This window comes from Haemaphysalis longicornis, unplaced genomic scaffold, assembly GCF_048455015.1.
Source record: "Haemaphysalis longicornis isolate Haplotype H1 unplaced genomic scaffold, Haemaphysalis longicornis Haplotype H1 scaffold_4, whole genome shotgun sequence".
Taxonomy (NCBI): Eukaryota; Metazoa; Arthropoda; class Arachnida; order Ixodida; family Ixodidae; genus Haemaphysalis; species Haemaphysalis longicornis.
Window position 1 is genome coordinate 225,669,660 of NW_027526361.1, and position 226,803 is coordinate 225,896,462.

At 47.3% G+C, this 226,803-nt stretch overlaps 4 protein-coding genes and 1 non-coding gene across 7 annotated transcripts; 2 read left to right on the forward strand and 3 right to left on the reverse strand.

The window, feature by feature from the left end:
* The first annotated feature begins 8,520 nt into the window (after positions 1–8,520).
* Positions 8,521–126,149, forward strand: Sifa (neuropeptide SIFamide). 3 transcript variants are annotated; one of them, XM_077705620.1, is made up of 4 exons: positions 8,521–8,587; positions 100,303–100,464; positions 121,668–121,789; positions 125,971–126,149. In XM_077705620.1, exons 2-3 carry the CDS (start codon positions 100,338–100,340, stop codon positions 121,763–121,765), a joined length of 225 nt encoding a protein of 74 aa, XP_077561746.1. In that variant the 5' UTR covers positions 8,521–8,587; positions 100,303–100,337; the 3' UTR covers positions 121,766–121,789; positions 125,971–126,149. The 3 variants fall into 3 exon arrangements, with proteins under 3 accessions (XP_077561746.1, XP_077561744.1, XP_077561745.1); XM_077705618.1 differs by lacking the exons at positions 100,303–100,464; positions 121,668–121,789; positions 125,971–126,149 and adding exons at positions 18,725–18,890; positions 28,586–28,707; positions 31,919–32,078 and having other exon boundaries at positions 8,534–8,587; XM_077705619.1 differs by lacking the exons at positions 100,303–100,464; positions 121,668–121,789; positions 125,971–126,149 and adding exons at positions 18,730–18,890; positions 28,586–28,707; positions 31,919–32,078 and having other exon boundaries at positions 8,556–8,587.
* On the reverse strand, positions 35,018–64,363 carry LOC144180245 (uncharacterized). The gene is made up of 9 exons (XM_077708625.1): positions 64,322–64,363; positions 64,082–64,182; positions 63,235–63,325; positions 58,076–58,237; positions 56,225–56,372; positions 49,223–49,440; positions 38,206–38,489; positions 35,379–35,522; positions 35,018–35,051 (listed from the first exon to the last, which is right to left on the reverse strand). Exons 1-9 carry the CDS (start codon positions 64,361–64,363, stop codon positions 35,018–35,020), a joined length of 1,224 nt encoding a protein of 407 aa, XP_077564751.1.
* Positions 126,150–128,168: 2,019 nt separating the features above from the next.
* LOC144180246 (uncharacterized) lies at positions 128,169–170,787 on the reverse strand. Its single transcript, XM_077708626.1, has 8 exons — positions 170,761–170,787; positions 166,147–166,247; positions 165,311–165,401; positions 162,179–162,340; positions 160,310–160,457; positions 141,810–142,027; positions 131,683–131,966; positions 128,169–128,989 (listed from the first exon to the last, which is right to left on the reverse strand). Exons 1-8 carry the CDS (start codon positions 170,785–170,787, stop codon positions 128,719–128,721), a joined length of 1,302 nt encoding a protein of 433 aa, XP_077564752.1. The 3' UTR covers positions 128,169–128,718.
* A 2,736-nt stretch (positions 170,788–173,523) lies between these two features.
* On the forward strand, positions 173,524–173,664 carry LOC144180765 (U4 spliceosomal RNA). Its single transcript, XR_013324549.1, has one exon. It is a non-coding gene; the product is annotated as a U4 spliceosomal RNA (small nuclear RNA).
* Positions 173,665–180,559: 6,895 nt separating this feature from the next.
* LOC144179666 (putative glutamate receptor) lies at positions 180,560–223,184 on the reverse strand. The gene is made up of 7 exons (XM_077708106.1): positions 223,078–223,184; positions 212,084–212,174; positions 211,586–211,747; positions 209,877–210,024; positions 207,174–207,391; positions 183,290–183,573; positions 180,560–182,410 (listed from the first exon to the last, which is right to left on the reverse strand). Exons 1-7 carry the CDS (start codon positions 223,161–223,163, stop codon positions 182,137–182,139), a joined length of 1,263 nt encoding a protein of 420 aa, XP_077564232.1. The 5' UTR covers positions 223,164–223,184; the 3' UTR covers positions 180,560–182,136.
* Between the last annotated feature and the right edge of the window lie 3,619 nt (positions 223,185–226,803).

The following is a 226,803-nucleotide window of genomic DNA, read 5'->3' on the forward strand; positions in this document are numbered from 1 at the left end:
CCATTGCCAGATAACGACGTCTTTGTCTCTCTCCTCTCCTCTCTCTCCCCTTATCTCCCCCTGTTCTTGTCCACTTACCTCTTCTCTCGACGCTCCCCTGCAATCTTCCCTTGTGCTTCAACTCCGGTCCACTTCCTCACCTCCTTTTTTCTCCTCGAACTCCCCTCCTGCCATTCCTCCCTCCATATCTCCTATACTGCTTCTTGTCTTTCGTACTGTTCATTATTTCTCCAACTTTATCTCCTCCCACTTTCTTTCTCCTACCAAACTTTTCCTTTAGATCTCACTGCCAAGCCGTGGGTCAAGTTACGCACTCGTAGGTCACGTGTCCAATCAGTGAACCCCAGCAATCCCTTAGTCAGATGTCTAACGCATCCCCTGTGCACGCCAATAGTTTTATTGGGCTGTACTTCCAAGAAAAGGCGCAACACAGGGTCACTATTGTAGGCACTCTCATCCGGCGCCTTGCAGACGGAAGCGACAAGACGTTAAAAATAGCGTGGTGTGTGCTTGGTGCCCAAGTACAGCACGAGCAGTTCGGCTCTGGAAACCTGTTCTACTGGTCCTTTTTTCCCGGCGCTCAACTGAACCAATCGGTTTCTGGAAGAGGTACCTCTTGTCTAACAAGTGAAATATCCCAACAACGTACCGCAGTCCACCTGAAGCTGCTTGCATCCACGAGACGTCGCAGCTATCCAGCTCCATCTGCCGCAGTCCTGGCGCAAGAACCCTGGGTTCGCCGATGTTGAAATCATTTTCGATTTGTACACTTCTTATTGGACACTCCTTCGTTTTGTAAATTAGCAACATGGGTCGTGAGGTGGCTCCAGAGGGGATGTATGTCATCGTTGCTCCATTATCTGGTGCTTGTACTAGCGACTTAACCCGAATGTCGTGGACCACTCCACAGCCCGAGAGCTCGCGCTTCTAGCCCGTTCTCTCACCCGTAGTGGCCCCGGTAATCACCGAGCCTCGAGGCTGCTCAACAGCATTTGGAAGCTCATATACACAGGCAATGTCTTCTCGCAGGATGCGCTGTTGAAGGGGTTTTTCCTGCGGCGCTCTGCGCAAACCACCAGCATCGTATTGACATCTGCGGTGAAGTTCACCCTCGAACGGCTTGCTCAGCTTGCTGATGAAATCCACGACGCAATTTCGTGGGTCACCCCCTCTCTTCAACTCCAAAGTACTAATCCACGTCCGGTTTAGAGTCTCGGGTCGACGAATCGCCGCTTTCTTCAACGCGATGGGACGTCTTCCTATGGACAGGACGGCTTCTCCTCACGTCATAGCCGCCTTTCCTCTTCCTATATCGGCCCATACTCACGCAATCTTGAAGTGCGCCTTTTTAGTCGCACCAGAGTCCTTCGATGCTTTTACTGGTGACTAAACTACGGTGCCCGACTCATATATGCCTCGAGCTTCGCGATGGCTGCACCGCCTGCAGCCGTTTCTCCTGGGCGTCTATGGGATGAGCGCTGGCTGCCTGATAAGGGCTTATGCAATATTTTGGTTCTCTTTTGCTTCCTTTTGTCTTTGCGCGCCCTAAAAAAACTTGTTATGATAATGCCTGTAAGCAACTAGTACGTTTAGGGCACCTCGAGAAACAGCTGCAGCTTGGTAGAGTGTTGGAACGCCAGCAAAAGCTATCGAGGGATGCGGGTCTGCGCGCTTCCTGACCGTTCTTACGGGCGTCCGTCACGGTAGCAGAATATCACCACGGTCACCCCCGAGTACGTCAGGTGCACGCGAATTCTATTGTAGCCTCGTTTAGGCATGATACTGCAACAGTGAGAGGTTGGTGTCGTCTTGCAGCGCGGACAACTAATGCGGCTTCGTATCGAATATATACGATGTCGAAAAATCTGTCTCGGGGATGCGATTATCCCAATGCCTGACAACCATTTGGGCTTTTTAAAGTAACTTAACTGACGCGAAAAGGTTGAGCATAGTGCAATTCTATGAATCGGTAAATATGTTCATACTCAACTCGCGCCTTCGAGCAACAACAAAGGAAAGTTAATGAGAACACGGAATAATCAATGGCCAGCAAGTCGGGCAGAAACATAATATCTCTTATGGTGATTAAAAAACACAGTATAGCTTGGAAAATGCTAAATGCGTTCGCCTACACTTAAGCCAGGTAGTCTTCATCAGACCACGATGCGAAATGCCCTGCCATTTTACAGGACATGGGAAGGAGAAGGGGGACGCTTAACTATAGTTGTGTGCGAATGTGGAACGAAATCAAAGAATAAACATTTTCTTAATCCCATATACAAGCTTCGCGTTCCATTTCCTTTTTTTACAGCTTAAACGAACAGCTGAACACACGGCGGGGGCTTTTTTCGAAATACAGGGTAGGCAGTTCACGAACTATAAAAGGTGTTGCTGGAATAGTTTGGTGTCTGATAAGGCCACCTGATTTCAGTTTGTGCTAGTTTCTGCATGTTCCCTGCGTCATACGGTGACATTCCGAAGAAGCGTTTGGTCGCGCAAGGAGCTTACTCTATAGTCCGTCGCCGCGCTGCTCGCGGACGATATATGCAGCAGATGATTAATGTTTGCGAGCGCTCACCTTAGGACTAGACGACCCAGCATTAAATTCTCTGTCAGGTGCTTACCCCGGGGAATAATTTTGTATTATCCACCGCACTGCTTTGGTTGAATGATCATAAAATTTTTGCCACAGCACTTCTCCATGGGTAGTAATCAATATCCGAGATATCATATTGGCAGGCGTAAGGGGCGTACGTGCTGTCAGATACGAGTGCACCGCTAGTGCATGTAAGCACACAAAACCAATATACATCATAGTGTATAGCCGTATCAGGGCCACCTGAGGGAATGCTGCTTACGGAGACAATGATAGTAAATTACAGGGCAGCGTATTTATAATCAGCTCCATTCACATGCCGGCTTCCCAACGTTGGTGTGTAACTTACCTGGTGCTCACAGAGGCCGAATGTGCCACGTTAATTCAGATTGCGTCAGAAACGTTTGCACCCTCGTAAATACACCACGGCTAAGAACAGAGTGACTGCTCCAGATTAATATGTATTTCGAACGCATGAAAACGGCAAATCGCAGTTGCGAACGTGCTCTGTTACGATTCTGTGTGCCGCCACCATGCTTCGCGCGTCCTGCTAGTTGCTAGTGGAAGCCTGTCTCGGACAGATCACAACATAACGCGCGCGTGCCGCTGTCGGTGATTCAAACTTCGGGGGCCGAAAACGCTTCGTGTGGCGACTTGCCTGAAGGATTTGAACGCCGCATCCCAGATCTCCTCTTCCCCTCTCTCAGGCTCAGCGAGCACCGCTACTGCCGGCCCCTCACGAACTCGGAAAGAGTGTTGTGCGTGTTTGCACTATTTGTGGGTCGTGTGCGCATTAGCTTTGGGAAAAGCGGGCAGCCGTTACGATGTGCCTTTGCGGAAACCCACTGGGTAAAGTTGGCTTTCCTGCAGTAACTTTGGTTTTCCGAAAGTGCGTTTTTACTGACACCACCACAAGTGAGACGTAGAGTGCTTTTTCACCTTAAAAAGCAAATACACGTTGTTTAAAGGATACAATTAATTATTCAGCCGCGCTACGATGCGCAGATCGCGCCAGATAGAGAGTACTACTATAAGCGAAAGCATGCTCTCTTAGTTAGCGCGTGTTAGTAAATCTGAATTAAGCTGTGCGAATAATTTACAGTAATACCTTCTTAACTCGAACTTGCATATTTCGAAAAATTGGCTAAGTCGAAATTTTCCGCGACACCGAACCATTTTCTATACGTCCCATGTATTTGTTGCCCTTTATTTCAAAGTAGTATTTTTGGGCCATACTACGTATATCTCGAAATCTTGCCAGCGAGTGGAACGAATATATCACCGCCGAGGACGATTTCACAAGATTCGCGCGATGTTGCCACGCCCAAGTCCCTCTTTTTTTCTCTTTTAGCCACGCCTACCACAAAGCCGATGTTTTCCTTGAACGTGAATTCTGAGCCTAGAGGCATATCAACTTCGTCAAGCAGCCCTGTGGCACGCCATGTGACGGTAGAGACATGCGAAGAGGTACAGTGTATAAGATAGTGGTGTGTCGTGCAGGGAAAAACCCAATGGAGAGCGCGGGTCCCAACCGGTGAACGTCTGTTGCATGTTTTTTTTTTCTCTTTCAAACCCTAATGAAAAGCAAGATTGGAAGCTGCTGTTGAAAAGCTGGTAAGTAGCAGCGCCTGTTTTGCAAAGAACTCGATATGTCATGGCAATTCGCGCAACTTTTCTTCTCTCCGAAATCTCCGTATTTCGAATTATTTCCCGGTTTTTACTACTTGGAGTTAACGAGGTATTATTGTATTTCCCACGTAATAGATCAAGAACCACCTCGTTTTCACCACACAACGCACAAAAAATTTCTCAAAGCTTTGAAACACTCCTGAACAACCTTCTGGCAGCTGGAATAACTGGTTGGTGACCGGATTAAATTGGTTGGCATTTTGAATAAATTCAATGGAACCTGAAATAAGTTAGATGGCACTTGAAATAAATTAGATGGCACTTAGATTGAACTGGCTGGCGCCTGGATTAAATTGTATGGCAATGGGCCTAAATTAATCGGGAAAACCTTCAGTACTCCTGGCCATTCATCGACATCAATGCGCCGGCGTTAGCGAACGCCGCTGTCTTTTGAGCGCCTTAACAAAAGACAATACGAGAGTCCAGGTGACCGTATGCTACCATGGCGGATAAGTTTCAAGGACGTTTGCAACTTAGCCCTAAGGATTAGCGAAAAAGATTTTTGCGCGTTCTCTGACACAATCAACATCTGCATAATATCTATTGACTGAATCGGGTAATTCACAGTGCAGCAAAAAGTGGTTGTTATTTCGTTACCAGTGTTTGTATCGTATGGTGAACTGTCCACTACAATTGGGATTTAACAGTGCGCTTCGAGCTTCGTGCTTGGTCGCGTCATCAAGTTTGGTTGTCTGTCGGTTATAAAATTGCCTAATTTCATCATCCACGCTGGTACTGGCGAAATGTAGCATCAAATATAAACTTCCTCGGTCATCAGCTATCAGTACCTTATTCTCTCTTTCTACACATACAAATACAAAAAGGCGACAAGCGTCAAAAGTTGTACTGGACCAACACGTATGAAGTGGTCTGAGCTGTGTTTATGCTTTCGCATTTGATGTATTGATAAGGGACTGGAGCTTTATCAAGATGTGTAGTATTTTACTCAGTGCTCTAATCCACCGATACAAGACAAGTGGCTTGAACGTTTCTTCGCCTATCAAAAACTATACGCAACGTGTTTAGCAATAATCACCACAGTTTTGATACCAGTACGAGGGATACTCGGACAGTAGAAGGCAATAAGTATTGCCGTGATCAGCCTAACAAATACACCAGTAACAGGTAGGAGGTTATATTTCGCGTAGCAGCTGCAGCTGCTACGCGAAATATAACCCTTTACGCAAAATATAACCCCCACACCACCTCGCCATGGCGAGGTGGTGTGAGGAACAAATGAACGTTACAGAGTGTTGCGGTGGATCTCCTCGTCTGCTTACTTTTGAACAGCCAAGAACTGAGAACAAGGCGCAGCCGCAACAATCCTTGTTCCAGTATTCACTGCCGGTGTGATACACATCTTTAAATAAACGTGGTGATCCAAACAGAGCTAAAACGTACTAAACCACCCTTACTTACAAAAACAGTGCCTAAGGGAGGATTTTTGCCCACAATAAATTCCGGCAAAATAAAAAAGTTAAAACTCCCTGTGCGCGAACTCAGAATGGAATTGTTACAAGCTGCGACGTTACCCGCTGGGCCTCACAGGTCTCTTTTTTCTTTATTGCCTGGCTTTGAAAATGTACAAAACATCACATTTCAGAAGCGTGAAATTGCACATACACTGAAAGTGATGCTGCCAGTCAAGAAAGGACTGACAATGTCAATTGATATGCCTTCATAGTCGTCAGCTGCTCTATTTGTGGAGGCCAGTCGGGCAATACCTCGTGCGATTTAATAACTTAACGATTCGCCCAATGCTCTCTTTACAGTACTGCCTAGCACAACGCGAATCAACATCATTCTACAGCCTTGCTGTGCGCGAGCGCCATATACCGTGGAGGTCAAGTGCCATGACTAATTCGTAAGATACTCCATCCTAATTTTCCACAACAATGCAACATATACAGAAAGGGTCGAATGGAGAATGCTGGAGAATGGAGAAAGAAGTGTCCTCTGCAGCACGCCCCAAAAATATACTCCCTTCCAACAATGCAATACAACGCAATCCATTGTTTCTGGTAGTTCAAAGCTACGCAATCTTCCGTACATTGTGCAAATGGACCTCTTTACTCCACACATGGGTGCAACAATAATGTTCCTGCATGTAATCTAAAGAAAGTTCTAAAGAAAGAACAGTTCAATCTGAATTCTTTTAACCCTTTTAAACAAATCACTACCGGACCCTCCAGATTACATAGTGCACAGAGTACATGGGCACAGAGCATAGGACACAGAGTGCATGGGCACAGTGAACACATCAACAATGTCATGATACAGCTTGTTCCGCCTAACCGCACTTAAGTACTCTGTCGAAAACCTGGTGGTCGAAAAACTTTACACTATCAACGACTTCCTTGAAAAAAAAACCAATAACCCCAGCCATACACTCGTTCGTCATAAAGTCAGGAAGAGCCCTACCCAGCCTTAGTAGGCGCACTGTCCGAAAAAAATGGTCGTTTACACTCCTTAAAAATAAATCTAGTGACCAGCTTCCGCACAAATGAAGCACGCGCCAGTCCCAGTCCCCCATCATTTACATGCCTGTACAAGCTGTTGCGGCTGCACCTATGCTAGTTTGAAGCCCGAACAAAAACAGCAAACACTCAATGCATCTTTCGCACGTTTTTGCATGAACAGTGCAGCATCTGCATGATGTACTGTAGTTTACAAACGAAAAACAAGTTGCACACCGTTGCTCTAGCAAAGGTTGATAGATAAGCCCCCTTCCGTTTGTCCGACTTTTCAGGAGTCAGTTGTGTTTGCTGAGGCCGATTGAATTCACTTTTCCTTTAAAATTGGGGAGGGGCTTTAAGGTACTTTACAGGGGCCGTTACCTACAGCTTACCTTGGAAAATATCGGGGTTGATTTGCATTCACCATGCCAAATCCCCAGGCACTGTCCCCAATTCACCAAACTCCCAGTAACTGCAATGAATCGCTTTGTTATGGACGTACACTTCTCTAACAATACTGCCCTTGTTTTCGCAGAACACAGCAATATAGGATGCATAAGCAAAAAGTTTTACCTCAGGGTTTTCAAGAACGGAGTAGCTCTGGCGTACAGGAATTGCACTACGCGGTTAGTCGTGAACAAGACTTTGAGAGACCACACAGATCAAAGAACCAGTTATTTTAGCAGTTAATCAAGAAGATTGCGGCAGTGTTCCCAGCTAACCACGAGACGGCGCTACGCGGGACAGGAAGTGCCGGGCCTGCAATGTCACAGAAACGAAATGGCGCGGCGCAGACAAAGAATCAAGGGGGTGGTGGTGTAAAACTAATTTCACGTGTTAAGAAAGCAAAATCACCTGTCCCGGCTGGTGGAATCTGCTGAGTGCTAAGGAGTTGGGTGAAAGTATTCTGGATTCGTCAACACCCACAGACGTAACGCAATAATTCTTTCTCGGCCGTACACGGAAGCCTTGAATTCGTTGACCAGCTCAGCTGGGAATGACGTGTTGCTGGACACCCGCACACTTCGCTTCTCCTGTGCTAGTATTGTCGACGGAAATGAATCCCAGGAAGCATTCTCCCGTTGAGTGGAACGGATATGACGCAACGCTGGTAACTGGAAGGCCTAGTGTGCCTATGCTCGAACCATCACTGGCCGTAGATGAATCGGCCCCTTGGACCCCTCAGAAAAGCGGCGTATTCATTCGTCTCCGACGGCATCGTCACGTCTCGGCGTCACAAAACGTTTCGTCGGTCCGCCGCGCAATTCTGTAGGCGGACGAAGCTCGGAAGGAAGGCAGCAGCAACTCATTGTGCTGGGGTTAAGTGTCACGTAATTGCGCAGTCCTAATCCGATGAAGATCCTTCTTTATTCCGGTCGCCGGGAGCTCTATTGGATTGGCGTGGCCTTATTTGTAGTCGAGCGGCCGCGTGGCCGGACACTTTGGCCGTCGGCAGGCGCGTGCTTCGGCGGACAAATCAGTTTCCGAATTCCCGCGGTGTGGTCCCCTCGGGGGGCCAGCAGAAGGCGGCGGGCGGAAGGCGGCAGCAAGAGCCACTTCATTGCCGGACCAAGGCCAGGCTTGCGTGCGCCTAATGAACGGCCGCGCCTCCTTGAAGCCCGCTCAATCCGGCGCTGCATCGCAAATTGTCGCCGGTCGTCCCGAGTGGCCCCGCGCGCTGCTCGGCTCCCTAATTCGCGGGCCTCCGGGCTGCGGCCCCTCCGGCGACTCCTCCCCCATCGCGCAGCAGCACCCACGCAGACCCTATAAGAGTGGGCCCGCTGCCGGAGACGGGACACTCTTGGGCCGCCCCAACGTTCTGTGGCAAAGAACCACCAAGGTTACGGTGAGTGCAAGGAGCGGCAAAAGCTTGCCACATTCTGTACAACGTTGCTATTTCTGAGGCATGCTAGCATTGTAGCTTCCTTTTCTTCGTTGTGGCAGAAAATTGATTCAGAATCAATTTCGCATTGTACAGAGAGTGGCCGTTATGGGTAATTTACCGTATACGAGCATTGCTGAAGAGACATTGGCTTAAGTAGGAACCTGCTTCAAGCTCGACGTTGTATGGCAGGGATTACGAATAGAATATTGTCCGTGATCCATCAAGCATGAGCTAAAATGTAGACGTCATAGCTGGCGGGAACTTATTGTCAAGTAGCATGTTTACTTCCTTAAAGGTCATATGAGCGGTGTTCAAAACATTTGCATGGTCTGTTCGCGCTTATAGTTTGTCCAGCAGAGTTCTATGCTCTTTGGCGAGCGTGAACGCAATGAACCCGTTTGAATCCTTAATTTATCTTTATTCCGGTAAGTGAACTAAAGTATCGAACTTGTCTCCAGAAGCGAGGACAGTGGCAGGTTCGGAAATACAAAAGAGAGAGGAAAACAGCCTTTCATACACAAGAAAGTTCATTCCTTCCGGCTTTTGCTTCAACTCTTTTCCAGGAAGGCCGATATAGATTTGTTCATGAGGTACAATTTTATATACGAAGCACCTCATTGCGGGACGTCGGCACTTTGGACCGGCACTTTTTTTCAGACACAGCTTAACGCCAAGAGAGAATTGCTTCTTCAACACGGTACCTAAAATCTGCTCCAAATGACTGGTGCTTCCGCAGCGGTATTTTTGTGCGTCGTCTCCATGTTAACGAATTTAGATGTTTAAAGCACGGTCGGATGTAATGCAGCGTGTTTGCCTCTCATTGCTTTTAGATATGTTTGAGAACTTGCGAAGACAACATGCGAAGACAACGGGTTACTCCTCAGTGCCGTGGTCATGAACAATATTGTTGCTGTCCACCAAGACCAACCAAGCAACAAAATTAACTGTTCCTAGAATGTGCCTGCCGCGGGGGTCAGTGGCTAAGCCGTCGCGCTGCTGAGCACGAGGTCGCGGGTTCGATTCCCGGCCACTGCGGCCGCTTTTCTGATGGAGGCGGAAAGCGAAACCTCCCGCGTGTACGAGATTTCAGCGCACGTTAAGGATCCCCAGGTGGTCAAAATTAATCCGGAGCCCTCCACTACGGCGAGCTTCATCGCCTGCGTTGCGTCAACCCTACAATCAAATCAGCTTTTCTTAGAATCTAAGTGTCAATACATTCCCTATTGTTAAGAAATCATAGAGAAGTTCTTTAAGATATCAGGTTCGTCCTTGTTCTTGATGCGTCCCACGTCTGCGATCGCGCACTAGCAGACCTTTCGATTTCGTAGACCCATCAATTCATTAGTGAAAAGAGCAATTCTGTGTTTTTTACATGCTGTTGTCGTCTTATCGTTGATTGACATGCGGCTAAGGAACCTTAAAAAAACTTTGCGACGTGCTCAAAGGGGAGCTTCCAAAGAAGTTCAGTGATGGCATTCTCACGTTTTCTTACCATCCTTATCTGGCAACGCCCGCGAAAAGAGAAAACGAAGTAGTGTCTAAGAACTCAGATGTTCAAAAACTTTGCGTGGGTCCTGAAAACTCACCAGCGACCTGCATATTTCAACTGTTTGCTCAACCAGGAGAGAATTCGGGGTTCTTGCTCATTGCTTTCGCGGGAGGTGTAGTGGCTGCATGCCTTTGCGACACAGTCACCTTGGCGGGAGTCAGGCGCCTAAAAGCTTCGCACAATGAATCCCACACGTTCTTGTTATAATAAACTTAGTTCGAGGATGGCAGGGTCGGTGACGAGGGGAGCGTACGTTATAGGTTACAGTGAACGCTTCAGGCCACGCCATCCGTTAAGTCCGCATTGCTCGGGCTGGGGCCTACCCAAGTCGCGGCCCTTGAAACAAACCTTGGCTCCTTTTGTGAGACCTGTAGTACATATTCTTAATAATGTTTACGGAAGCAACTAAAATGCAATTGTAAAGATAGCAGAAGCCAAACGACGGCTTGGGATGAATGGTCCGGCAGTTAGGTACGACGCAGCAACGCTATCACCTACAGCGTATTCAATCTTGCACTGACACATTTTGAGGGCACTTATTTAAGGGAAAAATTTGGCTCCTGAGAGAAAGTATACCTTGTTAAACTCCTAAATATACATCAACTCTGCTATACCGTACAGTGGGACAAAATATGAAAAATAAACAATTTTGTACCGGTACACTCTGTAGACAAACGGATACCCAAGATTTTTGACGTAATTGCCACCGGCCTAACGGTTGCAACCGTTGTAACCGGCGTAACGGTATAATTGGATACTCAAAACACCAACACAGTTAAACCTGGATGTAACGAAGTTGACAAAAGTGCGCAATTTTTCGTTACATGCAGGTTTTGGTATAAGCTCGTGGGAATGAAGCTGAAACGAAGAGAAAATGCTCGACATCAGTGGAGATGAACTCTCTGTAAGAATTTATTTCCGAGTAAAAAACTGCCTGAGTTGCGCCTGCGGCTTTCGCACTAGCTTAGGCACTACATGGCGCACCCCCTCCCCTTCTACTCCCACTTCCCCCACTTGACGTACCTACCACAATAAAGACTACCTCCTGCTCCTCCTACTCCTCTTCCAAAGTAGTAAGGTCTTCGTAAACGCATTCCTAAACGTAAACGTAACTGAAGTGCCAATTTTACTTTTGACACTTTTCGGTGCCTTAGCGCGATTCAAGAACCAAACGTGTGCTGAAAGATCGCCTTTTCGCGAGCTTGATACCCGAAATTGTTAAGAGGGCGTTAGCTTTAATACTGTACCGGGCGGTGGCATTCTATCTCGCCGGCGGAGACGGCATTTATAATTGTGAGCTTGTTTTGAAAAGACAAAACTTTGTTCTCTGGCATTAGAACCCCTCATCGATGAACATTTATACTTCAGATAGAAGTGGAGGCGTGTGACTACAAGCCGATAGGCAGGCGTGGCAACTCAAAACTTACGTCTCGAACTGATACCGCACTCACACGTGGAAAGGCACGGTAGTTCGCGATTCTGGTGAAAAAAAAAAGGGTTGCTACCTGGTGTGGTGTCCCGCCACAGCAGCAAAACCAGAAGCTTATGCTATACGTTAGCCACGAGATGGTGCTAGCCGCCCGCCACAGCAGCAAAACCAGAAGCTTATGCTATACGTTAGCCACGAGATGGTGCTAGCCGCTTTTTTCATCATCCTCATGACGAATTTTGCTTTTAGGCAATTCTAGATGTTTTCGTAGCTGCTGAATCCTTACAGTATGGCTAGTATTCCCTAAATTGGGGCATTTTTCCCGCCTATTTTTCACTAGAAATGCAAAAATCAACGACTGATCATCTTAGCGACTTCGTTACATCCAGGTTAACCGCCGCAACGCCTTCGTTATGTGCAAGTACATAACACATGTTAGGTAGGACATGTTATGTGTTATGTTAGGTAGCACATGTTAGGTAGGACCCGGCATGTGTTATGTGCAAGCACATAACACATGCCGGGTCTTAAGCACATGGGTTTCAATAGGGCTGGAAATGGGGAATCGAAAAAGTTCTTTAAATCCAGGAATTCGTAACATAGGGGTTCGTTACATCCAGGTTTAACTGTACTGTGAAGTTCAGTGGTCATCTGGGGTAAATGGCTGCTTCAGGACATTTCTTTAGCAAAACAGATACCCAGATATTTTGTGGATTCAACAAATGGAGGACAGGGCAACTGCAGTTGCTACATGTAAATTGCGGTGATTGATTTAATTGATTGATTGATTGATTGATTGTAGGGTTTGACGCACTGACGCAACGCAGGCGATGAGGCGCGCGGAAGTGAAGGGCTCCGGATTATTTTAACTACCTGGGGATCTTTAACGTGCGCCGAAATTTCCTATACACTGGTGTTTTTGCTTTTCGCCTCCACCAAGAAAGCGGTCCCCGCGGCCGGGAAACGGAAATTAGGGTAATACAAATATATTTGTTGCACGACCATGTTTGGGTGGTGCACGAAAAATACTTCACTTTTTCAGTTTTTACTTTTACCCGCCGCAGTGGCTCAGTGGCTAAGGCGTTGCGCTGCTGAGCGCGAGGTCGCGGGTTCGATTCCCGGCCGCGGCGGCCGCTTTTCTGATGGAGGCGAAAAGCAAAAACGCCCGTGTGTACGAGATTTCGGCGCACGTTGAAGATCCCCAGGTGGTCAAAATTAATCCGGAGCCCTCCACTACGGCGCGCCTCATCGCCTGCGTTGCGTCGGCGCGTTAAACCCTACAATCAATCAATCAGTTCTTACTTTTACTACGTTTTTATACCACATAGAAAATTTGTGTTTTTCTTTTTTGAGGTTGTTTATGACGTGAAAATAAGGAGAGCTACATGCCCCATGTGCACTGAAACATGCTGTATTTAAGAAAGCAAATGGAGTCGTTGTGGTACAGAAATGCATCGGTATACAGTTATTTCAGTAAGGTAGCAATAGCAGTAGACAGTTAGGCAGGTGTTTTGTGTGAATGGTACGAAGGCATTTTAGAGAAACACTTGCGATTAACGCAAATTCAAACACCTGCTACAGAACCATCTGCATAACAAGCGATACAGAGAGCCTCGCGTTATACTGTGGTGTTGCGGAAACGACGACGCGTCGCTTCCCAAACACTGGAGTTATGCACCAAGCAGGTGTTTAACGGCCGTACGCGTCCATGTTGCACGTGCCGGGGGACGACGTTCAGGGTGAATTAAAAGAAATACGAACAATGGACCACACAGCCTCCGACGCATGCCGCACCGTCTGGCTGCGCTGTCAGTAAACTGCGCGCATACGTAGTTCTTTCAGGGCGTTTGAGAGTGTGGCCTACTGTTAGCGGAAATGGTCGATAAATAAGCGATGCCGGTCATTTATTTTGATGCGTCTTTTTATGCACTATCGCCACTGAACGTTTGGGGAGCCAAGCGCGCAGCAGGCTGATTTCAGCTGGCACGACGCCCTTCAAAGACCATCCTGCTGAGTGGCGACACAGTGTGAAAATGCACGTCAAAATAAACAACTGGCGTCAGTTCTTGATCAATCATTTCCTATAAATGTAGGCCGCCCTCTCAAACGCTATCAAAGAAGTGCGAATGCGTGCAGTTTACTGACTTGACAGCCAGACGGTGCCGCATGCGTTGGAGGCTGTGTGCTCCGTTCGCATTTCTTCTAATCCCCCTTACATCCGCTCGTGCCGTGGCAGCCATTTCGTGGAACGCATTCCAAGGTTTATGGTCGTAGCACTTTGGTGAGGCGTATCGCTATCTCACCATGAGGCGCAGCTTGAAGTCGCGGCTTTAAGTATTCAGATAGGCACGCAGAAAGCGCATGAGCGCAACTAAGAAGCATGGTTTCGAGTTCGCTTTTTCCGCTTGTGGTAAAGAGGGAACCTGCTATCAAGCCACACATGCCGGAACAACAAACTTGAACACCGCCTTTTGATTCTCATTGAGAAATACTTACGCCAACACAGAACCCTTAGTCGTGATAGCAAACTGTACATCGCTCTTCTAGTATAAGCACATCGTTGCCATTGACCTCGTGCGCAGGGTTAAACAGCGGACGACTCATAACATTCAATGCAGAAATTTGGGCGAGTTGGTGATAGGACTTCGACATGGTAGAAAAGCGCAATAAATGGGGACAGAAGAGAGAGTGACACAGGACTGGCGCTAGTCCCGTGTCACTCTTTCTCCTTCTGTCCCCGTCTATTGCGCTTTTTTACCATGTCACGCCTAACAAAATGGTCAGTGACACCAGCTCCGTGCATTTTATGTCCACACAATATCCTGCTTTAATATGAACATTGCTCCTCGATGTGCATCTACAAGCGCTGCATGTTGACCCTTCAGAGCAGTCACCCAAAATGCAGCTATATGGCTACAGAAACGCTCTTAACGGCCAGCCTCGTGGTGAACTTAGGAAAGCAGTGGTCGTGTCTTCGAATGTACGAAATTGTGACCATGCATTTTGTCGCATTAGGAAAGGGTGGTTGTACTTTGGCATGTCCGCAGGAAAGCACGCAGACTGCCGACAGTTACTACACACACGTTGAATTTGGAGCCTACGAAAATCAAGGACTTTTGAAAGGCAGCCTGGAGAAATCGTGAAGGAAATATCACCTTGCGCTGCTTCCCCGGCTATACTTTTATCCCGTGTAAAACTAGAGCTGGGGATCATTTACGGTTACCATGCCAAAATTAAAGAACAGTATTTACCAACCCGAATATTATGGCCCCATACAAGTTTGCACCACAACTACACGCACATAAACGATCAGGAGTCCATAAAATGCCTGGCAACGGATGTATGTAAAACAGTGATACCTCGCAGGGAACGAAATAAACCGACGAGGAAGATACTGGAAGCTTTTAGGACGCCGGTCATTAACCAGAGGCTGTAAGAGGTTAACGAGCGCAAAAAGAGTTCGAAGTTATTGAGGCCTATGATTTACTCTCACACATGCACAGTGTACGTATCAAAAATTATGTTTTTTTTGGCACGTGCGATACTTGACCGATTCAAGGTTTGTTAAGACGGAAGCTCGGGTGAGTTGGTGCATCATTAAAGAGAAAACCAGGAGGAAACAAAAACACACAAAAAGACGGTAACAGACAGGCACACCGCTGTGTCTCTTTGTTACCTTCTTCTTGTGTGTCGTCGTCCTGGCTTGCGCGCGTGCTTGCTCCACACGAGCAGATCACAAAAAAATACCAAGAAGAAACAGCGCGCCCACGTGAGCGTGCGCCTCGGGAGGAGCGCCTGGCGTCGGGCAGCTGGACCTTAGAGAACACTCTGCCCAGCCTTCGCGGCGTGACTTCTCGCGTACTGTTCTCCTCGCCAGTTCACGTGCGTTCGCGCCTGAAGTGGGGAGCATAGACGCCGAGTTCGCTAAGCCGGTTGCCGCGGGTTCTAGCGCGTGCTAACGCGGTACACTGTGGGAGAAATGTGAAAGCCTGTGGACAAAACAGCAGGTCATGGAGAACTTTCAGCGGCAAGTTCAGAAATTCAACAGCCGGGTCTCCGACGAAGGGAGAGGGGCCGCCAGCCCTGCTGTTTCTGCAGCCTTGCACCGCTGGTGCAAGCTGCGGTAATTTTTTTTTAAACGGACATTTTTTAGTCCGCTTCTGCTCTTGATGTTCACCTTCATTTGTGTTTTATTACGCAGCGTGATTCTAAAAAGAAGCTTTAGCTGCATCTACTCCATATTTAATTGCCTCTCCTCCATTGTGAGCTTTTCATGTTACCTTCCTCTGGCGCCACCCAGGTTCTAACTCATCACACTAACCTTCGCGAAACTCGGCTTTTCGCCACCGCATCAGCCGTATCTCGCAGTCTGTCAAGTCACTGTCAGCCAACAAAACGGCCGAGGGTATTCTCGCTCACTGGAGAGTTTTAGCTGACCGTTTTTCACGGTCCGCTCCGCTCCGATAGCAAGCGGGAGCGCCATTGCGCATGCGTGGCGCGCTTGGCCGCGAACGGCATTGGCCCCGGTTGCGCTGACCGTGCCGCCGATACGGGAGCGGACCGTCGAAAACGGTCAGCTAAAACTCTCTATTGTCAGTGAGGCACGTGCGTTGGGCCAGTCACGTGTAGGTAAGTGGACGTAGTTTGTTTTTGGCATCCTGCATGAGCGCGACTGCAGCACCAATGGAAAAAAGACTTTCTCGCCCCGCGCTTCGTTCACTGCGAACAGCGGGCTCAGCCAGCACCTTGACGCCGACCTTCGGAAACCTTCAATCCGGTTGGTGGTTACCCTCAGTGACGGAAGGTATCTACAGCGTGAGTCTAACCAGCGGTTACCCATCCGACTCTTCAGTGCTTTCGTCCAGAGTTGATGCTGTGTGGTAACCGCTGTTTCACTAGGGGCATTGATACCTCGCAGGACGTTTATCTTTACGTCGCGTGTTTCTTGGTGCACTCGCCACTGCCTAACTTAACCCTTTCCGTACCGTGAAAAAAGAAAAGAAAACTGCACCGAATTTCCCGAAAAATCTTTTAGCTCAATTTGTAGGGCTTGTTTTCTGAATAAAGCGGCACCATTATTCCAATAAGATAAAGTTCTTTGTTTCTCTAACTGCGTAAAAAAGATTGCTGCAGATTGCTTCACACGGCACCATTATGTCGCTGAAATACGTATGTGATATTTCTTTGTGTAAAAACGGTTGCTCGAAGATGGCCTTACCGCATCACCGCAGTGTTTTGCAAAAAAACGGAGTCAGGGCTCCAAAATGACCGATGCCGAGTATAGCCGTCATAACCGATGACTATTCTCGTCACCGGCCATCTTGGTACAAAATATCATGACGACTATACTCGTCAAAGGGAGCGAAAGGGTGAAACGAAGTTTTTTAGCGGCGAAGCACTTAAGGGGCTCGGGCTGTCGGCGTCTCCTGTTGTCAAGCGACAGGACACGCCGAAATCTCCTGTCGTCAGGTTGTCAAACGATGGTCAAAACCAAGTGCATACTGAATAAAACCGCTTCAAAATAAACTTAAATGACAACCAACATTCTAAACATGGCAAACATAATAAATAAACTAACATATCTCAGGGTAGCTTGACTGCGGTAGCGCGCAATCTCTTGCTTTAGCATGGATGAGCGTAGCTCATCTTCGGTAGGGGCGCTACAACTCGTGTGGACGAGGTCAGCTACTCTACGGTAGGCAACGGGTCACCTGGGCGTGGCATAGTCAATTGTTTGTCTCTTCTTTTTTTCTCGTATGCGTACAGTGTTGTTACTGACGTCCAGTGATGATGTGTTCCCGCGAACACTTGATGACCACGCGAGCCTATGATGCTTAGTACCCACCGAATGCTAAGCAAATGGTCCCCCTTCCAAGCAATTACCCTCGAACGACATCCTCTCAAGAAGTATTAATAACTCCCACTTTTTGTTCCCTGCCTTCATTTCCCCCTCGGGTTCATAATTGGGTTCCGAGAAGCGGAAAGCATGTTTACTCCTCACTTAGTTGTCATATCTGAGTCGCGGTGAAAATCCCCAGCAGCGCAAGCACGACGATGTGCTTCAAGCGCCGCAGCCTATGAGGTCAGCGACTGCAAACGCAATTCATTTTTTGTATACTATTCATTTCACACTTTACCAAATACGTTAGTGCACGAAACTTGAAAACACGGCAGCTAAGCGCTGCGTGGCAGTGACCGCCTGAAACGTGTGATTCCTGTACCATATTTTATGGACATGTTACTGCATCAGTCTCAACATCTGCGTTCGAATAATATCCCCTCAGTGCACGGCCGATGACACGCGCCTTCGAATATAGTGCTTTGCCTTACCTGCGCAAAAATTACAGGCACACAAACAGTGGAAACCATTAGGCGTTTCTAGACTTAAGCCTTTGGGTGCAATTTTTAGGGTTCGCAATTCAATACCCGAATTGGCAGGCGTAGGTTTTCTCCTGAAGCTGCTCACATCCTGTCGGAAGCTACACATTACATTGCTACTTTATTCACACGTTCAGAGCACCTTACGACCGCACAATGTCCGTCCGCGTCCGTGCGCATAGCATTTACAATCGCAAAAAATCACACAGGCAACAGCAGGATTGGAGCCTGTGTCTGGTAGACCAGACGAAGTTAGTGTCAGTCGTCTTACCCATTGGGCTACAACCGTGAGTTAGTACACGAGAGTCAAACGGCTTACTCCCTCGCCTGTAACGGTGCGGAGTATCTTAGGACCTCCCAATGCCCGTCCGCGTCCATCCGTGTGCACACTACCATCAAGCGAGAAGCAAGCGAAATTCGATTTGAGCCGTGAGTTGCGGTATTAATTTAGGGAATAATGAAGGTGCAACTCACGGCTCAAATCGAATGACGGGTGGGGCGCAAATCGGATGTCACTTCGAGTCCCCGTACTCTGCACCCTCGCCACCATCCACGGAGGGGAGATGCTGCCATTTTTTTATACCTCAATATTCTTTAAAAAAAATAGTATCCAAGGGGAGTGGTACGTGCGATCAACAAGCGTTAAGTTTACGAATATGTCCCCTTTGTCGCGTATGAGTGACTAACACGTGTCGTACGACTCTTTTACATGGTTAAGGAGCCCATTTTTGTGTTCCAACAGTGCAGCTAAGGTCCCAGATTCGTCCTCGAGCCATCCATCATGCAGTCGTGGAGAGTGGTCCTGGTGCTCGGCGCGCTCATGGTGCTGGCCGTCATGTCCAACGTGGCGTGTGCCGCTTACCGCAAGCCACCTTTCAACGGCAGCATCTTCGGGAAGCGCTCCAGAGGTGAGTTCTCATTTTTCCCCCTGGAACCACTAAAGAGGCGGCAGCGAAGCATTCGTGCGAAGCCACAGAACTTTCATGCGAATAAAAACCCGTTAGGTGAAGTGTGTACAGTGACCTGTACGCCGCGAAAGATGGAAGGGAGGCGTCGAAAACGCACTGCACAAAAACCAACTTTCCCCGAAGAAGAAGAAGATCGTGGGTGAAGTGCAAAAAAAAAAAAAAAAAAAACGCTCCTCGCAGGCGGAAGTGAACTTCGATTCCTCAAGCTATGAAGCTGACGTCTATCCGATGGCGCCATTCTGACACGCTAGAAGCAATTAAGATTTGGGGAGGGCTGCCTTAACGCGCTAATAAATTAGCGAGAAAACTCATGCACCTCTGCCTGTAACGATGGCGGTGGTTGAACGCGAGGTTTTCTTCGTGCGAAATCAGATGGCCAAGGGTCAAAGTCCAAGCCGCTGCGATCAAAAAAACCAAACTGCGTGCGAGTCAAAGTCAAAGCTCAACGAGGCAAAGTACAAATTCAGACAACAACCAAGGAATCCCTCACGAGAAATGTCTGCGTTCAACCATCGTTGTCGTTAGACGGAGGGGTGCAAGGTGGTTATTGCCCAGGGCACTAATGAAAGGGGGTTTGTTCGACGTTACCTCGTGATGGCTGGCGCGAGCAACTTTGCTGTAGTGCCGGGAGAATGCGGCAAAACTCTGTTTACTTACGCCACCCATAACCGAAGCAGTTAAACAATGCACTTTATCGCACTTAACTCTCCAGCGAGTCGGTGTCAGTCTGCACGCGTTGTGCGAACTCGCTTGTTGAGCAATAAACGTTGCAGCGCAAAAATTGTGAATGCATTATAGAAAAGACTACCTCAAAACAAATGAATCAATTACAAAAAATATCTGCCGAAATTAAGAGAATTGTGTACTAATGCACAGCATTCTTGTTCCGCTTGCCTTGAGTGTGAGTTCTTGCAGGAAAAATGTTTCGGTGTTTCTAAATCTTGCCGGAACATTTCAAATCGAACCCATTTATAGCGATCATAGATATAACAATCTATCGGTTATAACCACCATATTTCGGTGCCCTTACGACTTTCCTGTGCCACCCATTTAAGCTGCGTCCAGGTATACCGAACGTTATTTAAGGCGTCCTACTTTTACGAGGAACACTTCTGACACGGTCACGGTAAAAAGATGACGCAAACGAAGTGAAAAAACACACATCAAAACAGTCCGTAAAGCATGAAAGAGGCGGCGTGCTGGTACGTTCACAGCTTTAGTTTAATCACGAGATGATATTCGAGATCGGCGAGCACCACCCGCAAATTTCGTACGCCGCGACCGAGGTCGCTCACTTTCCAGGCATTGCTCCCGAGGCAGAATGGTAGTGAGGAAGAAAAAAAAAAACGAGGGACCATTTTTTTGTTACCTTCTTGATACAACAACACAAAACAAAGAGGAATGCTTACAAACACTTCAAAAAAAAAAAAAAAAACACCAACCAATACACCTTGGCAGGTGCGGTTATGTTAAAAGCTCCTCATTGTTTCAAGGGTGTATAGTATGTGCACTCAGCTGGGTTGCTCTTCTTCTAGTTTGAATGCACCTCTGATGTATGCAACAGTCAAAGTGAAATATACTTTATCAGGCAGTCCATTTGGATTTGCATGCCTGATATCCATACTGGGTTTCCATAGGCTATGCAGGCTCAGGAGCATAAACATGTGTAAAGGGGCACCCTCTTCATTGTCGGTAGGCAAGAAACGTATGCCATACGGTATGACCGGTAATTCCTACCAAAGTGTTCGCTGGAGAATGTCTTAATGGCACACGGCATCGGAACCATCCAAGAAAATGTGTTCGATTGTTTCCTCCTCATGACAAAACGCACAGTTGACGTCCCAGGGCACAAAAATCCCCTTTTATTGCAGTCATGGTTTCACCGGCAGTGTTCCGAAGCGCAGTTTGACGAAGAATCGTTTAGCGGATGGCTCAACCGGCACCTTTTCAACCCACTTTAGGGCATTTCTTGCCGATCCCGCGATGTATATGGATCGGTAGACTGGAACCGGCAGCAAAATTTTGATGACGTCTTTATATAACTTTCGACGTGGTACACTGATGGGGTACTCAAGTGAAAATCGTGTGTTCAGAAAATTGTATGACCACGCCACCTTGCGCAGGAACCCGTGTAAAGCACGTCTTCGTACACCACTTGAAGAAACACTGAAACCAGACAATGCGCCTTGCATTCTTACTTGAAGCATTGTTTGTACGAAATCATCTCTCTGGTCACTCAGGAACAGGAACCGTGGAACGACTGTTTCAGAAATAAATGCGCTAAGCACAGTCCACCAGACTTCACGGAAAGAAGCAAGTTAGAGCGACTCGTGCGCTCCCACGTGGAACCCCAGACAAAACTGCAAATGCTCTGCGCGGCCTTTGAATGTTGGTAGGTGTAATGCACAGAACCTGAAGCACATGTCATGCCTTGGCAGCCAAGAACACATTGAACACATTATCTCGGGTTAACATGGACAACTCGCGTCCGCCCCACGTCATCGTCTTTTCCCGGACGCGTTTGCTTTCCCCAGCGCAATAACTATTTGCGTCCCGACACTGATTTAGTGGCACGCCAAGGTATCTTGAAGGCATGCTGGTCCACTAGACATTGTCAAATGTTTCTACCGGGTCCTCCCAGTAGTCATGCTAAAACCCAACGCATCTGGCCCAATTTAGTATAGGGTACCTGTATTCTATCCGACCATTTTGAACGTCTGCACCACCATGCTGATGACTCATTTGTCTTCACAGATAACCAGCTCTGCCGGGAGCAGAAATATAAAGTATATAATGTACATCCAGTTTACATTTTTATTTAGTTTTAGCGTTTCAAGCAGTTTAGACGACTATTTCTTTAATATCGCTCGTCCAGTAAGCGTCCCCCAAATTCCCAAAATATCTTATGTGTAGCGACTGCATTCCTTCGGCAGAAAAGCGTTCGCAGATGCAGGGCCAGACTTCTGACGACTGTGCTAGTTCACCCAGCGCAAAAAAGTGCTCCCCGCATCCTGCTTTTACGCTGTACGATAAAAGTTGGGGTTGATTTCAATTCCTTAGCACCTATATTAACTTCGCTGACTCTTCTCCCGCCTTCAATTCGCCTTAGATTTTCCTACTAGCGTACCAGTTAGCAAAGCGTCGCATGTGCGCTTGTGCAGCGCTTGTACAGGGCAACTTGGACTTAAAGACTTCATACAGTCTGCAAACCAACAAACGTGTCGTGGCTTAGTTTAAGCTGAGCGAACGAACTGCGACGAGCCGCCGGCGGCCGGCCGACTAAACGCTGGGCCGACTGATTCTGTCGGATAGTCAGCGAGCCGTTCTGTACCGCAGCCAAGCCAATTCATGTTGTTTTGACGTCATACCAAACGTGGTAGGAAATGGGCAAGGCAGATGCAGATGGCAGGACAGAATTCTCGAATCGATTTTTCTACTGCCTTAATTGTCAAGAACGCAGCCAGAGTAGTCGAAACATGGCCTAGAGTCTCCACACTACAATTTTCGCTAGTGATCCCCCAATGTTTACGGATAACTTCAGCGTCTTTTTAAAGTCAACAAAACAAATTCAGTGCCCTTCCAGTCTGCGAAGTACGTTGGCCAGCGAAGCTTGGGGCATTCCGAGGCGGGAACAACACAAAACACGATTGTATGTGCTGTTTGCCATTGAGCGTACTTTAAAGTCATTACTCGAATCAGACTTACAAGGAATAGAGTTTTATTCTAGAGTCCAAAGTTGGGGCTGTCCGCTCCTCTCCCGTAGAGAACCATGTACTGACAGCAGACGAGAATTCGCCAATTCTTAGAACTTTACTGTGAATACGTTATCCTGAAAAGTAGATGAAACTAGCCGGGAAGTTAAAGACGTGTTATCTGATAATTTTCCTATAACATTTGTTAGGACAGTTTTGACAACCCAAAAGCTAATGCCGCTCTTTGTAACCATACTCTCGCCGTAGACGGCCTAGTATTAACAGGAGGCGGGAGTTCTGTAAAATTCACAACTTCCCAGTGAACTAAGTGCTCACGACAAACAAATGAAACTTGGCGTAATATTAGAGTAGTGTTAGCGGACAGTCTTCAATAAACATGTTCGGACCAGTTTCAGTCCGTGGGTGGCGGGAATTCTGTAACGTTTACAACCTGCACCGTGAACTGAATAACTACGACAAGTAAATCAAGTTCGTCAAATTCGTCATAGCGGCCAATTCCAGTATTGTAAGGACCTTGAAGGACAGGTGCTGCAAGAAGTTTATTTAGCCGAGCAGCCATCTCAGAACAACTCAGCCGGTGATGATGACGAAGTCCACGAGCCGATGAGATGGAAGAATATGATAAGGATGGCTACGAAAGGCAGATGAATTACGGGGTAGGGACCATAAGGCAGCAAGAAGTAACGGTTGTGGCATTCAATGTACCGGACATGGTGGTGCATAACTACTCTCCGAGTATATATTTTTTCAAGATGCCTAGATGAGCTTGAGAGCTACAGAGCAGGTTACACAAGCTCTGGAGCGACCTCGTGCGATTTTGTTTCGATGCGACTTCGTACACTGAAGCTATATGGCAGCCCAGCTACGATGCAACATTAACAGCTTCGACGCAACAAAATGCTATTTTTCTTCTGTAAGATGTTGACCAGAGGAGAAGAGTGTCTTTTACCAGGCTCTGCATAAAACTGAACAAGGTCCACTGACCGTGAGCCAGAACGCAGGCTACGCGGCGTGTCATTCTGTCTCTATCAGAAACGTTTGCACGACATCTCGTTTGCCCTGCAGATAGTGAAGTTTGACACAGGAAGGAGGTTGACGTGAATGATACGCAATATAGACAGAAGTCCGGCTTTGGAGCCCAAACGACTTTCAGCTGTACTGCAAGTACGGCAATGCTGTGCTGATGAAGGTACTGCAGAAGAGCACGGGCTCGTAACGTTGACTGTTGAAATTGTACTGAGAGAAAACGGTGTTGTCACAACGGCTCAGCATAACAAGCAGATGTGCCGGCTTGTTGCGACAACACAGCTAAATAGTCGACTATAAGAAGTTCTTAACTGTGGACATGTTCAGCTTGACATTGGTCCGGTGGCGCTAGCAAAAAGACTACCAAGAAAGGAAAAACTGCGCTGCCTGTAAAGGGTGCATCACCGCAGACAGGGTATTATAACAGTGAAGCCGGCTTTCGCGCCTGATTGAGTGGGAGCACAAGGAGCATTGCGTATGCGCACACCTTATTATACCATTTCAAGGGTGATAGTTTTCTTGGGCTACCAAAACGCAAAGAAAATTGGCGCAGTTCACGCCAGTGGTGAAGGATGAAAAACCATTTTACCAGCGAAAAAAGACAGGGACCTAGAGAGAAGCAAACAGGACAATCGCTGGATAAAATAATTTCGCTTTTTCGCTGGTAAAAAGGTTGTAACTACCCCAACTTTCAGCCCAAACTGATTGAAAAGCACCGGAATTCGGGGTAGACCTAGTTTCTTCCCCCTTGGGATCCGCTGGCAATGTGGGGGACAGACCTGTAATCAAACTACTCGAGAAATTATTGAAGAGCACGAAATTATGGCAGTAAATGTGTAAGCCAGGCGTCTATTGCGTTGTAAAAAAAAGAGATGGATTTCCTTTCGAACTCGTGCTGCACTTTGGGCATGACGTGATGTGTTGTTTGTATAGATTGTGCCAAGTGCATTGAATGCGTGCTGATATGGTGGTGTAATACTAGAGATTAGAATTTTTTGTAGTTATGTTAACATGAAGAATGTGTGTAAAAGGTGCAAGGTTCATCGTATTAAATTTAGTTGGAAGTCAGGCGCTCGTCCCGTCGTCTTTCTGTGTCCGTGTTTTATTTCGCGCTGTAGCATCTTTTACGATGAACTACCAACTCGCCCAACATTACACTTGGTTAGGCCTTGTAAAATCCTGCTGAACTTGGCCTCACCCTCCACACTTCGCCTAGCCGAGCAAAAGCATTGCTAACCTAACAAAACTTAGCAAATCCTACCAACACCTAGCAAAACCTGAATGGAGCTAGGTCGACCCCAGCTCCACTGCTTCTCCGGTCTGGCGCCGCTAGTGCAAGCTTTGCCATTTTTTTTACCTCATGAACTTTCGACTCCAGGGACTTTCACGGGGAGCAGCAAGAACAGCGGCCAACAACAAAAGAGAACATGGAACTGGCATACTTCGCTAGGGCGCACCAATGTTCTGAAATGAAATGGTTAATTAATTTGTCCTGGTAGGCTTATTTTTCTTGCCGCCTCTATCCGCAGGCGTGGGGCGCGCAATGGGGCTACCAGAAGCTAGCACAAACATTGCCGTATCAGCTTCAACTCCCGCTTATATCAATTGGTTCACGTTAGAGATTCTGCTTTAAGCAATCTCATAGATCAGTGTAAATTGTTGTTGAACCCATTTTATTTTTATGAAGTTCATACTGTCACAGACGAGACGCTGAACCTCGGTGGTCGAAGGTAATTAGAGTTGGTTTTACTGCACAGACTGGCTGCCAAGTGAAGGTAGCGTCCAAGCGCTTCCAGAGTCCGTGCAACATCTCCTCGTCGATAATGGTAATTGCAGAGGGCATGATGGTGATGATCAAATCGTGAAGATGGCGATGAAGAGTGCTTAGCTCCTGAGAAAGGTAGCACCTGGCGGAGAAATGAATACCGAACTTTGCGGTTGTGTTGGTGCTTGAAAGAGTTTTGTCAGAGTTTTGTAGTAGTCACTAAAACTGCCTTGTCTCCAGCCTGCTGCTTCCGTGCTAATGTGGGCAAGAAGCTGGCTGGAAGCAAGGTAGTTGGAAACTAGGGTCTGGGTTATAGGAATGAAAAGGGACTAAAACCTTCTTCCACAAACGGGAGAGCCCGAAGTGGACGTGAAGTAGCGTGAATGGGTAGCATAAAAAATGAAATAGACTTCATACTATGCGATGACCCTGGCATCGTGCAGGATGTGGAATTGCTCGGAAGGGTGAGCTGTAGTGACGACAGGATGGTAAGATCTTAAATTAGGCTACATTTGAAGAGGAACCGTAACATGCTAGAACGAAAAAAGCCGATCAATGAGCTAACAGTAAGACAAAAAGTAAAAAAATTCAGGATCACGCTGCAAAACCGATATTCAGCGAGGAAGCAGAGTTTACGACACAGGAGGCGAGCGGCAGTATTACGCGCGTTATCAAGGAGTGTGCAATAGAATTCGTAGGTAAGACCGCTAGACAGAATACTGGGGAGCTTTCCCAGGAGGTGAAATATTTAATTAGGAAACAGAGAAGCATGAGAGCCTCCGTCCCAACTGAGAGACTAGAACTAGCAGAGCTTTCGAAAGTAATTAACAAGCGTAAGGTAGCTGACATACGGAAGTATGAAATGGGGAGAATGGAGCCTGCTCTAAAGAAACGGGGGCAGCCTGTAATCAGTGAGGAGGCGTCTAGCCATGGGGTATGCCTAAAGACAAGGAAGGCAATGTTATCACAAATAGGGATAAAATAGTTATAGTATCCGAGGCGATCTGTAGAGATCTGTGCAGTAGCCGCAACGTAGAGGATAATGCCCAACGAGAAAGTAGTTCACAGGAGATAGACATCCCACCAGTAATGGCAGAAGAAGTAAGGAAGGTTTTGAAAGAAATGTAAGGTGGCAAAGCACCTGGTAAGGATCAGTTAACAGCAGTCCTCTTAAAGGATGGCGGGCAAACTGTACTAGTAAAACTGGCGAACCTGTATACGCAATGCCTAATGACCGCGGGTGTACCGGAATATTGGAGGACCGCGAACAACATCCCAATCTATAAGGAAGGTGACATGAAGGACTTGAAAAATTTAAGGTCGATCAGCTCACTGTCAGTCGTCTACAAGTTTCTTACCAAGGTAATCGCTAACGGAATTTCGGCCACCTCAGATTTTAGTCAACCTTATGAGCAAGCAGAGCTTCGTAAAGGCTTTTCAACAAAAGACCATTTTCAGACGATCAATCAGGTGATATAGAAACGCGCGGAGTATACTCAACTCTTATACATAGCCTTCATAGATTATGGGAAAGCATTTCACTCGGTCGAAACCTCAGCAGTCATGCAGGCATGGCGAAATCAGGGTGTAGACGACCATTTCATAACATTAATAGAGGGTATCTACAATGGGTCTACAGCTACCATAGTCCTCCATAATGATAAAAGTAAAATACTATAAGGAAGGGCGTCAGACAAGGAGACACAATGTATCCAATGTTATTCGAATGTTATGCACAGCATGTTTACGAGATGTATTCCGAGCATTGGATTGGGAGTAGGAGATGTAGGATTGAAGTAGGCGAACAGGTGGGCGACAGGGTTAATGGAGAACACCTCAGTAACATCAGATTTGCCGATAACGTTGCCTTGCTAAGTAACTCGGAAAACGAATTGCAAAGCATGATTACCGCGCTGGACAAACAGAGGAGGACCGTGGGCCTGCAAATTAATATGCAGAAAACTAAAGTAATGCTCAATAGCCTCGTGAGAGCACAGCGGTTTGAGGTAGGTGGCGAGGCAGTGGAAATAGTAAGAGAATATATCTAATTAGGCCAAGCAGTGACCCCGGGCCCCAACCGCTGGGTAGAGGTAATTAGAAAGATAAGAAGGGGGTCGAGTGCATATGGCAGGCCTTCTCAGATAATTAATGGCAGCCTACCATTGTCCCAGAAGGGGAAAGTGTATAACAGCTGCATATTACCGGTACTCAACAACGGGGATGAAAATTTGACGCTCACTGAAATGGTTCAACTTAAATTGAGGATAATTCAGCGAGCAGTGGGGCGGAAGATGATAGGTGCAACGTTAAGGGGCAAGAAGAGAGCGGAATGGGTCAGGGAACAAGCGCGTGTTAAGGGCGTATTAGCAGAAATTAAGAAGAAATAGGCGTAGGCAGGGCATGTAATGCGAAGGCAACACAACTATTGGTCATTAAGGGTATCAGAATGGGTCGGTAGAGAAGGCAAGCGTAGCAGGCGGCGGCAGAAAATTAGGTTGGCAGATTAGATCAAGACGTTTGCGGGGATAAATTGATTGTAGCTAGCACAGGACAAGGATAATTGGAGATCAATTTAAGAGGCCTGTACCCTGCAGTGGGTGTAGACAGGCTGATGATGATGGTGATAATGATGATTAATGTAATCATTTATTATGCTTTGCCACTTTATAAATCCCTTGTTCTCCCGGAAGCGACAATAAAGGCCAAGTAGTTTTCAATATGTTGACCCATCGATCGTCCTTGTAGTCTGACTAGACAAGAACTTGTACATGGATAAAGAAACTTATTTTCGGAACTTTTGGGCAAGGCAGGCCGAGGCATTGCACTAGAGTGTTCAGACCACGTGGTTCAGACCAAGAACTTCCACGATGGTGCATGCATCGTTGTTGGGACACAACTTGACAACTAGTAGGAAAAACCGGTGCAGTATCACGCACCTAACTACAATAACGTGCCTCTGCTTACGTTTGAACTGACCAAGTACATGTAGGGTGCATGAATTGCTACTAACAATATATGTCATGGTCATGTCTTTATCCCTTTCAGGCCTACTCACCTAAAGACCTAGTCACTTGCCCCAATGAGCAAAACGCATGATCAGGATTTATATTGTGTTTGTTGTGCTTTTTCAGGTGACCTAAACAATGCAGACATCAAGTACGCGATGTGCGAAGCTGTCTGGGACACCTGCACCCAATGGTTCCCCCTTTCCCAAGACGGAACTCAGTAGGATGCTGTTTGAAGAGGCGACCAGGTAAGAGAAAAGCCGCAGCCTTTATTATATTTACACGCTGGCTTTTAAATCCCCCACAGAAAATTTTCGTGTTACAGTCGCAGTACACCAGGAAACAATTTACCTTTCCTTTGGAAGCAAAGGAGCGCTATGGACGCAGTAGCGGCGACTTTGTCACCGTGTTTACCTACCATTCGACTTCTTTTTGTACAATAAGAATTTACAGAACTTTTTATAACCGAAATACTCTGTAGTAATGGCTGGAAAATAAGAAAGCGCTCGCAATGGGCACGCTTTTTATGCGATAGAGCGTTGATTTGAAACTTACAGCAAATCATTCCTTTCGTACCGCACTCGCAAGGAAGATCTAGGCCGGCAGTGTGACCAAAAGTCTGTAAATACTGAAACAAATACCCGTGGACGACTGATACCGTCAGTTTCTTCCTACACCGCTTTTATGTCGCGTAGGTCGCGAAAGGTTAGTTTGGCTGCGTGTTATTCAAGCAGACAATATTATGAAACCGTCAACCCCTTATTCTATTCCGGCATGGAATTAAGCCTATATATTCGTTCACCTTGAATTAAAGCGCAAAAAACGGAGACGATGGCCGATGGAGGATAAAAAGGCGCTATGTGTGCTTTACTTTTTTATGCTTTTTGTAGAACGTGCAGACGCAATTCTTCCTTTCACTTTAGCATTTTTCTGTCAGAATAGGAGCGGTAGCAGAAACCGTCATGCGACAAGAAGCTTGTTGCTCCTTCCAGTGTCCTTAAGCACCAAGGCGGCAGCAGGAAAACCGATTGCGAGATGGACTACAGCCTTGTGTGATATCTAATACATAAATAAGAAAAGTGCTAAAAATGAGACAGCTAAAGTTTTAAGCAGAGGTAAAATTAATAGCTCAGCAACGATGAGGGCGATTAAAAGGTGAATTACACCAATTAGTAGAGCTCACCCATAACCTTAGTCATAGGAGCGAAATGGAATGATAAATCGAAAGACATGCTTCCAAGCTATTCGTGAGGCCCTTGAATTGAATTAAATGCAAAAGGGCTGAGTAGAACTGTCTTTGGTGGTGATTTTTGAATGCCGGCGCGAACAATAAGTGAAAGCGCCTCGAAGACCTGCTTCTGAGCGATCCATTCCATGTTGCCCTTGGATAGCAGACTTCATTGACGTGGAAAAAAGGCGATATTGGACGCTATTTTGGACTTCGGGAAGCGCCATTGAGGAGAAGCCGGAAGCTAGTAGCTCTGGCAGGTTTAAACCTGTTCAATATACCTGGTGTGCTGTCCAAGGGACTTCATCACGGGCTTCGTGCAGTTCGAAATGTCCGTAGACGCGTCTTAGCAAATCCTCTGAGAGGCCATTTTGACCATCGTCAGAAATCAAGGCCGTGATCGCTACTCAGTTCAGGAGAATATAACTGCTCCCAGACCGACCTATCGAACAACATGTTCTTTGGAACCCACTCGCACATGGTACGTCACTCAAAGCGCTCCGTTTGTAGAGGTACACTGGGGTCGTGTTCCGAGTCTGTATGAGTTATTATCAATTATGTACCAGTGTAATTCTGGAAACTTACTTAATTACAGCGTTCATGAACCAGGGGTTCATGAACGCTGTAATCTTGAACGCAAGGTACAAGAAAAATAGGGAAAAAACAAGCAAGCAAGAACATTATGCGGGTGTAAGAAAAACAGTTACTTACTGCAAGTAGGCCCGCAACGGGGACACAAAAATTGTTAAGATACGGCAGTTTTCCTCTCTCTGACAACAAACAAAAGGCAGGAATTGCATGAACATTGTATCCTGTTAATGGGCGAGAGTCGACTGCGGAAGGTATCCTTACGGAAAGGACGACTTGCTCGGAAAATTCTGTTCGGCACGATAACAATGTAACATGGTCATTGTCAAGTGTAACCAGGTCACCGCACAAAAATGAAGATAGGCGACATGTGCTTTGATTGATTGATTGATTGATTGATTGATTGATGATTGATTGATTGATTGATTGTGAGATTGTGAGATTTAACACGCGGACGCTACACAGACGATGAGGCGCGCCGTAGTAGAGGGCTCCGGATTAATTTCGTATAAGGTCGGGAATACTTTACACGAAAGACAACCTGGCTCTTTCGTCGGTTTCCCCGTGACAGAAAGGGTTCGTGAAGTCTGAAATCAACTCCTTTTGTACCTTTTATTGCAATCACTGTTTTACGTCTGACTGGCAATGTTGAGCAAGTAGGTCACGTGGTACGTGTAGGTGTCTAGCCAAGGGTTGGGGCAGTTTTAGTTTCCCGAAATTTTTTGTATCTATGACTTCTTTTGCTAGTGTTTCTCTTGCCAAAGCAAGCGCTTGTTACAGTCCGTGGTGACGTGTTCTCTCCCCTCGCGAACATAGTTGCAGAGCATGAAAATTCTACAGAAACGCTTCGATCCCGCTTTTTATAACAGATGAATGAGTATAAGAGTAACAATTTCGACTTTCGAGCAGTGGGAGCTCGCTTACGGGCCCGAACTTGCAAAATAAAGATATTTTTTTAGAGAAACAATCTGAGCACAGCGCGGTATAAGTCTCAGGCACGCAAAATCTTCTGAAGATGGGTGTAGTTACGCAAATGCTTTTTTTGTGTTTAGAGTATCACTTCGGATTTAGTTCTGACTCTGTTACACGAAAAATATTCCTCCGTATATAGAAATAACGCAGCGCCCGATCGTCAGGCGTGCCTCAAAAATGTTATTAGAGATGACCAAACTATTAAAACAAGGATTCTTTTTATTCAACTGCAGAGTTTAAAATTGGGTCATCGAGTTAGCATTGCATGCACAAGAAAACAAAACACGTTTAAGAAGTCACTGGGCCGCGGATGGTGACTCGCGTGACAATTTTGTTTTGTGCCTAGGAGTTAAGAATTCATTCCGAGTTTTGCACTTTCCCACTTAATTCCTTAGACATTATGTGGCAAGGTTTCGAAGTCGGTGCGACTCACTTAAACCCGTGTGAAGCCTGATCTATTTTTACGTGGTTGGAAGAACGCGAAGTGTCCCAAAGAAACATGTTTTTTTTGTGTGTTCGGGACTTTTTAGCGCTTTTCTTCGCGACAAAATTTGTAGTTCAGTTGGTTTAATTTTGCCAAATTAGCGGTGTGAACAGAAAATTGCAAATGATTCTAGACGTTCGGTATTGTTTAACCGACTTCACATGTCGCACCTCTCTTCTCCCTGCAGACTGACTCTCATGAACAAGAACCCAGGGCAGCCAAGACGTCCATCCAGATCAGGAGAAGCCAGCGACAATCCTGAGAAAAACAACCTAAATTACGGCGACTCCGCCTGTTCGCTGTCGTCTGCAGATGTAGAGTAGCCATAAATAAAAACTTCAACGTGATTTTCATACCCAGCGTCAGTGCTCGCTGGAGGAAGGGAAAAACGTATTACTGAATGCCCCGATTGAGTTTCCCGCGAGGCTTGTGGAACTAAACCCATTCGCGTGTCTATTGCTTTTTGTTTTTTGCCTTTGTTGTTTTCTGATTTCAATGTTTTTCCTTTCTCTTTTATGAGGGGTGGGGGTACCTCTTAAAATGAAATCCTGCATGGACGACTGTCCGGGACTAAGTAAGGAAGCTCGATCCTTTAGTATTATAAACACTTTAAATAAATAAATCAACCAATCAATCTGACAGTCTGGCAAAACTATATATAGACAAAATAATTTCAAAAAACTGAACTGAAGTCATGCATTATATATATAAATACTTCATAGCAAAAATAAACCGTTCAGCGTAGTCGAGACGAAACATACGTACATAACTGATAGAAGCCCAATTCTTTTGACTAAAATTCACATCGAAATGGTGTCTGCGGTAGAGCTAAGTACAAAGAACGTTAGAAATAGTGTCCAAGATAGGTGAAATAAAATAATACTGAAAAAAGTTCCCCCGCACCTCCCCGAAGGGAATCGTGCAGAAATGCGAATGCATTGGGTGCACCGATGAGTGTGTTGCGAGTAATGGCGTAATTAATGACGAGAGTGTGAACGTAATCATTTATTCATCAGCACCTGTTTGTGGTATCGTTGTACCTGACGGCCACAATCACTGCCTTGTGATCGCTAAAGTGCACGGTCAAAGGGTCTTTGAGAAGCATACGCGCGTCACAGTTTCGCGTAAAGACCAGATCAATGCAACTCCCGTGAATGGTAGTGGGGCACGTGTCGAAGCCCCACGTGGGGCAGACTTGTCTTCTTCTTCTTCTCCAACCGATGATGATGACGTGGAAGCAACTGCAGTGACGTCACCGCCAGGGAGAGGCGTAATGCTCACGTTGCATTGTGTGAACCCCCGACTAAGAAATGCATTCGCATTTACGACGACGACGACGACGAAGGCAGAACTACGAGGCGCGCGCTCACGTGCGCTCGCGCTGGAGGAATGCAGGCGCACGCCGGCCAACGGAGCAAGACAACCCCCGGCTAATAAATGTATTCGCATTTAAAAGACTCCTGCTCGTGCTGTTTCAACAACAATGAAGACATCTGGTTCCAAAAGATGGCGTGCAAGCAGTGTGAAAGCGTAAAATTGAATATGATTGAGCAAACTTTCACTGCTCCGTTATAGGGAGGAGGAGAGGGGAATAGAAAAGCCGGAGGGTTGGGGGAGGGTGTTACTAAGCACGGGAGGCCGAAGAATATCGCGTTTCGACGACAGTTTTAGTGAAGCCAGCAGATTCACGGCCAATTTTGTTTGGTGTGTTTTCCGGCACAAATTCGCCTTTACAAATCCTGCTGTGCCTGTGTTCATCAGTTGTTACAATTTTTGAAACGCAACAGTACGACTACGAGCCCAGACTTCTAGGACGGCACATACTGCCGGCTAGATACTGCTACTCCGCAGTGGAGGAATTCGTTGCGGGTTTGTAACAGGAAAAACGTCATCTATTCTCAGTTGATGTATTTCGTGCAGGAGCCCCTCCTTAATCGAGACCACCCTCAAGTGTACCCACATCAATCTGTTCCTTTGGTGTATTCGGCCATCGGCGCATGAATTTTCGAACAGACTGTTTCATTAAGGACAAGCTCAGCAAAAGCATTTCACTGATCGAGCAGCTATTCGATCGGCGCTCCTTTGTATGAATCGAAATCCTAGCCGGTGGAGGGTAATGCTCATAGAATTCCATTCAGATTTGTAAACGCTGAGTAATCAGAGAGAATGCATCAACAACTCATGCACGAGTTTAATGATAAACACGCAAGTGCAGTGAGTGAAGGACGGGAAATTTTTCTTCAGTGGCCACCAGGCCTGGTATTGCGGGCAACGTGGTCTGCGATGCGGCCGCAGGGAAGCCAATGGCCTACATTGCGCTGTTGGAATATCATATTGATAGTAGCAACACACTGCCTCTATAGCCTTGGATACAAACTACAGCACCTGTCGGCTTGGCAGCTGCTCTGAGAAGGTACACCCGTTTTCAGGATATATATACACAATATCTGCAACTACCAACTTCCAGGAGTTCTGTCTAAGCGAACTCAAAGTGTGCTCCGTTGGCTGTCACTGAACGCCGCATACACTAGCACTTAGGTTGTCAGCTTTGGCCGTTGTAATCATCACGTATCCCGTATGGTCTATAAGTGGGGACAATAACTGAGACAATCGTATGGTACTGCAGGCGACTCGCTACTGAACGCTCAACCGCGCAGAAAACACATTTGCAATTTGGACGAGAAGGTGGTTCCAACTGGGGTGCTTCGGTGAAAAATGGTGAATGATGACGTGGCGGCGCCAGGGGCTATAACCCCGTGGACCTTCTCTACCCCTTCCGGGCTGAATGGTCAACTGCGGTTGCTCTGGGCGTTCATTTTGCGCTTCCGCTTCTTTAAATGTGGAGATATCTCGGTACGGGTCTTCGTTGCGGGCCGCAGCAGTACGTTCACGCAGAAGAGAAATACACACCAAAGACACAGCACACACACAGCGCCTCATGTTTATTCAACGTGATCACTTATTTATAGAACGCCATGCTTTGTATGGTTATGCGTAAGTTTTGTTTGTAGTTTCTTTATATCCCGATGCATATAAGGTGCCTCATTGCTGCTTCCCACTTTTTCCGTCCTTCTCCTTTTTAGTAACCAGCCCAGCCGTTAGCTCGGATGATTTCGTCAGTTTTCGTTTTCATTACAGCTTTCACACTGTCCCACGCTATCTCCGTTTGTCTCTCTTGTCATCATCCCCCATGCGCTTGCTGCTGCAAATTATGCATTTTAAAGATAGGTACAGCAACGCAGTCTGAATTGGTCTTCCATAGGTGTGCATGTAGGTGCGTGGGTGCCTAGAAAATCTCAAAGTGAACACCAGGGGGAATTCTGCAAAATGTGGGAAAACATGTCGGTCGCTTAACACGTTTTTACAGAATTAACCCACAGAAAGCAATTCTAAGTAGAGGTTTGCTGACTACAAAGTTCCTATTTTTTTATTTGCTATGTCTGCGTTTAGCACCTACACGTTACTAGACCTAACTACCACAAATAAACCATTCAGAGCGCTCCAGCAAACCGAGTTTTCAGTAGTTCTCCGTGATTTCAGTTCTTTTCACGCACGCCGAACGACTGCAATGCGTAGAAGCAAAGACGAGCAGCTCAACGACGAATAATATGACAGAAGTTGCCAGCATGTAACCCGTAAGCACAAACACGGCTCGCATGTCTTCGAATCGGAGCGCCTGAAAGGCGCTGCTGCGATCTTGCTTGTAGCTGTCCAAGAAGCAAGCGGTGCCTTCGGGGTACAGCTCTTCCTGCCGCATGAAGGGTATGGGCATTGAAGCCAACCAGAGAATCCTGCACCACGAAAAAGGCCCATATTTAAGGGATCCTGCAACGTTTTTTTTCAACGTTTTTTTTCTCAAATCTCTAATGCTTTGAGAACGTAGTCAATAAACACATCCAGTACTTAGAATAGGGAATCACAAAGTACCTCGGCCAAAAATTACTGCTCTATGCCCATCCGAAAACTTGAAAACCTGCTCAAAAACATTTTTCTCGCTTTCCCGAGTCTTGGGGTACTTTGAGCGCTCGAATTACGTCTTTACAGCAAGATAGCGGCCATTGACACCTCCCTTTTTGTTGCAGAAATAAAAGCATTCGATAGTCACTTTATAAAAAAAGACCCAAAGCAAAACAGAAACGCAAGGCGGATAGTTCCGCTGCGACGGGAAAACCGCGCAGTGGCGCTCCATGCTGTTGATAACTATAGCTTTGACAATGCGAAGGAAAAAGTGAGAGAGTTTATCGGAAGTGTTTCACAGTCCCTTGAACATTTCGAAACCTAGTTGACAAGCACTGCTCACCAGTCATCCCACTGCAGCGCTCATAGCATACCCTGCCAAGAAGCCAGCCGAAGAAATCAAACTCAGTTCATATGAAAACCAGTTCATATGAAAATGCACACGAAGTTACCCTATGGTCGGTATCCAAACATCAACCCAGCGCTTTCCTCAAACATTTCATTGCCACATCCTCTAAAAGCTGATACAGGTGCCAAAATGCAGTAATAGTGAGACTCATTCTCACAGTTACCAGCCGTTGCACGTTACCCAGATACTTGGAACCCCCTCCTGCGTTCACCTGTCAAAGCGTACGTTCCAACAATTGCACCAAGGTCACTGTTTCACCCATCTCTGGTCATATACATTCCACTCATAATAAAGGCCTGCGACAAGCTCGTGCCGCCTGCCAATGCTCCAACTCCGACTCACACACAGCATGCTTCTCCCTACTGCACCTACAAAGCCGAAACCTGTAAGTTGTTGACGCCTAGGGCGGCCTCCTCTCCGCCTCACTGATCCGCAAACAGTTAACATCGATGTTGCCGACGGGACGACCCTTGAATTTGCCTTCCACAAAAACACAAACATACTTCCCTGTTCTGGTCGCGTCCCAGTGAGGGTGTCCCAACTACCGAACAGACGCATCTCTACCGTTGTCCTAAGATTCTCGCCCAACGACCTATACTCCCTGGAATTCACATCGTATAGTCTAAGTGTCACGCATTCCTCCCAGAGCCTTGAAGCAGCTTATACCTATGCCGGCGCGCTCGTTCCCCGGACATCGAGGCAGCACACTCGAAAGACTATACACAACGTCCGCTCAATACCATGTCCACACAAAGACAATTTTGCTCGTAAATGGAATAAACGATAAGCTTAGTGTTTCCTCGTCCACTGACACACAAGACTGCAGCAAAAATGCTTCGACAAATTCGGACAAATAGCTTTTCTTAGTAGAATCGATAGTTGGGCTAGTTGGTTCTTGTAAATCATTAAAGAGCGCTTGAAGGCGATGGAGATAGACGAGGAGCGACCCATACCAATAAGAGTCAACCGAGCTTTATTCCCCTGTTTGAAAACACGTGTATCTTGAGGTGGCACAATTGCTAGCCGACAAGAGACGTGATGGAGGCTTCTCAGGTAAAAAAAAAAAAACAACAACTGAAGGTAGTGTGTCAGCTACGAGCATGTGAGTTCATATGAAAATAAATTGGTTTTACTATCGAAAGCGCTAGAGTAGGTTGTTTAGTTTGTGCGTGTGTGTATCTTTTTACGTTGTGTGTATCGTACCTCAATTTTGCGGTGGCGCCGAGGGGACGTGTTTTTTGTGGTAGTATATATTTGTATTTATGCCTCATAAAAATTGGCTGTGAGTAAGCACCATCGTATGCATCCTCTCCTAAAGTCCAAGCGCTGTTTAATGACGTACCTTTTCCCACGACATTCAACATCACGAGATCTATTCCTCCCAGTTCTCCTCAACTTGCAACTTCTGCCCATGTCCATGCACCATACAGCCACATGGTGGCGGAGGGCTCCTGCGCCTTAACCTAGCAAGCACATGGCTCCTCAAGATCTTCCGTATGGTTCTTACAATAAGGCTGTGTCTAGAGTGCCGTTCGACGGTACTACAAGCACTTCACTAAAGCCACGTGCACCGGCGTTTCGTTGACAAAAAATGCCGGGTCGGGCACTACTTCGCCACACATTAACGTAACGTAACGTAAACTAACCTAACATAACCTAGCGCAAGTGTGTGCGTGCCTCGCCGTGATCGCCCAGCGTTCCCGGCTCACGTTTGTCAAGAAAATCATTGAAAATACCGGAAACTAATAGAAACCGTGAAAATTACAACCTAAATATGTAAAAAAATATACAGCAGGCAAAAGCCGGACTCAAAAGATAAGCGGACTCTGTACATCACAACGGCAGAGGCTCTGGCCTGTGTCAGCCGACGTCTTAAACATTCGAACGTCGTCGGCCGGCGCTCTAGCCATTGCTGTAGCAACCAGCTGAAGTGCCGTACGACGGCGCGCTAGACACTGCGTTACACTAAACGCTCACCCTTCTTTTACACCTGCTTTTTCGTGCAACAACAACGTTTTCGCGTTGTTGCAAGCTGAACGAGCAGGGATAGATATACTTTGAAAAAAATCATGAACCGCAAGGAATGCAGTTCACGCAGCGGAACTCACCTCTTATTGAATTCATCGACGATCCAACGGGGTATGTCACGACGAAAGTACCAAGTCGAACGGAGGTCTTTAATTGTCCCGGCACCAATGTAGAAATATCCCCGGATCACTGGACACATCTGTGACATCCGCACTCGCGCTGAGGTGACGTCCGAAAGAATGACGGCACGGCGGCGAACCACCAGGTCCATCGTAGCAGGATTGTACACCTGGGCCGGCGCCATCTCTCCGCGGCGTTCCACCATCCGCGCGTACACGTCCCGTACCGACTTCAGGCCTGACGTCTGCATTCAAATAAACATCTTAAAAAAATACACTGCATGAAGAGCTATAAAGTGACTATTCATGCCCTGCATCGGTTGCCGTTTTATTAAATCGTTACTTGGAAAACAGTTGAATTGTTCAAGCAGTGCCGCAAAACGCTTTGGGCAATTAGACTGAATTGCGTACCGCTGTTTTTGAAGGCGCATGAGCGTCAGGTTGTGTGTGCTTCGTTAAGCCTCATGCAGTGTGCGCCCGTACGTAGTGGAATTTTGTTACCTTTAGCCTAAAAAGTCAATGTTTTTGCAGCGTAGTTTCGGCGTAATAGAAAGCTCTTCAATTATATAAGCGTCGAGGAGAAAATCCGCTGGAGGAAAGTGTCGTTTTAACAGGTACCCGTTTCGTCAAAAATAACATTGCCTAAATGTGCAAGGAATGCGTGAAATGTGTGAATGGAAAATATTTTTAAATAGACGCGTTTACTTTCGTGAGAATCCCTCGCTGTATTAGTTGCAGTTATTCAATGTTACGCTTAGTTAATATAAATGTTCAATTATTTCGTTTACACTCATTGATTGTTGTAATGAAAACTTCCAGAAGGTCATCCTCTTGCAGGAAATGGGAGAAGGTGAGATGTTATCAAAAATATTCGCACACTCCTACCAAGCGAGAGTTGCCAATACTTCGCAATTGAGATGACAAGCCAAAAATACGGAGTACCAAGAAAACAAAAACGATCAAACATCAATGCTGAACATAAGCATATCAGTGGACGTTATATAACAGTCCGGGATGTCGTTTGTTGGGGTATGTTTGGAGGTAAAGCGCTGAAATAATTCATTTGGGCACTATTGCTCTTGAATGTTAAGCAAATAATCACGGACTCGCCAAAACGTATTTAGTCTAACTAAGCTGACGTTGTTGAACGTAGTTTATGTGATCTGCAGTATGTAAAAAAGATCTCGGGTTGTGTCCACTAACGTGAAACCTTGGGAGGGGCGAAGCATGCGGTGTTTAAGTGTATTCTTGGCGCCTGGGCGTTTTTGTCAACGGAGATGAAACCGTTGGGGGGTAGAGGTGTACAGCGTTGCTGCTGAAGTCTCTTGCCTTTGAAGCACGAAGCTCTCTAGCGGGAGGCATAAACGACTGCCCCAGTGTTTGTTTTAGTACACGTTACGTTCTAGCGCGAGGCGTAAACGAGTTTCAAGGTGTTTTAGTACCATGACTACATGAGACAACGATTACGACTGCCACTACAGGGAACGCCAACAGTCCCAGACACGAAGGGGCTTCGCTCCTAAAAAACCCGCTTTATACTGTAGGTTTGATTACGTAGTGTAAAAGAATAAAATCATGCTTAGTTGTCGACGCACTCAAATCCCTTCTGTCGTCACTTACAAATGAACTCAGACACAATCTGCCTACTTTCTCTATCTGTTCCTAGCTTTGCCCAAGGTGCCCGTGCAGTTCAAAGAACGACGTAGTGTTCCAAACTTTACTGCAGACCTCCAAGTAGAAACTAAAGGTAAGCGCGAATGATATTACAATATCTAAGGGATTCTCAAAAAGGGCCTATTAGCCAATTTCGGTGCTCTGGGAACCCACAGAAAGCTATACAGATCGACCGCTTGTGCGCTTTAGCAGAGTAAATATTAACGCCGGCTATTTCTAGGTCGTGACGGACCAACACGTAGAGTCTTGACTATGCGATATGAAAAGAGCAGCTATTTCTAATTTCTATGCGTCCTGATTTTTACTTTTATTTTTATAGGGAAGGCTATTAGAAGCGAAGCTCCCCAGGGGACGGGGCTGTTGGCGTCTCCTCTCGTCGTCATCGTAATAGTCGTCTTATGTAGTAGGGGTACTAAAACACCGGGGAACTCGCTTACGCCTCTGGCCAGAACGTGACACGTACTAAAAATAAATCCGTTCCACTCAATATGAAAGCTGTCGGAAGTGCAGAGCACTGATTCGCCATAATGGGCTGCAGAGCCATTATCCGCTCACTGCTGCATTTCAAATGTCCCTCTTTTGCAGTGCTCGCGCGCCCTCTGCCTGAAACTGCGCAAGCGGGAGTTCTGTTGTTTTTTCGCGTGTTTTAATTTCGTATGCTGGAGCTGTTTTGCGCCATTTCGAACGCGTATTTTTTTTTTTCTTGAGCGGCCGCAGCCTTTCTACGTCATTTAAAACGCGCCAGGTTTTTTTTTTGCGCGGCTATAGCCTTTGTGCGGGATTTCGAACACGCCATTTTTTTCTTACGAGGCCGGAGCCTTCCTGCGTCATTTCGAACGCGCCCTTTCTTTCTTGCGCGGTCGCTTTTTTTTTGCTTACTATCGTAAAACCCAACCCAACGACCGTTCCTAACTAAATGAACGTGGAGGCTGCCGGCTATAGACGCAGATTTTGCCTGAAATGCCCCACACGTTTTCTTTGCGTTAAGCAACGGGGAGATGTATGACAAGCGCCAGCGGCTCACAAGGTTTGAACGGTTATTCAAACGGCGTGGTTTTCAAAGCCCGCGCGTGACACCCTGACCCCGGTACAGAAAGCTCTCCTTGAGTCTGAACGGTGTCCGCACTGCGGCCACACTGAAATTGATTGATTGATTGTGGGGTTTAACGCGCCGACGCAACGCAGGCGATGAGGCGCGCCGTAGTGGAGGGCTCCGGATTAATTTTGACCACCTGGGGATCTTTATCGTGCGCCGAAATCTCGTACACACGGGCGTTTTTGCTTTTCGCCTCCATCAGAAAAGCGGCCGCCGTGGCCGGGAATCGAACCCGCGACCTTGTGCTCAGCAGCGCAACGCCTTAGCCACTGAGCCACCGCGGCGGGTGGCCACACTGAAACATCAGAACATGCCTTGTTTCACTGTCGTGTACGGCAACGTTCTGGACTGTATTAAGCAGGATGTCCGGAGTCAAACTTCGAATGTACACTCGTTCAAAAGATGTTTTGTTCAACTTTCTGATGAGCGCTGGTGCTTTTGTTTCGTGGAGAAATCGTGGTGCTGCATGTCTTCGAGCCCGGCCGCAATGGGCAATGTTGCAACTGCTGTGGCGTGTCCGGTCGATTCTGATTAGTCATTTGGAGCATGAGTTAGCAGCTCTAGGGGAAGAGGCGTTCCTTTTGCGTTGGTCTACGCGCTTTATAGTGGTCAAGAGCAATATCCTGAGCGTTTCTCTACACTCTTAGGCAAAAGGACTAAAAGTTCGTCATTTTGGGGACTAACGGCCTCTGCCACAATCATTAGTCCCTTTGGGGACTAACTGCGAGGGGACGAACGGTTAGTCCCCCACCCGGATGGTTCGTTCCGATACCCCCAAGGACGAACTGCGTAGAGTGCAGAAAAAAGAAAACAGCCCCGGCAGGGATCGAACCCCTGACGGCCCGGAAATATACACAAGGAGTCCGACGCGCTATCCGCTGGACCACGCCGTAGGGTGGTAGCTGCGGTAGACAATATTCAAGTGTACAGCGTGTAGTTCTGTGCATAACGCAACAGATCCATTGCAATAGGTGCCCGAATTTCTATCTGTGCAAGCGAACTTGACCGCGTTTTGCGCCTTGCGCTTAGCGCTTTGCTAGGTTTAGGGACTATTGCTCAGTTCGATTCGAAGTAGAGCCTCACAACCATAGTTTTTCTCGTAAATAACAATGAACTCGTCATCGCCTAGTTGAGATAGGTAGCTGGGCGATCGGACGACTCATTTGTTTCCGCACAAATTAGCGCAAGCTAAGTGCTTTCTTAGTGTTCGATACATATGTTAAGTGCTCTATGTAACGTATGTGCAAGGTGTCGTCGGTGTGAGTGTCAGAATAAGGAAACATGCCATATTTTCCTGCATCGGCGAAAGCGAATTCGGTGTTGCTTAGCCTGAATTCTTCAAATTCGCGTCGCTAGACGATTGCGACTGGGAAATGCAAGCGGGTTTTACAGCAGTTGCAGCATTGTCATAGCTTTGGTGCCCAAGGCAATTATGTACCGAGTGTAAAAGATAACCTCGAGACGCTTACCTGTAGCGAGCATTTTTGTTTTGCAGTTGTCATCAGCAACATGTGTTTTTTCTCGTCTGTTAAACATATACATATTCATTACGCTCAGAAATCCCCTTTTGCTATTGTCACTAATTTTTGCGTTACTGTTAAGGCGCTTGAAAGCTTTCATTGGCCGTTATTACCTCGCACGAATCGTATGCAACACAGCGTATCAACATAACGTCGTCGAGAAGCGTATGGCAATCGCGCTTCGCCGCTCCTTGCCATTACCCGCCGCTCTACTAACCCTAGGCGATTTTCTTATAACTAACATCAATATTTTCTCCCGTGGCACCATCTGAAGCACCCAGTGACTGCAATGGCTTGTGTTTTGGAAATATAAAACTGTTCGCAGACATATGCGCGAAAGGGCAACGACGACGCCATTAGGGGATTAACGACGCAGCAAAGAGACTAACTGCACGCGTTTCGTCTTCCCGTTACTCCTTATAGATCGGCGGGGACGAACAGTTAGTCCGCATTTATGCACACGGCACGTACTCTGCCGCAGAAACTCCCCTTGAAGATGAACGGTCGCCCGCGAAGACTAACGGCTGTATTTTAGTCCCTATTTTAGTCCTTTTTGCCTAAGAGTGTACTGCCGTACTGAGTTTAGTATAGTTTATGAACTGTTTTTCTGAACCCTGGGGAACTTTGTGTGACTTCATTTGTAGTGTTGTTGACCACGCCAAAAATTTTGTGCAGTGTGTTGAATGGCCATGTTACATTCAAACTGTGGATAATTTTCTGTTCTTAGGGCAGCGCTTTTATCACTAGTCGCTGCGCCCTGATATGTGGGTTATAATAAATTCTCTTTAACCCCCCCGCTCGTTATCTCGCTGCGCCGCCTGATTCCGGCAGTCGCATCGAGCGTTAGCGAGCTAAGACGACAAGGCGAGCCCATAAAGTGCTCCGGACTGAAAAATTGGCCGCGTATCTGCTCCTTCGTTGCAAATGCCATCAAAAGACGACAGTCTTTATCGGCTTTTGCGAAGTAAATGCCTCCCTTCGCTTTCCCGCTCACCTCTCATGTTGTTGCTCTTGCGTCGCGCTCCTCCCAAGGTAAAGACGCCAAAGGTTCGCTTAAATCATTTTAAACTTCCCGCTTTCCTCTGCTCCAAACCAGGTGTCTCGATGCGAACGCTGCCGTACGGCGAAGATGCGCGTTAATCGAGGCGCCCTATTTCAACGTTTATAGAACCGCGTTTCCCTACTCCACATGCATTGCAAGCAGAACGTGGAACCTATCTAGTGGAACCTTGCGTAGCTGTTGCCGGTTGATTTCTTAAAATGGCGCCAGAAGCTATAGTGGCGCGGGCGACAGCAGGCGACGGTGGAGTGAATTCTTTTTCTGCAGTTGATCAAGTATTTCATTTCGCAAAAGTCAAGAATGTTTGATTTTTTATAAAGGAACACTGCAAATATCACTTTTGTATTGACTTGTTGTCTCATATTTGCGTAATGTCTTGTTTTTCTTCAACAATGTTGACAAGTATGAACATTACACCGGACATAGACGGGTAGATTTAGCTGTGACTATATAAGACTATTGCGCAGGCATTGTTTTGCTTTGGCCGGGTGGCTGAATCGAGTCACAGACAGACAGACGGACAGACAGACAGAGAGACAGACATACAGACAGACCAAAAGTTTTGGGTTTAAGTAGCCCAAGAAAGACTATCGTCTTCTTTAAAAACACCGGGACACTCGTTTACGCCTCGCGCTGGAGCGCTTCGGAACGCGTACTAAAAAAAAATTCCCCGCATTTCCCCGAAGGGAAGAATGTGATAGTGCGAATGCACGAGTTGAATTTGCGCGGTTCGGTAATGTTCGCGAAAGAGAGATCACACACACACACACAACTACAAAGAAAGAAAGATGCATTTATTCACAGACACCTATTTGTGTTGTCGTTGTACTTGATTGCTAGAGCGGATCTCAGCTTTGAAATTTCGTGTCAGTACTCCTTTAAGCGGGTGCATTAGCCCTTCTCACGCCCGATTCTTGGCCAATCCCCCACGTGGGTATGTGCCATGTCAGCGGCCAGGCAGCGCGCGCCCATCTCCCCCCGTTGCCAAGGAAGACGAGGAGATTCCTGGCCAATCCCCCACGTGGGTATGTGCCATGTCAGCGGCCAGGGAGCGCGCGCCCATCTCCCCCCGTTGCCAAGGAAGACGAGGAGCGCGCGCACCCGCAGCTGTTGCTATGCGGACGGCGGCGGACGCTTCAGGCTCGCTTAAGAAGTGCATTCGCACTTAAAAAACACCGGGGCACTGGCTTACGCCGCGCGCTACAGAGCTTCGTTCTTCAGAGACAAGACACTTTTACAGCAAACCTCTGTACCTCTACCTCCCCCCCCCCAAATGGTTTCATCTCCGTGGGCAAGAACGCTAAGGCGCCAAGAATACACTTATACACTGCATGCTTCGCCCCTCCCCAGGTTTAACTTTCGTAGACACGGCCCGGGATTTGCTTTTCCTACTCATTCTCTGAACATTTCTCTCCTCCTGAAATAATTTTCTTCCAAACATTGTTTCCCCTAGTCCTTTGTCATCCTTGAAATTTTTAATTTCACATGACAACGAACTCCCGTGCCATCATTGCAGCGGCACCACACAGCTGTTCCGGTTAGAATTTCGGCAGTGAGCTTGTTACGGCTCAATTTGTACGTACAAAAACATACTTGAGACAAGGCGTTTAAAAAACAGGACATGGAAACTCAGAACAAGCGTTCCATAAAATAAAAGAGGCGGCATGAATAAATTCGGGCAATAAAGAAATTCCCACGAATTTAAATTTTGTGTACCTTTTAATGTAAAAAAACGGTGAACATAAACAAATACAAAAGTTGGAGGAACGACGGAACAGCGCTCCTGCAGGGGTTGTTCTCGTTTATCTTGTCCTGTTTTTTTGTATCAGGTATCTAAACCAACTCGCACAGCTAGCGATCCTTCTGCACTCGTTAGAGCAGTATGGCCATACATCGAATCGTCACGCAGGGTGGGTGCTGGCATTCTTTGGTGCGTGGGACGCCGGAAATACCCCCTTCGCGTGAACTGGTAGAAACAGGGGAGCGATTCGGTCCCCCGGCATAAAAGAGTGATCGAAACGATCGACAGTGGCTTTTTTTCCAGTGCCTCGATTAGGTAAATCGCACAGCACTGCGGGACTCCTTCATTCACTATCTCAGTAGCGTGAGAAGGGCCATTTGGATGAACAAACGCGCACCGCCAAAGCTGCAACTTTGGTTAGAAGCCTAGTAAGCTTGGGTATAAAAAGGAGCCTTTTTGAAGTAACGTTTTAGTAGAGTACGCCAATACTCTAAGCAACGGTTCTCTCTCTGCGATTAAGGCTTCGCGTTATATGTACTGAGCAGAGCCTGTCAGCGGTTTCAGTTTTATCTGCTGTCGACTGTCTGCCTAATTTTGAAGGAGGGGGGGGAGGTGGCAGAAGCAAAATGCACGTGGGTTAGAGATTTTGCCGTACGTTCTACGTTCCCTCGCTGTTTATAATATAATTCGCAGTCCCTACGGCAGCCCGCCTCAAAGCCCATGCGCAGCTTCAGCCCATAAAATGTGCTGTTTTAACTCCTTTATGCCTGCTACGCTTTACATTGCTGCAGAAGCCATGTAGCACGTCAAGCACACGGGAAATGGTGGGGTAATCAAACACGCCATAAACGCACTGGTTTCGACATTTTCTAGATGTATTTCGAAATCTACGCACTTTTTGGCGTTCATTACTGATCGAAATGGAATTTAACACAAAAAAGCAGCTCAAAACAATAGCCACAGGCTAAGAATCCCTGGCCAAGCAGAAAGAAGTATTACTATTGAAAAGTAGCGGCCACGTGTTCGAGTCGACGCCACCCATCAACCATCATTGAACGCTCTTTAGGATAGTCTCGTTCCATCTGGGCTATCGGTCAGACCGATTATGAGACGCCAGAAAAAAAGAACAATCTGCAATTTAAGAGGAAGTCATAAACTTTCCCATGGGCGTCTGCAGCGCCGTAAGAATGTTATGCCAACAAAGGACGATTAGTATGACAAGGGCACATTATCCAGATGTTTATAATAGACGCGGACTTCGGCGGAGTTTTCGAGAAATAGTCTATCAAAGCGTGTATTTACATCACCAAAGCAACCACTCAGTAAGTGCACGTTGACGTTATCAAAGCACTTAGCTACCTTTTTCCGACCTCCCGAGCCACTTGCAGTATACTGTCAAAGTGCTATCCATACAGCTATTTTCATGATTCCCAATGAATGTTTATTATTCCTCCTCCTCCCCACAGATTCGCTTTCGTTCAAGGCTTTGGCTGCACAATCAAACATGCGAAGAACTTTATTGCGGCTACAGCCGGTAACGGTGATTTTTTTCTTCCAGTCAGCCTGACTGCATGAGCATGCCGGGTTAAATGCCAACTGCACTCAAAAAGTTCCTCGTTCGAATTTGACGTGAATTTATTCAAGACACCCGTGGTAGGTCATCGAGTAAGAAGCGCGCAGAATCTTGACTTTACACTCAAGAAATCACCGAGGCGGTACCCTAAGCCCAGTAGCCACATGCCAATTAACTAGATGCGCTCAAAGCAGTCCTGCAGCAGACGACGATGCCCCTGTCGGACGGTCGGCGAAACAAGTTCCGGACTAACGTGTTACGGACAAACCCACCCTGTCCCGTGGACCGCAAACCCTCTGTGACCGGATTTGCTGATTCTCTTCTAGCTGGATATATTACCTTCTAGGCATATACTGCTAGCTAGTAAGAACATTCGCTTTTAGCCAAGACTTCTCTCCTAGCTAATAACACTACCATCGTTTGTCTCTGCCGGCGTCCGTACATGCTATACCTAGCTGCTTTTTCTGGTGGGTGGAAAGCCACAAGATGTTTTGGGGGTTTTGCAATTACGTGGGATGAGTAATCATAGCCGTGAAATGCAAAAGTGGGCGTTCATTGAGCTGCTTTGGAATAGGAGGTGAGGAGGCGAAGGAGTGTTTCTCTGAACTTTTTTTCTTCTTTTTTTCTAGGTAGGCGAGTTAATGCGAGGCTCTGAGGGGTCGGCGCGACGTGACTGCAACGAAGGAAAAAAAAGCTTTCAAAGCCTGGAAAATTTGGTCCTCATTTTCGAGCGTTGTACACAAAACGGAGCCTGACGGTGAGCTCGAGGGAAGCGTGTGCGTAAAGATGGATATATTTTATGTCGAGTTCTTTCAGACAAGCAGTTGCGCTGTGGAAGTTAGCTTGGGGAATTAATTGGGAAGATACCTGGCAGCTCTGCTCGTGATGGAGCTTCCCCCAAAAACTGGCCCCGTATCTGCTTGCTCCATAGGCAATGTCCCCGAAAGACGAATACATTGTGCCCCACTTGCAACGTAACACGCTCTCTTCTCTCCTCTCGAACCCTTTAAGCTCTCCTCCTCACCCGTCCTATGGTTTATGTAATGGCGATTTTCTCAGTTGATTTTTTCATATCTAGTGTCTATTTTCTCGAATTTATCACTCATGCAGCGAACGATCCGACACCTAAATGAGGACTAAACGCCGTAACCTATAACAAAACTATGTCACATCTAAACAAACGCCACCTCTTCAATCCTCGCCGTCACGCGCATTTAACTTTACCAACCGAAATATGACAACGAATTTTTTTTGGGAAAACGTAATGAGAGCTTTAAAAGGCACTTTGGCCGTGCAATGCGAACTCCGCCTGCTGACGCACTAGCTTATCTCAAATGCCTCCATTGTATTCTTCATATAAGGAGCGAGATTCGAGAGAAAGAATGTAAAGGGTAAAAGGGTGAGAAAGAAGGGGGACATGCGCTGCAGGCACTGCCTTAAACGCTTTCCGCTCCCATTTGCAACAAAGCAAGCAGATTTCACGCCAATTTTATTCCTGTACGCAAAATAACATCTACAAGATCAATAAAGTAGGCCTAACTCATAATGCTGCCATTGTTCTATTACGCGTGCGTCGCCGGCTTGTTATGTTGTAATCACAGAGCCTGCTGTAGTTCCGGAGTTTACTGAGCTTGATATTTGGGTGTTCAAGAGGGACAGGGGGTATTGGCACTATGCTAAATGAACTTTAACGAAACTTTGGGCACCATGAGGAAGGCTCTGAAACCGCTGCTTTTGTTAGCGGCGAGTTTTGGCCGTGGTTTGTTGGCTCTGCGCAAGCCCCACAACATCAGCGACCGGGAGAAGAGCATGCTTTTTACGCCTGCACTTGCCGCACTTTACGCGTTAATTTTTTAACTAAAATTTAACACAAACGTTCTTCGAAAGACATCATACAACCTTGCTTTCTGCGTTGTCTGTGTTGGCCCCTGAAATGGCCTTGTCTTGCCGACAGGCATTGCTTTTAAAAGAGGTATCAAGTATTATGAAGTGTTCAGTACGCGTTGCACATCGTCAGCCTTGACGTAATTTGCGAGGTGCCACAAACATTGTAATCATCGCATTCACCCCATACTAACATGCGCAAAACTGTCACAAGGAAGCAGGGACCCACTGCAATTGCGTGAACTAGATTCATTGGTGGTATTCGATCTCTATGGCTGCCAGTCGCACAAACTGGTACTCTTGACGATCCGGGTCGCCGCCTGTAATAGTCTATTAATTGCCCCGACGTATTTTTCAGAAAGAAGGATAAAGTCGGACTTTTTTTTCGCATTTGTCTGCGCGAAGATGTTCCATAAAACTACCGGAATACCTGCAGTATGGTAGTCAATGGCGACTTTTCCACCGTAATTGGGAGCAGCTTCGGCTGGCGCAAGACGTCATCGACGGTTTCGATGCGTGCGGTGTTCGATTTGACGAGCAGGTTGGCCTTCACTTCGCCGTTGAACAGGTTGACCAGGACGAAGCACGCCAGCAGCCAAGCGCCAAGGAGCACCCGATTTGACAATGGAACGAATCGGACCTGAGTAGCTGCAACGGAAGCAGATGTGATCAGATTTTGTATTAAAGCGAAACTTTCAGCCTCCCTCTAAAGTCGTCCGTAATCCACCTATAAGACACTGCTGGAAAGCCACCTTTCTCTGACGATGATGATGATCGGGGGGGAAGGAAAGAAAAATTAAATAGCTTCCTGTGGTCGGAATCGAACTTCGATTCCTTTCGCTATAACGCCGAAGTTTATCCGACTGCGTCATTCCGGCATGGTTGAAGTAGTTTGAATTTGGAAAGGGGTGCATGGACGTGCGAAATTAGACAGAAAATGCACCACTCCGTATAACGACGACGATGGCTGAACGCTAGGCAGAGCGACAGAGTGCCCGTATCTGTAAATCACTAGAGAGCACAATCGCAGTGGAGTAAGCCATCCCGATAAATAGTTGCACGTGACATCTACGTTTAGGTCTTGAGATGTATGACGCGAGAGCGTTACTCCGCCGTGGAGGGAGGGGATTGGAGTTCGTGCATTTGCCATTTATATTTTCGAAGCACTGCAGTTCAGTGACGAGAGCCAGACTAGCCGCAATGGTTTTTGGTCACAGCAGCACAGGAAAGGCATAGGCCATTTATGGTTGTGTGGCTTGAGATGTCGGCATGAAATGTTGCTTCTGCGGTTTGAGTTTGAGCAAGAAGGTGGCAGTGGCAGTGTTTCAAAGTGTTTATTCTCTAGCACTGTGGCCTGACTCAACATTGTCGTTTTTTATAACACCCACCCAAGGAGAGAGACAGCTTAATGTGTATGATATATTGGAAGTTTGGGGAAAAGGGGGTAAAGATATGGCCGACCACAAGAATGGAAGTCGAAGTCCAGGGCCTCAGCATCAGCTAACGCTGCTTTTGATGCGACAAGCTGGCCAGGACAACCTCCTATGTGTCAATGTAATTATAATATGGAACGTTGGAGTTGTTCACCGCTGAGCATGTCCCTGAATATGACCAGGTTGTGTAACGAGATTGGGTATTTCCCCGCATTTATCACCGTTTAATGCTAATGTTGCATGTTTCCTACTTAAAACCCTTGCCCATCTAGACTTGTCGATATTTGTGTTTGACTGCATCCCTCGCAAAGTTCGTGTTTCTTCGGCGTTGAGATTCCTGTGTAACACGGGTAGAATGGTGTTCCTAGGTGTAGGTTAAGGAGACGTTTTCCACATTTTTTGGGGAGGGGTGTGTGATTACGGTATGCAAATCGGATTCGTCGGTCTTCGTCGGCGGGGTCGTTCCTTTCCCGACCCTTTTCTGCGCGTGTTGATGGGATGACAACTTTCATCATTGTGTATTTAAGAATCCTCTTCAAGAATTTGCGTACTATGCTTTTAGCCAAAAGACTAGTGGTCTTTTGAGCCTTTTTGCGAGTGTCACGACGTCCAAGTATCTGTAATTGGTAGTTACACTATGCGGGTAACCAGGGGGATTTTCTATTTTCCGTTCCTGCATGTGTGTAGGAGCGTAATGAAGTCACAGCGATCGCCACGGTAGTCCATTACGACAAATGTTGCCTTTGTCCTTTCCAACGTCCCGGCGTCTCGCGCATACTGTGTTTTCCCAGTTTTGGAGCTTTCCTCGAAGACGTTTTATCATAGTTTTCGCCTGTCCTTGAGCACATGTAGATTTGGGTCTACGTTTTTAAGTAGGGAGAGGGTTTTATAGATAGCCGCTGGATCACAGACCAATTCCTCATGGCGTCCAGCCGTTTCTTCTATGGAGGTGTGGCATATATTCCTTAGGATGGCTGGAACTAGTTTTTTTTCCAGAGGCTCCTGCTAGGAGAGTGGCCTCTCTCATGTAGTAAAATTATTATGAGACACAATTTCACACTTGTGAGGGAGCCATGAAAGTTGAGAGGTAGGTCTGCCCTATACGCGGTTGTGATAAGCCGCTTATTTTGCTTTCTCCAAAGCGGGTAAGTTTCTGGCATGGCAGGCTGACCTATATGCGGCTCGTGATCAGGGCCTACAAAAGTTTTTGTCATAAACCCTTTTCTTCCTCCTCTTACCATATCGGCGTTTTACAATGTGGGCGAAACGTTCAAGTTTCTTTTGTAATTTGGCGATTGTATGACCGGCTCTACCCCTTCTCCGTAGGGCCATGCCAATGATTCTTACCTGACAGTTTTCTAAGATCACATGCTTACCTATTTTTATTTTTTGTATATTGGCCGCGTGCACATGGCGCCATTCATCGTTAGCCGGACAGAGCTTGTGGTGCTGACAGGGCCAACAAAAAATCGAAAAAACTACCTATATAAAATTCTTGCAATTAAAAGCCATATATACTCGGTTTTATCTCTTATTTGGACACATTTTATTTAGTTTCTGGTTTTAATTTAGGCTTTCTCGGTTTTGGAGAGACTGGCGATAATTAATTCTACCATTTGTTGTGTACGTGATACAATGTGAGCTAGTGCCGGCATTAGTATCGGTTAGAGAGGCGCTTTGGTGGTGGCGTAAGTTGCTGACAAGGCTGGCGACCGTATCTGAAGGGTATGCATGCCAAGCATCCATGGTGCACAGAACGAACTTTTCGTGTATCCTTTCTTTCGCCTCGGCCATAGTATTATTGTCCTTTTTTCCACAATCTAGTTGCCGTTGCTATATACTCCCGCTTTGGGCGAGCACTCGTGTCTAGCTGGCTAAGTTGTGACTTCCTGTTAGCGTGGATAACATACTTCCGCGGACGCTTGATGAGCACGGCTGATAGCGGACGGCCAGCAGGCACGGAAAAATCGAGAAATCAGCCTAACAACGCTATCGCGTTAAATCTACCTTAGGTGTATGGCAAGGTGGTGTGATGTGGGTCCGTTCGCTTCTGGATTGGTTCTTTTGGCGTTGGACTTGATTTTGGAAAGCTTCGCGTTTGCCATCATTGTCATTTCGACAGTGGCTGGTTCATTTCGCTCACAAATGCCCATTTTTTGTCTGAATATTTGTGGTTCACGCGAGGATCCGAGTGCTTCCCGTAGGTAGGGTACTTATACCTTCTGTCAATCATGTTAGGTTAACTGAGTTCCATGGCTGCCCCACGCCGACAGAGGCTAGCGGTAGCCCGAAGTCTACGTCATGTGCTTATTTTAGAGCGCAGCTTTTAGCACCCCGTTCCTGGCTTAAGCGGTGCCGTCGTCGTGACGCAGCGGGGACCAAGAACGTAGGGGAGGAAAATGAAAGCGAACAAGGAGTGCAACGAACAAGAAAGAGATTGCGAGGAAGAAAGCGGAATCATGGATAGATAGTAACGCCCAAGAGAAGATCACGCAAAGTACGGAGTAAGGGGGGGGGGGGGGAGGTGAGGAGCTTACGGCTATTAGAGCGAAAGCTCTATTACTCCAGGCACAAACCCAGAAAAAGGCTCCTAGCGTCCCTCTGACCTTCAAGCTCAGCCAAGGTGAAGCCAGCGCCTCGTGCGGCTGCCCAGAGTCCAGAGTGAAAGCGTTTAATTAGTCGTTTATTCCGACGGGAAGTGTGCGGAAAAGGGGATAGGGAAAGAGAGGGTATGGGCGCATGCCATTAGAAAGTGTCGCAAAAGGCGTTTCTGCATAAAAAAGATCACATCGCGTTCACGCAAAGACCGGTGACTGCGTCGTGCAGCGTCTGTGTTTTGTCGTTCAGTGCAATTTTGTGTGCGTCACTGCGTGCTTCCGGCGCGAAAAGCGAGCTATCGCTTGACAAATAAACTTGGTGGAAACGCGCCCAACCACGGCCATTTTTTTCGTGAACTCGTTTCTGCACGTGCTATCGTGGATCCGACTGTTGACACGACACATCACAGCAACTGACACGTGTTCATTGTGTACAAGGTCATGGTCAGAATACCCTGAACCAATAGCGGACTATCTTTCCCACTCTCCTTCCTCATCTGAATTCTCCCCTAACCTTGCGATCTGCGCTCCCGTCTTCCAGCCATGAAATCTATTCTGAGAAGGGACACACGTGCCCTAATTCTCCCGTGTGTCTGCCCCCTGCCCCCTAAACTTTCCCGGGTTGAGGAAGTTTCTCTCAGGAGGCTTCGGCCTGGGGTGGCCCTCACACCTTCAGTCAGCTAAACTTTGGGACCCTCACCAGAAAACACAGGAACATGACCCAAGTATCCGTCTTTGGCGGCTGAAGCTGATCCCAAGCATATTTTATGGAGGTGCGCGGGAACAAGAACAGCTCGAGACAACGCGCTCAGAGGGGCTGATCTCCGGTGGGACAAATCGGATGACTACATGACAGAGATACTGCAGGTCGCTAATGAAGTTTCTGCACGTAGCTGCACTACATGCCTACCGGTAGACTTAACCATTGTTAACGTTTTGCTGACTATCTGTCATTTTTGTACCCCCTATCCCTCTCTCGCTTTGCAACTTTCCTCCCTCTTCCAATCTTCAACCACCTCTCATATACCGTGTGGCAAAAGCACGGAGGGAAGTAATAAGACACAGGCCTTGCATACGATTACGAGTAGCGCACGTGCTGCAGAACAAGGTTAAGGGTGGTTCGTCGTTACGGCAGCGCGGAGCGAGGAAGCGGCACAGCGCCACGAAGGAGGCGTCGGTGGGACGTCAATGCTGAGCGCAGCAGCCCACAAGCCCAGTGTGGTGCATGAGTTGGCCTCTTCAAAATGGCTTTCCAGGAGCAGTTACTGGAGATCCCGTTCCGATTCTTGCTGTGGTTGCTTTTGGTTGCGGCGTTTTTAAAGCCATACATCATAGCCAGAAATTGTCATGTCGTCGCAAAGAGAGCGTGAGAAAGGGAAGGGGAGAGAAACAGGAATGTTGCTGCTTGGCCCTTTCCTGTCTGGCAATGCCAGACCAAACATAACCTCTGTTCGACACAGTTTCACTTGTAGCCGCTGCGAAAGTGGTCATCACGAGAGTTATTTGGGTGATTCTCAGAATTTGCACCCGGCAGCTGCTGCCAGCGATGTCGCTCCCGTTGTGTTCGCTCCTGTATCCGCTTCCTTAATAACCCTTTGTAGTTGCTTGGTTAGCCGCGAAGGCTTATCGGGTGTATGCACTTCCACCATGTCACAGCTAGAATAGACCTATTGGGAAATAAATATGGCTCAGGTTTAACATTTCTAAACATAGTTATCACGAGAGAACGCAAAGACTAGGCACACAGCATTTTGTGAAAGTTGCCGCTGCTTGCGATTTTTCAGCCTGTCGTCTAGCGGCATCTAATGTATGGTTGAATTCACCTTGTCGCTCGCGCTGAAGAGCTCGCTCAGACGGCATAGCCGGCGTGGAGCGATGAAGCGCAGGCGAAGCAGCTCTTTCATATTCGCCTAGCCACGCGTGGTGTGGGAGCAGCGAGGCTCCGAGGGAGCAACGCGATAAGAAAGAACAGCGCAGCTTGCACTCTGGCGGCTGAAGGTGACTCGCGACGCGATGATTGACCTTGAAAAATGTATCATAGTAAAGCTTCCGCTCTAAAGATGAACGCGCGATGAAGAAGAAGAAGAAGAAACACATTATTTAGGAGCACAGTCAGTTGACGATGGTGGCCGCCGTTTTGGCGGCGACCGGGGCCGCCCGGGTGACCAGTGAAGCTTGAGCCTACTGGTCTGGGCAGCGCAGCGCCTCCTCTACTGCTCACATGTGATTATTTCCGGGTAGGGATCTCTGGGGCATCCCCACATAAGGTGCTGAAGGGTGCCGAGGGACTGGAAGGCAGTACAGTCTGGTGAAAGGTGGCTGAATTAGGTGTAATTTAGCCGGATTGGGAAATGTGTTTGTCTGTAAAAGACGCCATGTATGTTCTTGCTGGATGGTCAGTTGTGTGTGTGCCGGGGGATATACACGGCGGGAGAGGCGGTAGTGGGCGGTAATTTCATTGTAGGTGATCATCCGGTCTCTAGTAGATCTGGCGCCATGGTAGGGGAACGAGCTGGGTCCGGCTCGGATGGTGAGTTCTCGAGCCATACTGCGTGCAGCTTCATTCCCCTGCAGGCCAGCGTGCGCCGGAGCCCAGATGACTTCTTCGGGTGAAGTTGGGGTGCACTCGAAATTCTCCAACAAGCACCCCCAACGCGCGATGAAACTCTGCCAGTCAGAAGCCGCCTCGGCATGTGGAACGAGGCCGAGTGACGCGTCGATGCTGCTGTTTTAGTAAAAGCTATAAATAAAGTTAACAATGCTTTGCTGTGAGATGTAAAGTCGATGCTGATGTGCACTGTTGTTAGGACGCCTATTTCGTAGTTATGGTAGGACCACTTCGGCAAGGCGATGTCGTCAAGCGGGCGGCAGCTGTAGCGCACGCTCATGCCCGTACGTGTGACCGCTTGCCCTCAACCTCTGCACGCGTTTTGCACGCGAGGGCGCGTGGGCACGTGAATGCACGCGGAATAGAGCGCGGGAAACAAAATACAAGCGAAGCTTTTGCGCTTTCGAGGAGCGATGGTACTGGCATGGCATGGACAACGTGAATCTTTGATGAACCGTTGAAGTGCGTATACCGAGCTTCCTTCCAAAAACAGGACCTTCCTACATGTCCGTGAAACACTTCCCAGATAATGCAGGAAACAGGCGTCTTTGCAACAGGGGTATTGCATCCTATATACCACAGTGTTTATTTTTCAGACACTTTATCACAGGTTATTTCATGCCGTGTAAGTCCTAATGTAAGGCAATCAGGTAAGTGATCTGTGGAAGGAGTCAACGCAGGTTAGAAATACGCCGACATTCCTTTGTGCACGGAAGAGTATGTGAACCTCATAGTAACTAGCAGAAAGTCGTACCACAAAAATGTGTCTTTTTCCTTTTCACTCAGCAGCTCACCTTCGAAGAACAGCACTTCAATGTAGGCATAAAGGTACTTCGAGACATCCATAAGCAGATCAGTCTTTCGTTTCCGTCCGACAAGACGGTATGCAACGGTTGAGAGCGTTATCAAACAGACCAATGACGTAAAGAAAAGGATCCATGTCTGAAAAAAAAAGATATTTGCATGCACGATTGAAATTGGGCTGTGAACATTTATTCTACATAACTCAACTAAAGTTCTATTTTGCGCAATTGTTAAGCTTGTTGTGTTCTTAGATCCAAAAGAACAAGATAAAAAAATAAATTTAAGGCACAAAAGATGCATAATTAGTTCGTAAAGGTTTATAAATCGGCGTTGGTTTCTTTACAAATATGAGTAACTTTGTGAAAGAAAAATTTTGCTAAATTAGAAGGTGACTGAAGGATAAATAAGGGTACACCTCCCTGCAATGGTTTCCATATTTCAATTTGTGGCCCAACAAAGAGCATATTTATTAAAAGGTTCAAGAGCATGGCTAAAAGAATTTAAGGCATATCGCAAGATCTGAACAGTGCATTCAGCTACTTTTCGCGCTTTTAGAACCAGAGCTTTTAAAAACTTCCGTCTTGGAAATGGGAAGGAAGTAAGGCACGGGGAAACTGTTGCCCAAAAGATTACTTTAAGAACAAGGAACTCAGTTTGTGGGGATCAACAAGCATTGACAGCCCCATTAAAGGCATATTTTTGTGGGAAAGCAGCAATGTCGCTTTCTTATTCCCCAATTAGAAGAACAGTTTGTTTCGATAATGACGTGTTCGTGTGTACTTGACCTTCTCGTAGAAGGGGTGAACCTTCTGTGGCGAGGGTCTTACTTAGCCGGAATTTCCTTTGGATCGCAACGTTGTACAGCAATGGCTTCAAACACGAAAAATGGGAACATTCGTTTCTTAACACTTGCTTTGCATGTGCCAAAATATTATAATCATCACCAGCAACAACGTTACCGAGAAAAAAATACAAAGAGATATTCACTGCACAGCGATGGCTGGGGTGCTCATTTCAACACTCCATTGGATCTTGCCACCTCTTGAGCCTAGTTAATCAGTTTTCTCTGAAGCTCCAGGTCTGAGTTGGCAAGAGCTACCTCCCATTGCTCTTGTTTCTCCTGTGGTGTTGTACCTCCTGGCCATGTATCCACACATGGCATAATGTCGCTTTACAACCGCAATTCTGGAGAGCGTCTTGATATTGTCGTGGATGAATTATATAAGCTGTAGGTATGCAGATTTGGACAGGTGTCCTTTCAATTCGTCGCCATGATATAACTTTTTCTAAGTGCTAGCTCTTGCCCCAGATCGCAACCATTCAATTACGCTCTGTGAGGATGGGTGGACCGGCTCCAAAACCGGATCACCAACAACATGGTGGTCTGTTCGATACAGACAACCCAGACCCAGGGCTATCTGGACTACGGATGCCTCCTCCTGGCAGTCAAACAGACAACTTAGATTGCTCGAATAAACGTCTTTACACAATTGACCAAATATCCTCTATCTAAGGTGGAACCGAATTGGATGCCGCACCTGCACTGGCGATGGGTACTGCATGGCGTTAGTGTTATTTACTATGCAACGCTGTAGTGTATCCACCCTGCAGCTCTGTAGCGCTCGGTATGAGCTGCGAGCATGCAGCAACCTGATTAGGCACAGAAAAACTCAACTACCTATATGGCGCTAATCCCTTCTCCCCCTACCCTTCAAGTTCGCCGGCGTCACTCCCATTCTACCCACGGGGACCTGCTCCGAGCGGACGCGGCCGCCTGGGAAACCAGGTCTTTAACATCATGGTATCCGCAACATGCGACGGTGACCAAACATTTCACTCACCTCTTTGTCAAACATGTTGATGAATGCGGCAGAATCGGAAACGAACGGGTCCTGCATACCGCTCACGATTTTCATGTCGTCGGTGAAAAGAGAAGTGGTTGAAGGGAAATGTTGCCATGTGGAGTATTCCAGGCTGAACGGTCCAGCGCCAACGTCGACAAACTTGAAGGACAAAATACACAATAAAGAAGACAGATATTGATATCTCAGCCAGTAAAAATGCTGAAAAGTGGCGGCTAATTTGATTATAGTAAGCCTTAGGTTACAAACATAAAATCGAATTTAATCAGACACATGATTTTAAATGTATTTGACTTGGTATGAACCTCAATGAGTCTTAAACGGCGGTTGAAATTGAAACTGTTTAGCGTCTATTTTTTAGATGAATAAGTAGAAACAAAACCAAGTTGTGGGTGTTTATATGAACTGGACGTGGCTAGAATAATAAAAACAAACTGGCAAGCACATTAACAACTCAGTGAAGACTCTCCAGTGTCTTTTTAATGAATTTTTATGCAATTTTAAGGCTGCTGCTACTTTGCTACCGCCTTTACTACAGTATCCACTATGTAAGCACCCACTGCTTCTTCACCAGCCCGCATGACGTGACGGATGATGGGGTCGTGAGAACTGACGTCATAGCTTTCAGTTACGTTAGTGCTCATGACGCGACTATCGCGATCGCCGTCACATCCAGTTGTGTTCTCCCGTACGCCTTTTCTCAATCTAGCCGTCCTGTTACAATCTTCCAATACATACTCTCCGATTACAGGAGGTTCTTCGAAGTGCCGTAGGTGCGTCTCGGTCACACAGCGTATACCTGGATATCTTTCTCTTCCAGCTGTTTACCAATCATTATCCACTTCCTTGTTTTCCTGCCACCCTGCATTTTTATGTATGCGATCTTCAGTCTTCAGTCCCCCCCCCTCCCCCCTGTGTTCTTTACACGCCGCCGTCGTGCCTTTCGTCTGTCTGCACCGATCTGCACCTACCCAGCTATCTCCCTTCGCTCCTTGCAATTGTCTACGCCATCTTCACAAAGGTCTGTGGCCCCCCTAAAAAGACCACAGTTCGCGCCGCGTGTCGTCGTTGGATGGCTGCTCCCACCTGTCCACTGAAATGAAGTCCGTCACGCTAGAACACCCCTTTCCGGCCCACCCATCGGACCTCACTACTGATGTCTGCGACAGCGAAACTCAGCTCCTTGCTCAGATCCCGTACGTCTCGGTTTACCGCTACAACTTCCCTTTCCACATGCATCCATTTCCCAATGATCTCGGGTACTGTGCTCACGACCTGCACATGTGGGCACAACGCCCGAAGCTCCATCCCCCCCTTTTCTAGTTGCTTCCGCATTTCAGCGCCCTTTCCCTGCAGAACGCCATTGGTTCCTACTGGGATAATCACGAGGTTCCGCCCGTGCATGTTTTCCCACCTCTTATCCTTTGCCTTTTCCAACACTACCCTGACCGTCTGCTCCGGGAACATGCCAACCTGCACTCGCTAGTCCTCTATCGCCCGTCCTTGAATTTCCCTCTCGGAGTAGCGCATGTTCGAGTCCCCCGCCACGATCACCATACGCCTGTCTTCCGTTTCCTGCCTCCCGCCGGCGCAAGCACCTGCTCCCGCACCGGCTGAGTCAGCGCCAGTCCGGGATCGTTTTCCGGCGTGGCATCTTTGTCCTCCCGCCTTCCCTTCTCGGGACCAAGCACTGTAGACACACCTGCCTCGTGACCTACGTCAATCTTTCTCGGGATGTCACCCTTCGTCACCATTTTGACCTCAATTTTTCGCCAACCCCGCTTCGAGCGCATTCCTCTGCTTTTATTCATCTTTCAGCTCCTCCTGTAGCTCTCCTACCTGAACCCCGAGCTGCTCCTTTTCTTCCTCGAGCCGGTCGATGGCGCTACGCTAGCACACACTCTGCACCTGAAGTCCTGCATTTCCGCGTCATCGACCGACTCGAACCTCGTCTCCTCGAGCGGGTATTTGTGCTCACACTCCGTGCACAGAACACCCGGCTTCTTCGGAGGCATGGTAGGGCCCATCCCAGCCGCGCCCAACTCTAACATACTTCTGCCGCCTTCTCGCGCACTCCACTCTAATCAAAAAGAAAAACCAAACATGCGAATCTTTGCTAGAGCATCAACTCTTCTGTCATGAATTACAAACTAGATTTACAACTAAGTCGTAGAGCATGAACTCTTCTGTCATGAATTACAAAGTATAGTTCATATCACAAGCTAGCAGCAGCGCAGTGGAGGCTATATTGTTATCAATAGTGGGCCCACTGAGGGCGCCTAATTCGCCGTGAAGGGGGTCCTATTCCAAAGGACACTCCCTTCTCCCCTCTCGGCAAGTGGCACCGCAAGGCCCCGGCGCCTTTTGTCGCTTCCTTCACGGCGAGTTAGGCGCCCTGAGGGGGACACAATGTAGCCTCCACAGTGCTGCAGCTAGCTTGTGATATGAACTATAGATTTACAACTAAGTCGAACCCCACGCACGAACACGCGCGCCAAACCGCCACGTGCAACAACCGCGTGGCACATCTGATTCGGTCACTTCCCTCACTAACAACTCCTAAGAACTCCCGCTACTTTGCACTAACCCTATTGCAAAAAAATACATCTTCTCACTCTAAAACATAGTTACTCTCAAAAAGGAGTAATAAATTTTAAACACGTATCCGTTTTCGTTGTCGATGTCTCCGCCGCGCTCTGTACGTCCGCACACCTCGATAGCTCACACCATTATGATGATGATGATTAGAGGCCCTCTCTTTCTATCGGGACGTCGGCTGTCACCAACCGGCTTGCCTGTGTTATTCGACTTGTTTACCCTACCCTTACCTAACTTAGTGGGTTATCCCCCTCCCCCGACCGGTTTTAAACTCCCATCGCTCCCCCCCCCCCCTTCCTGCCCTTGCGCTCCTGTTTATCTCCCCCCTTCTGATTCTATTTCGGTATTTTACTTATCCTACATCCCACCATCTTCCCTACTTTTCTTCCACTACCCCTCCAGCCGCCTCTTCGTCATCTCTATGGCCCTGAAGTTGAGGCTCTCCCTCACAACAAATCCCAAAGCCTCCGTCAACGTCGCTTCCCCATCGCCCCGTCGCGCCCGTATCTCTGTGCAGTCTATAACAATATGCCGTGCTGTTTCCCGATCCCTGCCGCAGCATACACAAGTTTCGTCCTGTTGCCTGTAGTTAGCCGTGTATGCCCGTGTTCTCAGGCACCCCGCCCCGTGCTTCAAAAAGCAATGCACTGCTTCGCGTGTTACCATAGAGACTATCCGTCCTGGTTTCTAGTTTCTCTGTATTATAAGTGTCCAGGGTTTTTTCCCTTCCATTCTCTGCACCCGATTCGTCGTCTCTGCTGCTTTTACCTGCTTTTTAACTGTTGTGTATACCCCACCTTCCCCTAACAAATTTCCGTACAGCTTGGTCAGCTGTCTGGTTCTCCGTCTCCACCGCGTGTCCATGCTCCTCATATACAGGTAGCTAAACACTCTCGCGGCCCATTTTTCCTCCTCCCTGTCATGTAGTCTCTCCTCAAATTTTATCTTGCTCTGCGCCTTCCTTACCCCAAAGGACAACCAGCCCATATCCCCTTGTACCGCTTTATTCGTAGTTTTGTTATGGGCCCCTAGGGCCAGCCTATCTAACGCCCTCTGATTTATCTTCAGGCCCGCTTGGGTCTCTGGTTTCATGCACAGAACAAAATTTCCGAAAGTCAATCCTGGTACCATGATCCCCTTCCAGACTCCCCTTACCACCTCGTATTTGTTGTAGCCTCACAGTACTCAATGTTTCATTATAACCGCGTTCCCTCTTTCTTTTGTTTTGAGGTGAGCCTCATGCACATGCGTGTAATATGCGCCGTCGTTACGCCATACTCCTAAATATTTATACTCCTTTACCCCGGGTATTTATACTTGTTGAACTGATACCGATTTGTGCTCCATGTGGTCGCTGAAAACCATGATCACTGATTTTTCTCTGCTAAAAGATAGCCCAAGGTTCGTCGCTTCCTCCCCGCATATATCCATCAGGCTCTGCATACTTATCCGGTCATCAGCCATCAACAATATGTCGTCTGCATACATTAATCCTGGAATTCTCTGTTCTACCACCAATCCGTTTTTAATGTATGATAAATCGAATCCCAGCCTACTGCCCTCTAACTTCCTTTCTAAACCCGCCATGTCGATCATGAACACCAGTGGAGAAAGAGGACATACTTGTTTCAAACCCTTGTAGGTGTATACAGGCCTATTGTATGGTATCCCCTCACACACTATTTGCCATTGGTTCTCCTGGTGTAGCTCCCTGAGTAAGTTAATAAATTCTGCCCCCACTCCCTCGTCCTCCAGGATACTCCACCGCCATTCCCTGTCTACATTATCATAAGCCGCTTTAATGTCCAGAACGGCTAACCACAAAGGTCGGTTTTTCATCTTCGCCACCTCTATGCATTCGCTTACTACAAATATGTTGTCATCTAGCCTTCTGTCGTTTCGAAACCCATTTTGAAGTTCCCCTAGCACTATATTCCCTTCAACCCATTGCTCTAGTTCGAATTTCACTGCCTGCATTCCCAATCTGTATAGAACGAACGTGACGGTGAATGGCCTATCCGAGCTTGGCTTAGTCTTGTCTCCTTTACCCTTATAGACTAAGCTCATCCTGCTAGTACGCGACCTGTTCGGTATTTCCTTCTTTTCTATTACTCTGCTAATGGCTTGTAGTAGCCTTCCCTTGCTCTTTGGCCCAAAATGGTTGACCGACTTCATTGGTATCCCATTAATCAGGGGCTACAGCGCGCTCTTTTGGCAACTTTCGGTATAAACGACAGGCTGATACTGAAACTATTTGAGAGAGGGCGCTACAGCCCCTTTGGCGAATCACTACTGCGCACTTGACAGCTTTTACGTTGAGTGGAGTTGCTCTAATCTTTCTCTTTTATGGCTTCTATGAGAAAAGTCCGCCGCGGCTAGTACAGAACGCCTGTGAATTGGCTCAGTAGGAAGCCAAAGCATTTTAGTAGATTAATAGATTTTCGCACAGCAGTGAAGAAAACGTTCGTTCATGATATCGGTTGAGTCTGCCGTTGGTTCACTAGTTTCTTAAGAACACTGGTACATTGCTTGGAACTTACCCCCTTGTCTATCATCATCAGTGATCCGACAAACGTTCTGTTGGCTGTAATATCCGCAAAGTGGCCATCGTACGGGTAAATAACTTCTTGACTTCAAAAAAGAACAGAAACACGAAACAAGAGTGTTCAAAACAATGAGCCAGCTTCTCTAAGCGGGTGGCGACGTGGGCCACAATCGTGAACCATTGAAGAGTAAACGCAAACATCAGAAAACCATTACGATTCGCATAATGAAGACGGAACCTGCACAAATAACATGTATGGTTTGCACAGCCTTGGCAAAGATTATTTTACGACCCTCATGTGAATGTGAATTTCGTGAGGTACATTTATTTCTCACGGTGCCAAGATCTCCAAGTGTCCGCAGGGTTGCGCTCCGTCGTGGATGCAAAAACTATAAGATAATGACTTAGTAAATGTCAGACAAAATACGGTACTTCTTGTGTTCGTTCTAAATCAAATTCAATCTAAGTGCAATGCTTCAATTTCTACTTATTACAGTACCCAACTGTACTTGTACTCTGCCGTATTCTGTGGGAATCAACCCCCCCTTCGTACTATGCCAATTCATATGCGCGCAATTATGCCCGATTTGCGTTAAATCGTTCGTTACTTTGCCTCCCTGAGCACGTTACCATGGCGTCACTAATAATTTAGATTCGCCATAGAGTAAAGCACCCTTCCTTCATAACTGGCACTTTTAGTGTCTCGCTTGGCTTTTAGAAGCCCGAGTCACGGGCCAGCATAGGACCTTATGCGAGAAAAGTAACGCCTGAACCATACTCGACGTCTGCATCATTTGTCAGCTTGCCTGATCTTAGAAACAGCATGCTTAATTGTTACTTACGTGAAATTCAAAGACGCCGTGATATTAGATAAGGCATTTCCGATGAAGCCGCCCACCTTCTTGGCGCCATTTTCTTCGTACACAATTGTCCACGGCGGATACTGCAGATGGACAAATGGTGACCAAATGATAATACCCGCGCCATACGAGCATAATGGACAAGCACAACGGACGGTTCTTTGCAGATCCGTGATGGGTGCATAAACACTGATATTCTATTGGGCGGAGGCGAAGACTAACGCTTGCAACGCTGTACGGTGTCGCCCCGCCGTTGCTGATCATGGAGAGTGCATGCACTTAAGCGCGCACGAACACGAGCGCCAAGCCACTTTTAAGAGCCACAAATGGGAGTGCAATCCCTGCGGTCTTTGCGTACTTTCGTGCTTGTATCTATTTGCGCTTACAAATAATGCCGATGTTAATACACCCGGCACCAACACCCCTAAATGCTTCCGAAAACGAAGCAATAAGCTTGATACCGAAAAGAGGGGATTTTATGAAATTCCGCTAATTTATTGAGTGCGGTACGGTTTGATGCGGAAATATTACATAACTGCGACATTATATAACTGCAGTATTTGTTGATTTTATCGCAAGCTGTTGTCCCTATAATTTCAGAAAGTCGTTCCGATAGTTTTAGTTATTATGGTGACTATTTTATACACCCGCCGTGGTGGCTCAGGGGTAAAGGAGTGTTGCTGCTGATTCCAGGGCCGCGGGTTCGACCTCAGCTGCGGTGGCTGCTTGTCATATTGTGGCGGAGAGTGAAAACGCCCGTGCGTCGAGGCTTCAGCGCACGTTAAAGATCCCCAGGTGCCACAAATTAACTCGGAGTCCTCCACTACGGCACGCCTCATAGCTTTGGCGTACCTTCCGCGGGTTAAACCCCCAAAATATGAATCTATTTTATTATACATTTCGTCACTACACATTTTAGTGATCTGGCTCTCGGGAGTGCTGCATGCGTGGGCGTGCAACAGCAGTATCCACGTCCAAGTTAAGCAATTTGTCGGTGGTGTCTCTCCCTTCCAGCATTAATCCATTTTTCACAATATGTATTTTGCTGAAATGGAATTTTTATTTTCTTTTTCGTGCTTTGCACTGAACGATATATGGGACGCTTTGTTGTTCTGTACTGCTGTTTTTTTCTCGAAAGTGCCCGTGCTCGCCCGCCCGCCCGCGCGCCCGCCCGCACGAACGCACGCACGCACGCACGTGCAAAGCTGTTCCCGTAGCACAACCTTCGTCCTTCCTGCTACCTTCCTATTTAATGCCGCGAGGCTTCTCTTCCGATGATCGGAACGCGTTCTTCTGTACTGCGCTACTATTCCAATATGCACTCCTGTTTCTAAAAGGGCTCTGAAGCACACTCAGTCGATGCTTTGGAACACACCGCGTTTCTAAAAGCACGGTTAGAGTAAACGAATCTCGCAAGAATTTTGTAACTTCGGTCACTACCAAGAGAGACCTGGTACCCTGCTATTTTTTTCTCCCGAGTCCTTGGTAGTGGACCACTGGCTTGGAACGGTGACCGTTTTTAGGTGGAGGTGACAAGCAAAAACTTCCATGCCTCAAGATTTTAGCGCACGTTAAAAATTCACGGGTTGTCAATACCCCTGCTACACTAGCGTCCGAATGTCATCTCAACCAAATCTCATTTCACTCAAAGGCGGAGTTGTGTTGCTCCCCTGGCTTTTGAAATGCCATTCGGTTCAAATGACATTCGATCCAAATGAGCACGCAGAGAGACATTTCGGCTCGCCAATGCTATTTCAGGAACTCTCGCGCACAGCGTTCCAAGTCAGCATAAACAAATACATTACGGCCGTACTTAAAATAAGCAGAATATTCTTAATTGTGCGACTTTGTTTACTTCTCGTTCACTTAAATCGTGATATTCAGGTGTAATATTGCCGTACTCGCAGCACCGGTTCGAGCAAGCGACAAACCAGTGTGGTCAGACAGCACAAAAAAACCTCGATTGCGATTCAGAATTAAGCAAAAACCGTGTCAGAGCTTACGTTATTGATAAATTGATATCATTTTCATGCCAAAGACTGCCGCTAAATTCGATTGTTGCATTATTGTGTAAAAACAACTCATCACCAGGAGTGCCGTGCAGCACGGCGAGCGATTGTTAAGGCTTTCAAAGGCCATCGAAATTGTAGTAGAGCACGATGGATTCTGAACGGCATTTGAAGCATACCATTTGAGCGAAGTGACATTTATTTTAAATGGCATTCGGGCCCTAGTGTAGCGGGAGTATAAATCAATCCTCCCCCCTCCCCTACGACGCGCCTCATAGCCCATGAGTAACGTCGTCGCGCTCAAACGCAATAATATCTGAAAAAATTGGGAGAATTCTTTACAAATGCATACCATTCTTATGCCGCTTGTGTGGAGTGTGAATTATTTACAGCCAAATATGGCTATGACTAGCGAAAGACGTTTTATTATTTTCTTTTTTAACTTTCCTGTTGCTTGTTTTTTGCAATGATGTAAATATATACCATTACGGTGACGAAATGTCTTTACTTCGCTAATTATGTTTTTTTTTCGAAGATGCAAGGCGTACAGCAGAGTTGATTCGTTTACGCTATTTTCTTACTCGTACTTCTAAAGTTCTTTTGCGGATGTTTTTGTTTGGACTTCGGCTTTATGGAAAGATGTATAAGATCCATATTTTCGTTTTTGTAAGATCATATTTGTTAAAATTTTACTTCTCCATATTTTATGGTTTTTCAAGGTTCTGTGCGACCAATTACCTCCATTTACGGTATTATAACGATTAAACTTTTTACTTTCACCAATTCTGCATTTTTGTAGGAATGCAGGGCGTTACACGGACCATTTTCGGTATTTTTTCATTCGTTTTTTGTCGTTGTTTTGCGGACCTTTTTTTGTTTATTCTTTGGTTTTTGGTGTAGATGTATAAGATGCATAGTTTCTATTTTGTGAAATCCTTTCCGTTACCAATTCATTTTTCTACTTGTCTTGTTTTTTTTTTACTTTTCAAAATTATGTCCAACCAATTCCACCCATTTGAGCTATTATTAGAAATAAAGGTGTCACATCCACCAAATCTGCATTTTTGTTGAAATTCAGGGCGTTACACGGTCTTTTTTTCCGAACGGAAACAGGCATGGTGAAGCATATGCAGGCTTCAAGCAATAGTTGACACACCGCGATGCTCACCGGCTAAGGCATTGTGCTGCTGATCCTAAGAAAAAAGGTTTGATCCCGGCCGCGGTGGCTGCTATTCTGTTGGAAGCGAAAAGCAAAAAAAAAAAAAAACGCTCCGTGTGTCGAGATTTCAGTACGCTTTAAAGATCCCCAGGTGGTCCAAATTATTCCGGGGCGCTCCACTATGGCACACCTCATAGCGCATCAGTAACTATGGCGCGTTTAGCCCCACAATCAATCGTTGAAGATATATGGTTGACTACGGCGCCTCAATTCCCGCTGCCCGTGGCGTTTGATCGGCATGCATTGATCTTGGAGCGCAGTCTGTTCTAGAAAGCTCCAATTGTATTGGGAATGTTATATAGGGATGAGCGGAACGCATTTGTTCGCCACAGAAAATGTAACCCAGAATGGCCTGTATAATCAACAAAGGAAAAATGACGAAACGGCCCGCTTACACCGAGGGATAACATAACCCTGCGAGACCATGCGGGGTCGACAGAACAAAAACGATGCGATTCACACAGCAGGGTTCGCGGAAAGATGGATATAATCAGGAAGATAACCAATATGGAACAAATCCTCGCAGTTGTTTGTAGGATTAAGATGCTCGCTTCTGTAATGGGAGGTCAGCAGCTAGCCCTTATTTTCTTTGCTTTTTTTTAAAGGCGACTCGTCAGCCCGTTTTATTTCGAACGAAACTCCGCGTCTTGTTATTCCCGCTTTCATTGAATGCTACAAGTTACGCTTCATTCGAATATACAAGGAGCAGGCCTCTTCTAAACCTAGTTTTGACCTCTGAACTATTAAAGAAGTCAGTGTACTGTCAGGTAGGATTTGTCATGAACAGCAGCCCTGATTACTACGTAGCATTGAGTTGCAGAGGGGTCGTTAACATTCCGAACCAAATTCGCAGCTGTTGATCAAGTTTGTGGTATTGCAAGTTGAATACATTGTCTGTTATTTGAGAACCCATCCGTAAACATTCCTAGCAGCGAATAAAAAATTGTCATATATGTTTTGCAATGACTATGTTAAGCAGAAAAACGACCTTCGTTTTATGAGCTCTAAGTTTAGTGACAAAAGAGATATGGCAGACGGCGCAGACACACTTGATTGGCCGTATGACTGCACTTTGCAGCAAAACTCACACGGTAACTCCAACACAGCGGTTAGTAGCTGATAACTTCTTAACGACGTAACGAAGTGTTCCTGGTCTCACAACAGCCATACCATCGTGGTAGCCTTGTGCTCGCTAGCTCTAACTGGTAGCGCTTTTAAAAATCGTTCTGCATTACAGGAACGTCCAGTCTTTCGACTAAACCTCCAACTTACTGGACTTAACAGGGCGTCTGCGACAGGTATACAGGAAGTGAAACGAAAGTATAACGACTTCTTACAAGAATCAGAAAAAAAAAAATCCTTACCGGAAAAGCAGCTATCTTGAAGTGCATGTTTGTGATACCCAGGGGGCTTGTTGTCGGGACTCCACGAAGAATCCCTTAAGTAGCATTGCGATCCCATGACCACCTCGTAATGCGATCAATAACTTGACTCGTGGAAAGTTTTCTGAAGCTGCTTCGACCAAATCACGTAGACCTGAGTTCACTATGTCAAGGCTAGTCCTTTATTGATACAATGTTTGGTGAAGATAGAAGTTTTTTAATGATAATGACAGCTTTGGTTTAGTTTCAGGAAAGCACGAACACCACCCGTCTCGTGCATTTTTCTGCGTCCTTCGTGCGTTTGCGTTGTAACGCTTCAACATGAATAGCCACAGACTCTCCCAGCTATCTGTTTTGTTGCAATATTAAACTAAAGTTGGTTGCGTAAACTGATTCAAGGCAAATACCACAATTTCTGGCTATGCATCAATATCTTTGCAACCATCGAATCACGTACCGCGGGTTTGTATAGCAAAGACGGTTGTTTATTAGACATACGAAATCAGCGCTGCGATCTGGAGGAACGTTCTTGCTTGTCTGTACATACTGCGGCCTGTCATGGCGGCATTTGCCTCGCACGTGATTGAGATATTGTCTGCCGCCGATTGTAGCACTCCGGCTGACATTTGTATCAAAGTTGTAGTCGTGCAGCCCGCCTCGGTGTAATAAAAATATTCTTTCAATTTCGAAAGATGTTATAGGGGTTTAAGTGCTTTACTTCGTTTGAAGGTGTATGTGATTGTCCTCCTGAGATAACGTAGACCTACAAGGCTTAGTAAGTATACGAGTATTGTAAAGCAGAAAGTTGTTCCGGCGGTAATTTTTCCACAAAATGGCGGAGTTCAATTGAAGGGAAATGTGAAAACTACTTGAACGTTAAACGTTTCGAGAAGGCTGCAGTCACTTCAGGACACGATACGAGCTGGTCAGTGAGGTCTCAAAAAGACATGGCTTTGTGAGGAAGCTTCAGGTTTTCAGCTTGTGTCCCCGACGGAATAAATTTCCGCGACGAAAAAATTTTCTCATCAGGCAATATAAATTGCACTAAAATTGATCACTTTTAAGTATATTAGTGGAAACCTCAAATGACAAAACCAAAAATTTGCTTCTGGTGCCACCCTTTTTTACATCCGACGATATTGTGTTGCGTAATGCTTTGCACGGCGCTTGTTTTCATCTGCAATATGTCTTTGCAGTCTAACTGGGATGCAAAATAAAAGAGTGCGGCTGCGACAATTATTCAAAGTGCTTCCTGAAGCGCTACAGAGTACCATTCTATCCATTGGAAGCCTTTTCGTTATAGTGGTATTCCTTCTGAAAGAAATGTGGCGGACGCTGTTCCGGTTTACAGATAAGTTGCAATTTCTAATGCAATTTTTACAACTTTGATTTTGTCAGTGGTTTAAAATTTCATTCAGAGTTCGGGAGAAATAAAGGCTCTATCCAATTAGGCGCACCCTTACGCCTTGTGTATTTGCTAGCGCTTAGTATGAGGAAGCTTACTTTCCTATTACCAACCAATGTAATCAGGTATAATTTTGCTTCAGTTTCATCACAAAAAACCATCCCTCCAGAAAAAAAGGGAACATTTAGCCTTGATCAAATTATTTGGAGATGAATGCGATACAACCAATTATGAAGACAACAGCTAATGTGTTGCGGTGTTTGTGTTTCGGGCTTGATAAATTTCTCCCCGGGATATTAATGCGATACAACCAATTATGAAGACAACAGCTAATGTGTTGCGGTGTTTGTGTTTCGGGCTTGATAAATTTCTCCCCGGGATATTAAAAAAATCTTGTATGGAGGAAGGATCCTAATTACTTCATACTTGAGGTTTGCAAATACCCCAATACTGTATATTTTATTTCGTTCCCACAAAAGGAATGTTTTGAGGTATTGATGAAGGCTCGGGATCAAAGAAAGTTTATGAAATTCCGACAGAAATATATTCATTCCAGTGAGTACAGCTCTGCAGTTCTAGTCACATTTTTTTTAGTTTACACCTTTGGCCGGATGAGAAGGCCGCGCCATACATAAAAAGGATACAGAAAGAGACGAAAGAGCCAATGACGGAGAAAACGGTAAAGAACTGAAAAAAGTTCAAAGGGGTAATGGGCAAAGTGAAAGTTTCCGAGAGTTAACCATCCAATGGACCTTCCATTGCAAATTTTCGCTAGCACGTTCAAAGGACGGGCGGGTGGACGGACGGACGGACCGACGAATGCACGGATGGATGGATTGACGGATGCATGGATGGATGGATGGATGGATGAATGAATGGATGGATGGATGGATGGATGGATGGATGGATGGATGGATGGATGGATGGATGGATGGATGGATGGATGGATGGATGGATGGATGGATGGATGGATGGATGGATGGATGGATGGATGTTTTGGAATAGATTGGATGTCTTGGAATGGATTGGATTGGATTGGGTTGGATGGGATTGGATGGCATGGGATGGGATGCGATGGCAGGGCAATGCATGGCATGGAAAAGCATGCTTTTCATCAAATTAAACAAAAAAATTAGAGGGGATGGTTAGAACATTATAAACTTTGTGAAGGCGAAAGCCTTTTTTACACCTTGGCAGTATTGTAACCCAAGTCAGAATAGTGCGTGCCGCGTGACACGGGAACTTGATGGAACATCAGTCAAGCAGATATACCCTGGCCGCGCTTGACTCTAATTCCGGGGACCTGTGGCGGGAAGTGTGTCAGGTTTGCCCGTTGAAGTAATCGCGCCAAGAACGAAGAAACAAAAACGGAGGTAGAAACACACGCCTGTAACGAAGCCCGTCGAGGTGACTCGCGCCACAAGACGAAGAAACGAAAACGAAGAAAGCCGCGGAAATGCAATGCAGAAGTAAAGGCGTGTGGGAATTATCGCCTGGTTGTTGCCTTGAAAACATGCCCTGAAGAGTTTTGTTGCTCCGGCCTATAGCAGTATGGGTTTACCCGTAAATGCGCCAAAACAAGTAGCCAGTTTTCCAAGTTAGCGAGTGATTATACTCATACCCTGCGCTGTTGTTCGTCTTACCTAGTGGGAATTTATTTATTCCAAAGGCCTTAACTACTTTGATGTGCGCAATGCGGCAGTCTCGTTGTTGTCCGCTGCAGAAAATGGTCGCCGCTCTAACGAGTAAACACATTAAAGAGTCAAGACTGTAAACACGTTAAGGAGTAAACACATTAATGAATAAACACAGTAAAGAGTAAACGCTGTGTTCGGTAAAATGAATGTTAGCAGAGTACGTACGTTGTTGACGTAGCCTGACAAGTGAGCGTGGCGGCCCGTGAGTAGGACGGGTGCACGCCAGCCATTTAGAACTCTGATTCTGGGGACGCTGAGGCGTTAAGTGCCGCCAGTACGAATGACAAAGTAGTTACGCCTGAAGACACAGAACCGAAAGCAAGGAAGCGCATACACGCTGTAGAAGTAAATTAATCCTTGATAAGTATCGGGACAGGAAGCCAAAAGGCGATCGACCTGTATGCACTTCAGTAGACTAAGAGCCCCCACTTTCATTATTTGCCAGAACCCCCACCGCCACGACTGTGTAACGCGCTGCATTTCCACAAAAATGCTGATTTGGCGCAAGTAATCCTTTAATAGCTACAATAGCGTAAATGGAGATAATTGGTGGGCCAGAATTTTAAAAACAACAAAAATAAGAAAATAGTAAAAATGGTGACAATGGCGAGCCTGTGTAACGCCCTGCATTTCCATGGTGCAGAAACAGATTTGGTGGAAGTAACTACTACATTCATTACAATAGCGCAAATGGAGATTATTGGTCGAACAGGATTTTGTAACAACAAAAACAAAAAATTGAAAAAAATAGCGAGAATGGCGAAACGTGTAACTGCCGGCATTTCCACAAAAATTCAGGTATGGGGGAAGTAACACCTTTGATCTTTATAATAGCGTAAATGGCGATAAGTGGTCGTACAGAATTCTGAAAAACCGAGCACTGAGGCTGTAAAGATCTCACACTCTAGAAAAGCGGCATAAGAATACGCATTTCTGGACAATTCTTTCGATTTTTTTGGATTTTTTCCCTAGCAACTTTGTGTTAATTGTAATCTCCTGACTGCAGCGTGGACTCGAGACAAATCTCCTGACTTCAGCTTGGACTCGAGACACAGCCTCGTCTTTCAATTCGTATATGATTGGTTCCAAATTGAAAAAAAAAAAAACAGTTTCGGCAGTTATATGCGCAGCCTGGGTGGTCAACCAGAAAATTTGAGTTTTTTTCAACGGTTTCTCAGTTTCTTGCTGGGGTTCCTTTTCTACTTGTTTCCACTGTGCTGGAGTACGGGATCGGACAACTCCTTCTGTGAACCATTTATGGTTTGCCGTGGCCATTTTGTCAGGCAAAAAGTATAGCAAAAATACAAACAAAATGAAAGCCCTAAAATTGCTTACGTAAATATTTTTTCTAGATGCTTCTTAGAAGGTTCAGAATGTTCCTACGTTGACGACGAATTTAGAATATATAGGATTCATAATCAATATTCTTTTTCTGTAGGCTTCGTGTATTTAAAACATCAACAGGGAAAAATAGTTCAGGTCTCCAGCGCGGACAGGCTCTTAGAGACCATACCACGTTGGTACGGCCTGTGATCCGCATACTTTTATTTGGAACACCGATCCACATAATTTAGTTGCAAAAATATGTGGTGCACTGTTCCACTTAATTTTCAGGATATGTGGAACACGGTTCCAATTATATAACTGGAACTTTTTTGCAAAAAAGTTCCAGTTACTAAGTGGATCTTACGTGGAACCAGATTAAGAGTGTAGTAGGAAATAGCTTATCCGTCCAATGACGGGTCACACTTCCTTGCAAGTATATGATCAAGCCTACGCAATTGTTTTATTTTGTAATGGCATTTTAGAGGTTCTGTAAAATTATACCTGCTTTAATGAGCAGCATTCTTTGCGAGTACCCCAACCTCTGGGACCATGTAACGCCCTGCATTTGCACAAAAATGCATATTTGGCTGGAATAACCCATTTATTCTATATAATAGCGTAAGTAAAGACGGTTGGTCGAACAGAATTTTGAAAAATCACAAAAACCGAAACATGAAAAAATATATTTGTCACAAAATGAACTGACAAAAAAAATATGCACCTTGTACATCTACCCAAGAAATGAAAACTGAATTAAAAACGTCCAGAAAACACATTAAAAATAGGAATAAACATAGCTAAAATAAGTAAAGCATGCAACGCCCTGCAATTTTACAGAAATGTGCAATGGCGGAAGTAACACATTTATTGGCTGTAATAGCATGAACGGAGATAATTTGTCGAACGGAATTTTCAAAAACAAAAAATACCAAATATCAAAAAATAAAAAGTTTCCGAAAGTTATTTGTCGAAGTCCAATACATGCGACTTGCACATCTCCTCCAAAAAACAAAAGCTCAACATAAGGACGGTGGAAATAGGAATAAAAATAGCCAGTCCTGCCAACCCTGCATTACGCCATGCATGTGCGCGCAGAAAGTAATCAGCGAAGTAAATGCAATTAACCGCTTCAGTGGTGTATCTTTACAGAATTGAGGAGAGGAAAGAAAAAAATAACTGAAGAACAATAACAGAATTCAAAGTTTTTGGCTACTGACAACCAAATATAGCTGTAAAGAACTCAAAACGTATACAAGCTTCAAAAGGATGCTGCGCATTAGTACACATTTCTCTGAATTTCTGCACATTTCTTGTTGTTTGCTTGTTCATTAGTTTTCCTAATACCAGCAGTAGCAGGTAAGCCAGGCTAAATAGACGCTGGTTTTGATGGAAAATTTAGTTTCCTTTACCGCTATTCATGAAAACTTTCGAGCGCTTCTAGTGCCCCTGAAATATTGTCTACTTTGTTCACATGGACAGCATCTGCCAGATCCCATTCAACAAGGACATACTGTCGGGACGTGTTTTCGAATAGATAAAACGGAGGCGTTTACGGACGGGTACTACTGGGCACCTAGCGAAACAGTCTAGAACGTAATTACAGCAACCCCATACCTCTACGTCATAGTTTCAATGTAAGAAGTAATGCAGTTCGAAACAAACCCAGTGATTTGATTACGGCGTGACATGGCACCAAAGGCACCATTATAGGATCAAAAAATTAAGTTTAAATAACTCAATCATAAATAAGCATTGTTTCTGCAGACATTTCTCGTAAATTATAGCGGCTATCAGTTTTAGGGAATAGGATGCAGCTTACGAGGGAATATTTATTATCTGCTGAAAATGATTTCGTTTTGGGGCCATCCACAGCTTTCTCGCGCAGCCTTGATTTTAGGAGACTGGAGTTGCAGATTATTATCATGGCGTTAAATAACCGCGCAGTTTTGAAAACACAGAATGTACGAATGCTTATCGGATTCCCCTATAATCGAAGTCTGCACTTTTCTAGGACAATTACAGCTCAAGCTACTTTATCTTCCACGGTATTAGCTCATTTAGGCTTTTTAGCACATCATTATTTCTCTCTGCCTCTGACACATATTTCGAGACGAAATAAACACTTCGTTCCTTACCCATCATTTGAAACTGGGAGGATTTGTAATCACGTCGAGGCACACTGTATAACCGAGTCTCAAGAACAAATGCCAGGGGGCTGCTAAGGATGGTTTCTGCAGTGTCTTTTTTTTCTGCAGTGTCTTTCAAGCGCAACCCTATGGTAGCGCGCCCGATGTCCGGACAGCAGATGCGTCTAGTACCAAAGACGTTAGCGTTGATTGCAGCCCTGGTTTTATGCTCTTGTACATTATAGGAGTCTCAAAAGGATCTGCGGCCCGTGATGCGATAGTTTCGAAGATAAAGTTGTTTACTAAGTATATTCGTCGCTTGTCAGGAACAGTTGACGCTACCAGTCTGAACTTCCGCCTTCCTAAAATTGAGCTGAAGTTGTTGACATCAGCATAAAATCATTTGTCTTCATCAAGCATTGTTTCAACGAAGGGTTTTCTTCCGCTAGTGAACAAAGACACACGTGATTAGGAAGAACCTATTTAGGAAGAGGTACAGTGAGTCAAATGAATTAGAGTAATCCCTCATTATAACGAAGTCGACGGGAATGCAAAAAGGTTCGTTATAAGCAGCGTTTTGATATAAGCGAGAACTCGAGAAAAGCTAAAGCATTTGAGCTTTAATCTCGCCACAGCTGTGAGGAATCAAGGCACAATATATTTTGTGAAGCTAAACTTTATTCAAGTACAAAAAAGGCAGCCAGCTTTGGCTGTTTCAAGTTTTTGCTGGGCACTATCAACCCCTGCTCCAATTTGGCCAAGCATTACATGACTCAGGGGTCGCCGTACATGAAAGTGGCAGCGACCAGTTTTATACGGGGCGTGCGGGCGTCACGGAACGCTCAGAGAGTTTCGAGCTGGAAAACTCCGCAAACGTAGTGGCTAGAGCTTTACGTTGTGTCTGTTGAGCTAAAATACTATTAACCGCTCATTGTGGGCACACAGCGCAATCATGAAAACCGACCGGTCTTGCACTAGGGGCTTTGCATGATCACTCGGCAATTTTTTCCCGAGCTGTGCAGCCGTTAAGTAAGCGACAAAGAAGTTTTTTGGCGCGCTGTTGTCGACGACACTGCTGATTCTATGGAACGAGTGTCGGTTTTGGCGCACCATTTAGGAACAAGATTCAATGGCCCGACAACACATTTGGACCGTTTGTCTTAAGTCGGATGGCAAGAATACAGCATGACCGGCTCGAGACAATCGCCGGTGAAACAGCAGATTGCACTGACTCGCTATGTTGACAGCCTGATTCGCCGCTGGGTCGCCGCCGCTTGGCGACGCCTCCGATCGCCACTTCGCTCTAAGCGGGTCAAGCTCTTTGTGCGCTTCGAGTAATGCGGCCTAAAATGCATGTGTTTGGGTTGGAACCAGGAGAAATTTCGAATAAGGCGATATTGCGAGTAAAGCGATTTCGGTATGAGGAGGTGTTTCTGTACTTGTTTACGAAGCTGTTATGTGATCAAACCCTTATTAAGAATTTCTGGCCGCACAGCCGCGAAACCAAACACTTCGTGCATTGCAAGCATGAAGCTAAAGATCGCTGCCTATTTTCTAAGTTTATATACCTAGCTCTGACCAGAAATTAGGGCTATTTCCCTTTCCCTTCCGTAGAGAACACCAGCGCATTGCATTAAGTTGTAGATTTACGCCGATGGATACTTTGACGACGCTGCGGTGACGCAGAACGCTTTTTACAAATGTTAGAGATAATAAGTAGATAGCAGAATATGTAAAATATGGTATATAGTTGCTGTAGGGCCACAAACAATCTGGGACGTTATTAGGGAGTTATTGCAGTCTATGTACCGTATGATACACTGCGTACCATGCACCGTGCCGCATTGTGCTGGCACTTTCTCATTTTGTTGATCTCGTTCCCGGAAGCGAACGCTTCGCCAACGTATTATTATGATCGAATCACAGCCGCCAGCCAGGCCTGTCTTTCGCGAGTGTCGCTTATACGTTTGGACGAGAAGTAGTACCCATAAAGTGCAGGAGATTTACTTCCACTGTAAATGGCCATTTAAAACCTAAATGACCACTTTTAATGGATTATAACGGTTGCAGGGCGAATATTTGAATATTGTGAAGTGTATTTCAACTTGACAGCCGTAAAAACTAAACAAACGATGTAGAATGGTAAGCAGATACGGAATTTGTGCAAGGTGTTAATGATTGCCCTGTTGATTGATTTGGCGTCATAAGCAGGGCTGCTGTTCACAACGAGATCTAACTGACACCCCTTTACCGACTGCTGTGTTAATTCCGAGGTTGTCAACTAAGTTCAGCAAAGGTCAGATTTTCAAAATGTTGGAGTCGGGCATCACTTTTGGTCTCAAACAATGACAAAGAATACAATAAGCGTAGATTTTATTGAAAGTACAAAGGTTACCCAGCTGTTTTAAAACAGAAAAAAAAACTAGCGAAGCTTGCACTAAGTCGCGCAAGCGTTGACCCATAGCAGACCTGCAGGATTTCTTTGTACGTGAGCACTGAAGGACCCTTAACCACGCCTTTGTACAAGTTTGAAATTGTTTATTTACATGTTTCGTCGCCGCTTTGCACTGTGCTAGTAGTCGTCATCGTAATATGCATGGATATCGTCATCTTCGTCATGCTAAAAGCGCTTGACGCCAGCTGGGTCGCAGCAGTGGCGCCGACGTGCACGACGCATGCGCTGCCCTCCTGGAGTCGCGTCGAAGTTCCCTGGAGGTGTTGTGTCAGCTGTGACGTTGTTGGTTTCCAGGCAACGCGAGGCGCTCCTTGGGGTTTTCGACGATTTGTTTTTGCTAGAACCACTGTGTGTGCCGGGGACGTTCGGCGGTTGCCGCGAGCGCTCGACGTGTTCTTAGTATTTTTAACGCGCTACGGGTTACGCGTTACGCGCCACATATTACCGCCAGCTACCACAGCTCCACTGTTAGAAATTCGGAAAGTAAGTACGAGCAGTCGACCTCTTGGAATTCAGTCAAGCAGGCTGGCTAAACACCGAGAAAATTCAGAAATCGGACCCTGCAGATATATAGTTTGTTCAATTAGTGTATATTGATGAATCGCTCCGGTAATGCTCCAGCCAGGTAAAGGTTCCCGATCGGACGTGCGTGATCAACGTGCTGAATAATTTTTCCATACCGAATGTAAGGGAAATGGGGCAAAGGTGTTAAGTAGTAGGCTTGGTTGTTATGGAGATTTCGACTTGATTTTGTATGGGAGGCAGCTCAAAGTGGGAGAGTAGTAATTCAAGTATTGTGTCTGCACTGCGAGAGACTTGGAATTGACATTGCAAGTCCTTTCTTAGTTTGACCATCCATAGCTAGTGCTTACCCAGGTCGGATGGTAATCAGAAGACTTGCAAGATTGGTTAGTCGGCAAAACAGAAAGAACTCACTCAAACTCAATCACATTTTTTTTTATTTACGCTGTACTCAATCAAACTCAGACTCAAAAGTTCGTCTGTTCACAAAATCACTCGTACTCACTCATCAAATACTCATTTGTAATCGTACTCACTTGTACTCAAACTCATTTGTCTTCACGAGTATTCGTACTCAATCTGTACTCATGAGTACTGAATCTGTACTCATGAGTACTCACTCTGTACTCATGAGTACTCAATGAGTACTACTGCTCATGAGTACTACTCGTGAGTACTACTGATTCGGCACTCGCGAGTACTACTCATTCTGCACTCACGAGTACTACTCATTCTGCACTCATGAGTACTCAATCAGTACTCATGAGTACTCAATTTGTATTACTCACGAATAATCAACTTATCTGCACTGTTAGCTAGGTCGTAGCTCGAATGAAAGACAAAGTAGAAGAAATAAATTGTTTAATTGATTAGAAAAACACAGGTTACATATAAATCAGGACAGAGGAAGAAAACGTCTGACGCGGTGCACTGTTGTTGGGCGACTTACTGTCCGAAGGCAAGTACACTGCACATGTGAGAAAGCGAAACGGAACGTAAGCACTCGCGTTGCGCCTGGCGTCTCGTCTTGTTCTCAGGCCGGGTCGGGCTCAGGGGAGCTCGGGGCTTGTCGGTGCGGCCGTGGCCGTAAACTGCGTTTTTCTGCGCGTCTTCGGGTGGCAGCTTTTGTCGTCCGTTTTCGTTTCCGGGCGCGCTGATACGTATCCTAATCGTGCTCTGAATCCGAAATGCGCCTGCCCCCAGGCACAACGAAGCGTTCGCGTAGATTGACGTCCGTTCGTATCCAGATCACTGTCCGCTTGTTCACAGATGCTCGATGCTGGCGTTGGTTTTTTGTTGTTCCAGATACTAGAAACTTCGTTAAGAGGCTGTTCGTCTCGTTGAGTTTCGGTGAATTTCAAATCTGCTTGATTTTATTGTGTGTGTGCCGTGGTATTCACTTCGTCAGACCTGAACTTGACAGTGTTTACGGCGTTGCGTTGGTTGCGCCGCTTCCGTCGGCGATTGTGTTCGTGTAGCTCGTCGCGTGCTTGATGCATGTGGGGGCGTAGTCGTCTGGTTTGTCCGGTGGTGAGCTGCGCTGTGTAGGGATGGCATAGTTCGGCGCGTTGAGGACGTTGCTTGAATTGACGCGTGCGTTGCGTATGGTGCGGGAGCCGTTTGGCTTTTCGTTTAGTGTGCGGTAGCGGGGCGTTTTCGTAGGGTGGCATGGCTGATCGGTCAAAATCGTTGCGGCTCCGTGCTCGCAGTCGCCGTGGTTGTTTTGGAAGTGAAACCGTTGTGGTGGGGAAGCGGGCGTAGTTCGTGCCGTCCGTTCGGTCCCACATTCCTCGGCGTCGCAAGCGTGACTTCATCGTCAGGGCATTCGATGCTTCGTCTGGATCGGGTTCATTCGTTGCCGTTCTTGCCGTGTCCGTGTCGTCGCTCAAGGCCTCGTCTTTTGCCCGTTGTTTCGAGAATGCTATAATCGCCATCTCTCCCATACAAGCAGGATCCGTTTATCGCGAGTACGCTTGCTCGCGGTTGCGTCCTCTTCTACGAAATGGTGTTTCTCGTGTGAGTCTCGATCGGAGCGCGGGTGCCGGTGATCTTGTTAATTCTGGCTCGGACATGCCGCGTGCGCTGGCCGTGTCTTTGCTCGTTGACGGACCTACTTGCACGAGTGTCATGTCGTTCGTCCGCTGGACTCGGGCGGGAGCAGCGGGTGTCGGAGAGCTCGTACTTTCCGGTAGGGTTGAACCGCGTGCGCTGGGTCTTTTGTTGCTTGTGGCCAGGTGATTTCTGCGGTTGTAACATTCGCTGGCCAAGTCCGGATAGCACCTGCAGTGGGAGCGGAGGATGCCGCGAACAGCAGTTTACTCCGTGTGTGCTGCGGCTTCGTGGCGTTCCGTGCGTTGTGCATTTCGTTCTCCGTGGTCAGCTCCACTGGTTCAAGTTGGATGTCGTTCGTCACTTCTGGTGCGTTTCGTGCGCTGTGCGTCTCGTTTTATCTATAAAACTCCCCTATAATTGGGGTGCGGTCGTTCGCCACGTATGGTGCATTTCGGGCGCCGTGCGTCTTGCTCGCTTGTCGTGGCCATATCCACCAATCCGGATGCGATGTCGTTGGTTGCGGGGACCCGCGCCGGGACAGCACGAGCGGAAAATGTACGTACCGGCTCCGTTGCGTTCCATGCTCTCAGCGTTCCGTTCGTGTACGTCTGTAGCGGAAGAGCGGGTGCCAGGAACGTGGTGCCTTCTGGCTCGTGCGCGCTGCGTACGTTGCGCGTCTCGTTGCTCGTTGCTGGAATGACCTGCGCGTGGGCGATGTAGCTCGTGGGCGATGTAGCAGAGTAACGTGTGTTCGTGATCCCGCCAGAAATGCACTGACCTTCGATGCGTCTCCGTAATCGTGGCGATTACCTGGGAAAGGTCCGGTGAGCACGCAATCACAATTTTGCATGCGTCATCTCGTTCATGTGCGTGCCGTCGTGCATTCTGCCTGTGCTCGGATCTCGTGCAGTCCACGTACCGGGGAAAACGTACGGCCGACTCTCGCCAGTTGTCTCAGAAAACTTTCTCGTTCATCACGCAGCCTTCTGCTCTCAAACAGCGCCGCTTGCAGGGTCATCTGCCGTTTGTTGTCGGAGGCAGCCTGAAGTAGCGTTGGCACATTCGTTCGTTTGGAGAGATGGCGACGTTCTTCGTTGTCCTCTAGAAGACGCAAGATGATGTCGTCCTTACGGCCAGAGCAGGGTAGCCCTCGTAATCGTAGTGCGCTTACGAACTGCTGTTTCTTCGTAGAGCATAGGACGTAGCGTTCCGTTGAAGTCAGCACTGTGTCGACCACCGCTGGCGTGGAGTGCATCGGTGCCTCATGTCTGCGTGCTGCACACTCGTAGTCGTGGTGCGGTCCATCCAGGTTGTTCGTCCGTTCGTCCTCCCGTGGCCTTAAATCATGTTCCTGTCGACTGCAACATCTTAGCTAGGTCGTGGCTCGAATGAAAGGCTAAACAGAAAAAAATAAAATGTTTAACTAATTAGAAATACTGAGATTACATATACATCAGGACAGAGGAGCCCGAGAAGAAAACGTCTTACACGGTGCATTGTCGTAGGGCTTCCCACTGCGCGAAGGCACGTACACGGGAGAGAGCGAAACGGGACGTACGCACTCGCGTTTTGAATCGCGGGCTGAATCGCGGCTGAATCGCAGGGCAGTTGGCCAGTTGTAGAGAAAGCGCATTATGTACGTGAAGCTACTTAACGGCGACCCCAGTAGCTCCCATGTGTACAGCGGGGCGTGATATTAAGTTGCAATAATGAATTATCTTTATGACAGACAGACAGACTGACAGGCCAACATTGTCGCGCTCAAGTGGCCAAAGAAAGACTATCGTCTTTAAAACCATCTGGAAAGAGACGCTGCCGCCGCTGTTCCGAATTCTGCGAACATTGCGCAACCGTACCCCTCGCAACCGCTGCCAGCCCGCAAAGTAAGAGATAAACAGAAAGACGAAAACCGGCTAGCGCGCGAAAAACCAAAGAGGGAGGTCCCGCCGCGAAAAAGGGACAGGACGGGCACTACGCGTCGTTGTGTCCATTTCCGTTAACAGCTAGGCCAAAACCCACACGGGTCTGATCTTACTAATTTTTCTATGCGTGTGTGTGCGGTTAACCAGAGCGCCCGACACAAATTTGCTGCACCTGGCGACGCGCCCACGGTGGGCCCGATTCGCGCCTCGGTCAGCCAGCCCGCGGCAGACGTGCCACAACTGGCGGCACATGGCGCCGCCGAGTCTACTCTCCTTTTCCCATCGAGACGGCCGCACCAAATCATGCTTGGGACGACCGGCCCGCAAAAGACACGCAGCGACGAGTAGACTCTGGAGACGGCGCCGCTGAGTCGCCTCCCCTTTCCCATTCGTGGCTCGACTGACGCAATCACTTCGCCTGCATTCGCCGGATTCAAACTGCGGCCAGTGATAGTCCTGATTGGAAAGATTCGAACTGCACGTGGCTGCGGCAGAACCCCGGGGGTATAAAACCAGCCCTGAAGCAGCGGCTGTGCGGCGGCATTTCATCGGAGGCACTGAGTTGAGAAGTGCCTTTGTGCGAGCCATGTAACGCTCTTGCTACCTTTGTATATATTGTACAGTCGAACACGGATATATCGAACACGGGTATATCGAATTACTGTCTATATCGAACTCATAAATTATCCCCTTGAAAATTCTGTGTAAAAGTATAGGAATTCGTACGTTTATATCGAACCGTATTTTTCCCGACATTGGGTATATCGAACGCCGCGCGAGCTGGAAGGTGCTCTTCGGCGGTCGCTGCACCCCCGATTGAGGTTGAGGACGATGTGGAGGAATGCGCGGGCATGACGAAGACTGGCTCGCGGAACTAATTCCCCCTACCGGAACTAATTTCCGCTTGCCCAGTCGGGCCCGCTACCGGCCGCGGTAGCGTTAGCGGACGGAGCCCGGTATGCTAAATCTGTCTAGGCACACAAGCCCGAACGCTAGGAAAATGTGACAGTGTGAGGCAGGGTTGCCCCGACTACGCACGTCCCTTTTTTTTTTTTTTTTTTTTTGCGGCCAAGATCAGCGATTTTTTTTTTTTTTTCACAGAAATAACGCGTCCTGTTGCATCGTGAGTGCGGAATTAGTTATCATTTTTGAATGCGACGATCAGTAAGTGATCGTCCGCCATAGGTGAGGTCTCAGAGCCCATATTTTTTATATCGAATTTTCCATATATCGAACTAATTCGCGCTCCCCTTGGAGTTCGATATATCCGTGTTCGACTGTATATGAATGCAGCTTAAAATCACCGTCGGCTCGCCAACTTCATCGCTCTTCTCTGCGCCGCGTTGATGGCGGACTGAGCAGGGCAACGTCGCAACATCTATGCATCTGTATTGTTAACATGTGGCTTTTGTATCTGTTGTACAACGCGCCCCTTATGTAACACCCCCTGTGGGGTCTTTAAGGAAATACCCGCCGCGGTGGCTCAGTGGCTAAGGCGTTGCGCTGCTGAGCACAAGGTCGCGGGTTCGATTCCCGGCCGTGGCGGCCGCTTTTCTGATGGAGGCAAAAAGCAAAAACGCCCGTGTGTACGAGATTTCGGCGCACGATAAAGATCCCCAGGTGGTCAAAATTAATCCGGAGCCCTCCACTACGGCGCGCCTCATCGCCTGCGTTGCGTCGGCGCGTTAAACCCTACAATCAATCATCAATCTTTAAGGAAATAAAGTGAAGTGAATCGAACAGTGGTGACAGCTAGAATGGCCCAGTCCCAACAGTGTGTGTGTGTGTTCGGTGGGGGGAAGGGGGGGTGGAGAGGGTATCGTTCACAGTCGAGGGCCGCAGTGCACCCAGTTGCTGCCGGCACTTGGCAGCCGTTACAGCAGCGTAGAACTGCTCTGCCGTGCTTTGTGTACTCGAGAACAAAGTTTGTAGACGAGTTTTTCGGAGGCGTGATAGCTTGCACTGACGTCACTGTATTGCCGTGTTGGTGGGTTGGTTGCACAGTGGAAATCTGCAGCTCTTATCTCGAGCAACGCGGTTGAAGCTGACAGCGATCGATCAAAACGTGCGGTGACGTCGTTATGTGCAATCCACATGTTTTACGAGACGTTCCAAGATAGGACCTTAAGCGACAATCCCGGCGTCTGGCATTGGCGTTCATCAATTCAAAACAATTCCTTCACGAGGCCACTCACAGTGCGAGCCTAAACTCCGCGGTATAGTTGCTAGCGAGGGGTGGTCGCCCCGCCTGTAAACAGTAGTGAAGGTAGGGGAATAACAACCACCGAAATTCACCATCATCGTCAGCGCCCTCATTACACGGTGGCATAAACGAGAAGCGGCGAATCGGGTTTACTCGAAAGTAAAGCCATTCGAAAGCAAAACGCTCCTCCAGCGGCAAGATGACAGAGCTCTTCGACAAAATATGCGAGGATAAACAAGGCGCCGCACGCGTTGAACTGGATATTATGATGTCCGATTCACAACTCACAAACGTGCTTAGGTGTACTCGGATATTTTATTTCCATTGCTGGGGCAAATTCCACCGCCGCGCCTGCACGCCGTAGTGCACGGTGGGGCTATATGCTCACTTGTAAATGGCACTACACGAGACCATATTACTAGCGAACCTGAGCAAAATGTTTCAATACGGGAACCTAATAAAACCATATGGGCGCACGTACATCAGCCAAACTGTCGCTCGAATACGCACAGCTAACGTTACAAACCACGCAGTCGGTTTGACGCGAGTTACGTAAATTAACTGCGACTGTTGAAATGAGTGGTTCGGCTCACGAAACGACTACACAGCGTGACATGCGTCTACGGAAACTTCTGAAGACTGAAAAAGAGAGACTTCTGTACGCCTAGTTCGTGCGTTGTTAGCAGCCTCCACCGACTCTCCCCTAAAACAATTGGAAGGGAGCAAGCGCAATGAAGCCGCCACGCGTTCAGAGGCCGCGTCCACAAAAATAACTGCGGCAGTCAACAAGTCCCATCAGAGAAGAGCAACTGCGGCCGCGTTTCCCGCCGGGCCCTCACCCCCTCCTTTTTCCCTTTTCACCGTGACCCCTTTGCGAGCGACCGCCGAAAAACGCTTACAGCGCCAAACAGGGACCGGGAAAGGAGGGAGGTGCAGTTTTCGTTGTGTAATTTTACCATGCTTGACAGTTAAGGTGCACAGCGGCACCGCTAAATGTTTGCGACTCGTACACGCGCGTCCAGACTCGAGCTCGTGATAAAACTTGTTTGCACTACTGTACTCAGGAGTGCATATACTCATGAATACACAGTACTCATGAGTACTTTGTATTCATGAGTACTGTGTTCTCATGAGTACTCATACTCATTAGTACTCAAACTCATGAGTACTCATACTCATGAATACTGTACTCATGAGTACTCACACGTACTGTACTCACGAGTAGTGGACTTACCCCTGTACTCACTCGTCATCGTACTCACTGTTTTTTTCTGGGTGTGTGATCACTCATCATCGTACTCACTCGTGAGTTTGAGTACAAATGAGTACAAATGAGTGTACTCACGAGTGAGTACGCCGACCTATGGTCGGAAAGAGATATTCATGGATGAAAACAGTGCGAACTTAGCAAAAGACAAAGGAAGTAGAACACAAGATAAGCCGCTGGTCTAACAATGAAATTTTAATATCAAGAAGAGTCGATATAAACACTTAACACAAAAAAAGAAAAAAAACTGTGGATGACACAAACAAGCTTACAAAAGCCACGCTGGTAACATAACTAGATAAACACGGGCTACAGTCAAGGCCCACGCAGATATGCAATCTCTTTGGGATGAAGACACACGCTTGCTTGGCTAACACACTTGTCTCCTCTTTCTGCTATGTGGAACCCTTCTATATTTTGGCGGGAAGTTTGTTCACGTATCATCCCCACTTTTTTTACATTGTGCTAAGTGCAGCGGATGTAAACCCAATTTTCCTGCAGCTGACTTTTTATTTAGGCACCATGAACGAACAACGGAACCTCTACGCGACTCCAGGAGCACCGCGCATGCATCGTGCACGTAGGCGCCACCGCTGCCACCCAGCTTGCGTAAAGCGCTTCCGCGCATGTAATGCTTTCCAAAGAAACATTTATGGCTGCGGTAGCAGTTATTTTCCGTCGCTGAGTACGGTGTACAGTAATATCTTCACGTTAAATGTGAAAACAACATAGATGTACCAGACGTTGCACTACAAACATGACAAAGCGACACTGTCCATCCTCAAGTCAGTGAAGATTTCTGGAAATTCTAATTCATGAGAGGTTGCCTTTGCCCTTCGGGTGTTCGACTTCACATCCCAGGGCCTCGGGCAGATATTGATGATGTTTACAACACCTAAGGCTGGTAGCAGGGAAACGCACAGCGTTTAGACATGGAATAAAGGCATTGACCATTCGCATTACTCCACGGAGCTTACCCAAGTAAACACGCATTCAAAAGAAATTATTTGAGCTGAACATGCTCCTTCACTTTAGCAATCTACCTTCTCTAGTCGAAAAGACGAACAAAACATGAGCAAGTCGGTACAAGTGATAACCTTACTTTGAATGTGCATGTACGAGTGATGGTTGTATATTTTTTCGAGATGACCTAAACAGTTACAAATGATAGACAACTCAACACTGTATTTCTAGACGCCATCTCTACCATCTCGCAGTTCTTTCCAGATAATTCTTCCAGTCTTGTCATTTCATGCAATGGCAACAGCTGTTTGCAAAGGCTGTTTACAGTATCTTGGGCTGTAACCAAATTTTCCCTTTGCATTTTTTGCGGGTGAAACAGGATATATGATGTGCCACTCCCCAGTGCTCGCTATCAGCTTTTGTCCTCAGCTACCATTTTGTGCTGACAAAGGTACAATTGCATCTTAAGCTTCCACCCACAACCCGAAATATAGACTAATTCGCCTGCTGACAACAAGCGCTCCTAATGATTGCCTGGTGCTGCACAAATCCAACACCCCATGAGCATGGCTAACCCCCAAGTTGTTGGGAATCAAAAGGAAAACGAGGGGTTCCGTCAGTTGCCGCACACAAGCAGCCTTACATAAACCCACAGAGTGAACGTCCAAGCTTCTGGGCACCAGAAACGTAAACAAAGCACCTCGTCACACGCCACAGACAACCATATGAGCCAGTGCTCATCGGTTTTATCACAGTTCCTCTACACCGCTCGTTTCGTTGTCACTGCAGTCCCTGTAGCTGCTGGTGTCGGAACCTATAGGAAATACGACGTTGTCGAGTCTGCTGCCGATTGCACCATCCCGCTCTCAGGCCTCTTTCTCAAAACGCTCCATATGAGCCCAGTCCAGGACCCAGTTTTCTGGAGTCACGAGGGCGGTGGCTTCGTTGAACAGTTGTTCGACTCTTCCTGACCTGGCTGCACACCATTTCAACAGGGTTGAATTCACAGTGGTAAGGAGGAAGCCGAACAATGTCATTGCCAGCAACCTTGGCCAGGGTTTGAATCGGGTATCCAAAAAAACTTGTGTTTGTTTTCGTTAACCAGCTTAAGGATATCGGGCCTCCACTGGTAATAAGACCAAGGGAGGTTTATTGCAGTCAAATAAGCCTGAATGTCGACCTTGCGCGGCGACGTCTAGGGCAGCTTTCCGGTCTGAACACTGTGGTACGGAGCATTGTGCATGGCAATAACACTCCGTAGCTCAATGTTGGGTAAAATTTGTTCTGCGAGCCACTTCTCAAAGCGTGGGCCATCCATTTCACTATGGAAGTCAGTGGAAAAAAGGGCCCATCTTCCCGCGAGGGGGACTCGAGTAAATGCGTCGCATAGGGGGTGGGTGTATTGCGTTAACGTTTATTGTTTGGGGAGTTGGTGGTAGTGAATGCGTTGTATCAGCAGCTTCTTGACGTAGTTTGAATGAGTCAAGGATAGAAGGCGCGTTCGTAGCCTTCCATTCTGTGTCGGTTTTGTGGTGCAGTGGGAAGAGCACCATGTACCTCGCGTTCCGACCACAGGTAGTGAATGCGTTGTATCAGCAGCTTCTTGACGTAGTCTGAATTAGTCAAGGATATAAGGCGCGTTCGTAGCCTTCCATTCTGTGTCGGCTTTGTGACGCAGTGGGTAGAGCACCATGTACCTTGCGTTCCACCCGCAGGGTCGTGGGATCGAAACCAGGCGCCGGTAAGTATTATTTTTTTATGTAGTGTAGGGGGAGGGGTGCGGACCTGTTGTTGAGAGCGAGGAGGGTAGCGTGATGCGGGAGAGGAGGAGTGGGGGAGAGGGCGCACCTGGAACGGCTGTTGCGAACGCCGAGGCACGCCAACGCAGGGGGACATTGTGAGTTAAAGAAATGCTCTGCATTTAAAAAGGGTTATTCCTCAGTGCCGTGGTCATGAACAATATTGTTGCTGTTCACCAAGACCAACCGAGCAACAAAATTAACTGTTCTTAGAATGTACCTGCCGCGGTGGCTCAGTGGCTAAGCTGTCGCGCTGCATAGCACGAGGTCGCGGGTTCGATTCCCGGCCGCGGCGGCCGCTTTTCTGATGGAGGCGGAAAGCAAAACCCCCCGCGTGTACGAGATTTCAGCGCACGTTAAGGATCCCCAGGTGGTCAAAATTAATCCGGAGCCCTCCACTACGGCGGGCCTCATCGCCTGCATTGCGTCAACCCTACAATCAAATCAACTTTTCTTAGAATCTAAATGTCAAAGCATTCCCTATTGTTAAGAAATCATAGAGAAGTTCTTTAAGCCATCAGGTTCGTCCTTGTTCTTGATGCATCCCACGTCTGCGATCGCGCACTAGCAGACACCACGGGACACAGTTCCAGGACAGCTCTGTGGTCTCTTTCGATTTTGTAGACCCATCAATTGATTAGTGCAAAGAGCAATTCTGTGTTTTTTACATGATGTTGTCGTGTTATCGCTAATTGACATGCGGCTAAGGAACCTTAAAAAACTTTGCGAAGTGCTCAAAGTGGAGCTTCCAAAGAAGTTCAGTGATGGCATTCTCACGTGTTCTTACCATCCTTATCTGGCAACGTTCGCGAAAAGAGAAAACGAAGTAGTGTCTAAGAACTCAGATGTTCAAAAACTTTGCGTGGGGCCTGAAAACTCACCAGCGACCTGCATATTTCAACTGTTTGTTCAACCAGGAGAGAATTCGGGGTTCTTGCTCATTGCTTTCGCTGGAGGTGTAGTGGCTGTATGCCTTTGCGACACAGTCACCTTGGCGGGAGTCAGGTGCCTAAAAGCTTCGCACAATGCATCACACACGTTCTTGATATAATAAAATTAGTTCGAGGACGCCAGTGTCGGTGGCGAGGGGGGCGTACGTTATAGGTTACAGTGAACGCTTCAAGGCACGCCGTCCGTTAAATCCGCATTGCTCAGGCTGGGGCCTACGCAAGTCGCGGCCCTTGAAACAAACCTTGGCTCCTTTCGTGAGACCTGTAGTACATATTCTTAATAATGTTTACGGAAACAACTAAAATGCAATTGTAAAGATAGCCCAATCCGAACGACGGCTTGGGATGAATGGCCCGGCAGTTAGGTACGAGGCAGCAACGCTATCACCTACAGCGTATTCAATTTTGCACTGACACATTTTGAGGGCACTTAATTAAGGGAAAAATTTGGCTCCTGAGAGAAAGTATACCTCGTTAAACTTCTAAATATACATCAACTCTGCTATAGCGTACAGGGGGACAAAATATGAAAAATAAACAATTTTGTACCGGTACACTCTGTAGACAAACGGATACCCAAGATTTTTGACCTAATTTCAACGGGCGTAATGGTATAATTTGATACTAAAAACACCAACACAGTTAAACCTGGATGTAACGAAGTTGACAAAAGTGCGCAAGTTTTCGTTACATGCAGGTTTTGATATAAGCTCGTCGGAATGAAGCTGAAACGAATAGAAAATGCTCGACATCAGTGGAGATGAACTCTATTTAGCGTACGGCTTTCGCCCTAGCTTAGGCACTACATGGCGCACCCCATCCCCTTCTACTCCCACATCCCCCAGTTGACGTAGGGTCTTCCTACCACAATAAAGACTGCCTACTGCTCCTCCTCCTTCTCTTCCAAAGTAGCAAGGTCTTCGTAAAAGCATTCCTAAACGTAAACGTAACTGAAGTGTCAATTTTGCTTTTGACACTTTTCGGTGCCTTAAAGCGCTTAAAGAACCAAACGTGTGCTGAAAGATCGCCTTTTAGCGAACTTGATACTCGAAATTGTTAAGATGGCGTTATCTTGAATATTGTACCGGGCGGTGGCATTCTTTCTCGGCGGCGGAGATGGCATTTAAAATTGCGAGCTTGTCTTGAAAAAACAAAACTTTGTTCTCTGGCATTAGAACCCGTCATCGATGAACATATATACTTCAGATAGCAGTGGAGGCGTGCGACTAACAGCCGATATGCAGGCGGGGAAAATCAAAACTTACGTCTCGAACTGATACCGCACTCGCACGTGGAAATGCACGGCAGTTCGCGATTCTGGTGAAAATAAAGGGGGTTGCTACCTGGTGTGGTGTCCCGCCACAGAAGCAAAACCAGAAGTGGATGCTATACGTTAGCCACAAGATGGTGCTAGCCGCCTCGTTCATCATCATGATGACGAATTTTGTTTTTAGGCAGTTCTAGATGTTTTTGTAGCTGCTGGCTGCTTACAGTGTGGCTAGTATTATCTAAATTGGTGCATTTTTCCCGCCGATTTTTCACTAGAAATGCAAAAATCAACGACTGATGAGCTTAGCGACTTCGTTACATCCAGGTTAACCGCCGCAACGTATTCGTTATGTAGAGGTGGCAAGCACATGGGTTTCAATAGGGCTGAAAATGGGGAATCGACAAATTTCGTTAAATCCAGGAATTCATTACATAGGGGTTCGTTACATCCAGGTTTAACTGTACAGCGAAGTTCAGTGGTTATGTGGGCTAAATGGCTGCTTCACGACATTTCGTTAGCAAAACAGGTACCCAGGTATTTTGTGGATTCAACAAATGGAGGACAGGGCGACTGCAGTTGCTATATGTAAATTTCAGTGATGGATTTGATTGATTGATTGATAGATTGATTGATTGATTGATTGATTGATTGATTGATTGATTGATTGATTGATTGATTGATTGATTGATTGATTGATTGTAGGGTGTGGCGCGCCGACGCAACGCAGGCGATGAGGCGCGCCGAAGTGAAGGGCTCCGGATTAATTTTGACTACCTAATGATCCTTAACGTCGCCGACATTTCTTATACACTGGTGTTTTTGCTTTTCGCCACCACCGAAAAAGCGGCCGCCGCGGCCGGGAATCGGAAATTAGGGTAATACAAATATATTTGTTCCACGACCATGTTTGCGTGGTGCACCAAAAATACTTCACTTTTGCAGTTTTTACTTTTACTACGTTTTTATTCCACATAGAAAATTTTTGTCTTTCTTTTTTGAGGGTGTTTATGACGTGAAAATAAGGGGATCTACATGTCCTATGTGCATTGAAACATGCTGTATTTAAGAAAGCTAATGTAGCCGTTGTGGTACAGAAATGCATCGGGATACATTTATTTCCGTAAGGTAGCAATAGCAATAGACCGTTAGGCAGGTGTTTTGTGTGAATGGTACGAAGGCATCTTAGAGAAACACTTTGGATTAACGCAAATTCAAACAACGGGTACAGAATCACCTGCATAGCAAGCGATGCAGAGAGCCTCGCGTTATACTGCGGTGTTGCGGAAATGACGACGCGTCACTGCCCAAACACTCGAGTGATGCACCAAGTAGGTCTTTAACGGCCTTACGCATCCATGTTGCACGTGCCGGGCGGCGTATACCCAAACCATATCCCGTAAGGGCCCAGGCCGACCACACCCCCTAAGCAGCGGCGCAGCCAATGAGGTTTAAAAAATTGCAATTTTTTAACCTCCTTGGACGCATCACCGCGACGCCACTTCCTATATGTGCGCGACGTCATGCGAGGTAGATTTTTTTCTTTTTTCCCCCTCCCCTCGTTTCGGCTGCTTTTTCGGGCGGCCGATGGTTTCGCTCCGTGGGCGGGGCTGGCCTGCGGCGCTGGGGAAGCTGATGAACATGTGGTAGAAGTTAACCTTTTGTACCTGAGCACCTGATCTCTCCGCGCTCTTCTTGCGCGCCTGCAAGTTGACGCTGACCTCCGATCGTGTTCCTAGATAAGCGCTCGGCTCGGTGCTCGAAGTGCGCGCGCGCGGATGGACGCTTTCACGTACATGTGGCAATTATAAAGGTTTCGGAAAGCAAACACTCATAAAAATGAAGACAAAAATTTGTTTTTATCTTTTGTGATCGCGCTGCTTTGCGGTGGCCGATGGTTTCGCTCCGAGCGCAAGTCTGGCGTACGCGCTGGGAAGATGTAGCTCGCTCTCCGCGCTGTCTTGCGTGCCGTCAGTCGCTCATCTACCATGCTGTTCCTAGTCAAGCTAGCACTCGGCGCGTTGCTCAAAGTGCGCGCGCGGATGGATGCTTTTGCACGTACATATGTAGTTTTTGTTAACGTTCCAGAAGGCAAGCACTCCCAATAAAGTGAAGGCAAAAATGTTTTTTTTTTTATTTTGGATGGTCCGTTGGACTCCCTACCGAAGCGCAGAACGTTTGCTCTCACTCGGTGGAAAGCACACTCGTACGTCAGTCGCTCGTCTGCTGCGAAAATCATCGAGCGCGTTATTCGCCATACTCGTCTGTGCATCGCACTCGCGCAGAACTGCCCATCACAAGGTCCGTTGTCATAATCGTGTGCGCCACGCGCGTCCCCCGCGCATTCACGCGATGTCCGCGAATCTTATTTCATGGATAAGCACGAGCAGCCGCTCGAGGTCGTCAGAGATGACCTCGCGTCAACAAATCATGAGTCTGTGTTACGCGCGAACCTGCCTGACGAAGTAGCAGTTAACGCCTTCATGGACAAGTAGAGCGGGTGCACCAACATAACCTGGATAGTCCAAAAGGTCCAGAAACGGGGCGAAAAGTATGTTTTTCGATACGAAGCTTTGTAGTACGCGAGGCTGCGTTTTGCAACTTCTGTTGTACTATTTGTATTGTTATTCTTGCTATTTCTTGTTTATACATTTGTATACATTTTCGCGTGTGTGTGGCTTACAGTTTAGGCGCGAGCTGTGACGCAATGCGCGCGAATTAAAAGGCCAGACACTACATAAATCTATATGTGTGGTCGCTAAAAATGCGTCGCAGGAAACCGACACAAACTGCTCATCTATACCCATCAGTGGATCTCAAAAAGTGTCAATTTTTTTGCCGCTATTTGGACTCCCACATAACTATCGCAAAAAATAGTGCGCTCTGCTGCGGCTTATCTCTGCTGCGGCTACCGTGACTTCAAGCTCACCCGCAACTACTGATTACTCCCAGCGAAAAGAATATACGTATCTGAGTGAGTGTAACACTTTATTAAATGAGAGGCCATGGGGCTGGGGGGGAGCAAGGATGAGGGGAAAAGGGGAAGATCACAACTCGCACAATGAACACAGTTGCAGTCTTGGTGTCCTAATCGCACAATGAACACATTAAAGTCAGTCAGTGGCAGCAAAACGCACAGTTCACACTTAAATGTACAGTTCACACTGTAGACAATGCGGTTCACACTGAAAACAGTACACGCTGCAGACAGTTTACATTGTAGACCGAACTGGGAAGTCGGCCAGGCTGCTACACCAATTTGTAGAGTCCGCTTTCAAGGGCGTACTCGGTAATTGCTTCTACTGCGCTGGGATCGTCACGGACCCGACTTACATGGTCCTGTTCAGTCGCAAGGTCTAGAGTTAAAAGCTGGTCGCGATTACGGTCGAATAATGGACAGAGACAAATTAAGTGGTAATGATTTGGTGTGCTCCCCGATTACAGGGTGGGGGGGGGGGGGGGGGGGCATCAGTGCCATTCGGATCCTGCTAGAGCTGTCTATTTATAAATAACGTATCTTATGCAGCAAAATCTGTGTGTGCATGAAGCACAAATTGTTTAAAATAACTAATCGACATTGGTAACAGTGTGAGTGGTAGCACGCATGATTACTGATATCAAACTGCGCCCTGATGGCTTCAATGAAGAGACTGTGGTCAATAGCCCTGTACAGAAGACATATATCAAACTCCTCGAGTACTTCAGAAGCTGTACAATCCAACTATTACTTAGCCCTTGGTTGGTATATATTTTCGATCTTGTTTCCCTAAATTTTTATGACCAGCAGTGCAAATTATGCAGCATTCATGACCGAGTGTAAAACGTGTACGTTTGAGATGGTATCTTCCTTATCAACGGATCACCTTTGCAAGAACGATTCAAACCTTCAATTGCTGTTAACAAATATCAATGTTTTCCTTAGTGGCACTGTTCCTGATGAACAATTATTGCAATGCAGTTAATGTTAAGGAAATTCAATGTAATACTGTTAATGAAAGTGCCAAAATGTAGCTGTTCATGCAGCTGTAATATTTCGCAAGGGTAGTACAGTTTGTAAATAATGTAGTCATGGCTAATTGGCTGCCTTTCTTGTAATCCTTACCTGCAGCACGGAATCGTGTTTTGACATCTGTATATAGTGAAAGAGCACCCAACTCAATTGTATACCCTTCTGTGTGTTGTAGAATGAGCTTTCAATGAGGGTGTTTGCTTTCCGGAACATGTATAATTGCCACATGCGCGTGAAAGCGTCCATCAGCGCGCGCGCACTTCGAGCACCGAGCCGAGCGCTTATCTAGGAACACGATTGTAGGTCAGCGTCAACTTGCAGGCGCCCAAGAAGAGCGCGGAGAGATCAGGGGCTCAGGTACAAAAGGTTAACTTCTACCACATGTGCATCAGCTTCCCCAGCGCCGCAGCCAGCCCCGCCCACGGAGCGAAACCATCGGCCGCCCTCAAAGCAGCCGAAATGAGGGGAGGGTGAAAAAAGAAAAAACCCACCTCGCATGAAGTCGTGCACATAGAGGAAGTGACGTCATGGTGCTGCGTCCAAGGAGGTTAAAAAATTGCAAATTTTTAACCTCAATGGCTGCGCTGCTGCTTAGGGGGTGTGGTCGGCCTGGGCCCGTACGGGATATGTTTTGGGAATACGCTGCCGGGCGACGGCGTACATCCGCTGGTGCCATGGCAGCCACTTCGTGGAACGCATTCCAAGGGTTATGGTCGTAGCACTTTGGTGAGACGTATCGCGCGTGGCTATCTCACCATGAGGCACAGCTTGAAGTCGCTGCTTGCAGTATTCAGATAGGCACGAAAAAAGCGCATGAGCGCAACTAAGAAGCATGCTTGCGAGTTCGTTTTTTCCGCTTGTGGTAAAGAGGGAACCTGCTATAAAGCCATACATGCAGGAACAATGGACTCGCACACCGCCTTTTGATGTTCATTAAAAACGACTTACACCAACACAGAACCCTTAGTCGGGATAGCAAACTGTACATCGCTCTTCTAGAATAAGCACATCGTTGCCATTGACCTCGTGCGCAGGGTTGAACAGTGGACCACGCATAACAATACTGTCCGTGGCGACAGCTCCGTGCATTTTATGTCCACACAATATCCTATTTTAATATGAACAGTGCTCCTCGATGTACAACTAAAAGCGCTGTATGTTGACCATTCAGAGCAGTCACCAAAAATGCAGCTATAGGGCTGCAGAAACGCTCTTAACGGCCAGCCTCGTGGTGAATTTAGGAAAGCAGTGGTCGTGTCTTCGAATGTACGAAATTTTGACCATGCATTTTGTCGCATTAGGAAAGGGTGGTTGTAATTTAGCATGTCCGCAAGAAAGCACTCAGGCTGCCGACAGTTACTACACAGACGTTGAATTTGGAGCCTATGAAAATGAATGACTTTTGGAAGGCAGCCTGGAGAAATCATGGAGAAAATATCACCTTGCGCTCCTTCCCCGGCCGTACGTTTATCCAGTGTAAAACTAGAGCTGGGGGTCATATACGGTTACCTTTCATAAATTAAGGAACAGTATTTAACAACCCGCATATTATGCCCCGATACAAGTTTACAACACAACTACACGCACATAAACGATCAGGAGTCCATAAAATGCCTGGCAACGGATGTATGTAAAACAGTGATACCTCGCAGGGAACGAAATAAACCGACGAGGAAGATACTGGAAGCTTTTAGGACGCCGGTCATTAACCAGAGGCTGTAAGAGGTTAACGAGCGCAAAAAGAGTTCGAAGTTATTGAGGCCTATGATTTACTCTCACACATGCACAGGGTACGTATCAAAACTTATGTTTTTTTTTGGCGCGTGCGATGCTTGACCGATTCAAGATTTGTTAAGACGGAAGCTCGGGTGAGTTGGTGCATCATTAAAGAGAAAACCAGGAGGAAACAACAACACTCAAGAAGACGGTAACAGACAGACACACCGCTGTGTCTCCTTGTTACCTTCTTCTTGTGTGTCGTCGTCCTGGATTGAGATAGGGCTTGCGCCGCACGAGCAGATCACAAAAAAAATACAAAGAAGAAATAGCGCGCCCACGTGAGCATGCGCCTCGTGAGGAGCGCCTTGCATCGGCCAGCTCAACCTTCGAGAACACTCTTCGAGGGACTTCGAGGAACTTCTCGCGTACTGTTCTCCTCGCCAGTTCACGTGCGTTCGCGCCTGAAGTGGGGTGCAGAGATGCCGAGTTCCCGAAGCTGGTTGCTGTGGGTTCTAGCGCCTGCTAACGCGGTACACTGTGGGAGAAATGTGAAAGGCTTCGGACAAAACAGTCAGAACCTGCCAGTCATGGAGAACTTTCAGCGGCAAGTTTCAGCCTAGTGAACCCGTGGTAACCATGGGTTCACTAGGGGCATTGAGACGTCGGAGGACGTTTACCTTTAAGTAGCGTGTTTCTTGGCGCACTCGCCACTGCCTCACTTAGCCCTTTCCGTACCGTAAAAAAAAACTGCACCAAATTTCCCGAAAAAATGTTTTTCGCTCAATTTGTAGGGCTTGTTTTCTGAATAAACCGCACCATTATTTCAATAAAATAAATTTATTTGTTTGTCTAACTGAGCAAAAAAAATTGCTCGAAGATTGGTTCACACGGCACCATTATGTCGATGAAATACGTATGCATTATTTATTTAATAGGATACAAACAATTTCTCGAAGATGGCTTCACTGCAGGGCAGGAATGTCTTGCAAAAAAAGCACCTTCAGGGATGCAAAATCACCGATGATCAGTATAGTCGTCATAACCGATGATTATTCTCGTCATCGGTCATCTTGGTACAAAATCTCATCACGACTATACTCGTCAAAGGGAGCGAAAGGGTCAAACGAAGTTTTTCAAACGCAGAGCATTTCTTTAACTCACGATGTCACCCGTTCTAGTTGTCCATCGTCGTACGCACCCCTCCCCCTACACTATATAAAAAAAAGAATACTTACCGGCACCTGGTTTCGATCCCACGACCCTGGGGGGAACGCAAGGTACGCGGTGCTCTACCCACTGCGCCACAAAGCCGACACAGAATGGAGGGCTACGAACGCGCCTTATATCCTTCACTCATTCAAACTACGTCAAGAAGCTGCTGATACAACGCATTCACTACCTGTGGGCGGAACGCGAGGTACATGGTGCTCTTCCCACTCCGCCACAATAATCATACCCACCTGCTAATAAATGATGTCATACCCACCTGCTAATAAATGATGTCATGGGACCACGTGATTACGTCTCCTCATTTAATTACAATACAACAACCAACAGCAACAAGTGCAACAGGATTAACGGAACGCAAACTACTTAACGTCGTGCGCCCCCGGAAATGCTCTGCATTTGATCGTGCCCCTCGCGAGGGCGATGTTTAGTTTCCTGCCGCAGCAAGAACCAGGCGGCCTCCTGCGCAGTTTGTGGCGCATACCCACTTGGGGGATTGGCCAGGATCGTTTCACTTACTACATGCCGGTTACGGCAGGGTTTGACTCAAACTTTTTTTTTGTGGGGCTTTCTTTATATAATTGAAAAAAGATGCCCTTGCAGGAGTGATGAACAAACAGTACAATGACTTGTATGCATGCTCACTCGTGAGGCCTTGTCAGGCTCTGCACCACCATGAACGTCGAAGCTTGGTCGAAACGTATCAATTCGCACAATTAGCATCAATTCGCACTACACTCATGGCGATGCCGTATGTTGTGGGCTCTGATTTTAACATTTTGTTACACTATATGGTGACAATACACCAGCGGAAGATTACCTCCTTGCTCTGCACCCTGCTGGTTTGCGACACCACAATTACGCCACGCTTCAATAATAACCAATTTACCATGGGCGCGCAGAACATGATTGAGTAATGAATCGATGCTGCCACGATGCCGCGGATGTGGTGCTTGAAGGATGCGATGAATATTAGCGGCGAAGCACTATGGGGGCTCGGGCTGTCGGCGTCTCCTGTCGTCAAGCCACAGGACACGCCGAAATCTCCTGAATAAAACCGGTTCAAAATAAACTTAAATGACAATCAACATTCTAAACATGGCAAACATAATAAATAAACTAACATATCTCAGGGTAGCTTGACTGCGGTAGCGCGCAATCTCTTGCTTTAGAATGGATGAGCGTAGCTCGTCTTCGGTAGGGGCGCTACAACTTGTGCGGACGAGCTCAGCTAGTCTACGGTAGGCAACGGGCCACCTGGGCGTGGTATAGTCAATTGTTTGTCTCTTCTTTTTTTCTCGTATGCGTACAGTGTTGGTACTGACGTCGAGTGATGATGTGTTTCCGCGAACACTTGATGACCACGCGAACCTATGATGCTTAGTTCCCACCGAATGCTAAGCAAATGGTCCCCCTTCCAAGCAATTACCCTCGAAATATATCCTCTCAAGAAGTATTAATAACTCCCACTTTTTGTTCCCTGCCTTCATTTCCCCCTCGGGTCCATAATTGGGTTCCGAGAAGCGGAAACCATGTTTACTCCTCACTTAGCTGTCATGTCTGAGTCGCTGTGAAAATCCCCAGCAGCGCAAGCACGACGATGTCCTTCAAGCGCCGCAGCCTATGAGGTCAGCGACTGCAAACGCAATTCATTTTTTGTAGACTATTCATTTCACACTTCACCAAATACGTTAGTGCATGAAACTTGAAAACACTGGAGCTAAGCGACCGCGGCGACCGCCTGAACGTGGCGGCGACCGCCTGAAACGTGTGATTCCTGTACCATATTTATGGACATGTTACTGCATCAGTTTCAACATCTGCGTTCGAATCTTATCCCTTGAGCGCACGGCCGATGACACGTGCCTTCGAATCTAGTGCTTCGCCTTTCCTGCGCAAAAAATTACAGGCACAGAAACAGTGGAAACCATGAGGCGTTTTTATACTTTATTTTGCCTTTGGGGACAATTTTTAGGGTTCGTATTTCAATACCAGAATTGGTAGGCGTAGGTTTCCTCGTGAAGCTGTTCACATCCTGTAGGAAAATACTCATTATATTGCTACTTTATTCACACACTTGGGGCACCTTAGGACCACACAATGTCCATCCGCGTCCGTGCGCATAGCATTTACAATCGCCGAAAATCACACAGGCAACGGCAGGATTGGAGCCTGTGTCTGGTAGACCAGACGGAGCTAGTGTCAGTCGTCTTACCCATTAAGCTACGATCGTGAGTTAGTACACGAGAGTGAAACGGCTTACTCCCTCGCCTGTAACGGTGCGAAGTACCTTAGGAACTCCCAATGCCCGTCCGCGTCCATCCGTGCACACACCACCATCAAGCGAGAAGCAAGCGAAATTCGATTTGTACCGTGAGTTGCAGAAATAATTTAGAGAATAATCAGGGTTCAACTCACGGCTCAAATCGAATGACGGTCGGGGCGCAACTTGGATGTCATTTCGAGTCCCCGTACTCCGTACCCTCGCCACCATCCACGGAGTGGAGATGCTGTCATTTTTTTATATCTCAATATTCTTTAAAAAATAGTATCCAAGGGGAGTGGTACGTGCGATCAACAAGCGTTAAGTTTACGAATATGTCCCCTTTGTGGCGTACGAGTGACTAACACTTGTCGTACGACTATTTTACATGGTGAAGGAGCCAATTTTTGTGTTCCAACAGTGCAGCTAAGGTCCCAGATTCGTCCTCGAGCCATCATGCAGTCGTGGAGAGTGGTCCTGGTGCTCGGCGCGCTCATGGTGCTGGCCGTCATGTCCAACGTGGCGTGTGCCGCTTACCGCAAGCCACCTTTCAACGGCAGCATCTTCGGGAAGCGCTCCAGAGGTGAGTTGCCATTTTTTCCCCTGGAACCACTAAAGAGGCGGCAGCGAAGCATTCGTGCGAAGCCACAGAACTTTCATGCGAATAAAAACCCGTTAGACGAAGTGTGTACAGTGACCTGTGCGCCGCGAAAGATGGAAGGGAGGCGTCGAAAACGCACTGCACAAAAGCCAACTTTCCCCGAAGAAGAAGAAGAAGAAGATTGTGGGTGAAGGGAAAGAAAAACAAAAACGCTCCTGGCAGTCGGAATTGAACTTCGATCCTTCACGCTATGAAGCTGACGTCTATCCGATGACGCCATTCCAACACGCTAGAAGAAATTCATATTTGGAGAGGGCTGCCTTAACGCGCTAATAAATTAGCCAGAAAGCTAATGCACCGCTTCGTGTAGCGATGACGGTGGTTGAACGCGAGGCTTTCTTCGTGCGAAATCAGATGACCAAGGGTCAAAGTCCAAGCCGCTGCGATCAAAAAAAACAAACTGCGTGCGAATCAAAGTCAAAGCTCAACGACGCAAAGTACAAATTCAGACCACAACCAAGGAGTCCCTCACGAGAAATGTGTTCATCCAACCATCGTCGTCGTTAGAGGGAGGGGTGCAAGTTGCTCATTGCGCAGGGCACTAATGAAATGGGGTTTGTTCGACATTACCTCGTGATGGCTGGCGCAAGCAACTTTGCTGTAGTGCTGGGATAATGCGGCAAAACTCTGTTTACTTACGCCACTCATAACCGAAGCAGTTAAACAATACACTTTATCGCACTTAACTCCCCAACCATCAGTGTCAGTCTGCACGCGTTGTGCGGACTCGCTTGCGGAGCAATGAACGTTTCAGCGCAAAAAACGTGAATGCATTATGGAAAAGACTGCCCAAAAACGAATGAATCAATTACAAAAATATCTGCCGACATTCAGAGAATCGTCGACTAATGCGCAGCGTTCTTGTTCCGCTTGTCTTGAGTGTTAGTTCTTTACAGGCAAATGTTTCGGTTTTTCTAAATCTTGTCCGAACAAATACAATCGAACCCATTTATAGCGATCCCAGATTTCAAATCTATCGGTTACAACCAGCATATTTAGTTGCCCTTACGACTTTCCTATGCTACCCATTGAAGCTGCGTCGAGGTATTCCGAACGTTATTTTAAGCGTCCTACTTTTACAAGGAACACTTCCGACACGGTCACGGTAACGACATGATGCATACGAAGTAAAAAAAAAACATCGCAACTGTCCGTAAAGCATAAAAGAGACGGCGTGCTGGTACGTTCACAGCTCTGGTTTAATCGTGACGAAGATATTCCAGATCGGCGAGCACCGCCAGAAGATTTCGTACGCCGCGACCGAGGTCACTCACTTTCCAGCCATTTCCCCAGAGGCAGAATGGAAGTGAGGAAGAAAAAAAAACGACGGACCATTTTTTCTTTATTACGTGCTTGATACAACAACACAAAATAAAGAGGCATGCATACGAACACTTCAAATTCAAAAAAGCAACACCAACCAATACACTTTGGCCGGTGCGGTTAGGTTGAAAGCGTCTCATGGTTAAGGGTGTCTGGTATGTGCACCCAGCTGGGTTGGTCTTCCTCTAGTTTGAATGCATCTGTGATGTAGGCAACACTCTCTGTGAAATAATCCTTAGCAGGCAGTCCATTTGGATTTGCATGCCTGACATCCACACGGGGTTTCCATAGGCTATGCAGGCTCAGGAGCATGAACATGCCCAAAGGAACACCCTCTTCATTGTCGGTAGGCAAGCAACGTATGCCATACGGTGTGACCGGTAATTCCTTCTTAAGTGTTCGTTGGAGAATGTCTTAATGGTGCACAGCATCAGAAGAATCCAAGAAAATGTGTTCGACTGTTTCCAGCTTATGACAAAACGCGCAGTTGACGTCGCAGGGCACAGAAGTCCCCTTGTCTTGCAGCGACGGTGTCACCGGCAGTGTTCCGGTGCACAGTTGGACGAAGTAACTTTTAGCGGATGGCTTAACCGGCCTCTTTTTAACCCGCTTTAGGACATTTATTGCCGAGCCTGCGATGTCTATGGATCGGTAGACTGGAATCGGAAGCGAAATTTTGATGACGTCTTTATACAATTTTCTACGTGGTATACTGATGAGGTACTCAAGTAAAAACCGTCTCGTTAGAAAATTGTATGACCACGCCACCTCGCGGAGGAATCCGTGTAAAGAACGTCTTTAAAGTCAACGAAACAAATCCAGTGCCCTTTCACTCTGGGAAGTACGTTGACCAGTGAACCTTGGTGCATTCCAAGACGTTAACAACACAAAACACGATTGTGTGTGGTGTTTGCTATTGAGCGTAGTTTTGTAAGGGTTAAGGCTTGGCCGAGTTAGTGCATGAGTTGGTGCAATGCATGGTGCATTGCGCAAAAAAGATAAATGTGTTAGCGTTCCTTCCTTGTCCCTCTCGCAGAAAGAAATTAATTATCTGTCCCTCAATAGTACAGCAAGTGTTTGTGGCACATGGCGTCGTTGAGGCGTGACGAGCGGCTTTTGTATCTCCTTCCATCGCGAAATTTTCGGTTTTTCTTGTGCTTTTGACTATTGGCATATATATGTGAAAAGCCTAGGAATAAACTTCAGTTGTAAGTCAGCGCTCGTGTTTGTCACCTCCTTCTTCTTGTGTCTTGTCTGAGTTTGCGCTGTTTCCTCTTTTATAATCGTAGTTTGGTACTTTCAAGTATTTGCCCGAATCAAAATTGCAAGGAATAGAGTTTTATTCTAGAGTTGAAAGTTTGGGCTGTCGGCTCCTCTCCCGTAGAGAACCATGTACTGACAGCAGACGCGAATGCGACAATACTTAGAACTTCATTGTGAATACGTTATCCTGAAAAGTAGATGAAAGTAGCCGGGAAGTTCAAGACGTGTTAGCGGCTAATTTTGCTATAACATTTGTTGGGACAGTTTCGACAACGCAAAAGCTAAATCCGCTCTTTGAAACCGTATTCCCCCCGTAGACCGCCTAGTATTAACAGGATGCGGGAATTCTGTAACGTTCACAACTTCACGGTGAACTAAGTGCTCACGACAAACAAATGAAACTTGGCGTAGTAATAGAGTAGCGTTAGCGGACAGTTCTCAATAAACTCGTTCGGGCCAGTTCCGAAAAAATAAGTGTTACAGTCGTTTTCTAACAATAGCCCGTCAACGGGCGGCGGAAATTCTGTAACGTCTATAACATACACTGTGAACTGAATAACTACTACAAGTAAATGAAGCTCGTCAATTTTCTAGGGTCGTCATAGCGGCCAATTCTAGTATTGTAAGGACCTTGTCGTCTCTCTACCTCACTATATGCATAACCCTAGCATTGCGCAAGGCATGCACTCATGCACACTGCGAGGAACCACCGCGGATTCGAGCTATTTGAGCACGCTCACGATACTGAAACGCCGTCGCGCCAACTGGAGAAGGGGGCGACAAAGGAATATGCCCAGAGTACTGAGGGAAGACGTTTATTTGACATTAACGTCCCAGTTACACAATTTATAGTACAAGAGAGAGAGAGAGTAGACTTTATTGAGTTCCAGCATGCGGGATTCCCTCCGGCCGCGCAGGGCGCGGGGTTCACCCTATCTCACGTTACACTAGAAGTCCTAGTGTCACGCGGCCCTAGACCTTAAGGCCTTCGTGCCCCGGCGCCGCTCGGGTTACTGAGGGTGTCCCCCTTTCGCCTTTGCAGCGCCAGTGCGGCCTCGAGCTGCCGGACGGCCCTTCGCTGGTCTTCTGGGTCCGTAGACCCCACACGCTGTTCTACTTGCGGCGGTAACACCGGACCGTCCGCGCTGTCTGCGTCACATCCCCAGAGTATGTGAGCCAGGGTGGCTCTCGCGCTCGCGCACACACTGCACATTTCACTCACGTAGAGTTCGGGGCACACGTGTCGCGCTAGCGATGGGGTCAGCACAGTCTCGGTTTGGAGCTGGCGCAACCTCACCGCCTCCCACCGAGTAAGATCCCTGTGCGGAGGCGGGAAGCCACGCCGTTGCTCCCTGTACCACGCGAGGATGTCGCCGTAATCAAGCAGATGCTCCTCGCCTTCTTCGGTCGCCGTCGCGTCTTCGGAGGCGGGCGCGGCCGCGGTCCGGCACGTGGCGAGACCACGGGCCGCGGCATCCGCCTCCTCGTTGCGGTTCGGAGATCCTGGTATCACGTCCCTACCCATGTGGGCCGGGAACCATTTTAGTGTCAGCCTCGACTTGGACTCGTCGCTTGCCAGCGCCCTAGCAGCCGCCCCGCACACGGCTCCGCGCGAGAAGCTACGGATGGCCGTCTTGCTGTCACTGAGTATTGTCCGCACGCCCGGGGAGCGCGCCGCCAAGGCTATCGCCATCTCCTCGGCCTGGCTCGCGCTCCGCGTACGCACGCTGCATGACGTGACCATCTTGCCCGTCGTTGCGGCGACCGCCGCCGCCACGTAGGCGTCCTTGTTCCTGACTTTGGCCACGTCCACGTAGACGGCGCCCTCGTCGTTCTGATGTTGCAGCAGCAGCGCCCTGGCTCGCGCCGCTCGTCGTCCCTCGCTTTCGCCGGGACCCATGTTCTTTGGCAGCGGATACACCACCAGTCTCCGCATGGTTGACTCCGTGAGTGGAGACGTTTCGTGGTCTTGTTCCTCGGGGGAGGACAGGCCCACTCGTTCCAGCAACCGCCTGCCGACCGCGGTGCGGCCCAGGCGCGTCAATTGAGCAGTACGTTGGGCCTCGCCGATCTCCGAGAGCGTGTTGTGCGCTCCCAGAGATAGCAAGGCCGTCGTCTTGGTGCCATTGAGCAGGCCCATGGCACCCGCATACGCCTTGCGGATGGCCGCATCGATTCGCTTCCTCTCCGCTTCCGTCCACTTGTGAAATGCCCCCGCGTATGCTGCGTGGCTAACTGCAAATGCCTGCAGCAGTCGCAGGAGGCTCGCTTCTCGGATTCCTCGGGACCTCGACGTGACCCTCTTGACGAGTCTCGTCGCTATCCCGATCTTCGTTACTATGTGGTTGGCTGCCGTCCCGTTCGTGCGGTGGGCGTCCACGTACATGCCCAGTACTCGGAGGCTCTGGACGTGCGGGACCGGCGTGCCGTCGCTGGCTCGGACGACTATGTTGCATGCCGCTTCTTCCGCGGCCCGCTTTCTCCATCTTCCCGGTGGTGGGAGCACCAATAACTGGGACTTCTGTGGCGAGCACTTCAGCCCCGTGTCTCTCAGCGTGGTCTCCACGGCGTCGATCGCTGCCTGCAGTCCGGCCTCGATGTCGCCGTCGCTGCCGCCCGTCGCCCATATCGTGACGTCGTCGGCATAGATGCAGTACCGGATCTTCGGCCCAAGCGCGTCAAGGCTCTTGGCGACGTCGATCATCACGATGTTGAATAGAAGCGGGGATATCACGGACCCTTGCGGGGTTCCGACGCTTCCTAGCTCCCTCTCTTCGAGTCGTTCGCCTCCCACCTCTAGCCTCGCCGTGCGACGAGTGAGGAAGGATCTTACGTAGTCGTACGTGCGCTTGCCCATGTTGAGCTTCGCCACGCAGGCAAGGATGGCCGAGTGCTCCACCTTATCGAAGGCGCTCTGCAGATCCAGGCCGAGAATGGCCCGGTTGTCTTTCTGCGGAACGCCTCCGGCTGGTTCTAGTACCTCGCGTTGCAGCAGCAACATCGCGTCTTGCGTCCCCAGGCGAGACCGGAATCCCAGCATGGAGTCGTTGTAGTGACCGTTCTCCTCCAAGTACCGCTGCCACCGGTTGTTGAGGACGTGCTCCAACACCTTGCCCACGCAGGACGTGAGCGAGATGGGGCGCAGGCCCTCTATTCCCGGCGGCTTGTTGGGCTTGGGCAGTAGTATAGTCTTGGCCGTCTTCCACTGCTTGGGAAGGCTTCCGCTCGTCCAGCAGGCGTTGAAGTACTTCGTCAGGGCCGAGACTGCAGCGTCGCTGATATTACGTAGAGCCTTGTTTGTCACTTTGTCCGGTCCCGCGGCTGAGCGACAGTTCAGGGCGTTCGTTGCCTGGCGCACCTCCCACTCCTCGATCTCGCGGTCGAGCAGTGGGTTGGGCGCGCCGTCGTATTCCGGATGCTCCACGTGGTTTGTGGCCGGGAGGTACTTGTCGTTTAGCCGCTTATGCATCTCCGCCTCGCCTAGCTGGTTGGCCGCGGCGTGGAGGATCTGCGACATGCGGTGTCGTTGATGTTCCTTACTCTTGGTCTCGTCCATGAGGTGGCGCAGGAGGGCCCACGTGCCTCCCCTATGGAGTTGGCCGTCCGCTTCGCTACACATGGCATACCATTGCTGGGCACATAGTTGGCGGCTGTAGCGCTCGATTTCCTTCCCGAGTGCCGCGACGCGTTTGCGCAGCGTTCGGTTGTGCCTTTGTCTTTTCCATCTTCGTTGTAGCGATCTCCTCGCCTCCACGAGATGGGCGAGGCGCGGGTCCACCCGATCGGCTTCCTCCGGTACCTCGACTTCGGTCGTGGCGTCCTTGGCGGCGGAGACAAGGCTCGCCGACCATCTCTCCACGTCGTCCACCTCGCCCAGATCGGCTTCCCTGAACTTGTACCAATCGGTGAGGAGCTGACGTCGTTTGGTCGTTCCGTCGACCACGCGAGCGTGGGCGAGCGGTATCGTGACTTCGACGATGTGGTGGTCGCTTCCGAGATTCCAGCCCGTGTTCTTCCATCGAGCAGTCCCGCCTCGCGGCAGGTGCACGAACGAAAGATCGGGCGTGGTGTCTCTGGCTGTCGACGTTCCGATTCGCGTTGGTTGTGCCGGGTCGGTGAGCAGCTCGAAGCTCGCTTCCTCGGCGTCTTCCAGTAATCTCCTTCCCTTCACCGTTGTGCGGGTGTACCCCAGTTCCTCGTGCGGTGCGTTGAAGTCCCCGCAGACGACCGCCGCGGCCCCAGAGCCGTGGGCGGCGTCGCGGATCTTGTGCAACAGGGTCTTGAATCTTTGGTTTCCGTGCTGTGGGTTGCTATATACATTCGCTATGTACACCGTGGTCGAAGCCTTGTTCTTGCCTCTTCCCTTCTTGCCCGCAATGATGATTTCCGTCACGTTGGCTTCGATGGCGGAGTCTTTGTAGTTTAGGATTTCGTCCTTGCCTACGCTCGTGATGCCTTTCCTCACAAACGTGCACACGCCCTGCGCGGCGCCTTTCCCACAGGTGCGGGCGCTCGGCGGGCGGGCGTACGCTCGGTAACCCGGTAGCGAGGTGGTCTTGGGGTCTTCAGCGTGTGTTTCCTGGATCGCTATCACGTCGGGAAGCTCCTTCTGATCAAGCGACCGCAGGTGCTGTTGAAGTACTGCCTTGCGGCACCGGTAGCCGTTAGCGTTCCAGTGCCACACCACTATCCGATCTCCTTGGGGCCGTCTATCCATGTTTGGGTAGGGTTTCCATCTGAATTTGGGCTCCTTTACCAATCATGTTGAATTGGGTCACTATGAAGTTCTTGAGGTCCTCGATGGATTGCTTCACCTCGGCGAATTCTTTCTTTACCTCAACAAATCCTCTCTCGACTTTGATCTCCAGGGCGCCCACCCGTGCGGTGAGGGAGCCAATCTCCCTGTCGTGTATCACCAGGCGCGCGTTCATCTGCCTGATTCTCGTTTCGTAGTCGAACCCGCCGCTAGATGGCGGCGCCGGGTTGGTGATGTCCTCTTCTTGCTGGAAGCTTTCGTCCTCGCTGTCGTTGAGGGGAGCCGGGGCCCGCTTCTGAAGCTTGGGTGGTGTTGGTTTGAACGTCGGCGTTCGCGGCGGCGACGGCATTTTCGGTGATGCCGGTGGCGATGATGTTGCCGTTGGTAGTGTGATCTTCTCGACCGGTGGCTTGGCGCCCAGCGCCGTAAAGCTGGCCGGCTTCGGTGCCGATCCTAGCGACCACGTGGGAGTCGCCTTCTGCCGTTCTTGTGCAGCCAGGAGCTTGTCGATAGTCTCCTGCTGTTTCTTGATAGTTTCCTGAAGTACTTGGATAGTGTTCTCCAATTGCTTCATCCTTTCTCCTTGCGGGGAAGCTTGCTTGGCCGCTGGCATGGCCGGTCTGCCGTTCGTTTCGCGCGCCCCGCCCGCCCGCGTGCCGCCGCTAGGGGCGCCCCCGACATTCCCGCCAGGGGCGTCACCGTTGCCGCCGCGCGCGGTCGCCACGGTCGCCCACGACCTTGAGCTGCGTGACGTACTTCTCTTCCGTTCACTGCTCTTCCCTCTCTCCTTGCTCTTTCCCCGGCTTGCGCTGCGGCTCTTGTGACGTGTTGTTTGTGCGCCAAGTTCGGGGAACTCCTCTTCTTCGGGAAACCGGACTTTGATCGCCTGGCCGGCAGATTTTGCCGCCTTTTCGGCCGCCATCTTGCGCTCTTGCTCGCGCTGGCGGACTAGGAATGGAGTCTTGAACCTATTCTTACAGTTACCGGTGCCCGAAGCGTGCAGGCCTCCACACAACTTGCAGCGCGGTCTGCACTCCTTCTCGTGGTTTGGACCCGGGTTGGATCTTCCACATGCGAAGCACACTTTCTCGTTAGGGTTAGGGCAGACATCCTTTCGGTGGCCGACTTTGCCGCACGTGCGACACACTTCTTTATGTTGCCTGTACAGTCTGCACCGTACTATCATGCCCCCGAATATAACGTGCGAGGGGACTTTGTTACCCTCGAACAGGATAATTACCGATTTGGAATTTCCTATTCTCTGCGCTGCCAGTGCCGTTGGGTTGCGTTCGTTCACCACAGCGTTGTGGATCACCTCCGCAGAGTGTGCCTGCGAGATGTAGTCAACCACTCCTTTGGCCGTGTTCTCCGGCGCCACGCGGTACGCAAAGATCTCGAAGTTGCGTCCGCCTATTGCGATCTCCCGCACGCGGTCGTACAGCCCAGCGCGTTCTTCGCTGGCCGTGCCGACCACGAAAATGTTCTGCACTACGTTCGGACACACGATGTCCGCAAGAAAGGCGTTCGACTCCATCCTAGCCGCGACGGCCATAGCCCGAAGTAGCTCGAGCGGATCGGTCTTCCCTACCAGCAAGCCGCCACGTGGCCGCACAACCACTTTGTGCTCTCCGATAGGCATGTTGGGCATGCGAGCCGCTTTCGAAAAGGCGACGTTCAATTTCTGGGCAAACTGCGCTCTCGTAGGTTGAGACGACGAAGAACGCTTACCGGTTTGCTTGGCCTGCTGCGAAGGCGCTTGCAAAATCTTCTTAGTCGACCGACCGCGCCGAGTGGCGACGACCCAACCGTTGTGGCTCTCCGACGACGATTCCTCGCCGAGCGGCGTTCCACTCATAGTTATAACCGTGCGGCCGGAACCGCGGTCCAAAAGTCCATCACAATCCACCGCTGGAGTAGTATCCATGTCCGGTAGAGGCTCCGATGACGACATCTCTTCGCGGATGAAGTCCGAAACAGTCGCCGATGCGGCCGAGGCCGCTCCCGTACCACGCCGGCCCGTTAGGCTTAGTGCGGTCGCCACCTCGGTTTTCGGAACTGTGGGCGTAAAATGCCCAAAAGTCCACCGATTTTCAAAATTCTTTCAGCAGGTCGTAGCGGAGATCAAACTGAATCTTTACACACGTTTCCGGTCAAGATGGGGCAAGTAGAACCGCAGATCTTCTTCATCCCGTGTGGAGCCGATGCGAAGCACGTCCGATCGCCTCTGACGCTCGCAGCGCCCCCTTTATAGTAAAAGTACGCACTTCCCTTGAGGTGAAAGAGGCGATGGGGCGCCACGCGCAAGTGTGCGCGTCGTCGGCGCAAAGCCAGTCGGCTCTTCGGTCAGGGCAAATTCTGGGGTGCGGGCATGTTGTGCGCGCGCGCATCGCTGTGCTGGCCAGATCGGCTCGCAGCAGCGAGGGAGACGGGGCCCATTCGCTCACAGGCGCCTACCGCACGGCGTGATCGTCGAGTGGTAGGTATGGCCTTACTATATGTGAGCGTAGGGACAACAGGAGCAGCCTTAGGCACGGGCGGCAGCTGGAAGGGCTGGTGGGCTTTCGCCGGCGCAACAGAGTTGCAGCCGGCTGGTAAAGAAAGCGTCACATACCTTCGGCCAACGCCTTCGGCGTCCTGGAAGCGTCTCCCCGAACGGATCCCCGCGCAGGGCGCGCGTTCGCGTCCCGGCGAGAGGAGGGTTCGGGAATCGTTCAAACGGACCAATTAGGTGAGGTTAGCTCAACTACCAGGGCGGAGCACTTGCTGCGCGACAGTGTTTTATCGCCGCAACCGTCGCTGCAGCCTTTACCTCACGCAAGATTTTGATAAGACGGCTAGGCTCTACACAGTGGCGCCGAGACGAGCCGGAATTTCGAGGAGAGAGGGTAAAAGCGCCGCACAATCGCACAAACCCCCTTAGCGAAAAGTAATACGTTTGAAATACGTACGAGTACGCTTGAAGTGCATTTTAAATATGCTTTGTATTTGTAAATGTATTTTAAGTGCATTAAAAATTGCATTTTCTTAATTTTTAGTAAATATTGAAAATACATTATTGAAAATGCGGGAAAAATACAGTGCTTTTAAGTACCCTCCAAATAGATTAAAAATGCACTGAACCTCACGAATGTGCGCTTAAGGCATTCAGAATATATTGAAAATGGATTTCTTCCCGCCCAACGATCATGGTGTAAATGCACTGTAAATATTATAAAAATACACTTACCCAACTACATTTACAGCAGCACTCTGAGTATACTTTAAAAGTGTGCTGAAGCGTGGAAATATACTCCGAATATATTCGAAATATATTTCAAATGCCTTTTACGTTTGTGGAACGAACATGGTAGAAATACACTCAATGCATGAAAAATACTTCTTGAAAATACATTTTAAATGTATTCATAAAGCTTTGCCGAAATACATTTCGAGTACACGGCAGGCGCTGCTTCAGTTGCTGAATTGTAAGATTCACGTAAAGCATATCTGAAGTGCCGGATAAAATACATCTCAAATGAATAAACGTACTGAGAATTTCTCCTCGATGTTTCCTTATAATAAAATAAACTGAGAGAGATACTTTCACTTACTGCGCTGTCTACATAACTCTGCGTATTAGACAGAAACTCGGTATACAAATATGTAAGCGGCGGTGTTCCAACGCAACCGGCAAAGCAAAAACATCGAATTCAACGAGCTGTACGAAAACATTTGCACTTTGCCAGCGTTGCTACGACGGTATCGCTCTGGAGGCTTGGTTTCTGGAAAAAATTCCCCCGCATTTCCCCGAGGGGGAGAATGTGAAAGTGCGAATGCACGGTTGTCGGCCCGCTTGCGGCGCTTGCGCTCGGCCCCCGCAGCCCACCGCCTCGCCGCCTTCTCTTCCATCTCTTCCATCGGGTTTGTAGTATCACGTGTACACCACGCAGTTATCAAGCCGCTATAACGCCGCTGAGTCGCCAACGCACGCCGCTGACGACGTAGTTTGAATGCGTTAAAGATATAAGGCGCGTCACTAACACTGATATCAGCGTCGCGTCCGTGGCTTGGTCGGTAGAGCGTCGCGCTGCGGCCGCAAAGTCCTCGGATCGAAACCGCCGGATGCTGTTTCTTTTTTAAATATAGAGGAGCACTGCGGACGCCGCCGCCGCCGCCGCCGCCGCCGGCGGTGGATGGTTTGGGGTCGCTTATAAAGTGCATTCGCACTTAAAATATTCGCCTTAGATGGACAACCCTGGCTATGCTTGCGAGGGCGAGCAGCTCGGCGCCTCTCACTGTCGCTCACTACCTCCTCCTCTGTGCCCGGCACCTGCGGCGCGAGTTGAGCGGCGCACCCCTCTTTCACGTTTTGTCTGCCTTCGCTGCGTTTCTTTTGCCTGCCCTGTCACGGCCGCTCGATGGAAACCTAGTTTTCATCGAGCGGCCGTGGCCCTGTGGTGTTTTCGGACTCCTCAACGCGCGGTTGTCGGGTGGACGCAGTCTCTGCTTGGACGGCGCGTTGCAGCGGCGTTGGCCGTCTAGGCAAGGTAAGCACGATATACCGGCTATTTGCGTGTACGGTGTCGCACTACAATTAATGGACGTATGTTTGCCTTGCAATCGAAGAGTGCTAATGCCCTTTATGAAATCCGCACGTGGTTGTTAAGCTTACATCCACCTGCGAGCAAGATTTGCTACCGTAACTACGCCGTGCAAGGGAATGTACTCACAAATCAACGACAGCAAGAAGACGTAAAAAAATGAATTTTAGTGCTTTCCTTTTTGCGCTTAATTTTTAGCTCTGGCCCTGCTGAGTGGACGGGGGACTGTTGCTACGAGTCTCCTTGTAGATCGAGTTATTCCGTTCTTAACTTATTGAGGATTAACACTTGCATTAAACACATAACAGCCAGGAACGTTTTTAGCACAGCCTGTTCATAGAAAGTCCGCCGTCCATGTTTACGCGCTTGAGAAATTTGCGAAGTGTATCCAGGGACGCTGCTTTCTTTTGTTTTCTGTTCGCAGCAGCTGCTCACAGCTGCGCATGTTCACAGCAGCCGCCGTACGGGGAAATAACCCAGTTTGGGGCATACATGCATCCGACTGATGCGCATTGCCGGGCCTACGAGAATCCGAGCAGCCTTCGCGATTTTTGTCGGTCGCATGTCGCCATTCTGTCAACTAAAGCCATGAAAGAGCTTATACCGTCTGTTTCGAAGTGACCAAAAGTGTTAAAAGCGACCCACGTAATCTTCGGTCCAAGTGGCAGTAGCGAAAGTGCTTCATGCCCAGGGACTACAAATGATTTGTCCATCTAACACAAACTGTATGAGAGTAGCCAAGAACCAGCGAAGGAAGGAAGGAGAAGGAATGCGGGTGGGGAGGGGGACTTCGAGGGAGGCAACCAGTTCTCCCCGCACGAGACCCCTCGGTTCTCGGAACGGGTCCCCCGGGCGGGTTCGTCTCTTTTGTTCCTTGGATTGCTCCCCCAAAACTTCGCGAAACGTCAGGACGTTGGACCCTTCCTCTTTTGTGTTTCCTAGCAACTTTTTCCCTCCTTGCTGTATTCATTTCGTAGCGCATTCACGAACACGTGTGCGCGTTCCGAGAGGCCCTTCGGCGCGCTCGTGGTCGAGTGACAGACACGCGGAACCCGACGCGCTACCGCTGGACCGCGCCACCGGAGAATTTCAAAAATGTGCCCAAAGGCACCGAAAACAGCGTGGGCTACTTGGCGGTTGTGCGTGTTTAGAAGCGGCAATTGCCCATTTGCGTCTAAAGGGTGTACTTAAACGAGTTTCTTATAGGTGTCACGAGTATTTATGAAGGACATACTTTTTACTTGATGGTCCCTGACGCTAACAGGTGTTTATCTCTTTTTTGTATGTTAAAGAAGCGAGCATTTACAATTATTTTCCGCGTTGCTCCCTAATTAAATGATGACGTTGTCTGTGTACAGCAAAAAGTCTAAAATTACCTGCCGGTGATGTGCGCGGAGAGCAAAAAAATTACATGTGTGTGCGAGCACAAATACACGTTTTCTGGTGTCGCTTATTTTAATCGCTTCATTGCGGTGCCTACGATATGAGAGCTTGTTATTTTAAGGACGGCGTGAAATTTTTCTTGTTTTTCGAAATAACCTTGCTTTAACGTTCCTTTGAAAGCATTGTTGAGTGCACACGCCAATCTAATGACATTTATGTAAGCTTTCTACTGCAATCCTGCCCATGCATTTTTAAATTGTTTCGCTGCGCACTATTTTTTTTAGAACGTAATCTCCGAAGAAGGTGACGCCGAAATATGGAACACATAACAATTGTAGTTAATAAGATTACTGCTTATCTTATTTTATTAGCGTCCTGTGAGGTCACAGACCAGTTTTGTCCAAGTTAGTTGAAAAACTAGAATTGCCACCATTTCAAGTTAACTCAAGCGCCTAAGTAAGAGAAGTATCATAACTCTAAGAACTCTGTTGCATGTTTGGTAACGTTGTTATCTAAGTTCTGTCTTTTTTTTTTCCTAATTTGCGCTAATTTTTATCCCTAGACAATGTCCAAACATAAGCCTCGCGCCCCCCCTCCCACCATTCTTTCTTAAAAATGGTATTGAAGATCCGATGCCGCATGACAATATAAACTATGCTTACCATTACATAAATTGTCTTACGTCCTTCAAAGGGGCATTGTTTTCACGGAGGGCTTTTTTTTCTCTGAAGGGGAGACTAAAAAATTCTTGCTCGCGAGGTACGTTGGCACGGCTAGAGAAAAGGCCTGATTGATTTGACATTTATTTGCGTCTAAAAAAAGTGTTTCACTAATATTTTCCCATTTTCTTTTCACTACAGGTGCTGGTGAAATTTCCCGCGTGGAGAATCCGAAGTACGAAGACTCTGATGCACAACGCTTCATCTGCGCTGGCTACCGAGGTGGCTGAAGGGCATTCATTCCTGCTGCTTAGTAATGGCGAAATTGGCCACTCGACTGAGGTGTACAATAAACAACTTTCAAACTGCCAATTTGTGCGCATACATGCTGTTCTTTTCAGTCATTTGCTGGCCCGCATTCCGAGCATGGCCGGTTTACATTTTCACAATAGAGCATATCTTCAGCGTAGTGCCTATTAAACTTTTTGAAACTACAATATGATAGTTTCTAGATGAACGGTAACAATTCCAACTAGGACACATTGCCATGGCATCTCTCAATGTATTTAGGTTTTATTTAGTATACACTCGTAACAAATTTTGAGTATATTTGAAGCAGTATTTCATGTGCATTTAAAATGCATTACTAATACATTTTCACGTATTTAAAATGACATTTTCTGAGCATTTTTAATGCATTTCAAATGCATTAAATATATATTTTTCATGCACTGCTTATGTATTTTTGAGGTACATTTTAAATACATTGTAAATGTATTCGAAATGCATTTCGAATGTGGACAAAATAATGCAGAATAAATACAAAGTTAATATATGTATTAAATGCATTCAAAATACATTAAAAATACGGCATCTTTTCGCTAAGGGCCTAGCGATCGCATAATGGCTCGGGCGCCAGGATCCCCACAACCTTGAAGGACAGGTGCTGCAAGAAGTGTATTCAGCCGAGCAACCATCTCAGAACAACTCAGCCGGTGATGATGATGAAGTCCACGAGCCGATTAGATGGAAGAATATGATGAGGATGACTACGAAAGGAAGATAAATTATAAGGTAAAGTCCATAAGGTAGCAAGAAGTAACGGTTGTGGCAGTCAGTGTTGGCCATAAGGTACCAAGAAGTAATAGTTGTGGCAACAACGTGCCGGACGTAGTGTTGCATGACTATGCTCCGAATATATATGAATATATATTTTCTCAAGATGCCTAGATGGACGTCAGAGCTACACAGCATTTTACAGAAGCTCTGGAGCGACCTCGCGCGATTTTTTTCGACGCGACTTCGCACACGAACGGTAAATGGCGAAACCGATACATTAACAGCTTCGCTACAAAAAAATTGCTATTTTGTTCTGTAACATGTTGACCGGAGTACAACAATGTCTTTTCCAGGCTCTGCACTAAACTGAACAAGGTCCACTTACCGTGATCCAGAACGAAGGCTACGCGGCGTGTCATTCTCCTTCTCTATCAGAAACGTTTGCACAGCATCTCGTTTGCCCTGCAAATAGTGAATCTTCACACAGGAAGGAGGCTGACGTGAGTGATACGCAATATATACAGGATATAATGTCCGGCTTTGCAGCCCACACGACTTTCAGCTGTACTGCAAATACGGCAATGCTGCAGTGATGAACGTACTACAGATAGAGCGTGGCCCCGTAACGTTGACTGTTAAAATTGTAGTGAGAGAAAACGGTGTTGTTACAATTGCCCAGCATAACCAGCAGATGTACCGGCTTGTTGCGACAACACAGCTACACAGTCGATTATCAGAAGTTCTTAAATGTGGAGCTGTTCAGCTTGAGCTTGGTGCGGTGCGGTAGCAAAAAGAGTACCAAGAAAGAAAAAATTGCGCTGCCTGGCAAGGGTGCACCACCGCAGACAGGGTATTATAACAGTGAAGCCGGCTTTCGCGCTGGATCGAGTGGGAGCAGAAGGAGCATAGCGTATGCGCACACCTTACTATACCATTCCAAGGGTGATAGTTTTCATGGGCTACCAAAACGTAAAGAAAATTGGCGCAGCTTACGCCAGTGGTGAAGGATGGAAAAACATTTCACCAGCGAAAAAAGACAGATACCTAGAGAGAAGCAAACAGGACAATCGCTAGATAAAATGGTTTCGCTTTTTCGCTGGTAAAATGGTTCTAAGTCAACACCAACTAGCCCAACTTTCAGAATTAACTGATTGAAAAAACAACAGAGTTCGGGGTCGACCTAGGTTCTTACCCACTGGGATCCGCTGGCAGTGTGGGGGACAGACCCGAACGGTCTTGTAAAATCCGACTGAACTTGGCCTCACCCCTCAGCACTTCGCCTATCCTAGCAAAAGCATTGCGAATCTAGCAAAACTTCGCAAATCCTACCAAAACAGCAAAACCTGGAAGAAGCTAGGTCGACGCCAGCTTCTTCAGCCTTGCACCAGTAGTGCAAGCTTTGCTATTTTTTTTACCTCATGAACTTTCCACTCTATGGACTCTTCTGGGGGCCAGCGGAACAGCGGCAAACAACAAAAGAGAACATGGAACTGCCTTACATCGCTAGGGGGTACCAATGTTCGGAAATCAGATGGTTAATAATTTGCCCTTGTAGGCTAATTTTCCTCGCCGCCTGCCTGCGCAGGCGTGGGGTGCGTAACGCAGCTACCAGGAGCTACAACAAACGTTATCGTATCAGATTCACCTCAAGCTTATATCAATTGGTTCACGTTAGAGCTTCTTCTTTAGGCAATGTCATAGACCAGTGTAAATTGGTGTTGAACCCATTTCATTTTTATGAAGTTCATACTATCACACAGACGAGACGTTGAACCTCGGTGTTCGAAGGTAATTAGAGTTGGTTTTACTGCACAGACTGGCCGCCAAGTGAAGGTAGTGTCCAAGAGCTTGCAGAGTCCGTGCAACTTTTTCTCGTCAACGGATGATGATTGAAGAGGACATCATGGTGGTGATCAAATCCCGAAGATGGCAATGAAGAGAGCTTAGCTTGTGACAAAGGTAGCACCTGGCGGAGAAATGAATACCGAACTTTGTGGTTGTGTTGGTGCTTGAAAGAGTTTTGACGGAGTTATGTAGTAGTCACTAAAACTGTCTTGTCTCCAGCTTGCTGCTTGCGTTCTAATTTGGGCAATAAGCTGGCTGGAAACAAGGTCGTTGGGAACTAGGGTCTGGGTTTCAAGAATAAAAAGGGACTAATTAGTAGAGTTCGCAGAACAGAATAATCTGCGCATCCTCAATACCTTCTCACAAACGGGAGAGCCCGAAGTGGACGGGGAGTAGCGTGAATGGGGTGCATAAAATTGAAATATACTTCATACTATGCGATGACTCTGGCATTGTGCAGGATGTGGAAGTGCTCGGAAATGTGAGGTGTAGTAACGACAGTATAGTAAGATCTTAACTTAGGCGAGATTTGAGGAGGAATAGTAACATGCTACAACGAAGAAAGTCGATGAATGAGCTAACAGTAACAGAAAAAGGTGAAAATTCAGGATCACGCTGCAAAAACGATATTCAGCTCTAACCGAGGAAGCAGAGTTTACGACACAGGAGGCGAGCGACAATATTATACGCGTTATCACAGAGTGTGCAATAAAATTCGGAAGTAAAATCGCTAGACAGGATACTGGTGAACTTTCCAAGGAGGCGAAGGATTTAATTAGGATTATGATGAATTTGAATTTTATTGGCGCAGCAGCCAAATTTGGCTATAATGCGCCAGACACAAGATTTATTAGGAAAGAGCAAAGCATGACAGTCACCATCACTACTGATAGAGTAGAACTAGAAGAGCTTTCGAAATTAATCAATAAGCGTAAGGCAGTTGACATACTGAGGTATCAAATGGAGAGAATTGAGCCTGCTCTAAAAAACGGCAGCAGCCTGAAAGCAGTGAGGAGCCATGGGGTATGACTAAAGACAAGAAAGGCAATGTTATCACAAATAGGGATAAAACAGTTATAGTATCCGCGGCGTTAGAGATCTGTGCAGTAGCCGCAACTTCGAGGATAATGCCGAACATAAAGTAGTTCAGAGGAGATAGACATCCCACCAGTAACAACAGGAGAAGTAAAAAAAGTTTTGTGATGAACACACCAATGCCGAAAGCCCTCATAATGAGTCACGCCCTTACACGAAGGGTTATTATTCCGTTGTAAAAAAACGTATGCCTTTCGGTGTCAGAGGGAGGTCCTTTTTTACAGTCCTCTGAAGGACGTCACAGAAAAGAGGCAAACGCGTTATTTAAATGATCAGCGCCGACAACGCAACTTCCAATCTTTTCTTCCGGCAAGCCAAGGCGAGGAGAATGATAACTCGCCACCGAGTCTGTACACAAAGCAGCCGCGTCGGCGGATTGCCTCGAAAGCGCGTCATCCCTATTTCATATTTGCCGCGCTTTCGAGGCGCTTTTTCAAAGAAAGTGCTACGAGTTGTGCCGCGCCTCCGCCAGATGGCGCCACGGGAACCGCGACCGAGAGAAGACGCAGTCAAAACATCCCCCTCGCGTGGGGCACGATCAAATGCAGAGCATTTCCGGGGGCGCACGACGTTAAGTAGTTTGCGTTACGTTAATGTTGTTGCACTTGTGGCAACTGCTGACGAGAGAGCGCTCGTCAGCAGTAATTTGAATAAGTCAACGATATAAGGCGCGTTCGTAGTGCCCCATTCTGTGTCGGCTTTGTGGCGCAGTGGGTAGAGCACCATGTACATTGCGTTTCGCCCGCAGGGTCGAGGGATCGAAACCGGGCGCCGGATAGTATTTTTTTGTATAGTAGAGAGGGGTGCGGTGCGTGCGGACTACGGACGTCAACGCGGGTGACATCATGAGTTACTGAAATTCTCTGCATTTAAAAGGCTTTGAAAGAAATGCAAGAGGGAAAAGCACCTGGTGAAGATCAGATAAAAGAAGACCTTTGAAGGATGGAGGGCAAATTGTACTAGAAAAACTGCGAACCTGTATACGCAATGCCTAATGACCGCGAGTGTACCGGAACCTTGGAAGAGCGCGAACATCATCCTAATCCATAAGAAAGGCGACATGAAGCACTTGAAAAATTACAGGCCGATCAGATTACTGTCAGTCGTCTACAAGGTACTTACCAAGGCATTCGCTAACGGAATTTTGGCCACCTTAGATTTTAGTCAACCTAAAGAACAAGCAGGGTTCCGTAAAGGTTATTCAACAATAGACCATATTCTTCATAATTAATCATCTGATAGACAAACGTGCAGAGTATACTCAACCCTTATATATAGCCTTCATAGATTATGGGAAAGCTTTTCACTCGGTCGAAACCTCAGCAGTCATGCAGGCATGGCGGAATCAGGGTGTTACCCGCCGCGGTGGCTCAGTGGCTAAGGCGTTGCGCTACTGAGCACGAGGTCGCGGGTTCGATTCCCGGCCGCGGCGGCCGCTTTTCTGATGGAGGCGAAAAGCAAAAACGCCCGTGTGTACGAGATTTCGGCGCACGATAAAGATCCCCAGGTGGTCGAAATTAATCCGGAGCCCTCCACTACGGCGCGCCTCATCGCCTGCGTTGCGTCGGCGCGTTAAACCCCCACAATCAAATCAAATCAATCAGGGTGTTGACGAGCATTAAGTAAGACTACTAGAGGATATCTACAATGGGTCCACAGCTAGCATAGTCCTTCCATAAGGACAGAAGTAGAATACTATAAGAAAGGGCGTCAGGCAAGAAGACACAATGTATCCAATGTTATTGAAATGGTATTCACTGCATGTTTACGAGATGTTTTCCGAGCATTGGATTGGGGGTAGGAGAAGTAGGATTGAAGTAGGAGAACAAGTGGGCGTAAGGGTTAATGGAGAATACCTCAGTAACCTCAGATTTGAGGATAACGTTGCCTTGCTAAGTAACTCGGGGGACGAATTACATAGCATGCTTACCGCACTGGACAAACAGAGTGGAACCGTGGGCCTGAAAATTAATCTGCATAAAACTAAAGTAATAATCAATAACCTAGGGATAGCAGAGCAGTTTGGGATGGGGGCGAGGCAGTGGAAGTGGTAAGTGAATATATCTGATTAGGCCAAGTAGTGACCCCGGATCCCAACCACTGGGCAGAGATAATTAGAAAGATGAGAAGGGGGTCGTGTGCATTCGGCAGGCCTTCTCAGATAATGAATGGCAGCCTATCATTGTCTCCGAAGAAGAAAGTGTATGACAGCTGCATCTTACCGGTATTCACCTACGGGGGAGAAACTTGGACGCTCACTAAAATGGTTTAACTTAAATTGAGGACGACTCAGCGAGCAACGGAACGGAAGATGACAGGTGTAACATTAAGGGGCAAGAAGAGAGTGGAGTGGGTCAGGGAACAAACGCGTGCTAAGGACATATTAGTAGAAATTAAGAAGAAAAAATGGGCGTAGGCGGGACGTGTAATGCGAATGCAAGATAACTATTGGGCATTAAGGGTAACAGAATGGGTCGGTAGAGAAGGAAAGCGAAGCAGGGGTTGGCAGAAAATTAGGTTGGCAGATGAGATCATGAATTTTGCGGGGATAAATTGGTTGTAGCTAGCACAGGACCGGGATAATTGGAGATCCATGGGAGAGGCCTGTACCCTGGAGTGGGCGTAAACAGGCTGATGATGATGGTGATAATAATGATGAATGTAATCATTTGTTATGCTTTGCCACTTTATAAATTCTTTGTTCTCCCGCAAGCGACAATAAGGGCCAAGTGGTTGTGAGTATCTTCATTGTAGTCTTACTAGACAAGAACTTGGACATGGGTAAAGAAACTTATTTTCGGAGCTTTTGTGCTGGGCAGGCCGAGACATTGCACTAGAGTGTTCAGACCATGGTGTAAGAATATTCTTACACCATGGTTGAGACCAAGAACTACCGCGATGGTGCATGCATCGTTGTTGGGACACAACTTGACAGCTAGTAGGGAAACCAGCTGCAGTATCGCACACCTAACTAGAATAACGTGCCTCTGCTTACGTTTGAACTGACCAAGTACATGTACGGCGCATGAATTGCTACTACTAATACATGTCATGGTCATGTGTTTATTCCTTGCAGGCCTAGTCACCAGAAGTCCTAGTCACTTGCTCCACTGAGCACGGCACACGATCAGGATTTATGTTGTGTTTGTTGGGCTTTTTCAGGTGACCTAAACAACGCAGACATCAAGTACGCGATGTGCGAAGCTGTCTGGGACACCTGCACCCAATGGTTTCCCCTTTCCCAAGACGGAACTCAGTAGGATGCTGTTTGAAGAGGCGACCAGGTAAGAGAAAAACAGCAGCCTTTATTTAGTACACGCTGGATTTTAAATCACCCGCAGAAAATTTTAGTGTTACAGTCGCAGTACGCCAAGCAACAATTTACCTTTCCTTTGGGTGCAAAGGAGCGCTATGCACGTAGTAGCGGAAACTTTGTCACTGTGTTTAGCTACCATTCGACTTCTTTTTGTACAATAAGGATTTACAGAACTTTTTATAACTGAAATACTCTGTAATAATGGCTGGAACCATAAGAAAGCGCTCGCAATGGGCACGCTTTTTATGCGATAGAGCGTTGATTTGAAACTTACAGCAAATCATTCCTTTCGTACCGCACTCGCAAGGAAGATTAGGCCGGCAGTGTGACCAAAAGTCTGTAAATACTAAAACAGATACCCGTGGACGACTGATATCGTCAGTTTCTTCCTACGCCGCTTTTATTTTGCGTGGGTCGCGAAAGGTTAGTTCGGCTGCGTGTTATTCACGCAGACAATATTATGAAACCGTGCACCCCTTATTCTATTCCTGCATGACATTAAGCCTATATATTCGTTCACCTTGATTTAAAGAGCAAAAAAACGAAGACGATGGCCAATAGGGGACAAAAAGGCGCAATGTGTGCTTTACTTTTCTATGCTTTTTGTAGAACGTGCAGACGCAATTCTTCCTTTCACTTTAGCATTTTTCTGTCGCAATAGGAGCGGTAGCCGAAACAGTCCTGCGACAAGAAGCTTTTTGCTCCTTCCAGTGTCTCTAAGCACCAAGGCGGCAGCAGGGAAACCGAATGCGAGATAGACTACAGCCTTGTTTGATATCTGAGGCATAAATTAAGAAGAATGCTAACAATGAGACAGCTCAAGTTTTAAGTAGCGCTGAAATTAATAGCTCAGCCACGATGAGGACGATTAAAAGGTGAATTACCTCGATTAGTACAGCTCACCCATACCCTAGTCATAGGAGCGAAATGGAATAAATCGAAAGACATGCTTCCAAGCTGTTGGTGAAGCCTTTGAATTGAAGTCAATGCAAAAGGGCTGAGTAGAGTTGTCTTTGGTGGTGATTTTTGAATGCCGGCGCGAACAATAAGTGAAAGCGCCTCGAAGACCTGCTTCTGAGCGATCTATTCCATGTTGCCCTTGGATAGCAGACTTCATTGACGTGAAAAAAAGGGGATATTGGACGCTATTTTGGACTTTGGGAAGCGCCATTGAGGAGACGCCAGAGCCTAGTAGCTCTGGCAGTTTTAAACCTGTTCAATATACCTGGTGTGCTTTCCAAGGGACTTCATTACGGGCTTCGTGCAGTTCGAAATGTCCGTAGACGCGTCTTAGCAAAGTCTCTGAGAGGCCATTTTGACCATCGTCATAAATCAAGGCCGTGATCGCTACTCAGTTCAGGAATATAACTGCTCCCTGACCGGTATATCGAACATGTTCGTTGGAACCCACTGGCACATGGCGAGCAAATATAGTGGCACGTCACTCAAAGCGCTCTGTTTGTAAAGGTACACTGGGGTCATGTTCTAGGTCTGTAGGAGTTATCATAAATTATGCACCAGTGTAGTTCTGGACACTTACTTAATTACAGCGTTCAAGAACCAGGGGTTTATATCTATTGGGTGTAAGTGGTGGGTACCTATTGTTTACCTGTTCTGTTTTTTATAAAAAATTACAAAGGTTTACGCGCTCAGGCCACACATGGCTTATTAGGTAAGGCGTAGCGGACGCCTCCTGAATACTGTGGTCAACGTGCAGCCTCCAACCTGGAACCTGCGCAAATATCTCGTACACGTTCTCGAGCTTTTTTTTTTGTCTTCATCGCAAGTTTTTTTGTTATTGTTTTTGTCTTCTCGCTTCCTCCACAAAAAATTTCGCTTTTGCCGAGATCCTAAGCCGGGAATTTTTATTTATTAGCTATTGAGCTAAGGCTTAGTCATTCTAAGGCTTAATAAGTTGCAAGATTCATCTAAGGCTTAGTAAGTTGCAAGAAAAAGAAACGGAAAAACACCCGGTAGCCGTACCACAAGGAACTGTAACCCGGGCTTTCTTTTGAGGCCTTTATGAGAAGGCCTGCTTGGAGAGAAGACACGTGAATCACACGAAGGCAACGAAATTTGTGATTAGCGCCTGTTGACAATCGTTAAATTTCGCCACGCGCTCTAAAATTAATCCGTAGCAGTGCACTACGGTGCGACTTTTATCTCAGCTGTAGGTTGGGGGTAAAACCTCCATTCGAAATAACAGTCATTTGAGTTATGAACATAAGCAAAATATTATAGACCTACCAAAACAGGGGTTACCCAGTTTGCTGAATTAGAGTTTTTGTACGTGGGATATCTCAAAATTGCTGATATGTAGTAATTACGTTCCTTCAATCAATCAAATCATCAATTATTCAATCAATACAGATGCCTCGAGGCAAAATAAAGGTATTAGTACTGATTGGTACACCGCCTTCAAAACAATCGTAGAAACAGACGAAATAAATCGGGATGGCCCGAAGCCACAATACAATACATATATTAGAAATATTTTTGAACCAAATGTAAATAGAACCAAGTTTCAGAGCCAAAAACGCATCATGTTGCCAGCGCTGGCGCTCAACCGAAGAAAACCTCGAGGTACAAGAAAAATAGGGAAGAAACAAGCAACCAAGAACATTATGCGCGGGTAAGAAAAACAGTGACTTACTGCAGGTAGGCCCGCAACGGGGACACAAAAATTGTTAATACATGGCAGTTTTCCTCTCTCAGACAACGAACAAGGGGCAGGAATTGCATGAAAATTGTATCCTGTTAATGGGCGAGAGTCGACTGCGCAAGGTATCCTTGCGGAAAGGACGGCACGTTCGGATAATTATATTAGGCACCACGATAACAATGTAACATGGTCAAGTGTAACCAGGTCGCCGCACAAAAATGAAGATAGGCGACATGTGCTTTGATTGATTGATTGATTGATTGATTGATTGTGAGATTGTGATATTTAACACGCGGACGCTACACAGACGATGAGGCGCGCCGTAGTGAAGGGCTCCGGATCAATTTCGGATAAATTTCGCGAATACTATACACGAAAGACGAGCTGGCCCTTGTGTCGGTTTCCCCGTGGCAGAAAGGGTTCGTGAAGACTGAAATGAAGTTCTTTTGTACCTTTTATTGCAATCACTGTTTTACGTCTGGCTGGCAATGTTCAGCAAGTAGGTCACGTGGTACGTGTAGGTGTCTAGCCAAGGGTAGGGGCAGTTTTAGTTTCCCGAAAATTTTTGTACCTATGTCTGTTTTTGCTAGTGTTTGTCTTGCCAGAGCAAGCACTTGCTACAGTCCATGGTGACATTCTCCACATCCACGAACATAGTTGCAGAGCATGAAAATTCTACAGAAACGCTTCGATCACGCTTTTTATAACAGATGAATGAGTGTAAGAGTAACAATTGCGACTTGCGAGCAGTGGGAGCTCGCTTACGGGCCCAAACATGCAAAATAAAAATAAATTTTTTTAGGGAAACAATCTGAGCGCAGCGCAGTATAAGTCTTAGGCATCCAAATCTTCTGAAGATAGGTGTAGTTACGCAAATGTTTTTTTTTTGTGTGTGTTTAGAGTATCACTTCGGATTTAGTCCTCGCTCGGTTACATAAAAAATATTTCTTCGTATATAGAAATAATGCAGCGCCCGATCGTCACGCGTGCCTCAAAAATGTTATTAGCGATGACCAAAGTATTAAAACACGGATTCTTTTTATTCAAGACAGAGTTTTAAAATTGGGACCTTGAGTTAGCATTGCATGCACAAGAAAACAAAACACGTTTAAGAAGTCAGTGGGTCGCGGATGGGTACTCGCGTGACAATTTTGTTTTGTCCCTAGGAGTTAAAACTCCATTCCGAGTTTTACACTTTCCCATTTAATTCCCCATACCTTATGTGGCAAGGTTTCGAAGTCGGTGTGACTCGCTGAAAACCGTGTAAAGCCGGATCTATTTTTATGTGGTTGGAAGAAAGCGAAGTGTCCCAAAGAAACGTTTTTTTTGGGTTCGGGACTTTTTAGCGCCTTTCTTCGCGACAAAATTCGTAGTTCAGTTGCTTTAATTTTGCCAAATTAGCGGTGTGAACAGCAAATTACAAATGATTCTAGGCGAGGGGTATTGTTTAACCGACTTCACATGTGGCACCTGTCTTCTCTCTGCAGACTGACTCTCATGAACAAGAACCCAGGGCAGCCAAGACGTCCATCCAGATCAGGAGAAGCCAGCGACAATCCTGAGAAAAACAACCTAAATTACGGCGACTCGGCGTGTTCGCTGTCGCTGCAGATGTAGAGTAGCCATAAATAAAAACTTCAACGTGATTTCCATACCCAGCGTCAGTGCTCGCTGGAGGAAGGGAAAAACGTATACTGAATGCTCCGATAGAGTTTCCCGCGAGGCTTATGGAACTAAACCCGATCGCGTGTCTATTGCTTTTTGTTTTCTGCTTTTGTTGTTTTCTGATTTCATGTTTTTCCTTTCTATTTTATGAGGGGTGGGGGTACCTCTTAAAATGAAATCCTGCGTAGGCTGAAGTAAGGGAGCTCAATCCTCTAGTATTATAAACACTTTAGATAAACCAATAAACTAATCAATCTGACAGTCTGGCAAAAGTATATATATATAGACTAACTAATTTCAAACAACTGAACTGAAGGCATGCATTATACATATAAATACTTCATAGCAAAAAGAAAACATTCAGCGTAGTTGAGACGAAACATAGGTACATAACTGACAGAAGTCCAATTTTTTTGACAAAAATTCACATCGAATTGGTGTATGCGGTACAGCTAAGCAAAAAGAACGTTAGAAATAGTGCCCAAGACAGGTGAAATAAAATAATACTGAAAAGGACTCCTGCTCGTGCTGTTCCAACAACATTGGAGACATCTGGTTCCAAAAGATGGCGTGCAAGCAGTGCGAAAGCGGAAAAATTGAATATGACTGCGCAAGCTTTCACTGCCTCTCTAATGGGAGGAGGAGAGGGGAACAGAAAAGCAGGAGCGTTGGGAGAGGGTGTTACTAAGCACGGGCGGCCGACGAATATCGCCTTTCGACGACATTTGCACCCAAGCCGGCAGATCCACCGCCAATTTTATTTGCTAACTGTGTTTTCCGGACCAAGTTCATTGTTACAAATCCTGCTGTGCCTGTGTTCATCGGCTGTTACAATTCTCGAAACGCAACAGTACGACTACGAGGCCAGATATACTAGGACTGCACAAACTGCCGGCCAGTTACGTACCGCTACTCTGCAGTGGATGAATTCGTTGCGGGTTTGGAACAGGAAAAACGTCATCTATTCCCAGTTGATGGATTTCGTGCAGGAGCCCCATCTTCATCGAGGCCAGCCTCAAGTGTACCCGCATGAATCTGTCCCTTCGGTGTATTCGGCTATCAGCGCATGGATTTTCCAATAGAATGCTTCATTAGGGGCAAGCTCAGCGAAAGAATTTCTGTCACTGTTACTGATCCAGCAGCTATTCGATCAGCGCTCCTTTGTGCGAGTCGAAATCCTACCCGGTGGAGAATAAAGCCCATAGAATGTCGCTCAGATTTGTAAGCGCTGAGTAATCAGAGAGAATCCATCAAGCACTCATGTACGAGTTTAATGTTAAACACGCAAGTGCAGTGAGTGAAGAACGGGACATTTTTCTTCAGTGGCCACCAGGCCTTTCTGGTATTGCGGGCAACGTGGTCTGCGATGCAGCGGCAGGGAAGCCAATGACCTACAATGCACTGTTGAAATATCATATTGAGAGTAGCAACCCAGCTGCGTCTATAGCCTTGGATACAAACTACAGCACCTGTCGCCTTGGCAGCTGCTCTGAGAAGGTACTCCCGTTTTCAGGATATATACACAATATCTGCAACTACCAACTTCCAGGAGTTCTGTCTAAGCGAACTCAAAGTGTGCTCCGTCGGCTGCCACTGAACGCCGCATACACTAGCACTTAGGTTGTTAGCTTTCGCTGCTGTAATCATCACAGTATCCCGTATGCTCTATGAGTGGGGACAGTAACTGAGAAAATCGTATGGTACTGCAGGCGACTCGCTACTGAGCGCTCAACTGCGTAGAAAACACATTTGCGATTTGAACGAGAAGGGGGATCCAACTGGGGCGCTTTCCTGAACCATGGTCAATCATGACGTGGCGGCGCCAGGGGTTGTACCCCCTGGACTTTATTTACCCCTTTAGGGCTGAATGGTGAACTGCGGCGGCTCTGGGCCTTCATTTTGCGCTTCCGCTTCTTGAAACGTGGAGGTACCTCGGAACGGGTCTTCGTTGCGGGCCGCAGCAGTACGTTCACGCAGACGAGAAATACACACCAAAGACACAAGACACACACAGCGGCTCATGTTTATTCAACGTAATCACTTATTTATATTATGGCTATGGCTATGCGTTCCTTTATATCGCGATGCATATAAGGTGCCTCGTTGCTGCTTCCCACTTTTCCCCTCCTTCTCCTTTTCAGTAACCAGCCCAGTCATTAGCTCGGATGATTTCGTCAGTGTTCATTTTCATTACCGCTTTCACACTCTCCCGCGCACTCTCCGTTTCTCTCGCTTCTCATCCCCCATGCGCTAGCTGCTACAAATTATGCATTTTAAAGATAGGTGCAGTAACGCGGTCTGAAGTGATCTTCCATAGGTGTGCATGTAGGTGCGTAGAAAATCTCAAAGTGATCACGAGGGCGAAATCTGCGAAGTGCGAGAAAAGATGGCGGTCGCCTAACACGTTTTTACAGAATTCGCCCAGAGAACGCTTTTCTAAGCAGAGGTTTGCTAACTACATAGTTTCTATATTTTTTAAATTTGCTATATCTGAGTTTTGCGCTTACAGGTAACTAGACCTAACTACCATGAATAAAGCATTCAGAGCACGCCAGCAAACCGAGTTTTCACTAGTTCTCCGTGATGTCAGTTCTTTGCACGCACGCCGAACGACTGCAACGCGTACAAGCAAAGAGGAGCAGCTCAACGACGAAAAATACGACAGAAGTTGCCAGCATGTAGCCCGCAAGCACAAACACGGCTCGCATGTCTTCGAATCGGAGCGGCTGAAAGGCGCTGCTGCGATCCTGCTTGTAGCTGTCCAAGAAGCAAGCGGTGCCTTCGGGGTACAGCTCTTCGTGCCGCATGAAGGGTATGGGCATTGCAGACAACCAGAGAATCCTGCACCATCAAAAATTCCCATATTTAAAGGATCCTGCAACGTTTTTTGTCTCTCTAAATCTCTAAGGCTTTGAGATCGTAGTCAATAAACACATCCAGTACTTAGAATAAAGAATCACAAAGTACCTCAGCCAAACATTACTGCTCTATGCCCATCATATAACTTGGAAACCTGCTCAAAAACATTTTTCTCGATTTCCCGAGTCTTGGCGTTTTTTGAGCGCTCGAATTACGTCTTTACAGCAAGATAGCGGCCATTGGCACCTCCCTTTCTGTTGAAGAAATAAAAACATTCGATAGTCACTTTATAAAAAAAAAGTCCCAAAGTAAAATAGAAACGCAAGGCGGATAGTTCCGCTCCGACGAGCAAATCATGCAGCGCCGCTCCATGCTGTTCATAACTATAGCTTTGACAATGCATCCAGGTGCGAAGGAAAGAGTGAGAGCGTTTATCAGAAGTGTTGCACAGGCTCTTGAACATTTCAAAACCTAGTTGGCAAACACTGATCATCAGTCATCACACTACAGCGCTCATGGCATGCCCCGCCAAGGAGCCAGCCGAAGAAACCAAACTCAATGTTTTCATTCACAATACACACGAAGTTACCCGATTGTCGATATCAGAACATTAACCCAACGCGTTCCTCAAAACGTTCAGTGCCGCATCTTCTAAAAGCTCATCCGGGTGCCAAAATGCAACAATATTGAGACGTTCTCACACTTACTGGCCGTTGCACGTTACCTGGATACTTGGAACCCCCTCTTGCGTTAACCTGTCAAAGCGTACGTTCCAACAATTGCACCAAGGTCACTGTTACACCCATATCTGGTCATATACGTTCCACTCATAATAAAGGCCCACGACAAGCTCGTGCCACCTGCCAACGCTCCAATTCCCACTCACACACAGCATGCTTCTCCCTACTGCACCTACAAAGCCGAAACCTGTCAGTTGTTGACGCCAAGGGAGGCCTCCTCTCCGCCTCACTGATCCGAAAGACAGTCAACATCGACGGTGCCGAGGGACGACCCTTGCCTTTGCCTTCCACTAAAACACAAATATACTGCCCAATCTTGGTCGCATCCCAGTGAGGATGTCCCTACTACCAAACAGACGCATCCCTACCGTTGGCGTAAGATTCTCGTCCAACGACCTATACTCCCCGGCATCCACATCGTATGGTCTAAGTGTCACGCATCCCTCACGGAGTTTTGAAGCAGCTTATAACTATGCCGGCGCGCTCCTACCCCGGACATTCAGACAGCTGGCTCGAAAGACTATACACAGCGTCCGCTTGATACCATGTCGACACAAAGACAATTTGGCTCTTAAATAGATTAAACGATAAGCTTAATCCCTCCCTCGTCCACAGACACACAAGACAGCAGAAAAAATGCTTCGACTAATTCGGACAAATAGCTTTCCTTATAGAAGCGATAGTTGGGCTTGTTGATTCTTGTACATCATTAAAGAGCGCTTGAAGGCGATGAAGATAGGCGAGAAGCGACCCATACCGATAAGAGTGAAGCGAGCTGTATTTTGTATTCCCCTGTTTGAAAACACGTGTATCATGCGGTGGCACAATGACCAGCCGACAAGAGACGTGATGAAGGCGTTTCAGGTAGAAATAACTGAAGGCAGTGTGTCAGGTATGAGCATGTGAGCTCATATGAAAATAAATTGGTTTTCCTGACGAAAGCGGCAGAGTAGGTTGTTCAGTTTGCACGTGTGTGCATCTTTTATGTTGTGTGTATCGTACCGCAATTTTGAGATGGCGCCGAGGGGACGTGCTTGTTGTGGTATTTTATAGTCGTATGTATGCCTGATAAAAATTGGTTGTGAGTGAGCGCCGTCGTATGTCTCCTCTTCTATCGTCCGAGCGCTTTTTAATGACGTATTGCTTACCACGACATTCAACTTCACGAGATCTATCCCTTCTTTCTCTCCTCAACTTGCAGCTTCTGTCGACGTTCATGCAGCGTACAACCACATGGTGGCGGAGGGCTCCTGCGCCTTAACGTAGCAAGCAAATGGCTCAAAAATTTTCCGTATCGTGCTTACAATAATTCGGTGTCTATAGTGTTGTTGGACGGTACTACAAGCACTCCACTAAAGGGACGTCTCCCGGCGTTTCGATGAGAAAAAATGCCACGTCGGGCACTACTTCGTCACACATTAACGTAACGTAACGTAAACTAACCTAACATAACCTAGCGCAAGTGTGTGCGTGCCTCGCCGTGATCGCCCAGCGTCCCCGGCACACGTTCGTAAAAAAAAATAATTGAAAACACCGTAAACTAACATGAACGACGAAAATTATAACTTAAACTTAAAGATGTAAAAAATATACAGGAGGCAAAAGCCGGACTCGAAAGTCCGGCCTTAGCTAGCGGAAGATAAGGCGGACCCTCTACACCACAACGGCAGACGCTCTGGCCTGTGTCAGCCGCCTTAGGTGTTCTAACGTAGTCGGCCGGCAATCTATAGCCATGGCTGTAGCGCCCAGCTGGAGTGCCGTCCGACGGCACTCTAGACACTGCGTTACAATAAACGCTCACCCGCCTCCTTCAACTACTTTTTCGTGGGCTGAACCAGCAGGAATAGTTTCGTTCATATCGAGCCAACCAACGGAGATATATTTTGGAAAAAAATCATGCACCGTAAGAAATGCATTTCACGCAGCGGAACTAACCTCTTATTGAACTCATCAACGATCCAACGGGGTATGTCGCGGCGAAAGTACCAAGTCGAACGGAGGTCCTTAATTGTCCCGGCGCCAATATAGAAGTATCCCCGGATCACCGGACACATCTGTGACATCCGCACTCGTGCTGCGGTGACGTCCGAAAGAATGACGGCACGGCGGCGAACCACCAGGTCCATCGTAGCAAGTTTGTACACTTGGGCCGGCGCCATCTCTCCGTGGCGTTCCACCATCCGCGCGTACACGTCCCGTACCGACTTGAGGCCTGACGTCTGCATCACAAGAAGCACCATGAACATTAAAAAAAAAAACACTGCATGAAGAGCGATACAGTGACTATTCAGGCCCTGCCTTGAGTGATGGTTGAAAAACAGGTGAATTGTTCAAGCAGTGCCACAAAAATCTGTGGGCAATTAGATAGACTGAATTACGTACCGCTCTATTTGAAGGCGCATGGGCTTCAGGTTGTGTGTGCTTCGTTAAGCCTGATGCCGTGTGTGCCGGTACGTAGTGGAATTTTGTTGTGTTTAACCTAAAAAGTCAATGTTTCTGCGGCGTAGTTTTGGCGTAATAGAAAGCTCTTAAATTATATAAGTGTCAAGGATAAAATCTGGCAGAAGGAAAATGACGTTGTAACAGGCCCCCGTTTTATCGGTGATAACATTGCCTAAATGTGCAAGGGATGCGCGAACTGTGTGAATGGAAAATATTTTTAAATAGGCGCGTTTTTTTTTGTGAAAATGCGTCGTGGTAGTAGTTGTGGTTATTAAATATTAAGCATAGCTCCTGAATATGAATGTTCATTTATTATTTCATTTAATATTTATTTATCGTAGCACGGAAAAGTTGGGGGATGTCATCCACTCGAAATGGCAGTGGTGAGATGTTGTCAAAAATATGCGCGCACTGCTACTAAGGGAGAGTTTCCAATACTTTGGGTTTGAGATCACAAGCCAAACATACGTTGTTATCAGCAAAAAAACGCAAAAAACCACAATGCTGAACATAGCATATCACTGGACGTTATAGTGGCAACAGACCTGTATGTCGTTCCTTGGAGTATTTGGGGGGAAAAGCGCTGAAATATTTCATTAGGGCACTATTTCTTTGAAATGTTACGGAAATGATCACGTGCTCGCGAAACGTATTCAGTCTAAGCCGACGTTGTTTAACCTAGTTCATGTGATCTGTGGTATGCAAAAAAAAAAAAAAAATCCTGGCCCATCTTCCCTAACGTGAAACCTAGGGAGGGGCGAAGCATGCACTAAATGAGTCTATTCTTGGCGCCTTGGCATTTTTGCCAACGGAGAGGAAACCGTTGGGGGGGGGGGGGGAAGGGTAGTGGTACACAGCTTTGCTGTAAAAGTCTCTTGTCATTGAAGCACGACGCTCCCTAGCGCGAGGCGTAAACGAGTGTCCCGGTGTTTTCTAAGTACGCGTTACGTGCAAGCGCGAAACGTAAACGAGTTTCTCGGTGCTTTTTAATACGCGTTACGTTCTAGCGCGAGGCGTAAACCAGTTTCATGGTGTTTTAATACCGTGACTACATGAGACAATCACGGCGATCACCGGAGACGCTAACAGCCCAAGCCCGCAAGGGGCTTCACCGCTAAAAAACCCGCTTCCGATTCGATTCGATGGTGGTTTATTAACACAAAAAAAACAACATACAATGGGTATATGCAGGAGGAGGTCCCAAGGTCAATGACTGCCGGGGGACCTCCTTTACACTATACGTTTGATTACAAGGTGTACAATAATAAAATTATGCTTAGTTGTCGACAAAACTGAAATCCCTTCTGTTTTCACTTAAAAATGCACTCGGAGACAATCTGCGTACTTTCTTTTATATATCGGCCCTAGCTTTGCCCACGGATCCCGTGCAGTTCAACGAACGACGTAGCCCTCCAAACTCAGGACTAATGCAGCCACCCGAGTACAAACTAAAGTTAAGCGCGAATGATATTACCATCTACAAGAAGGGATTCCAAAAAAAAGCCTATTAGCCAACTTCGGTGCTCTGGCAATGCACAGAAAACTATACAGATCGATCGCTTGTACACTTTAGCACAGCGAATGTTAACGCCGCATATTCATCGGTAGTAATGAACCAACAAGCACAGTTTTAACTATGCGATATGAAAACAGTAGCACTTTCTCATTCCTATGCGGCCTGATTTTCATTTTCCTTTCCATAGGGAAGGCTACTTATTATAGGCGAAGCCCCTTAAGTGCTGGGGCTATTGGCGTCTCCTGTCGTCGTCGTCGTAATTGTCGTCTCATGTAGTCAAGGTACTAAATCACCGGGAAACTCGTTTACGCCTCTGGCTAGAACGTAACGCGTACTAAAAAAAACACCGGGACACTGGTCTACGCCTCGCGCTGGAGCACTTCGTAACGCGTACTAAAAAACCAACGGCACAATCGTTTACGCCTCGCGTTCAAAGACAAGATACATTTAGAGCAAACCTCTATACCTCTACCTCCCAACGCTTTCATCTCCTTGGGCAAAAACGCTTGGGCAAACACTGCATGCTTCGCCCCTCTCCACGTTTCACATTACTGGAGGTGGCCCGGGATTTTCTTTTCCTGCTCCTCCTGTGAACATTTCCCTCCTCCTGAGATTATTTTCTTCCAAACATTGTTTGACCTGCCACTTTGTCATCCTTGAAATATTTTAATGCCGCATGACGACGAACTCCCCGTGCCATCATCGCAGTGACATCCCAGAGCTGTTCCGGTTAGAATTTCGGCAGTGAGCTTGTTACGGCGAAATTTGTACGTACAAAAACATACTTCGTACAGGACGTTTAAAAAACAGGACATGGAAACTCAGGGCAAGCGTTCCAAAAAATAAGGGAGGCGTGATGTCACGAATCGGCCTATCGCAGTGCTTTGTGCGGCACTCCTCGGCTGTGTGGCGAAGCCTCCACTACGTGTGCCTTTCAAGCAGGCCCCTCTGTCGGTGACTCACGCTTGCAGCCGACGAATCCAAACACGCCGCTACACGCCTGGAAAAGTCGGATCACTGGCGCCTCGCTACCGGCGTGATTCAAACTTCGGTGGCGGCCGACGCAACACGCAGACACTTGTCCGAAGCACGCGGAAGCCGTTGCGAAGACCTCCTCTCTCCCCTCTCTCGGACTCAGCGTGCGCCGCTACTACCGACCGCTCACGAACTCTGGAAATAGCGTTGTGTGTGTCCGTACCATTCGTGTCGTGTGCACAATCTAGAGGGAACGCTTGTTTGACCATCGGCACTTTGGGTATAAATAAGACTCCCCTAGCGCTGTAGTTCATTCCTGTTTGAGCACCGAATCAATGCTGTCGCTCTACTCGAGCACTGTACTGTAACCTCGCCCGTCAGGGCATTGCTTTTGTCTGGCTTCGGTCCATCCCTGGCCATGAAGTACAGTAGTTAAGTTTGCCTTCGGCTTCTGGTCAGCTTCGAGGCAGCAACATTGGCTGGCCGCTCACTTCACGCTACCACGCGCATGACGGAGGTGACGGAGCTCGGCTCGGGTACGCCTGCCTGTATGCAACAATGAATAAATTTGGGGGAAAAAGGAATTCTAACGCATTTGAATTTTGTGTAGCTTTTAATGAAAAAACGGGGGTAACATAAACAAATACAAAAGTTGGAGGAACGACGGAACAGCGCGTCCTACACCTGTTGTTCTCGTTTATCTTGTTCTGTTTTTTACATCATGTATCTAAACCTTCTCGCGAAGCTAGCGGTCTTTCTGCGTTCGTTGAAGCACTATGGCCATGTAATGCTCCAATCGTCACGCAGGGTGTTGGTGTTTTTTGGTACGTAGGACACCGGAATTCGACCCTCTTTGCGAGAAATGATAGAAACAGGGGAGCGATTCGGTTCCCCCGTCATAAAGGACTTATCGAAACTATCGACAGTGGATTTTACGCCAGCGCCTCGATTAGGTGAATTGCACAGCACTGCGCGATTCCTTCATTCACCATCTCAGTAGCATGAGAAGGAAGTATCATCGGTTCCCATTTGGGTGAACATACGCGCACCGCCAAAGCTGCAACTTTGGTAAGAAGCCTAGTAAGCTTGCGTATAAAAAGGAGCCTTTTAAAATAACGTTTTAGTGGGGTGTCCCAATCCTCTTAGCAACGGTTCTCTTTCGGTGATTAAGGCTTTGGGTTATATGTACTGAGCACAGCATATCAGCGGTTTCATTTTTATCTGCTGTGGGCTGTCTGCCTGATTGTGGAGGAGGGGAGCGGGGTGGCAGAAGCAAAATGCGCGTGGGTTCGAGATGTTGCCGTACGTTCTAGGTTCCGTCGCTGTTTATAATATAATTCGCAGTCCCTACGGCAACCCGCATCAAAGCCCATGCGAAGCTTCAGCCCATAAAATACGCTGTTTTAACTCTTTTATGCCTGCTATGGTTTACACTGGTGCCGAAGCCATGTACGTCAAGCACAAGAGAAATGTTGGAGTAATCAAACACGCCACAAACGCACTGGGTTCAGCATTTTCTGGATGTATTTCGAAGTCTACGCGTTTTTCGATGTTCATTACTGATCGAAATCGAATTTCACACACAAAAAAACAGTTCAAAACTATAGCCACAGACTAAGAATTCCTGGCCAAGCACAAAGAAGCACCACTATTGAAAAAAATTTCTCCCACCTCCCCTCACGGGAACCCCTGTGTAGATGCGACGCATAGGGGGTTCCGTTATTGTTTCCGTTAGGTTGATTCTCCCATCGCGTGAAACGTGCCGTGAACCCCCTGCCGCGGCTATGACGCAACGTGGCGCGGCTATGACGCAACGCAATCCAACACAATCCATTTTAATCCAATCCAATCCAATCCAAATCCAATGCAATCAAACCCAATCCAATTTAAGCCAAGCCAAGCCAAGCCAATCCAATCCAATCGAATCCAATCCAATGCCCCTCGCGAGAGAGTGTTCGCTATCGGAGAGGAGAGGGGGTGAGCGGCGGAGAGCGCAGCTCGCGCGGCGAGGAGAATGAGGGAGGGGTGTGGACGGACAACAACAACGCCGTATGGAGGGACAAGCCGAGTGAATGAGATGCAGCCGCATCTAATAGCAGCCACGTGTTCTAGTGGACGCTACCCATGAACCACCATTGAACGCTCTTTCGGATGGTCTCGTTTCATCTGGGCTATCGCTCACGCCGATTATGCGATTTACGCCAGAATAAAGAACAATCTCGAATTTAAGAGGAAGTCAATAACGTTTCCATTGGCGTCTGTAGCCCCGTAAGAACGTTGCGCCAACAAAGGACGATTAGTATGACATGGGTACATTATCCAGATGCTTCAAAAAAGGGCGGACTTAGGCGGAGTTTTTAGAATAATCTATCAAGACGTATATTTACAGCATAAAAAAACAACTACTGAGTAAACACACGTTGACGTTATCAAAGCACTTAGCTACCTATTTCCGACCTCCCGAGCCTCTTGTAGTATACTGTCCAAGTGCAATCGATACAGCTGTTTTCATGATTCCTAATGAACGTTTATTCCTGCTCCTCCCCACAGATTAACTTTCGTTCAAGGCTTTGGCGCACAATCAAACATGTGAATAACTTTATTGCAGCTACAGCCGGTAACGGTGATGTTTTCTTGCAGTCAGCCTGACAGCATGAGCATGCTGGGTTAAGTGCCAACTACACCCAAAACGTTCCTTGTTCAGATTTGACCTGAATTTATTAAAGACTAGCGGTAGTACCCGGCGGTTCCCGGGTGGGCCATTATATTAAGGACAGCAATTGGTATTTGTTAGTCGCCATATTAGGCTGCTTCATTGAGAAGCGGTACACACTCGGGAGCGCCTGCCTGCTGTCAGTAAAGAGGCTCCTACTTCAGGCGCGTCGTGGTAATGTGAAACGACTGGTACTCGTGTTTTACTCCAACTCTCGCTAAACAAATTGCACCAAGATAGCGTTTTTGAGCGAATGAGTCAGTGAGTGAAAAAGGTTTTATTGGGCCGGCGAAGTGGGAGTAGTTCCCTATTTCAGAAAGCCATGTGATGAGTGGGCAGCCTTCACTCTGGAGGAAGTATTGTCAGGACATCCAGATCGCTGATTGTCACCAGGTTCTCCCACAGCTCAAGGTTTGGAAAAGTGGATGAAAGAAGGAGGAGCTTGGTTTGCTTTCGCTCTTAATATATGAGGAAGAGTGCCAGGTTGCAGCCACAACTTGAATTCGGCAGGAGATTGCGCTGGGAACACATGATGGAGGCCGGCTGGGTGAGGGGTATTCTTCCTCGTAGGAAGTGCTATCTCAGAACATATGAACGATGTTCATCGGGACAGTTTTATCATAAGTAACATGGGCTTCCCGTGGGAGGCGCGAGGTTGCAGAAAGTCCCAGCAGATGCCGAGGGCTAACTTTTGCGCTTTTTACTGGTACATTTTCTCTTTTACATTTATGATATATGACACCTGCTCCTACTGGAGACGCGTAGTTGCCGAAGGTGTCAACAGATGGCGACCGCTAAGCGAACGCGGGAAAACTCAACTGAATTTTACGTCCAAAAGGATGCATATTAAAAAATCTCGCTGGCCTTCTAATCCGCATCTTAGGACAAAATCCTGAAAGTAGTTTTCGGGCAATTAAATGGGCAGCATTTTCAAGAAAAAACGAACGGGAGATATCAACTGGCTGTGTGATTATTTGTGAAAGTGTAAAAACACAGTGTTTTCCCGAAATCCCGCTTGCCTCTATTGGGAGGGTGTCATTGAAAAATGTTGTATAACAGTGTTGAGATAAGTGAGTAAGTTGCCTATCTCAACAAAAACCAGTTCGATATCTCCGATGGCGGCCGGTAAAAACATTAATATGTGAAAAACAATTTTACCGCTTTTTACTCTCTCCATGGTGGAATTTTTAAAATTTTAAGAAATATTGACCTCCAACACCGTAATCAGAACGTGCCCTTCCAATATGTAGCCGTTTGAAAGAGCAGTTTGGCTAGACGTGTACATAACCTGTCGGGCCTTTTTGGCTCATCAGCCGTGTAATTTGTAAAAAACAATTTGACCCTTTTAGCGGCGTCGCAGAGCGAAATCCTTAAAAAGGGTTCTGTGCATTTGTATGAGTAACATATTCTAGCAAAAATCAGTTGGATTACTGAATCGGCGAAAGATTTATTTGAGAATCTTTAGGAACACCGTTTTAGATCCGGAATTCGGAATCACCTCGCTGGTGTAGGTTAGGGCGAAATCCAAAAACTACTTTTTAGGTATTCTTAAGGGCTACTTAAATCAGCAAAAAGCGCTTCGATATGTGAACGGGTGACCGAGAAAATTACGAATTCGAAAAACCACAATTTCGCCCTTTTCTTCGGTTCGGGGGGCAATTTCTGGAAAACGCGCCTTAGTGAGCACCTACTCAATGACGCAAATAAACTCGTGAAATTTCAAGTCTCTAGGTTTAACAGTTTTGGCTGGGCGTTGATGAGTCAGTCAGTCAGTCAGTCGGGCACTTCTTTTTATAGGTATAGATACTCGTGGTAGGGCATCGAGTAAGGGGCACGCACAATCTTGAGTTCACACTCCAGAAATAACCCAGGCGGTACCCTAAGCCCAGAAGCCACATGCCAATTACTAGAAGCGCCCTAAGCAGAACTACAGCAGACGACGATGCCCCTGGCGGGAGGTCGCCGAAACAAGTTCCGGACCAGCGTGTGACGGAAAAGACCACCCTGCCCCGTGGAGCGCAAACCCTCTGTGACCGGTCTCGCTGATTCTCTTCTAGATTGCAAGATTACCTTTTAGATCCTGATAACTAGTAAGAATATTCGTTTTTTCTTAGTACTTCTCTCCTAATTAGTGCCACTACCATTGTGTGTCCTTGCCAGCGTCTGGAAATGCTTTACTTAGGTGCTTTCTCTGGTGGGTGGAAAGCCACGAGATGTTTTGGGGGTCTTGCAATCACGCGGGATAAGTAATCATGTTCGTGAAATGCAAAAGCGGGTTTGCTTTGAACGGTGTTGGAATAAGAGGTGAGGAAGTTGAGAAGTGTTTGCCGGAACTTTTTTTTACGTATGTTAACGCGAGGCTCTGAGCGGTCGGCGCGATACGACTGCAACGTGGAGGAAAAAAAGCCTTCAAAGCCTAGATGATTCGGGCATCCTTTTGAAGCATTGTACACAATACGGAGCCTGACGGTGAGTTCGAGGGAAGCGCCTGCATAAAGGTGGCTATATTTTATTTCAAGGTCTTTCAAACAAGCAGTTGGGCTGTGGAAGTTAGTTTGGGGAGTTAATTTGGAAGATCCCTGGCAGCTCTTCTCGTGATGGAGCTTCCCCAAAAAACTGGCGCCGTATCTGCTTGCTCCCGCCACAAATGTTGTCGAAAGACGAATATATTGTGCCCCACTTGCTACGCAACACGCTCTCTTTTCTCCCCTCGAACCCCTTACGCTCTCCTCCTCACCCGTCGTATGGTCTATGTAATGGCGATTTTCTCAGTTGATTTTCTCATATCTAGTGGCGATTTTCTCGAATTTATCACTCATGCAGCGAACGTTCCGACAACTCAATGAGGACTAAACGCCATTACCCGTAACAAAACTATGTCACACCAAAACAAACGCCGCCTCTACAATCCTTGCAATCACGCGCATTTAACTTCACCAAGCAAAATATAAAAAGGAACTATGTCACACCAGAGCAAACGCCACCTCTTCAATCCTTGCAATCACGCGCATTTAACTTCACCAAGCGAAATATGAAAAGGAATTTTTCTTGTGAAAACGTAATCAGAGCTTAAAAAGACACTTTGTCCGTACGATGCGAACTCCGCATGCTAACGCACTAGCTTATCGTAAGTGTCTTCATTGTATTCTTCATAGAAGGGGTGAGATTCGAGAGAAAGAATGTAAGGAGTAAAAGGGGGAGACAGAAGGGGGACATACGCTGCAGGCACTGCGTTAGATGCTTTCCGCTCCCATTTACCCGCCGCGGTGGCTCAGTGGCTAAGGCGTTGCGCTGCTGAGCACGAGGTCGCGGGTTCGATTCCCGGCCGCGGCGGCCGCTTTTCTGATGGAGCCGAAAAGCAAAAACGCCCGTGTGTACGAGATTTCGGCGCACGTTAAAGATCCCCAGGTGGTCAAAATTAATCCGGAGCCCTCCACTACGGCGCGCCTCATCGCCTGCGTTGCGTCGGCGCGTTAAACCCCCACAATCAATCAATCAATTCCGCTCCCATTTGCAACAAAACGAGCAAATTTCACGCCAATTTCATCCCTGTACGCAAAATAAAATGTACAAGAGCCATAAAGTAGGCCTACCTCCGAATGCCACCATTTGTTCTGTTGCGGGTGCGGCGCCGACTTCTTAAGTTGCTTCAGTTGCTGGGCCTGGTGTGATCGAAGAAACACCGAGCCTGCTGTAGTTCCGAAGTTAACTGAGCTTGATTTTCGGGTGTTCAAGAGGGACAGGCGGTACTGTCACTATGCTACATGAACTCTAACGAAACTTTGGGCACCATGCGGATGGCTCTGAAACCGCCGCTTTTACAAGCGGCCAGTCGTGGCCATGGTTTGTTCGCCCTGCGCAAGCCCCACAACATCAGCGACAGGGAGAAGGGCAGGCTCACCGAGCGCTGCTTCGAGTGTTTTTTATGCGTGCACTTGCCACACTTTACGCGCTAGTTTTTAAACTAAAATTCAACACAAACGTTCTTCGAAAGACATCGTACAACCTTGCTTTCTGCGTTGTCTGTGTTGGCCCTTGAAATAGCATTGTCTCGCCGACAGGCATTGCTTTTAAAAGAGGTAACAAGTACTGACAAGTGTTCAGTACGCTGTGTACAACGTCAGTCTTGACGTCGTTTGCGAGGTAACACTGTAATCATCACGTTCACCCTATGCTGACATGCAAAAAACTACCACAAGGAAGCAGGGGCCCACTGCAATCGCTCGAACCAGATGCATTGGTGGTATTCGATGCCAATGGCTGCCAGTCGCAAAAACTGGTACTTTTGATGACCCGGGTCACCGCCTGTAATAATCTATTCATTGCCCTTACGTATTGTTTAGAAAGAAGGTTAAAATGGAGCTTTTTTTTTTTAAATTGTCTGCACGAAGATGTTTCATAAAAATTCCGGAATACCTGCAGTACGGTAGTCAATGGTGACTTTTCAACCGTAATTGGGAGCAGCTTCGGCTGGCGCAAGATGTCATCGACGGTTTCGATGCGTGCGGTGTTCGATTTGACGAGCAGGTTGGCCTTCACTTCGCCGTTGAACAGGTTGACCAGCACGAAGCACGCCAGCAGCCAAGCGCCAAGGAGCACCCGATTTGACAATGGGACGAATCGGACCTGAGTAGCTGCAACGGAAGCAGATGTGATCAGATTTTGTATTAAAGTGAAGCTTTCAGACTCTCTCTAAAGGCGTCCGTAGTCCACTCACAAGACACTGCTGGAAAGCCACCTTTCTCAGACGATGATGATGATCGTGGGGGAATGAAAGGAAAATTAAATACCGTAAAAACCCGCGTATAATACGGACCCGCATATAATACGAGGTGTAATTCGGGGACAGCAAAATCAGAAAAAAAGTTTGCATCCGCATATAATGCGAGGTAAAGAGCACAGAAAACATATATTTTCACTGCAGTTACCGTTCAGTCATTGTTAGTTTTCGCTGGCCCTGTCTCCCGACTTCCGTTAAGTCATCGTCAGGTTCGCTGCCGCTGTCTCCTGAAGTCGCCTTGTTGGAATTGTCTTCCCACAGAAAGTGGTCCTCAGTGCCATCAAGGGCGTTCGAAATGCCGCATTTCCTAAAAGAGCGACTGACGAGCTCCTCTGGGATGCTGGCCCACGCATCCGCGATCCAGACACAAAGCACCGCTGGAGAAACCCGCGTCAGCCATTCGATAGCTGTCACTTACGGGTCTCCTGACCTCATCCACTCTTGGTAGCAGGACCTGATGCAGTCTTTGAAAGGCTTGTTGATGGAAACGTCTAGCGGTTGCAGCTGGGATGTCATTCCTCCTGGCATGACAATGAGTTCGGTGCGGGGTTCGCGCCACAACTTCTGCACGGAATCGGCCAGGTGGCAGCGAAAGGCGTCCAACACGAGCACTGACGAGAATCCCCAACGGTGCTCCAGGCCGCCGACACCACACAGACTTTATCCAGTCAAGCACCAGTTGCTTTCTCCACCCACGAATGCTGCCTTCGGTGACGCCGAACTGCCGTCCTGTGGCGCAATTCCTGATAGTCTCGGCACATAAAGTAACCTTTCTTTTAATTGCCGCCGAATACTGTTTTCGTGCACCCGACATCGTGATAGACTTGCGGTGAACGTGCCAAGATCCTTCGCGTGCTCAAAACAATCAAAATGGCGCCGGCTGAGACAAGCAGCAGCCAGCTAACGACACCGCCGGGGGCGCACCCTCCAATGAAGCCGAAAGTGCAAATTTTCGGCTGAAAACTTTGGGATTCACATATAATACGAGGCACAAATTTCACATAGTAAAATTTGGAAAAAAACGTCGTATTATACGCGGGTTTTTACGGTAGCTTCCCGTGGTCGGAATCGAACTACGATTTCTTGCGTTATAACGCCGAAGTTTATTCGGCTGTGCCATTCCGGCATGGTCAAAGCAGTTTGAATTTGGAAAGGGGTGCATGGACGTGCAAAATTAGACAAAAAATGCACCATTCTGTATAACGACGGCGATGGTTGAACGCTAGGCAGAGCGACGGAGTACTCGTATCTGCAAATCACTAGAGACCACAATCGCAGTGGAGTAAGCCATCCCGATAAAAAGTTGCACGTGACATCTACGTTTAGGTCTTGAGATGTATGAAGCGAGAGATTTACTTCGGCGTGGAGGGAGAAGATTGGAGTTCATGCTTTTACCATTTATATTTTCCAAGCACTGCAGTTCAGTGATGACAGCTAGGCTAGCCGCAACGGTTTTAAATGCAGAGCATTTCAGTAACTCACGATGTCACCCGCGTTGACGTCCGTAGTCCGAACCGTCGTTGTCCCTACCATTTAAAAAAAAAAAAAAAAAACTATCCGGCGCCCGGTTTCGATCCCTCGACCCTGCGGGTGGAACGCAATGTACATGGTGCTCTACCCACTGCGCCACAAAGCCGACACAGAATGGGACGCTACGACGCGCCTTATATCGTTGACTCATTCAAACTACTGCTGACGAGCGCTCTCTCGTCAGCAGTTGCCACAAGTGCAACAACATTAACGTAACGCAAACTACTTAACGTTGTGCGCCCCCGGAAATGCTCTGCATTTGATCGTGCCCCTCGCGAGGGGGATGTTTCACTGCGTCTTCTCTCGGTCGCGGTACCCGTGGCGCCATCTGGCGGAGGCGCGGCACAACTTGTAGCACTTTGAAAAGATGCGGCGACAGCCAGCTGTGTGTGTGCGTGCCGCACTGGTACAAATGGCGAGTGCATTGGCTGTCCACAGAGCAAAGCATTCGTGCAAGTAAGCCGTTGTCCGTCTTCTTTGGTCCGAGGCCCAGCCGCTCGAGGATTCTTCTGCCTGTACGTGTGGTCGAAAGGCGTTCAAGCTGGGCCATTCTTTGGGTCTCGCTAATCTCCTCCAGGGTGTTGTGGAGACCCAGCTCGAGTAGCCGGTCGGTGCTGGTTCTGTTCAGTAGTCCCAGAGCGGCCTTGTATGTCTTTCGTTTACAGTATGCCCTTCTGAGAAATTTTTTCGTTTCTTTGCTATCTGCATTTGTTTTGCCATATACACTTCCAAGCTTGTTAGACTGATAAACGCACTGTGCAACCATTTCACAATTATTTTAAGGGATCTATTTTTTCAAAACAGGTTTCCACCCATAAGGACCTCTGGTTTTATTTCGTATCATTGACAATCCTTCAGAGCTGTCTTAATTTTCTCAGTATGTTTTTTAGTGATCACCCGCGCAAAAATTTTTGGTCACAGCGGCACAGGAAAGGCAGAGGCCATTTATGTTTGTAAGGCGTCAGATGTCCGCATGAAATGTTGCTGCTTCAGTGTGTTAGTCAGTTTGAGCCAGAAGGTGGCAGTGTCAGTGTTTCAAAGTGTTTATTCTCCAGCGTTGCGGCCTGACTCAACATTGGCGTTTTTTTTTGTAATACCCGCACAAGGAGAGAAAGAGAGCTTAATATGTATGATATATTGTAAGTCTGGGGAAAGGGGGTAAAAAGATGGCCGACCCCAAGAATAGAACTCCAAGTCCAGGGCCCCAGCATCAGCTGACGCTGCTGTTGAGGCGACAAGCTGGCCAGGACAGCCTCCTATGTGTCAATGTAAGTATAATATGCAACGTTTGAGTTGCTTATTTCAGAGCATTTCCCTGAACATGACCAGGTTGTGTAACGAGATTGGGTGTTTCCACGCATTTAGCACAGTTCAATGTTAATGTCCCACGTTTCCTACTTAACATCTTTGTCCATCTAGACTTGTCGATATTTGTGTTTGTTTGCATCCCTCGACGTGTTCACGATTCTTAGGCGTTGAGATCCCCTTGTAGCACGGGGAAGGATGGTGTTCCTAGGTGTAGGATAAGGAGACGTTTTCCACATTTTTGGGGGAGGGGTGTGTGGTAGCAGTGGTCATAGGGAGCACGGTATGCGAGGCGGCGTGGATCTTCGTCGGCGGGGTCGTTCCTTTCCCGACCCTTTTCTTCGAGTGTTGATGGGATGAGAAATTTCATCATTGTGTATTTAAGAATCCTCTTCAAGCGTGTAGGTGCTATGCTTTCAGCCAAAACACTAGTGGTATTTTGAGCCTTTTTGCCAGTGTCACGACGTCAAAGTATCTATATTTGATAGTTTCGCTATGCGGGTAAGCAGGGGGATTTTCCACTTTCCGTTCCTGCATATGTGTAGGAGCGTAATGAAGTCACAGCGATCGCCACGGTAGTTCATTAAGACAAATGTTGCCTTTGTCCTTTCGAACGTCCCGGCGTCTCGTACATATAGTGTTTTCACAGTTTTGGAGCTTTCCTCGAAGAAAGTTTACCATGGTTTTCGCCTGTCCTTGAGCACATGTAGATTTGGGTCTATGTTTTTAAGTAGTGGGAGGGTTTTATGGATAGCCACTGGATCACAGACCTATTCATCATGGCGTCAAGCCGTTTCTTCTATGGAGGTGCGGCATATATTCCTTAGGATGGCTGGTCCCAGTTTTTTTTTTTTCCAGAGGCTCCTGCTAGGAGAGTGGCATCTCTCATGTAGTAAAATTATTATGAGACACAATTTTAGACCTGTGAGGGAGCCATGAAAGCTGAGAGGTAGGTATGCCCTATACGCGGTCGTGATAAGCCGATTATTTGGCTTTCTTCAATGCGGGTAAATTTCTGGCATGGCCAACTGACCTATATCCGGCTCGTGATCAGTGCCTACTTAAGTTTTTGTCGTATCCCCTTTTCTTCCTGCTCTTCCCATATAGGCGTTTTACAATGTGGGCGCAACGATCGTTTCTTCTGTAATTTGGCGATTGTATGACCCGCTCTGGCCCTTCTCTGTAAGGCCATGCCGATGATTCTTACCTGAGAGTTTTCTAAGATCACATCCTTACCTATTTTTAGTTTTTGTATATTGGCCGCGGGCACATGGCGCCATTCATCGTTGGCCGGACAGAGCTTGTGGTGGTGACAGGGCCAACAAAAATTCGAAAAAACTACGGATATAAAATTCATGTAATTAAAAGCCATATATACTCTGTTTCATCATTTGGACACATTTTATTCAGTTTCTAGTTTTAATCTAGGCTTTCTCGGTTTTGGAGAGACTGGGGACAATCTATTCTACCATTTGTTATGTACGTGATACAATGTTAGCTTGCGGTGGCGTCAGTATCGGTTAGAGAGGCGCTTTGTGGGTGGCGTAAGTTTGGGACAAGGCTGGCGACCGTGTCTGCCGGGCATGCATGCCAAGCATCCATGGTGCACAGAACGAACTTTTCGTGTATCTTTTCTTTCGCCTCGGCCGTACTATCATTGTCCTTTTTTCCACAATCTAGTTGCCGTTGCTCTATACTCCCGCTTTGGGCGAGCACTCGTGGCTAGCTGGCTACATTGCGATTTCCAGTTAGCGTGGATAACATACTTCCGCGGACGCTTGATGAGCACGGCTGATAGCGGACGGCTAGCAGGCATGGTAGAATCGAGAAATCAGCCTAACAACGCTATCGCGTTAAATCTACCTTACGTGTATGGCAAGGTGGTGTGATGTGGGTCCGTTCGCTTCTGGATTGGTTCGGTTGGCGTTGGAATTGATTTTGGAAAGCTTCGCGTTTGCCATCGTTGTCGTTTCGACAGACGGTTGGTTCATTTTGCTCACAAATGCCCATTATTTAGTCTGAATATTTGTGGTTCACTCGAGGATCCGAGTTCTTCCCCTCGGTAGGGTGGTTATACCTTCTGTCAATCATGTTCGGTTAACGGAGCTCCATGGCTGCCCCACGCCGACAGAGGATAGCGGTAGCCCGAAGCCTACGCATGTGTTTATTTTAGAGCGCAGCTTTTAGCTCCCCGTTCCTGGCTTTAAGCCGTGCCGTCGGCGCAACGCAGCGGAGACCAAGAACGTAGGGGAGGAAAATGAAGAAAGCGAACAGGCAGCGCCACGAACAAAAAGGAGAATGGGAGGAAGAAAGCAGAAGCATGGATAGATAGTAACGCCGAAGAGAAGATCACGCAAAGTACGGAGTAAGGGGGGGGGGTTAAGGGGAGGGGGTAAGAAGGAGCTTACGGCAATTAGAGCGAAAGCTCTATTACTCCAGTCACAAACCCATAAAAAGGCTCCTAGCGTTCCTCTGACTTTCAAGCTCACCCAAGGTCAAGCCAGCGCCTCGTGCGGCTGCCGAGAGTGAAAGCGTCTAATCAGTCGTTTTTACCGACGGGAGGTGTGTGGGAAAGGGGATAGGGAGAGAGAGTATGGGCGCGTGCCATTAGAAAGTGTCACAAAAGGCGTTTTTGCATAAAAAAAGATCACAGCTCGTTCACGCAAAGACCGTGACGGCGCCGTGCAGCGTCTGTGTTTTGTCGTTCAGTGCAATTGTGTGTGCGTTCACTGCGCGCTTCCGGCGCGAAAAGCGAGCTATCGCTTGACGAATAAACCTGGTGTAAACGTGCAAAACCACCGCAAATTTTTTCGTGCACTCGTTTCGGAACGTGCTATCGTGGATCCGACTGTTGACACAAGACATCACAGCCAATGACACGTGTTCATTGGGCACAAGGTCATGCTCACAATACCCTGAACCAACAGCGGACTATCTTTTCCACTCTTCTTCCCCATCTGAATCCTCCCCTAACCTTGCGATCTGCGCTCCCATTTTCCAGCCATGAAATCTCTCCTGAGAAGGGACGCACGTGCCCTAATTCTCCCGTGTCTCTGCCCCCTGCCCCCTAATCTTTCCCAGGTTGAGGAAGTTTCTCTCAGGAGGCTTCGGCCTGGGGTGGCCCTCACACCTTCAGTCCCCTAAACTTGGGGACCCTCACCAGAAGACACAGGAACGTGACCCAATTGTCCTACTCCAGCGGCTGAAGTGGATGTCAAGCACCTTCTGTGGATGTACACGGGAACAACGACAGCTCGAGACAACGCGCTCAAAGGGGCTGGTCTCCGGTGGGACAAATCGGATGACTACAACCACTAACTGCAAGAAGGGAGATACTGCAGGTCGCTAATGAAGTTTCTGCACGTAACTGGACTACATGTCTACCTATAGACTTAACCATTGTTAACGGTTTGCTGAATATCTGCCATTTTTGTACCCCCTATCCGTCTCTCGGTTTCCAACTTTCTTCTCTCTCCCAATCTTCAACCTCCTCTTATATACCACGCGGCAAAAACAAGGAGTGGAAAAATAAGACACTGGCATCACGTATGATTACGAGTGGCGCGCGTGCTGCAGAACAAGGTTAAGGGTGGTTCGTCGTTGTGGCAGCGCGTAGCGAGGAAGCGGCGAGGAAGTGGGGAGTCAATGCTGCGCGCAGCAACACCACTCGCCCCGTTTGGTGCAGGAGTTGGCCTCTTCAAAATGGCGTTTCAAGAGCAGTTACTCGAGAGCCCGTTCCGATTCTTGCGGTGGTTGCCTTTGGCTGCGGCCTCTTTAAAACCGTATATCATAGCTAGTAATTGTCGTGTCGTCAGAAAGAGAGCGTGACAAAGGGAAGGGGAGAGGAACAGGTATGTTGCTGTTTGGCCCTTTCCGGAAGACGCTGCAGGCAGCGTTGGTTTGGCAATGCCACACCAAACATAATCCCTGTTCAACACATGCAGTTCCGCTTGTAGGCGCTGCGATAGTGGTCATCACGGGAGTTATTTGGGCGATTTTCGGGATTTACACCCGGCAGCTGCAGCCTTCGACGTCACTCCCGTTGTGTTCGCTCCTGTATCCTCTTCCTACTTGTTGTTGTTTGGTTAGCCGCGAAGGCTTATCGGGTGTATGCACTTCCACCATGTCACAGCTGGAATAGACCAACCGGGGAATAAATATGGCTCAGGTTTAACATTTCCAAACGTAGTTACCCCGAGCGAACGCAAAGACTAGGTACACAGCGTTTCGTAAAAGTTTGCCGCTGCTTGTGATTTCTCAGCCTGTCGTCTACCGGCATCTACTGTATGCTTGAATTCATCTTGTCGCTCGCGCTGAAGCGCTAGCTCAGACGGCACAGCCGGCGTGGAGCGATCAAGCGCAGGGGAAGCAGCCGTTTCACATTCGCCTAGCCACACGTGGTGTGGGAGCAGCGAGGCTCCGAGGGAGCAAAGCGATACGAAAGAACGGGCAAGCTTGTACTCTGGCGGCTGCAGGTGACTCGCGACGCGATGACTGACCTTGAAAGATGTAGAATAGCAGAGCTTCCGCTCTAAAGATGAACGCGCTATGAAACTCTGCCAGCCAGAAGCCGCCTCGGCATGTGGCACGAGGCCGAGTGACGCGTCGTTGCTGCTGTTTTAGTAAAAGCTAGAAATAAAGTTAATGCTTTGCTGTGAGACGTAAAGTCGACGCCGCTGATGTGCATTGTTATTAGGATGCCATTTTCGTAGCTATGGTAGGACCACTTCGGCAAGGCGGTGCCGTCAAGCGGGAAGCAGCTATATCGCTCGCTCACGCGCCTACGTGTGACCGCTGGCACTCAACCTCTGCACGCGCTTTGGACGCGAGGGCGCGTCGGCACGTGGACGCATGAGGAATCGAGTGCGGCCAACAAAATACGAGTGACGCGTTTGCGCTTTCGAGGAGAGATGCTATTGCCATGAAATGGACAATGTGAATCTTTTATGAAGCGTTGAAGTGCGTATACCGGGTTCCGTTCCAACAACAGCACCTGCATACATGTCCGTGAAACACTTCCCAGATATGCAGGAAACAGTCGTCTTTGCAAGAGGGGTATTGCATCCTATATACCACAATGTTCTTTTTTTTGCAGATACTTCATAAAAGGTTATTTCATGCCGTCAACGCAGTGCTGGATTAGGAAACTTTGAGGCCCGGGGCTAGTGCGTTCATGGGGCCCTAATTATGATCATGGTGATGGTGATTCCGCTTTATTATGCTCAAATTTTCGAAGCCCATGTTAAGGTCTCTGATCAGTGATAAATTATACATAATTTCACTGTTTCCGAAAACTAATTTCTTGGCTTGTTGTCTAGTATTATATAACGGATTTTATCAGGCGTAAATTAATATTTGTATCGTTTGATTGCCGGTCCCTCACAAATTCACAATTATTTGAAGTTCCGCGTCGGCCAGCACATGCTATATTTCAGGAGAGTATTTTCTTACACGACTCACTTTTTATTAACCCTTTAATACGCGTAAAAATCAACAGGACGTATGCATTGTCGCAAGTTGTAACCAGTAAAGCTATTTTTTTTTTAATTGCGGCGTCGATCAGGAACCCAAAAGCCTGGCTCTGGCTCATTTGGCCGGGGGCTCAGTATGAATATGGTGTTGAAACTTAAGGAGATAGTGGCCGGAGTGGCGAACTCGAGATGTTGTTGATATGATGAACGGAAGTACAGAATTTATATACAACTATGCATGTTAACAAAACTGAGTACATGAGTAATAAAAGAAAAACTCCATAACTGCAGTTAGACTCCATCTCCAAGTGCGTGAAGACCCCCTGAGAACCCAAAACTCCAACTCTCCTCTTTCCTATGCTTCGAGTGTGCGCGAGCGACAACGGCCGGGACTCTTTTCCCGCCGCAAGATTCATCAAATCGCTCGTAACACAGCTGTATCCCTAACTTCCGGTGCCATCCTCAAACTACCTCTTGCTTAAAAGGGGTTATAAATTCCAAGCCTAGCGTCAACGGTCGCGACCCCAAATCTCACGGGAAGCAGTCTAGCTCGAATGCTCAGACAAGAACTTTATGGCAAAACCTCAGTATTTCGTTGTCTCGACAATGCCCCTCCAGTTCGCCACCTGCATATATATGAGAGCGCTCAAAGTCCGCGCATGCAGCTGTCACTCACAGACATCTACCAAGCAGTTAGCCGCCACGGCTTACGGACCAAAATCCTGTACATTACCCGCGCAGACGATACAGCAGGTGGCGATTAGAACACGCGCCGCTGTGTAAAGGGTGTTAGGGGGGTGGTGCTCTGGCGTGCCGCGCAACAAAACCTCCCTATGCAATGTGCCCGATTACCACAAAGACGATAAGCAGAAAATGTCGCTTTTTGGGCCGGGGAGCGGTCCGCTTCGTGCATGGGTTTGCGCATGGCCGTCGATCTTTCAGCGGCGATGAACTACTGTTGCGCCGCTGTGATGGTCTTGCTAGTCGGCAAGCCGTTACTCATTACGGGTCCCTTTCGGATGGAGAGCGACAGGTGAGTATGAGAGATGACATCATACAACAGTTTAATAGGGATAGAATGTCTCTGCTCACCCCCGCGCTGCCGTCGGTGCCGCGCAAGTTACTGCAGTCAGTAGTTCGTCGTCGATTGGTCGGGTCGTCGTTCGGTCGTCACTGGCAGTGGAAACACGCTAAAGCTTCTCGTCTAGATTCGGGATCTACGACTGAAGTGAGTCTGGGTCGACCTCTCGCTTTCGAGCCCACAACACGTCTGCCGCGTCCACTGTTTTTCCCGCGCTCCTTCGGGGGTCTGCGGGCGGCCCCTTGTTCCAGGCCCTCCGCCGGCTCATTCGAAAGCGAAAAGCTCCCACGGGGATAAACAGCTTACCGTCCCCGAGTCACGGCGGAGGTCAGTTTCCGAGACTGCATCGAAGGGGCAGCACGCAGGATGCGTTTTTAAGCCGACGCAGTTTTCGTCGTCCCGAATGGAAATAGGCGTTGTTGTTGCTTCATCTGGCGACGATGCCTGAGCTCTTCACACCGCCTAGGCTTGCTGATTCCCCAGCTCGAAGGGAGCCGCTAGGATCTGGCTGGCCCGGCGGCCCCTGCGTTCACATGGTGGCGCCTCGAGATTACGCTACGAATGGAGACGCGCGGACGTGTAGCTTCCGCAACGCTTGTTGCTCAGGCAGCCTGCAGAGGCTACAGCACAGAGGCGCGGGTTGAAGCCGAACGACCTGGCCAGTTGCCTACACAACCTTTGAACATTTAAATAACCATACGCTGACCATTGCCGCAGATGCAAGTGCACTCCAGCATACAAAAATACACAGGTTTTGTGCCGATCAAGCAGCGAACGCCAACGAGAAACTTCGAGGCGTTTCGCTTTGGCGAAGAAGGCGACGGGTATGTCAGCACCCCTTCCGTGGCATTTCGAAAACAGAAGTGTGGTCCCTGAATCGCAGATTAACACGCAGACTTGTAAATTGAATGAGGCTTCTCCTTTTGTCTGCTATGTTTCGGGGTTTTTTTCTCCTCTTTTTCGCGCCCGCGCCGACGTGGCAACGTATGCGTCCCTAGTAAAAAACCTTGCCTTATCTTAAAGAAAGTTGAGAGAAACGCGAAGGCTAAAATGGCCTCCAACTTTTACTGAAAGTGCGTCCAATCGATCGTTGAATCTTCAAAGACCCAAATCACCAACGAAGAACGAAGACATGCGACGAAATTTCGCGCACTAAGTGAACGCTTCTACGAACGATCTGAATGTATACCGATGCATGGTTTATGCGATAAGGGTATACTATCGTACTCCTCCTTCATGATCGATGCGTGTATACTGTCTTATCTAGAAGCGCCCCTATTTCGAGATTTTCGGGTAAGCGTTTCGACAAAATGCAAGCCCGGTTTCACGCACTCGCAATGTGTCCAGAGACCTTATCGAAGGTTTTCCTTCGACCAACCGGTCTATGGGGAAATGCGTTATTATTTTTTTTTGACAGAACGCCCTTGGTCCCACTAAGAAAGCATTCCCTTTAAAAAATTCATTTGAAGTCTCGCGTTCGCCCCGCGCATTTTCTTGTGTCCCGTCCCCCGCACGGGGCACCTTGAGCAATCTTGGTGACGGTACTGGCGATACCGCGGACCCCGAGCCCCCAAACATAAGCTGGATCCAACCGTGGCGATGTGTTTATAGGTGGAGGGTTAGAAACCACGAACGGTGGCCGTCGGAGCCCAGGTCAAGCTCCGGCGGATGGGCTCCCTGTCTGTTCACCAGGCAGGGAGCTCCGGGACCTCTTTGACTACCAGGGTAAGGTCAAGGAAGAAAGTACCCCCGTCTCCCTGCTTTTTCCTATGCTATATGGATAAATCAAACCCCCCCCCCAGACGTGATCGGCCCCCTAAAAGGGGCCGCACCGAAGTATCTTTTCCTTCTTTGCCTTCTATCTCGCTCCCAAAGCAAGATAACTACCCTCGTTTTTTGATCGTGGAATCTGTGGACAAATCCAAGCCTGTTTCTTCTCAATCGGTATTTCTTGTTTCTAAATACCTTGAAGGTATCATCGGCAAAACATATGACGCCAAAAAACTCAGAACTGGTGAAGTGCTAGTTGAAGTTAAAACCAAGCAGCAATCCACAATCCTCCTGAAACAAACCCGCATGGCAGATCTGGAGATCAGGGTCACACCCCACTGCAGCCTCAACAGTTGTCAAGGTGTGATCTCTGAGGCAGATCTCCTAACCGAGACAGAGACTGATCTGCTCGAAGGCCTAAAAGAACAAGGCGTAACAGCAGTAAGGCGCATCATCATCAGGAGAGAGAACAAAGAAATAGCCACCAAACATCTGATCCTTACTTTTGACCGCTGCACACTGCCCGAGCATGTCAACGCAGGTTTCATCCGTTGTTCTGTCCGGCCGTACATCCCGAACCCGAGGCGCTGTTTCAAGTGCCAGAGGTTCGGGCATGGTACCAACTCCTGTCGAGGCAGAACAACATGTGCCAAATGCGCCCAGCATGATCATCTCTCTGACAACTGCACTGCTACCAACTTCACCTGCCCGAATTGCCAGGGTTCACACGCAGCATACTCTCGCGCTTGTGAAAAGTTTCATCTTGAAAAAAAAATCATTAACCTTAAGATAACCGAAAACATCACCTTCCCAGAGGCGCGAAAGAGGTTCGCCTCCTTCCCTCTGGGCAGGTACGCCGACGCAGCTCGCCGGGGGGCGGAGCGGCGTTTGGTTTCGGCGGGGACCCAGTACCGCGAGTCGGACTTGGTCCCGCCCCCGCCCCCCCCTGGGTTGCCTATGGCAGCCCAACCCACCTCCGCACCGCCCGCTCACCCAGCAGCGGCTGTGGTGGCAACAACGTCTGTTGGGGATGCCGCTGCATCCACTGCTTCCTCTCCACCGGCCCAAAGCACACGCAAGGGCACGGAGATGGAGACGGAGGCAGTCGCAGCGACCCCCTCTCCCGCCTCACTGCCTGTGCCACCTGTGGTGCTCCCCACGCCTTCGGCACTGGCAGCGCAGGCAAAGAACACCCGAAAGGGTACCACGTCAAGGGGGCCCAGTCCGCTGGCCACCCCCTTGCCATCAGATGACGACATGGACGTCGAGCCCTTCCGGCTTTCATCGCAGCGGAAGGAACGGGCTGCGACGTCCAGGTCAGTAGAGAAGGTCAGAAAACCCCTTCCAAGAGTGCAAGCCCCGAAAGACCCTACATAAATAACCACACTCCAGTAGCTCTAACACATCATAATGGGAAGAGAAAACATTGTTCAATGGAACTGCAGAGGCCTTCTGAATAATCTTGACGACGTGCATGAGATTCTGCATGCCAATCAGCCAAGTTTAATGTGTGTCCAGGAAACACATCTTAATTCCAAACACACAAATTTCTTGAATAGTTACCTGGTATACAGGAAAGACAGGGATGGCTGCACACACTCTTCTGGCGGTGTGGCCATAATTGCCCGCAAATCCTTAGCATGCCACCCTGTCACCTTGAACACTGTCCTTGAGGCTGTAGCAATTCGAACAATAATATTTAATAAGTTGATAACGGTATGCTCCATATACATTCCTCCTGATGTCTCACTCTCGAGCTCTGACTTCGAGGCGCTGGTTGACCAACTGCCCGAACCATACATCCTTACAGGCGACCTTAATGCTCACAACTCTCTTTGGGGCTCTTCCAGAACGGATGCCCGAGGTCGCCTGATAGAGAAATTCCTTACATCTTCTGGAGCATGCCTTTTCAACAATAAACAGCCTACATACCATAACATAGGACATAACACATACTCATGTCTTGACTTGGCTATTGGTTCTGCAATTCTCTTTCCATGTCTCGAATGGGGCGTGGGCACAGACCCATATGGTAGTGACCATTTCCCCACTTCATTAACGCATATAGGTACAGGCCCGAGCAGTCCATCTTCCCATAAAAGGTTTAATGAAGCAAGAGCTAACTGGAATACATTTACAGAGACATCCAAACTACACCACACATCCATAGGACACCTACACGTCGAAGAAGCTACCCAACTGCTCACGGCGCACATCCTCGACGCCGCCGAAAGGTCCATTCCCCACACCTCTGGTGCCCCGCGCAACCAGCGGAGGCCGTGGTGGAATGAGAACTGTAGGCGGGCACGAGAGGCCCAGAACAAGGCGTGGGGTATCCTTCGTCGGTACCCCACGTCGAGTAACCTCCTCTTGTTCAAACGGGCCAAGGCGTTCGGAAAACGTGTGCGCCGTGAGGCAAAACGCGATAGTTGGCGTACATTCATAACATCAATTAACTCCTACACAGACACACGGAAAGTATGGACACGTATACGCAAGCTAAAAGGACAACAGACACACAGCCTGCCCCTGGTTAGCACAACAGGGGACACTCTGGAAGACCAGGCTGACACACTCGCACAACACTTCCAGCACGTGTCCAGTTCAGCACACTACACGAACACTTTCCTGAAACATAAAGCCTCTTGTGAAAAGAAGTCCCTACACGACAACAACAAATCACAGACTTCTTACAACTCTCTGTTTTCACTACATGAGCTGAGGGCTGCTCTGAGCACGTGTAAACCCTCAGCTCCAGGCCCAGACAACATCACATACACAATGATACAACACCTGCACGCAGACACTCTTCTAACACTCTTACACCTCTATAACAAGATTTGGCTTTCGGGGCACATTCCAAACTCTTGGAAGGAGGCTATAGTTGTAGCTTTCCTGAAGGAGGGAAAGGACCCGTCGTCCCCCTCAAGTTACCGTCCTATTGCCTTGACGAGCTGCCTGTGCAAGCTCTTCGAGAAGATGATAAACCGCAGGCTCGTGTACTTCCTTGAGTACAACGGTCTTCTCGAGAGCTGCCAGGCAGGCTTCAGGGCGGGGCGATCCACGAATGATCAACTCGTAGCTCTTGAATCTTACATTAAGGATGCCTTCGTGCATAAACAGTATGTCGTGACTGTGTTTTTTGACCTCGAGAAGGCCTACGACACCGCTTGGCGCTACGGGATCCTCAGTGACCTGAAGTCTTTCGGTGTTTCGGGCCATATGCTCAACACTCTGGCTAGTTATCTGTCCCACAGAACGTTTCGCGTGAGAGTTGGTAGCGCACTGTCAAGGATTCATGTGCAAGAAAACGGCGTGCCCCAAGGTGGAGTTTTAAGCTGTACTCTTTTTATAATTAAAATGAACTCTCTTGGGAAGGCATTGCCACCTACCATTTCTTACTCTATGTATGTAGACGACGTACAGATATCTTTTAAATCTTGTAATATGTCAATCTGTGAACGTCAGGTCCAGCTTGGTGTTAAAAAACTTGCCAGCTGGGCAGACAAGAATGGTTTTAAAATTAATCCTGGAAAGAGCTCTTGTGTTGTATTCTCCAGGAAGCGTGGGGTCCACCCGGACCCAGACATCACTCTTGCGAATGTGCCTATTCCTGTGAACAAGGAGCACAAGTTTTTAGGCATTTTATTCGATGAAAAACTTACATTCATCCCTCATATCAAACAGCTCAAATGTAAATGCCTAAAATCAATGAACATTCTTAAGGTTCTCTCACATCAATCTTATGGGGCCGACAAACAACTCCTGCTGCGCCTGTACACGGCGTTGGTGGGGTCTCGGCTCGACTACGGCAGCGTCGTGTATGGGTCGGCGACAAAGACCGCACTGAGAATGCTCGACCCAGTGCTGCATCTTGGCCTTCGCCTCTCATGCGGCGCTTTCCGCACTAGCCCTTTCGAAAGCCTTTATGTCGAGTGCGACAAGTGGTGTCTAGGGCATCAGCGGGAGTATGTTGATCTGCTATATGCATCTAAGATTGTATCCCTTACCAACCATCCTTTTAATCCTATCATGAACAATACATCAAACTTGCAACTCTTTTTAAACAGGCCATCCATTTCCTTACCTTTCTCTCTCAGAGTTAGGGAGGAGGCTTCTGCACTCACGGTCCCTCTTTCAGACACGCACAAGACACCCATCCATAATTTAATTCCACCATGGCATCTACATCCTATATCATGCGACTTATCATTCACATTAGTAGAAAAAAATAGGGCACCCAGAAGTGCAATTCTGCAGCACTTCCTGTTCCTGCAGGACAAGTACAGGTGCGCAGAATTCTATAGCGACGCGTCGAAAACTGGTTTTACTGTATCTTGTGCAGCGCACGGACCAAATTTTACCGTAACTAAAACAATGAATTTTCATAGCAGTATTTACACGGCAGAAGCCTATGGCATTTTACTCGTTTCAAACCACATCCTCGAACATAAAATTCCAAAGTCCATCATCTACACAGATTCTCTAAGCGTTGTACAGGCACTGTCATCCGGAAAGTCATCTAAAAACTATGTCATAAATGCTCTTTTCAAGGTACTAATGTCTGCATATGCCTCAAATCTTGAAATAACTATATGCTGGGTACCAGGGCATTGTGGAATCCCTGGCAATGAGGCCGCCGACCAAATGGCTGGTGATGCTGCTCTCATGACTACAGTTGACGTTACAACAGTACCTTACACCGACCTAAAGACACACATCAGACGACAGCTTCGTAACACATGGCAATTACACTGGAGTCAACAAACAGACAACAAACTACACGTAATAAAACCACAACTTGGACGCTACATAACTGACTCACACAACAGATACACTGAAGTCGCCCTGGCTAGGCTGCGGATAGGCCACACACATGTTACGCACTCCCACCTGCTCACTGGAACTTCGGGACCCACGTGTAGCAGGTGTGGAAAGGGCCTATCCGTAGTCCACATACTAATCACATGCAAGGCACTTGACACAACACGACACAAACATTTCCCTGAATTATACAGACGACACATTCCTTTGCACCCATCATACTTTTTAGCCGACGAACCAATGTTTTCTAGTCAACGTGTTTTTAACTTTTTAGCTGAGGTAAACTTTCTGCAGCTCTTGTCATATCATGTGTAATCACCCTGGCCCTATACACCAGCCATCTCCATTGTCTTTTGTTTTGCATCACCTTTACTTTTAGTCACATGTTTTAGTACTTATGGTCTCATCATAATTCAGTAACTTCTTCTTTGGCGCTCTTTGCCCATAGTCGGCCTTGCGCCAATAAAACCCAACTATCATCATCATCATCTTGTGTCCCGTCCTACAGTTCCAATAAAATGTACCCAGAATCATTTACAGTGGTTTCACTTTTCAATAAATAGTTACACTCTATACAATAAAGGAAATGAGTCATGTCAGACTAGGTCTCTTTCGATCGGCGTGATGGATAAAGATGTAAACTTCTTGACGATAGTGGAGCCCAAGCAGCTTTAATTAAGAACAGGTTTCAAAATGTGTGCCCCAGTGCGTGTTATGGAGCACCCGGCTTTATTTAAAGAAATTTGAAGAAGAGCCTTCCCGCATTTTTATTTCGGCGCGATATCCTATTCCCAAAAGGGCACGATCACTAGGCGAGACATTCGGCCCCCAGTCTCTCCTCAACATTTTGAAGGGCACAAACCTTTCTGACTCTTGGTGATTTGCCACGAATAGTTTTAAAAGGTGTTACTCGGGTCAAGCAATTGCCAGCCCATCTCGCAAGGGTAGGTCTACCCGTTTGCTCACTCACTCACTCACTCACTCACTCACTCACTCACTCACTCACTCACTCACTCACTCACTCACTCACTCACTCACTCACTCACTCACTCACTCACTCACTCACTCACTCACTCACTCACTCACTCACTCACTCACTCACTCACTCACTCACTCACTCACTCACTCACTCACTCGCTCAGCGTTCAGTCTGCTAGGTTGTTACAAGAGTTAAGTATAAACTAACAGCAATGGAAACAATATCTTTCACATTATCATTTTGAGAACATCACTCGCGATTTTGTCTTGGAAAGTGCAACACTTCGGTAGTGCAAACAAACTGAACCACTTCAGCGAGAAATATCGAGTCGATATGAATCACCCGTATGCGATTCAACTAATCCACTAACTTTATGTAACGGGTCGACATCGCAATGAACTTCCTTGTCAAGCGCTATACAATGAAATTTCTGGCAGAAACTGTGTACGCAGATATGGGAGACCGTAGGGCAGTGCTTAAGTTGTCAATAATTACATTCAACGTCCCTCAGGTTTAAACAGTTTAGAATGTTCTTCGGAAATTATTTCATTATTCGCATGCCTGACCCTTTTTTATACCGAAACGCGCGCATCGAAACGTCCGCGTACTTAAATGTCCGTGTACCGAACAGACTAACCAAACGACCTCTGCCGAAAAAGAGCGGAGCCGAGCTTTTTTATGTGTCTTCTTAATCCCTGTCAAGCTGTTTACCCGCTACTTTTGGTCCAAGATGTCTTCCAGGAAACGTCGGGAAAACAAGGAGGAAGAGTAGGAATAACTACACATTGAATCGGCGCGGATTCGAAGGTTGTCAACCACAAAGTGCGGGGCCCCACACTCCTCCCCACCTGTGACGAGTGAGCTTCGGTGTGAAGGTGAGTTTGAAGCTCCTACTTGGAACTTTCGACGCTGGAAACGAGAACACTTAAGACATTTTTTTTTCATATGGGTCCCAGGGCTGCAGCCCCCGTAGCCCCCCCTCCTTAATCCCGCCCTGCGTGTACGCCATAATGTAAGGCAATCAGATAACTGATCTGTGGAAGAATTCAACGCAGGTTGCAAATACGCCGCCATTCCTTTGTACACGGAACCGAGTACGTGGATCTCATAGTAAGTAGCAGAGAGTCGTACCACAAAAATGTGTTCTTTTTTTTTCAATTTCATTCAGCAGCTCACCTTCGAAGAACAGCACTTCAATGTAGGCATACAGGTACTTTGAGACATCCATAAGCAGATCGGTCTTTCGTTTCCGTCCGACAAGACGGTATGCAATGGTTGAGAGCGTTATCAAACAGACCAATGACGTAATGAAAAGGATCCATGTCTGAAATAAAAAGGATATTTGCATGCGCGATTGAAATTCGGTTGTGAAAATTTATTCTAAATAACTCAACTAAACTTCTATTTCGCGCAATTGTTGAGCTTGTTGTGTTCTTCGATCCACAAGAACAAGATTAAAAGAAATAAATTTAAGGCACAAAAAGATACACAATTAGTTCGTGAAGGTTTACAAATCGGCGTCGGTTTCTTTACAAATATGAGAAACTCTGTGAAAGAAAAACTTTGTAAAATTAGAAGACGATTGAAGTATAAATAAGGGTACACCTCGCTGCAATGGTTTCCAAAATTGAATTTGAGGCCCAACAAAGAGCATATTTATTATAAAGGTTCAAGAGCATGGCTAAAAGAGCTTCAAGGCATATCGCAAGATCTGAACAGTGCATTCAGCTAAATTTCGCGCTTTTATAGCCAGAGCTTTTCAAAACTTCTGTCTTGGAAATGGGGAGGAAGAAAGGCACGGGGAAACTGTTGCCCGAAAGATTGTTGTAAGAACAAGGAAGTCAGTTTGTGGGGATCACCAAGCATTGGCAGCCCCATTAAAGGCATATTTTGGCGAGAAAGCAGCAATGTCACTTTTTTATTCCTCAATTAGTAGAACAGTTTGTTTCGATAATGGCTTGTTGGTGTGTACGTAACCTTCTCGTAGAAGGGGTAAACCTCCAGTGGCGAGGGTCTTAGCCGGAGTTTCGTTTGGGTCGAAGCGTTCTGCAGCAATTGCTTCAAACCTCAAAAATGGGAACATTTTTTTCTTAAGACATGCTTCGCGTGTGCCAAAATACCATAATCATCACCAGACAACTTTATCGAGAAAAAAACAGAAAGAGATATTCACTGCACAGCGATGGTTGAGGTCCTCAATTCAACACTCCATTGCATCTTGCCACCTCTTGGGCCTGGTTAATCAGTTTTCTCTGAAGCTCCAGGTATAAGTTGGCAAGAGCTCTCTCCCTTTGCTCCTGTTTCTCCTCTGGTGTTGTACCTTCTGGCCATGTATCCACAAATGGTATAATGTCGCTTTACAACCGCAATTCTGGAGAGCGTCTTGATATTGTCGTGGATGAATTATATAAGCTGTACGTAGGTAGATTTGGACAGGTGTCCTTTGCATTCGTCGCCATGATATGGCTTCTAAGTGCTAGCTCTTGCCCCAAATCGCAACCATTCAATTACGCTCTGCGAGGAAGGGCGGACCCACTCCAAAGCCGGATCACCAACAACGTGGTGGACCTTTCGATACAGACAACCCAAATCCAGGGCTATCTGGACTACGGATGCCTCCCACCTGGCAGTCAAACAGACAACTTGGATTGCTCGAATAAACGTCTTTACACAATTGACCAAATATCCTCTATCTAAGGCGACACCGAATTGGATTGCCGCACCTGCACTGGTAATGGGTACTGCACGGCGTTAGTGTTATTTACTATGCAACGTTGAGGTGTTTTAAGCCCGCAGCTCTGTAGCGCTCGGTATGAGCTGCGAGCATGCAGCAACCTGATTAGGCGCAGCAAAACTCAACTACCTATATGGCGCTAATCCCTTCTCCCCATACGCTTCCAGTTCGCCGGCGCCACTCCGATTCTACCCACGGGGACCTGCTCCGAGCGGACGCTGAAAAGTCGAGAGCGCGGCCGCCTGGGAAACCAGTTCTTTAACATCATGGTATCCGTAACATACAACGTTGACGAAAAACATTTCACTCACCACTTTGTCAAACATGTTGATGAATGCGGCAGAATCGGAAACGAACGGATCCTGCATACCGCTCACGATTTTCATGTCGTCGGTGAAAAGAGGAGTTGTTGAAGGGAAATGTTTCCATATGGAGTATTCCAGGCTATACGGCCCAGCGCCAACGTCGACTAACTTGAAGGACAAAATACACCATAAGGAAGACACAGATTGATATCTCAGCCAGTAAAAATGCTGAAAAGTGCCGGCTAATTCGATTCTAGTAAGCCTTATTAGCTTACAAACGTAGAATCAAATTTAAGCAGACAGATGATTTTAAATGTATTTGACTTGATATGAATCTTAATGAGTCTTAAACGGCGGTTGAACTGGAACCTGCTGAGCGTGTATCTTTTAGATGAATAAATACAAGCAAAATCCAAGTTGTGGGTGTTTATATGAACTTGACACCGCTAAAACAATATAAAAAAACTGGCAAGCGCATTATCAACTCAGTGAGGACTCTCCAATTTCTTTTTAATGAATTTTTATGGAATGTTAAGGCTTCTTCTGCTGCTTTGCTACCGCCTTCAATACAGGATCCACTATTTCAGCACCCACTGGTCCTTCACCAGCCTGTTTGACGTGACGAATGACGGGGTCGTCACAACCGACGTCACAGCTTTCAGTTACGTTAGTGCTCATGACGCCACTTTCGTGATTACCGTCACATCCGGTTGTGTTCCCACGTACGCCGTAAAAAGGCTTGAAATACTTCCTAACCCTTCTATGGCCATACGCGTTGCGGCGTCCCCACGGCCGCCTTGGAATGCCTTCTTGCAGAACTTTGCGGTGTCGCAAGGCCAGCCCGTTCATGTTCGGTAAGTTGAGTTCATACGACCTAACTTATTTTGTGATGCTTACCACGGAGCCCGCGTTATGTGATGGCATGTGTCCCGCAGTATGGCGTCGCTCTCACGGGCCAACAATTCGAAAATGTTTTTCTCTCTATAAATCTGGCAGCGGGATGAGATTTCAAAAAGCATGGTCTGGCCAAGCGCTCATCACGTAGGTAAGGCCTGGCCACTTCCGGTAATAGAGAGCGCCGCGCCAATGACAGCAGAGACTAAGAGCTGAGAGCAGCAAATCTCTCCACCTGGGAGGAAGGTTACGCTTACCATCACGACCTACTTATTCAACACATCCTCGATCGGCTTTGATCATGATCTCTAGTGGAGTTTTCGTCAGCATTGTCAGGTTTTTTCCACGTGCTGTACTGAGTCTACGACAATAACTTTGTTCTGTAGAGCTATGACGAGCTATAGCAGCCCACATCGAGATTGTGCTGCTACTCTGGCGCGCTCATTCCGCTCCTGTCGGGTTACGCGGGACGAAAAAATACTGGCTCCAATCGACGCTGTGAAGGTGGTTGGAAATCAAAGCTGTAAACGACACCCTCAACAATTGCCCATGCGACGTCACTTGAATTTACACACGTGGCTCTATAAATATCGAAACTAGAGATTTTGCCATCCGTTACTTGGGATTCGCGCCAAAAAGTGCACTTCCCTTCCCCAGCCGCTGTATCAAAACCAGCGTCGGTCAACCCATCTCCACGTGTGGGCGTGGCTTAGTCGCTTAGAAGACGTGCTTAGACAAGAACACCGAAGTGACTTGTAAACGTACTCAGTTCCCGCTGTTGCCGGCCAGTGCGATCACCATCTACAAGCCCCAGAGAGTGACCTACTCGGCAGTCGACAAAAAACACCCCCAAAAGTGGTAAACGCACGTCTTACGCAACGTAAAGTGCCTGACCGCTGACGAAGGCACGCTAATGACACGCTAATAATAATACTCAGCGGAATTAGTTAACGCGGCCTCGGAAAGCCTACAGGCCGGTGTGCGAAAGCAAAGAAGACGAACACGAAGAAAAACTCTAAGTTGTAAAACGCATGCAAAAAACAAAATTTGGATGATTCCACACAATTCCTTTTTTGTGGCGCAGACAACAGAAAACATTCCCTAAATATAGATCGACGTGTAAAGATAACGCATCAGTCCTTAACATGGGCAAGTTGCGAAGGTGGCATTAAAAAAGTGCCCAACGTAGGCGCCATAATCTGCAAATAGCCCATTGTACGAAGCGAGCAGCAAAATATTCTGACTACCTCTGTAGAAAAGTAAATGCAGGCAAACGCAGAAAAAAACGAAACACACCATGCGGCCCTATTCGGGAGGGTAAGCAGAAGACAGCTCCGAGCAAGTGCCTGGAGTGAACTGGCAGAGTGAGCCTTGAAAATATCGCCATCCGCAGAGGGGAACTTATAGGGTCTCTTCGGCCTGAACAGTGGACAGTGCCTGTTACGTTATGTTAAATTCCAAGAACGGTGATATTTTATAGGGATTTCACTAGGCACTGTTGGCTGCAGGTGCACCAAGAAAGTTGTGGAGAAATAATTTGTGGATCTTTTGGCTCAAAACAGAATATAAGGTAATCTTTATCGCGGTTGTCTTTTGAAACGCCCAGAACTTCCGAGGAACGTGAACCTGACTCAGGAGTAGGTAGATAGGGATGAACACAATAAGGGTTGAGACTAGCGTTGCAACGGGTCCTGCCGTTTCAAGGTCGTAGATAAGTACACAATAACATAAAATGACAAAAAATTACGAACTAGCGCATAAATTACGTCTAATTAATGAAAACGCAATCCAATTTCTTTGATAGAACTGATGATGATGATGATGATTAGAAGGCTTCCCTTTTTAGCTTGACGTCGGTTGTGATCAACCGACTTGCCTGTTTGTGGGCTGCAGTCCTTTTTCTGGGGCGACATCACCGTATCTTAACAGATTTCGGTATTAACGCCAGGTTGATACTGAAACATGTCGAGAGAGGGCGCCACAGCACCTTTGGCGAATTACTACTGCGCACTTGACAGCCTTTACGTTGAGTGGAGCTGCTCTAATCTTTTTTTTTTTTGGCTACAATGAGAAAACTCCGCCGCGGCGAGTACAGAACGCCTGTGTATTGGCCCACGCCAAAGCGTTTTAGTAGTTATTAGATTTTCGCACAGCACTGAAGAAAACGTTCGTGCATGATATTGGTTGAATCTGCCGTTGGTTTACTAGGTTCTTGGGAAAACTGGTACATTGCTTGGAACTTACCCCCTTGTCGATCATCATCAGTGATCCGACGAACGTTCCGTTGGCTGTAAAATCCGCAAAGTGGCCATCGTACGGGTAAATAACTTCTTGACTTGAAAAGAGAATAGAAAAAAGAAACAGGAGTGTTCAAAACAACGAGCTAAGAGAGTGGCGACGGCAGCCACACTCGTGAACCTTTGAAGAGTGAACCCAAACATCAGAAAACCATTATGATTCGCCTAACTAAGAAGGATCCTGCACAAATAAGCATGTATGGTTTGCACTTCCTTGGCAAAGATTATTTTACGACCCTCACGTGAATCTTACTTTCCTGAGGTACATTTATTTCCCACGGTGCCAAGATCTACAAGTGTCCGCCGAGTTGCGCTCCATCGTGGATGCCAAACTATACGGTAATGACTTAGTGAATCTCCGACAAAATACGGTACTTGTTGCGTTGGTTCTAAATCAAATTCAATCTAAGTGTAATGCTTCAATTTCTACTTATTACAGTACTCTACTCTACTTGTACTATGCCCTATTCTGCGCGAATCAACCTCCCCTTCGTACTATGCCAATTCATATGCGCCAATTATGCCCAATTTGCTTTAAATTCTTCGGGACTTTGCCTCCCTCTGCGCGTTACCATGGCGTCACTAAGAATTCAGTTCGCCATAGAGTAAAGCACTCTTCCTAGAAAACTGGCACTTTTAGTGTCTCCCTTGGCTTTTAAAAGCCCGAGTCACGGTCCAGCATAGGACCTTATGCGAGAAAAGTAACGTCTTAACCATACTCGACGTCTACATCATTTGTCAGCTTACCTGATCTAAGAAACGGCATGCTTAATTCTTACTTACGTTAAATTCAAAGACGTCGTGATATTAGATAAGGCATTTCCGATGAGGCCGCCCAGCTTCCTGACGCCATTTTCTTCGTACACGATTGTCCACGGCGGATACTGCAGATGGCAAAATGGTGACAAAATGATAATACCTGCGCCATACGAGCATAATGGCCCAAGCACAACGGACAGTTCGTTGCAGATCCGTGATGTGTTCATTAGCAGTGATATCGCCTTGGCCCAAAGCGAAGACTAACGCTTTCAACGTCGCCCAGCCGTTGCTGATCACGGAGACTGCTTGCAGTTACGCGCGCACGAACACGCGCGCCAAGCCACTTTTAAGAGCCACAGATGGGACGGCAGCCCGTGCGGTCTTTGCGTCCTTTCGTGCTTCTGTCTATTTACGCTTACAAATAATGCTGATGTTAATACACCCAGCACCAACATCCCTAAATGCCCCCGACAACGAAACAATAAGCTTGATACCGAAAAGGGAGGATTTGATGAAATTATGTTAGTTTATTGAGTGCGGTATGGTTTCATGCGTGAATATTACATAACTGCGATATTACATAACTGCAGCATTTGTGGCGCTGAGAGCCCGCTGTTGTTCCTATGGTTGCAGAAAGTCACTCCGATAGTTTTACTTATTGTGGTGACTATGTTATACACCCGCCGTTGTGCCTCAGGGGCAAACGTGTTGTGCTGCTGATCCCAGGGCCGCCGGTTCGACCTCAGCGGCGGTGGCTGCTTGTCAGATTTGGGCGGAGAGTGAAAACGCCCGTACGTGAAAGATCCCCAGGTGCTCCAAATTAACTCAGAGTCCTCCACTACGGCGCGCCTCACTGCTTTGGCGTAGCTTCCGCGCGTTAAACCCCCAAAATATGAATCTATTATACATTTCTTCACTACCCATTTTAGTGCACTGGATCTCGGGAGTGCTGCATGCGTGTGCGTGCAACAGCAGTACAACGTCCAAGTTAAGCAATTTGTCTGTGGTGTCTCTCCCCTCCAGCATTAACCCATTTATCACAATAAGTATTTTGCTGAAAATGAATTTTTATTCCTGTTTTCGCGCTGTGCACTGAAGGATATATGGGACGCTTTGTTGTTCTGTACTTCTGTTTTTTTTCTCGGAACTGCTCGTGCACGCACGCACGCACGCACGCACGCACGCACGCACGTGCAAAGCTGTTTCCTTAGCACAACCTTCGCCCTTCCTGCTACCTTCATATTTAATGCCACGAGGCTTCCCTTCCGATGACCGCAACGGGTTCTTCTGTACTGCGCTACTATTTCAATATGCACTCCTGTTTCTAAAAGGGCTCTGAAGCACACTCAGCCGATGCTTTGGAACACACGGTGTTTCTAAAAGCACGGTTACAGTAAACGAATCTCGCAAGAATTATGTAGCTTCGGTCACTACCAAGGCAGACCTCGTACCTTGCTATTTTTTTCTCCCGAGTCCTTGGTAGTAGACCACTGCCTTAGAACGGTGACCGGTTTCAGGTGGAGGTGACAAGCAAAAACTTCCATGCCTCAAGATTTCAGCGCCCGTTAAAAATTCGCAGGTTGTCAATACCCCTGATACACTAGCGTGAGAATGTCATGTGAACGAAATCTCATTTGACTCACAGGCGGAGTTGTGCTGCTTTACTGGGTTTTGAAATGCCATTCGGCTAAAATGACATTCGAGCCAAATGAGCACCCAGAGAGACATTTCGGCTCGCGAATGCTATTTCAGGAACTCTCGCGCACAGCGTTCCAAGTCAGCATAAATAAAAACATTGCTGCCGTACTACAAATAAGCAAAATATTCTTAATTGTGCGACTTTGTGTACTTCTCGTTCACTTAAATCGTGACATTAGATGTAATAACGCCGTACTCTCAGCACCGGTTCGAGGAAGCGACAAACCAGTGTGGTCAGACAGCCCAAAAAAACCTCGGTAGCGATTGAGAATTAAGCAAAAACCGTGTCAGAGCTTACGTTATTGATAATTTGATATAATTTTCATGCCAAAGACTGCTGCCAAATTCGATTGTTGCATTATTGTGTAAAGACAGAACTCGTCAGGAGCGGCGCCATGCAGCACGGCGAGCGATTGTTAAGGCTTTCAAAGGCCATCGAAGTTGTAGTGGAGCACGGCGGATTCTGAATGGCATTTGAAGCACACCGTTTGATTCAAATGACATTTATTTTAAATGACATTCGGACCCTAATGTAGCCGGAGTATAAAATCAATCCTCACCCCTCCCTTACGACGCGCCTCATAGCCCATGAGTAACGTCGTCGCACTCAAACGCAATAATATCTGCAAAAAATTGGGAGAATTCTGTACTAATGCATACCATGCTAATGCCGCTTGTGTGGAGTGTGAATTATTTACAGCCAAATATGGCTATGAGTAGCGAAATACGTTGGATTATTTTATTTTTAACTTTTTTGTTGCTTGTTTTTCCCAATGATGTAAATATATACCATTACAGCGATGAAATGTCTTTACTTCGCTAATTATGCTTTTTCGAAGATGCAAGGCGTACAGCAGAGTTTATTCGTTTACGCTATTTTCTTACTCGTACTTCCAGAGTTCTTGTGCGGACGTTTTTGTTTAGTCTTCGGTTTTATGGAAAGATGTATAAGATCCATAGTTTCGTTTTTGTAAGATGATATTTGTGAAAATTTTGCTTCTTCGTTTTTTATGGTTTTTCAAGGTTCCGTCCGACCAATTACCTCCATTTACGGTATTATAACCATTGAACGCGTTACTTTCGCCAAATGTGGATTTTTGTAGGAATGCAGGGCGTTACACGGTTCACCATTTTCGGCATTTTTTCATTCGTTTTTTTGACGTTGTTTTACGGACCTTTTTCGTTTATTCTTTGGTTTTTTTGGGGGGGGGGAGATGTATCAGATGCATATTTTTTATTTTGTGAAATCATTTGCGTAAACATTTTATTTTTCTACTTTGCTTGCTTTTCGACTTTTCAAAATTATGTCCAACCAATTATCCCCATTTACGCTATCATTACAAAGAAAGGTGTCACATCCGCCAAATCTGCATTTCTGTGGAAATTCAGGGTGTTACACGGTCTTGGCTGTGGGTATACTCGGCCGAGCATACCCACAGCCCAGAAAATAGCGTTTTTTTCCCGAACGGTAACAGGCATGGTGAAGCATATGCAGGCTTCAAGCAATAGTTGACACACCGCGAGGCTCACTGACTAAGGCATTGTGCTGCTGATCCTAAGGAGAAGGGTTTGATCTCGGCCGTGCTGGCTGCTGTTCTGGTGGAAGCGAAAAGCAAAAAAAACTCTGCGTGTGTCGAGATTTCGGCACGCTTTAAAGATCCCCATGTGGTCCAAATTATTCCGGAGCGATCCACTATGGCACGCCTCATAGCGCATCAGTAACTATGGCGCGTTTAGCCCCACAATCAATCGTTGAAGATATATGGTTGGCTACCGTGCCTCAATTCCCTCTGCCCGTGGCGTTTGATCGGCATGCATTGACCTTTGGCGCAGTCTTTTCTGGAAAGGGCCAATTGTATTAGGAATGTTACGTAGGGATGAGCGGAACGCATTGTTTCCCCACCAAAAACGTAACGGAGGATTGCCTATATAATCAACAAAAGAAAAATAACGAAACGGCTCGCTTACACCGCGGGATAACATAACCCTGCGAGACCATGCGGGGTCGACAGAACAAACACGATACGATTCACACAGCAGGGTTCGCGGAAAGATAGATATAATCAGCAAAATAACCAATATGGAGCAAATCCTCGCAGTTGGTTCTAGGGTTAACATGCTCGCTTCTGTACTGGGAGGTCAGCAACCAGCCCTTATTTTCTTCGCTTTTTTTTAAAGGCAACTCGTCAGCCCCTTTTGTTTCGAAAGTCCGCGTCTTGTTATTCTCGCGTTCATTTAATGCTAAAAGTTACGCTCGATTCGAATATACAAGGAGTAGGCCTCTTCTAAACCTAATTTTGACCTCCGAACTATTAAACAAGTCAATGTACTGTCAGGTAGGATTTGTCATGAACAGCAGCCCTGATTACTAGGTAACATTGAGTTGCAGAGGGGTCGTTAACATTCCGAACCAAATTCGCACCTGTTTATCAAGTTTGTGCTATTGTAAGTTGAAAACATTGTCTGTTATTTGAAAACCCGTCCGTAAACATTCATAGCAATGAATAAAAAATTTCAGATATGTTTGGCAGTGACTATGTTAAGCAGAAAAATGACCTTCTTTTTATGAGCTCTAAGTTTAGTGACAAAAGAGATATGGCAGACGGCGCCGAAACACTTGTTTGGCGGTATGACTGCACTTGGCAGCAACACTTACACGGGCACTCCAACAAAGCAGTTAGCACACGAGATCTGATAACTTCTTAACGACGTAATGAATTGTTCCTGTCGTACAACAGCCATACCATTGTGGTAGCCTTGTGCTCACCAGCTCTAACTGGTAGCAGTTTTAAAAATCGTTCTGCGTTACAGGAACTTCCAGCTAACCAATCTTTCGACTAAGCCTCCAACTTACTGGCCTTAACAGGGTGTCTGCGACAGGTATACAGGAAGTGAAGCGAAAGAATAACGACTTCTCACAATGATCGGGAGGAAGCTTACCGGAAAAGCAGAGATCTTGATGTTCATGTTTGTGGTACCCAGAGGGCTCGTTGTCGGGGCTCCACGAAGAATCCCTTAAATAGTATTGCGATCCCATGACCACCTCGTAATGCGATCAATCACTTGACTCGTGGAACCTTTTCCCAAGCTGCTTCGAGCTAATCACGTAGACCCGAGTTCACTATGTCAAGGCCAGTCCTTCATTGATACAATGTTTGATGAAGAGAGGTTTTTGTGATGATGACAGCTTTGGTTCAGTTTCCAGAAAGTATGAACAGCGCCCGTATCGTCCATTTTTCTTTGTCCTTCGTCCGTTTGCGTGTTAACGCTTCAACATGAATACCCACAAACTCTCCCAGCTATCTGATTTGTTGCAATATGAAACTAAGGTTGGTTGCTTGAACCGATTCGAGGCAAATACCACAATTTCTGACTAGGCAACTATATCTTTATCTTTGCAACTATCGAATCACGCACCGCGGGTCTGTACAGCAAAGACGGTTGTTTATTAGAGACACACAAAATCAGCGCTGCGATCTGGAGGAACGTTCCTGCTTGTCTGTACACAGTGCGCGCTGTCATAGCTGCATTTGCGACGCACGTGTTTGAGATATTGTCTGCCGCCGATTGTAGCACTCCGGCTGACATTTGTATCAAAGTTGTAGTCGTGCAGCCCGCCTCGGTGTAATAAAAATATTCTTTCAACTTCGAAAGATGTATAGGGTTTTAAGTGCTTTACTTCGTTTGAGGGTGTATGTGATTGTCCTCCGGAGATAACGTAGACATACAAGGCTTAGTAAGTATACGAGTATTGTAAAGCAGAAAGTTGCTCCGGCGGTAATTTTTCCTAAAAATGGCGGAGTTCGAGTGAAGGGAAATATGAAAACTACTTGAACGTTAGATGTTTTGAGAAGGCTGCAGTCACTTCAGGACGCGACTCGAGCTGGTCAGTGAGGTCTCAAAAAGATATGGCTTCGTGAGGAAGCTTCAGGTCTTCAGCTTGTTTCCCCGACAGAATAAATTTCCCCAACAAGAACTTTTCTCATTAGGCAATATAAATTGCACTAAAATTTATCACTGTTAAGTGTATTAGTGGAAACCTCTAGTGAAAAAAGCAAGAAACTTGCTTCTGGTGGCAGCCTCTCTTACATCCGACAATACTGTGTTGCGTATAGCTTGGCACCGCGCTTGTTTCCACCTGCAATATGTCTTTGCAAGTCTAACTGGGATGCAAAATAAAAGAGTGCGGTTACGATAACTATTCGAAGTGCTTCCTGAAGCGCTACAGAGTGCCATTCTATCCACTGGAACCTCTTCGCGATAGTGGTATTCCTTCTGGACGAAATGGGGCGCACGCTGTTTCGGTTTACAGATAAGTTGCAATTTCTAATATAATTTTCACAAGTTTGACTTGGTCAGAGGTTTAAAATTTCGTTCAGAGTTCGGGCGATTTAAAGACTCTATCTAATTCAGCGCCCGCTAACGCCTAGTGTATTTGCTAGCGCTTAGTATGAGGAAGCTTACTTTCCCATTACCACCCAAAGTAATCAGGTATAATTTTGCTCCACTTTCATCACAAAAAACCCTCCCAGTGAAAAAAAAGGGCATATTTACCCTTCATCAAATTATTTGGAGATGAACCCGCAATTAGGTGGATGCGATACAACCTATTATGAAGACAACAGCAAATGTGTTGCTGTGCTTGTGCTTCGGGCTTGATAAATTTCTCCCCGGGATATTAAAAAAATCTTGTATGGAGGACGGATCCTAATTACCTCAGACTTGAGGTTTTCAAATGCCCCAATACTGTATATTTTATTCCGTTCCCAGAAAAGGAATGTTTTGAGGTATTGATGAAGGCTAGGAATAAAAGAGAGTTTATGAAATTTCGGCAGAAGTATATCCATTTTAGTGATTACAGCTCTGCAGTTCTGGTCACATTTTTTCGAGCTTACACCTTTATCCGGGTGAGAAGGCCGCGCCATACACCAAAAGGCGGCAGAAAGAGACGAAAGAGACAATGGCGCAGAAAACGGTAAAGAACAGGAAAAAAAATTCAAAGGGGTAATGGGCAAAGTGAAAGTTTCCGAGATTGAAACATCCAATGGGCCTTCCATTGCAAATTTTCGCTAGCACGCACAAGGGACGGGCGGACGGACGGACGGACGGACCGACGAATTGACGGATGGGCGGATTGACGGATGTATGTATGGATGGATGGATGGATGTTTTGGAATAGATTGGATGTCTTGGAATGGATTGGATTGGATTGGGTTGGATGGGATTGAATGGCATGGGATGTGATGCGATGGGATGTGATGGCAGGGCAAGGCATGGCATGGAAATGCACGCTTTTCATCAAATGAAACAAAAAATTAGAGGGGACGGTTAGAACATTATAAAGTTGTGAAGGCGAAAGACGTTTTTACACCTTGGCCGTAGTGCAACCCAAGTCAGAATAGTGCGTGCCGCGTGACACGGGAACTTGACGGCACGTCAGTCAAGCAGATATACCCTGGCCGCGCTTGACTCTGATTTCGGGGACCTGTGGCTGGAAGTGTGTCAGGTTTGCCCGTTGAAGTAATCGCGCCAAGAACGAAGAAACAAAAAAAAATTTGCTAAACTTGATTTTAAATCGGGAGTCGTAAAAAGAATTCGCCTAGTCTGAGCAATATCTTTTTTATCGTTGTTTATGTGTGACAGCACACTGGCACACATAGCAAGGCTGCGGGAGGGGCCCACCGAACGCTTTCAATGGTGGTCAGCTTTGCGCAGAGGCAGTGTCGCATGCAATGACGTTTTGCGGAGCAGCGACTATTGCTAGTTGAAAACTTTTCCCAATACCCCGCCTGGACGACGTGAAACACCGTCGGCCGAGGCAATTTTTGGAAGGCCCTACGGGGCCCCATTTCGAAATCCAAAGTAAGACTCGTGCTCCATGGGGACGCGAAAAGCGTGCACGTGGTGGTTACGGCAGGTGGGCCGGAACACATGCACGCCAAACGTTACGAAGAAGAAATGGCTGCGTGTACGTATCTAGTCTCCGCCGCCCTCTCTTCTCACCACCGCCCGTACCATCCCGTCTCGCACCTGCTACGACAAACACTGTGTCGGTTTGATAAAGTGAATTCAATCTTCCCGCGTTCAACTGCTCTCGTGCCTTTTGTAGCGCGAACTACACTGGCCGAGGGTGAGCAGTTTCGCGTAGCTCCTGAAGAGCCGTGCTTCGCATGCGTGCCGAGCAGTCACGTCTCACGGCGCGGAGAACGTTGCTCGATGCCCGACGTCTCTCACGCACCCCATGCGCCCTGAGTCTTTGCCGACCCCCGTTCCGCACGTGGCGGCCCGGTCCACGTGATGATCGTGCGAGGGGCAGCCGGGTGTGCAACCGATGGCTCGTGCATCGCAGCAACACCGGCGTGCGCCTGTGGAACCAGCTTAGCTCTGGGGCGATTGGTGACGCTGCGCCGGAGCCGCTTGATAAATATACGCGTGTCACATAATGCGCATACCGTGTTTGTGTCATTGAAGCAGCAGTAAGCATGACAATCAAACTAATCGTAGACAACCAGGAAAGCTAAGAATAACCAGCTGAACCTTAGCTCACGATGCATGTATATCCTGGAATAGCCGAACTAAGCCACTGATAATTTTATTTAAACATTTTCTTGCTGCTCGACTGCCACTAGGTCTAGGCACACGAGCTGTTTTTGTATTTTTGGGTCAAAGTATTGTTTTTAACGCGTATTTTAAGGGCGAAGCCCCTTATGGGCTGGGGCTGTTTGCGTCTCCTGTCGTCCTCCGTCGTTCGTTATCGTCATCGCATGTAGTCACGGTACTAAACGCCGGGAAAGTCGTTTACGCCTCGCGCTGTAGCATAACGCGTACTAACAAAAAAAAAAAAAAAACACCGGGACACTCGTTTACGCCCCGCGCTAGAGAGCTTCGTGCTTAAAAATTTCTTTTCTGGCGCAACACCCTAGAGGTGTTGCGCCAGCTGTGACGTTTTTAGTTTCTAGGCAACGCGAGGCGCTCCTTGGGGTTTTCACCGATTTTTTTTTTGTTTTTTGCCGGGGACTTTCGGCGGTTGCTGCGAGGCGCATGCTCAGGGGCGCTCGGCATGTTCTTGGTATTTATAACGCGTTACGGGTTACGCGTTACGCGCCACATATTACCGACGGCTACCACAGCTCCACTGTTAGAAATTCGCGAAAGTAAGTACGAGCAGTCGACCTCTTGGAATTCGATCAAGCAGGCTCGCTAATAACCGATAAAATTCAGAGATCGGAGCCTGCAAATTTATAGCTTGTTCAATTGGTGGATATTGACGAAACGCTCCGGCAATGCTATCGAAAATTTCCGAAATCTACAATTTTCGGAACCCGAAAAAACGGTCAGCCACTGAATTTGGCTGTACGGCAACTTCCACAGTTATTTCCTTTTCCTACATTTCAAGTGTGAAATAACCTTACATACGAAATTTGTGTTTTAATCGCCGCAAATGACATTTATCCATCCACCCACAAAATTGAAACTGTAACTGTACGTACCGTTTCTGCTTTCGCATTTCTAGAATGGTCCGCAGATATTTCCGCCGCCACACGAATATGTCCTTCCTTTCCAGAAGACCAGAGCATCGTTTTCGCTTCCGAAAAGGGCAAATCTAATGTAATTCAGAAGCCGACGCATCGCTATGACACTCAGCTTCGGCAGTCCCATGTCGGGGTCGCTGGTCACATCGCTGAGGATCTTTTCTGCAGTTGGCACCTCATTGCGAATGAAGTACTGGAGCACTTGCCTTCGGAGAGCACCAAGAGTGAAGCTGCCGTACCACTGCAGCTGATACCAATGATACCACCGTATCATTCCTATAACTGTAGGTGGTCTTCAAGTCGCCAAGAGGAGCCTGTTGCGCTTTGGGGATTTCGGGGTACCAGTAATCCCCTCCGCTTTGACCCGTGCGAAAGAACTCTGGCTTACGCCGGCAAGCTGGCTAACCAAACGAAATGCGGGAGCGACGGATAGTCTTGGTTGCGTCAGTCTCACTTGAGCGCACGCGTTGCAGACTACTTGCTCGGTCTGTTTTGACAGCTTTCGGTTGTGAAGCTTCTTGAAAATACTTTGCGGCGGATGAAGCGGTTAGCTATGGGAAAGAAAAGGAGCTGCTTTCGAAGAAGACGCCATTTTTTTTTCTCAAGAGAACCTTCGCGCTACCAGTGGCGATTTTCGCAAGCAAAAAGCAAAATAAAAAAAAATAATGCTTACTGTTTCACATTTTCTGGCAAATTTATTGGCTTTGTAAATGCAAGGCTAACAAAATATAAATATATATTTCTGAATTACTTAGGTTATACCCATCAAATTATTTTTGTAGAACTACTTCGACTTGCGCAGCGAAACTTCGTGATCCGGCTGGCCATTTCGCCACTTCTCTCGTAGCTCTCTCTCTCTCTCCATTGCCACAGAAAGTTGTCCCCAAGTATAGACACTTCTGTGCTGTCGGGGCTCTGTCCGCTGCCATCAACTCTGAAGCGTGCACCGCAGCGAAAACTGTTAAAAAAATTAAAAAGTGGTCGCCGGTGAAAGGACGTCTCAGAAGATGATTCAACGCGAGACAAAGGTCGCGCAAGGCGAGCGAAGAGGCAGGTGCTCGCTGCCGGCAAAATTGCTGCCAGCCGATTCTTCCGGAACAGGTACGAAACGGAGATTACACGCCCTAAATTGCGGAGATATTGTCGCAACTGAGGATGACATAATCATGACTGATCTATTATTAAACATCAAAAGTTGCGTAGCTTAAAATAAAATATTGTTTTTCGATTCCCACCCATAAATGGTCTCAAGTGTCTGCGTCTTTTTAAATTTTATTATGATGCTTTACCAGGGCTTCGAAATGTCCTTTCATTTTTCCTGAACGAAAATTGTATAATCCTGCAGTAGATTTTGTTATCCATTATGGTGTTTTATAAAAAGCCTGAGGGGTAATTTAAGGTAATTATATTCCGGAGCACGAAGAGGAAAAATAATCCCTGGAAGAACCCACGATGTCTGACAACATGTAGATAATATTGTAACGTGGCGGCAGAGCCAATGACTCGAACGATGGTTGAAGGATGAGCAACAATCTATTTACAGAATGTGGAATGCGGCCATAACCGCGCGCGCTGGGACCCAACCACTTCTTCGTCGCCCTCGTCGTCTTCTCTGATGAGCCGTGGCTGTATGGGGCATTGGCCGCGTCTGAGCGCGATAGTTAACTGCTAACTGGTGAGGTCGTCTCTTCTGGCGGCAGGACTTGCTACGCCAGATGGGAACGACTGCAGTGATGGGGGTGAACGTGGGACATTGCAGAAGGGCAAAGAGAAAAGTACATTGAAACCGAGATGCGAGGCAATATTCAAGCCAAGTTGGGACAAAAGCGAAATTCGAAAAGAAAATGGTAAAGGTGTAAACGCTGATTTAAAATACAAAGAAAATGACGCAAGGAAAGGTAAGGGCACCAAACCAAGAAAAGAAAAATACAAACATCTTAGTCAGAACGAGTACATATATTGAAGCACTTGCACTGTTTATTATCTAAAGGAATTTTCCCAGTTCTCAGTAAACCTAGGAAGCGAAGGAAACTTTTAGTTCTGTAGAACTTCCTAGAAATTTTGTTCCCTAGACGCCTGAAAGGAGGATTGCATCTAGACATGGCTGCCTACCCACGGCGCATAAGGACCAGACGGCGACGCCCCTCCCTCCCCGTCTGCTACATAAAGCCTGACGCAGCAGCCGGCAGCTTTGTTCGGCAGCGGCCCTTTCTGTGTGAGAACATAACACTACATTAGCTGCAAATAAAACCATTTTTACGCTGCGCATAAAAATCAGTTTGAGCGCACACACTATAAAAGAACAGAAGAACCTACCACCACTCGTAGGTGTATTAGTCAGCTGCGCGCGGACTCTTTCGGACGTGAAACGGGAAAGTGGCAGCAATCCAGAGCGCCAGCTGCTTGGGGGAATCCGTGACGGCGTGAAATCCACGCATGTGCGCGACCATCCCATCCGTAGGGACCATCCCCACCCAGTCGTCCTCACGAATTGTGATGACAGCACCACAGAACTCCTTGAACAGCTCATTCACCATTGATCGGCCAATGCCGAACAGGTGGGCGGTCGTCCTGTCCTCGGCAGTAGAGCAGAGACGGCAAATAAAGGCCCACGGCCACACGCTTTTCAACGGAGATTGATCGGGTCCTTTATCACTGTGGTTTGGCACTGCACGGAATAGCGACAGGACACCACCAAGCACCTGAATGTAACTGGCATTACCCGACCCGGGAAGCTTGTTTGAAGTGGTAGTCACAAAGTACGGCTTGGTTTCTTCGAACCACCATGCACTTCTCTGGAAGACAATTATTGCTCGAGGCAAACTTTCAGCCGCCACTGCTGCGATGGCAAAGTTATTCGCACAAAGAATGTCTTCCACATCCTTTGATACTGTAATGGACTGCATTTCCACTTCAAATGCCTGCTTTTCGCGCAAGCGCTGGACTCGGACGCACATATAGGCAATTAAACGCGCTTCCATTCCGCATCATCGGCGTTGGCACCGTCGTTTTCCGCCATTTTTCCACTCTCTGCTTTGGATATGCTACGGACTAGTCTTGGCTTTTTACGGACTTCTGGTTTATCAAAACTTTTGATGTTTTTGCTTGATACGCAAGTCAAGTGTTAATGGTGTTTTTTAAAGTAATAAAAACACATTTTCAATATTTCCAATCTATTTCGCTATATTGAACAAGATCCTCACGCCTGCTATCGTCAGTGCCATCACGGCCAAACACATTTTATTTCGTCGTTTTGCAGCGCGCAGCCAAAGTGGCATTCGGGAAGCCCGAGTGTACTCGGCATAAATGCACTTGAAAACACGCCGCGGTTGCTCAGTGGCTAAGGCGTTGTGCTGCTGATCCCGAAGACGCCGGTTCGATTCCCGGCTGCGGCGGCCGCTTTTCTGATGGGGGCAAAAAGCAGGAACACCCGTTTGTGAGACATTTCGGCACACCTTAAAGATCCCCAGGTGGTCATAATTAATCCGGAGCCCTCCACTACGGTGCGCCTCATCGCCTGCGTTGCGTCGGCGCGTTAAACCCTGCAAGCAATCAATCAAGTGCGCTTAAACAGGTACGTTTGACAGGGGTATGACTTGAATAACCCAGCGGTTGGCGCACAGCTTGGTGAGAAGAAGACCGGCGACGTGATTTCACTGTGCTTGTAGAAGCTAATGCCTCCCGTGTAAACTCCACTGTGTCTTGTAGGTGCCAGGAAGTGATTTGATGTCCCTTGTGTGTGTGTCGGAAGGGGGGGGGGGATTGCGGCATAATGTGTGCGTATGCATTGCGACACCCCGGATACACGGCTTTAAAAGCCGAAGATTCAGGTATGTAGCGGGAGGTTTTTGAAAATACAACCGCGCTGCAATACCTTACCTGAAGCTGTTGAAACTACGATCAGTGTTCATAGGATGCTTTCGAGAAATGTCTCTTGTTGCTTTCTTTTTGTTCCAAATGCGTTTATATGTTGGTAAACGCGTACTTAACATACGTACTTAACATGCTTAACATGCGAACTTAACATGCGAACATTTAACATGCGAACATACTTACAATGCGAACATGCGAACATGCGAACAGGAATCTTTCACGAAAGCCACGTTCACTTAACTTGTTGTTCACCGTTCTATTACTCGTCATAGCGCGGACATGGTAGACATCGCCTGGACATGGTAGAGCGCACAACGGTAGCTATGGTTTTACACGAATGGTTCCCCGCGCATTCTTAGTGCTCATGAAAAAAAAGCCGTTTGGAATAATGGAGATTGTTTCAAAGCTGATAGATTTGTATGTGATTGTTCATGTACGTGATTGTTCACGCTAGCGTACGCATTGTTGCATGTGCTCGTGCATCTTATATGTGTCAGCAAAAATATCTTTCGCTACAAGCTCCACTTCAACTCGTCTCCGAGGACCTACTGTGGCAGAAACTCTAACTACAAATTGTACAGGACCATATGTTTGACATACTTCAGAGTCATTTCAATATAGCTGTATACGCAAGTCCCCGAATTCTGGCTCGTGTCTGTTCATCTATTTATTAGGCAGTTTTAGCATATCGTTACCGTGTTTGCGTTACCGTCTACCGTGTTACCGGGAGCACTAGCGACGGTGAAGCCTGTGCCGGTAAGTTACCGTTCGCGGTAACTCTCGCGCTGCGCAGTCTACTCCCGCAAACACGGTAAACGGTAACGTAAACACGGTAACGATATGCTAAAACTGCCTATTGTTTTGCCGCCTGGTAGCGTAAACATTTACGTTCCTTATGTTTTCGCTCTACTACCCGCGGACTGTCCGCGGTGAGTCCGAGGCTGTAAATCGAAGTGCTCCGCTGACACCAGAAGTTATGTGGGGAGCTACAAAAAACAAACTGTAGTTTCACTTTTGTTGGATACACGGCATTTTTTCGCTGCGGTCCACGCCAAGTGACGTGCAGGTACGTAAATGCACCTGCGGTTCTGTATTTTTTTTTTGCATTTCTTGTCCGGTACCATTTCTTCCAAAGCACGTCAGCGTCGCAAGGAGCTGATCCCTGTCGTCTGCTTGTATTACAGAAGTGGCGCTTTCCAAAAAGTTTTAGCATGCATTCCCGCCCAAGTGAAATATTTATAGTTAAAGAACAACTGCGAACCTAACAAAACGCGGTGATGTTTTGTACAGGGTTGTTACAGGGAAGGCTCTAGGAACTTTTGAAAAAATAGGCTTTGGCAGGCAAAGTTGCTTTTCTTGCGCGAAGTAGTCATAGGCACTGGTGCACGCAATAAAACTGGTTCAATGTGCTATTTATTAAAATAATTCGATATAGTTGGTTAAGTACATTTTCAATTATTCTAGTTGTTTGATTGTAAGGAGGAAGTTGTAGAGGATCGCCAAGCAAACCGATAAACATCATTAGATTTGCGAAATTGTAATTGCCTGCAGAGCTAAACCGCTCACAACCTCAGCTCTCCAGATAAGCGCAACGGGCGCCATGCGGCAGCTCAGCGCCACAAAAACCCTCCGACACCCTTATGTCACTCGGAGCTGTACACGTCACACGCCCACCACGCTTTATCTGCGGCTTTATCTTTGCACGCATACGGCCGCCACGGCGCCGCACTTACCGCTCTGGCCGAACATAAAGCGTGGCGACGCGAAAAACGTTCCACACCACAATTTACACCACCGCCATCTGCCAGATCAGTTCGCTAACTAAAAACCTCTTGATTGGTCAAATTGGCTCTTTGTTTTCTTGAATTTGGTACTGTCCAACGTCCATTTCAAGTCGCCGCTAGACGACGCCGACGTCCGCCAGACGCGAGCAAAACGTTCCACGTGGTTGCCACCTAAAGCTAAGCTAGCACCAGCCAGAGCGTCTGTCGGTGTGAAGTAGAGGTTTCATCTTAGCCTCCAAGGACGGTGGTTCAAGTTCTGTTTGTTCTTCGTTTACTTTTTTGTATCTTGATTTCAACTGCAATTTTCGTGGTTTAGTTTGCTTTGCGGTTTTTGAATTACTGCTTTCTGTTCGGTAAAGTATGTTATGTTAGGTTACGTTAATAATGCCAGGAAGAGCGGAGTAGTACCAGACGGGACATGTTGTGAAAAGACGGTGAATGTCACTTTAGTGCAGAGCTTATTGGACCGCCAGATCGCACTCTAGACGGGCTTAAACCAAAGCGGCACGTCGACGCAAAATATCGGAAGCAAACATGCCTGGTAGACCCGTACAGTTTCTTTCCAGGAGCAATGGCGAAGTCGTCGGCGGAGCAGATCTTTGGCAAGCAGCGCTTAACTCGCCGAAAATGTATAGGCAGAATTCATATCCAGGATTGCACAACATGCTAAACATGCTTTATTGCGAGCATAGTGTGTGCTACAGTTATAGCAATTTTAAGAGTTCCTCAGTGACTAAAGGACGCTTGGTGAGTTTCTTCGAATATTTAGTTGCGATGTGATAACAAAACGGACTGCGCCGCTAGCGGCGCAGTCCATTTTTAAGAATCTGTACGGGTACCTGGTGAGAAATCATCTTCTACACTTAAAGAGACAGGTTCGACGTGAACACCACGGAGCAAATTCTGTAAAAAGAAACTGCTAATCGTGAACAAAATTACGACTATCGTATTCTCTTTCAAACATTTTCACAAAATTCACACTCAGAATGCAACTGCCGTTTCAGTTGTTGGCTACAACTTCACGCTATTCAAGATTTCTACTGCCTAACTTTACCAACTACGTGTGACGAGGCCCTTCTAATAGACGTACGAATGAATCGTTCCGCGCGCAGCAACGAACTGAGCTGTCAATCGTTCTGAACCATTTCCGCCTTCAATGCGCTTGCGCGACGAAGACAATACGTTGTGGCGAATACAAGCAGCTCGACGACGAGAAAGCCCAGGGAAGTGGTCAGCATGTAGCCCTTAAGCATAAACACGGCTCGCAAGTCTTCGAAACGGAGCGGCTGAAAGGCGCTGCTGCGATCCTGCTTGTAGCTGTCCAAGAAACAGGTGGTGCCTTGGGGGTACATGTCTTCGTGCCGCATGAAGGGTATGGGCATTGCTGCTAGCCAGAGAATCCTGCACACAAAAATTGTACACTTGTGTGGTCACAACATAAAAGGGTCGTGTAGCTAGCTCTCTTATATTTCATTATGTCACGAGAGAGTTTTGCAAAAGAACGTCGCTGCTTGTTTAGGGCTCTCTCGGCAGCAGGACGTGCAATAGTTCGAAATGCATTGATGCTTCGCAGCACTGTACTACCCTGGGAGTGTGTTGCGGTCACGATATTACCAATAGCGTGACCACTTTTTGACGTTACTTCTGGTTGCTGCGTTACGTCTGAAATTAATACGCTCATCATCATTAATACGATCATCACCAGTAATCAATGCTTCCTGTCAGTCGGCAGCGTATTTACGATGGCCTTGAGCCGACTTCTGTGCCTTCTCCATCTAATGAATCACTCGAAGGACGGCGCCACGTCCTGCCCTGTGGCACCAAATGTAACAATTGTTAATAATACTCGATTAGCAGGCAGAACTACGTCGATGCATTTTGGGGGGATCTTAAGCCTGTTACGGTGCCTGTCCACAGCTGTTTGGGTTCCAGATGAAATCTTTTTGCTGCTTGGTTATTTCTGTCTGCCTTTACATTATTACGCAGGAATTGCAGGTATCAATGCCATTTTTTCTCAACTTTAATTTGTTTGATGATTCGTTGGTTTTTTGGTACACTGGATCTCTAACTGTTGATATGAACTTCGCGTTTAACTGCAAGTCATTCTGAGCTACTCAATATAATTTGTAACTTTTTTGTGTCTTTTTGTGTGCGGTGCATGTGTCTCCTGTATTTCCTCTGGCTTTCAGCTGATGCAGCCGGAATACCTGGCTCTCGACGAGTCGCTAATTGTGAGGGGCAAATTTATAAACCGTACACGGTTAAAGCGGTTCTACTGACCTCTTATTGAACTCATCAACGATCCAACGGGGGATGTCACGACGAAAGTACCAGGTCGAACGGAGGTCCTTAATTGTCTCGGCGCCAATGTAGAAGAAGCCCCGCACAACTTGACACATCGGTGAGGCCCCCACTTTTGCTCCAGTGGTATCGGTAATAATGACGGCGCGCCGGCGGACCACCAGTTCCAGAGTGGCAGCGTTGAACAGTTGAGCCTGCGATCTCTCTCCGCCTCGTTCCATCAACCGCTCGTACAGGTCCCGCACCGACTTGAGGCCTGACGTCTGCGTCCCGATCATCATCATGAAAGCAACAAAAAAAAACACTTTTTATAAAAATTGACAAAGCGACATGGTCATCACCTCCACATTCATCACCACTAGGCTTATTCGTGCCTAGAAGGCAACGATCACCTCAAGCCGGAGCCCGCACCCATACACACCGGACGCCACCTTCCGGATTCGCCGAAACTACTTCCACGCCTCCAACAACTAAAACCATCCTAAGAAGATACTCCGACATCCTGGCCCACTGGCGGCTGGAACGAAGAACCTCTCAGCCTCCACATTTCAAGATATCTCGCGAAGAGATGGTTATCCACCAACAGCCCCAGACAAACACACCTTCTAAACATACAAATATAATTTCTGCCTAGAGCCGAGCCCTGTCAATCACATGCTGCGCCGCTGCCAACACACACCAACCCTTGGTCCGAATTCCAAACCATCAGATCTTCAGTAGGATGATCGGAAGACCAGCTCAAAACCGGATCACCAAGGAGGCCTCCCGCGTGATGGTCAACCAAAATACTTTGGCTGCTGTAATAAACGCCTTTTCTTCATTCACTATTCCCTTCCACCGTGGACAGGTAGTCAAGCCGGAAGGGAAGAAATGTATGTCGACGGTGGGCGCGAACTTAGAAAAAGAGAGGACGAAGGAAACTAAGTCACGTGGCTGTCTTTAATTCATCAACGCCACTAAGAATAGATAATTCATCGTAGTAGCGAACATTAGCACACGGACAAAGCCCGACCTTTTTGTCTGTGTGGATGTTCGCTAGTACAATGGATTCCCTAGTTCGCAAACAACTCGCCCAAATTTCCGCTTTAGTTGCCGCTGGGTCTTTCGCTCTCAATGCGTCCGCCTTGGTGATAGCATGAGAATTTTCCTTAACAGAGAGGGGGCCCAGAGTGAATGGGCCTCGCGTATCTAAACGTGTGGTAGAAGCACTATCGCGCACCATCAACATTGTTGCGAGAAGGAATCCTCTATGTCATGGCGCCCCTTCAGCGGCGGACCTTTAGTGCACACTGCCCTAATTGAGAAGAGGTTGTAGTGGTTTTTTTTCATAAATGCAGAAGCTGCTATGTCACTAATGTTGGTCCCCAAGAAAGAGAAACGTTTTCCCTTTAACTAAAATTTATTTATTTATTTATTTATTTATTTATTTATTTATTTATTTATTTATTTATTTATTTATTTATTTATTTATTTATTTATTTATTTATTTATTTATTTATTTATTTATTTATTTATTTATTTATTTATTTATTTATTTATTTATTTATTTATTTATTTATTTATTTATTTATTTATCCTCAGGGCCGGAGGGCATTACAGGGGGTAATGGTTACAATCCACAATGCAAACACAATAAAAGAGCAGTCAGTTACAACACAAACGCAAGTAAAGCAGTCAGTTTTTTATATAAAGATACATTCAGGTAGATAAATTCAAGTAAATAAACAATTCAAGTAAATAACAAAAGCAGTCAGATACAATACAAATGCAAGTAAAGGAATCAGTTTGTTATATAAAGATAAATTCACCTTATTATACAATGTTAGGAAGGGCATCGTGAAAAAAACGGTTATCAGTAATCGATAAACTTTCTGCAGGAAGGTGGTTCCAGTTTCGTGATGTACGGGGTATAAATGATTGCGCGAACGTTCTGGTAAGACATGAATTGACACCTACTTTGTGAGTGTGATCAATGCGATGGGAAAGATATGACGGAGAGGGAATTAATTTATGGCGTAGCTCATTATGAGGGTACAGTTTGTGAAATAGGCTGAGGCGAGAAATTTCACGACGAGTCTGTAGTAACGGGAGGTCAAGACTGGACTTCATTGTAGTTATGCTGGCTGTACGGTTATAATTGGAAAGAATGAAGCGTGCAGAGTTATTCTGGACCATTTCAAGACGGTATATTAGTTTATCATGACTGGGGTCCCATACTGATGAGACATATTCTAATTTAGAGCGCACTAATGTTTTATACCGTAGTACTTTTAATGAAGACGGTGCGTTATAGAAGTTTCGACGCAAGTACTCCAGCATTCTGTTAGCATTATTGGCAACATATTCCACGTGAGCATCCCGCGCTAGGTTAGACGTAATATGGACCCCTAAGTATTTGTAAGGGTCAACGGATTGTTACGTTAATCCTAGAAACATGCATGACTTTACATTTATTTGTATTCAGTTCCATTTGCCAGGTATTACACCAGTTATTATTAGCAGAGAGATCAGGTTGAACTATTCGACTATCATTTTCACTGGTTATTTCCGGAAATATAACACAGTCATCCGCGAAAAGGTGTAAATTAGAAGTTACGGCATTATGAAGATCGTTAATATATATAAGAAATAAAAGCGGACCAAGGACGGATCCTTGGGGTACACCAGAATCAACATTACTTAGTTGGGAGTTATCGCCGTTAGCTGAAACAAATTGGGTACGATTAGTTAGAAAATACCCAATCCATCTGAGAACATTCCGATCTATGTTTAGTTTTCCTAGTTTATGGAGTAGTAGTTTATGTGATACCTTATCGAATGCTTTTGAAAAATCCAGAAAAATACAGTCGGCGTGTGATGAGTGATCTACGATTTGATGCAGCTTATGAATTAGCAGTGCAAGTTGAGTTTCACATGAGTATGATTTGAGAAATCTATGTTGTGCGAATGTGAAAAATGAGTTTGATTGCCGGAATTTTACCAAGTTGGAGTAAATGACGTGTTCTAAAAGCTTGAAACAACTACTTGTAAGAGAAATAGGACGGTAGTTGGATTAGATTTGTTCCCCGATTTGTAAACCGGAACCACCTTTCCGTTTTTCCATGATGTGGGAAGACTGGACGTATCTAACGATTGCTAAAAAATTTTTGTTAGTAGGATGGCACTGTAAGTGGACGTGTTTTTTTAGAAATATTGTGGTGATGTTGTCATACTCAGGGGAGGAATGATTACAAAGACCACTAATTAATTTATATATACCAGCTATGTCGAAAGATATTTGAGGCATGATGGTGTAGTCATAGTGATTTGTCACATGAAGGTAGCTGTGTATTACGTCCAAAAAATGTTAACAAATACCTCTTGCAAGACGGTAGCACTTTGATTTTGAGTGATCGGGTTATTTGACGGGTCAACCAAGCTAATTTTGTCAGAATATGACGGAATAATAGTTCGCCAGAACTGTCTAGGGTTGTTTTTTAGCATGGCTGGTAGTGTATTTGTTAAAAAGTACAATTTGGCATTTTTAATAGCTGAAATATAAGCATTTGAAGCAACAATATAGGCGAACCAGCGCGTGTTAGTTGGATTTCGTTTGGCCTGGCGATAAAGACGCTTCTTTTTGTTAGCTAAACGTTTGATATGAATATTGTACCAAGGTGCGTGCGTGTTAGTGGGTATTGTATGTTGTGGAATGTACGTATCGGTTATTTCATGAACTTTACGCGCAAAAAGGTCCCAGTTTTCTTCGACCGAATGATAATCAAAATTTTGAAAAAAAAAAACTTCAATAAATTGTGACAAGGCGTTATTCATGGTAGCGAAGTCAGTTCTGTTGTAGTCGTGTACAGTTTTTCTAACTCGTTTTGTTTTTAAGATGGGTGCGTGAATATCGAGAGTGAGAAGGCAATGGTCGCTTATTCCAGGCAAGTAAGTGATTGGGGGAACTAAATCAGGGCGATTAGTAAAGATAAGGTCGAGGGTATTTGCACAGTTATCCGGAATTCTAGTCGGCTCAGAAACTAATTGTGTTAAAGAGAATAGAGGACACATTTCAAGAAAGTCGCTGGATTCCTGAGAAAACGAGGTAAGGTGAGGCTGCTCGGCTTGCCAATCTATCTTAGGAAAATTAAAATCGCCGAGTAAGAAAACAGGCGATAAAGGAAAACGATTTCAAATATTGTTAATTGCGTCATGTAAGTCGTTAACAAAACCGGGTGGTGAAGAAGGAGACCTGTAGCAAACACCTATTACTACTTTTTGATGATTGACCGTTACTGAAGCCCAAACCATCTCGATGGTGTTTTTAATGAGCACGCATAAAGACGGAAGATCTTTTGAAATGGCTAACATTACACCACCGCCTCGTCGTATTGTTTTATCGCAGCGATAAATGGAAAAGTTAGAGGCATTATGAAAGATTTCGGAGTCGTGGATATTAGTTGATAGCCAAATTTCGGTTAGGGCGATAATATGAGCGTTGCAGGTGTCGATGACTGATGATAGTGCGTCGCGCTTGTTAACTGTGCTTCTAACGTTGCCAAACAAAATGGATACGACAGATGGACACGTGGGTGAATGTGACGAGCCACTGCCCCTCAGGCATTCCTAAGTTAGGGCCTGTGGTTGACGGCTGGAAGAAGCGTCTTCCTCGGCCTGCATTTCGCGTATGGAATCCGAGCTAGGATCGTAGGTGTACCATTTGTTGTTGAGCTTCATTTTTTTGTACCTTAGCTGAAATTTTGGGTGATCCAGGTTGTTTTTTGCCAAATTCAATCAGTTTTTTGTTTATCACACGGGTAGGGGATGAAAAGTCCTCACTGACAGCGAGGTCTTTTTCTCGGGGCAGCTAAGTGGGACATAGCGGCCTTTCACCTACAATCTGAGTAGCGTGAGGAGGAACGATCATCTGTTGACCATATGATAGAGGCAAAACAGCGCACTGATAGCGCCATATCTTCGGAAAATAGCCAGCCATTGCTTGAGTACCTTTTGGAAGCACGTCTTTAATGGAACAATTCAAGCTTCTTATCTAATGATCTCGCTGAATGGTTAAAACGGCTTTGGATGTACGGAACACGAGGTCCTGGGTTCCATTTTCATCCGGTAGCGGCAGTAATTAGGGAAGGAGGAGCTTGAAACATATTGTGTGGATGTTAAAAATTCCACCACATAGTCAACGTTATCTTCTGATTTATAATAATCCGCAGACCCTATGGCAGCCCGCTTCAAAGCCCATGCTCAGCTTTGGCTCATAAAATATGTGTTTTAAGCTCTTCTCAGTTTTATATGCTTAACTTTGATGGCGAAGCCGTATAGATCGTGAAATACAGCAGAAGGGCTACGTAATTATATCCGCCATAAAAGCAATGAGAGCTGAATTTTCGGAGTGTATTTCGAGTGTAGACGTTTCTCGCAGTTCATTTTTGAACAAAACCGCATTTAACAACAACAACAACAAAAAAAAAAAAACCGCTGCGGTGGCTCAGTGGCTAAGGCGTTGCGCTGCTGAGCACGAGGTCGCGGGTTCGATTCCCGGCCGCGGCGGCCGCTTTTTTGATGCAGACGAAAAGCAAAAGCGCCTGTGTGTACGTGATTTCGGCACATGTGTAGATCGTCAAAATTAATCCGGAGCCCTCCACTACGGCGCGCCTCATCACCAGCGTTGCATCGGCGCGTTAAACCCTACAATCAATCAATCAATCAATCAATCAATCAATCAATCAATAAAAAACAGTCACCAAGTTTAAAACCGCGCCACGAGAAAACAATCTCTCGCAGAGCTCAAAGAAGTAGATGAGGAGGAAAAAAATTCACGCATCTTCACGAAGTGAATCATGAAGAGTGGGCGAAGCACTGGGGATCGTTCTTACCATAAATAACCCGGGAGATTGCTTATGGCTGCTATTATGCTTTCCAATCCATTGCAATACATTTCAATTTATTGCAATCCAATCCAAATTCATTCCAATCCACTTTAATCCAATACAAATCCAATCTAATCCAATCCAATGCACCTCGCACGTGCGCAGCACGGCTGTCCAGGAGTACTGTTTCTCGTTCTAACCTTCTGTCCTTCTGTGAACCTTTTATGATGTTGTCGTTAACATTTTGCGAACCTTTTGTTCACAGATGTTTCGATTTACACGGTGATGTGCGTCTTTCTCTCTCTCTCTCTCTCTCTCTCTCTCTCTCTCTCTCTCTCTCTCTCGCTCTAATCTTTTGTGAACCTTTTATTTTGTTCTTGTTCACCTTTTGTTTAGATATGCACTGTGCTGTGAAGTCTTTCTCTCTCTCTCTCTAACCTGTTGTGAACCGTTTATTTTGTTGTTAAACTTTTGTGAACCTTTTGTTCGTAGATGTTTCGATTTACACGGTGCTCTGCCTTGAGCACGGACTCCGGACGGATGCCGGACACAGCCTCGGTCTTAAGGTGCTTCGCCGCTAAAACTTTATCTTATCCCATCGGTTGGGATTTCGATCACTCCGGACCAGTGCAGGACTACCAGTTCTGCACTCCCTGGCTGTTGGCTGTAGCCGGACTTTCGTGTCCTATATATTCACCAGCAGAATCTTGGAGCACAGGTAGGAGCTGGTCAGCGTCGCCGCCCACTGTGAATGGGTAGGGTTTAGATTTAGAGGGAGGCCGGGGGTGTTCGGGCATGCCCACACTATGTTTCTGATCTTGGGCAGAAGATGTACTGTGGTGAGTATTGGGTGAGGAATATTTTGTGCCAGAGTGCGTTGTGGGGGAACGTTGTGGGGGAACGTGGGGGAGCTTGTGAGGTATAACTCCTTCCTCTTTTGGCGAGTTGCTTTTGGGGTGGGGGGGGGGGGGTGTGGAAGCTGCTGGCGGGCCATTCGGTAGTGAGAGAGGATGTCGTATGTTAGTAGGGGTTGGGGTGTGTAGAGGCTGGGAGTGGATGGAACAGGGTTCTGGCTGTACGCAATGGCCCGGTATATACTGCTTCTCGAGCCGCGGTATGTGGCGCTTCATTTCCTACTATGCCTGAATAAATTGTAGCCCAGATAATTCCGAGGTCATGTAGGTGAGTCTTATTTTTGAGAATATGGAGGGCTGCTGGGGAGAGTGTGCCTCGCAGGAAGCTAGAAGCCTCTCAAGGATCTGTCAGTATGGCAACGTAGTTCCTCTGTGTTGTAGTGGCTGCCATGGATAATGCTGCTTCCTCGGCTATGGCGGTGTCCGTCGTGAGGACAGTGGCTGTTGGCTACGGTCTGAAATTTGTTATTCACCAATGTTATCGCATAGGCCTTTTGGTTACGTAGGGAGAGGCATCTGCGTATAGTACATTCTTTTTATGGTGATATTGGGCCTGAAGATAATTTGCGTGGGCCCGTCGTCGTCAAATGGATAGGTAACGTACATATTTCGAGGAATTGTGGTTACGCGGATGTGTTTCCGTATAGACAGTGGAACACGTTATTCTGCATTTGGAGACCGGAGGCGATGGATATCCAAGGCGCACCAGTGTCGCACGTCTAGCATTATTGAGTTGGAGTCGTTGGAGTTGCGAAGGGCAATGCGCCTCACAGAGCTCTTGCCATGTGTTGTGTAGGCCCAGTTGCAACAGCTTGGCGTTCGTTGTGCATGAAGGAAGTCCGAGTGCCATCTTGTGTGTTTGTCGGATAAGAATATTTAGCTTTCGCCGTTCTGCTGGTTTCAGGAACAGGTAAGGCGTACCGTACATAACGCGACTTATAAGCAAGGCTTGAACGAGACGGATGAGGTCTGGTTCCTTCATTACGGTCAAGTTCGTGCGTCATACGGCGAATCAATTGGTTTAGCTAAGTCATGGTGCGTTGAAGTTGTAGTACTGTATGGGAGGCTGATCCGTCCTGTGGGATAGTGAGTCCGAGTATGCGTAAGTTGGTAACAGTTGGAATAGGAAAGTTTTGAATATGGAGTTTAGGTTCTGGAAAGAGTGTTCTGACCTGTGTGCGTTGTTGTAGGGTAAGGAGGGCTGATTTTTCAGGTGCGCATGTAAGACCGCGATCTTTTAAATACCGGCACGTGCAATTAACAGCTGTTTGAAGGGCTTCTTGCTGGTCTCCGATGGACCCTGTGGTTGTCCATAAAGTTAAGTCATCTGCGTACAAAGCGCGCTCCAGGACGGGAATGGTGGAGAGTTGCGTAGAGAGATCTTTGATGACAGACCCCTGTGGGATACCACGTGGAATAACGGTAAACGCAACTGAGCCGACGGTACACAGGCGGTTAGGCGCACAGTAGTGGAAAGCTACGAATTAATTTTGACCACCTGGGTATCTTAAACGTACGCCGAAATCTCAAACACACAGGCATTTTCGCTTTTCGCCTCCGTCAGAAAATCAGCCGCCGTGTTCGGGAATCAAGATCATTGCGCCGGACGGCTGTGCAGGTATAACCGGCATAGTGCGTGCAGTATGCGCCGGTGCTTCTATGTTGAACTGTTCGTTCGTGACTTCTATTGTTTACTACACCATTCTTACTGCTATAAAAAGAATGTGCATTGAATTTAACGGCAAACAGGTCTTTCTGCAAGTTTGTAAGCCCGCCTAACTTGCATTTACTTTTGACGGCCTCACCCAATGCCACAGCTGCCCTTAATACTTCATAGGTGCTATGCTTAGGTACAGGGGTGAACATAAGTGCCCAAGTCCCACTGTAGCCGTGCGTTCTGTTTCAAACGCTTTAACGTAGTTGTCGGTGTTCGTACCGGGGTTTTATACGTAACATTTGTGTTTTGGGTAATACGACGGTAACGTCTTCCTTTAGTTAAAGAAGAATGTCTTGAGTGGACAGGTCTGGTTAGAATAAGCGTGATGTCGTCATGGCGCCAGTGTGGTGGGAGCGGGCCTCGGGCTCAGTGGTCATTGATGTATTGGAGACGAATATCAAGAGCCAAGTCGTCCAGATTGCGGAGGAGCTTATTCGGGATGCGGTAGTGCACGGACGTAGTATTGCGGATGAGTTTACTCAGTTTGGCTACGAGTCATTGCATGGTAAGGGTGTGTCAAGTGTGGCATTTTGGCTGCCCGAGTACACTGGATATTGAGGCGAAGGTTGCGACGAATCACGTGTGAATTTCTTTCGTAAGGTGTCAATTAATTCTTGCCAGGTGCCTGGGTGGTTGTGTATAAGGCGGTGTATGCGGTGTTCAGTGGCCGCTTTTCCCTTTCGTTCCCATAAGGGAACGTATTAGTTGCCAGGGTTTTTTTGCGGGTGCCCAAGGTACCCTGCAAGCGATCACAAATTGTACGCACTTGTGTTGGCTTAAGGATTGTGCATATTCTTGAGTTTGCCGCGCAAGGTGTGCAATACGTAATTCTAATTTCCGATTTGTCTCGTGGCGCTTCCAACGCTAGACGAAGCTGTTTCTCGTTTTCCACAAGATGTTGAGGTGTTGGTCGATGGCAGGATAGTCGGTGGTGAGAGGGAATTCTTTTTAGTGGTCTTTCAGTACATCCGATGGAGTGGCGGTCCATCTATAGACGTCGTGAATTTCTTCCGTGGGTAGATGTTCGCGGAGGGCTGTCCAGTCCGTTAGTCAGGCTCTGCCTATATGCGAGAAGGGGCGATATCTTGGATTGTTATGGATATATCATGATCGTTACTAAAATTGTCTCGGAGGCATAGTTCAAGTTAAAGTTTTATTCAGACAGGAGTAGCCTGGGGTACAGAGGCAAAAGGCAGATACTCTGCCTGACAACGGCCTACTGCCCCTACGGTCGGCATTGCACAGTGTTGACGAGAGCAGTAAAACAGAGAGAGAGAGAGAGAGAGAGAGAGAGAGAGAGATTTCGAAAAATAACAGCGTTATACAATGACTACAACAGGCGATCATCAGTAATGGTGATGGGGAAAAAAGAAGAAAAAGAAAAAAAAAGAACGAACGAAAGATGCCAGCAAAAGCAACGTTATACAATGCCTACAAGAAAACCGACATAAAGAACATCAAGTGTGATACAGAAGCAGAAAACTGAACACATAGCACATAAATTGACCTCATTTAAAAAAAAGAAACCAGTGCATACTTCTAGACAATTTAAGTACCAAAATGTCACTTTATATTTCGTTTAAATCTGAGCAGCGAGGTAAATTGAAGAATTTTGTCGAATATTACCGGGTTTGTATTAAGAAAATGGGGTATTATATAATCTAGTTTTTGTGTACCATTGTTAGTTCGAATAAATGGGGTCTTAAGGGCCCCTGGTCGAAGATTGTAACGCGGGTTAACTGGAGTGTATGGATCAAGAAACAGTGCGTCTCCATTCATTTCACTGCTAATATGAACAGCAAGCTTAAGGTCTAACGATTGAGTTACTTTAAGCAAGTTGTGTTTTAAAAACAACGGCTTCGAGTGGTGTGAGCTCGGCACATTCTCTATGCATCGAACTGCTTTTTTTTTTTGTAAAATTAACAGCCTGTCTATATTTGTTACGGTTGTGGTACTCCAAACTAAAAGGCAACAATGAAGGTGCGACTGCACAAGAGCATGGTATAACTGACGCATCAACCAGGTTGGAATCAGATACTTGATTTTGAATAACATTCCTATAGACCGGGACATACTAGCGTGAACTTTATTTACATATGTCCAATATAAATTTTCATTGAAGAGAACACCTAAAAATTTGTATGTTGACACACGTTTGATTACGGAGTTACGAAATTCTAAGGATAAACTGCAATTATCAGGTTTATTCTTGGGCTTAAAAACAACAAATTTGATCTTATTAACATTCAGTTGAAGATGATTGCAAATTAGCCAACTTGACAATTCGCGAAGCCAAGTATTGACTGACGACTCAATCTCACGCAAACATCTTCCAGAGAAAAAAACCCTCGTATCGTCGGCGTACAACGTAATGCTTGGAGTCAGAGGTATATGCAGAATGTCATTTATGTAAAGCAGAAAAAATAATGGGCCCAGAATAGAGCCTTGCGGGACCCCGCATAAAATTGGTCTCATCGATGATCGAAACCCATTAAGGCAAGTAAATTGTAAGCGATCAGACAAGTAGCTGGTGATCAAATTTAATGCAACACCAGGGATTTCGTATAAGGGGAGTTTATGATACAATACATCGTGTCGAATTGAGTCAAAGGCAGGGGCGTCGGAACAGGGGGTGCAGGGGGAGCGACGGCTCCCCCTGGTGTACAAATGAGGGAGCACGGCTCCCCCTGCCAAAGCACACCCGTAGACTTCCGCTGATGCTTCGTCAAACAAGAGCTCGCTGGCTAAAAGGCCAACGATTCCGAAAATGGTGGCTTGCACAAATATAATAATTCTGCAGTTCAACCTGCCGTTTTCACACTATTGCAAACTCCGAGCGTGGGTGTCTGTCTCCTTCACTCGCTCCTAAATGATTGCTTATGTGTTTCACTTTAATGTAAACACGACTCCTCATGTCTATTAACTGTTAGCATTGGGGTACACTCAGATTTATAGAGAATATTCAATTTGCTTTCGATGCTCTGGTCCTAACGCGGAGCGTTAAGAAATTTTTTACTGCTCTCCAGCGTCTAGAATGTTCGATAAAAATTTTATCAGATTTGATTTGGTTTTTTGTCGGTGATCAGGCTTATTTATTTAGCCTATTTTACCTACAATATTGCGCATGCGTGAGGACAATTGATGATGATGATGATAATGATGATGTATGGTACAATTTTTGTGGCTCCCTTAGTCGAAAAATAGTTCCGACGCCTCTGTTCAAAGACTTTCTTAAAATCGAGGAACAACCCAACCGTGAACGAATTTTGGTCGACATTGTTTGCGATTTCCTCTTTTATATTTAGGAGCGCCATTTCTGCTGATATTTTTCCCGAAAGCCATACTCCTCGACTAAAATAGCGTGAGTGGAATCAAGAAACTTAGTTAGCCTCATTTTTATTAAATGTTCTAGAACTTTTGAGAAAAGCGGCAGGGCGGATATTGACCGATAATTATTAATATTGTCAAATGGGCCACTTTTATGCAGTATGGCCACAAGTGCAATTTCCATTCCTTTTGAAAAACTGCCAGTGACGAATGCGCTGTTGCAAATATGCAATAAGGGGGAACTCAAAATATAGGCTACAGTTTTGATAGGCTCAGCTTCTATATCTCCATAACCAGGTGCAGTGCTTTTAGCTAGAGACTTTAGAAAAGAAGTTATTTCGACCTCTGTACTTGGGGTGAGGAAAATTGTGTTTGCAGTTCGAGGAAAAGTACTCTCGTCTAATCCTACACACGAAGAATGTGTCTGTAAGGCGCACAAGAAGTAAGGAAATGTTGGTTGAATTTTTCAGCTAATGCCCGATCACTATATTTTACACCGTCAATCGTGAGTGTACTTGGAAAGGAGATGTTGGGGACACATATGATGTTCTTTGGCAAGTTCCAGATTTTCTGAGGATCATTAGATATGGAAGCAAATTTTACCTTGTAGTAACTTATCTTTGCTTTTCGTAGGTCCGCGTTTAACGTATTTCTTACGGGCTTGTACTCAGCAAATATTTTAGGGTCTTTTCGGCGAATGAATCGATCAAAAAGTTTATCTCTTGCTCTTATTCTATTACAAAGTTATCGGGTAACCCATCGTTTTCGGGAGCGTTGATATGTCTTAACCGGCTTTAAAGAGAACGCATTATCATAACAGTCCTTAACCTTCTTGAGAAAAAGGCCGTACGATTCATCAGGGTTTTCACAACTGTACACGTCATCCCACTTAGTCCCTTCAATCATAACCCTGAATGGAACTAGGGCTGGCTCATTGAAATTGCGACACAGCACAGGATGGTCCCTCAAGCATTTCTTTTTCTTCATTTTACTAAAGAAACCAAATATGGGTAAGTGGTCACTTAAATTGACTGTAAGGATGCCTGCAGTAACAGAACTCGGTTAAAAATTAGTCACGCACAAATCTATGAGGGTTTGGCTTTCAAGAGTTATTCTTGTTGGCAAATTAATTACATTCCGGCAGAACAATTCCTCAATAACATCTTGAAAATTTAAACATCGGGCGTTAGGGGCAAGCATGTCAACATTATAGTTACCAACAAGGATAACGGGTAGACTGAGGTTTAAGGAGTATTCAAATACACTTGTTAGATAACGCATAAACTCTTTTTTTATCGCCAGACGGTGGGCGATAAACTGACATAATTATTGAATCAAGGCACACAACAGAAATGGACTCATAATGATCGCATACTTTGGAAAACTGGGATAACATTTCATACTTTAGCCCTTTTTTAATGTAAATAGACGTTCCTCCTCCCCTTCGGTCGTTTCGATATACCCCTTCTGAGCTATACCCGTGCAAAGCAACATCATCATCCTTATTGCAGAACCCTGTCTCTGTAAAAGCCAGAACGTCAAAGGTGTACCGGAGGGACTGAAAAACATTGCCAAGTTCGAATATTTAGTTTTTCATGCTTCTAATGGTAACATGAAAAACCGACAAGTTGTCATTCTTTCTAAGGTTCAAAGAATTAACGAGATGGAGAAACGCTTCGGCATCGTAATATTAAGATGTACGATGCTTGTCCATAAAACAGGAAAGAAGACGACGGTGCGCAGTGCTACTGTTCAGAAAATCTTATCGAGGTCCGCTTCACACTCGATACCTATGGCACGTTGACAGTCGGCCTTTCGCGCAAGTAGTTTGCCATTGTCCTGCCAGGCATACTCGTACTGCATTTCGGTGCACCTTTCCTTCATCATCCATAGCAGTTTCTTGTTCTTGGACATCAGATTATCAAGAAAGTAAACAGCCCTCATGTTGCCCTTTTGCGCCATCCATTGATCACGACTTGTGCGCGATGCAGAACGAACGAGCACAGCCGGAATTCTGTCTCGTTTTGGCGGCAACCTATGAAGGCCTTCAATGTCAGAATCAGTCAACTGCGCAAGTTTGAGATCAGCGGCGAGAACATTTATTTTGCCCATCAAATTTTCATTTGCCGTTTGCGGCAGCCCATGAATCTCGATGTTTTGACGTCTACTGTATTGCTCTAAGCTGTTGATTTGCTGCTGCAGTTTCAGTACATCAGGGCGAGCATTACCGGCTTGAATTTTCTGTATTTTGGCCTTAAGCATAGCGATCTCGGTGGACTGCTTTTTCACCCCTTTCAGCACGTCATCGTACGTGTTTGACAAAAGCTGTATGGACGCTTCCATGTCTTTCACAGTTGCCTGCATTTGCATCAGTGTTTCGACTTTACTTCTAATCTCTGGAAGATCTGCGAGCTTTCTGTTTATGTCTAGCAGCACGGTCTCAAATGCTTTTTCTTGGTCATGTTTCTGCTTTTGAACACTACCCCCGTTCCGGTTTGCCGAGACAAGGTACACATGACATGTCCAGTTTCTTTTGACTTAGAAAGGCCCGAGCACGGACCGATATAAGCGCAGTTAAATTCAGAACATATCGGGTGTGAACCCTTTTCAGGGAGGGGATCGTTAAAAACAAAGCAAGGGTCAGGCGTAGCCATACTGGCAACAGCAATGTCACAGCAATGGCACAGCAATGGCAACAGCAGCGGCGTCGGCGTCGATGAGACAATAAAAAACGCAAGTGCAACTGAAACCAACCTGCAAAATTTGAAGCACGTTGTTATTGCTGGACCGATGCCTCTCGCCACCGCCGCTGTGCAAATTCGTCCGGTCTGTCTGAGCAACGCCGCCTGTATAAACAGTGCCTAACGCGTGAGCGAAAAATGGCCAAACAGCCACTCTCCTGTTGCTCTCTCCTACCCTTCCCCGCTCCGTAGCCTTCCAGCGTGCTTTCGTGTCCGCCAGCCAGCGCCGCTTCTCGGAAACTATGCAAAATAGTGGAAAGTTTGTTTAGCGTTCCCGAGGCGGCGCTCCTACGCCTTCTTGTTTTTCACCATGCCTGTCTGTCTTGGTCTGTCACTGATAAAACTTCCTTTGTCACGAAGCAAAATCCCTTGCGCTGCCGCAGGCTGATGCCGGCTTTGCGCGCTTATCTACTCGGATCACAGGCCCTGAAATTTTCTGAGTGGGGCATCCCCCCTATATCCCCTCCGCATTTAGGTATTGTTTTGACACCCCTGTTCGCACTCCGCATCGGTACGCACTTCTAAAATTGAGGACTGTACTGTAGAAGCGCCCGGACAGCGTGGCGGAATCGCAGCTGCTTATCCTTTTGTTTCCTATAATTTTCTGAAGTTTACAAGCACGTGATGTTATTGGAAAGTAATCGTAGAAGTGAGCGCCTGAACAAAAAACGTGCACGCAATTTTTCTTCTCTAAATACTCCAGAAAAAAATATCAGTAAAATAATGGCTGCCCCATCCGAAAATATCGTTTTCTGTTAGCTATATGTCTACCCGACAATCAGTATGTTCTTAGACTATTTCAGTCCGCCTCCGTCTTTATCTTTGGAAAAATGCAGCAAGTATGAAGCGAGCGACACGTTGAACGAGATCCCCAGTGCGCCACAGAACTAGCGCCCCGTCACGGCTAAGATGTAAGCGAAACAGCCCTTGAAGCCCAACAGGCAAGCTGACAGACACACGTCGTAGAAGTGGGTGCAGCGTTCGCGACTCGCGAGCAGTGACGTAAGGCGAGATGTCCGCCAGCACGCGCCACATAGCGGATCAGTACCTGAACTAAGCGTCCCTACCCTTCCCATTGAAAAGCGCGCGACGCGTCAGGCAATGTTAATACAGGCGGCGTTGGTCTGAGCTTGGGCCTTTTATGCTGCGTCGGTGACATACTTTGCAGGTGGGCGTATGGTCCAATAGTCGATGTGCTGTGCGTCGTAGCGATAATGCTTGGTGCCGCTTCGGTGAAAGGACTTGCTTCACACGGTACTGCAAAATTTGAAGCACGTTGTTATTGCTGGACCGCTGCCTCTCGCCACCGCCGCTGTGCAAATGCGTCTGGTCTGTCCGAGCTTGGGCCTTTTATGCTGCGTCGGTGACGTCCTTTGCAGGTGGGCGTATGGTCCAATCGTCGATGGGCTGTGCGTCGTAGCGACAATGCTCGGTGCCGCTTCGGTGAAATGACTTGCTTCACACGGTACTGCAAAATTTGAAGCACGTTGTTATTGCTGGACCACTGCCTCTCGCCCCCGCCGCTGTGCAAATGCAGGTGTATTCCGTCACGTTGTGAACTGAAATGAGGTATGGCGTACCATCCCTTGATACACTGTTGCCTACCCCGGTGGGAGTGTTGGGGAGGTTACAGAGCGTAAGCCAGTGTTGATTCATAGCGTCACATGCGATGGTGCCGTTGCGGTTATTGCGAGGGTAGCCCCAGGCCATATGCGGAGCATTAAAATCCCCGGTGATCACAAGTTGGTGGTGTTTAGCGAAGGAAAGTATAGTAATCCCTCGTTATAACAAAGTCAAAAAGACGGCGAAAAATTTCGTTATAAGTGGTATTTCGATATAAGCGAGCAATCAAGAAAAACTTAAAAGTTGATCTTTAATTGCGCCACAACTGCGAGGAACCAAAACACAATGTATTTAGTGAAGCAAAACTTTTGTTCAGTTGAGAAATTACGGTGTTCTGGCTGTTTAATGTTCTTGCTGGGCGCAAGCTACCCCTGCTTCAATTTGACCAAGCACTTCATGAGGCTGGAGTCGCCCATGCATTCAACTTTATTTTACAGCACGCGTAGGAACTCCCGCGTCTGCACCATAGTTGGCACTTCACGTGGCTCTTCGTCCTCGTCGGGGCCACCAAGTGTAAATTATCTCCGCATCCGTCGCTGGTGCGACCACGGGAGATGCAGCGTCCGCCAACGCAAACGCCTTGAAGTCACCTTCTACCTCTTGTCACGAACAGCCTCGTGTAGATGGCTGCCAGTCCGGTTATCGTCAGGCTGGTTATCGTCAGGGTCGCTGACAACGGTGCGGAAAAAGCCGGCGTGCGCAAAGCAGTTGGCGACCTTTGAAGGTGCGAGACCTTCCCATGAAAAGTTGAGAAAGTGGATCGCACTGAGCAAATCAATGTTGTACCTCTTACTGGCGTCATACGCTTTGCACATACGCTGCATGAAAAGCCTTGCGGTACAGCTTCCGGGTGGTTTTAATGATACCCTGATCCATAGGTTGCAGTAAAGCGAGCTCCTTCAGGTTGCGGATCCTGTCCTGCCCGTGGCTAAGACAGTTGTTACTTAGGAAAAGCACTTGCGGATTCTTCGCATCACTGGGAATTTTTACTCGATGTGTGAAGCCTTGAAGCTTGCAAAACAAGATTTTTTCGGCGCCACGTTGTCGACGGCACTGCTACTTCTACGGTTCGAGTGTCAGTGTTCACACAACGTCCCGTCCACGCCATTGACCAATGTCTAGGAACAAAATTGAATTACCATACCACGGATTTGGGTCGTTTGTGTATAGTCAGATAGCGCTAATCGAGCATTAGTGGCTCGAGTAAATCACCGGGGAGACACCAGCTTGCGTTGACCCGCCATGATGACAGCCTGACTCGCCGCTGGGTCGCCGCCGCTCGGTGACGCCTCCGCTCTCCCCTTCGCTCTAAGCGGGTCAACCTGTTCGCGCGCTTCGAGTAATGCGGCCAAAAATGCATGCATTTGTGTTGGGACCATACGAAATTTCGAATAAAGCGATATTTCGAGTAAAGCGGCTTCGTTATAGCGAGGAGTTACTACTTGTTTTGAAAGGGAAGGGAAATCGGCCAGAGTCAGCTCGGGCGGACTATAGACGTTACGCACAAAAGTACTGTGGCCACTCTTTTCAGTTGGTAATATTTACACGACGGTACAATCGATGGTGGACGTCAAGGCATGGTGCTGGACAGTATATCGGTTGTGGACGAGCGTAGCTTTGCGTATGGATGAGTCATTTTGGAAGGCAGTGTAGTCTCGAGGGGTTGGGTGCGGGGCGTCAGCTTCCTGAAGGGTGATGACGGCTGGGAGGTGTTGCGATGTGTATGGTTGGAGGGAGGCCTTCCTTTTACGGAATGATCGGCAGTTCCAGTGCCATAATGTGAAGGGTTGGGGAGGCGCGTGGAGTCTACGTGGATAGCGTGGAGGAGGCATCGTCCATATTGGCGTCAGCGAATGAGGCAGAGCCGAGAGCTTGACCCGGGTTGCGTTGTTTCTCGAGTTTGGCGGTGTCAGTTCCTTTGTCTTCCAAGGCCTGTATTCCGACTACAAGTGCAGTGAACTGTTACTGGAACAGGTCGGCAATGGAAGAAGTAAGGGCAGCCAGAGATTAGCTAGGGTGAAGTGGGTCGGCAGGTGGGGGACATTGTGTATGCTGTGTGTTTGTGTGTAGTAGTGTTGGCAACTCTGTTATTTGCTCTTGAAGTAGGGTTATTTGTAGTTCATTGTCGGCTATTTGCGCTTTCAAGTTGGTGTTTTTACGGATTAACGTGTCTAACTGTGGAGCTGACTCTGTTTCCTGATCAAGGGCTGGGAAGTATGCTGTAGTGGGAGGAAGGGGGGCGACGACTGATGACCAGCTCACCTGTGATTTCTGTTGGGAATCCGGTTTCAGAGGTGGGAGTCTTCTGGTGATCGAGAGGGCGGGATGTCGAAGTTCTTGTGTTTGTTCACGGATGCGTACGTGGGCTGGGGTGGGGGCGGTCGTCGTTTTCGGCGGCATTCTTCGCTGGCAGTGAGGTGTTCTAGGCCGCAGAGCTTCCACTGGGGGCGGCAAGGGTGGTGTCGGGAGCAAGATCGAGTGTGTGGCACTGGGTCAGATGCTGGGGCGGGAAGAGGGGCCGATATCGGAACGGTGCCCGTGTTCATTACAGCGCACACAACACTGATATGTGTTACGGTAGGGTTTGTAGTGAACAAGTGTTCCGTAAACACGCACGTAGAAAGGCACGTGGGGGCCGTCGAAGGTGATGGTTGAAAACAATTACGCGCCCCTCTGTCTAACGACGACGATGGTTGAACGGGAAGGTTTCTCGTGATGAAGTCTTTGTTTGGCCAATCCCACACTGCGAGTATGTGCTATTCTGGAGATACGTACCACTTTTCTAGAATACTCACAGCAACTCTTGGGTGTGCTCGAGGGTTTGGGGTGTACGACGCGAATTGGTACCTGCTTCTTGGGGCTTGTTTTGACCAAGTCGAAATGGAGAAATCGGATAGACGCCGGCTTCGTATAACGCGAGAGACCCAGGTACGATTCCGGCGGCGGGAAGCATTTTTTTTTTTCGCTTCACCCACGATCATTCATCATCATGGTCAGAGAAAGGTGGCTTTCCTGTAGCGCGTATTGACGTACAACGTAATCAGTGAGGACACTGGAGCTGCGCTTTAATGACAGCAACGCGCACCGTGTGACGTTGTGTGAAGTTGCGGGGCCCATGCCACCCATCTACCACTGCTTATTAACGCTACTTCAGACTTTTTTATTCGATCTTGGTTATAGCTTACGCCGACTGGGTCTTACGTGGAGACGAAATGCGATCTTGGTTATAAGGCTTTTTCTTATCCTACGACAACAAATTGGCGATAAGTAAGTTATCGGCAGAACGGAAACGCCTCATGGAATCGACGTACTTCACTGTGGTGGAACGTCGTCCGACCGTCCGAACGCCTCACACAATGCATGCAAAGTTTATTAATATCTTTGTATCAGTAATTGATCACAAATGCAGCTTCGCTTTTGTGTTTTGCGTTAACATATGGCAGGAATAAGAGGTTAAGGTTTTTGGTGAGAGCCCAAAATCAAGGGGTATTACGCAACCCAGGGTGGTTGCGCAAGCTTACCCCTTTAAACAACCAACTGCGCTCGAAACTTTAATGCGCAAATTTAATCGCCATGGGTACTTTACACAATTGAGATCACGTTGGTGAAGTCCTATCTCGGGGAGCAATATATTACAATGACTTCAAGCATTAGACGTAGCCTTGTAGCAGATGACGTGGCTCCGGACCGAACGCCGCCGGAGCAATTATCGCATGGGCCTGTGACGGAGGACACAAACCTCAGTTTTTAATTTTTAGTGGTTCCTCTAATGTGCAATATACATTAGCATAGGAAGCTACAGTATTATCACGTCACGAGAAGGTGAGGAAGACGACAGTGGCGCTTAGCGTCGCGCACCGGTCTCATCTATTGATTTGACGGAGGCCTTGTCCAACCGCGATCTGGGGCATTGGGGCTCGATGGCGTGACTGTTGGTGGTATTAAATTTTTTGTAGGCGGAATTTGAACCGTTTCTATTGAATGTAATAAATTCATCCTTCAAGTTTTGTTCGATTCCACGAAACTGGAAAGTGTTCAAGATAATTTTGCTCCAAAACGAGTCAGGTATGCGTTTCGATTTAGACAACTTAAGGCCGATTGCTCTGACCTTTGACATGCTCAAATAATAGAGCGAATAGTTTTTAATAGGCTATCTTCTTTCCAGCAGGAAAGGCAAGCACTCAGTCCTGCTTAGATTGCTTTTAGGCGGGGATGTTCTATTTGGAACGATCATGTGGACTTTCAGGTGAGGATTCGCTTAGAACAAAAAGGAAAAATGGTGTCGGCATTCGGGAACTTAGATGCAGCTAAACCTTATGACATTGTCGATCATATTATCTTGCTAATCAAACAAGCCCGCATAAACCTCCACGCATAGCTTTTTGCTTAGATTATGGAGTTTTTGGCCAATCAGGAATTCATTTGTACAAACGGAAAGCTATTTTCAAGAAACTTTCTACAAACTAGAGGCGTGCCTCAAGGACCTGCTTTAACGCCTTTATTTTTCAATATTGTTATGAGATATTTCTCTACTGCCAAATGTAACAACATAAGTTTTTTCGGATGATACAGCGTTCTTTGCGGTCGCAGTCGACATTCATTCATTATATGAACGTTTGCAGGCCTATTTATCTTTGTTGGAGGCATGGCTTGACAGCATTCATTTAACACTAAATGTGTCGAAGAGTGATCTACTTGTCTTCCAAGTTGCAGGACCAGTTTCAATTTCTCTCGCTTACAAAAATCAAGGCATTCCGTAGGTGGATTCGCTGAAGTATCTTGGTATTACATACACTTCTGCCTTTGATTGTCATACACATATTATTGCATCAGCCGCTAAAGCGGAGAGACCTAATGGTCGCATGAAAAGGCTATGTGGGAAAAGATCAGGAATTCGCCGGGACACACTTTTGCTGTTGTACGAATCCTACGTCCGGCCAGTTATGGAGTTTCGCTGCATGTTGTTTAGCAAATGCCCTATTTGCAAACTGCGACCGTTATACCTATTGGAGAGGCGCATCCTACGATCTTGCCTTGGCCTCTCTCGGTTCGTCTCGAACCGTGCCTTGTACTTAGAGGCATGCATTCCAGAACTCAGAGTCCGATTTCTTTTGCTGATACTTCGAACTTACTTCCACATGTACGAAGCCCCCCTGGCCGAGCGTGTATTTACGTGTGCTCCGAGTACATTTTTTACATCTCCGTGACCGAAACGTATTTCCCCCCAAGTGTGATTTTTTCACAAATGAGCTGCCTGTTTTTTTTTTCTTAAGCTGTATGAAGCTATTCCTGTATTCAATACTGAGCGAAAAACTGAGTTTTTCTTTCACAACCCCTTCCATTCGGCTCCAACACTTCTCCCCCTCTCTCTATTAACCGATATTTTAAACGAGTATTTATCCAAGTATCCTGCTTCTCCTGTGATTTATACAGATGCATCTTAAAAAAGCGAGAAAGCTGGAATTGGTATTGTTTTCAAAATGTCTTGATTGGAGTTATTCGCTATGAATCCCGGACTACACAACCATTTTTATTGCAGAATTTTTAGCAATAGCTGTCGCTTCATGTAAAGTAGCGCAACATGATCAGAAATCATCATATTATCCGATTCGCTGCCAGTTTCGGCATTAAATTAACCTCTTCCTACTCTCCATTGTACCACACACTATTGTTTTTTTTCCAAGGCACGTGAAGGAGGTACGTTCGGCTTGGGTCCCTGGCCATACGGACATCAGCGGCAACGAGCTAGCGGCCATTTAGCTATTCTCGCTGTCACAGCTCCCGTTCAATTCGGGATATCTAATCCGGCTCTTTTTGCATCTCCAAGATTAAGACGATATTGGCATTCAGACGCTACTCGTTCAGACGAACTCCTGTCCTTTGAAGGGTATCAACGTTTAAAGTTCCGGTGGAATGTTCATTTTTGTGGTTCGCGACGAAGCGAAGTGACCTTCACCAAGCTGCGCTGCAGTATTCCAAGACTAAATTTCTATCTGTTTAGAACAGGGCTTTCACCTTCGAAACTATGTGTGCGGTGCCAGGTTCTGGAAACAATTGAACATTTTTTTTCTCGCCTGTAACTGCTTCTCGGTAGCTATACAACGGGTTTTGAAGGACCCTATTGAGCATTTCGGGTTGACTCAGTCTGTTCCACTTAATTATTTATTGGGGCAACACATTTGGGGTACGCGAAAAGGGATGTATATATAATTGTATTCAAGCCTACCTTTCTGCTTCAGGTCGCTTGAATTGCTGAAGAGTACTAGTTCATAGGTAATTAGGGTTTTAACCATAACGAAACTCCGTTCTACTGCTTCTTTTTTTTTCGGAAATATAATAAGTACTGTTTCTATTTTCTCGCCGATTTTTCTTGTTTTCGCGGGATGTTTTGAGTTTTGGTGGTGAGTACATCCCCTCTTGCATGTAAATTGTCGGTAGACTGGCTATAACAAAAAAAAAATGGTTGTGACGAAGCAAACACGACTATACCGCTTCAACCGCGTTATAAAGAGGTTTTACTGTACATTAATTAAACAGCTGCACCCAAACACATCCAATAAAAGCAGTACTTCCATCACGCCAACAAACCTTTTTACATATTCAATGTCTGCGGGGTTTTCTGAGTGCACAGTGTTTTGAAACGCAGGAATTGTGAACGTCTATGAAGTGTGCTCGCCAAGAAGCTCAATATCAACTAAAAATCGCGTCCTGTCGAATTTTTTAACAAAAACCAGATTTAACATAAAGCAAATAAGTGGTACCGTAAAAGCACGTCTTCTGAAGCATTCGTCAGCTTTACAAATCCTCAACTAGTAAATCTAGAACTCCTCTAATACGCCAAATGAAGTTCACTTTAGACCCACCTTCTAAAAATCGGTTCCCATAAAGCAAATATCCGAAGATCACACACTGCGGTGGCTCCATCGCTAAAGCTTTGTGCTGTTAATCGCGAGGACGTGCGTTCGAGCCTGCCCGGAGCAGCCGTTTTTCTCATGGAGGCGAAAACAAAAACACTGGCGTGTCGAGATCTCGTCACAAGTTAGAGACCCCTGGACAGTCTGAACTATTCCGTGTCGCACCACTACGGCGCGCAACACAATGACATTTATATTCGGTACGTAAAATGCAAATTTGATATTTCAACGAACTAGAGCGGCCGCCGTCTGCAGCAGCCCACGTTAAGGGGTGTACGGTATTTTCGCCATGGAGTGTGATAAAGCCGTGGCTCTAAGCGGAGAATTCTCCCTCCGTAAGCGAGTACGTGCTTCACGCCACACACCACCGTCATCGTCATCGCGATGCCCCGCTCCGCACTACTGTGCCTTACATAATTATGAGCGCGTTCCGGATACACCTCTTCGTAAGACTCACAGTCAGGTCATTCTACTCCGTAGCTTATGGGTTGTTCAGTGACCGTATGAGAGGAGTTGATTTTTAAGCGGTGCCGTCATGACTGCTGTTCAGGATAAGGATAACGAATGTCATGCCATTGAAGGTGAATCAAAATCCTGAGAGGGACAATGCGTCATTCGCTCCTCCATTCTAGGCAAGTGCGAGTGTGTTTGCGTGTGCATTAGAACACCCGTCATCTACCATAATAGTTTGCTTTTACGAACTTCTCCGAAACAAGAATAAAGCGAAGGTTATGACTAAGTCTATTCGCGCTGCCGTCAATACCTGCAAAATAGTGGTGAACGGAGACTTTTCCACCGTAAGTGGGAGAAGCTTCGGCTGGCGCAAGACGTCTTCTACGGTCTCGATGCGTCGGGTGTCCGACTTGACGAGCAAGTTTGCCTTCACTTCACCGTTAAACAGGTTCACCAGGACGAAGCACGCGAGAAGCCAAGCACCAAGGAGCACGCGATTTGACAGTGGTACGAACCGGACCCGAGTAGCTGCAACGAAAGCAAAAGTGACCAGATTTAATGGAACTCGTACTGGGGCATTTCTCGGTGTGGCATTTGTGCTTAACTTAACGTTCTTAGTGCTTTATGTATGGAGGGCGTTCATACCTGCTGTCACTGATGAGTGCTGAACGGGGCCCTCCAACCCCGCCTCCCGCTGACGCTATCCCGTGCCTTAAAGCGCCTTTAGCAGATTGTAGTACAGGGCGAGTTGGTGATTCATCTTAATAATACAGCGCATGATGATGATCGCTATTGGTTTCCCCTTTGTAGTGGGGTGATGACATGTCATCTTACCAAAAAGGACTAATATAGTTATGTTTTATACTCTTGGTTTAATACTAGCGCTGGTTAGGGCTGACACAAAAGCTTATTTGGCACAAAATACTTTTTTTTCTGTTACAGGTGGTAACTGTCCTAGGCAACATTCCTCTCAATGCTTTTCATCCACCAGCATTCTAATCTTTTTGTCACCTCGCCAGCCTTGAAATTAACTTCCTCTGTGCTACCCTTAAATCCTAGGGCTTCTGGAAGCCGAATATTTCCCTCATGTAGATTTGGATGGATACCCTCACATTCTAACACTAGGTGTTGCATAGTTTCTGTTTCTTTTCCGCAGACGACGCATACCCCATCATTTTGTGAATACTTCCCCACAAAGCTTTTAATTCACAAGCAACCTCCTCTAGCCACAAAAAGCAAAGCATTGCCCAGGGAATTATCGTAGAAATTTTTCTTGCTGATGTTCAATTTCTCAGCCCTGTAAATCTCCAACGACGTTTTAGATTCCATTTTTTCTCTCAATTTATTCGCTTCAATCTGCCTTGCCCCTTTTTTGGTTACCTTGGCTGTTTTGGATTCTCGACTGTCCTTTCCGTTTTTCATCGTTAGCCTTGTAGCCTGCATCGGACACTGCGTTTCCACGCTTTTCAAGTATAGGTACCTAAAAACCTTAGCTGCCCACCTTCGTTGATACATTGCTCTCAACCTCATCTCAAAACATATTTTACTCTGTGCTTCTCGAACTTCAAACCTTTTCCTTTCCGTGTTTCATCGTTAGCTTTGTAGCCTCCATCGGACACTGCGTTTCCACGCTTTTCAAGTATAGGTACCTAAAAACCTTAGCTGCCCACCTTCGTTGATACATTGCTCTCAACCTCATCTCAAAACATATTTTACTCTGTGCTTCTCGAACTTCAAACGACGCCCAGCCGATATCTCCCTGCACTGCTTAGTTGGTTGTTTTCCCTTGCGCGCCTAAGGCCAAACGTCCTACCGTTCTCTGGTTTCCTTCAAGGCCTGATAGAACGTCTGATTTTAAGCAGAGTACAGCATTCGCAAATGTGAGACCCGGAACCATTACTCCTTTCCACATTCCTCTGACTGCTTCATATTTGTTATACCCCCACAGAGCTCTATGCTTCATTAGAGCTGCGTTTCGCTTTCCTTTACCCTTAAGTTGCTCCTCGTGAGTTGTTAAGCAGTTATCCCCTTCGTTTATCCACACTCCGAAATATTTATAATCCTTCACTCTGGGTGCCTGAATGCCTTGCTGGATAGACACTGCGTCAGTGGTAGCGTCATTGAAAACCATTATTCGCGATTTTTCTGCACTAAAATTTAACCCGAGGTCGGTGGCTTCCTGGTCGCTAATATTTATTAGCCCTTGCATATCGGTCTGGTTATCAGCTAAAAGAACAATGTCGTCTCCGTATAACATTTCCCTAGACAGTCTGAAGTATTCCGTATCGCACCACTACGGTGCGCAACAGAATGACATTTACATTCGGTACGTAAAATGCAAGTTTGATGTTTCAACGTACTAGAGTTGCCGCCGTCTGAAGCAGCCCACGTTGAGGGGTCTACATAATTTTCACCATCGCAACCGAAACAAAGACTTAAGCTGAAGCATACAGGACGAGCGCTGAACTGAACCTTTATCATAGAAACATGTCATATTTATAAACACGCATGAACACACCTACTATAAAATACTCGACCCGATAAGTAATCTCTATCAACCGTGCCGAAAATATTAAATGCAAAACAAATCCAAAAATGATTACCAGCCCCCTACCCCCCCCCCCCCCCTCCTCTCGCACTAAGGACCTGTGTGTGCATTGAGTGGCTAGCTATGCTGCTTCTATTCGCGCGTGTAGATAATCGAGTTCCTTTGTGGATAGGGCAATGGAAGGATCGCTGAAACAATCTTCGCCTAGCCTTGCGATTTCTACAGCCTGCACAATTTCCCTTGTCAACCGGTCACAATGTCGCTGAATGATTCGGCATTCGTCAAATTTCGGAATTAATTTTCTGGTGGTGCCCTTGCAGTCTCGGCAGTATATGCCGAAGTGCCCCTCAGACTTTTGTGGTCGCTGTTATTGTGCTCTCTGAGCCTTGTGCTCCGACACCTGGCCGTCTGGCCCACGTACTTTTTGCCGCCTGCTACCAAAATTATGGTCCATCAACTGCTCACCTTCGAAAAACAGCACTTCAATATAGGCGTACGTGTACTTTGAGACATCCACAAGCAGGTCGGTCGGTCTTTTCCTCCCGGCAAGGCGGTAAGCGAAGGTCGAGAGCGCTATCAAGCAGACCAATGACGTGAAGAAAAGGATCCAGGTCTGAAGAGAAAGAGTATTGGTATTCTCGATTGATACTCGGTTTTAAAATTATATTTTGGTCACTTATGAAAATCGGTTATTTCGCGGCGATGGTTATACTTCAATTAAACTGAAACCTCGGCATCTGTAGTTTTAGCTGTTCTGTGCTCCCCACTTCAGGTGTGAGCGCAGGTGAACTGACGAGGAGAAGATCATGCGAGAGATAACGCCATGAACGCTGGGCAGAGTGTTGTCGGAAGTCCAGCTGGACGACGCCGCCCGCTCCTCAAAACGCACACGCTCACGTGCACTCAGTATTTTTCTTGTTGATTTAGTGAGCTCCGCACGTGGCGCAAGCCTGGCCGACGCCAGGAACTCCTCTTGCGGTGGAAGCTCACGTGCACTCGGTACCTTTTCGGTATTTTTTGCTGGTTTAGCTGACCGTTTCTGACGGTCCGCTCCGCTCCGATAGCACGCGGGAGCGCCATTGCGCATGCGTGGCGCGCTAGCGCGCTACCGGAGATACCGGAGCGGGGTCTTAGCGGAGCGTCGCGGCAGCTTGCGCTACCGCACGGAATTTTAAAATGGCTGCCCCCGCGATGCGAGCGCGCTACGGCGAACTTCGTTTCTTCAGTTGAAGCACAAGCGACGAAGCCGCGAAAGCGCTTCCGAATAGGCAATGGTGCCACACACCTCAAAGATCTTTAGAACGGAAGCGAAAAACGTCGACCGAAGCGCGGGGCTGCTTCTATGCAGCGCCGAGAAAGGCAGCCTTGGCTTGGCTATTCCAAAGTTTATCGGCTTCTTTATGGTTATTTAGAATAATTATACCATGTGAGCGACTACATTATACAAAAAAGGTTAAATGAGGCCAAGAAACACAGTATTTTGCTTTGTTTGGGCGACCAAATCCAAATTCTTGTTTCCTTTAAGATGAAGTTTTGGTTTACACGCGCACCCGAAACGACCAGTCACGCGAATCATTCACCGTCGAGGGAGATGTGGTTATCGCTTAGCTAAAAGCCTATCGGCTGCTGACGCTCCAGTTGTGCTGAGCGGGACGTCGGGAGCATAGCGGAGCGTCAAAAACGGCCAGCTAAAACTAAAACTCTCTATTGCCGGAACCATGTATGCGTTTGTTTGTTTATTTATTGTTTGTTTTTACTGCCCGGCCACGCCCGGCCCTGTTATCTATGTCAAGCGAAGCGCGTCTTGCATTCTTTATTTTTACGCCGCACGGGCTATCTCTTTCAGATATGCAGACTGTTTTGCCCTAACGTCACTAGCCCAGAATAATCTTCTGTGATGGATGTGAATCGACGTTTGCAGAAACACTCACGCCGAAAGATAAAAGCCTGCAGAGCAGACGTCACGGCATTCCAATCGTCGACGCTCGCTCCCACACGTCACTTTGTTGACTGCTGCTTCGCCGCCTGTGTATTCTTTGAGTTGTTAGGGGAGCACAAGTTCGCTCCAATAAACGTGTTTTCCTTCAACACAACTCTGTCGTCTCTGGCTTCGTGACAATATGCCGGAACTAAAAGCGTTAACAGCTCTGCCGTTAAAAGAATATGTTACCCACCTCTTTGTCAAACGTGTTGATGAATGCGGCCGAATCCGAAACAAATGGGTCCCGCATGCCGCTAATAATCTTCATGTCGTCGGTTAAAAGAGTCGTTGTTGAAGGAAAATGCAAATATGGCGCGTACTCCAGACTAAATGGGCCACCAGCAACGTCAACGATCTGGATGGACAAAACACACCATAAAGAGGTCACAGCTGCGAATTCTAGCCGGTAAAAATGTTTGTCAATGGCAGGTCAATCAGTTCCGAAAAATCTGTGGTAAATAACGTAAGAATTAAATCTTTTTTAGACAGAGGCAAGACATCCTTACATAACTTGAAGATCACATGTAAATCCTTGAGTCCAAAAGAATGGTTAAAAAGAAATGCTTGAACAATTTTACACATAGTGGAAATGATATATGCTGACACAAACAGTTTCGATTGTTATATCGCTCAGTCTTCTGTTTTGTTTAAATAGATTTTTGAAAAACGTTTCGATTATTCGAAGCCTTACCCCTTTGTCCAACATCATCAGTTGTCCGGTGAACGTACCGTTCGGTAAAATATCGCCGTAGTGGCCGTCAGACGAGGAAATGAGTTCTTGACTTCGCGAAAAAGAAACGAGAAAGCACAGTTAAAAGCACCGTACCAGTTTCTCTAAGCAGATGCACAGGTATACCTCACTCGTGCATTGTTGAAGAGTAAACCGAAACCCGATGTTACTATGATAGTTTGATAACTAATATTGGAGGTCAGCTAACATATGCAGACACTTTGCGCCAGCCTTATAAAAAAAAATTTTAACGACCACCATCTCATGTTCACTTCTGTGAAGTTCCTTTCTCTCTCCGAATAGATGTATTTATTCTATCAAGATCTGAAAGTGGCTCCAAAGATGTGCGCACTCGTAGACGACAGCAATACCGAACAGTAGTTATGAAACATAACATTATGTTTCATAAGATCAAAGCAAAGTCTCAATACAATGGTTCAATTTCCGCTAATTACCTATATGGGCTCTGCAGTAGCGATAACACTTGCTTGCATTGCAAGGCCAATTCTTGCGGAGAAGAGAAGGAAGGCGCGTTCGGCCGGCTACGTTTGCCTCGCCTTGCAGTTTCGTTTAAATAAGTTTTGACGTTTCGCAAGTAGAATCAGGTACGTCACATCAGCCAATGATATGCGAGCCCGGCAGCAGCCCCGCCAGGTCTGCCGCCGGGCTGGCCTCCTGGTCTGCTGCCTGGTGCTACGTCTGGATGTCACCTCTCTGCCCCCGTCCTGGGGGCTGGTACCCATCACTTGGCCATGAACCCCTCTCATCAGACAACCTCCGAAGAAGCTTGTGACCACGCTTCTAACGCCTCGTCATTGGAATCGTAGCCGATACCAGCTGGTCAGGCAAGTCCCCTCCCATCACCTTGCCCTTCTAATCAACCGCTGCCGGACGAAGAGTACGCCTTGTCAGACATTCCAGATACCTCTTCTGCCACAATTACTTATGCTCGAGAAAACGCGCAGAACACGGACGAACAAGAACACTTCCAGACCGTGATGCCTCCGAAACGGCGACGTGGCTCTAAGAAACAGCGCAGCCTGGCTATCATACCATTCCCGAAGCACGGGCGTGTCGTTATTTCGAAACCCACAAAGGGGGAGAGCGTCTTTACTCGTTTTAGCCCACTTGCTTTGAAAAGTGGCCTTGGGTCTATGGCTCCAGATGGAGTCCTTGAAGTAAGGCCAAACTATCGAGTGAACCTCCTATCTGTGGACACGCGCAACGCTGACGCTTCTGCACTTCTGAGAATACAGACCAATCAAGGCATCGCTGTACAGGCGTACGAGCCCCGCTCGAGCGAGTGCGGAGTGGGAGTAATCAGGGACGTTTGAGTTGAGCTGTCGGACCCTGAAATCCTTGTAGCTCCGCGTCAGAAGACACAAGTCAAACCTGTGCGTCGTCTAGGCAAACTATCAAAGAGGGTGCGGATAATATTTGCCACTGAAAGAGCGCCTGAGCATGTTTTCCTGGGCTACACACGTTACCGAATATATCCGTATACATGTTTAAAGCGCGGACAGACGATTCACAAGAACAAGACAACCCGAGGGCTTCCGTTGTACTGCAGTTTTGTTCTATATCCTTATGTTGAGACACCCAGGCAACGCACCAAGTGTCAGCGTTCTGGTCACGTGGCAACTATGTGTAGACTTCGGAGTCGCTGTGCTCGGTGCGGTGGCAGTCACGAACGTTCTGCGTGCTACGATTGTAACCTTCCGTGCCCCAACTGTGGGAGCAGTCACGAGTCGACGTTTGCCCGCTGTCCGGTCTTTCGGAAAGAAAAGGCCATACACAAGCTTAAGGGCGACAAAAACATTGACTACAAGTCAGCGAAGGCCACCCTGCAAGAGCAGCCGGTGCTGCTTAGAAAAATGGTGATGCTTAGAAAAGGCCGCCTTCTGAAACCCAGAAGGCTGCGAAAAGGCAAGCCCCAGCTACCAACACTCTACAGGCAAGCTGTGACGAGGACTTCCCGCCGTTACATCCTTCCGGACCCCTGGAATCTGAGGCGCCCACTACAACGACACCCACGCCATCATCCGAGTCGACGTCTATGGCACACCCTGTGTCGTTGCTCGCACCTGCAGTTGCGTCATGAAGCGTGACAGAGCCTGCTGTTGCGTCATAGAGTGGGACAGCGCCTGCGGGGTCTCCTGGACAGCAGGCAAACCAGAACAGGCCCAGGTGCCGTCTTCACAAAAACTCTGGGAACATTTGTACGCTCATCATTTCAGTAGTGGAGGCCATTCCAGTTTTCCTGGCTCCGCTCTCATCTCCGGTGGCCAAGGGCATTGGTACAATTATTGACCTTCGGTTGCCTCTCCTCACTCAATGGCGGGACCAAAAACTTGTGGTCTTGTGGTCTTCGGAGCCGCCTCCCGGACTTCCGATGGTTCATACAGAAGCATCGCTTTCCAGTCATCGCGACATCAGAGTCGCGGTTACGCGCAAACATCCGTCTGTCCGGCTACACTGTTCTCCAATCTGCAACAGGTGCGGCTCTATCAAGAGGTCTGCTCGCTATAAAGACCGACCTCACGTACATGGAGCATACCACGCCTCCAGGTGAAGCAAATGAGTATGTCACAGTGACTAAAAAAGTTCTGCGCAGCAATTTACCCTCATCGCCGCCTACATTCCACCGGAGGCTGTATTTAACGTGGATCGCCTCCAGGACATCTTACGACCCCCACCCGCACCACGCGGGTTAACTGGAGATTTTAACACGCACCATCCCTTCTGGGGCAGCCTTAAGGCCACAGTTAGAGGCAGGCGCCTCATCGACGCGGCTTGCCGTAATGGCTTGACTGTCATCAATACCGTGGAGCCCACGTTTAGCCGCGGCGCAGTGTCGAACACGCTCGATGTCACCATGGTCTCCGTCGGACTGTCATATAGGGCCCGCTGGTATGTCGACATCGAGCCACATGTAAGTGCTCACCTGCCTACATATATCTTGCTTGAGGTCTAATGGAGGGTCATTGAACCAAGAAATTAGTTGCCCGGATTGGTCACTATATTTTGCTCTTCTTATTGAGGAGCTCGATGGGAATTCTGCATCGTACAGCGATTTAATAGACGCCACGACACGGGAGAGAGGTTCGTGTATTAAGGTTTTCCGGCTACCCTCGAAACTCTCTGCGGCCGTTGCGGAGTACCAAAGGCACCGTGCGGTGCGTAGCAGGGCTGGAAGGCGCGCTCGTAAAATGCGAACATCTGAAGATATACGAGTCGTCAGACGCGCACAGAGGCACGTACAGCGACAGTTGCAGAAATTGCCCCAACTGGAATAGCAGCCTTTCTGCTCAAAGTTATACCAGCGAAAACAACTCACGAGGATTTTCACCTTGGTACGTAGCCTAGGGGCACCGCCTACTGCGCTGCCCCCTTCATTGCTCTGCGACAGAACCGCTGTGACCGAGGCGTCCTGAAGGTTTCTGCGGCAGTCACAGCCGTTTCGGCTCGAGTTTTACCTGCCACCTTCACAGCTGCCTCTTTGCCCTCTGCAAATGTGACCGCCATAGACAAGCCGTTCACAATGGCAGAACTAAACAAGGCATCCGCACCTGGTACAGATGGCATCAGCTATGCAGCTCTGTCGCACCCTGGAGATAAAGCTAAGAGCTTCCTTCTCGGCACTTATAACCACAGCTGGGAAACGGGTCATTTCTAATCGGGCTGGAAGCGCGGTCGCCTTGTTCCTGTACTAAAACCCGGCATTTTCCCTACGTAAATTGAGCCTTATAATCACATTGCACTCTTGAGCTGCGTGGGGAAGCTGATGGAAAAAATGGTCCTTGCTGACCTAGACGATTCTCCTCCAGGGGGCTGACACTGTCGGCCGTGCCTAGCTTCTTCGCCTCTCGATTAATGTCCTTCAGCCAGCGGATCTTTGACTCAATCTTGTAATTAACCGCCACCAATGTGTGCCGATAGCGTCGACAGTAACCACTGGGCAGCCAGTTCCTACGACTACGGCCCACACCATAATTGAAGACCTTCGAGCCCAGAGACCGCGCTAGGCCTACATGGTCTAGCCACGACATCGCGTCGCCGAGCAGCCACAGCACCATGCGAAACGCCTCGCCGCCGCTCGCCTGGGCAATCGGCAACATGGAAGTGTACCCCCTCAGCGGGAGAGCACTTCCCCCGGAAAACCCGTGGGTGTCTGTTCTTCGCAAGCGCAACAAGCTCCACGCACCAGCTCCCGCAGCCGCAACACCGGACACCCGCTTGGATTTACTGCAAGCCAACAAACCATTCCTCCTCCACGCGCTCATGATGGGTCAAAGCCGGTCCGCGCTACCCCCCTTTCAAGGAAAACATGTGCCGTTCTACGTGAAACTCGGCTGCTTGTTGCACCATTGCAGACCTTTTCGACGGACAGTGCGAGTGTGCCGTGCGTCCGGAGAACTGGGGCACCGCAAGGACGTGTGCCTCCACCCCGATAACTCGCAGTGCTCTGACTGTGGACAAGCTTCACCCACACCTGACCATGTCTGTGCCCCCACCTGGCAGCCGTGCTGTCAACCACATGCTCTGGCGGGTAAAGACTGCCGGCGCCGCTTCATCCCACCAGACCAGCGCCCAAGAAAACTGGTCAAGCTAACAATCAGGTGAGCTGATCTGCTGTTGCCTGCCGCTCTTCCACTGCGCAATCCCCGCCCCAACAAACCTTCATGCCATACCCCCTCCCACCTAATCAGTCTCCCGGTGGTCAATCCCAACCTCAACACACCATTATGCAGTCCTCCTCCCATTGAACCTCAGCCCCTCCTCACATACCCGGACTGATGGCCCTCCTAGAAGAAGTGTAGCAACAAAACGCAAAACTCCTTGCCCAAACAGAAGCCCTCCAAGCCTCCCGTTCTGCCCAACCCCACCCAACTCCTCTGCTCCCTGCCCCAACTCAAAACCAAGATGAAGTAAGAGTTGACGCCCGATTCTCTACCAAGATAATCTCTTATATCGAAAAACAACTGCACTAATCCTCCGAACAAATGACCAAGCTGATCACCGATACCGCGGAACAGATAGTCAAGCTACTAAGAGAACGTATCTCCACACTGTAACGAACCCTCGTCCCGGACTGCCCAGCACAGGCCAAGAAAGCACGCCATCCACATGACATCTTGTCACAATAACTTTCCACACACACCACTCTCTCCCCTTGTTCTCTACCAGTCGAACAGCCGCTCTTTCAAAAGTAAGAAAGGTGCTCTCGACCTTCTAGATACTACCACCACCCCCGACATCCTCGCCCTGCAGGAGACAGATACCTCACGAATCACTCTACCGGACGTCCATACGTTTGTTCAACCCTGCAATAACCACAGAGCCATCCTTGTCACCTGCATCCTCACGGCACAGATAATCACCTTAACTTCACCGATTGATCACGTCTTCATCAACATCCTCGCACGTCAACCTGGCAAGCCCGGCCTGTACATCCTGAACATTTACAGCCCTCCCACCTTTCCGCTGTCATTCCTTGAGAGTCTACTTCATGAAGCAACGAAGCAATCAAGGTCCAATCTTTTAATCCTTCTAGGAGGCTTCAACGCCCACATGTAACTTGGGGCTACCCCTACGCCTCCAAAAAAAGCACAACTCTTTTACATGTGACGCAAAATCACAGCTTCACACTTTACAACGATCTAACGGTCCCCACTCGTCGTGGAAATAGCGTCACCAGGGACACCATCCCGAATCTTACTTTTGTACGCAACGTGCCTCTACTATCCTGGGAGGGCCTGCCCGACACACTCGGCAGCGATCACTTTGACATCCGCCTCAACGTTCCACACACAGCAAGTCATCGACGAATCGGCGCCGCTAAGGTCACTAACTGCAAGCTTTCCAACACGACCCCACGACGCTCCCGTACCCCTCAGAGAACATCGAAGAGTGGTCACAACGCCTACTCGAACTACATCAAACTCATACCAAGAACACATTGCTTAGTCCTACCGTTCCAGCAGATGACCCTCACCTCGACCACCTATGGGTCGGCCGCAGAGGCCTTCTAAACAGATGGCGCCACCAAAAACACAACCGGGCCTTCTAACGCCGCATAGCCCAGATAACCCAACAAGCCCTTAAGTACGCACACCAACTCCATGGCGAAAACTGGCGTACCTTCTGCGACCAGCTTGGCGGCACCCTGAACACCAAGCGCACCAGGTGCCTTCTCCGCCACCTCATGGGGGCCACCCCTCCCAAAACAGCCACCTCACAAAATATTACCCGGCTACTTCACAACCTCCCGTGATCCCCCCCCCCCCCCCGGACATTCCGACCCAAATACACACCAAACTTTTTGGATCAAGCACTACCGCCGCACGCCTCCCTGACTACACTGGTGCACCTAACTCAACCCTAGACGCCCCTTTTACGAGGACTGAACTTCCACAAGCTCTTGCCAAGATAACCGGGAACACGGCACCGGCCACGACCACATCAAATACGGTCTCCTCGTCAACTTCAATGAAGAACAGCCTGATTCGCTACTCGACTGCTACAACCGCCATTGGTGTCAAGGCACGGTACCAGCTCACTGGTGCCACGAGGACATCACCCTTCGCCCAAATCCCAACAAGGCAATCTCTATCGACAGTCTTCGCCCCATTTCATTAACCTCATGCGTAACCAAAGTATTTGAACATCTTGTCACACACCGCCTCACCGACTACACCGAAGAGACTGATTCACTCCCCCCACAATGTTTGGTTTTCGGCCTCACCTGTCACCCCATGACATCCACCTGCAATTTAAAGAGCAAATCATTGCCAACCTCAGCAAGACTCAGCCCAGCTCCATTCTAGCCCTTAACGTGCAGGGGGCTTTTGACAATGTCCCCCATACTGCCATTCAAGCCAGGTTACACTCAACCGTCACCATCAACGGCCGTTTGGTCCCCACTGTGAAAACCCTCCGTATGTTAGGTATCCCTTACCACTGTGATGGCTCAGGAGCAGCCCTGCTACCCCGACTCTAACAAGCGATATCCCAACTCACCCATCTCATCCAACGCATCTGCACCCGCCGTCGAGGTCTCAAAGCTGATACCTGTCGAATACTACAAGCAATGCTCTTGAGCCGCAACGCCTACGGAACTCCATCCTTGGCCCTCAAACCTCAAGAAATAGCGAAGATCGCCATCATCCGCAAGGCTTACAAAACTGCTCTCGGACTCCCCGGATTTACCTCTACTTAACGACTTTTACAACTAGGCCTGCATAACACACTATCAGAAATCAGAGCTCATAGAGGCGCACACCGACAACTAGTTACAATGCCCACGACTCACATCAACCGGGCGACAAATACTCTCCAAGCTAGGATACTCCCTCCACCAAACTGTGGACACTATACAACGTCTGTCGGCTGCTCATCGAAGCGCCATACACGTTCTCCCGATAGCCAGGCACATGCACCCCATCTATAACACAGCCCAAAGAGAACATCGGGCTGCCTGCTGTCTACAAAATACGCCAGTGATCAAGAAGAATGCTATACTGACGCCGCACGCTATCGCACTCCACCCCCCCCCACACACACACGGCTGCAGCCATACAAGCCAATGGCAAAACTCTCGCTACGGCTAGCCTCCTCACCATTTCCATTACCACAGCCAAAGAAGCAGCCATTGCTCTAGCAATACTACATGCCCCTTCCTGCTACATAACCGTACTCACTGACTCGCAAGCAGCTTGTCGGTGCTTTGCATCAGGAAGCACATCCTCTCTCTCAGCAACCATACTCTCTCAACGGCCTGAACTCCCCCAGACTCGCATCGTATGGATTCCTGCCCATACATCCCTTCCTGAGAATGAGGTGACACATGCCACCGCCCGCGACCTTATCAACCGGGCATTTCCAGAAGGAGAAGACGACGCACCACTCTGCGACCCTCCGGTCCTGCATCACCTCCCTGAAACCTACATAGACGTCCTCCACCACTAAAGGGCCTCGCGCCTCACCTTTCCCCCTCCAAACCGCTCCCTCACCACGGCCGACGCACGCATCTGGCGCCGACTGGAAACCCACACCTACTATCATCACCCTCAACTCCATAGAATCTCGCCAACTAGCTACCCCTACGACGGCTGTCACAGCCCCGATACCCCTAATACAACGTCCCACCTCGTACTGCTCTGTCCCGCCAACTCCCCACACCCTTTCCCCCCTTCCTCGAACAGTCGGAGGGCTTGCTGCGCAGCAGACGGCTTAAAGACCAAGATTTCCTGATCTCTCGGTCCAGGATGGCTGCCAAGGCCCGCGGCCTACCGCACTGGGATGGCCACCCACAGCTCATTCTTTTTTCTCCCTCCTTCCCCACCCCTGCATTTCAATAAACGTTTTAATCAATCATTCGCCTAGACTGGGACTTAACAAACCGGAACGTGTATCCCCCACAGATGACTGGATTCAGACAGTCTCGCAGCAGCATCGACAACGTGCTTGCCCTTGTCAACGACATAAACCGTGCAAAAGCCAAGCGTCGCATCACTGTAGCAGTGCTCATTGACATTAGAGCAACCTTTGACTGTGTGGCACATGAGGAGATCAGATCTGTAATGGAATCGGTAGACGTCGGAGGTCGCATGTATACATGAATATCCGATTAACTCTCCGACAGATCTGTCTTTATGTCTACGAAGAACAGGCGAAACAGCCTCCAACAATGTCACGCGAGGTTTGCCCCAGGGTGCTGTTTTAAGCCTAACACTATTTAATATCAGCCTCATCGGAATTGAGTAGTGCGTGCCACACACTGTTGAAGTAGCGCTCTATGCCGATGATATCTGCATCTGGAGCTCTGGCCGCAACAGGCGTGTTTTGCGAGCTCGCCTTCAAAAAGCCTTCAATTCAATAGCGGACTTTTTGTCAAGACGCGGCCTCAAAATCTCAGCTAGGAAGTGTGCGGAAAAAGCCTTCACCAGGCGTGATGTCTCCCGCTAGCATCTTTCAGCAGGAGGGGTCCCCATACCTTTTCTTCACTCACACCGATTCCTGTGCGTAACACTTGACAGGTCGATAACGCGGTCCCCACACGTTCGTCTCCTGAAGGAGAAGCTGGGCTCCTTTGCTCAGGTGCTACGAATTCTAACCAGCGGCTCAAGAGGCTGTTCTGTTGGGCCCCTCCTACGTCTCTACACAGCCCTCTCCGAAGGATTGCTCCGATTCAGCCTCCCTGCACTCGGGCCCCTTTCCAAAACCAACACAAAGCTGTTAGAAAGTATGCAGGCCCGAGCTGTGCGGTTGTGTTTTGGCCTTCCGAAGACAACTTCTACACAGGGGACCATACGAGAGTCTAGGCGCTTCTCCCCCAGTGTACTGGTCAAAGAGGAGCAGCTTCGCACACGTCTGCGGCTGGCGACATGGGCTCCTGGTCACCCGTTGAGTTCTAGCTCCGCGTTAGAGGTACAAGACACTCTACCTCCCTTGTGTCAGAATGTGTCAGAAGTACCCTGCGCCGCTTTATATCCCACCCTGGATGTACTCCCCCTGGCGAATTGTCACCACAATACCAGGCATCAGCAGTAAGTCCAAGTTGTCAATTCCAGCCCTAAAGCACTTTACTCTAGAGCACATTTGGAATTTCTATCCTAACCATAAGCATATTTACACCGATGCTTCGGTGACGGCCACCTCATATACGGTCGAAATATGGGTTTCATCAAGGCGGACCACAATTGCGGCCAGGTAGGGCCACAAAACAACGTCTACGACTTCAGAACTTGCTGCTCTGCGCTGTGATTTGCAGTATATTCTTGGACAGGAAGCTTCTGTGTGGGTGATTTTCACGGATTCACGGGCGGCGCTTCAACAGCTAACCTTATTTCCGCGGCAACAACTGGCCCATAAAATACACACACTGCATACACGCGCTCCCAGCTTGTCTCACGACGTCGCGCTATTGTGGCTACCTGGATATTGTACGGTGAAGGGGAATGCCGTGGCCGACGAAACACCTTGCGCGGCTCACAACCAATCTAGCGTTATCATCCCGATTCGTTTCTCTCGACGTGACGCCGCGACGCTTGCGTACTCTGTGGCACGGCACTCACAATTCTCAATATGTAAAGACGAATAAAAAAATTATCACCCATTGTACAGAATTGATCCTGCCTGCACTTTCCGAATGCCGTGTTACCTGGAAAAACGCGACGAAGCAGCTGTTCACCGCCATCGCCTCAGCGCCGCTTCTACCGGCCACTTCTTCCAAAAGACGCACCGAGTTGCCTCCGCTGACTGTCACGCACGACTGGTGGGTTCGTGATGACATAGAACAGGTACTGTGTGTGTGTCCCCGCTATGCCACCCCACGGCAAACCTTGAAAAAAACTGCGACTGCGTGCCGATGCACCACTGAAACTTTACAACCCCACTGGTCCAAGGCACTCCACTGCCGCGGCAACACGGAGTACAAGGGCCTTGGTGACATTTCTCCGTGACACCGGCCTGAACGAAACTGTGAAAGTTTGCTTTAACTTTACTACTGTGCGTGTGCTGTGTGTGTGTTTCTGCGTTTGTTTGTTTCTGTGTGCTTATTTGCGTGTCTTAGTGTTTGAGTGAGTTTTTGTGTGTTCGCTTCATTCGCTCATTTTCACCAAGCTCGCTGCCAGGCTGACTTCTCTTCGTCATTAAAGGCAACAAACACCCCCCCATTCTTGCGCTAGATTTCTCCCATTATTGCTTTGCATTGTTCTTGACTTCGCCCACCATTTTTGACATAACGGGATGGGACGGTTTGCGATCAGTCGCGATGGAGTAAAAACACATGCATGGCATAAGCGTTACGCAAACGCTTCGCTGTGTTTTTAGAAGCGTTAAGCGGCGTTTACAATATAATCATACCCAACAAGCATTGTTCCGGCCTTGAAATTTACATCTGGGGCCTTTACTATGGTCCCAGTCAAGGAAAAGTAAAGACAATTTTTACTCACGTGAAATTCAAAGATGCAGTAATATTTGATAATGCATTTCCGAGCAAGCCACCAAGTTTCTTCACACCATTCTCTTCGTACAACATCGTCCATGGTGGGTACTGCACATAAAAAACAGTAACAATTTGCTGCAACGCGCGAGTAACAAAACTAGGAAACGTAGGACGACCCGTTCTAGGTCCGTTACAGCGTAATCTAGCACGGATGGGCCTTTCGGCCGAACGCGCTGTCCCTAGGACTGACGCCCACCCCCCCGCCGGCCAGTTCGCACGCACGCACGCACACACAGATATACTTAAGACTCCTTGCGTGTGGAAATTTCGGGAGTATTTCCTTTGATTTCGAGCTATGCGCGATCCTGTATGTCGAATGGCAGGTGTGTCGCGATTACGTCATCTGCTATTGCAACATTGTATTTATCACCTGGGGGATGCATGTTTGTCGGGCAATCATAGCTACGTAACGGTTGCGGTAGTGTCGGCTGCCTGTAGTTCCGCCTGTAGTGAGTGCCGGTCTCTTTGCTCGCAGTGCGCCATTTTTCTGTCCGCTTGCATCTTCTCCTCAGACGTACTTCCATGGGCGATACCGCTTCCCAGCTACCGCCGAGGTAGGTGCTTCAGCGCTCATCGCAGTAGAGGCAGCACTGACACCAAAAAGGTGTCCAGTGGTGCGATTGTTTCTTCTCATTACCATCATCATGATCCTTTTTCCCATTGGAAGGTTTTCTTGTTTCTGATTTTCTGACTGAGAGGATTTGCCAATGGCTCTTGTAGCTCTCTACATATTAGGCATTGGCGTAAACATGCCGTGCTCAGTATGTAACTAGCATCGCGGTGTCCGAAGATCGCCATAGAAGCGGCAAACGGCGCAGATGTGCCTGACGGGCCGGCGGATGTGGCACCACCATGGTATTAAAGGGCCCTTGCAACGCTTTTTTCAACGTATTTTCAAAATCTTAAATAATTGCAGAACGCAGTCAACCAACACATCTAGTTCTTAGATTAGGGGGTCGGAAAGTACCTAAGCCAAAACTTACTGCTCCAAGCCCATCAGATAACCTAGAAACTTGCTGAAAAGATTTTTCTCTCTTTCCCGGTCTGGGCGTTCTTCAAGCGCTGGAATTACGTCATTACAGCGGCGAAGCATCTAATGGCCGGCTTTTCTTCAGCTGCAGCAATGAACGCATTCGATAGCCACGTTCGATAGAACGCGTATCTGCTGCGACAAGCAAATCACGCAATGCCGCTTCATGCTGGCGATAACATAATTTTCGCAGGGATTCTAGACGCGAAGGAAAGAGTGAAGGGGTTCATTGGGACTGTTGCAGGGTCCCTTTAAGACTGCGAAGAGTCCGCTTACGGCAACAATACCAACGAATCGAGCAAGCGCATACGCCGTAGACTCGCGGTACGTGGTAACCGTAACCCAGCATACGGTACACGAAATGCCATAACTCCATAATGGTTTAGAAAAATGTTCGTGTGCGTGCGCCAATATGTACCATGTTGTAAGCATGTCGCTCGGCAGTTTTCGTTACGGGAGAGCTCGGCAGTGCATTTTTTTAAAACAATCGGGGAGTTACCGGCCATAACTTGGGAATACCATTATTATACGGAAGGCAAACGAGAATCCCTCTAATTTCAAGCAAGAATTAGGGTTAAACTTACAGTATAGGCAGAAATCTTTAAGATCATGGTAGCAACACACAAAGTGTTTGCTGTGGGTACTTCACTGAGAATCTTTTAAATGGGCATTTCGCCGCATTACAGCATGGCCAACCGATAAATCATTTACTCATTTGTGTTTTCCTCGATTGATTGGGCCTCATCACGTAGGCCTGTTTTCGCTATGGCACGACACATCCTTCGTTGAAACGATGTTCGGTGAAGACAAATGATTTTGTGTTGATGACAATCACTTCAATTTTTAGAAAGTACAGCACTTGGAATGGTGGCATCAACAGCTCCCAGATAAGTGACGACACTACGTTTTGAATAACGCTGTTGCTCCATACATTGAATCACGTGCCCCAGGCCCTTTACAGAAACTAGTACACGTTTGGGAAACGCTCAATCAGGTCTGCAATCAACAGGGACGTTCTGTTTAGCCAGGAAACACGTGCTTTGTCCGGACGTCCTACGCGATTTCATTCGGTGAAATTTCAGCGCACTGTCGAAAATGATGTACGCCAGCGTTCGTACGGATCCCGCGGAAACTGGTTCTAAAGTTTGGTTTTGCAGCGCGCCTCGGCGTGATCAAAGATACCAAGCTGTAACAAGGCTTTAAGATTTTATTTCGCCACAAGCCGCATGTCGCAATTCCGGTGGGAGGATGAAGTTCTACGAGGGAGAAATTCAAGAATGCCGAAGAAAATAACGACTTTTAGCTTTAATTATTTTCTGAAAGTTCGGACTTGACTTTGTGCAATCTGAAAAGCATAAGCGCTTTGGGCACATGCGTTACGGCTCAGTTATTTAAAGTCACGATATGAACTCGCCTTTGCAATCCCAGAAGGACACGGCTTCCGCAGGAAGCTGTATAGCTGGGCCCGTTCCTCCGGGCGCAATGAGTTTAGGCAGACAGTAAAGACTTCTTTGCAGGCGGTGCGCCATGTGTTATAAAAGGTCACCACTGAAAAAATCCTGCAAATTTTTTTATAAAAGAAAGCTTAGTCCTACAACAGGTATTTGCACGTTCTTTCAACATCCTGGAATAGCGCCGTAGGTATGATGTTATGCACTAAAGGGTCACTGTGCATGTTTCGAACTGAAGTTCTTTTTAAGATTTATTTATGCTCAGGGGTACAAGAAATGTTGCGACTCGTCGTCTTACCTCCTTAAGTGCTACGTAGTAGCAGTACAGAAGTGCCTCTATTTTATATATTCACAATTACATCATGACAATGTTATTCTTGCTAAACATAATGTAGCCGCTGCTGTTCCTATTGACAAGTCGAACGCAACTTCACTATGTAATTGCCAAGCAGGTTGGCATTATGTACCATTGACAAAGCTTTAGAAGAACGTTAGAAATTTCTTGGGAGACCACACAGGGGCAAAATCTATTCTTCATCTAAACAAATGCCCATTCAGGCCTCTGGTTTTTGCTTGTACCAGTTGTAAGTAATATTCACGATTTATTTGCAATCCAAGTAGAAAATTTCGCGCCAATCCACCTTGTGAATGTGGTTGGGAAGAAAAGCTGTAAACGGCCCCCACAACGATTACCCATGCGATGTCACTGAAATTCCCTCAGGTCGCTCTACAAATAGTGAAACCAGAGAGATGTGAACTGCACTTAACCACACCTTTTTATACTTCAAAGAAATATTTTTTGTAAGGTTAAATCAATGCATGATGCATGAACGGTGGTTGGTTGAGTTGTATTGGTGTAGCGCAAAAGTGGAAACTTTTCTTTTATAAAATTAAAGCAAGCTCAAACCCGGTGTTAGACGATCTCACTTCTCCGTCTCTGCCGTCACGGACGGAGGCGACGAGATCGGCGACAGAGACGAAGGAGGAGCGAGAGGAGGAGGAAATACTTCTATTCAGATTTCTGACCGGCCCAGAGTGCGGCCCAGGGGAGTGGTTCCTTCTTCACTGGAACCCACATGCAGTCCGCGCCGCGTGTGCTCCGTCCACCAGCTGAAGCTGGGTAGGCAAAGAGGGGCTGGACAGCAGCATCTCCCAGTGCTCTTGTTGGGTAGTTGAAGGAAGGTATTTGAAA

Bases quoted from the DNA above. Each gene is read 5' to 3' on its own strand.
- LOC144180245 (XM_077708625.1), bottom strand. From the start codon at position 64,363: ATGATCAGCAACGGCGGGGCGACACCGTACAGCGTTGCAAGC. The intron at 56,373-58,075 runs GTGAGTGAAATG...TTTTTTTTTCAG, and splicing joins TCAACATGTTTGACAAAGAG to ACATGGATCCTTTTCTTTAC. The intron at 35,052-35,378 runs GTTTGTGCTTAC...CACATTTTGCAG, and splicing joins TTCGAAGACATGCGAGCCGT to AATTCCCCCTGGTGTTCACT.
- Sifa (XM_077705620.1), top strand. From the start codon at position 100,338: ATGCAGTCGTGGAGAGTGGTCCTGGTGCTCGGCGCGCTCATGGTGCTG. The intron at 100,465-121,667 runs GTGAGTTGCCAT...GGGCTTTTTCAG, and splicing joins CTTCGGGAAGCGCTCCAGAG to GTGACCTAAACAACGCAGAC.
- LOC144180246 (XM_077708626.1), bottom strand. From the start codon at position 170,787: ATGAACATCAAGATCTCTGCTTTTCCG. The intron at 166,248-170,760 runs GTAAGCTTCCTC...TGCCATCTGCAG, and splicing joins TCAAGATCTCTGCTTTTCCG to TATCCGCCGTGGACAATCGT. The intron at 142,028-160,309 runs GTGAGCTGCTGA...CTTCCGTTGCAG, and splicing joins TGAAGTGCTGTTCTTCGAAG to CTACTCAGGTCCGATTCGTC.
- LOC144179666 (XM_077708106.1), bottom strand. From the start codon at position 223,163: ATGTTGTACGAAGAGAATGGTGTGAAGAAACTTGGTGGCTTGCTCGGA. The intron at 212,175-223,077 runs GTGAGTAAAAAT...TTTTTCGCGAAG, and splicing joins ACTGCATCTTTGAATTTCAC to TCAAGAACTCATTTCCTCGT. The intron at 211,748-212,083 runs GTAAGGCTTCGA...TTGTCCATCCAG, and splicing joins TGATGATGTTGGACAAAGGG to ATCGTTGACGTTGCTGGTGG.